This window comes from Tachypleus tridentatus, chromosome 13 (genome assembly GCF_004210375.1).
Source record: "Tachypleus tridentatus isolate NWPU-2018 chromosome 13, ASM421037v1, whole genome shotgun sequence".
In the NCBI taxonomy this organism is placed as follows: Eukaryota; Metazoa; Arthropoda; class Merostomata; order Xiphosura; family Limulidae; genus Tachypleus; species Tachypleus tridentatus.
In genome coordinates this window covers 205629062-205878480 of record NC_134837.1, presented here as the reverse complement: position 1 = coordinate 205878480, position 249419 = coordinate 205629062, and the positions used below count along the sequence as shown (strand labels likewise).

Here is a 249419-nt window from a genome sequence, read left to right as displayed (position 1 = left end):
CCTTACCTATACAGCTTGTATAATTTCCAAGTGATTTGAAGAAGTTCAATGACATAACCGGTCCTAACGAGAAATCAGTGCAATTCCAGTCTCTCAATCTAGTTTCATTCCGCATGACCACATGCACAAACACGTAGTTTTTTTTTTTTTTCTACTTAAAGTAGCTCGTATCTTATACCAGAGGTAAATATATTCAAACTCTTGAAAACTCCTCTCTCACCATAAAAGTTTATTTTACATGTGCCCTTCTCTATATTTAGTTCATTAAAATTTGAAACATTACACTATGTAACAATTTTTACTTTTCTTGTTCCTGGGCAGAAAGTTATTTCCTAATTGTTTATGCGTAAAGTAAATGGAAAAGACTTTTTTCTCTTCAAACTTTGCTTTTGTGACCTGGGAGTGTACAACGAAAACATGATGGGAGGCTGATACGCGAGAGATTTACATAACAGTCGCAAATCTCGAAAAACTACTCACTTCTGAACATTTTTGTATAAGTTTAGCATAAATACATGTAAATCTTTATTCTTGTTTTATTCGGACCTTATTGTAAATGAAAATGTGCAAATTTGTCCGTTTTTACTTAGAAAATAGGTTAATTTCTAAATTTCATTATCCAGGTTATAAAAGAAAGTTTGATAGGAATAACGGCCATTTTCTGTATTTTTACAACATAAGCAGTTAAGAAATAACACATACTATCCAGGAACAAAATGTGTGTACCAGTGTTATAAGTATTTACAATTACTCTTCTTTATTTACACCATAATGGAAAGTTTGAAAACACTGATTTAGTATTTTTGGAGAATATGGATTTCCAAACAATTTGACGCTCAAATATACTATTGTGGACATACGTTTCCTATAATAAATTACTTTTTCATTAAAATAAATTGGTATGTCATTCTATACAAAAACTTAACTCCTAATCTTGTGTGAAAACCAAGTGGAATGATTTGCCAGTGCAGGTACAAGATGCTTTTTTTTTACCGTTAGAAAATTTTGATTAGCTGAGAAATGCAACTTCGAGACATTAAGCTCTCAACAACTAATTACATAATGTCATTTGCACTTTAGTGGGTAATGTAAACATTTCAGATGAGATGACACTTTTGATAAAGATGTCCAACACTTTTGTCACCAGGTTATTAGTGAGGGTATCTATTAAGAGCTTTTATAAAAGTAAAAAATTAAAATTATAATCTTAAAAGATTACACTGACAACAGAAGACAAACATTTTGTACACATTAATTTAGATTTGTAGAGAACCATTTATTCTCAGGTTCCTATGGTGTTTTAAAGATTTCATGAAATATTCTTTATACAGTTGATAGGGTTCATTACAAATGTAATTGTTCAGATAAAAAAGTTGCATTTTAAATCAAGTTAGTCAAAACATGAAAGTTGATCTCACAAATTCCTTCTCTGCAGCTCCTCAATTGTACAACGTAGTTTCTGGTTTTACAGATGGCCCACCAAATTCTTGTCATGTCTTCCCTTTTTCTTCTCAACAGTTCTCTTCAAATGGCATAATTTCTCCACATACAAGTCTCTTCACATCTGACGTAAACCTAACTAAACCTTAACACCCAGGTGCTTTCCCTTCTTACTCTGACAACAGAATCCTGGTTGGCTATCACTGCTGGATGTACAAGATATTACAACTTTCTCTGCTGGTATTTATTTTTGGTTTCAGCTGAAAACCCCATTTTTCCTCCTTTGGTTTGCTCTGAATATAGTGTGAATTTGTCAGACAGTTGGTCTCCAATTTGTTTCCTTTACTTTCTTGATCAATTTAACCTTTTCATTCTTTGTTCTTGGGAATTTTGCTTTCCTTCTTATATTTAACTTCCTGGTTTCCAGTTTTATGTCAAAAGAATCTAAGGAATCTCATTTTCCTTGTTGGAGCTTTAGTTTATTTTGTCAATGAATTTTCTTCATTCTGATATTAGAACAAACCTTTCCAGAAGATTTATTCTTACCTTTACACTTTTGGTCTTTGAACTCATGATGGTAGTGGTTCCAGTGTTTGTTTTGGCATCCATGGTGGTTATAACTACCAAAGACAACTACCAGAATGTAGTCATCACATCCTTTTAAATGTTTTCTACTGCAGATCATCAAACTTGTGATAGTTAAATGTTCTTGTATAACCTTTCATTGTAGTAATTAAGTATCTCAGCATATTGTAATTATTCTTGTAACAAAAAAACTGCAAGACATTTTAACTAGCACAGAATAGATTAACAATTTCCTTAATGTTTAACCTTCCTCTTCCCAAAGAGGAAAAATTTCATCATTTTTGCAAGTTTTGCTTTTATTCCACCTGAATTATTCCTAAACGTACTCCAATACTTTTCATAGGCAACTAATTTAATTATTCAGTTCTTACAAAACTAAAAATTCACAACAAATGCTAAGTTAGATGTTACATATAATAATGTCATGCTGGATAGAAAAAAGCAGTTGTCAACCCCCTTCAATTTTGAACTTGGCAGCTTAATACAACTAAAGCTACAACCCATATTCAGCAAGTTTAATTTTAATGCCAAGTTATTTTCAGAAATGTTTGTAAGGAATGCCACGTATGAATAGCTCTGATTGGAGTTTTTCATTTTCAACCAAAAGAATAAAAATCCACTATTCAAGATACAATTTACACAAAAAGTAATGTTTTATTTATTCTGTTTACAACTTAAACATGGGTGGAGAGAATAAGTAATTTACAGAAAATGCTTGGCAGTTAGAAAAGTGTATACTCAAGTCTTAAGAGTAGAGGTCTCTGCAGTCACAAACTGAACAACAAAATCAAATAAATTACAGCAATATGTAGTAATTTAGTTAAACATCAATATGCTTGAGAAATGAATAAAAAACAAGAAACAATGGCAAGTTCTGACCTTCATCCTAGAATTCCAAAGGTAAATTAATAGTACAAGACAAGAAATCAGTTGAACCAAAATAGGCCAGATAAATTACAATCACATCAATATACATATTTTTTCCCACTAAATTATATAATAATTAAAGCACAAATTGAAAACTCACGACTTAACAGAAATGAAATATATGAATGGATCAATTTTATCTAATTATCAAAATAAGAAAAAGAGCTAAGTATTTTCTTTGCTATTATTAATATTGTAAAAAATTCTCAGAAACAAGAGTATATATATACAAAAGAAAAGTGCTACTTGGATTGAAATGATCCAACTGAGAAGTTTCAATCCAAAGAGACCTCTGCATCTGAGCCTCTTGTTCAATGCCATCTTTCTTTACAATTGTTTATGGACTACAAACACTAAATATACAAAACCTAAATACGCTTTATGTTGTTGGAAAAAAAACAAAACATTTACAGCTAAAACGAAACATTTTACAAATATCTAATTGTTACACACATAAAGCTAACTGTACGTTGAGTGAATAACTTCTCTGGAAGGACCAACTGGCAGCATTTGAACTCGCAGGTTTGTTTTTGGAAACCCAAGTACTTCACCAATACTCAAAACAAAAAACATCTTATCAAGAATAACAAAATTTTATCTTACACACTATGAATGAAGTCAAACTGAAATTCTTTTGACTTGATGTTTTCCAAGTGCACAAATGAAAAAAACAATTTTGAAAGGCAATGGTGGGCACTCCTACTAACTGATTCAGGTACCCAGCTCAAAGACTTGAGGAGTCAAGGCAATTACCTTTGCCTAAACAGAACATAAGCTCTCTTCATAGTCAACAATAACAACAGGGAAAAAAGTGATGTTATTGCAGCAACTCAGCTTAATAGAAACAAACAAAACTCCTCTTGATTGGTCTGGACTACTGTCGTCTACAAGTGTGGCTTGGGAAAAATCAAACTGCATTCACCATCTCCTTCGTGGGTGTGCTGCTCAATTGAGATCTGAAGCCTCCTAGTGGGAAAATACATCTTCAAACTGTACAATTACAACAGTGATTGTTTATTCCAATACAACCATGAACATTAATTACCCATCAAGTCATTCAACACAGCTTAATAACAGATGTTGAAATAATTATCAAAATATCAATTTGAAAATAGTGCTCTGGAACAAGTATCCTTGGAAGCATTTGCAATTAACCCTTTCAGCACTGAATAACAACTTTTAATGTTTGGCATGGCAATGAATATATGTGTTTGATACTTCAACTAATTACAGTATCAGTACTAAAAGCATGATATCTCACCAATAACTCAACAAAAGTCCCTGAAATATTCAGTGATTATATCCAACACTATATATGTTAAATTCAATGCATAAGAATAACAGGAATAAAGGAAGATCGCCTGCTGTGCTGAGCCTTCAAGTTGATTGTGGTCACCAACCATGCTAAAAGGGTTAATGAAGCTGTTAAGTAATACTTAAAGATGGAAGTTAAAAAGGTTTTGCACTACAATGCAGTCACCATTTCAAAATATTTAAAACACTTTATACTATCACTGTAGTACAACACAGTCAATTAAAAAAATAAAAACTTGTTACAAATTTTATATATACTTGTGGATTATAAACAAAAAACATGTTACTATTTCAAAAGTATTTTCTGTAAAAATCAGAATGAGTAACCAAGTTAATCCATGAATTAATCCTTTTGTGGTAAGTCATGAGTCAAAGATAATGTCATTGATTTTGACTTGTATTTAAAAGTTTTGTATTCTTTTAAGAATTTGTCAATAAGTTGAGAATCAAATTGTAGATAATTCAAATAATTCTATACTAGTTAATTTCTTTATTAAAAGAACACACCTTAATATACATTTTATTGAGCCACATGGTATGTTTAAAACAGCACTGTTTAAAATTAGATGTTCGTCATGACAAAACAAGTCCATAGTTTCGTACATACTAGGAACAGAAATTAGTAATATTAACAATCTAGTAGATCTTTAGTAAAAATGTTTCATTAAAACTTCTGTATATTACACAGAGTCCATGGTTAAAGTTTTGCAGTTTTCAGAAGCAGCATTTAAGAGTTTCACTCACTGAAGGAAACAAGTCAATTTTTGTATTTGACTTCTCAAAGATAGTTAAGTCACTGATATTAAACACATTTTGTTATCTAAAACTTACATCACAACATACCTCCTCTGCCTCCACCTCTACCACCTCTCATAGCACCTCCTCTACCTCTAAATCCTCTAAAACCACCACGCCAGGGATTTCGACGAGACATGTTTGCCGAGGAACCGAATGTTTCCACATTCAGTTTCCTTTCACGTCGCCAATCTATGCGTTGCAGATTTCTGGAAATCAAACATTTTTAAAGCAATCAGCAAGCTTAAACTGATGACTTTTTCTTATCACTATCAAAATAAGCAAGACAATTGTTAGCTTGAACTTCTTATTCATAGTTATTTTTGTATTTCACTGGCTTTTCTTTTACAACTATTAATCCTCTAATCATACAGAGTACAGAAAATAAAGATTTACTGAACAAAAACAGAAATGTTTGAAGTATACAAGAAAAGTGAGATTAAACAAAGGAAATTAAGATTTGAGCTGAGGAAAAGTATTTTAATCTTAACATGAAAGTTACTTTACAGATGGACTATTCAAAACATATTCAATGATAAACCTTTATTTTAGTTTATTAAAAATGCTTCACTTAAAATAATTTTCTGTATGTGAAAGATTTATAATGCACACACACACTACACTGAAAGTTAAAAATATTAAATCTATAGACATTACATAAGTGCAAAGATCACATGGTTGGTCAAATTGACCAAGCCCATGTTCAGAAAATTAACTGGTTGCACCACAAGATAGAACTGTAAAATAAGGAGACTAATTTTGTTAATTAATGAAAATAGAAGAAACACATTACACTATCTTAATTATAACAGATAATGGTGGTCAGCAAGTTGAGCAAAAACCACAATAATATTAAAGACTTTTTCTCACCCCTTGCTTCTTTCCAAAGCTTCACAGCTGATGTTATCAAAAAATGACTTGCTTCTATCATAATAAACAACATCATCATCATCTTGTACATCACCAGCCTGGGTTTCATTCCCAGAATCATCCTTCTTGTCATCTGTTAGCACACACAACATACACAGAAGAAAAAAGGCATTTACTTTAGTTGGATAAACAAGACATTATAAAAGTAATTAGTTGGTATAACCCCACCACATGAGACATTTCATGAAGTAACTACCTAACCCTCTAAAAACCCTCCGTTTTGGAATTATTTCAGAGCAATCTTATTTTAAGTGTCCATTTTACCCTCAAATTAGACTTCTTACACTCGTTACCAACAGATTTCACTCAGATGTAAAGATCTGACAACATCAGGTAAAGTAACTCAAGTTTCCTTACAGAATAAAGAACCTCTGTATTGACTAGTGAACCTGACTGATGGTACCTGTATTCACATTTATACAACTTGTACATTAATGATCCTACAACCAACAAAATTATGTAATTTATGCACAAATAGTTAAAAATTTTAATGGCATGCAATTTTCAAACCAAAGAGCATAACATTTTAAAATGTTTACTTAAAAGGTAAAATCTTAATAAAATGCAAATTTAAAGAATATTACTAAAAACATTATGATCAATCTCAAGTTCAAAATGAGAATTTTCTGCACCAAGTTTAGTTTTTGCCAATTTGTTTTCAAGCTCTTGAAACTCTGCATTTGCTTGCTCAAAATCATATTCTCCCTCAAAACGTAACACCTCCTTCTTGTCGTTCAGATTCTGCCGTGTGCGGGGACCCCTGGGTCTGCGTTGAAACCCTGAAAAACAAATTTTAGTGAACAAGTGATACCATAACAATATGATTAGCATAAAATAACAGTTCCAACTTCACCTGAACATTAGAAATATTTTTAACATGAAGTAATTTTGTACTGAGTCAACACCTTACAAATCATTTTTATCTCCATGTCAGTTTCCACATTCATTACACTCAACATTAACTTCCACAAGTAGTTAACTTCATATTGATTAAAGTACAACTTTTCAATTAAAAGTGTTTTCCCTTTAATATAAACAAAGTCATAAATACATTAATAAATAAATACATTATAATTTTAAAGTTACAGGGTACTTAAGTCCTTGGAATTCCATTACAACAAGTACAAGAACTAATGTTATACTAACACTGACGAGTTCAACACAAGATTTTTAAGAATCCACCACAAACTGAATCATTTAAAATCTGTACAACAATAATAAAACAAAATGACCACAATTGTAGAGAAGTAAACATTTCACAATTTATTCTTAGTGTTACAGGAAATTTACTTTAATAAGCACATACACCTATTACACATAAAACAGGGACAACAAGGAAATGTGGTCCTTCCAGTATAAACATCTCTAAGAACAATGAAATGTGTTGTTTTAACATAATTTAGATGGTTCTTGTATGTACCACTAATAAACTTGAGTAATTAAAATACAAAGAATTCTCTTCAGATTATCTGTTCTCCACCACCCACCCTGGAAAAATAAATAAATAAATAAAAATTACTTCCTCTGTACTGCCCAGACTGGTTTTGTACCAACTGTTTTCTTTGCTGTTGCTGTGTAACCTGTGGTAACTGATTTATTTGGGTATTTGTTGGTCTTGCTGACTGACGATTGGTCAACCTTTGAGGCAAACCCTGGCGTTGCTTCTTTGCATCTTCATCATCAGCCAGAGCTGACACGGTACTGCCAGATGTCTGAACACCTGCATCCATGGTAGGACTCTTTCTTTGCTGAGGAGTGGGTGTGGGAGTTCCTGATCTAGATCCTGTTACAAAGAAGTTCACATGCATCAATATCATTACTAAACCACGTCATTTTTACAGATCTTATTTTCCTTTTCGTTGCTCCTTGCTAATCAGTTTAACATCTTGAAATTCAAGTTAACCTTACATGCACAGTTACTTTTCCCCTCTAATCTCTCCTTACACTTAAATCTGACTATTTACATAAAGGAAAATAAAATGTGGCATCTTAAAAGTATGCCTTAAATAATAATAAAGCTGGTAGAAAATAGTTTCAGGAACTGAACAGATTTTATAAACACATCACCATCAAAGAAGCCAACAGTTGAATGCAACTCTTTTTGCAACAAAAGGCAAGACAAACAGTTGGTGAGAAATCAAGGATAGAACACAACTTAGATTTCTAAAAAATTAAGTGCTATTAACTTACAATATGTTAACACTTGTAAAAGATAGTCAATTGTTTCATGGGTGTATACTAACAGTTTCCCAGTTACTAACTCATTAATCAAATCATGTTACCACTTTTTCTTATAATTATGCAACTTTTCCCATAGACCATCAGACAGGAGCCTGTAGATGACAGCTGAGCCACAATCTTTTATAACATTAACCCTTTATCACATCCACACATTTACACTCATTATGGCAATAGAAAAACTTCCTAGAACAATAAAGGACTACAAAGGTTAGTAATTTACCTACAACTTAAAAGAATGAGTACTTTTCCTCTTATTTAGTAATAGCTAGTTTATGAAAAACAAAATTCACTGAATATCCAGTGAAATCTACAAATAAGGTGAAGCAAATAACTAGAAATCAGTAAGGAACTAAAAAACAAAATATGTCCAGTCCTGACTGACCACACAGGTTTTGTAAAAACAGACTTCTATAACATTTAATCATTCAACACCTGAGTCGAGAGAAACATCAAGGAAAACAAAGTACCAGCATACCACAGTACCACCTTAGTCAAGATAAGATTTGTTCACTTTAGTCCTCACCCATTTTAAAAATATGATGGTAAATTGTGTAGCAGCACATTTACTTTATATTAAGATTGAAAATGCAGATTAACAAAAATTTATATGGAAGTTCACATCTTCAAATGGACTTCATCCATTAGCAACTTAAGTGTACAATATCAAACTAATGTAGGAAAAACACAGAAGTCTGTGCATGGTTCGTTTTGACTGACCTCAAAACAACAAAACTATACGACATCTCGGAGCATTAAGCAGGTATTCACAAAATTTGGAACGTTTGTACCAAACATTCTTCACACACACAATGATTCTAATAAATATTTTAAAAATCTCAATATGAATTAACTGAAACAGTAAAACTATACTAAACAAAAACATTTCACCTTAAAGTTCAACATCTACTCTCCCCCATTATAAAAAAAATCTTACTTGCTACCCTGACTGCATAAAACCAATGTACACAGAAAGTTCATAAAAACACCAAATAATTAAAAAATACTCCCTTAAAACTAGAGCTAAAGTAGATGGTATCAGAAAACAGAAAAAGCATAAAATCAATGTTGAAACCAAGTCTGCAATGTTAAGAGAGAAAGCAGAGTAAAAGTTGAAAAGGACTTTCTCTAGCAAAATGGTAATGATCATAACCCACCAGGAAGACTAACAGGTAAGTACAAGAACCACCATCAGTCACCTGAAGTTGGCCTTTCCAGTCTTGGTTCTGGATTATGTTGTCATAACAGCAATTATCAAAAGGTAAAATAAGAAAAATGTTAAAAGACATAGCAAAATCATAATAAAAATTTGCCAAATGTCCTGTAAAAAGGTAAAAGTAAAGTAAATGTAGTAAAATTCGCAAAAGGAAACAAAGGTAAAAAAAAAAAAACAATATTGACATCCAGTCAAAGTTGTAAAGGACTTCCTGTAGCAAAATGGTAATGATCATAACCTGCCAGGAAGATTAACAGGTAAGTACAAGAACCACAATCAGTCACCTGAAGTTGGTCTTTCCAGTCCTGGTTCCAGGTTGTGTGTCATTATGGCCAGTACTGAAGGGTTAAGTAATAAAAGAGTTAAATGACATGCAGCAAAAGAGTAATAACAACTCGCCAAGACAACTAACAGGTAGTTCAAACAGCAGGGTTAGACACCTCAACATAGAGCCCATTTGCAACAGTGAGAGGGTTGCAACAGTTATTCAGTGAAGGCATTTATCTTTATACTGAAAAGTGTGACACTCAAAAGAGCCCTGAGGAACCAAGTTCCTGTACAAAAGAACGGGAAAGTGTCGAATCCACACAAACTTGAAATCTCCTGTCCATTAAAAAATTAATAAACATAGGAAAATGGCCATGTAACCCATATATATGGAGGTCTCGCAAAATGCCATACCTCCATGTTGTGTCATAAGCCTTCTCAATGTCAAAGAATATTGAAAGAAGATGTTGGCATTTGAGAAAGGCTTCTCTGATGTTAAGTCGAAGTAGATGGTCTGTGGTGGAACGCTGTTGTCTGGACCCACACTGGGTGGGCGAGAAGAGGTGGTTTGATTCGAGGAACCATCCTCTCTAAGGTCTTACAGAGACAGCTCGTCAAAACAAATGGACGGTAGTGTGAAGGAATCTTGGGATCTTTCCCAGGTTTAGAGAAGGGTGAGATAATAGCCTGGCACCAGGCATTAGGTTGACTGATTGATTGATTTAGTGTTTTATGGCACAAAGCAGCTAGGCTATCTGCACCAAACATCCAGTAAAAAGGTAAAAATAAATTAAATGTAGTAAAATACAGAAAAGGAAATGAAGGTAAAACAAAGCATCATTGAAAAACAGAAAAAGCATAAAACCAATGTTGACACCTGGTTTACAATGGTAAGAGAGAAAGCAGAGTAAAAGAAGTTGTAAAATACTTACTCTAGCAAAATGGTAATGATCATAACCTGCCAAGAAGACTAACAGGTAAGTTCAAGAACCACTGTCAGTCACCTGAAGTTTGTCTTTCCAGTCCTGGTTCTGGGTTATGTGTTATAGCAGCTATTACCAAAATGTAAAATAATAGAAGTTTTAAAATACATAGCAAAATTGTAATAATGAGTAGCCAAATGTCCAGTAAAAAGGTAAAAGTGAAGCAAATGCAGTAAAATCCAGGCATTAGGAAAAACATTCTCCTGCCAGATCTGGTTAAAAACAAGTAGAAGAATATCAAGAGAAGCAGGAGAGAGATTGTGCAGCATGTCATCGTGTACATCATGAGGTCCAACAGATGTACTGCCAGACCGATGAAGGACCATTTTCAGTTCCACCAGTGTAAAGGAACAATTATAGTAAAAAAGACAGTTCGAAAGGAAAGAGGTGAACGATCTGCCCGAGTCTTGATGGCCAAGAAGGTGGAGGAACAAGCAGAAGTGCAAGATACCCAGCAAAAGCTTTCACCTAGATAATTGGCAATGGTCTGGACATCAGCTACTTCTTGGCCATCAGAGAGCAAGATGGAGAGGGGGACAGAATTGTTGTGCCCACTGACCTTTCGAATCCTGTCCCATATGACCTTGGAACTGGTGGTAGAAGATATGCTAGTTGTGAACTTAATCCAAGATTGCTTCTGGCTTTGATGTCTAACCCACCGAGCATGTGCACAGGCCCGTTGGAAAGCGATGCAGTTCGAAAGTGTGGGATATCTGCGGAAAGTATCCTGGGCCCGTTTTTGAGCCTTCCATGCCAAGTGGCAAGCAGAATTCCACCACGAACGAGGATATCGTGGAAAACATGTTGAGGATTTAGGAATACATTGAGCAGCTGCTTGTATAATGTAGTCAGTTACTGCTGCCACACAGTCATCTATTGATGGCAGGATCAAGTTCTGTGAGAGCAGTGAAAGTGGACCAGTCTGCCTGGTCCAGCTTCCACCGGGGCACGCGGGTAGGGTGGCATCGACCATGGCCAGTCTCTCTCAAAAGTATAGGAAAATGATCACTGACTAGTGGATTATTGTCAACCCTCTATGAAAAATGGGAAAATAATGAAGGGGAGCAAACTGAGAGATCAATAGCAGTAAAGGACTGACTAGGTGCATGAAAATAAGTGGAAGAACCAATATTGAAAAGAGAAAGGTTGTGATCAGAGAGCATACGCTTTACAGAGCGACCCCTCCTATCAAAAACAGCACTTCCCCAGAGGGGATGATGTCCATTAAAGTCCCCCAGGATAAGAAAGGGAGACGGCAACTGTTCAACGACAGCATCAAAGTCTGATTGATCATATGTCTCTCCAGGGGACAGGTAGAGAGAACAAACAGTGATGGCATGACCCAAGGAAACATGCATGGCTATGGCCTCCAAGGGTGTATTGAGTGACAAAGACGGGGTGGGCACATGCTGATCAACCAATAGTGCCACCCCTCCATGTACTCGTCCATCACACAGCCTGTCATTTCTGTACAGAGAAAACTGCCGAATGGTGATGGTAGGTTTTAGAAATGTTCCTTGTAAGGAAAGACACAGGATGGTAGGAAGCAATCAGTGTTTTGATATCATTCAGATTAGAACGAAAACCTCAACAGTTCTATTGTATCAAAGTGGCCATTTTTAATGACGGGTAAGCAAAGTGGCTGGAGAACCCTTCTGTTTCAATCCCATGGCTTTTTTCCTTACTGTTCTTATTCGGAGGAGATCTATAGACCTCCATAGATCCTGCCCTGGGTCGATTGGGCAGGTCTTTGTTGTTGGAAGGGGATTCCAGTGACTGAGGACGGGAACGAATGATTGTTTTGCATCGTGGGGTTGGAGAAAAGGATGCATCAGAAGAAATGCCTGTATTTGAAACCAAAGGATCTTGAGATTTGTTGGACTGTATGAGAAAAACAATTGGGTGTAGAAGTCAATTCATCAACCTTTTCAACCATGGAGGTCAAAAGACTTTTTTTTTTTTTTAAAACGATTTTCTTGGAGGCACAGAGAGATCTGTCTGCACTCCCACTGTAGTTGTGGAACGAAGTGCAGCAGCATAGGTCCGAGATGGAGTGGTAGACAGCAATTTCAGAGCTTCAGGAAAATTGAAGTTATGGGTCGTTTTCAAACGCTGCACCTCTTTTTCCTCCAGCCATTTTGGGCAAGAACGAAAGTAGGAAGGGTGGGAACCATTGCAGTTGACACAATGTGGGTCGGTGTGACACTCACAGTCATCGTGGTCCTTGCCACTACAATGAGCATTTGTTAGGGAACCACGACAGGACGTCTGAGTGGCCGAACCTCTGACACTGGAAACAGAGGGTTTGGAATGTACAGCCATACCCTGCAAATTAGATAACCTACCTTGATGGTGGCAGGTGCATGTGGTGATGTAAATGTCAAAATGAGGATATTTGTCAGCAGTGTAATTCCATCTTTGTGAGTGGAGATGCACCTCACTGCAGAAACTCCTTGAGTGGAGAAACAAGTGAGAATCTCTGACTCAGGGACATTCTTCAAGTCCCTCTCAACAATAACTCCTCATGATGAATTCAAGAGGAGTTCACTGTGTTGGGATGTGGATATTTCAACCAATACGTCTCCAGATCGAAGCTTCTTTACTGACTTTGGAGAGCCAGCAAGTCCCTCTAGACCAGGGGTGCCCGCACCCCTAGGGGGTGCGAGGATGCCCATGAATAATTAAAGCAAATCTATATTTTTACATAAGAGTATGCTTTATATTTCTCCTAAGAAGAAACATTTTTGCTTCAGCAGTGTTCCGAGATAAAGTTAAACCTAAACCTGATTTCCTATACACAGGGTTATACACAGTAGTTAACTGTCACATCTATCTCTAATGCTTCAAGTATGTAGTCAGAAAGAACCTGCAAGCCATGATGTTACTAGGTAAAGAACTTTATATTATTTGTTTTTTGAATTTCATGCAAAGCTATAAGAGGGCTATCTGCACTAGCCATCCCTAATTTAGTGCAATACTAGAGAGAAGGCAGCTAGTTATTACTAACAACTGCCAAATCTTGGGCTACTCTTACCAACAAATAACAAGACTGACCATCACAAAATCTTCAATGGAAACCATAGTTCCACTATTACGTGGCTAAACAAAAGTACTAGTACTATAACATTTCATTACTGTCCAATCCTCTAAAATTTAGGATTTTTTTTTTAATTCCACTACCTGATTGTGAAGATGACACCATGAATGGCTGTGGAAGCACTCCTGACTGGCCATATGATTGGTAAGGTGGGATGGCTCCAACAGGTCCATAAGTTGCCGACTGGGTAAAGGTAGAATTGGTCGGAAATGGCATACCAGCCACTGGAGCAGAGTGCTGAAAAATGAAAACAAAATGTTAAATGGCCACTAACATCTCACAATGTTTCCCTTCAGACATTTCAAAAGCTTATGAATTAAAAGTAAATGTTAAGATATGAATCACACATCAGCCATGCACCAAGCTGGCTTGGACAATACAAGTGTTACCTTGTTTATAGTCAGGGTCATTCTGGCTTACTGAGTTTAATGTTATTTATATTGTATGAATGCACATTTAATTCATGTACAAATTTAATTTTATTAATACCAGTAATAAAATTGGTTTCATAATGGAGATGTATAACATTATGGGTTTCTAAGATATTTACCATCAACCTACCCCATATTGTTAGAGTGGACAGAACAGGAACCACAGATTATTTTCCCTAACTGCAAACAAATCTGAATTAATACTTAACACTAATAAATGACAATTACTTGTACCAGTTAATATCCCAGCTCGGATAATCACCATATTACTTTGTCAATTTTCAAGATTTCTAAACCAATTCAAACTCAAGTGTTATGAAATATGGATATGCGAGAATTTTTGGGGCATTTACAATGATGAATTGTTTCTAAATACTTTAATTTAAAAAACTCTGAAAGTCCATATCCAGTGTGGTTTCCAATTCAAAAAATAACTGCACTATGTATCTGCAAAACTGAAAGTGACAATTCATATACCTTTGATGTGTATTCTTTACAATGCCAGCACTCATATAGGATTAAAAACTTTAAACTAGAAAAATCTGACTTGTAGATAGTAATACAATATCTATTGTTGCACATTAACATTTTCTACTTCCATTGCATGTTTGAATAATGCATTAGAAATTATCGGACTAAATAAAAACATTCAATATCCAGTCACTAAGGAAATTGTGAACTTCAATACATTCAAATAACCAACTGTATTTGCATCTGTACTGCTAGCTTCCATTATGACACTTCCCTACAAAATGTTAAAATCTAAATTAATTAATATTTTTATTCAGTACACAAGTAAGAATGATCTCTTAACAAAAAACACACCATATAATACTGAGAGATTAGGGGTGGTAAGTGGCAAGCCAGCCCCAGGAACTGGTTACCTGAACTATTGCTGGATCATTAGGCAAGCCCCCAGTCAGTGTGGGCTGAGGTTTTGGAGGCTCACATACATGCAAGTCTTTGATGTCACTAGCCCTGAAGATGATGTATTCATAAACCTCATCACGAGGCGCAACAGGACGATCAGTCGGCCGGTCTTCGGTTCCAAATGATCGAACTGCAGGATAATTAGAAAGGCTGGAGATTATACTTTTACAAATGTTAAGTAATGCATGTCAATTTTTTCCCATCATTTGCTTATACTGTTTAATTCCAGTAGTAATTTTTTATGAAACAAGATGGAAGTAGTACCTAAGCCACTACTGTCTATTGTATCAAACCATACCCAAGGAGTACTGGTGTTATAATACAGGATTCATCAGCAACAGTTGTGGAAGATCCAGTGCAGGTTGTGTATTATCTTTCCACCATTGCAAACAACCACTACATGGAATACTTCCACGTTTCTCGTCAGTTGTCAAACAAGAAGTTTACTGAACCACAGAATAAAGCTGCTTTAATTTTTGTTGGGGGTGGGTTATAGCAAATAGTCATCTTTTCATTCTCTAAAACTGTTTAAAAATTTTGTTACCACCAGGGTTCACATTCTGAATAAAATTCCATCTAAGTGGTGAGATTCTTCCCATAGTGGCTGAAAAAAGTTCCTAAGATTTACCTTTAAGTTTATGTTCATTCCTCACATAAAGCTGTTAGATGAAAATAAAATATGAATCTTTAAATTAAAATTAGACACAGAAAAACTGACTAAAATTAAGGATAGAAAAAACCTTGTATAATGAAATTTATTTCATTTGAATAGTGAATTATTGCTCTAAAACTTCTCAAATCCTTAGTTTAATTGAAACTTAAAACAAAAATAACATCAGCAAACAGCAATACACTCAACACACAACTAACTACACAACAAAGTCTGAAAAAAAGTGAAAAACAACTTCCCACCACGTCTTACAATAGCTAATTAAGAATTTCTGCAGCCAATACAAACTAGATGATAACAGCATAAAATCTGCTTATCAAAGCCTTTTCTATCTCTCAGACCTTAAATTTACAATCTTGAAAAGCAAAATGGGCTGAAATGAAGTAGCATTAACTGAGACTCTTAACAAAGAGCCTAAAACAGTTTAAAACCTTCATACAAGCTAAAATATCTAAATGACTTTTCTTAAATTTCTCAGTACCAACTACTTATACCTGTGTTGAGAAAGTTAATGTTACCTTCTGGTTAAATTCATTACACAAGCTGATAAAAAAGTAGAAGCCTCAACATGTTCCATGACTACATTAAAAACAAATTCCACAAAGCTACCTTTCCTTAACAACACAAAAGGTATAAAAAAATCATTCTATAATCATAAGTTTATTTCTACAAAATTAGAGATTTTCAATGCATCTATTCATGCTATGTATTTAAAATACTAGTTGCTATGAAAGAGAGCTCTTTACAAGATCAAAAAACCATAAAAGACCTTTTGTTCCATCTAATTCATCCTTTACACTAACACACTAAATAAATCTCAAACTCAGCCCTTTTCATTCAAATATTTATCACGTTTTCCCTTATATTAACTTTCTACACTTAAATGTTCTTGAAAAACCATGGTTAGTGGTTTGATATTATAATCAAAAATTAATAAAGGACATGTTTATGAAATAATGAAACCAAAAAATAACACCATTTAACAACATTCTGTCATGGAACAAAAACTTGTTTTAAATTTACATAGTTAAAAGAAACATTTTGTTGTTTTGTTTTAGAAGCTTAAAAATAAAACGTGTTATTAATGTTTCCAATGAAACTTCATTTAGTTACTAATAGTTACATGACCTTCTGTCATTTGCTGATTTAGATCTCTAATATCAGAAGTGTTTTGAATAAATAGGTTATTTTTTCCGTGATAACGAGAAAACCCACTTGTAGAGAAAAATATATACGTAAAACGACTGGTATGGATTAAGAAAACTATATAGAGGATGAAAAGAAAGAGGTAACTGACCGATAGCTGACCACATGTTTGAAGGCAGTTGTGCAATTTAGGGTAGGAATGTAGGTTACTCTTTAAACAACTTATTTGCAAAGTAGCACAACGTATTAACAAGTTCAACTGTTTATACATGGGTATTATTTAATTTACCTATTAATTTATAAATTACAGCCTAAAAACAAGTTTATGTGGACACTTTAAATAAAATCTGTTTGAAATGAAACTTTCACAGCCTAGAAACTAGTACTACATACAACTAATAAAATGCACAAGCCATTCTCCGACGCACTTCGTCATTCTATTATTTAAATTCTACAAGAATTAACAATTAAACACGGAATATAGTTTTACTTTATCTAGTCGCACACAATTTACAGCAATAACCTTACCAGTTCATATCATTCCACTACCACAATATATAGCTATTGTTGTTAAATTCGTATTGCGTAATCGAACTTAATTCCACTTTACATTAAACCTAACATATCGGATACGTTTCGTGCAACTCTTCAGCAACTTATTAAATGTATATGTACATTAATACAATACATATTTGCATTATTATAACTGCTTGGTTGTAATAACTGCAAATAAACCCAAACAAAGACGAACCTTTCGCCAAAGCAACTGTAGATTCTTTGGTATCAATTGTGTATAATATTCCCTCATATCGAATTTCAGACTTAGATATCAAGCTTATTTTACTCCCTAAATACGGTATTCCTCCACTCATGTTTAAGTAACTTTACTTACGAATCACAAAAACAGATTAGTTTAGATAACTGTTACTTAATTTATAACTTTCATCTATAATCGCGTACGAAATGGCGGATGATTTCTATTGCTGAGTTGTTACATTTACCGTTAGGTAGCGCTATAAATAATTTCTCAGCGTTTATGCAAATTAGGATATCATGTAAAGAAGTGCAACTTGTAGCAGTGGTGTAATTACTATTTTATACTTATCAGTATTTTTGACATATAAAAATTTCAATATAAAGCACCAAATACCTATATCATATGTATTTTAAATTCAAACATTTTCAAACCGAACATTAAGAATCCTTTGAAAAATTCTCAAATCTAAAATTCAGGAAACATATGCTTTACAAAGTATTAAGATCAACTGTTAAGTATTTAACAAATAGATAATGTTTTCTTCTTCGTAGCTCAGATAGCCCTCGTTTAGCTTTGCACGAAATTTAAAAACAAAAAACATAGTTCTTCTTCGTACATATATTTAAAAACTTTGAATTCTCAAACTGACAGTGTGGTACAGTGGTAAATAACAGTTAGGTATAATAGTTATCCTTGGAGTAATCGTACAGGTCCTGTAGGCTAGCATGAGACTATGGAAAGTTAAACTGCTCTCTGACTGTTCACTGAGTTTTGGAAAGAAAAACGCAAAATACGATTGAGTACAGCGTATGTGATAACACAAAACAATCTTTATTAATTTGCACAAGCAATCAAAATGAATATATTCACTTAATTAAGACTGCGCCGTTACTATTGGTTTGATAGTGAAGAAGTAAGAATGTCAGGATTAGCACAACTAAAAAATCCTCCGCCCCTTGCATAAAGTAATGAACCCACTACATTTATTTCCCTAAAATTGTAGTTACAACTCTAAGCGATTGATATCATTAATTTAACCGAAAATTTAAAATTAAGCCAAGGTTAAACTTGGAAGAAGAGTTTATTTGCGTATTAAACATGTGTCAAACATCATTCTAGTTTGCATGAGTTTACGTATTGGTGAAGGCGAAGTTCGTAGTAGTGCACATAGCAGATAGTAAGAATATAGACTCATTCTGCTATATCTTTTGTCAGTCTTCATTCAGAATTCCTTCCTCTAAGAGCCCTTTGCACTATGAGAAAAATGTTGTCTATTGTCTTCTTGCATTCGTTTTCATTTGTGCTGGAACTAGATGAAGATTACTTTTCACTTTGATTCACACTATGTTAAGTTTTCTTTCTTAAACTCATTTTTTTAAACTCTGAAGTACTTATTCTGTCCAAAGTTTTGAGTTGCTACTCTTACTTGTGAAGTATATTTGAATGAATGAACCTAAGAATAACACAATATCAAAAGCAATATTATGAAGCCACCAATGGAACTTCCTTAATCCCTGAATTAATATTGAATATATCTAGAACACAACATTTCAACACATTCTTTAATTGCTTGTGAGTCTATAACTTAGTCTCAGAAATTTAAACACAATTATACAAGGGTTATCTTGTTGATGGTCCTTAATTTTGAGCTAATGGGCTAGAAGAAACTCAATTAGTTAGGCACACCTACCACTAACTATTTAGCTACCAAAATTTAATAGTGGGATTTTATTATCTCTCTTATAACACACTCAAGTGTGTCAATCGTGTAATGCATTTTTGCGGCAATGGGATATGAACCGTAGACTCTCAAGTTCAGTCCAGAAAATACTTTTGTAACATATTATTTTATTCGGCAGGTTATTTTAAATTATTTGGTAAAAATAATTAATATCCTGTCCATATAATTATAATAACTTAGTTCATTTCTTACTGTTGTTAGAATCTATTACCTTTAAACAGTTGTGCTAGACATAAGATACAAATACGTTTACTTTTACAATTTAACAACTAATTTATCGAGTAATTAAATGTACACGAAAATTATCACTAAGCTGAATACTTCATCGACTATTCTATTTACTAAAATAATTGAAAACCAGTCTATATTTGTATCTTTGTTTTTAATATTTTTCACAAAGTCTCCTGATCTCCAACATTAATGGACATTCTAAGAATTCTAAGACTACTTTTATAATTTTTTTAAAATCTAGATCATCGTCAGGTTAGTATTTAATTTTACTACATTCTCATCACTAAATTTAAATTTATTCCCAAACGTCCTGGTATGAAGATTTTTTACTTCTTTATGATAAGATGTCTGCCATTCCAGTCGCATCTTTAAGTTTAGTTTTTTGTCTTGTAATAAATAGGAATTTCACGATCATAGTTTGTGAAGCTATTTGAAACTAGCCTAATTTTGCTTCCTTAATAGATTTCAAAGTTATATAGAATTCTTCAGGTGTAGGGAAAAAATAGCATTTTATTAATGTTTTATTTCATAAAAGGATGTCAAAATTATATTTATCTGTATAACATTATCAATAACAAACCACATCAGTATTTAGATAGCATTGTTTCAACTAGTTACTCTGTCGAGACTTATGTTTCCTTCTTATTAAATATTGTTATACAACAATGCAATAATTTTTTTTCATGGTTCTTCACTTATTAAATACCTGCTCTAAGATTTAATAAATTATGAAAAAATAAAAACCTATAATTCAGGACATACAGGATTAACAGCTATTGATTCAATTCTAATGGCCTTTTTTTTCTCTAAAATTTATATCAGTTTTTTTTTTTAACATCCTTTGAAAATATTTTATTCCACACGCATTTTTGTTTACAGTTCTTGGTAAAGTATTTTTTCGAATTACATTTGTCATCTTGAGACTTACTTCTTCCATCATGTGTAACTAAAGTCTAATTACTATTTTTAGTTATTCTAGATAATTGTTAATGGGAGTTAATGTTTGAATACTACTTGATCCAATGATTCCGTAACTTCCAGATGTCGTCCTCACTATATTATGTGTGATATTAATTAAATAAAGTTCTGTAACCAACTGAAGAGTTTCCTTTAAAGCTATACACCTATTTTGCTTCAGCCTAATTTTCCTCATCTGTTATAGCATCTATAAACTCTTACCTTCCAATGAATTTATCATTTCATATAGAGCATCCGAATAAGATTACTGGGCTTCTTCTTTTCCCGCTACCCTGGATTAGAACTTTATTTTGGATACTACTTTTTGATGTATCCATTGAGTAAAGCAGTTTCCAATGCTTAATAATTGTTACGACTTTCAGCTTGAAGGTTTCACAATGTCCTTAAAGCTACCCATTTTAAATGAGTTGCAACATGAATAACTTTATGTTAACTATTCTATCTATTCTCTCTGGAAATTATGAACTGAACTCTGTGATGTTTTTGGACTAGCTAGCTTAACTTTGGAACTATATTTCGTAGTGTCATTGCTGGCTCTTACAAGAACATTCAGTAACTGACAGTGAAAGTTCTTGTAATTACAGATGGGGGAAAAATAGTGGTAACAGGTATCAATCGGACAAGTTTTCCTATTCCATATTTCATAGTAATTTTTTAAAGGTAAAATTACTAAGAGACACAGAAAGACTTGAGGCAGGTTGGATTTTTGCACTTACAAAAGTCCTGTTTCTAAATTTTTATCCTTTCATTGAGTTTTTGTTCTTATTTGATTTTGTCATTACTATCTTTCTATTCTTCAATTCTGTTTTTAAAATCTCTGTTAACATCTACAACAGTTTCAATGATCTTTCCTTCTATCAGGTTTATTTTTGTTTTTAATTCTTCTGAAATTCCAATCTTTTGTTTTAATATTTTAATTTAGGAATTTAATATTTTCTTCTGGAGGAAATATTGGAATGTTTTGCCGAGAATATTCATAAGTGTTTAGATTTGACGTAACTTCGAAATTTCTAGAGATTTTATGAGAAAATATTTCCTTAAAACATTAAATAAAGTTTAATGAGACAGTGCATTAATTAGTCTCAAGCATTTTAACGTAATACATTTTTGTTGAGTATATAGTATAACTAACAGCGGAAATTTAACAAAAAATGGCTGTTTCATTTTATTTGTAAGGCTTATCGCATTTTTCTTGTTAGTTCGTGAAACCGTATTAAGTTGTAAAACTTTCAATTGAATAAATAAAATGCTTTCGTTTTCGTTAAAAACAACGTGACTTTGGATTATTTTTACCAAATAATAAAAAAGAAATAACGAGCAACATGAGACTTTACAGTTCTATAGTTTTATAGCGGTCTAAGTGAATTTCACTGGATTGAAAGAAAACGATAACTGATTTATTTAGTAATAAGAGATAAGGATGGTTCAGTTTAATTTTTTTAACACCTTTGTAATGGTAATGCATTTTAGAAAGTGTGATGTTTCAATGCATATGAATTAAACATGAATCTGCAACCGCTGAAAGAATGAAAACTTTAAGAACACCATGCTTTCAAGTTGATGACAGCCTTTCTTTTCAATGTTTTGGTTATGCTTCTTGTCGGATTCGTGGAATACATTTATTATTCGTCATTGCTATTTTGTTCAAACTGTTAAGTGAAAACCGTATTTTTTTAGTTGTTTTCTTAGATTGAAGTTTCGGCCCGGCATGGCCAGATGGGTTAAGGCGTGAGACTCTTAATCTGAGAGTCGCGGGTTCGCATCCCCGTCGCATCAAACATCCTCGTCTTTTCAGCCGTGGGGAGCGTTATAATGTTCGGCCAATTCCCCTATTCGTTGGTAAAAATTCGTTGCCTTCCCTCTAGTCTTACACTACTAAATTAGGGGCGGCTAGCACAGATCGCCCTTGAGTAGCTTTGCGCAAAATTAAAAAAAAACAAACATTGAAATTTATAATTGTTGTTAACCCTACACAGCTTCAATGACTCATTCTTTTGTCCTGAACCTTTGCAATCTTATCTGTATATAAAACCAATTTATATCGTCATTTGATCACGATATTACTTTTATTTACAATTATCTTCTGTCCCTCTACTGAAATGCGCTACAATGAAATACTTCTCTGTTTGTATAACCACACGGTAACGGATAGTTAAAAACATTTATCTCAAAGTTTCTACAGAAGTTGTTATTTTTCCTATTTCTTTGATTAAGTATATAAGTGGGCTGACAAAATATGGTGTATGTTTACTGGATTTTCGCATATTTTTTTATTTTAGTAATTACTTCACTAAAAATCTCAAGAAACCATTTTATTTATGACCGACATTTCGCTGGGACGATCAACAAAAAATATTTATTATAATTTTTGGTATTTCAATAGTACTCTTATTATGGGTCCTACACTTAAAGTTACCCTAGAAATCAGAGGATCGTAAAGTAAATATTATTTATAACACATACAGTTGTGTGTTAAGTGTTTACAAGTTTGTTTGAAGTCTAAACGATAATTTTGAGCAAAATCTTTATACAGGTAGAAGAACCTTAGAAACGATGAAAAGTTCATAAAAGGTATTCAGTTAACCGCAGGAATCGAACACCATTGCGTAACGTTGTTAATCTGTCAACTTACCGCTGAGCCTCTAAGGGACAATAATAAAACAAGATAGACAGTTGAAGCTAAAACGGTAATAAATAATCTGACTTAGGTGTTGTCTAAAACTAAAGTTTTTATATTGTTCCTGAACTCATACACTCAATTACGATTTTCTCAGAAAATTACATTAATTCTCTCGCAAAGGTATATACGGAAAACCGCAACGCTGTTGACTTATTACTTAAGTTAAAACTAATCGATAATTTTAACATTTTCATCATAAAGCAATAGTGTAATATATAGCATTTTTGATCTGTTTAACTTTATCTTAACATTTATACAATGCTAAATTCATATGAATTTTGAATTTTAAAATTTAGAATGGTCTTAACATATTTGAATAAATTTTTTTTTCTTTTTTTACAAAAATAAGAAAATATAGGGCACACGACTTCGTCGTGGTTTTGTCTGCCATGTCGGGATCCTGTTACGTGTCTTTCTCTCCATCCTACTGTGACTGGCGAGTAGAGTTATGTCGGAAGAAATCGAATCTGGCTGTCGAGTATCACCACCGTCAGTTCAACGTTATTTCACGGACACACTGAAAAATAAAACTATCCCAAATATATAAATATTTGGAGAAGAATATCTATAGAACAGTTTTGTACAATTCTTGAACAGCAATCTGTCGTTACTCAAAACACACGTCAACGTAAACGCTATTAAGGTCAACGTTAAAATGGAGTCGAAGTGGGTCGTACCCACAGCAAACGACATGATCCATTGTATCACGCGTGCGCAATCCCGCATTTGTGTTTCTACCACGAAAATGGAGTCAGCAAAGACGTTGGATGATATGCTGCTCGAGGTCGATGAATCGGCCGTGACTGCTCTCGTAGGTTCGCTGGAATCTCAGTTGTCATCTTCGAGTGTTCAGAATCCTAGTCGAGATACATATACAAGCTCGATAACAAACAACGATATTAGTAGTACACATATTAATTCGAGCGCAAGGGTCCAACAACGACTACAGAATGGAGAAAAAGCTAGTAGGCCTATCGTAGCGTCGTCAAGCTCCGACATAGCTTCAGGCCTGACGTTAGCAAGTTATCAACAGACTCACAATCAACATGGTCATGAGAATGAGAGGTCAGGAAGTGATTCAAGAACTATTAGCACATCTGGTGAAGTTAACGACACAAATATAGGTCTTCATTCTTCAATTGCAACTAGAGCGATTCATTCTCTTGGTGCATCTGCTAACTCTGTAATGGTAACCCTAACTGGCGCATTAGGCCTACCAGCAAGTGGATATATCAGTCAGTTGCAGATTCCTAGGCCTAACGCGAATGTCAGACCTAGTATTAGTGTTACATCTCAAGACTCAACAGGTCTTGCTGGCGGAAGAGTTAGTGTGAATGTTAGACCTGCGAGTTCAGGATCTGCAATTGCGTTAAGACCTGTGTCTTCAGTGCCAGGGGCGATACGTCCCATTACAATATCAAACAACAACATGAAAACAGTTTATTCATTACAACAAGTTGGAACAGAGTTGAATTCAGCCATTAATAATAGTACAAATGGTGTAGGTACTAGCAGTGTCAGACCTACAGTTCGACCACAAGCCAAATCTGCCTCTGGTGTTCCAAATGGAAATATTGGTATTTCGGGAACAAATGTTGGTCTAGGCTTAAATGGAAATGTTATTGTCAGTCATTCAGGACAAACAGTGATGCCTGTAGTTACTGGAACCACTGTTTTAGACAATTCATCAACAAATAGTAATGTCACAGCCAGTTCTAGTAGTCCTGGAGCAGTTTTTAATTTGGCAAATCTTCAAGGAAATTTAGTTTCACAACAGCCACACGTAATTCGTAGTTTAGCACATGGAACTCCATCTATTTCTCAGCAGAACACTTCAGAAGCCAAACAAAATTTGACTGGTGTGAGACCTATTGTAAATGAACAAAAAGACCCAAAACAGTTGAAAGATGGTTCTGTACTAAAACAGCTCAGTGGAAACTCACACACACAGAACCTGACAAGCAATGTTATTCAAATGAACAACTCCATTGTACCTGTGCAAGCTGTTTCAAAGGCAATAACATTACAATCACAGCAACCTGTTACCATTTTTAATCAAGTAGTGACCAATCCTACAGTTCTTCCTGGGGTTCATTTAGCCAGTGTGAGTGCTGCCCGCCCAAATACGGGAACCACGAGCCAAAAAACCTTGGCACCTAGGGTAGTGTTAAATAATCCTGTTCGTCTTGCACCATCACCCCAGGTGATTACTGCACGACCTGGTGGACCTGGAATACAAATGGCTGGTCAGGTAATTTTACAGCTATGGTAGATATAGAGAGAACGTTTAAACTTTAATAGAGTTGTGTTCAAAGGTTTGTTCTCATTCAGGAATTTGAAAATAGTTCTAAACATAACTAGGTTATCAAGGGAATAATCAGTGAGCTCATTAATCAGGTACATTCATCTAATTAATTACTTTCACAAGACAAGTTTATTTTTACATTGATTAAAATGATTTTTTGTCTCATGAGTTGAGTAACTAATAAAATCAAAACAGTGATACAAACCAGGTTCCAATACATGTGGTGGGTAGAGTACAATCAGCCAATTGTGTGATGAGCTTAACAACAAACAAATTTTAATAATCAAATATAGTTATAATCAGAAACCCAAATTTTGATTAATTATTTGCCTGTGTGAGTCATGACACTAATGGATTAAGCTGAATAAATCTCACTTAATTTGAAGTAATAATGACAAACTTACAATATCAGTTCTTTAAATTGACCAACCACAATGTAGTGTCCAAATAGCAACTGAGACAAAGGGGCAAACAGATAGTTTGATGAAAGGGAAATTCTGTTCATTTTTTACACTTGACTACTGTCTGGACTCCTAATTGTGAAGACTGTGATCTTTTATTTTAAAACTGCAATTATGGCAAAGAGCTGTTTGTGTTGGATTGTACTAATAACAAGTTGAATATCTTCCAACCAAATTCCCATTGAACATGTAATATAAGTACTGAAAAAGTGTTATATAATCTTGCGAGATCCTCCACCCATTTAGGGTGCAATATATTTCACATGAACTCAGTGGTAAAATTTGGCAAGCATTGATATAAGAGTGTTTGGTTGTAGAATTCTTGAGTCAGTTGTTGGTTTAATATTGTGACTGGGGCTGAAGCGATATCAACCTGTTTTTTTTTTTTTTTCATTTCATATTAATTTTTCGTTTTAGTTGCTGTGCTATATGGTGAGGCATTGTACTTTTGTGTAATCTGACTGTGTACATGTATTTAGTTCATTGACATTAAGTTAACCCTCTTATAATGTAGCACCACCTGAACTTGTTAAAACAAATTTTTATTAATATTTTGAACTTTATGCCATACTTGGCTTGTCAATGTTGTCGTTGCTTTATCAATAAAATCTTATTATTGTACAGAATTGTACATTTCTATATTTATTTGTATATTTATATTTATTTTAATATAAAAATGGGATTACTATTCTATGTAATGTATTTCTAAACTATGTGTAAATTTTGTATTCTATTTAAATAAATTATCTGTAAAATGAAAGCATTTCCAGCAAAATATAAATGGATAATTATCATTACATCATTAGTAAATGATTCATAGTAGTACTGTTAAACATTTGAAGGATCATTTTGCTATGTGTTATGAAATTTTGAAGGTCAAAGTCAACATTTTGTTACTGCCCAGGAATACCATTAGATAGTTTTGATAAGTGTTGCATTACATGTATAGTTTTAATTTATCACATGAGATGTGTGTGTGAAATTTAAAGTTAATTGTGGAATAATTATTGCAGAGAAAATAACTAACAAATAAGTATTTCAATAGAGAGAGTGACCAATATGATAAAAATTAGTGTTAATTATTTTACAAGTTAACTGAACATTATTATTAACTGGTGCAGATACAGATATTTATACAATAAGTGATGTAAATTTTAAAATGTGTAATGATAAGTAATTTTTGTAAAATCTGCATAATTTGACAAAAAGAAGTGGAACAAAAACAGCCTTTGTTGATCAAAATCATTGTTATGGTGCTAGTCTGTACAGGTGAATGACTGACATTTAGTAGAAAAATAGTGGTATAATCAGGTGTATCATTCCTTTCAACACTACTGATATTAATATAATCAACTCTTACGTGAACATCTATATACATACATACATACCACAAGTAACATAATCAACTCTTTTACATGAACATGTAGATACATGTAAATCACTGGTAATATCATCATTTCTCTTACATGAACATGTATATACATACATACCACAAGTAACATAATCAACTCTTTTACATGAACATGTAGATACATGTAAATCACTGGTAATATCATCATTTCTCTTACATGAACATGTATATACATACATACCATAACATAATCAACTCTTTTACATGAACATGTAGATACATGTAAATCACTGGTAATATCATCATTTCTCTTACATGAACATGTATATACATACATACCACAAGTAACATAATCAACTCTTTTACATGAACATGTAGATACATGTAAATCACTGGTAATATCATCATCTCTCTTACATGAACATGTTTATACATACATATAAACCACTAGTTTTCTTGTGGTTTGGATTTGAAAATGTTTTATGATGTTTTTTACTATAATTTGGCTTATTTATACATCTGTGTACATTTTATGTTTTATTAAAATACCTATTATTTTTAATGAATTTTTCACGAATTCAAGAATTCTACCCAAACTTGAAAAAAGATTTTTTTTTTTAATGCAGAGTTCAGTTTGTTATAAATATCCTTGGCTTGTTACTTCTGTATCCAGTTTTATGCACAGTTATTAGCTTTCATAATGTAATATAATGTAAGAATATAATATCCTCTTTTTTGTGTTATACATGTGGGTTAGTTCCAAAATCAAGAAATAAAAGAAAAGGATTAATAAATGGTTCAAAGGTTCATGATATACAGAGTTATGACATTTGAATTGATAATGAAAAAGCATAACTTTGAAGCACCATTGTCCTTATAGAATAGTACAGTCATCTGTATATTAAATATTGAAACAGAGTTGAAAGTAGAGATACAAGTAACCATCAGATCTTTGAAGCTTGGTAAATACACACCATATGTTGTAGATTACATTTTTTATTTTAGTGTGCACATAAGAAGGAAGAAGGTTTTTTTTCTGTTCTATGTTTTTATTAACAGAAATATGTAAGGTATATAAATTTTATATATATGCTGATTTTTGAGTTTGAACTTGTTGAGAGATGTTGTTCACTAAAGTGGATAAAATATAAAAAACCTGCAAATCAAAACATATACATTATACTGCTTAAAGTTAAATATTTCCAGTAAAAACTACTGCTTTAACCTGACTTTCCAACTAGTAAACAATTTTAATTTTAATGTAATTGTATTTTTCTGTACCATTGAAGGTAAGATATAGTGACTATATTCTTGGCTACATCTGTACAGATTATTTCTTGTTGTATTAATGAATAGATTGTAGCACATCTGTGGAACAGTGAGAAAAATATGTATGAACATGGGTTTAACTGCAGCTCGAAAAGAGGAAATCGCACATCTTCATTTCTATATGATGTTTTTGTGTCTACTTTTGAAGGAGGATCTTGCATAATATTTAATGCTTTTATATCTTGTACCTATAAAAATAGTCTTAATGAACCAGATGAATAGTGATTAATCACATACATAGCCATTATTAATCTTGCAGGAATCTTAGTGGCTATCTTAGTTTAAACTGAAAGCACATAATTGAGTTAATGTAGGTAGAAACTAATGTGATACCTGTAACATGATGCAGTGTGATGATTTAATGTATTATAATTCTAGCCCAAAGCTAGGCAAATTGCATGCATCTGTTGTGTGTAATGAGTTAATATCTGATTTCTTTTGACAGACTTGTACAAGTTAGGTTTTACAACAGGCCAAGTTACATTTAGTAGAACATTTAATACAATGTTGAAAATTGATAAAATGTATACATTTACTGAATTTCGTTCTGTCATAGAAATGTTTTCATCTATATAAAATAGTAGCTGTTAGTAAACAAAAACACGTTTAATTGTGGAAGAATATAGATAATTTTTTTATTTTTAAAGTGCTTTGTTTTTTTGTAAAATTTTGGAGTCCCTCTACCTGAAGAAGTATTGATACAGAGTATTATAACACAGAGTGAACTTGATGTCTTGGTGTAATAAGATATTCATTAATTATATAAGGTTATTTACAATACCAGGTTAACATAATTTGTTACAGAAGTTCCCTTCACATGAATGTTTTTCAGACTATAATTCCTCATCAGCTATAAAACAACAGACTGTGTGCACATCAACATAGTCTACAGTCTTTACACACATAGACAAAAAGTAAATATATTTAGTGATGGAATGAGAAAATATAAACTGTTGTTCAGTTTTTTTTAGAAATGTCACCTTATTAAGTGTTTGTTACAAACCATGCTTTGTGGAAGTAGCAGTTAACCCAAGTAGCTGATTGAGTGCTTATGCACTTAAATTCAAAACCAAAAGTTTATATTAATAAAAAAAAATGGAAACATGACCTATTTCAGGGTTTTATTTACATATCTCTTGATAAAAGAATTAAAACAAATAGCCCTAGGACACTGTTGAACAGTTTCTTGTTACTCTGTTAAATATTATGGAAGCTAATTAACATAGTCAAAGTGTTTCTTATTTCAGGGATTTTTTTTTATCCTCTTATTCAGTAAAAAGTTGAAAAATAGCTCATGTGATTAGAAAGTTTGTAGTTACCACTGTTGTTTTCATAGATTTATAAAGAAATATGCAAGAGAAACACTAGCAGAACATTGTTTTATAAATAAATGGATAGTGGAAACTAGTGTAACATTATTCTAGTAGTTTTTATAAATAAATAAATATTATGCAATATCAATTGAGAAACATAAAGTGCTCATACAACTGGTGAACAATGATAAGTTATTTGTACAAGAAACTTAGCATTATTTATCTTGCATGTCATCATATTTATAGAAATTACTTGCTCAAAGAGCCATATTATGTACTTGTCTCTAGTTGTTTGGATTTGGAGCATATCTATACAGATTATTGGTTAAGTTTTCCATTATTTAGATTCTCTACATGAAAAGCCATCCAGACTGTAAATGATCTTAATTTTTAATGTCCAGTTTTTATGAGGAATCACTGTAATTATGCTTCACTTCAAGCTCACACCATGACAGTTATTCATGAAATTGATAGTGTAAATACACCCTTGTGCAAATTAATTGAAACAAATGGTCATTTTACAACATTTTCAGCATGGCGGCCAGTGTAGGCTTGCTGGACCTGCTGATTTCCTTTAATAGTCATTTTTTCACACAGATGGCGTCATTAGCTGTGTTTTGCAGTACCGTCGATCTATTTTTGGGATATATGACGAAATTTTGAGGAATATTATGTCAATTGAAATTGTGTTAGAAGGGCAAGGAGACCAGTCAAAAAACAACTTCTTACCAACTCAATGAAGAAAAAACGGTATCAATGGGGTCTGAAATACAAGAACTGGATGCAAGAACGATGGAGCAAGGTGTTATTCAGTGACAAAACTCATTTCTTTGTACAGGGTCAAAGCAGTCTGCATGTTTGCAGATCTCCAGGTGAGAAACATGGAGAATCTCACATCAGTCAGTTCATAAAATATCCCTGGAAGAAGATGTTTTGGGGCTTTTTCAGCTACTATGGCGTTGGAGGCTTACATATTGTAGAAGGTATGATGCAAGGACCACAGTATATAGAAGTTTTGCAGAAAAGAGTCGTTCCAGAATTGATAAAGCGATTTCCAGATGGATCTGGCATTTTTCAGCAGGGTCTGGCTCCATGCCACACATCGAAACTTGTGAAGAATTTTATGACTACAACATGAATAAAGGTGCTGGACTGGCCTGGAAGCTACGGATTTAAATCCTATTGAAAATGTTTGGACATTTTGTAAAGAAGACTTCAGTGAAAAGACTGTACTACGAAAGATAGGCAAATTGAGGCCATAATTAAGGTATGGTACTGCAATCCAAAAATTAGTAAAGATTGCAGTCAATTCGTGTACTTGATGCCAAAGCAGATTAATGATCTTCTGAAAAATAAAGGCGGTCATATCATGTATTAATTTGTGAGTAATTTCTGGATTCTCAGAAATAAAACGCAAAAAATTGAAAAAATCGTAATTTTCCGTTTTGTTTCAATTAATTTGCACAAGGGTGTAGTGTATTTTAGCTGGCCTAATTATTTCTGATTTCAGGTGAAAGGCCTTGTTGGCACTGGATCTTTCATATACAGTGTTGTTGCCAGTATATATTCTTACATGCTTTTACTCAGAAGTGTTTTGAGTATGTAGTAAGAACACTAGCATAAACATCAGTATTTTAACACTTATAAAAGTAGTGGAATCACTAAGAAAATGTAGCTTTTTATTTTGAAGTGAGAATGCCTACAAAACTGATTCTCCTTTGTGAAATCCTATATTTGAGTGGTAGAAGGTCACATGCATATCTGTGAACTTTTAATTGATCTGTGTAGTTTATTGAATTTGATATGACCAAGCACTTATGGTATTCACTGGACAGAAACTACAGAGCCATACTGAATGCCTCAACACAGTATGCAGGAAGCTCAACACAAAGATTAGTGTTGATGAAAACAAAAGAGTTTTATCAATTTGATGAATATAAGGAAACCTAAATGTCCAAATAAAAACTATCACTGAAGTAAGTGAATCTCAGCTGATGGAACCTTAGTAGTAGAATTGATGTCAGATGCATGAAAGTAAGCAGGGCAATTAATATTTTTTTTCAGACAGATGTTCATGGAAACTACAACAACAGGTAGACATTGGCAAATACATGAAAATTATCACAATTATCATACTCAAGAAGATTGAGGATATTAAAAAAATATTTCCTGATAAAATGAGTAATATAATGTTAAAATGTGATTTGTTATTTGTATCTTGATACAAAGTTTATTTGTATGTATTGTAATAAATTAACTATAATGCCATCTTTAGGGTGTTATTTATGTTAGTAATTACTAATTGTAGTATTCATACCTCATTGATTTTGAAGAACTCCATGTGTTTAGTACTATATTCACAAATTACATCAATAAAGATATAATCATACCCTCACGTATAGTCGCAGTGAAAACCATATTCTTGTTGCGAGGATAACACTTTTATTTAACATTGTGTTTTGTTGTACTTGGTGTGGATATTTTCCAGTTCTTTGAATCTTAAATACCCAAAGTGGGAAGATTTTATGTTCATGGTGCTGTTTAGTAGATTGCACCAAATTTGTATTTATTTGAGCCATGTACATCAGAATGTATGTATATGCTACATCAATTATAGTATGATTTTGAATGTAACTTTCTAAAAGAATGTGATGTGCATTTTGACCTACCTATAGTGAGAGAGTTAATCTTATGGGAACTTATTGCACCTGTGAATACCAAACAGATTCCAGTTGTAAGTAATATTTTATTACATGCTTTATTTTGTATCATAAGATTTTATGAATATTTGTATACACTTGAAATGCTTTTAAGAAAACTAGAGGGATTTTTACTTAAATAGAACACCATAACACTTCAACCAGGATCCTTCATGAGAGGAACACTTCTTGTGAAGACAGAAAATGGTCAGTTTCAAGTGGTTAATCTAGCTCCAGGCCCTGTCCCAAGCTCTTGTGCTACATCTGTAAGCAAAGCACCATCATATCGTCTTCAGAACGTGCAGGTGTGTTGTTTTATTGACTGCTTATTTTGTTTTTAAACTGATCATAATGTTACATGAGAAACTTCTCATTGTTTATACAGTTATATTTTGTTATTAAATAAGGAGATGAAATTGTTTAAAACATGACTAGAACTTTCTCAAAGGTATGTAGCTTCAGAAGAAGAAAACAAAATTAATTTATACATTATTCATTTTGAAGTTTTGGGAAGGTTATGAAATGTTTTTAAAATAAGAAATAATTTGAACACTTAAATTTGTTCCATATTTGTACACTTCTTTCACATCATAGTACATCATCATTCTAATTATCTCCAATAAGGTTTTATTGCTCTATAAAGTATAAATTGTAAGTTATTTTAATTCACACACTTTACTTATTTTTACAATTGTTACATAAAAACAAAAATAATATTTCTAACTGAAGAAAGTCTGCATTTTTTTATTCATTTGTCATTAGGGTTTTGTGTGCATGTATTTAACAAATTTTAAACTTCATGAGGTGGTTTATCTCTACTTCAGATCTGTGTTTGATTGTGTCGTGAGTATGCCTATTGAGCTGATAAATCAATCACAATCAGTGTGAATAAATGGTAACAATACGCAGAGCATATTTCACTAAACTGTATACACTTCTGTTATATTTTTCACTTGGCCTTCTATGTCTAATATTCAAAAATTGTTTGTTTTTTTGTCCACAGAGGTGTTTATTTTGAATTAATACAACAAAATAGTATTTAAAATAAATGTTTAAACAACACATCCCATTTTTGATGCTACAAGTAAATAAATACATTGTTGGTGAAGTTTTCAAAGACATCTATTTGAAACAAACCAGCTTCTTTCTTCAATTTTTCTCTTGAGTGATAGAGTAAATTACTCATTAGACATATGGTTTCAAAGTAGAGGAAAAAGTCTCCATTTGTATGTTTAGTTTATCATTCTGTGACTTGCCAAACATGAGATATAAGTGTGTAAGATCATGACAAATGAGGTGTACTGTATAATGATTGATTAACACTTTTAAACCTATTCTTGTATGTATCCAGGATCACTGATTTATAGACCAAACTGTTTCAGTAGTTTTTTTTTGTTTTCTTTTTACTAGTTTATTAATGTTTTTTGCAGGTTAAGCATTATAACTACATTACAGAATGAAAGGGGCATACTTTTTTATAAGATCAACTAGAACTCTTTGGTGAGATCTTTTGTTGTATTTATTAAAGTCCTTGTTGGTTATAAACTGTAAACTTTTATTTCATATGTTTTTATTGCTAATAGATGGGGGTAACACTATAATTTCCACTCAAAATAGATGTTTATTTTACATTAATTAAAACAAAGAATTTACTTTAATTAATGCCTCTTCAAACAGCCCGGAACACAAATTATAAGAACTTTGACACCCCAAGAAATTACAGCAGCTCTTACTGTGGCTTCACCTACTGTTACGGTGAAACAGGTAAAGTTTTTATTATTTCAGTGTGTGTTCTCTCTCATATACAATAAAATGTGTAATAGTCCATTCTTCTAGATAAATATAGTAGACTATATTTGATGGTTAGCTGTTATGCTATCCATTTTTAATCCCATATTATGCTATTATCAACATAATATTTAAATTATAATTTGTTATCAGGTGTGGTATAATATGATCAGGTGCATTTGTTATGAGGTGAAATTCAACAGTGATACCAATGAGGTCTTACCTGTCAAAAATTTGTGCATTTGCAAATGTTTTCAGTGTCTTTGTAAAACTGAATAAACTATTGGGGAATCATATTGGTAGTTAGCTCAATCAGAAATTGTGATACCCGTATAAATTTTTTGGAAAAGGTCTTAAAGTGAATTAATTTAGACAAGAATGTGTATAACACCACCTTCATAACAACAACAGAATAATTACAAATAGAAAAGTAAGCTTGTTACTAAATAATATTCATAAACTAAAGGAGAAAATAAATAATATTACAATTAAAATAGTATAGAAAATACAAGATGTTATTAAAACTTAGTAGATTGGACTTTTGAACACTGCTAATTTTATTTATCTGAAAACGAAAATATTTACTGGGTGCAACATAGTAAAGGAAATTAAAAAAAAATCATGAGTGTAATAATTTTCTTTGACATGTTATTCTCAGTAGATTTTCCAAAAAGCAAAATAAAGATGAAAAATAAGAAAATATTAACAATAGCAATTAGAACATAAGAAGAAATAACATTCTGATACAGTAGTAACATCAAAATACACTGAAGATTAGATACATGAAAGAAAGTGGTGCTAAATGATACTCATATAGTAAACTGACAGTGAATATTAACAGTGGTTACAAATTATATTCCTGTACAGACCTATATCCAAGCATGGTGTTGCAGAAAGTTAATTTTGACTGGTGGTTGTGTGAAATCATATAAAATGTGTGAAGTTGTAAACATCGTATGCTTTTCTCTGACAATTTTTACACTACCCATTGAAGAAAACAGCTACAGATATTAAATTGTTCCTGTTTTGTATCATTTAGGGTTAGCATATTTGATAATGTTAAAGACAAGTTTTGTAAGTAAACCTGTTTTGTATTGTGAAAGTACACATGATCATTATGTTTCAGTGCAGTGACGAAGGTCTCATAAATTCAACTTAAAATTGACTCTAGATGATTCGCTGAATGTCGCATGTTTAAATTCATCGATTTCACGTGCTTGAATTTTTTAAAATGGTCTAGACTACAGCAGTTCCAGCCACAAGAACTGTGCTGCAGAATTCTACACCAGGACCAACACTCAGTAGTGTAAACACACCCCAGCCTGGCACAACAGTAAGTAGCTATTGTGTTTGTTTAAAGTGAATTTAACATACTCTCTGGCGTTTTTGTTACACAATATTTTTTGCTGGCTTTAATTTAACAACTTCTTACGTACACTTTTTTGGAAACAATTTTCTTCTTTTTATTGCTACCATCTTTTCCAGTCTAATGTTTGCAAGTTGTAATTTGTAACTAAAATAATAAAACATTATACGATATATTGGAATGCAGTGTTTTATGTTTTAACAGCACACTTATATGTAGAGGATATCAAAAAGGTTGTGTAGTTGTTAAGATAATTAAACATTGTAACTTTCATTGAATTAATGTTTTAATGTCTTGAGATGAAATGCCCACTGTCAGAAAATGTTTTGTTTCTTGATTATCAGTTTTTAGTTAAAAACATTGAATGATATAACAGTTGTGGAGCATCATTAGTTACTAAAGTGAATGTTATTCATTACTGTTACTATTAGCTCTGATTATTAAAATGCATTTCATAAACTAGATGAACTCTTTACATAATTTTTTTTTAACAAGATGGTGGTCAGTACCTCATCTTCAGCTCTCACGCAGCCGCTTACTGTTCAGACGTCCAACATAACTTCACAAGCTGCTTCAACAACCTCTCAGGTAATTACATATTAATGTATGAAATTCTTTAAAGCAGTTGTTTGTAAATCATAACCACATAAAGTGTCAGTACCCCTAGTGTTATATGTGCCTAGATATATTCACGTCATTATTATTCTCTCGGTGTGGATTCCTGTACATGGTGAGGGGACCTCCCAGGGAAGGTTCTGTTCTTTTATTTTACCTCCTCTGGGATCCAAACATCGAACCATGTGTTTGCCATGCATGGCAACCTGTGAAGGGAAGGAGAGGATCCTGGTGGCTGAGAGGTCCAACCCTAACACACCACTTTGGCCTTGAATTCCTGTAGACGAGTGGCCTTGGGGTGGCCCCCATTGGGTCAGTTGGCTGGTCCACTTGGGCTAGGGTCAACCAAAGTACCAGTGTTGGATGTTCTCAGCAGGTGTTGTGGACATTGTTTCTGATGCTGGTGTTTGGGTAGAGTGCTCACGAAACCCTGGCATTGCTACAGTGTCCTTGTTTGACATTGTATGCATCCTGTTGTAGGGCTGCATAGCAGGTGGGGTCAGTGGGCACCAAAATTTTTCTTTCTTTATTATTGTTACTCCAATTAAAAATCTTAATAAACTAGTGCAAAAACAGTCTACAGGTAAACGACCACGTCTTTAAGATCCTGAGCAGCAAACCCCACCATCTGTACCACCTGTTGTACGTCATTTTCTTATATTGCATTCACTTTCAGAAAAACCTGTAGAACAAATGTCTCCATTTTTCATTTAGAAGGGACTAGAAGGACTTGCTGGCTCTCCAGAGTCAGTAAAGAAGCTTTGATCTGGTGACATATTGGTGGAAACATCCACATTTCAACATATTGGACTCCTCTTGCATTCAAAGGACATTGGGGATATACCTATTAAGGTTTATCCTCATGCTACTTTGAATTCATCAGGAGAAGTTATTGTTGAGAGTGATTTGAAGTACATCCCAGAGTCTGAGATTCTTGCTGGTTTCTCCACCCAAGGAGTTTCTGCAGTGAGGCATATCTTCACTCGCAAAGATGGAATTATGGTGCTGACCAATATCTTCATTCTTACATTTACATCACCACGTCCGCCTGCCACCATCAAGGAAGGTTATCTTAATTGCAGAGTACAGCCATACATTCCAAACCTTCTCCGATGTTTCCAGTGTCAGCGGTTTGGTCACTTGAAGACGTCGTGTCGTGGTTCCTTGATGTGTGCTCGTTGTAGCGGCAAGGACCATTATGCCTATGAGTGTGAAACGGACCCTCATTGCATCAGTTGCAATGGCTCTCACCTGTCCTACTTTCGTTCTTGCCCTAAATGGTTGGAAGAAAAAGAGGTGCAGCATTTAAAAATGATTCATCACATTACTTATCCTGAGGCTCGAAAATTGCTGTCCACCATCTCATCTCAGATGTATGCTGCTGCACTTCATTCTACAACTACAGTGGGAGTGCAGACAGATCTCTCTGTGCCTACACAAAAATTGTTCTCAAAACAAATGAAAAGTCTCTTGACCTCCATGGTTAAAAAAGTTGATGAATCAACTTCAACACCTATTTCTGTCCCTTACATACATTCCAACAAATCCTGATATCCACATCCTTTGGTTCCAGGTATAGGCATTTCCTTGGATACATCTTCTTCTCCCACTCAAAGATGCAAAACAATTATTCCTTCACGTCTTCAGTCACTGGAATCCTATTCCAACAGCAAAGACCTGCCCAATCGACTCAGGACAGAATCCATTGAGGTTGATGGACCTCCCTCGAATAAGGACAGTAAGGAAAAAAGATGTCGTAAACAGAAGGGTTCTCTGCCCAATTTGCCTACACGTAAATAATAATGGCCACCTCAGTACAGTGGAACTCTTGAGGTTTACGTTCTAATCTGGATGACATCAAAACACTGATTGCTTCCTACCATCCTGTTTGTCTCTCCTTACAGGACACATTTCTGAAACCTGCCGATACAGTCACCTTTCGGCAGTTTTATTTATACAGAAATGACAGGCTGTGTGATGGACGAGTGGATAGAGGGGTGGCAATGTTGGTTGATCAGGATGTGCCCACCCTGTCTTTGCCACTCGACATACCCTTGGAGGCCGTAGCCATCTGTGTTTCCTTGGGTCATACAATCACTGTGTTCTCTTTATCTGTAATGTGGAGAGACATATGATCAATCAGACCTTGATGCTCTCATTGAACAGTTGCCTTCTCCCTTTTTCATCCTGGGGGACTTTAATAGACATCGTCCTTTCTGGGGAAGAGCTAATATTGATAGGAGGGGACACTCTATAGAGCATATGCTCTCTGTTCACAACCTTTCTCTTTTCAGCACTGGTTCTTCTGTTTATTTCCATGCATCTAGTCAGTCCTTTACTGCTATTGATCTCTCAGTTTGCTCCCATTTTTCATGGAGGGTTGACAATAATCCACTAGGCAGTGATCATTTTCCTATAATCTTGAGAGAGACTGGCCGTGGTTGATGCCACCCGAATCGTATGCCCCAGTGGAAGCTGGGTCAGGCAAACTGGGTCAGGCAAACTGGCCCTTTTTCGCTGCTCTCGCAGAACTTGATTCTGTTATTGTCTGTAAGCCATCAATAGATGACTGTGTGGCAGCTGTAACTGACTGTATTATACAAGCAGCTTCTCAGTGTATTTTTAAAATTTCAACATGTTTTCCACGTGCATGTGCACGATGGGTAAGATGTCAAAGCCAGAAGGAATCTTGGATTAAGTGAACATCTGACATATATTCTGTCACCAGTTTCAAAGTCCTATGGGACAAGATTCAAAAGGTCAGTGGGCAATATAATTTTGTTCTTCTCTCGATCTTGCTCTCTGATACCCGCAGCATTGCTGATACTCTAGGTGAAAGCTTTTGCTGGGTATCTAACACTTCTGCGTCTTTTTCCACCATTTTAGCCATCAAAACTCGAGTAGAGCAGTCACCTCTTTCTTTCTAGCTGATTGTGTCTATGACTATAATTGTCCCTCTACACTGGTAGAAATCAAACTGGCCCTTCATCGGTCTGGTAGTACATTGGTTGGACTTGATGATATACAATATGACATCCTGTGCCATCTATCTCCTGCTTCTGTTGCTATTCTTTTGATTGTTTTTAACCAGATCTGGCAAGAGAATGGTTTTCCTGATATCTTGTGCCAGGCTATTGTTCTACTTTTCTCTAAGCCTGGGGAGGATGCAAGATTCCTTCCAGCTACTGTCCATTCGCTTTGACAAACTGCCTCTGTAAGACCTTAGCGAGGAGTGTTAATGCTTGTCATATTTGGTTCCTTGAATAAAACAACCTCCTTTCACCCACCCGGTGTGGGTTCTGACAACAGAGCTCTGCCATGGATCTCCTGTTTGAGGGTTCTGATGACAGAGCTCCACTATGGACTACCTGATTCGACTTGAGACATTAATCAGAGAAGCCTTTCTTAAATGACAACATCTTGTATCAATATTCTTTGACATTGAGAAGGCTTATGATAGAACATGGAGGTATGGCATTTTGCAAGACCTCCATTTTTGTGGGTTATGTGGCCATTTGCCCATTTTTATTAAACATTTTTTAATGGTCAGGAGATTCCAAGTTTGTGTGGGTTTGACACTTTCCCGTTCTTTTCTACAGGAACTTGGAGTCCTTCAGGACTGTGTTCTGTGTGTCACACTTTTCAGTATAAAGATTAATGCCATCACTGTTAGTGTTCCTGGCGAGTTATGATAATTACAGTTATACTACAGAAATTCCTTTACAACTTTTATTACTGTAGTTTTTCTCTTAATGTTGTAGACTAGATGTAAACATTGGTTTTATGCTAGTTATGTTTTTTTTTAACTTTCTTTTGTTTTACCTTAATTTCCTTTTGTGAATTTTACTAAATTTACTTTTACCTTTTTACCAGATGTTTGGCACAGATAACCTAGCTGTTTTGTGCCATAAAACACTAAATCAACCAACCAACTTTATTTTTTCTTGTTTTATATCTGCATTTCTGTTTCTCTTGTTGGTTATATTGTCTAATTCTATTTATTCTTTTTACATTTTGTCATTGTATTGTTGATGTTTTCTTGCTAGTTTTATCACATTGCTCCCATTTTATTTTTCTCAATTTTCCTGATTTTTCATGACAAGGTGTTCTTACTCAGTGTTGCCTGGGTATTATCTGAACAGAGAGATGATTTTTTAAACAGAAAGGATAGAAATTTCACTTTTCATGTAACATGTCAAATGAATAAAGGTACTAATACTGAAAAAAAAAGACGTACTGTTTTCAAGCATTTTATGAATATGAAATTAGTACAAACATACATTTAAATATAATCATTTCTACTGATAGTATGAATCCCATTTTTATGATTTTATTTTGCTAGCTGTTTGTGTTTTTCCCAGTTTTGTGTTGTTCATTATGTATTATTCCTGATGTTTTTTGCTCTGTCCATATTTGTTTTTGCAATTTTCTGGCATTATTCATTGTAGATTTTTTATACTAGTTGTATGGCTTTATCATAGTTTTTTCTTCTAGTTTTTAAAACTCAGATTTCTTTGCACTCTGCATGTATTCTTTAGGAATGATCTTTTATTGTAGATTTATATTAAAAATTTCAGTATAAAACTGTAGTTCTTATATGTTGGCAACTCTAGTTGAGAAAACATTGAAAACCAACTTCAAGTGTACGTTCCTGTCATTCTTGTGTACCGTTGTTTAATTTAGGCATCCCTAAAACTAAAAATATGTGTATAAATAAATTAAGGTTTTACATACATTAAGTCAGTGATTTATGTATACAGAATAAGATAAAAGGTAACAAAAAGAAACACATTTTAGGCCTTTTACATTTTCAGGAGACTGTATAAAAAGTTGTGAAATTGTTTGTGCTTATTTGTGATAAATATGATTTTAACCAAGTCGTCATTAGTTTGTAGTTAAAATGTGAGCTTCAACTAATTTGTGTAGGAGCAATGAATATAACTGAAAACAAGTTTGGATGACACTTTTCTGGTTACTAATGGAAATATTTTACAATTTTGATTTTTAGATGTCCCCCAATACAGCCAAGAAAAAATGTAAAAATTTTCTCTCTACGTTGATTCAGTTAGCTAAGGACCAACCCGAACAAGTGGCTACTAATGTCAAGAACTTAATTCAGGGCTTAATTGTAAGTTAATTGTTTCATTGAATTTACATCCCCAGCAAAATGCATTCTCATGAACATCTTTCTTTTGGTAGTATGTGTGTATATAGACACATACATACAACATTCACACAACTTACTTGTTTGTGTCCAGTATTTAACATGCTTTATATTAATTAATTTTTCAAAAAAACTAACTTACCTGGTTCAAGTATAATATATTTCTGATTTTAATCTCATTTCATGCTCATGAACTTGCTTGAGGTCCATATGGACCCCAACCAAGTAATGATGCCACTCAAGTTATTAATTCTGCCAGTTATTTTTTTACCATGATGAATTTACTTTGAAAGGACTTAAGAATTTAATATTTTAATACCTTCTTGTTCCCTTATTGCAATGGTCTGTACTATTGTAGGGTCCAATGTATCCAATCTAAAGTGTTAAAAATATTGTACATTTCACAGATATTTCATTGATGTCTTTATGGGATAAATTATGGTAGAAATGTTGGTCAAATGTACAGTTGTGTCATGTGATATTATAACTTATGGTGTTTCGTTAAGTAACAATAGGTTCAAGTGTTGATTGTATGGTAAGATATTGTTGAGTTTGTTACTGCTCTCTATACATTGTTCTGTATTTTTTCTCTTCACTTACATCTTTTATGATTTATGTTCATTTTATAAACTGCAGTTATATTGCCTTTTGAGACAATCTTCTGCTGTGTTGCTTGTATCGACTTATTCACTCTTTATGGAAGATAGTGTACAAATAATGTGATATCCAATTTGAGGTGTGTCTAATAATCTTTTTGAGCAGATATATAATCTGGTAAAAAAATTAAAGGAACAAGTACATTATCTTATATAATTTACCTCAGTGTTCAAAATGTGATAATATTTTTATTTTTTTACGTAATTTGCCTCATTTCAGTTCCATCTGAATCATTTTTTTAATGTGTGATGAACAGTAAAACATGGAGAAGTAAAATTTTTAAAAATGACCAATATCACAAAAATTGATATCTCATATGAAACAATACTTTAAACAGTTTACATGCATTTATTCAAGAAACGTTTGAAACATTCAATGTCTAGTGCAACCTCCACGGGCTGTGACACACTTTGAATCAGTCTATTGATGCTATCTTCGGGTGTGGTAGCCCACTCGTTTACCAGGGCTTGTCGGAGTTCCTGTACGTTTTGAGGAGGGTGCTGGTGTTCACTAACTTGCTTCGTCATCATATCCCAATAATGTTCAATTGGATTTAAATCTGAAGATCTGGTAAACCACTTAAGAGTCTCTATTCCTTCCTTGTCAAGTGTATGGAAATACACAATCTGGCAACGTGGGCTCGTGCATTAACCTGCATGAAAATGAACCCATCACTGATAGCACTGGCAAAAGGCCTCACAATGGATTCCAGAATTTCGTCTCTATAACATTGTGTGTTCAGAGCACCCCTTATTCTAGTATGAATAAGTCCGTGCGGCCACGCAAGCACATGCCTGTTCAGACCATTAGAGAACCTCCTCCATAAATGTCAACTTGTACAATGTAACAGGCAGAAAATCGCTCTCCTCGGTGTCTCCACACTTTCGCACGTCCATCATCACAAGACACAGTGAACCTGCTTTTATCTGTCCACAGCAAGGTGGCCCATTGACGAAGTTCCCAGTCTATGTGCTGACAAGTAAACTTCAACCTGACTGCATGGTGTTGAGTTGTCAGAATAACTCCTCTTGCAGGCCGTCTGGCCCTAAGGTGTCCTTTTTACAGACAATTGCAAACTGTTTGGGTCAACACACAAGTTCCAGTCGATTGCTGAAGGTCATTTCGCAGTGACCGAGCTGTAGCTAACCTGTCCTGCAGAGCGATAGTTATGATGTAGCGGTCCTATCTGACCATTGTGCAGTGATGACGGCCTTGATCTGGTCTCCTGGTAGCATCACTAAAGTTGATTTATGACACTTGGTGACACACCAATGCACTGCACCACCTTCCTTTGGGTCTGGCCATCCTCCAGCATCTGGACTGCCCTGACCACCTCATTCTCTGTCAGATGGCACCTGACTGTTTGGATACAGAAGATGAAGGTACACATTGTCAAAATGAGCTCCAAAAGATCCATGTTGGAGTTTGTTTCGAGAATTAATGAGGAATGCACAGTTTCATGTAACATATAGGGTACTTTGAGTTGTATTATCCTTAGGTGAGGTGAGTTTCGTTTGGGTCATTTCAAACTTTATGTGCAAGCTTAAAAAATACATTTGTAGATGAACGGATATATTTTTCAAACATAAATTTAGTTATGACAAAAATATACTGAAATATGTACTTGTTCCTTTATTTTTTTTAGCAGTTTATATACACACGTGATGCTATTCTTGGAGAATTTAAATGTCTTATCAACTTTTAAAATTATTATTTGAAATATTATAACACACACACTCTAGTCTCTAGTAAATTACTTTTATTGTAGCAGTATCTATAGCCTTTTTTGTAGTACCTGGAACGGTCCTTTTGTTGTAGTGATGTGGAATTTTTACTTTGGTGGCTTTGAAAAGGTAATATTGTTATAGTGGTATAATGGTCTGATTTTAATTGGTTGAGGAAAGTACTTTTCAGTACAATAGCAGCAGTGTTTTGTGAGGTGTTGCTTCTGGAATGTTATGATTCGTGGCTCTTGAAAAATTTTCTTTGTTATAATAGTCATTGTAAAATTGTAGATCAATGTAGGAAGTGTAATTTTATGGATGGACATACAGAATTCTTTGTTTAGTTTCAAACAAGTTAACTGTTTTATTTCACCTGTGAACATGGGGGACATTTATTGGAGATGATGAAATTTGTTATGAATTACAAAATGTAATGAATTATTTCAATGGAGATTTAGAGTTGTATTGCAGTAAATTATTTTGCTTTTGTTGTTTTAAAAAATATTTAATAAAAAATAAAGTGTGTAGTAGATATATACATGTCAATAAAAACATCATGAAATTTTCTTTAACAGAATGGACAAGTACAAGCTGAGGACTTCACACACCAACTGCAGAAAGAGCTTAATTCATCACCACAGCCTTGTCTTGTACCATTTCTTAAGGTACAGAATTAGTAGTCAAGAAACACCACCAATTGAAAATGTAGATTTACTACTTTTACTTAGTCATATTGTAAAATTAGTTACAAAAAATATTATCATGAAGAAGAGATATTCTTCTGTTATGGTCATTGGGCAGCTTTCTGGGGTCAAATATTATTATTTAAGTAAAAATAGTAATTTAACTATTTCTCAGCTAGCTGTTGTAATAAAAATATAAAAGTTGATATTTTGTAAATTTGAAACATTTGGTGTAATTTTCAAAGAAAATCTTTTTTTTTTTTTTTTAATATATGTTTGAACTCTGATCTCTGTGCAGTTTCAGTGTGTATTCCTGAAAGCAAAACTCTTATAAATTTTTGGTTGGGAAATTGAAAAAGAAATGAAAGTACTTACTTTTCCTTATAATTTAAATGTCAGTAGTCACCATTTCCAGTTTTGAATCATAAAAACATAACTGATTTGTGACCTAGGACTTGACCTGTCCAAATGACTTCACTGTTACATTTTTCAGATTAGGTACAATATTCTCAGATGAAATCAATTTATTTCTAATATAGTTTCTTTTCATTTAAACTCTAGTGGTTCAGCAGTAAGTTTGAAAAGTTATGACACTAAAAACCAAGTTTCAGTACCTATGATGGGCAATGCATAGATACCTCATTGTGCAGCTTTATGCATAGTAAAAAACAAATATTTTTTTAGTAAAGATATATTCTGTTATCTGTGTGATAGTTCAAATATAGTAAAGCTGTCCAAATAATATTCAATAAAGATTGTAATCACAGAAATATATATTTTGCTATGAACTGTTATAGTTTCTAAACCTAACTAAACTTGTGTGATAATTTCTCAGAGGAAATTTGATTTCATACAGATATATGAACATGAATACATTTTCAAGAATTGAAAGAACATCAGAAAAAAACAACAAAAAAACAACCCTAATCTGTGTTTATCTCCCTAAGTCTTTTCAATTTCTGATCAGTTTTCTTTGTTCAACCCTACAGCCCTGTAGAGCCTCTGGGTAGTTACATTTCCAAAAACCTTAAATTGTCTTTGATTTACTCTTATGTTAATGTAAATAGTTAGATCCTGTTCTATCCAATCACATTTAAATGTTTGCTGTAATTGTTCTCAAAGCTGTTTTCATTATTAGTTGTTTCAGATTACATGGTGTGACATCATAAAAGGGTTTGAACAATAGGCTTTACTAATAGAACTTTTAAAAAGTAGAATAACTTGAGAAACAAGACGTGAATATTTACAATGTCAGAGGATGATATTTTCTTATTAAATATAAATCTGTATTTTGGAACATTCTGAAACAATGGATCCAGTGCATTTGTGGGAACATTGTAAACCGATTTATTAGTGCATTGTTTACATGTAAGACTATTCAGAGTGGTGCACAAGTGAAAGTCAAGAAATTATTTTTGTTCAATTTGTCTTATAGGAGTGAGTTCAAAAATAGTTGAAGTAGAGTAAGAATTATTAATTATAGTTTGAAGTTTGTCATGAGCAGGAACTCTAGATCTGAAAGGTGACCCACTTGTTAGAGAGCTGCAGTATTGACTTGTCTTGTTTAGTAGTTATTACTTATAGAATTACATTGGTCCCTGTTCTGTACATGGAATAGTGTAGCAGGTTATGTTTTATTGGTGGTGATAGTTGGTGAACAATTGTAAACACTTTCTTTTATATTTTTTTTCCGGTATCAGTTCACTAAAATGTTGATTATTAGAAACATAATTAAGGATAGATAAAAGAAATTGGAAACAGTTAATGTAAAAAACAGTTTTGTAATGAATGTGAAGGGATTTACTGGTGGTAATGTATTTCTAATGTTCTAGGTAATGTTTACCTAATGCATTTCTGACTCAGGTGATGCAAAGAGAGAAAGAAATGTCTGTGCTAATACATTGCTTTAGATAAGCTTTGATTAAACTCTGTCTCTAATTTAATATGGGAAACTACTATGATAATATTTTTTGTATTATAGGAATGGACTAAAACTAAGGGTTAGGCTTAAATGTATTTTTTTTCACTGTATAGTTTTTGATAAAAATTTTAAACAGCAGCATGAATATTCAGATGAAACTTTTACATAGTTTAAAATTGCTCTTGTAGAGTTTTTTTACTTATTGATCAATTATTAAACCTCAACCATGCTCCCCCCAGTATCAAAAAATTACTTAAGAAGCAGGAGTTTATGTTACAACTGGACTTTGTGTGGGGAGTGGCAGTGGTAATAAATTCTTAGTGATGATCAAAGTGAAAAACGTTTTATATTCTCTGTCATTTTATTAATTGTTGATGCATCTGCTGTCAAACAGTGTTCTATATTTATAATTGTCTACAGAAAAGCCTTCCTCACCTCCGTCATTCCCTGGTGACAGGAGAGTCAGTTATTGATGGAATACGTCCCCCTCCTGCCACAGCTTTTATTCTGCCAACATCATCAGCGACAGTTGCATGTAATCAGGTTAGAAAGCTTATTACTCTCATGGGGTTTTCTACAGATAAATTTTGGGTGAAACCTGTTAGATTTTTTATAAGTAGAGATTTTGGTACCTTATATTTGTTAGAAAAAAAAGGTTAGTTCCCAAAGTTTAAAAGCTTTAACATAGATATCTAGTATATATATGCTTGAATATTGTGGTAATATTTGACTTTTTGTTGATGGAATATTTATAGATCACCAGCAAGGCTCTTGTTAACCAGCCGTCAGCACAAATCAGGGTTGTGACCCAGGGATCACTTAGTGCCCAACTGGCTCAACCTGCTGGAATTATACAGCAGAGATTGTCAGCTGTAAGGATTTTCTTTTTTTGAGGTAGAAATGTAACTGTAATATCATCCTCTGATAATGTGGTAATGTAAGAGCGTGTGGCTCTACAAATTTGTTGACAGAATAATAATTCTTCGCTGTGCAACTTTATGCAAAAGATGTCCATGTTTAGCTGTGAATAATAGGTTCATTTCTTTTGTAAAGCATGTATGTTCTGAAAAAACTACACAAGTTAGTATGGTTTAAATGGTTATGGTTGATGTTTTTGAAATGGGAAATACTGAATCACTTGCCATAATTTAATAGAGCTACTTTAAAGTTACGTAGAGTAGAATGTTGAGGGACACTTACTTGTAACTAGGCATCGATATTTTCACAGAAATCACAGTGATAGTGTTTTCTTCATAACAGGATGCTGGGGCCAGATTTAAAAGTCTTCTTGTTTCAACCAACATAACCAAACCTTCGGGTAGTCCTGTTGTTTTCTCTACTGCCACAATGGGAACTCTTCAGTCAAAAGCTAGTTCTCAAACAAGAAACCTGGCTAAGGACAAGAAGGCATCAGCAGCTGTGAGGTACAGTCATTTATGGTTTTTCAGAGGTGTATTTAAATAATGCTGTTTTCCAGAAACGTAGTTTTCTAAATAATGTGATGACAGTGGACAGAGTTTTAGCCAGTTAGTACACTACATGCTATTAGTTACTAGGTCAGTTAAGTGTTCCATATTGACTTATAAAAAAAATAATACACAATTATAAGATGATTAATGGCCAGTTTATATTGCTGTCAAAGCATACTGAACAGACATACCTTAATATTCACATGCAGATTGTTCTGTTTATTAATTTGGGGACATTTTGTGGACACAATCAGGTGCATGTTAGGATGATAAACAAGAAATAGAAGTAAATGTTCAAATGTTTCATATATAATATGAAACAAGTAGCTGATTGGTTCAGAAGAAAGTTGTGCCTTAAATATGTATCAAGTACTCAATGGCAAATTTCAAGGATTACTGTCACACCAATGAATGTACTCTCATTTTGATAATACAGTTGACAGTCTCGTGTATCATAGATATTTGAACTGATTATTGATTGTAGTATGCGACTTGTCCTTTACCCTCCCCAACAATTTAATACTACAGAATGACTGGTCTTTTTTCTCAAAATGACTTGCCCGAGTTACTGATGATGGATGTAATTCTTTAAAATTAAACTTCTTGATTGACAGCTGTCAAATTCCGAAAGAGACTTAGTGTAACATCTGACAAAACTATTATAGTTTTTTGTGTTGAGAAAAAGGAATTACCTGTATATTGAGTAGTTATAAGAATAAAGTAATATGTGCTATACAAAAACTATAAATAAAAAACACATTAAGCTCTAGAGTGCTGAATGACAGTGTGGAAGAAGTCTTCAGCCTTGTTTGAATTAAAGTTTCAGATTAAAGCCTTATCAGATTGTTTAAACAGTTTCCTTTCTTCCTAGCAGAGAAGATGATGATTTTAATGATGTTGCTGCCATGGGTGGTGTAAACTTAGTTGAAGAAAGTCAGAAGATTCTTGCATCAAACTCTGAGATGGTGGGGACGGAGATTAGGTCATGCAAGGATGAAAACTTTTTGATTAGTGGACCATTAGAGAGGAGAATAAACAAAATAGGTAAGGTTCTCTTTGGTGTCAGGTGAAAGTTTAGGGAAGTCCTGGAAGACATTAATTTTATAGATTGGGGTTTTACCCTTTAAAAAAAACGTCATGGAATTAAGACAAAAAATTACTTTCTAGTTTTCTTCTGATTGATTTTAATGTTTTTTTTTCCTATATAAATCAGTTTTACATTTTCATAAACAGTATTTGGTTTAGTTTTCTGCTTCAATGTCCTTAAAAATGAGCATGCTTTACTCTGGGCATGGCTCTCGCAAACTTTTAACTGAAAAGGACCAGGTGAATGTTGAAGAGGCTTAAATTGCTGGGAACTTAATAAGCTTGTCTAGGCCTCTTGTTGGTCCATGGCTTCTCCCTCATAGGACGGATTATTAGCAGTAGTGAAGGCTTAAGAAAGCCTTGCATCCTTTATTCTCTTTTGAAATATCTGTTATTAGAAGAAAAAACAATAAGGGTGATAATTTAGTCTAAATTTTTAGAATAAAAAAAATGTGAATTATATCTGAATTTCTCAAATTGGTCTGTCTGACTGAAGAAATTTGAACAGAAGGATTTTTGTGCTATATAACCATCATAAATTACTGACTGCTTTCCTAAAAGTCTCATGATGGGACAGTGGTAAGTATCTGGACTTAGTGCTAAAATCTGGGGATTAATTCCTGTGGTGGACACATCAGATAGCCAAGATGGCTTTTCTCTAAAACTAAGACATATCAGATGGCCAGAGGTGACCTTGCTCTAAAATAAAAACACGTCATATGGCCAAAGGTGACTTTTCTCTAAAAATAGACACATCAGATGGCCAAAAGTAAAGACACACTGGATGGCCAAAGGTGGCTTTGCTCTAAAACAGGCACATCAAATGGCCAAAGGTGGCTGTTCTCTAAAACAAAGACACATTAGATGGCCAAAGGTGGCTTTTTATTAAAATGAGTAAAGCCTCCTTTAAAAAAAAATTCACTAACATTAACTTTTAACTGTCAGAAGCTCAAAACAGCTACATATGCTTCAATCATGAATTCAACTCTAAAAGCATCTTGTATAAATAAACAGTAACAGCTGAAAAATGTTTCAACATCTGTCTGAGATTGTCATTTAGTACACAATTTGTTTGTGTTATGACTACTGAATATAAATCGATGAGATGGGTCGTAAAGTTAAAGATTTTGTGAACATAGAAGGTAAATTACTAATGGTAATGTATATGAGCCAGTTTCTTGAATTTTGTTTTATTACAGACTCAGTCTTTCAAATTTTAAACTAATTGTCTTAATGTGTTCCATGTCAGTGTTCCTGATGTAAATATGAGGAACTGTGTAATATATGTATATCATCAGAGTATTTCTTTATTAGAATATGTATTTTTTCATTCTCTCTTATTTTATTAATTAATTAAAAAGGATAATTATATGTAGTTTTCATTAATTCTTTTCACACTGCCGACTATGATGAGAAAGTAAGAGCTTGAATAACCATGAATGTTGTGTACATTCACAGTTTGTGTGAGAAGTACTAATTTTGGAACATTTTATGGAACTTATTATCATATTTTACAAATAATGAGTAATACCAAGGATCATAAACGCAGCTGGATTTTAATAATTTAATGACATAAAAATTACAATTGAAATAGTTGAGTTACAACATACTTGTTTACATAAATAGTGTCATAATGAAATAAAATGAGTGAAATTGGGATTGGTGGAACTGATCTGTGTTGTGATTGGTAGAACTGTACATTGCTGTATCTGATTAGTTATACCTTGGAAGTTTGTTGTCTATTTTAAACACTATTGTTGAGAAGACAGTAGCAGATGCTTATATGCTGCAACTTGATTATGGTTTGTTTCATGTAGATTTGACATTAAAGTAGTGAATGGTTGGGTATAATAATAAAATTGTACAATCTGTAAAATTGATTTTACCACCAGAATAGAAATATTAATGCAAATGTTAAATGGCATGTTTTTAATCTTAACAGAACTTTTAGTTTTTAGCTTTTGTAACAGATCTTAATGACCAAACAGATCATGGCTATGATGAACTGCTAACTAGAGCAGCTATTTCCATAATATGGTTTATGAATTACCGGGATGGATCACAGAAACATTCTTCTGTACTGAGATAGTAATATCGGTATATGTTTGATTAATGGAACCTTCATTGTTGGTGTACTTTATTGAAGTTTTAAATTGGAATTTTTTAAATTAAAATATTAGAGATGCATGTAATGCAACAGTTTACTCATAAATTTTGGATATTTTTTATTCCTTCTAGCTTCTCAGCATGGTCTGTTTGAAGTGTCATCTGATGTTGTAGCAATTATATCTCATGGAACAGAAGAAAGAATTAAAAATCTTATTGAAAGACTTGGTATTATAGCTGAACATCGTTTAGAGAACTTGAAAGTATGTTGTCTTTGTTGGCTCTAGTATTAAACTTGTACTTTCTTTGTTTTTTTAAATTTCTTAAGTTACTGTTAAGTTATGAAATGATTATTTTTTCATGTTAGAAAACATAAAAGTTGTGTTGTCAAAATAGATAATAAAAATGTTTTAAAAGGGGCAGTTATTAGTTTTAAACTGCAGTTTAATTGCACTTTGTAATGACAATGCTGCACTTGGAACTATTGCTGTTAAGTGGATTGTGCTTGTTTAGATGGTGATGATTATGCATTTCTTAACTTTCTTCAAACAATTCATTTCACATGGACATCAGTGTTCTAGTCTGATGTGCTTGACAAGTTTGCTGTGATCATCGTGCTCATGAAAGCAAGCTGTAGCTTAGGAGAGTGGCTGGAAGATTCCAGACTTTTGACTTGTGAGCTTTCAAAACCGTCTTTAATTACTATATTGTTAATAGTACCACATGATATACTCAGCTTTATTACAATGTTTTTGTTTTTCTTATCTGAGGTTTGTTTTTTGCAATCATAGCCTTTGCTTTGTAGAAAATGTGTTACTCCTGATTGGTCTGAGATGAAGTTTCATTGCTTGTTGCTACCTAAAAAAAAAATGTTTTGAAGGTCTGTCTGCTTTCTGGGACTTTTTTTGCAAGTATTTTAAAATAAGGCCATGATATATTTTTTTAGCCTTACTCATAGCAGCCATTTATTAGTTGTCAAAAATTTACATTAAACCAAGTATGTACAATTGTAAAATGCTGCTTGAGCCCCCACAACTATGTACCACTGGTGTTACATCCAGTGAGATAAATAGCAGAGTGGCACACACGTGTTGTACTTTTACTTTATATGCATGCTTTTGAATAACATGTTGATATTAATTTCATCATCAGTAGAGGTGTAAACATATGTTTTAGTTGAAAATATGCAAAAGTATAATACATGATAAAGGCTTATAATTTGAGTGCCAAAATCATTTACACACCAGTGGTTTGTTGCCAACATTTTTTCTCTCCTACACTATATCCGTCAACTATGTCAGTATAATACAACTTCCATATGGCCATCTTTAATAAAACCAAATATTTTATTTTCTGTCCCCTGACCTAAAATGCCTTGACTGTATTTTGTTTTGCTCTTAGGAATAAAAAAAAACACGTTTTAAAGTTACCGGGAGTCAAGGAAAAAAAAACGACGCCAACCTTCAAATATTCTGAATAAAGGATCAACAAACAAACACTTTTTAGGATGGTCTTGGTTTTACCAAAATATATTATACTGAACCTGTGACAGATCTATTCATACAGAGTTTAGAGTAAAATTATTTTTGTCCATCATTTTGATGTAGATCTAGCTAAAAATGGTCTGAGAAAACATCTGTTTTGGTAAAGACTAAAATGGTAATAGCTATAAAAGATAATTCACATACGATCTTACCAACATAAAACAGCAACAAAAATTTTTAAATAATTATAAATGTGTTTTTCTTCTGAGAAAGGATTGAATACAATGGTTTGATTTGGCACATCTTAGCCCTCTCGTTTACTAGCTGCTTTAACTTCCATTTAACACTCAACACTTATGATTTTTGTGAAACTAAGAAACAATACAATACCAGGACAGTGGTAAGTATTTGGATTTGCAATGCTAAAATCAAGGTTTGAATACCCTCAGTGGACACAGTAGATAGCCTGATGTGGCTTTGCTATAAGAAAATCACAATCACGTAATACAGTGATGTCAAAGTGATTTCTTACAATTAGAATTAGCACGTGCTTTGATCTCTTGCACTCAACATACTCGGTTGAAGGTTGGGCAACCAAACTCTTTGGGGTATTTTGCTTTTGATGCAGTTGAGATATATAGTTACACATTCACAACATGTGACTACTTTCAATGTACTTTTGTAATCATAAGATGACCTGAGGTGGTCAAAACATTGTTACTTCTTTCCTGCATTAAATAAACATTTTCTATTCCTGTATCAGCCATTTATTCCATGTATAAACAACTTGTGCCTAACAGATTAGAAAGGCAGCAGGGCAGAAGAAAAATGTGTCTTGCCCTGCTATCACACTAGGAGTAACTATACCACTACAATAGCATGTGAAAGTTATTTTTATAAAGTGTGACTAAGCTAGTTTATTGTATGTAGAAAATCTAGGAGTTTGAATACGGTAACATCTTTTGTGTTTGAAAAGGACTTATGGTTGACTTTAATTTGGTTTTGTTGTTTATACAGAATGATTCAAGGTACGAACTCCAGCAAGACGTTAGGGGTCAATTAAAGTTTTTAGAAGAATTAGATAGATTAGAGAAAAAACGACATGAAGAACAGGAGAGAGAAATTTTAATGAAGGCTGCCAAGGTTATTACTTTGTTGTTCTAAAATATGTCATTTCTTACTTGAAAACCTGTCTAGCATTACATTTGTGAAACCAATTTAGAATATTTAAAAACTAACACTTGATCTGTTATATTAAGGTCGTCTCTCTTGTTTTGATTACCTTATAAGGACACTTGTTTTTGTAGCACTTGTAATTAATGTGAGCAAAATGCATTATGAAAGATGTTACAATTATAATCTTGTAGTTTCACATGTTGTTTGAGTAATTAGAAAGTAAAATGTATGCAGTCTAATAATTTTCATACTAATTTCTATAAACCTAATTTTTATCACAGAGTCGTTCTAAAGTAGAAGATCCAGATAAGATGAAATTGAAACAGAAAGCCAAGGAGGTTAGTTTGGTTTCATTTTTTGTTCCTGAAACTTTTATTAAGTTGATGATATTATGTAAAAAGTAAGAAATGCTTGGAAAATGTCTGTTTTAGGTAAAACTATTGTCAAATGGAACTTAGGTTTACATCTTCAAATAATAAAAAATGCTTTATAACATTGCTAACATTCATGTGCTTTTCCAGTTTTCGGCTACATCAGTCATGATATATAACTTGAATAGTTAATTGTATCAATGACAAAATTAGAAATGTCTTAAAACTCGTTGGACAACACTTCCAAGTTTTTAACGATGAACTTGGACAACAACTACCATGATTATATTAGTAATTCCTTCAGAATACAACTCGTTGGACAACACTTCCAAGTTTTTAACGATGAACTTGGACAACAACTACCATGATTATATTAGTAATTCCTTCAGAATACAACTCGTTGGACAATACTTCCAAGTTCTTAACGATGAACTTGGACAACAACTACCATGATTATATTAGTAATTCCTTCAGAATACAACTCGTTGGACAATACTTCCAAGTTCTTAACGATGAACTTGGACAACAACTACCATGATTATATTATTAATTCCTTCAGAATACAACTCGTTGGACAATACTTCCAAGTTCTTAATGATGAACTTGGACAACAACTACCATGATTATATTAGTAATTCCTTCAGAATATAACTCGTTGGACAATACTTCCAAGTTTTTAACGATGAACTTGGACAACAACTGCCATGATTATATTAGTAATTCCTTCAGAATACAACTCGTTGGACAACACTTCCAAGTTTTTAACGATGAACTTGGACAACAACTACCATGATTATATTAGTAATTCCTTCAGAATACAACTCGTTGGACAATACTTCCAAGTTCTTAACGATGAACTTGGACAACAACTACCATGATTATATTAGTAATTCCTTCAGAATACAACTCGTTGGACAATACTTCCAAGTTCTTAACGATGAACTTGGACAACAACTACCATGATTATATTATTAATTCCTTCAGAATACAACTCGTTGGACAATACTTCCAAGTTCTTAATGATGAACTTGGACAACAACTACCATGATTATATTAGTAATTCCTTCAGAATATAACTCGTTGGACAATACTTCCAAGTTTTAACGATGAACTTGGACAACAACTGCCATGATTATATTAGTAATTCCTTCAGAATACCGAACTGTCTATTACAAGTTTATTTATGATTGTAAAATATATTTGTTAATATTCCAAGGAAAATAAGGTTTGTATATTGATATATCAAGTAAATTAAAAAAAAAAAACACGTATACTTTAGACCAAAGAGAGGTCCCGATAAATCTTAGAGAAGATTCCAGCTACCAGTAATATTTCACACCATGCTTTATACAAAAAATGAGACTCACAAAAATGGCTTTGAAGTGGAAGTTTGGTGTCTTTGTATTGAAATGTAAAACTTTGTGAAGAAGGGTACTTGAAAAATTTCTCCATACTGGTTTTACTCACCTGATTCATACAAAAAATAATTACTACGTTTTTACTGATGTAATTAAAGTTTTCTTCTTAATCAGGGAATTTGGTGAAAATTTACAAAATTATTTTATTTTAAGATGCAACGTGCAGAATTAGAAGAGATGAGACAAAGAGAAGCAAACATGACAGCTCTTCTAGCTATTGGTCCTCGAAAGAAACAGAAATTAGATATGTCTAAAACAGGACAAAGTTCAGTAAGTAGCAGCCTTTAACTGGAAGGTTGTGTCAGAGTTTGAATTAAGTACTTGAACAAGGGAACTAAGCTTTTAAGAAACTCCCCAGACTTAGGCTATAAGGGTAAAAAATTTCAAAAAGTTGTCAAAATTTAAATAAAAAAGTATTTTTCCTGAAAATATTTTTAAATACCTGAGAAATTGTTTTGGTCTTTCTTGAATGGTGTGTGAATTGTAACTATATGAAACAGGAATTAAACTGTTAAAGTGACATTATTAATGAAAAAAATTCTGTTTATTTAAACTTGAAAGATCAGTTGAAGTTTAGAGAAGAAAAAAGTTGATGGAATTATTAATTAACTCTGTTGTTACAGGTAGGTTAAAGTGTGCATGTCGCAACCTTTTACAGAGTTATATGAAAAACATGATTAAATTACTTTATTATTGGTATATGTGAATAAACTTGATATTAAGGCATAGTTAATAAATCATTTAAAATATTATATAAGCTTTTAATTTCTTAATTTTATAAGAAATATTTGAATAAATTTTCAACTTTCTCCTGTTATGAGAATTGTAACATCTGTTCTCTGGGTCTTTCACCTTTTGTAATTTATTTGCCCCCATCTTTGAAGTACATCATCTAATATAGATACTATTATAGCAAAGTCTAATTGTTTTAGCTTTCATTTTTCAAAAATCTCTTGGCACACCCATCACATCCTCTGTTTAACAAATTGCCAGTTATTGTTATCCTCTCTGACATATCATAATATTTATAACCAGGCAGATTGTTAATTTAATTAATGACATATAATGCTGTGTTATGTTCAGTGCAGATCATTGTCTGTTTTATCTACAGCTTGATAGTTTATCTTGCCGTGTTCGGGTTGAGTAACTAATGGAATTATTTTGTAAACTTCTCTAAGTTAGTTAGAAAGCCAGTTAAATTACTGTAGCCATAGGATATTGTTTGTTTTGTGTGATTTTGGATGCATTATTTCATTTAATAAAGATAATTTAAAGTTCTGTTGTTAAACAAAGAGGTTTGACTTTCATTTGAAACTGACAGCAAAAACCTGTTTAATGTAGTACTTTGTTTTTCCCTTTATGTTTTTTATTTATTGTTATAAAAATAAATAATAAAATGTAGAAATTGAAAAACTCTTATTAGTTCAGGTAGCAGTATGTGTGTTCGCAAGTAACTCGTGGTGCATCATTCAATATGGTAACTTGAGGTACACTTTTGCTAAGTGATTTACTACTTGTGGGGTGAGATTATTAGGTAGACATGGTTCAGATGGTAATAAAACAATACAGTTGAATTGAAACAAATGTAGGATGTAAGGATCCCTAAGCAATTTAGGATAAATCATTGTTACAATCTGTGGTCATTCCAGGAGAGAGAGAGAAAAATGAGATTTTTTAAAATTTTTATTATGGTGGTTACAATGTCAGTCAAATTGACTGAATTTATGTGTATTATTAGGTTAGAGAAAATAACAAAATTTAAAATTTAAGTTTTAAAAACATTTGATTTTTATTTAGGAGGTTTTAGAGATTACATAAATGAAATTTGGCAATTTTCAGATAAAGAAAAGTATTATTAAAATGAAAATCACTGTGCACTTGGAACAGTCAACACTTTTGACTCCATATATTCATGGACAAAATTTTAGTATAAATTCTTTATTTACAAAAAATAATTTTTTGTGTATGAAAGTCTTGTAATATTTATTGAAAACTTGCCAAATTTCACGAATATGTTCATGCCATATTAAAAGATATAATACATACATTCTTATGATTAATTGTAAATTACAAGGTCAGTAGAATCTACTGACTCCATACAGAAAGTTAAATGTGTACATCTTTTAATTGTACATATGGTTAAGAAGGCTGTGAGTAGTTTATTAAATGGTAGAATATTTCAGTTGGTATTATTATTAAGCAAAACTTTTATTTAATGTTTGGTGGAAATTTTTAGAATGATTGTAAAATTACCTGATATACTGCTTTTAGCCTTTGCTTGAACAGAGTTACAAAGAAATAATGGGATTTTTATAACTTCTATATTTTTCAGATATCACTGTTTCTGTTGTTGTGAATTAAATGTATACACAGGGTAGTTCAGAATTATCTTTCATATTTTAAAATTTATTAATTAACTAAAAAAAAAATAGAACCAAGTAATTTTCAACATCTTATAACCAAATTTAAACAGTTTTTATTGCCATATCAGTAGATTTCACGGTGTACAACATTTGTGGCTCTTAGCACATCTAATCAGTATTGGGTTAGAGTTTGAGTTTACTGCACCGTGTTCACAGTGGCTATAGCATTCGTTATTCCGGTCTACAGGTTTGTAATGTTTATTATAAGTATGCAATACCAAATTTCCCTAACATACCCACAAAGAAAGAAATCTAATGAAATGATATTCACTGACTGCAGAAGTCATGAAATTATCCCACTGTACAAGTCAAATGACAGAATGAGTCTTTTGTTGCACAGGGTGCCATTTAACTTGGTAACGTTACTCATAGAAGTGAAAGAAAATGTCAGTAAAAACTGTTAGAGTTGGGTTACAAGATGTTGAAAACTACATGGTTGTATTTCTTTAGTTATGTTTGTTTTAATAATTATTTTGTTTAAGTAATGTAATGGTCTGAGTTAATGGTTTCGTTTCAGCAAATGGCAACAGGTGGATCTTCTTTACTTTCTGCTACCAGTAAACCACAGGTAAGCAGATGATTTATTTTCAAGTTACAACTTGTTTGTTTTTTAGTACATAGTTTGTAGACCAAAATGACACCAGGTAGATATTCTTTTCCTGGAGGATAGAAGCTATACAAAAACAACAGTGTGATAGTCCCAGAACATTTTGGCTTTATTGTCCAACAGTGTACTGGAACTGGAATGCCAACTTGAAGGATAGTTTTATTTTCACCATTGATTTAGTTATTTAATTTTTGTTCCTGGCAACAGTGAGTGAAAAATTTGAGATACTGTCTGCTTAAGCCACTCACATCTGTTCCTTTCTCTTCTGTCTCTCTCTTTGTATTTTAAACATATCAAATTGGAAATGTTGAGGTTAAGCCAGATAGAAGGGTACTTTTAATGCAGTTTCATTCTTGCTTCAGAAGAAGTTTTGTGGTTGCATTGTGTTTTCCAGAAAATTAAACTTAACTATGTTTCATCAGTGTTCACATACTTTTTTTTTTTTATTAAGGTATGTCCCTTACAAAGGTTTTGTTGTTTTTTTAAATATACATGTATATATTGGGTGTTTGAGACTGGCTTGTGTCATGCCATTGTGTACTTGAGAAAGACAACACTTTACCCAATTGTTTTAGTCTGTCTAGCCTAGCTATATGACAGGTAAGTTGTATGTTGATGTTCAATAGACTGTCATTGTGTACAGGGGAAGTGTGTAGCCATTCTCATTCGCTCATGCCAATTAAGCCAAAGTTTGGCACTACTGTAGGAGAGATTTGACTGTTACACCTGTCTTGGCAGTATACTATGTCATGAAATAGGAGTGACAGTAGTTATTAAAGGACCTATCATCATATGCCAGTGTCACCAAGTTGGCCAGTGCTTGTAAAGTCATCGTCAGAGTTTGGACTGTTTTATAACCCAAGTAAAAATACTAGCATAATTAAATTGTAATCTAAGTTTAAACATTCCTAGCTTTTGCAGCTAATCTACATGTTGTTTTTTTATATTGTAGCTACGACCTCGTGTAAAAAGAGTCAACCTCAGAGACCTGCAGTTTTTGATGGAGAATGAGAAGGATATGGCAAAAGGAACACTGTTGTACAAAACTCATCTAAAGTAGGAGATTATTGAAACAAATGGTTGAATTACATTTGAAACATTGATAACTAACCAAGATGTATGTGGAAAAAATGGACAAAATTCACTACTCAGATGTAACGATTGAACATCTTTGGTTAGGATGGAATGTTTTGATCATGAATTATTGGTCAGATTATAGCCAAGTGACAGCTACAATTAACTAAAACATTGGTCAGGATCTAGCTAAAATTCCAACTATAGTTAGCTATAAAAGACTGGCCAGGATCCAACTAAAGTACCAATTATGGTTAGCTGTAAAAGACTGGTCAGGATCTAGCCAAGTACCAACTGTGGTTAGCTGTAAAAGACTGGCCAGGATCTAACTAAAGTACCAAATATGGTTAGCTGTAAAAGACTGGTCAGGATCTAACCAAGTACCAACTATGGTTAGCTATAAAAGACTGCTCAGGATCTAGCCAAGTACCAACTATGGTTAGCTATAAAAGACTGGTCAGGATGTAGCTAAAGTACTAATTATAGTTAGCTGTAAAAGACTGGTTTGGACCTAGTAGAAGTACCAACTATAGTTAGTTATAAAAGACTTGTCAGGACCTAGCTAAAGTACCAACCGTGGTTGGCTGTAAAAGACTGGTCAGGATCTAGGTAAAGTACCAAGAATATAGTTAGCTATAAAAGACTGGTCAGGACCTAGGTAAAGTACCAAGAATACAGTTAGCTATAAAAGACTGGTCAGGACCTAGGTAAAGTACCAACTGTGGTTAGCTCTAAAAGTCTGGTCAGGATCTAACTAAAGTACCAACTATAGTTAGCTATAAAAGACTGGTCAGGCTCCAGCTAAAGTACCAACTATAGTTAGCTGTAAAAGGACTGGTCAGGATCTAACTAAAGTACCAACTGTGGTTAGCTATAAAAGACTGATCAGGATCCAGCTAAAGTACCAACTATAGTTAGATGTAAAAGGACTGGTCAGGATCTAGCTGAAGTACCAACTGTGGTTAGCTGTAAAGGACTGGTCAGGATCTAGCTAAAGTAGCAACTATAGTTATCCATAAGACTGGTCAGGATTAAGGTAAAATAACTAGTTTACTGAAAACCCCTGCACATGGTAAAGTGTATCTTGAATATTTTGATCAGTATATGTGATGATTACCATAAAAAAAAAGGGGGGGGGGAAGTAGGAAGTGAAGTTTGTGCACTGGTCTCGAGTCCCTAGAATGGTGACTATACTCACCTATAGACACTGATTGTTGGTTAATGTTATAGTTGTAATAAATAGTGTCATATTGAAAGATTCTGGTGGTAGAGAAGCACAACTTGTGCATATGTACCAAACTATACATTAGCGATTGTTGCCGTTTTAATGATTACATTCTGTTTATTCAGCATAGAACCGTTTGTTATATGATGTAACACGACAAATTTAAATCTAATCATGAAGTTCTCATATAATTTAATAGTTAACAGTTAAGATACTGCTTTAAATAAATTGTAGAAATTTAGTTATCTGGCTTTGAACACGGTGAATAGGTATAATTATAAAAATGACATGTCTATAATATTAATATGGTGTTTCTGTTGTGAAAATAAATTGTATTATTTAGAGATAGTTTATAAAATTTCCCGGTGGACAGAAAAGACCAAACTGTTTATATATTGAGAGAGGAAGGAGTTATGTTATATTACTGAAGAGTTGGAAATATAGGTTGGTACTTTTTATGTAGAACTGTATCTTGTGATAATGTAGAAATCAAAGACTGACATTTCGTTGGGCTAGCCTTTAACGGGAAAAACTTCCCGGCCTTGATCGGAGTTATAGCCGGCAGGTTTAATGGTTTCGTGACACCTGTAAAGCACTCCGAGCCATGGACATATTTCCTAGACTACTATTACTTTGTAAATAAGAAGTAGAGAACTGTTTTTAAGTTCTCGGGACACTTAAATTGTTGTCTCTGTAGCAAATAGTATGTTATTAACATAGAAATTTTTGTTATACAGATAATAAAAGAAGAAAAAAATATCACATTTATCCAACATAAGCCATTATATTTATTTGAAGAAAGGGTGTCATTTAGTTTCCTTTAGAAAACTGATAACCTATACATCACTAGTGTTGAATAGTTTATAATCCTATGCACCAAGGAAAGTAACACGTTACTGGCATGTGTACATATGTCATAATTCACTCATCCACTACCAGGTTTGCACCAAGGATCAGTGGAGAACAGGTGACCAGTTCCCTATGATATATATGTATATATTTATGTAAGCAAGACTATTTTAGATGTCAGTAAATCAGGCTTCATTTTTAAGCCTTTTTTTTTAATTCTTGTGTACGTAGCAATATTTAGTTCAAAAATCATTGTAAACTTTTTTTAATACTTGCAACCTGGCCTAACTATTCAACAGTATTCTTTATGCTGGTTTGTTCTGGTTTACTAGTTCTTGTTGATGAGGAAGTGAGAATTATGGAAGGGTATTTTTAAAATTTATTGGACAGATTGACAATTAAAATAATGTTTGATAAAGTAAGTGTGTGCTCGTGTAATATTAGAAGCTGTGTAGTTCCTGCACCATACATCTTGAATGCTGTCACTAAGTTTTGCTGATATTTCATAACTTACTCAGCACACCGAGCCAGAAATCACCCAGTTCATCTTGTCAGGTTAATGTTGTATACTCCAAGTATGAAGATTTGGTTTAAGGTAACAGATTACTAAACTCTCAGTTCACTGCTAAAAGCTTGAAACGTAGATCTGTACTTGACATAGTCTCAAGTTCTAATAAACAAAATGGAATCTCAGTTAGCAAATAGTACCAGTAACTCACATGCAGTTTAACATTCTGTCCATTATAAGTTCTACTATATTGGAAGAAATGGGAAGTTAACTATTCTACTATAGTTCAAGAATACATTGTCTATAAAAACATTTGGGACACAAGTGTTAAAGTGGACACTTTCATAGCTGTTTGTAATATGCTTCACACTAAAAGTCCAAAATAACAACTAATCCCTTCTTATTGTAAGGGTTTGTATTTCTACTGAAGGGTCCTTTATAAACATGTACCAACTTGTATGCTGTTGGTGTTTAAACAAACATTTACACATTTCTTGCTTTAGGCAGCAACATATGAAGCATCTTCTTTTTATAGTTCCAGAATTAAATATTTAATTCTTCTGATTAAATTGTTACACCATAAATATAGTCATTAGTGACAATGCCATACCATGTATATAGTGTTAGTGACACTGTTACACTCATGGTTCTAAAAATCATAGTTGGGTTTCTCATAGTCACAAGCATATTTATTTAGAAATACACATTTGAACTCTGCATACAAACATTATATTTCTTTTCTGGTACATACCTGACCTTTCCAATGACTGCTTAGTGTTGTAGTAATCTTTAATCCCTCAGGATGTTCATTAACGTAACTATCACTTGAACTGACAGTTGCACGTTAACACCTATTTGTGTATAATTTTGAATGGTGCAAACACGTGTTAAGAAAACATTGACAACTACATGTCTGAAGTGATAATAGTTTTATATTTTCATGAAGTAGAGGTTACTTGCATGTAGTTTTTGTTTGAAATACATTTGTTTTCACAGACTGTAACAACAATACCTACAGATGATAATTAAAACTGGTAAACAACTACTTGTTATAATTACACCTTAGCAAAATAAACAGTACAGAAAATACATTGATAACTACAGTAATAATTGAACTGCATTACTGGAATGAAGGTGGTAGGGTATACTTTAATAGTAACGTTACATTGTAGGTGGCAAAACTTATGATACTTGACTTTGAAACGTCTTTTCTAAACTTAAACTTAACACCAGAGATAAAAGAAAGTGATCTGACAGATGGGAAAACTAGTTATTGTTATATTAAACCAAGTTGAGCCCTGAAGAATATTAGGTCACTATTTGCTAGTTCCCCTTTGCCTGTAGTATAACAAACTTTTAAGTGATTTTTAAAATAAGAAAATGGTTTGTTGAAAAATACATCCAGATAAGACAGGTAATACTAGTACATTTTGAAACTGTCACATTTCTCAAAGGAATGTGTTTATAACCAGACTGTTAAAGTAATACTTAAACAGTGTGGTGGTAGGAACAGTGGGTTGGTAAATATTTCTGTATCATACAACACAAGTGATTTTTAACTGCTAGTAACTATAAACATAATATGAAAGTGATGTTCACAAAGGCAGTAGAAGGGACCGTTATGTAATGTGTAAGTAGGGAAAATTAGTTTTTGTGGAGAAAAAAAAGAGCATCGGTGAAAAGGTATATTTCTCTACAATTGGAACAGTAACAAAATTGGTAAAATAAACTTGTGTTTTTTGAAAATGAAATTTTATGTTGAAAGCAATTGATCTCAGAGGAATTTGATGTAAAAATGCACTGTATATTTGAAGACATGTTTGACACTGAATCTGTGACGTTCGGTTTTCCAAATTAAGTAAAGAAAAAACATTTTTAACACAGAAATCTGGAACAAAAAACATTTATATGCAGTTTGTTTTATAAGGTAATTGTCCAAACAGTACAACTAATTATATGATAATAGAGCAACAGAGAGAGAGAGAGAGAGAAACAGATACAACTCTGGTATGCAACAAAGCATTAACCGCTGGAATCTTAATAAGGACAAACCGTTTATATTTAATGTTCTTAACAGTTTGATGTGCTGAATGGCTAAAAAACCTAAATGTATTGTAGGTTCTTTTGGCACACAAAAAACTATATTTTAGGCATAAAGATCACAGCAACATCTACTTAAAACCTGATAGCAGAAAGACACTAACTAATCTGTGATTAGAAATTATCAAATCTTACAATAAAAATGCATCTTTCTGTCTGAGCACCAAAAGAAAGGACCACTCAAAAACTATTATTCCTTGATTTTGAATTGTTAGAAGTTTACTGTATATAATTTCTTGTATACTTTAATGTACATTTTCTGTAATATTTCATCTGAAAAGGGTTGTTAAACATCACAATATATTGCCAAAGTTACTAAGATGCTTGGTGTAAGAAATTATTTAAAGATTTTCTAAAGACAGACTATTGCACACTAAAGTCAATTAAGGCAGAGAACAGCTATGCAGAGTTACATTCGTTTTTTTTTGTTGTTTTTTTTGTAGATAAATGCAATTTTATTAAATTGTGACAAATTAGACAACCTTTTGTTTTACACCCAGACATAGAGAGACAGACTTGTTTTAGTTACAATAAAATATAAACCAGTAAGATAAAACAATTTTTAATGTTTAAATTTAATTTCCATTCACTATATGAAACAGTAATAAAAGCAGTTAAATTCATATGTTAAATGCTTTAACTGTTTTCTTAAGATTTATTGCATTACATAATCACAGGTTCTCAATTCAGGGTAGAACACAGTCTTGAATATGTTCTTGGGAACATGACAGTTTTTATACAAGATTTAAAATGTATAGCCTAGTGTCATGTTTACCAAACCTAAGATTTGTCAGAAACAGAGTTGCATACCAATTCATGAAAACCTTGTTTATATTAATAACCACAAAGATACCTATTTTATCCCCTCATTTGTAATCCAATAAAACTTGGTTAAAAGGTTGTTTTTTTGCCCTCAATTCTTTAAATTACCCTCACTTGTGTTTCTGATGAGAGAGGCTGTATTTACTGAAATTATTACTTTAATTTTTTTTCTTCAGAGATGTAAACTTAATACACATCCTTCTATTGGCAGAAATTGTACCTTACACAGTTAGCCCGAAGAAAGTTATTTTCCTTATTTAACATACAAATAACCTTTTTAGCATGTAGTTTTGTATGTTTTAATAAAATGTTTTCTCATTGGTTTTATTTGGTTGCTGTGGAAATTTGTAAAACATAAAATTACATCTGTAACAAGAATTTCACTTAGGTTACACGTCGTATAACAGCAACACATACTCCATCAGATAACTTAAAACAACTTACAGTTCTGATATAAAGCCTAACAGAAAATAATCCATCTACAGTTAGGTTTGTTATGCCTGTAACCACAGATATTTAAAATTATGATAAGAACTTTGAGATAATACTGGACCCTAAAATGTCTCTAATACTGTAATTGTTTTTACCTTTCAAATAAAATTATGAGCTTGAAATATCATTAAAACAACACCTAATTTGTCCCACTCCTTTTCACAAAGTCAGAACTTTCTCTGTGCAGAATTAACAAATATGCATTTCTTTACACTAAGTATCACTTCAGATAAAGGTAAATTAACCAAGCTGTGAGGAATGAATGAATTACCATATGCACAGCCTGAAATTTCTTTGATAAAAAGAACAGAATATAAAAATTCTTCTGGCTTGTGACTTAGCAGTACATTTCTGATACAATTACTGATAAAAACTACAGAAAGACTAATGAGTGAAGTATAACTATTTCTACTGGTAATAACCTACCATAACTGGTTTGAATTAAAACTGCAGATGTTTTGACACAGTAAATACAACCTGTCTCTTTAAAGTAGTTGAGGTCAAAATTTAACAACTTAATTTTGTAAAATAAACTGATTTGATATCTTTAAAAAATATGAACAAAAAAGTGTTCTTACATGAACATAATAATTAATAATGTACTGTTTAAAATACATTTTAAAGACCACTATATAAGATACTGTGGTTCATAAAAAACAAATAATGAATATACACTACCTTAAAACATTACACAATAAAACATATACTGTACAAATATACTAATATATTTTTGTTTTTACAAGTAATTTCATGATTAGCTAAAAATCTTTCCTGATAAATGACTGATACACAATCTTGACCAAAACCTCAAACTCGCAGTAGTCCCACACAACCTTTAACATGTTAAGGTCATTCAGACATCCAGAAAGAAATTGCACATTTATACAGATCACAACAAAATGAAGTTATTTGATTGTGATTAAAAATCACCCCCCCCCATTAAAATATTAAACCAATTTCTCCCCAGTGTTTGTGAGGATGAAACAGAAAGGCTGACCTAACTACAAAATAAGTGGTGAAGTTCACATTTCAGACATTCCGACATCTCCCTTGTACAGTGTCTGACTCAAACAGGATATTTGTATAATCTACTCCTCCAGCAGCTGCTCTAGAACCTAGTATTACCCTGAACTAAACATCATTATAAACAAAATATATCTACCAAAATTGCTCAACATTTGTTAAGTTTCAAGAAACAATATTGTTCACTGATTCAGTTAAGGTTGCAGAACCACTACCATCTAACCAAAACAGCAATGTTTTTAACTAACAGTACTGTTCAGTAACACCTGTTCTGGTACAAACTAGTTACCAGGACCTATATGGAATCCTGATCCAATTAAGGTAACTGTATATCAATATTCTAACTGCAACCAGCCACAAGAAATAGCACTCTGCTCTCACTAAACACCACAATATGGTAAACGGACAAATAACACTATTCTGATAATCACGACAAGCGTAATTTATGAAGTCCACTTTTGAAAAGTAACTCTTCAACATTTGTAAAATAAATGTTGATCCCAATATCAAAAGGATGATGGTTAAAATACATAACTTATTATTTATGTTTTAAGTCCAATCATGTTTACCTTAATGTTAAGAGCTCAAAATTTTTACACTGACATGTTACAAATTTTTTGGCTTTGAAACTGATTCTAAATATGCAAAAACTTAATTTTTTACATGTCCAAGATTTTTAAAAGTTGTGGCACACCCAAAGTTTAAAAAACAAACAACATATTAACTGTTCAGATTTTTTCTTACAATATTCAGAATAACCATAACTTAATTTCACATTAAAAAATGTGACAAGTACTTCCAAGTTGAAAACTCAACTAATTCTTTAACATTGAACAAATTTATGAAGACTTCTGTATCAAAAAAGATTTTGCATGAATTACCATATGGGTATATTCACAATATGTTAAAACTCTTTGGTGAACCCTTCAAATGTTACGGTTACAAATGTCGACTACTGAGGTCCTGCCAAACTGTGTCTCAGTTCCATTTGGTGGAGCACCAGATTTGGTTGCCCAACACTTTGGTGTGGTTTTTCCACAGATGGCCCTGGTGCCTGGTGCTGTTGTTTAGATGGTGCTAACATTTGTTCTCGTTCCTTGTCTTTTCCAGGTTTGTATGCTTCCAGTAAAGAATCTACTTTGTCTTGTGTCGGACCCCAACGAACAAAACCGGCATCATTCTGCAGAAACACTACCACGGTACCGTGGGAGGAAATCCAGCTACCTTCGCCCCTGTTATATACAAATCATGAGTTACTTCAGTTCTTTTAAAGACCTACAATAGACAGTAACATATGAAAGAACCAGAAGAGAGACCAAAAGAAAATTATAGGATGATATATTTTATAAAAATGAATCACAGGAGAATCAGTGTTTTTAAGAAGCAATAATAGTTTTTCTAATATAACTTTTGCGTCAATATTCTGCATATATCCACATGTAATAACATACTTGTAATTAACTTTCCTGGAAAGCTACATTTCTGTTAATCAGTAAAGAACAATCAGATTTTTACGTGTCACACAATGATTATTCAAAGCACAGTATACAATAACAAATTTCCTCTGACACAACTGTTTCTCAACTGCTTGACTTTGGATCTTTGTTAGTCCATTACATTCAACTTACAGGTCTGTGGGATTTCACAAACAAACAAAATATTCATATGTAAATTGTAATGTTTTTTTCTTTCTACCTGAGCTTTAGGGAACCACCAAGTTGATCCCTAATATATTAAATCTACAGTTGTTGTTATGCTTACAATAACAACACTTGATTTCCTGTGTAAACTATTTAAAAGCTTATGCTTCTGATAAACCATACTTTTAGATCAAGGCTACACTGATGGTTAACTGTAGATTCGCTGTATAGGATATGGCCCACTTCTGGCAGTTGAATGAGTGTGCTGTACACTACACATAACTCATAAAAACTTGTGTTTGAAGCAGCCACAGTCGAGGGATTAGTGAACCATTTCTATCTCGTAAGTTACTCCACAGGACATTTTAAAAACCTACTTGTCAGAAAGTTAATCTCAACTTTTTATAAAAAGGCATCTTGAATTTTTCTATCACAATTATTTCAAGGACAAAACAGCGACATCTCTTTATGACATTTATTATGAAAAATAGAAAAAAAAAATTATTTGCAAGAAATATGTTTAAACTTTAGTCACCAAGTTTTACAAACAATTCTTTATAACCATTTAGAGTTTTAAAGAGCTAACACTGGTAGCAGTGACCTTGTAGTTGCAACTAGAAAATATGCAAAACAACAGTTAACTCACCACAGATTAATAACTTACCTCACACTGAGGTGCTGGAACCCATGACGATATTCATGCTCAAAAGCAGGGATTAGAAGCTGCTTTCTTTTGAATCTAGAATGTAAAAAAACAGTGGGAAGAAATTGAAAAACAAATTTTCATAGTGTAAATAATAAAAAAATTAAAACATCTTTTTATATGGATGGACTGAAAAGACCTAAAACTTGTGGGAAGAATTAAGTCCAACCTGTTATACACAGTTATAGAACTTGTACAACTAAGGTTAACTCATTATACACAGTTATAGAACTTGTACAACTAAGGTTAACTCATTATACACAGTGATAGAACTTGTACAACTAAAACTAACTCATTCTAAACAGTGATAGAACTTGTACAACTAAGGCTAACTCATTCTAAACAGTGATAGAACTTATAAAACTCAGGCTAACTCATTCTAAACAGTTATAGAACTTGTAAAACTCAGGCTAACTCATTCTAAACAGTTATAGAACTTGTAAAACTCAGGCTAACTCATTATAAACAGTTATAGAAGTTGCACAACTAAGACCAACTCATTCTCATCAGTTATAGAATAGGTTACAATAAGATTAACTCACTTTAAACAGTTGTGGAATGTGTACAACTCAGGCTAACTCAATCTAAACTGTTGCAAAACATGTACAATAAAGGCTAATTTTTATTTCCCTATTTTGTTCTGTGATCACTAAAGAGCTAAATTCTTCCAATGAAATGAATTTTAGCAATTTCTAATCAAACTTGAAAATATAAAAATGTGAAAGAGCAATAAAAAATTACATTTTTCACAAAACACAAAAACTTTACTGTTTATCTCTTACGCAGAAGCAAACTTAAAACGTTTTTAATCTTTATCTCTTAGACTACCATGGAATAATTCCCCTATTTATAACCATATGTGTACCTGCTAGATTCCAGCCTGGCCAAAGATGTAGGGACTGGATCACGCCATTCTGGTAAGAAGACAATAAATGAAAGAGGTTCTTGTGACTCTGAGAGTAGCCTCTACAGAAAAGACAAAACATTTTTCTTTAACTGATGTTGGGCAACCTACCTGGGTTTGTGGGGGATAAAAGACTCTAATATTATGCTATAGAGTATTTATCTACAGTTGAAGACAGATAGCAAATCAAACTAGGATTTTCAAAACTCATTCTGCATCAAGTGTCTGTTTGACATGGTAGATAATATCAGTTACCAATTAATTAAATAATTTTATTTCTATGATGAACAACCATACTTTCTTACTAACAAGACAACAGAAAAAAAGATCAGTTGTACCTCAAAGTGATCAATAACTGCTTCCATGAGCTCTTCGCAGAATGGAGGGTTAGCTTCGAAGGACCCACTAACTGGATAAAATCTGAGGATGTGGCTGTTAAAATCAAGGTTACTCTCATTACAAAACAGTTACATCAAAAAATAAGTCTATCACTGTTAAATAAAACCACATTCCTACTCATGCACAAACTTTAAACAGAGTAGAATTGCTGAAAATATGATTATTCCTCTATGTTTTTGATGTACAGTACATTTAAAACACAAGCCACATCCACACACTAATTCTCTGTATCCTTCTCTCTAAGGGCATTCAAGAGCATCCTTGAATCAGTTACCCGTTATTTAAAAGGTCTCAAACTTACCCGCGGGAACCAAAGAAGCTATCTGTATCGGGAAAAGCTGAGCAATATTGGCGAAAGTAACAGTTGAGCGGCGAAGCAAAGCATTCAAAGGTCACCCCAAACTGTTTGTGTAAACAGTCGAATACAGTCACCGGCAGAGCCACCTGCGTACCATGACCTTCATTTGGATTGGAGCCAATAAATGTCTAGAATTAGAAACATCCAGGAAATATAGAACACTGTGAGAGTAACTCACATAACTACCACTATCCAGAGTATATTACATAGTAAGATTACTTTAACATGTCTTAATATAAAAATAACTAAATAACTTAGGAGGTTTACTGGAAAGTTGATTTAAGAACGATGTTATAGACATGTTATAGAGTTGTTGGTCTTCTTACAAAGTGTCTAGATAGTTCAGTCGTTTTATGAAATACATTTGTAACAAATGTGACACACATGTAGTACTACTAAATAATCTCATACAAAAAAAATGAATTTAATCTTTACATTGAAGGGGAATTATCAGTAAAGTTTTTCGTTTTTTAAAAAGGGATTACAAATAAGGTTGTTACGTTAGTGTTCAATTTTATTTTTACCACAGCTGTTTGTATCAATCTATCTGCAAGAAAAGCCATGTGACTGAAACAATGTGAACATTCTAATTTGCTGCACTTAAAAATATCACATATAGTGTCTTCCATTAATTATTTGTGGAGCAACACTATTTTCTTTCAAAAACCAAATAAAAGGTGATATATACTCATTAAAGGTATAATAAATACTGTGTGGAACTAAATTTTTTGACAACATTATAAAACATTACTTCAGTACTTAGGTCACAAGGTGGTGTACAAAATTACAATTTCTATTACACAAAATTAAATTTAGATCACAACTAACAGAAAAAAACCCTTATTAGTACTGTCCTGAGAGATGGCCACATCTCTGTCCATAACAAACTTATGAGAGAAGGCTGAACTGTATAATGTGAGGTGAAAAGCATGATAACTTTAAAAATAAACAATGTAGTTAATGACACATAGTATTCTGTATATAGTGAAAAAGCTACATGCACATACACCATAATGTCCTGTACATAATGAATGAAGCTACATGTACACACACCATAATGCCATGAATATAATGAAGGAAGCTACATGATCATACACCATAATGACTATAATGTCATGTACATAATGAAGGAAGCTTCATGTACACACACCACAATGTCCTGTATGTAATGAAGCTGTGTACATACACCAAAATGTCCTGTAATATAATGAAGGAAGCTACAGGTACACTCACCATAATGTCATGTATATAATGAAGCTACATGAACATGTACCATGATGTGATGTATACATTGAAGGAAGCTACATGTACATACAATGTAATGACCATAATGTCATGTATATAATAAATGAAGATACATGTGCATACACCATAATGTGATGTATATAACAAAGCTACATGTACACACACACCATAATGTCACACATATAATGAAGAAAGCTACATATACACACACCATAATGTCATGCATATAATGAAGGAAGCTACATTTACATACACCAAAATGTCCTGAATATAATGAAGGAAGCTACATCTACACTGACCATAATATCTTATACAGAAAGAAACTACATGTACACTCACCATAATGTCATGTATATAATGAAGCTACATGTACATACACCATAATGTCATGCATATAATGAAGGAAGCTGCATGTACATACACCATAATGTCATGTACATTACGAAAGAAGCTACATGTATATATACCATAATGTTCTGTATACAATGAAGCTACATGAACATGCACCATAACATCATGTATATAATGAAGTTACATGTACATACACGATAATGTATATAATGAAGATACATGTTCATACACTATAATGCATATAATGAAAGAAGCTACATGTAAACACACCATAATGAAATGTATATAATGAAGGAAGTTATATGTACATACACTATAATGTTATGCATAAAATGAAGGAAGCTACATTTACATACATCATCATAACCACAATGTTATGTATAAAATGAAGTTACATGTACATACACCATTATGTATATAATGAAAGAAGCTACATGTACATACATCATAATGTCCCGTATATAATGAAGCTACATGTACATTCATCAATGTCCCGTATATATTGAAGCTACATATACCTACACCATAATGTATATAATGAAAAAAGCTACATGTGGATACACCATAATGCTGTGTATACAATGAAGGAAGCTACATGTAATACACCATGTCATATATAGAATGAAGCTACATGTGCACATATTTTTATATCATGTATATAATAGAGGAAGCTACATGTACATACATGGAGTAGAGAGACAGATCAACAGCAGTAAAAGACTTGTCTAGGTGCATGAAAATAAGTATGAACACTAGTACTGAAAAGAGAAAGGTAATGATCTGAGAGCATAGGCTCTACAGAGCAATACCTCCTATCAATATTAGCACCTCCCCAGTGGGGATTATGTCCATTAAAGTCCCCCAGGATTAAAAAGGGAGATGTAAACTGTTGAATGAGAGCATCAAGGTCTGACTTATCACAGGCATCTCCAGGAGCCAGGTAGAGAGAACAAACAGTGATGGTATGACCCAAGGAAACATGGATGGCTACAGCCTCCAAGGGTGTGTAGAGTGGTAAAGATAGAGCAGGCACATGCTGGTTATCCAGCAGTGCCACACCTCCATGTGCTCGTCCATCACACAATATGTCATTGTGGTATAAAGAAAACTGCCATAATGTGAGTATATCAGTAGGCTTGAAGAAGTTTCCTGTAAGGAAAGATGCACAGAATTATAAGAATCAACCAGTGCCTTCATGTCATTTAAATTATAACAGAAACTACAAGAGTTCTACTGTATCAATGTGGCCATTTTTATTTAATGGGAAGAGGATATGACAAAGAGCCCTTCTGTTTTCAACAGTTTCTTTCCTTCATTTGAAGGTGATCTACTGACCTCCATGGATCCTGCTGTGGTTCGAGTAGGCAGGTCTCTGTCGTTGAAAGAAAACTCTAACAGCTGAGGGCAGGAACAAATAATCACTTCATATATTGAAACTGGAGAAAAAGATGGACCCGAGGAAATTCTCAACCCAGAACCAAAGGAAGTGGAGCCAGTGCGGCACTGCAACGAATGGTGGTTACAGAGGTGGGTATTGGCATTGATTCATTAACTTTCTTAACCACAGAGAGATCTGTCTGCATTCTCGCTGTAGCAGTGGAATGGAGTGCAGCAGCATACATCCGAGATGGAGTGGGGAACAGTAATTTCCGAGCCCCTGGGTAAGAATTATTGTTCACAGTATTTATATGTTACACCTCTTCCTCCTTCACCAACTTGGGGCAGCATTGAATGTATGAAGGTGTGAATCACTGCAGTTAAACAGTGGTTCTAGTTTGCATGTATAAGCATCATGGTCTCTGCCACCCCAATGAGTACATGTTAAAGAACCATGATATGATGTCTTCGAGTGACCTAATCACTGACACTGGAATCATTGGAAAGAGTTTGGAATATATGGCCTTACTTTACAATTTAAGTATCCTGCCTTGATACTGGTAGGCAGATGTGGCAATATAAACATCAAAATAGTTACGTTTGTAGGTAGCATTATCCTATCTTTTTAAGTGGAGATTCAGTTCACTGCAGAGACACCTTGGCTGGACAAACCAGCGAGGATCTCCAACTTGAGAATGTTCTTTAAATTCCTCTCAGCTATAACTCTTCTGGCATAATTCAAAGATGCAAGGGGAGTAATCTCGATGGGAATATTATTAATGGTCTTTAATTTCAAGAGGAGATTGGTATGCTGTGGTGAAGATGCTTCCACCATAATGTTTCCAGAGCATAACATCTTTACTGACTTAGGAAAGCCAGCAAGTCCCTCTAATATTCTTTTTATTTAAAAGAAAGACATCTGTCCTAAGGATTTCTTAGATAAGGAATGTAAAATTAAAAATCGAGATACAGAATCTGACTGTAAAGCAGAGTCCATGTGTGGTCGTTTTACAATAATGTGCTTTTTCTGAATTTTGTATTTTTTCAAAGAATGGGGTATTCATAATAAAAGGAACACATTTCAGTGCCCACTGACCCCACTCACTTTGGAGCCCTACAAGCACAATACAGCATTGCCAGGGTTTCTTAGGGTCAACCAAGCCAAAGTGGACCAGCCGACTAACCCTGGGGGGGGCATCCTCAACCATCAGGATCCTCTCCTCCCCTTCATGAGTTGCCACACACAACAAACGTGGGAACAATGAAAGTACAGAACCTTCTTTGGGAGGTCCCCTAACCATGTACAGAAATCCACACCAAGGGGTATAATCCACAGTTTGTGAGTTGAGTGCCCTAACATCTGGCCAGGCTTTTGAATAACTGAAAATGATTACTTATATATATATATATATATATATGTGTGTGTGTGTGTGTGTGTGTGTGTGTGTGTGTGTAATATTCCGACCAATTATCTGCCAAAATTTATAGGGATGACAGCTACGTTTTGTGGGGAGAGAGAAAGTTCACTTGTCTGTCGTTAGTATTTTAAGCACCACGTTTGTATGTAAACATATGACTAAACAAATGTCTGCTGAGAGTAGTTTAACCAATGACATTAAAAATAAACTTTGTATTTGTTGTCTCATTTTCAACCCTGGGTATGAACCAACTTCTTCAGGCTTATTATAATGTGCAAGGAAACACGATACAGAACTTGGAGCAACTGTTAACAGCTAATTTAATTATTATAACTTGCTCTTCACCAGAACTGTTTCATTCACAGAGATGCCGACTATTTCAAATGACTGAGCGTAATGATTGTAGACAAAGCCCTTTATCATTTATGGCAACTAAGCCTGACCAATGTCTCTAAGCTGTTTATTATTATATTATTATTTATTACTGCTATAGATTGCTCATTTATGACTGTGTTTAGTGTATTTAATAAATAAATTTCAAAAAATCCTTTTGAAATTCTATTTCATATTCTGAATTCTTACTCATAAATGTCATTATCTGTATCGTTTTTGTCTTTGTTGGTGAGATGCCGATTTTGTATGTATGGAACAATCGTTTATCCCGCCATGCGCCACAGAAATATTGATGTGAGAAACTGTACAAAACGCATGACTGTCACTGACTTTTGACGCAATGACCAGAAATTTTGCACTGTAATCTTTCCTAAGTTTTTGATTCACAGTTTTAGTCCTTTTAGATTTGCCAGAAACAAGACAATCTGGTGAATGAGGTCTCTTTTTTTCCATCTTGTGAACGATTGCATTGGTGTTTCTATGCAGCTTAGAAAACGAGAAATACCCATCTATGCGAGTGCTGATTGGCTGACAAGCACTGATGATGTAACTATAGATTCCCCCACGTACCCAGTATGGAGAAGCACCACACTCAAACTACTGGTAGACCTTGGAGATACAAATATTTTATATTATTTCAAGCACAAACATGATTATCGCAAGTAGCCATTTGGACTATGTCTTTTATTTATTATCAAAATTTATTTGTATCTCACTAAAAATTTTCTTTTTACCCGTTTCAAGCCCTGGGGGAACAATTTATCACTTTATTGTGTAAGTCTATATAATATATAATAATCTGGGAGTTACAACAAGTCGTAATATTTGTCTGTATGAGCGTTTTGTTGCAATGTATGCACCAAAATCATAATGGTTGGCATCTCTGCATTTAGAGTAGAATTTTCCAAATTTCTGTTATCAAATCCAGTAACAGGTGGGGAATCAAATGAGAGCCTAGGTTTCACACGTATTTATTGCTCAAATTTACATTTTTGATGATGAGATGAAAAAATGTACATATATACAATACAAACATGTTTTTTTAATGTTAGTTTCAATCTGGCATCATGTTCCTGTTAACATTTGTGCCATGAATCAACACATTTCATTTTACATGGACAATAACACTTACCTGATATCTCTTTAACATACACCAAACCCTGGCTAAAAAAAATTCAAACTTGCGGTCATCAGTACAGTTCCACCTGTATAGTTGTTCCTATGAAAGAAGATTACATGAGTTTATATATATCTACATACATGTATGCTCACTGAGACAGAGACCTTATATATGCAAAAACGGCTCGTTTGGGTCGAGAAAATATTTTACACAGAAGAGCGAACAACGTTTGGAGATGCCGTATATAAAATAAATAAAATTATATATTCAAACATCTAACACTGCCCTCTACGTTCCGACACTCAATTGCACAACCCCTTTCAAACATGTGGTTAGCTTCCGGTCAGTTACCTCTTTCTTTGTGAACCTCACAATGACCGAAGAAGGTCGAAACGTTGTTCGCTCTTCTATGTAAAATATTTTCTCAACCCAAACGAGCCGTTTTTGCATATATATTTCTCTACAAGTGGGTTTTCTCGACATCACTGATTATTATTTCATCACGGCGATTGCACGAGAAGTGTAAGTCTTTGTGTTTTTCTCAGTGTATTTGTACTTACCTGTTACCATTATGTCTGAACTAGCATACTGTACACCACTATTAACAGTGCACGCTCACACAATCGTTAAGAAACTAAGAAATTTAAACCAATGAATTATCAATAGAAGAAATGACATTTTATTCAACAATGTAGAAAGGAACAACTAACACCTAATTTTGTAAATGTAAAACTTTCAAAAATTTTAATAAATACACAAACATTATTCAAAATTTACAAAAAAAACTACTTAAAGCCATGTTGAACATGAAATACAAAGAACTACATGACTTACAAAAATAAAAAATGAACCAAGACCATCAACTGGCATGCTGCATTAATCCAGAGATTTACGGACTTATACAACGAAACATAAACCAAATCAATACTAAGAACGACAGAGACAAAAAGATCTGCCACAACAAAAAACTAGAAAAACTAAGATGCAAGCAACAGAAAAGACATCAACATGACAAACCGTTGACTAACTTCATAATTAACAGATCCGACCGTCAATTAAACACAGACGAGATACATCTACTTAACAAAGGACTCAACTTCCCAATAGCACCTAGGTACATTCCAACCATAGAAATCAAAACATGTTTAGAAGATCTAGCCAGGAGACTTGTGATACTTTCTACAGAAAACAAAAACAAAGAAACAACCAAAAACAACCAACAGAAAGAAGACAACTTAGATAATTTTATTGACATCCAACAACCAAGCTTCCCAGGTAAAATTACAAATTTATATTTTCCAGAAACACCTAAAAACAACATCTTAAATGATTTTTTCAAAGAATTTTCTCACAAAACCATCAACATAATTTCACAAAACAGAAAAGTAAAAAACAACCTTACAAAAGAGACATTAATTCCATTAAAAACCTAAAACAAGACAAAAACATAAAAATTCTAAAAGCAGATAAAGGTAACGCTATAGTCATAATAAACACGAATGAATACATCCAAAAATGAAGAACATCCTATCAGACACGAACAAATTTAAACCAATACACACAAATCCAACAAAGACACACGAAACACAACTGAACAAATTACTACTACAGATGAAAAAAGCCAACACAATTTCACAAACACTTTATTCCTACCTACGTAAAACCGACTCACGCACACCACAAATATACGGCATCCCCAAACCTCATAAACCAGATTGTCCATTACGACCAATAATGTCCACATATGAATCGTTTAATTACAATCTTGGAAAATACATAGCATGGGCATTCTCCAAATATGTAACATCAGCCAGCTCATTCATCAGACTCTTTTAATTTCAAGTCTAATCTAAATCAACTTAATCATAAAGCCTTAATGGCCAGTTTTGATGTTATATCCCTCTTTACAGAAGTTCCAACCACTGAAGCCTGCAAGATAGCCTTAGAACTCTATATCCGAGACCCTAACACAACTACAGACATTCCCAGTAACCAATTAACAACCCTCATAGAATTCACCATGATAAAGACAAACTTCATGTTCAACAACCAAAACTATATACAAACAAATGGCCTAAGCATGGGCAACCCAGTATCACCAGTTCTAGCCAATATTTTTATGACACAAGTTGAAACACAAGCAATTAACACAGCATTACATCCACCACCATACTGGTACAGATATGCAGACAACACGGTTGCGGGATTCAAATCTACAGAACACACACTTAATTTTTTCAATCACATTAACTCTATACATCCCAACATTAATTTCACATGTGAACAGTAAGAAAGCAATCAAGTATCATTTCTTAATCTCAAAATTACAAGAACCAATATACAATTTAAAACATGAATCCACTGAAAAATCACCCATACTGTACTATACATACCTTGGGACTCAGCACATGAAACAAAACAAAAACTCAACATACTAAGAAACCAAATAAACACAGCCTTAAAACTTTGCTCACCATATAAAATTAAGGATGAATTAGACAAAATAAAACAATACTTCATCAACGTTAATAAGTTTCCTCCACAAACCGTAGAAAACATTATACGCACACACCTAGACAGAAAGCAAAATCAACCAACAAAAGTAAATATATCTCACGAATCAAAAAATCACGAAACCATATACTGCTGTATACCATATATTCCTGACATCAGCAGGCAAATAACCAATATTTGGCAAAAATTAGTAACAAAATATGACATTCCAGTTAATACCAAATTTATTCAAAAACCAGGCACAAAACTGAGGTCTATACTATGTAAAAACTACACTGACAAACACCACACCAACATTATTTATAAAATACAATGTGATAACTGCCACGACTTCTATATTGGAGAAACAAGTAGAAAAATGGAAACCAGATTCAAAGAACATAAAAAGTCACCTTCACACGTTTTCGAACAATGCAAGTCAAATAAACACAACATAACCATAGAAAACACTCAAATACTAAATAAAGAAACAAACATAAACAAATGCAAAATTAAAGAAGCCTTACTTATACAACAACTTAAACCCAAAATAAACCAATATAAAGGAACGCCTTTATACCTATATTAACATAATAGATAAAATTATATATTCAAACATCTAACACTGCCCTCTACGTTCTGACACTCAGTTGCACAACCCCTTTCAAACATGTGGTCAGCTTCCTGTCAGTTACCTCTTTCTTTGTGAACCTGACGATGACCGAAGAAGGTCGAAACGTTGTTTTATATTTCTCTACAAGTGGGTTTTCTCGACATCACAGACAGAGACCTCGTAGTTATATCTACTACACAGGGTTCAAAAGCGTTAAATTGAAAATGAACCCCAACATCTAATAAATTACAAATGTATTACAGCCATCACTCAATGTTTGTATATTGTTTAGTCACTCTTAAATTATAAAATGTTATTAAGATTTACCAATCATTTAAGTTTTTTAAAAAAACTGTATACTCAGAGGTCTGATTAGGAGAGAACATAAAAACTTTGCAAACCACTGGTTCACTGTAAAATCTGTGTCCAGATTTAAGCTATGATAACCCTAGGCCTATCTCGATACCTCTGGTATCTCTCAGTATCAGCTATGGTAAGCATGAACTTATCTTGAGGTCTTGAATTCGTATTTCAGCTGTACAAACAAATATAATATTTTTTTCTTATTTCTTGTTTTAAAAACTGTTCATCTACATTTTTTGTAAAAATTAACAAAAAGTGTTAAAACCAGTTATTCAACAGTTTCTTAACTTGAAACAAAAAACCTGTCAACATATTTCATTTTACACTTCAAGAACTTATTTCTATGATCAACTGTCTGGAAGAAAGACTGTAAAAAGAGAGAGAGAGAAAAGTAGTAAAATAAAACTTATTAATAAACAGAAAATTGTCATAATTACCAGTTTCTGAAAATACAATGTATTTATTCGAACAACGTCTCCAGAGAAACGAAGTAACGTGACATCGTGGTCAGTAAGTAGATCCACTGTAGGTAATCGAGGAGTTGAAATGGCAAATTGGACTGGATAACAAAATACCTTTTTTGGATTGGTGACCTGTAGTGGACTAGTGATTTCTGTAAGTTATTACAATAAACAGAGATATAACCAAGAGACCAGTGACAGCTTAGACAAAAAAAATATTTACTCTCATGTAAATGGCTTTTCTCTACACTAATTTTTCACATTTATGCCTCATAAAAAACAAAAGTTGCTGAAAAAAATTTAACAACGAATACCTTTCAGTGTAAATTCACTTTGATCTTTACTGTTTATCATCACACAGGGGACAAAATATGTGGGTTTGTGTTGCAGTTTGTGAATCAAAACAACCCCAGTTACAAATCTCTATCCTCTTTACTAAGCCAAGTATGACTCGTTCTTTTCTCTTGCATGTTTTCTCCCAGACCTCCAACAACACGATAGAAGTGCCGTAACATTTCAGTTTGACATACCAAAGCTGATATTCAGTTTTCAGAAATTCTCACCAAAGACACATATGGTATTTTTGCATTTGTCTTTTGGAATGAGCCACTGCACCAAATCAACATCAGTAGCCTAGCCAATTAGACTACAACTATTTATATAGAGTATGTGCACCATACGTTTAGCAGCAAGCTGGTTACAAACTCTTTTAATAAGAGCTCCATCTCAGGGTTCAATCACATGATTGTTTTCACACTGGTATGGTTTTAATGCTACAACTTGTATGACACTATGTACATCTTCACAAAATTCAGCAGAAGTTTAATAAATACCGCTAGTCATTTGTGCAGAATTAGTTTTTAATAGAATACTTTCACTAAAAGTTTTTACACAGTCTTTTTTTCTTGCCCAGTCTGAGCACAAAATAATTTTTCCATTAAAATTAAAAATACTTTTCTCCATTTTCAAAAGTTTTTTACATGATATTTAGAATCTTCTGAATACATTTATATTTTATCTGTTTCTCTAAATTAAACTCTGTACAAGATTGGTTAATTTGACCAACCCCTTAAGTCTAAATTACCTTTCTAGAATAAACTAAAGTTTATTAATTGTAAATAACTTTTAAATTATTAATAGTATGTATCTGTTTATTCTTAAATTTTATTCTTTTATTGACCTTTGAACCCAGTGTAACAACTAGTACTATTCCTGACATTGTAAATTGTAAATCACTTGGGGTACAAATGCAACTCACATTACATTATTGAATTACAGTACCTACAAGCTACTGCTTGTGCACATGCTTCATGAAACATTTTTACTATATAACTACTACTACCATATATCGTAATCTAACCAAAAGAAATTCCTATTTTCACATTTTAATTACGTTTATTTCCTGGTTTGTTTGTTTTTTTTCTACTGGCTTGATGACACTTAACCTATATTTTTTTAAAATAATAATAGTATAGTGCACTAAATTTTTATTTAATTAAATAATGAACCAAATAATACAGGATAACAATATGCAAAAAGCAGACACTATACCAAAACTATCACAAGAGCTGTTACCAATTCATCCAAGCATTTGAAGCATTTTAAAAGATTAGTTAACATTTTTCTATACACAAGACAAAAAAAATATGCCATTTGTTGATGACATCCTTGGCTTTCTGTTGGTTATAAATAATACAATATTAAAAAGAGAGAACTATTCACAAATCCTGAAAAACAGGATGTGACAAATGTGGTCTGATTTTCTATTTGAAAGCTGTGTAACTAAAGAAATTCAAGGCTATGAAAATTATACTTCATCTGAGCAATGACCATATTATAAAAGTAATTTAACTTTTGTACTTCCTGAATGGGTGGTAAATATAATAGAAAAGATGGGATGCTAAGATAAAACAAAGTAACGTTATTCACGTACAAAGAAATTCACAATTTTTTTTGGGGCATTGCCTTCAAACATTAAGAACTTAAAACCTACATACTATTAAAATAAGAATTCTTAACTACAATTTTATGCTATATTAATTAGTATCACATGAATAAACAAAATGTATTTCAATTAAATTTTGAATGTAACTCACTAAAAATTCTGATATATGCAGTAAATGATGCTGAAAAGTCATGAGACACTTTTTTCAAAAAGCCAAGAAGACTATGTCTTGCAAAAAACGTAGTAAAGTTAATTAATCTGAAAAATGTTTTATGACAACCTTATTCAGTTGCAATATCTTTAAGTAACTTCCTTCTCTGATTAATTAATTGTTGCATTATTTTGTGACAGCTGAGGTGTTTGGTATTTCTTTCAGTTGTACTTTACATGCTAGTAACTATTTTGTTCATGAAATGTCCTGTTTGATACAATTCAATGTTAAGGTTTGAATCTGAATAAAAGTGTTATTACAATAAAATATAACATTTACCTTTTTTTTATTTATCAGTGTATATCTTTACAAAGAGTTAAGACTTTACATGCTGGGTTTAATTGCCATGATATGTTAAAAAATGATGAATGGTAAAAGAATGCTAATCAAATCCACCAGACTGTATCAGATTTAAAAACACCATGACTGTGCTAAGATGGTGTTATAGTATTTTTATAAATATTAATTTTAGTCTCTTGTATGCCCATAAAAAGGTATAAAAATTTCATATTCCATTTTGTGAGAACACAAATCTCCTTAAAACATATTTAACATCTCTAAGGAAAAAAAAAAAAAAAGTTTACTGAAAATGGCCACATGAGAGTGGCTATTAATTTTGGATGGAAACCTATGAATTATGGTCTATGTCAAACTTGTTTATTACCTCACTAACAAGACCAGGAGATGGGAGATATGCCCAGCTTCATTACAAAGGATTTTTGGGGGATTTTAACTAAAGCCCTCAGCTTGCAAATGGAGAAACTGATCCACATCGACTTTGAATGATACTCTGCAAGAGTCTTAAAATTCATGATGTGCAAGAATTTCTGCATCCATGGTGATCAATGAAGACTTCCTTTTTTCTTCCACTCAATACAGATAAGTTGATTGATTGATTTAGTGTTTTATGGCACAAAGCCGCTAGGCTATCTGCATCAAACGTCCGGTAAAAATAAATTCAATGTAGTAAAATACATAAAAGGAAATGAAGGTAAAACAAAACAGCACTGAAAAACAGAAAAAGCATAAAACTTGTTTACAATGTTAAGAGAGAAAGCAGAGTAAGAGAAGTTGTAAAGAACTTTCTCTAGCATAATAGTAATGATCATAACCTGCCAGGAAGACTAACAGGTAAGTACAAGAACCATCGTCAGTCACCTGAAGTTGGTCTTTCCAGTCCTGGTTCCGGATTACGTGTCATAACAGTCATTATCAAAAGGTAAAATAATAAAAGTTTTATAAGACATGCAGCAAAATTGTAATAATAATTTGCCAAATGTCCAGTAAAAAGGTAAAAGTAAAGTAAATGTAGTAAAATTTATAAAAGGAAACAAAGGTAAAAACAAAACAGCAATTAAAAACATAAATGGCATAAAACCAATGATGGCATCCAGTCTACAAAGTTGTAAAGGACTTTCTGTAGCATAATAGTAATGATCATAACCTGCCAGGAAGACTAACAGGTAAGTACAAGAACCACAATCAGTCACTTGAAGTTGGCCTTTCCAGTCCTTCTTCCATGTTATGTGTCATTATAGCCAGTATAAAAAAGTAAAGTAATAAAAGTGTTAAAAGACATGCAGCAACTCTGTAAAAACAACTCGCCAGGATGACTAACGGGTAGTTCAAACAACAGCATTAGTCACCTGAAGTTGGCTTTTCCAGTCCTGGTGTTGAGTTATTTAATGTTATAGCCATTTTCAAATGGAACTAGAGAGATTGAGACTCTTAAAAGGGAACCACAATTAAAAAGGTGTAATGAATAAATATCAAACACTTAAATGACATTAAAAAGATTGATGGCCATTAAAAAACTTTATCAAGGTGGACAGTGTCATCGTAACCAATAACACTGTCTAATGTTACGGACAAACCTTGGGACAGAACATGTTTAAAATAGTGCCGTCGTTGAGAGTCGTAATGATGGCAAGAAAGTAAAATATGGCTTATTGTGACCCAAGTGTTACACAAACTACACACTGGTGCAACAGTTCCAGATAAAACCAATGCGTAGTCTAGATAGAACAACTTCCTCTTTCTGAACCTTACGGAAGCTGGACGACCAAAGTTCAATATAGGGTTTTATTTGGAAAAGCTTGTTGTTGCGTTGCTCACTCGAAGTTGAGTGCCAGCTGGAACGGAGCTGAGCCTTCAATACAAGACCATAGTCCATGTATGGAATAGGCAATAAGCACAGTGGTGATAGTGCCAGAGCAGATAAATTTTAGCAGCTGTGTCTGCAAGCTCGTTCCCACAAATACCAACGTGGCCTGGTATCCAGAAAAACTGGATAGAAGTAAATGTTAATGAGAAATGGGCCAGTCAGTTTTGAATATCTACGAGAATAGGGTGTGAGCCAACGTGAAGCGATTCCAGGGCCAGTAGAGAACTAAGTGAATCAGTATAAATAGTGCAGTTGGAGTACTGATGAGCTTCAATATGATTCAGGGCAAGAGATATGGCATACAGTTCAGCAGTGAACACAAAAGCTGTAGAGGAGATTCTGTGTGCAACCACCAAACCACAACAAACCATGGCAGAGCCCACAGAGTTACCTGATTTGGAACAATCCGTATAAATTGAAATGAAAAGATTGTTCGAAGGATGTTCAGTAAATAAAAGACGGTACTTCCAATCAGGAGTATCTGCCTTTCTCAGTTGACTTAAAGAAAGGTCACATTTGGGGACTGTAATAAGCCATGGTGGGATGGGCTGACCAGTGGATCTGCAATGTTATCCAAGGACAGACCCAATTCATCCAATTATGTTTAGATGTGAAGGCCAAAAGGAGTGATGGCAGATGGCTGGTTTAGAAAAACACATCCCCAGGAGGGATGCTTTGGTAAGGAACGAAGAATATAGTAAAAACAGTTGCAAACGGCAAAGGTGCAGAAAGGAGCTATGGCACATTGTCTGTTCGGAAAAAATATGGCCCACTGAAGAAGGAAAACACATCCCCAGGTGGGATGCTTTGGTAAGGAATGAAGTTTCGAAGAATATAGTAAAGATTCTATGTATAAGCTTTGAACTGGGGAAGTGCTGAAAGCCCCAGTGAAGACTCAAAGCCCTTGATGATGAATGGGGTCCAGCATCTTTAAGGCTGAGGGTCTGGCAGAGCCACAGACCATTGATCCATATTCGAGTTTTGATCGAATAAAAGCACGATACATCTTTAACACAGAACATCAATCTGCTTCCCAACTGGTGGTAGAGAAACCACCCAGGATGTTCAGTGCTCTTGTGCATAAGTGTGGTATAAAGGTCAGCTTACAGTCAAAGATAAGCCCCAAGAACTTATGGACCACTGGCAGGAAAACTTCACCGATACAAAGTTCAGGATCAGGGTGAATACCCTGTTGGCGGCAAAGGTGCATGCAAACGGTTTTAGAGAGAGAGAAATTAAAGCCGTTCGCCATGGTCCAATTCAGTACATGACTGAGGGCAGTTTGTAGTTGCCGCTCAATATATCTCATGTTCGACAACTGACACGAGATAGGAAAGTTGTCGACATAGAGCCTGTTTGCAAAAGTGAGAGGGGTTGTTCAGTGATGGCATTAATCTTTACACTGAAAAGTGTGACACTCAAAACACAGCCCTGAGGGACCCCAAGTTCCTGTAGAAAAGAAGGGGAAAGTGTCGAATCCACACGAACTTGGAATCTCTTGTCCATTAAAAAATTAATAAACATAGGTAAATGGCCACATAACCCATATATATGGAGGTCTTGCAAAATGCCATACCTCCATGTTGTGTCATAAGCCTTCTCAATGTCGAAGAATATTGATACAAGATGTTGTTGTTTGAGAAAGGCTTCTCTGATCAATGTTTCAAGTTAACTTTGGTGGTCTGTGGTGGAGTGCCGTTGTCGGAACCCACACTGGGTGGACGAGAGGAGGTTGTTTCATTCGAGGAACCAAACAAGACGAGCATTAACCATCCTCTCTGAGGTCTTACAGAGACAGCTCGTCAAAGCAATTGGACGGTAGTTTGAAGGAATCTTGGGATCTTTCCCAGGCTTAGAGAAAGGTAAGATAATAACCTGGTGCCAGTCATTAGGAAAAACATTCTCCTGCCAGATCCGGTTAAAAACAATTAGAAGAACATCAAGAGAAGAAGGAGAGAGATAGTGCAGCATGTCATAGTGTACATCATCAGGTCCAACAGATGTACTGCTAGACCAATGAAGGGCCATTATCAGTTCCACCAGTGTAAATGGATGATTATATTCAAAGAGACAGTCAGTTCGAAAGGAAAGAGATGAACACTCTGCCCGAGTCTTGATGGCCAAGAAGGTGGAGGAGCAAGCAGAAGTGCTAGATACCCGGCAAAAGCTTTCACCTAGAGTATGGTCAATGCTCTAGGCATCAGCTATCTCTTGGCCATCAGAGAGTAAGATCGAGAGGGGGACAGAATTGTTGTGCCCACTGACCTTTCGAAACTTGTCCCAAATGACCTTGGAACTGGAGGTTGAAGATATGCTAGTTGTGAACTTAATCCAAGAATCCTTCTGGCTTTGACGTCTTACCCACCTAGCATATGCACGGGCCCATTGGAAAGCGATGCGGTTTGAAAGTGTGGGATATCTATGGAATGTATCCCAGGCCTGTTTTTGAGCCTTCCGTGCTATGTGGCAGGCAGGATTCCACCACAAAGGAGTATATCGTAGAAAACATGTCAAGGTTTTAGGAACACACTGAGCAGCTGCTTGTATAATACAGTCAGTTACTGCTGCCACACAGTCGTCTACTGATGGTTGACTAACGAATGGTAGGATCAAGTTCTGCTACAGCAGTGAAAGTGGACCAGTCAGCCTGATCCAGCTTCCACTGGGTCATGCGGGTAGGGTCGCATCGACCACAGCCAGTCTCTCTCAAAAGTACAGGAAAATGATCACTGCCTCGTGAATTATTGTCAACCATCCATGAAAAATGGGAAAATAATGAAGGGGAGCAAACCGAGAGATCAGTAGCAGTAAAGGACTGACTAGGTGCATGAAAATAAGTGGAAGAACCAGTATTGAAAAGAGAAAGGTTGTGATCAGAGAGCATATGCTCTACAGAGCAACCCTTCTTATAAATAACAGCACTTCTCCAGAGGGGTAGACGTCCATTAAAGGCCCCAGGATTAGAAAGGGGGACGGCAACTGTGTTGAGTGACATGCTGATCAACCAACAGTGCCACCCCTCCATGTACTCATCCATCACATAACCTGTCATTTCAGTACAGAGAAAACTGATGAAAGGTGACTGTATTGGCAGGTTTCAGAAATGTTTCTTATAAGGAAAGACATACAGGATGGTAGGAAGCAATCAGTGTTTTGATGTCATCCAGATTAGAATGTAAACCTCGACAGTTCCATTGTATCAAGGTGGCTATTTTTAATGACGGGTAGGCGAAGTGGCTGGAGAACCCTTCTGTTTACGACCAAATCTTTTTTCCTTACTGTCCTTATTCGGAGGAGGTCTATCGACTTCCATGGATCCTGCCCTGGGTCAATTGGGCAGAACTTTGTTGTTGGAAGGGGATTCCAGTGACTGAGGATGTGAACGAATGATTGTTTTGCATCTTGTGGTGGGAGAAAAAGATGTATCTAAAGAAATGATTGTATTTAAAACCAAAGGATGTGGATCTTGGGGTTTGTTGGAATGTATGGGAGGAACAGAGATGGGTGTAGAAGTCAATTCATCAACCTTTTTAACCATGGAGGTCAAAAGGCTTTTCATTTGTTTTGAAAACAATTCTCTTGGAGGCACAGAGAGAACTGTCTGCACTCCCACTGTAGTTGTGGAACGAAGTGCAGCAGCACATGTCCGAGATGAAGTGGCGGACAGAAATTTCCGAGCCTCAGGATAACTAATATTACGAGTTGTTTTCAAACACTGCACCTCTTTTTCTTCCAACCATTTTGGGCAAGAACGAAAGTAAAAAGAATGAAAACCATTGCAGTTGACACAATGTGGGTCTGTGTGACACTCATAGGCATCGTGGTCCTTGCCACCACAACGAGCACATGTCAGGGAACCACGACATGACATCTTTGAGTGGCCAAACCTCTGACATTGGAAACATTGGAGAGAGTTTGGAATGTACGGCTATACCCTGCAATTTAGATAACCTGCCTTGATGGTGGCAGGTGCACGTGGTGATGTAAATGTCAAAACGAGGATATCTGTCGGCATTGTAACTCCATCTTTGCAAGTGGAGATGTGCATCACTGCAGAAACTCCTTGAGTGGAGAAACCAGCGAGAATCTCTGACTCGGGGACATTCTTCAACTCCCTCTCAACAATAACTCCTCGTGATGAATTCAAGGTGGCATGAAAGATAACCTCAATAGATACATCCCAATTGCCTTTGAATTCAAGAGGAGTTCACTGTGTTAGGATGTGGATGTTTCCACCAATATGTCACCAGATCAAAGCTTCTTTATTGACTTTGGAGGGCCAGCAAGTCCCTCTAGTACCTTCCTGATAAAAACGGGAGACATTTGCCCTAAAGGTTTTTCAGAAAGAGAATGTAATATAAGAAAATGAGGTACGTGTTCTACATTTTCGGCAGGACACGTCCTGCTGGACATTTAAAATTTTAGCAGGACACCTCAAAATTGTCACTGGACATTACCTAAAACAAGAAATCAAGTAGAGACAATTATTATATAAAACAGAATAATTTTATTTATGGAACTGAAACATTATTTCGAAGCAAGTGGCAACAAGCCACCTTGTATCCATTAAAAATGACACATCAATCAAACTGGTAGATTTAGTCATCTAGCACTAAGACATCAGCTGATGTAGACTCATCGTAAAATATTTTCTCAACCCAAACGAGCCGTTTTTACACATATATTTCTCTACAAGTGGATTTTCTCGACACCACTCAGTATCTTTATTGTCTCTATGTGTCTGAGTTCCATGTGGACTGACAAATTGTCTGGTTTTTTTTCACTGTCCTTCCACCAGGATTCTACAGACTTACACAGTACTTCTGTGCTTGCAAGATCACAGGTCTTATTCTTGGCTAATTTTATTGTCATCAAGTCATTAAGAAAATCTTTTATTAGTTTAGACTGCCAGTTATCCTTAATAACTGCCATCTGGAAAAATCCACATTCTGGTTCAGCAGATGACACGGAAATCACCTGCATGAGGTATACCAAGGCCAACAGTGTTGATCCAGGGAAAAGTTTACCATTCTCAACAGTAATTTGACTTAACATGTGGGCCCACAATCAACTTGCACTACTAGCCACGGACTCATCTGATTTGGCAAATCTTGTGGCTTTGAGCAGTGTCTCGTGTAAGTCAGCTTGGCAAATATCAAATGCAATGTTGAAACCCTTAGCTTCTAGCAGAGTACCAAAGTGGTCCAATAGTGTCTGGAGCTCATTATGGCCAGTTGTTTGGTTCAAATATTTGAAAGGTACCAATAAAATCCTTATCAAATTCTTCAAATCTCTCATTCAGATATGTGACAATTTTACCTATGAAGATGGCAGTTTCTTCAGCCACAGATTGAGCAACTGTCTCTTTTGTGGCACGTTTTGAGCCTCTGGCCCTTGTCTGACCACTAATAGCAATCACCTGTCCTCTATGTAACCACTTGCCAGTTTGTTCACATGTTGTGAGCTCTAACAATTTTCTGGGATCTCTCAACATGATTCAGATTGCCCAGCTTCTCTTTGCAAACAGCGAGTTTGTCAGAAACAATGTTCACAGTAGCAAAATTGTCTTCCATTTTGAGACTAAGAGATGTCAAAACAGGCAGAACTGCCAAGAGTATGTCCATGTAAAGGATGAATTTAAGGCTTGTCAAAGTACTGCATAATCCTGCAGCTTTCTGTCCATGTTTCCTTTGTCATGCAGCTTTACTTGATACAAATGCACCATTAAAGCTGGTCAGTTATGATAAACTGACTCCAGAGCGCACTCTTTGTAGCACAACCACCGGGATCCTGTCCCTTTTGTTGGCTTTCTAACAACAATGTTGTTCGCTTTACCAGCTTCTTTGAGGCCAGCCCAGTTCTTTGGCGAATTGTCATAAAACTTCAATAGGTTTTCTAAAAAGGTTTGGATACTATCAAGGTAAGGGATGTCCTTTATGGCCTTCTTAATTGCAAGTTCCAACCTGTGACTAACACAGTGGATCCCCATCAAATAAGGTTTTTTGGACCTTCAATCTGTTGTTAAATATGAGTCCTCTATTTGTGCCAAAATTGACAGCTGCCCCATCAGCTGTCAGGCATACAACTGAATCAAGCCAGTCGGGAAACTTGCCATATTTGGACAATGCTGCAAGTACAAAAAATTAGTACCCAATATTAGTTACTTTATGTAAAAAAAAACAAAATGTAAATTTGTACTTTGGAAAATTCAATTGCTCCATTATCTGTTACACCAGTTGTGCTAGGTTAAGCTCCAATTCTGTCAGTGGTAAATACATGGTTCTTCTTGGTTTAAATCAATTGAAAAGTGCTTGAGTTTTCACTAATGTATATTAATAATGGAATGACTATGTAAACCTGAATTAAACACAAATGTACATGAAATATTGTCCATTTCAATTTTTCTTAATTAGGAATTCAGGATAAATCCAGAAAATTCTCATCCCAGGTAATTAAGAAACCTTTACCTGAACTAAGTGCCTGTAGCAAGTGTTCAGAATAAGCCTTCTCAACTGACTGCAGACACAAGAAGTGGGTTACTGGGTAACAGTCACTGTCCAAGTATCTTACACAGACTATCTCCTGCTCAATGTTGGCAGTGTCTGTTGAGCCGTTAGTCATAATGCCAAAGAACAACGAGGTGTGCAGACGAGATCTGACATTAATTGTAATTGTTACTTCGTAAAGATAACTGCTTGTTTGTCATTGGCATAATGTTCTGTTAAGTTTATACCAAAGTTGTGCTCCTGCAGCAACAGAAGCTCTTGAAACTCACTGAATGGTTTGGCAATCAAAGCCATATAAAGGGCAGCCCTGAACAGCACAAGCAAACGATCTTTCTCAGTCTGATTAAGTTTGCTCAATTCTTTCATCATGGGAGTTAAATTAGTTGTTTCTTTTGCTGTCTTAGCTTGACAACTTAGACTGTGGGCACAACTGTTTTCATGCTCCTTAACAGCATTTGCTCTCAGGTTGGAAGATCCTGTTATGAAGGTGGTGTTCTGCCTTCCACTAATTTGGTCATATTCCTGACAAATTGAGCAAAACATCAGTACGGTAGCATTATTACACTCCAGACATAGTTTGCCTCTATTCCATTCATCCTGGAAATGACGAGTAGGCTTAGCACCAGTACTAGCAGTAACAGTTTTTGCTTTAACACTTGGGCTTGGGTCAACAAGCTTGGGTTTTTTCACTTGGGGTTCCATAGTATTGTCTTCTGATTCATTAGTCTTGCTCGTGAAGCCAAACTGGAATAGACTGTGAGACTTTCCCGTATTTTTACTATCAGACACCATGGTCAGATCGTCGTGAATGTTTGGCAGTCACGTGACTATCCAGGATGGCACGGATAAGGTGACCTAAAAAGTGCATTTTGTGAGCGTTCATGACCATTTTTTAAAATTTGCTTTATTTTTTGTCTTAAATTAAATCTTAAATTTTGCAAGTTATTTTCCACTCATTATAGAATATACTTTCAAGCAAAATCTTTGGGCTGTGCATACACAGCTTTTGTCTCACTTATTTTTGAGGGGACGATGTATTTGTGTCCGATATGTTAGGAATATGACCACTGGTCACGATGTCCGGTGATAGTTGGGAAAGTGCCGGTTAAACTTGATTTTTTAACAGAAATGTGTGGCTTTAAATAGAAAATTTCGAACCCTTCAGAGTCTTCAATACATGGTCATTTACCTACTGACTGTTTTTTCACTATTTTATTTAAATTTTTTGTAGGAGGATTCATAGGAGAAAAGAAAAATTTCAGTACCCACTGACCCCACCCACCATGGAGCCCTATGAGGGGACGCACTACAATGTCATGCAAGGACACTGCAGCTATGCCAGGATTTCGTGACAACTATACTCAAACACCAGCATCAGACACAATGTCCACAACACCCAATGAGAACTTCCAACACTGGTTCTCGGTTGACTCTAGCCCAAGTGGACCAGCCGACTGAGCCAAGGAGAGCCACCCAAAGGCTGCCCGTCTTCAGGAATTCAAGGCCAAAGTGGTGTGTTAGGGTTGGACCCCTCAACCACCAGGATCCTCTCCTCCCCTTCACGAGCCACCACGCACAGCAAACATGTGGGTGGATATTTATATCCCAGAGGAGTTAACCAGAAAGAAGGAACTTTCCTGGGAGGTCCCCTCACTACATACAAAAATCCACATTGAGGGGTCAATACAGATAAACTGTGATCAATCTTCTAGCAGTTAACCATTCAAATGCTTATTTATGGATTGGTAATTTGCATTTGGTTGTAAAACAATGAAAAATTAATATTTTAATATTAGAATAAACATCCTTACAAGTCTAAATTTGTTATTTTCATTTACTAGACATTCTTCTGGTATTAAAATGTCTTTATACTCCAATGTGAACTACAGATATTAAGAAATTAACATATAACTCAAAATGACTGAATTACATCTACTGCTTACTAAGACCTATTTTTAAATAAAATACTTGAGAACAAGAGAATCATTTCACAAAAACACTGAGGGTGATTTTAAAGGTTGACCTCCCCTTTAATCCAGCCAGAGAGCTCCACACTATGGTGCCCCTATCACTCCTGAATATACCATCCCTACCATACCTGAATGAACCAAAATAAGCTTGGGGAGTCTTTACCATTCCTGAATGAACCAAAATGAGCTTGGAGAGTCTCTACCATTCCTGAATGAACCAAAATGAGCTTGGAGAGTCCCTACCATTCCTGAATGAACCAAAATGAGCTTGGAGAGTCCCTACCATTCCTGAATGAACCAAATTGAGCTTGGTGAGTCTCTACCATTCCTGAATGATCCAAAATGAGTTTGGAGAGTCCCTACTATTCCTGAATAAATCATCTGAGCTTGGGGTGATCCAATCATCCATAAATGAACCATCTAAGTTTAGAGTGCTCCTATCATCCCTGAATGAATTGTCACTTTCTCCCCAGTTTGACCAGAATCATCTTCATAAATAAGCTTCAGTGTCTACATCACCCAACACCTCCTAAACTCACCAACTTCTAAGTGTGCTAATCTCAGCTCTGAGATTTGTACAAAGCTAAAATTTTTCACCTGACCCTTTAGGAAACTCAGTTCACAACACTTTTACAAGGGTTCTCTGAAAACGCACTCCAAATTCAGCTTTGACTTACATTACAGCTTGTAAATAAGTAGATCTAACAATTACCATTTGTAACTCAATTAAATAAATTAATTTTGGTTTATAACAACAGTAATCTTTAACCTGAAAATGTGCAATAAAGTAGTTTAAGGATTAAAGCTGTATTACAACGGTCTGGTAAATGTGGGAAGTAGACCCATAAGCTCACTAAGTGACACCAAGTGAATCCTCTTTGCATCCAAGATTTGCATAAAAATAAAACTTTTTATCTAACTCCTCAGTGGCCTAAGCATTCAATTTGCATTATAGAGGCCCTGTAAATGTGGCCCTGTGGTTCTCTGGTAATTTCAAGAGCTTTACACCTTCCAGATATAATTGATAAGGTGCTGACACTTCTAGTTATCCTTTATATTTTAAATACGTTGTGGTAATAGTTTAAACAGAATAGTAAAATATTACAATTAATTTAGCATATATTACAGTATGGACAGTTTAAACCACTTTACCTTAAATATTTAATGACACAAATACTAATCAGCTGGTATGGTACACTATACCTTCTATATCATGCTGGTTCAAAATGGACCAATGTTTGTCATGGATCTTCTTGACATAATCACATGACATGTGGTAGATTTTGGTACAAATTCCTTCTACCGATGATTTAGCAGCTTCCACTAAGTGAGGTTGACATTGTTGTCTCAAGTGTGCTAATCTTTCCTAAGGTAAAACTTGATGTTAGAATACCTATGACCATAAAGAGCTAGGTTTAACCATTGTAAAGTTACATCTTAATCTTATAAAAGGTTTGTAAACTAGGAACTGGTAACATTAGTGATAGGTAAAGATATAAAAAATATAGACAAGTTTTTGAAACACAATTTCCATACAATTTAGGTTTTTTTCATATAAAAGAGCTCCAATTTTTATACAAATAAAAAGAAACATATTACTGCTGTATTTTAATGTTATTATATTATAATAATCAGACAAACCCTAAACAGGGCTATGAATAACAATATGTAAAGTTTAACAAACACAAGCATTATGAACAAAATCTTCCATAGTTGATTAAGTTGTCCCCAGAAAAATATTCAATGATATATCGTATGATGTTCATCATTCTCACCAGGTAATCATCATATGATGCATTAAGAGTCCGCCTGATCCACTGGAAAGCATCTTCTGCATTCCATTTAACAATTTTCCTGCTCTCAGATGAGGCATTTCTATGTACACAAGTGTAAAGAAACTAAATAAGGTTTAAGGTAATTTAGCACAGTTTGTTAAAACGTTTTTGAATATTCTGAACAACTGGTTTATTTTGGGTTTTCCCACATTTAAATATATATATATATAAAACAATACACGTAACAAGTCAGGCAGTTAATACAGAAGCTTATACTGTCATAGAGCCAAAGAAGTCACCTCTTGAGATTACTAAAACAAAGAAATTACAAGTTGCATAAAAAAACACTGTAAGCCAGTAATTAAAGAAGAGAATAATGTTAGTGTTCTTTAAATGTTCAGTACTTAGATTTCATTTAAAGATTTATTAAAAAGAAATAAAAACATCAGCTCTTTTGACATTTTCTGTTGGCGACATTTCTCAAAAGCTGAAATGGTCAAATTAGTCAAATAAAAAGGGCCACTTGTTTCCATTAAATACATTAGACAAATGTTTATAGAGGCACGAAAACACTAAACATTTAAGAGAGAATTCCACAAGAGTTAAGCTAGTCAGTATAGTAACTGGAATCATACATATTAGGAACAATTTGAAAGAAAGACTTAGAAAAACAACTAATGCATGAAAAAGTATTAAAAAATCAACATATGAGTTAAAAATAAAAACTCTGAAATTATTTCCTATGTATATCAAAACACTATACTAAACCTTTGTTAGTATCATGAAGAAACTGTATAATGTACTTAAAAACTGTTTTAGAATCATCAAAAAATTGTACAGTGTACTTAAAGACTGTTTTAGGATCCCCAGAAAACTGTGTAATGTACTTGAAAACTTTGTTGGGAAAATTATGAAACTATGCAATGTATTTACAAATATTAAAAATACAAATAATATGATTAGGAAGTGAAAGTCTGAATTTTTTATTTGTAGTTTAGCACAAAGTTACAATGTGCCATCTGGTATCAAAACCCAGTTTTTATCATTATAAACATTCAAAAGCCCAATCCTAAGAGAATGTTGAAAACTTGTTCTAAAGTTCATGCTCATATTTCTCTTTTAACCCTTTGCATTTAGATAAGTCAAAGTGCATAAGACATGAACTTCTAATTAAGTTCTCAGTTTTTCACTTCTCTCTGTCACATCATGGATTCACGTTCTGAATTCTCTCTCAAAGAATTTTTCTTCTCTATTAAGGGTTTCAGTGTCTGACTAATTAGACACAAATTGGATACTGACAAGTCAGAATATAACACATGCATGTCCTACCTTCTTGATTTTATTGAAATATCAATGAATTTGTCAAACCTATCAGTGAAGTATCTCCTACCTTATAACAGCATTTAAAGCACTTACCTAAAGAACATGGTCTTACATGATGGACACATTTACAAGCAAGAAACATAATAATTTTCCTCCATAAAATTTCTGCTATAGTTATTTCATTCTGAAAAGCATAGCATATAACTGACCTTGTATTTCATTGTCTGTAATTGTTTCTGTTCAGTTGTGAGCAGTCAACATAACTTGTTAGCCTATTTATACCTTGGTTAGAAAGACAGTTAAATTCCAGTAGTTTTGAAATGTTCTATTCTTGTGCCTCACAAATTTTTGGTGTTCTAAAATGTATAATTTTGATCTACATTTTATCTAAACAACTAAATGAGTGAGTAAAAGTAGAGCTGACACATGCCTTTAACATGACTGTTTATTTACACCTAATTTTACAAGAAACATCTTGTGATTTACTGCCTTTTAGATAGAGGATCAAAATGATCAGTAACAAAGTAATAAAATTTAAAAAAACACGCATACATGAAAAGGTTAGAAACTGGAGCCAACAGGACAAATAAACATAATTATCTGTTTCAATCTGCAGTCATTCCACATAATGAAAAAAATATATATCTTTAGACATTTTATGCTAAATTCGTGATTTTGATACTGTTAGTGTAAAAGAAGACAGCAAATAAAATATGAAATTTTATATTCTAACAAAGAAAGAAACAAACTTGATTGTTATTTAGCATGTTCTGAGAGTCACACAAGAAAAAAAAAAGTATTTTCATTCTTAGCACAGAAACTACCTTTCACTCTGACTGACCTAGTCAAGGCTCCAGAAATTCAGAGACAAATCTTTGGTAGAAATACTTCATTAAAAATTCAGATATTTTGTGTACAACAGACTTGAAATACTTAGTAAACAATTATGTATAGATTCACAAATATGGGATCAGTAAATAATTGGACCAGACTGAACTCCTAGGGCTAACAAAGATAATACTTGTATCTCTAGAAAGTCCTATCTGATTGACTTTAAAACAAGGATTCTTTGTTCACTAATTCAGATTGTGGTTAAAGAAAATCTTAAAGATAGGAAGAATGAAAGAAGCTACAAACCGTGACTCAATCATTTTCTTAGCTGCTTCTGCATATTTGGATAACTGTTTACGGGCATCACCAGAGAATTTTGGGCGGACCAGCTTTATGGGAATATCATTCATGATCTCCCGATACATAGTGTAGGAAACTTCGGGTTGACAGTTGCTTGGAAGTAATGGATCATTACCCTTGTCAATTACCTTCCTTTCCATCAACCACCGGTTGAAGGATTCCTTTGGTGCATCAATACCTGGATATTTATACCATATTTATTAACCATATTCAGATTATTAGTAAAAGGAATGGTTTTTATAAATGTTGATATTAATAACAACAAACTTGAGAAATGTTGCAACATACTGCACAGGTGGGAAAGATACTACCTGCATTCCTTTTCAGAATATGTAGTAAAGACCTTTTCTTGGATATAACAAATATCTATCACTCTCACTTAAAGAACCCTGGTGAGAAAACAACCATGAACCAGTGTCAAGGAATACTCTTTTCAATACTTGAAAGCTAAGTTATAAAACCAACAATAATGCTGCATAGCAATAAAGAAAAACTATTTTTACACCTCACTGTTTCTTTAGAAGTTATGGCAAATATTATTTGTTCTTATTCCAAAATACATTTGTTGTAATTCCATGAAATAAAATTATACCCTAATATCACACTTTTCACATAAAATATTTGACATCAATACATAGGGAAATGATGCTGTAATGTTATTTTTAATTAAAAAACACATTTCTTTTCTTCAGAATACATAATACAAAGTATGCATGGATACCACACACAGAAAACACAAAGATTAACTGTTATGGTATTGAAGTCAAATTACAAACAAAAGAGAAAAGATTACTACTGATGTGTTTAATATATGCATCTTCATTCCCAAATGTAAAGTACATAAGCAACATTTTATAGAATGAATTGGAACACCGTTTTTAATATAAATACCTGTCATGTTTCGGCAGACCCTGGTTGTCTTTGGGCATTTAACAAGGCAAACTAGGACTGACAAAATGTGTCAGATCCTTTGTATTAAAAATACTGATTTAATTCATGTTAATTCATATAAAAAATATGATGAAATTAACAATGAATGCAGGTACTTGCCAGAAAATAAGCTACTATTTCGTGATTACAAACTCACAAATCTTGCCTTTACAACTGTTGGTGTATGGAAAGATATATATGTAGAAGTTGTTAACTCTTACCTTCTCGAGAATGACACATCTCTTGATACTGCTGACGGAGTTTTGCAACCAAAGATGATCTGAACTGCTCGACTTCTGGATGAGGGGGTGGAAGGAGAGAGGGTGTCCTTTCCCATGAGATTACATTAGTGGAAACTTCTAGATCCCATGGGCCACTTCAAAAAAGTGTTTAAAGCGACACATTATTTGAATAATGAATGGTTTTTATGATGGGCACATTACACAACAGAAATAACATAACACAAGGCTAGTTAAACATCGATCTCAACCCTACTCAGCTAAAATAAAACTAACTGTTCTTTCTTAACATTCATAAAGTGACTCAATAAATCACCACCACAAACTAATTAACAAAGTTAACAGTTGTAGATTATTACTTCATTTACATATGGTTTCATGGCAATACAGTGGTTGCAAACTTGGTCAAAATGACCAAGTCCTATAGAAAGGGTTAATCACGTAGACATTTAAATTTGGTTTAGTGATACTCACATTAAAATAAACCTTTTGCTTGGGACAGTTACATCATCCACTACTGATGCACGACGCTTTTCTCCTACTTTCTGAAGAACTGGGAGAGCTTGGTTTGGTGGGAATACTGGAGTTTGGGGTGTTGTTGGGGTCTGAATTTGAATCCCCAGTGGATCAGTAACTGGATCAAACTGAATAAAAATTAAACACAAGTAACTCATTTGATGTAGAAAAATTACCATTTCTGTTTGAACCAGTTGTTAAACAACATAACAGAATTCATAATTTCATGCATTCATATTCAGTGTGTAAAGTGGACTTCTCATGATATTTGGAGCATTACTTTTGAAAACTTTGTATTAAATAACAATTTTAGTACCTACACCAAAGAGACTGCCATCAAAACATAGTTTATAATTTAAAATTATACATTTCAATTTCCCAATTTTGTGTCGTCTTATTGCTCAGTTTCTATTTTATTACACCTACCATACAACATGTACAAGTATCTAATGAATTAGAAACTCAAAGTTGAAATATATACAAGCTAAATATAAAATAAGAACCTCTCACCCCTATGATTTGCTGAGATATCAATATATTTAGCAAATTACTATAGTGGCCCCACCCTCCATACCAATCATTGGAAAGGGATTAACTAGTACCACCTACAATTAAGTAGCTCAAGTTTATAACCAATAAAAAGAGGATTTTCCCTTCTACATAATTCTGATAGTTGTTTATAAGTGACTTGAAAACAAAAAGAATTTTGCTGAAACTGTAGATGTGCGATCAATAAGTCGTTTCTCTGAATAGGAATGGAATGTTTTTCAACCCACTTATACTTTATTTAGTGACCCTAGTAAATTAGAGATTTTAAGGATACTAATACAGTAATTTGACAATTTCTTTTATTTTTCAAAAGTCAATACTTGAGGCCCACAAAAATGTTTATCTCTTCACACCCCACCTACAAGTTGAGGCAAGGCTTGTTGTACAGTACATATTCCCCAGTGCAGAATTTCATAACACAAGTACAAACACAAAAATCAATGTTTTTCTATGCATTTCTGATTTACTTTCTATGTTTTAAGAAATAACTAATATTTAAAGATTTACGAGTGAAGAATAATATCTATATTTATGCACATATGTAACGTACAGTAGCCGAGAGAGTACACTTTTGTAGGCCAATAAGTAGCTAGGCCTATAACATTTGTGTTATTCTAATTGCCTAAACTAAGGTAATAAAATTAAAACCACATTTGAAACTTGATAACTTTAAAACAAGAGAGTAGTAAATATTATAAGTGTGTATCCAAATAACACCTTCACACACATACGCTGCAAAATTTAACAGATATCAAACAGATGAACATTAGAACTGAAACACCTGCAACGTAAATATATCAATAAGGCTCAAAATCTACAATATTTATTGGACTAGTGCAACTTTGAACCATATAATAAATGTTTTCACACATTATAGTTGCAAATGTATTACCTTTGGAAGTTTATTTTGTAAAAGTTGTAGGAAATATAAGCCACTTACTCCAATATTGAATTCTTGGAGAAAGGACATGTATGAATGACACTCTTTTGTTTTGCATGTGTTATTGCTCTTGAAGATGTTGTGTTACAGTTACCACGTGCAATGATGGGCTAAAACGTGTTGAGACAGTTCATGATGTCAGCTTTACTTACAGTGGTTTTAACTTTAGGTGTTGAAAGTAAAACAAACACAGAAAATTTATGGAATATGTTTAACAGTTGAAACTCCCAGGGTACATACTTCGAAACCTTGTGATTAAGAAGTTCTTGAGGTTATACAAGTGAAATATAAGATTCTTGAGACAAAGAAAGTTATTTTTAATATCGGAATGAAAATCACCTTGTTTCGCACAAGTTAGAAATAATTGACAATTTCATGAACAAATGTTAATAAAAAATCTTCATAAAAAAATTTTATGTTTCGTGTGTAAAATCCTTGTAGTGTTTACTTAAAGTCTACCAAACATTGTGAAGATACATTTAATGTATTAGAATTTACTAGAATGTAAACAGTAAAGAGTACAAATGGTTAAGTGTTGGTCCGATGAACCTAGACAGTGTTGGTAAAGTTAATGTCTTATATAGTGTTGGTCCGATGAACCTAGACAGTGTTGGTAAAGTTAATGTCTTATATAGTGTTGGTCCGATGAACCTAGACAGTGTTGGTAAAGTTAATGTCTTATATAGTGTTGGTCCGATGAACCTAGACAGTGTTGGTAAAGTTAATGTCTTATATAGTGTTGGTCCGATGAACCTAGACAGTGTTGGTAAAGTTAATGTCTTATATAGTGTTGGTCCGATGAACCTAGACAGTGTTGGTAAAGTTAATGTCTTATATAGTGTTGGTCCGATGGACCTAGACAGTGTTGGTAAAGTTAATGTCTTATATACCTCTAGAATTCAAAAAAAAAAAAGTCCAGAGAAAAGGTTTACTCACCCTATTCATAGATGATAAACAAATAACAAATCATAAAATTAATCATGCAACCTTAATGCTGTTAGTGAACTTTTGTGCATGCTATTTAAATGCAGCATGGTTTTATTAACAGGTGGTAGCAACACCACTCCATAAAACAGGATAATGTAGTGAAAGGTTAGACAAGCTGAGCTATCACAGAATGAGATGAGAATACTGCTGCAATGTAAAGAAACACAACAAACATACGATAAAGTAATAAATATAACTGGCACATTTCTGTTTATAACGTCATTGCAATATTTTTAATTTTCTGATTGGTAATGCAGTGCACAACTTAGCTGCACACCACTGATTATTTGTGAAGTTTCCAATTTGGATATAAAATACAGTTTGTTTACTCTTTACTGAACTTCAGTTTATTTCCACCTTTCATAGCTGAAAGGACCTTACATACGTTTATATGAGAGCTTATGTTTTTATCACATTAAGACAAAGAATGCTTGACTCTACAAATGTTTACAGTGCTCATACTAAAATATCTTACTCACTTGAGTTGAATTTCCAAGTCTTGGCATTTCCCACAGTGATTCATTTGTTAATTTATTGAAGAAGTATGGACGTCCTTCTCTTCTACTCCAGAAACGTCTCCATCCAGCATCCAGGAGCTCCTGGGGCAAGTCGTGTACAGGATCAGGTGAACCAATTTGCGGTGGAGACATGAATGGTGTCGTTACTTGAGGCAATGGTTGAGATAAATTAGCCTCAGTATGAAACTCGTTAGTTGGTGGTAAATCATGGCTTGTTGGTTGTTTTACACCTGCAGTATCAGTGTGTAAGAGAGAGAGAAATTTTTTTTTATAAAAACTGCTTTGTTACAAAACATAAGGATCTATGAACATCTGAGCATAATGTTGATCAGTATTCACCTTTAGAAACAGTTTGATGTTTAAAAAAAAGTTTGGTAAGTTTATCTCATTAAAGTATGCAAATCTTAAATGATGTTTAACTCGCTGAGTTAAGCAAGTTGTAGCCAATACAAAATCCCTGGTGATTGCTTTATTTATTTTTTGTTTATTATTTAATTATAATAATAATTGCATTCTCAATCAACTCTGTACTCAATATAAATGACTTATGACACCAGGTGGCTACAGTATACTGAAGACAATTTATTAAACTGTTCACTGGCTGTAACTTACATAATGTTTCCACAAATATTATTTAATATTAGAAACAAATAATTTTTATTATTTGTATCAAAGGTTTGGCTTTCTTTCTGTTAATAAAAATAAACATTTTTTCCTTCATATAAAACAGACAAGTACAAGAACTTCCAAAGTTTTGATCTGATAACTAAAACTTCGTGAAGGTGACTTTTAACGTTTTTTGAATCTGGTTTCCATTTTTCTACTTGTTTCTCCAGTATAGAAGTCGTAGTAGTTATCACATTGTATTTTATAAATAATGTTGGTGTGGTGTTTGTCAGTGTAGTTTTTACATAGTATAGACCTCAGTTTTGTGTCTGGTTTTTGAATAAATTTGGTATTAACTGGAATGTCATATTTTGATACTAGTTTTTGCCAAATGTTGGTTATTTTTCTGCTGATGTCAGGAATATATGGCATGCAGCAGTATATAGTTTCCTGATTTTTTAAATTGTGGGATATATTTACTTTTGTTGGTTGATTTTGCTTTATGTCTAGGTGTGTGCGTATAATGTTTTCTACGGTTTGTGGAGGAAACTTATTAACGTTGATGAAGTATTGTTTTATTTTGTCTAATTCATCGTTAATTTTATCTGGTGAGCAAAGTTTTAAGGCTGTGTTTATTTGGTTTCTTAGCATGTTGAGTTTTTGGTTTGTTTCATGTGCTGAGTCCCAAGGTATGTATAGTACAGTATGGGTGATTTTTCAGTGGATTCATGTTTTAAGTTGTATATTGGTTCTTGTAATTTTGAGATTAAGAAATGATACTTGATTGCTTTCTTCCTGTTCACATGTGAAATTAATGTTGGGATGTATAGCGTTAATGTGATTGAAAAAATTATGTGTGTGTTCTGTAGATCTGAATGCCGCAGCTGTGTCATCTACATATTTGTACCAGTATAGTGGTGGATGTAATGCTGTGTTAATTGCTTGTATTTCAACTTGTGTCATACAAATAGTGGCTAGAACTGGTGATACTGGGTTGCCCATGCTTAGGCCATTTGTTTGTATATAGTTGTGGTTGTTGAACATGAAGTTTGTCTTTATTGTGGTGAATTCTATGAGGGTTGCTAACTGGTTACTGGGAATTTTTATAGTTGGGTTAGGGTCTCGGATATAGAGTTCTAAGGCTATCTTGCAGACTTCAGCAGTTGGAACTTCTGTAAAGAGGAATATAACATTGAAACTGACCATTAAGGCTTTATGATTAAGTTGATTAAGATTAGACTTGAAATTAAAAGAGTCTTTGATGAATGAGCTGGCTGATGTTACATATTTGGAAAATGCCCATGCTATGTATTTACCAAGATTGTAGTTAAACGATTCACAAGTGAACATTATTGGTCATAATGGTTCATTTTTAGTAGTATTTTGTTTAGTTGCATTTCATGTGTCTTTGTTAGATTTGTGTGTATTGGTTTAAATCTGTTTTGACTGAATATATCTAGTAACAAATCTAAAGAACATTTGGGGTTACTTGTAACTTGCATCATGTGGTCATGTTACAATGAGTTTTGATGACAGTGTCACGACCTCAAGCAACAAATCTAATGATATTTACCATTATTCTCCTCTATCATGATACACAACAAGTAATCTATGGAAACTATCAAACACAAGTGAATATTACTACAGTAATTTTTAAGTTGGGTTACTGATTTTTGAAAAAGTCTAACCTTCAAAATTTTAATAAACTTAATTTACTATTATTGTTTGCAAAATATTTAACTTTCCAACAACAGAATGAAGTAATCATACCTAACAAAATCTGTCTTTTTTTTTTTTCTGTTTCTCACACACACTTCCACTGTTCTGACTCATTACTAGAACAGTTCAATAAATTCAAAGCTGTTTAATATTACATATTCTAAAACAAGACAGCATTAATTTCATACTTGCAACAAGCGAATGTTCCGAAGATTTACCATTCCAGCTTGATATTTCTTGACTATGTTCTTTCTCCATCACTTGATTGGAAGGCTTGTGAGAGATATCTTCCTCCAAGGAAACATACTGTGCTAAAGGTGTTTCTGCCATTGTCAGAACTTGGTATCTATTTCATTCCTGGAGCCCTTTGAAATAAACAAAAAAAAAAACTCCCAAATTTAAAAACTACCTTGAAATTCAATGCAATTTTCTGTTTGAAACAAATAAATAATTTAAATTTGAATAAATACAGCATTTGGTATTAAATGCCAGAGTTCTACTTGTAAAAACATTTGTACAGTGCATATATCTACTTTAAATTCTTTAAAATCTCATAACTAGACTTTGTCAGTTTTCAAGTTTTTACATTATTTGTCATTATATTACTAAAAATATATACATTATTCATAAAGTTATAAAATTCAGATATTTTTAAAAACTTTGGTAACAAATAATTAACTCCTAATCATAGCTTCGTATATAAATTAGAACTTAAAATATATACCTACTTAAAACCATAAACAAATCAGTATGATACTCAAGCTGTATTATTTGCTTTGAAATACACTGTTTAATCAGGTGAGTGCCCTCACTATAACAATGTTTGAATGCAAAAAAACATACTTAAGATTATTATGGTTATATTTAGGTATTTTGTTCATTAACCCATGTTACAAAATACTTAAAAATGGAATCTAGTGAAAACTTTGATGCATTGTGAGTTATTATTACCATGAAAACAAATCCTTGATTAAATATGTTTGAACAGAAATACCATTATATAATATCAAATTAAAGTTTCTGTACTTTTATTGGTAAATATCTGAATAACTAAATATTTATATATGAAAATTTCTAGGATGTTTTATTCATAACATGAGTACAGTATTTTTTTTACAAATGTTTTGATTGATTAAGGTTTTAAAAACTTGTAAATGGACCCGAAATAAAACTGATGTGTGTGATCTTTCCAGAGGAACAAGGTAAGGCATTCAAAGAAGTTTAAAGTATATTTTTATAAACCCTTTATCAAATAAGTAGTTTAATTAGAAACTTACTTGTGATAAACAAGCAAACACAATCACAAATACACATACATTTTCACAACACACAATTATTTTCTGTATCTTTGAAAGTACCAGCTCATTTTAACTTACAAATTACATTCTTTACTCCAAAATTTAAATCTTCACATTTTACAATTTTTGATTGTATATATATTATTATTTCTGGTGTAACTCAATAAACCTTTGGTGTGTTAAAGCGTACACTTATTTTGGACTAATTTAAAACACTCATCTTGTATCAATACAGCATAGGTTTTATAAGTAATGGAATACAGGACCCAACTGTACAGTATTACTATCAGTCAATAATGTAGTGAGTGTTCAGTTGAAGTTTATTGTGAAATGCTACCGTTCATTTGAAATGAGACAAGACAAACACTTAATTTTCATTGTTACATATAAAATTTAATTACCATTTAACTGAAGTCAGTTTTACCGATATGGTTAGATTAGTTGCTGAGTAATATTCTAAACTAACTTCAGCTTCTCCTCAGACGAAAACAAACTTGAACTGAAAACACGTGCAGGATGTCAAAATTCTTTCTACTTTTTCCATACACTCAAGTTACAAACAAAGGTAAAATTTTACATGCTACAACATAAACATTTTAGAAATTGAATCACACGCAATTTCAGTTCTGAGAGCAAACTATAAAGGGAATCACATCATGATTTTAAACACAAAAATTGTAACACCTAACCCAAAACGACGCCATTTGCCTCTTTGGACAAAAGCGTTAGTCACGTGATATACTTTGAATCACACATCGCCACTCCCTGTATTTTAAAATATGTATATTTACGTATTTTACTTTTAACAGTCAGTGTGACAAAACTCGACTAATTTATGTTGCAATGTATTTTCAAAATTCCTGAAACCCAATTAAATTACTTTTGGAGATATATGTCTTAAAATTTTACCTTTTTTTTTCCATTGTATTATATATCGGGATTCGAATAAGCCATATTTTTATTGGTTTAAAATATATGATATTTATTTTTCCGAATAAATATATAGAATTATAGTAGAATAATAAAGTCGTAAAAATAGATGTACCTATATTTATTATTGATCTGTATAGATGAAACTCACAGTTGCTATCTAAAAGATGATATTACTTTTCCAAGTATTTAACGATGTTGACACTAATTTTAAGTGTGAAGAAATAGTCAGCTGTGAAGAATATTTGGTTTTGTTTCGTAATTTTTCAAGTTAAAGTTTAGTTTGCTTATGTTTACGTACCGCACTCCGTTTTGTGAAAATTAATGCAGTATTTTTTCAGTGTTTTGGCACTCTCTTCTGCTTAATTATATAGCTTTATGGGATTAAACATAGCAAAAATGTCAAGAATGGGTGAGAATGAAGCCCGTGATCGAGATTCTGATAGTAGGTCTGACCACGAAATTGCAACTGTACTTCAGTGCCTTATACGAAGGTACTTGGATCGTAGAAGAAGGTAGCTGATAGCAGAACGTGGTTGTTTTGAGCTTAGAATTTATAAAACATTAACTTTTGAACATAGCCAGTTATTTACTGTTTGATAAATGATCTAGCTTTTAAAGTACTTGATGTATCAATCCCTGTAGAGATATTACTGTAATTTAACCAAAGACATACTGAAGTAGCAATTTGAAGGTGAATGTACTGTTTGTAGTAAAGAAATGCAATTGACGAAGCAAGTAAACTAGCCATCACATTATTATTATTATTATTAGTAGTAGTAGTAGTAAATGTGATAAAATTCAACATAATATACAGAATATGATCTAATTACCATAAAGTTACCCATAATGTTTCAGAAAAGTGAAAACCATTTTAAGTACTTGTAAATTGATAGCTCTAGTACTGTTAATATTGACACCAACTTTCAAGAAGAAATAAAACTGGCCTATCTGGAGCCTAAATACTTTACTTCCAAACCTTAAATTTGTTCGTTCATACTTTCATGCTTAGAACGAGATAAAAGGAAATCGGAGATTGTAATGTAATTGTTCTTCAATATGATCTGTAAATTTCAATAATATCATTTGTCATCCCAATCTTAAGATTGAAGTCAAGAGATCTTAACCTGTGTTAATAACATAATTCTTTTATTTCTGGATTCATCCTAATTGCCCCTTTCTGAACCATTTCAAAAAAGAATGTATTCTTTCTTGGGTTGTGAGATCAAAACTATACAGTGAGGACTAACTACTGATTTGCATTGTATATAGAGAATTATCTCCTAATAACAAAGGTTCAGTATGACTGGACTATGTTTTGAACAACTGTGTACTTCCTCTCATTGAACAATCCTGCAATCCAATTTATTAATCTTTCTACATCCTTTTCCAGTGCAACTTTTTTAGCTAAAATACATCTAATTTGTGATTTTTGTTATTGCACTTTTAGTTTTTTCTTTGCAGATTTTTAAGTAAGATGTGTGAGAGAGAAAAAAGCAATTTGTATAGATTTTTGGGTGTCATCCATCCAGCCAATGAATTTTCAAAGATTTATTATAAAACTAGTTGATCACTGTAACAGTTAACCTGGAGGTGGTACTTTTAACATTTGGAATGTATATTTACTTTGCAGTAAGAAACTGGGAAAAAACATGGTAGTGCTCTCTGACAATACATTAACTTTATTATATAAGAAGCACTGAAATCAAACACATGGTTAAGCTTAAAAGTTGTTGTACAGAGAAAAACATTTTATAACTGAGCAAAATATCTATAAAGCATGAAGTGAACATTCTCTCATTGAGGGTGTAATAGATATTTAAATATATAGCATATTTTTATATGCACAACTTGCCAGCGATATGTGAAGGCCTGTTTAACATTCTCATGCAAAGTATGCATTCAGATAGCCTAGTTACTTGTGCCCCAAAACAACACAGTCAGCAAAAGGTGATAAACCCAAGGGTTTCTTAGATTATAATATTATTAAAGTTATTCACACACCTACATTAACTTAGGTTACTATATGGTGAGTTTAAAAAGGAAGAAACAATCATAAATATTACCTACACATCTCCATTATAAGATGCATAACTATATTTAGTAAGTTGATCATTACAGTTAGGGTCAGCTGAATAGGTGAAACTACAATTAGCAATAGATAATACAACAAATCAACAATGCATTAGGTCTCTACTTCAATAGATCATAATTTGAATTTTACCTTTGTTGAAAAATATATCATATTCCTTAGTCTGGCTGTTTCAAGGGATTTATTACAAGTTAACATTGAAGGTGAGGTCTCGTTTTTTAAAGGATTTATATTACAAGTTAGTGAGATCTGGTTCTTTTAATCCTATGTCAAAGTCACTATTTTTAAACCCTTTCTGTATATGTTTACTGAGTTACATCCAAAATTTGGTTAAACCTTTTTAATATAAATATATTGTAATAAAATTACTATTTGGAAGTAAGATATAATTTCAAGTTTTATATTATTTAAATTGTATTCTTTTATTTTAAAAGGAAATATTTAAAACAGTAATTTTAAACTGTGGGCTTTCTGTCATGTGATCCACTTGCACTTAGAAATCTAAACCTTATGAGCTATTATATATGATACTGTTAGAAGAGAGTAAAGACACTCAGATTGAAGCACCACCTGTCTCATTCAAAATTTTCAAGACTCCATGTGGATTTTATATTCTAAGCCTAAGGCTACCACTCTCAATTGCAAAGTCAAAACTCTGTTGCTAGGTCACAGTTTGAAGTTGAATAACATGCTTAATAACAATTAAAAGAGGAGATTTCACACTATTCAGTTATATCCTGAAGAAATCTCTTCCAATATATAAAATTGTGATGTGAAATAGAAAAGAAACATTATCCATTGCTCTCTTAAAGTGTACCTAGTGTTTGGTAATTATTTCTCACCTTATGTGTATTTGTTTGCTAAACTGTTGCATATTGGTTTTAAGTTTTAATTATTTATGTATTATTTGTGATTATAAATGCATATTTGTACATATTATGATTGTATACATGTAATTTGACATAGTTTGACTTGTGGAAATGTCTAAGCAAGATGGCATCATTTGTGTGTGCAGTTGTTAGTGAAAAAGTTTGTGGATGACTCTGCAGGGCTCAAAATTTTCTATTTAAAGCCGGACGTGTCTGTTAAAAGATCAAGTTTGACCGGCACTTTCCCATCTATCACTGGACATCTTGACCTTAAAAATAAGTGAGACAAAAGCTGTGTATGCACAGCCCAAAGATTTTGCTTAAAAGTATATTCTATAATGAGTGGAAAATAACATGCAAAATTTAAGATTTAATTTAAGAAAAAAAAATAAAGCAAATTTTAAAAAATGGTCATGAACGCTCAAAAAATGCGCTTTTTAGGTCTTCTTATCCGTGTTGTCCTGGATAGTCACGTGACTGCCAGACATTCACGACGATCTGACCATGGTGTCTGATAGTAAAAATACGGGAAAGACTCACAATCTATTCCAGTTTAGCTTCACGAGCAAGACTAATGAATCAGAAGACAATACTATGGAACCCCGAGTGAAAAAACCCAAGCGTGTTGACCCAAGCCCAAGTGTTAAAGCAAAAACTGTTACTGCTAGTACTGGTGCTAAGCCTACTCGTCGTTTCCAGGATGAATGGAATAGAGGCCAACATGGCTGGAGTATAATAATGCTACCGTACTGATGTTTTGCTCAGTTTGTCAGGAATATGACCAAAGTGGTGGAAGGCAGAAGAACACCTTCATAACAGGATCTTCCAACCTGAGAGCAAATGCTGTTAAGGAGCATGAAAACAGTTGTGCCCACAGTCTAAGTTGTCAAGCTAAGACAGCAAAAGAAACAACTGATTTAACTGCCATGATAAAAGAATTGAGCAAACTTAACTAGACTGAGAAAGATCGCTTGCTTGTGCTGTTCAGGCCTGCCCTTTATATGGCTTTGAATGCCAAACCATTCAGTGAGTTTCAAGAGCTTCTGTTGCTGCAGGAGCACAACTTTGGTATAAACTTAACAGAACATTATGCCAATGACAAACAAGCAGTTATCTTTACATAGTAACAATTACAATTAATGTCAGATCTCGTCTGCACACCTCGTTGTTCTTTGGCATTATGACTAACGGCTCAACAGACACTGCCGACATTGAGCAGGAGATAGTCTGTGTAAGATACTTGGACAGTGACTGTTACCCAGTAACCCACTTCCTGTGTCTGCAGTCAGTTGAGAAGGCTTATTCTGAACACTTGCTACAGGCACTTAGTTCAGGTAAAGGTTTCTTAATTACCTGGGATGAGAATTTTCTGGATTTATCCTGAATTCCTATTTCATGTACATTTGTGTTTAATTTCCATTATTAATGTAAGAAAACTCAAGCACTTTTCAATTGATTTAAACCATGTATTTACCACTGACAGAATTGAAATGTAACTAATATTGGGTGCTAATTTTTGTACTTGCAGCATTGTCCAAATATGGCAAGTTTCCGACAAAACCTTATTTGATAGGGATCCACTGTGTTATTCACAGATTGGAACTTGCAATTAAGAAGGCCATCGAGGACATCCCTTACCTTGATAGTATCAAACCTTTTTAGAAAAGCTATTGAAGTTTTATAACAATTCACCACAGAACTGGGCTAGCCTGTCGTTAGAAAGCCAACAAAGGGACAGGAACCGGTGGTTGTGCTATTTCATGTACATTTGTGACCATAATGAGTTCCAGACACTATTGGACCACTTTGGTACTTAATTCAGGTTTACATAGTCATTCCATTATTAATGTACATTAGTGAAAACTCAAGCACTTTTCAATTGATTTAAACCAAGAAGAACCATGTATTTACCACTGACAGAATTGGAGCTTAACCTAGCACAACTGGTGTAATTTCTTTAAGTCATCTGAGAAAGGCAGATACTCCTGATTGGAAGTACCGTCTTTTATTTACTGAACATCCTTCGAACAATCTTTCCATTCCAATTTATACGGATTGTTCCAAATCAGGTAACTCTGTGGGCTCTGCCATGGTTTGTTGCAGTTTGGTGGTTGTGCACAGAATCTTCTCTACATCTTCTGTGTTTACTGCTGAATTGTACACCATATCTCTTGACCTGAATCATATTGAAGCTCATCAGTACTCCAACTGCACTATTTATACTGACTCCCTTAGTTCTCTGCTGGCCCTGAAATCACTTCACGTTGGCTCACACCGTGTTCTCGCTGATATTCAAAACTGACTGGCCCATTTCTCATTAACATTCTATCCAATTTTTCTGGATACCAGGCCACGTTGGTATTTGTAGAAACGAGCTTGCAGACACAGCAGCTAAAATTTATCTGCTCTGGCACTATCACCACTGTGCCTATTCCGTACGTGGATTATGGTCCTGTATTGAAGGCTTAGCTCCATGCCAGCTGGCAGTCAACTTCGAGTGAGCAACGCAACAACAAGCTTTTCCAAATAAAACCCTATATTGAACTTTGGTCGTCCAGCTTCCGTGAGGTTCGGAAAGAGGAAGTTGTTCTATCTAGACTACGCATTGGTTTTATCTGGAACTGTTGCACCAGTGTGTAGTTTGTGTAACACTTGGGTCATAATAAGCCATATTTTACTTTCTTGCCATCATTACGACTCTCAATGACGGCACTATTTTAAACATGTTCTGTCCCAAGGTTTGTCCGTAACATTAGACAGTGTTATTGGTTACGGTGACACTGTCCACCTTGATAAAGTTTTTTAATGGCCATCAATCTTTTTAATGTCATTTAAGTGTTTGATATTTATTCATTACACCTTTTTAATTGTGGTTCCCTTTTAAGAGTCTCAATCTCTCTAGTTCCATTTGATATTGGAAAATGGCTATAACATTAAATAACTCAACACCAGGACTGGAAAGGCCAACTTCAGGTGACTAATGCTGTTGTTTGAACTACCCGTTAGTCATCCTGGCGAGTTGTTTTTACAGATTTGCTGCATGTCTTTTAACACTTTTATTACTTTACTTTTTGATACTGGCCATAATGACACATAACCTGGAACAAGGACTGGAAAGGCCAACTTCAAGTGACTGATTGTGGTTCTTGTACTTACCTGACAGGTGTAGTGGACATTATGTCTGATACTGGTGTTTGGGTGCAGTGCTTACAAAACCTTGGTGTCGCTGCAGTGACCTTATATGGCACTGTGGTGTGTTCTCTCATAGGGCCCCATGGTGGGCGGGGTCAGTGGGCACTGAAATATTTTTTTTTTATTGATACCCCTTCAAATAAACAAGTATGAGAGCATCGGGAAAAATCCAACTACAGGCAAATGACAGCGCATTGATGACTGTACAGTCAAACTCACAACTTGAATCTGTTCTATGATTTCTAATTATACATTCTTTATCTGAAAAACCCTTAGGGCAGATGTCTTCATTTTTTATTCAGAATATTAGAAGGGCTTGCTGGCTCACTTAAATTAGTAAAAAAAATTATGGTCTGTGGAAATTTTAGTGGAAACGGCTTCATCACAACATTTCAAACTCCTCTTGAAGTTGAAGATCATTCTAATATTAACATTTACAACATAGCATCCTCCTACTACAATCAAGGCTGGATATCTGAATTCTAAGGTACGTTCTTATATTCCTAACCCTCTTAGATGTTTTCATTGTTAATGATTTGGTCACTCAAAACCATCTTGCTGTGGTTCCTTAACATGTGCCCATTGTGCTGGTAAAGACCATGATGCTTTTGAATGTCAACTATAACTACATTGTGTTAACTGTAATGGTCCACATCCTTCCTGTTTCACTTCTTGCCATAAATGGGTTGAAGAGAAAGAGAAGTATGTCTCAAGACAGTTCATAATAATTCTTATCCAGAGGCTTGGAAATTACTATTCCCAATTCCATCTCAGACTTGTGCTGCTGTAATCTATTCCATACTACAGTAGGAGTCCAAGACAGATTTTTTTCTGCCTCCTACAGAATCCCTAACAGTGCATCTTCATCTAGTACCCTCCAAAATTAACACAGTTAACAAATCAGTATCTACTTCTATCTCTGTCCTTACGACATCTTCCAGCCATTGCCCAACTTCACCTGATTCTAGTATTGATGTGAGGGGTCGTGCTATGGAGCATATGCTCCTGAATCATAACCTGTCTCTCTTCAATACTGGCTCTTACAGTTATTTTCATGCACCCAGTCAGTCAGTTACTGCTATAGATCTGCTCCCCTTTGCTTTTCTCGGGAGGTTGACATCAATCCACAGGGTTGTGATAATTTTTCTATCATATTAAGAGAGATTGGCTGTGGTCAGTGCCACCTGACCCGTGTGCCTCAGTGGAAGTTGGACCAGGCCAACTGGCTCTCTTTCACTGCTCTCTCAGAAGTTTGTCCTGCCATTATTAATTGACAGTTGTGTAACAGCAGTAACTAACTGTATTGTCCAAGCAGCTATTCAGTGCATCCCAAAAACCTCGACATTTTTCCCACTACATCCACACCCTTGGTGGAATTCTGCTTATTCTATAACATGAAAAGCTCAGAAACATGCTTGGGATAAATTTTGTAGATATCCCATGCTTACAACCAATTTGAATTAGAATTTGACAGACATAATGGTTGAGACATAAACTAAAACTTTACAAGAATAATTATAGTTTATAATAAACATTAATATTTATAAGTAACAGGTGAACTAGTAAAGGTTTCTTTGAATACAGATGTTTGTTTAGGTTCAAACTAAGATTTTTTTTTGACTTTCTGTTTCATTAAACTTCATTTAAGATTACAAAAGAGATACTTGTTTATAGAAGGTCAGTTTAAGTAAAACTTAATGTTGGGCATAATAAATGTAGCATTTGTAATCACAGATATAGATAACACTGTGGTTGAAGTGTTAGAGAAGTATTGGATTATTTGGTATTTATTGAAAGTGTTTAAGGTATTGTAAGAACTGTAAGCTGGAGAAGTAGTTTGTGTTGATTTTGAATGTATGTGGGTTTAGCATTTTATGGTGCAAAGCAACTAGACGATCTGCAACATTTTGAATGTGTTACAAACTTCATGGGATTGTTATTACAGCAAAGAATTAATAGGTACAACTGATTACCTGTAATTATTGAACTAATTAAATGTTATAATTAAACTGATTTATATCTTAAAAATAATCATATAATGTTTCCAGTTATTACTGTTCATGGTAAGTTTAACTGTACAGTAATTCAGATTATGATTACATCATTTAATAATAATAAAGCTTTGGATTTGGTTAGAAAAATGTATAAAATCCAAAAGGGTTTATTATGAGTAGTTGATTGATGTTAAACCTTACGGTATGATTTTTTTAAAGTTATGTTAAATGCAAGTAGAATTTTAAAATTGGAAATGGGACATTAAAGGATGTAAATGGCAAGGTTTTATTGAAGATGGTTCAGCATTAAAATGTTTCTTGTTTTACAGTAATTATGACCCTGAGTATTCTACAAAACATTTTGGGTTTAACTGAATACAGTTGTAGGTATCACAGCAGTAGTATTAACAGGGTTACACTAGGTGGGTTTATGTATTATTTATGGCATATTTAATGATTCTTGAGTCTAAAATTACTGGACAGATGCAGAGAATGAATGACTTGTTACTGTTTTAGTCCTTAGAATTGCCAATTCAGTTTTGAGATATATATTTTTTCAAATGTTGATATTTCATCTCCTTGTTAACTTTTTATACAATTTTCATGTTATTATCCTTGTGTTTTTCAGATGTTCATTTTCACTTGTTGTTCTAATCATTCTCCACTTATGGCTATTTCAACTTCCTACCTTATCTTAGATTAAGTTACATTTGTTCATAATTATTCTCCAAAATCTTATGTACCTGTTTTTTTTTCATTAATATTATTTTAACAATATTTCTTTTTCTCCTTCTGTTTGATAATTTTTTTTTATTTTCAGTATCTTTTTTTCTTGGGGTTTTTTCCTCTATTTTCAGTCTGTGGTGCATATGATGTCATCGTTTAGTTCATCCTGTATTTTTTTTTAGCAAGTTATCCTCCTTTTGGCACCAGTTTCTCTTATTGGGTAGGTTGTTTTGAATGCATCATCTACCCAGTTCAGTTAATAATAAAAATAAAATATTCTTTTACTACAGGTTCTGTGGTTTACTCATTGTAAAGTATGACTGACTTCACACAGTAAATAAGGTTTTAACAGAAATTTCACTTTAACGCAAATTTTGTATCTTTCATACTTTTATAAATGGCTAAAAATTTACAGGAAGTAACTAACTTGTTAATGGCAACAGACAAACTAAGTCGTACAACTCAATATTTTGGATTCACTACTAATAGCCCTTGTACTTGTCTTTAAATATTTTAAAACCTAGGAAAAAATTACTGATATTAAGGCACATGATCATTCACGATGTTAAGTGTTCCCTGGTTAAACAGCGTATTGATGTCTAAATGAGAACTCTACATAACTCTATGTGGTCTTTGTAAGTACAAGATTACAATGGCATTTAATGTGCTTCTGAATTTAAAAATTCTACAAACAGATCTGTGAATATTTTATGTTCAAATACTTAACTGAAGATTTCATCTTTCATTAATAATCATAGTTAAATCCTCTACTTCCTTTATAAAACCAACGTTTGTCTCACAAAAGAAGAAATTTCTAACTTTTCATGCCCCAAAGGAATCACTTTATTCTTGAGAGTATAGAAACTCTTTCCATATTATTTTCTGTCTCTCCAGGTCCTGAATGAAATTAAGTTACTTTTGACTAAAACATTTCTACATTGATTTTGTTTTATCCCACAGTGAATGCAATTTCTTGTAGTTGTTTTTTTATATATTTCTATCACATTAATTGGTTTTGTATGTTCATAGCCAATGATGAACATTGTACAGTATTCTCTTTTAAAACAAACGTATTTCACTTTTACCTAATTTCAACTTGGTGAACAGAACATCTTTTTATCATTTTTAGGATATATATAACAACACTATGAAAGAGGTCATTCAATGTACAAGCTTACAAAGATATAATGCATATTTGATACAATAGATCTCTTCTGTGTGACCTTTCACTGATGTGGCATTACATGCTCATAGCTTGTTGACCTTTTTTGAAGACAAGCTGATTATTATTAAATTCTCCAGTGAAAATTTAATAAATAAAAATATTTTAAATTATATAATAGGTATTATCTATAATACTGTAATTGTTTTATAGTGGCCCAGTTCGAATTTTTGGTTCAAGAAGTGGACAATCAGAAGGTGACACAGGTGATACTTGTGCTGCAAACACTTCTCACCATGGTAAGTGTGTTCCAGGCACACTTCAAGGTCTCTTCACTATCCTACCACCTCCATAAAAATCATAACCAAGTAATTTAACAAAGGGACCTTCTCTGACACAGCCTCATCGACTAGCTTATTCAAGTCTCTCAGCCTTGATTCTGAGTTCTCTATAGAAACAACTGTCACATTACTTAAAATCTTTTTTACCCTTGGATGTTTACTTAAAAATATTTTAAAGTTGTATCTTATCATTATGTAATATTTATTTCATGTAATTTGCAAAGTAAATTAATAAAAAAATCAACTTTCATTTCATTGTGGTTTCAAGTAGACTCACTTGTTGCAAATGTATTTGTCTAACTGTTTTTGTTTTGGTTTCAGTATTTATGCTTATTCCAAAGAATAGTTCTGTATTTGCTAAGAAGCTAGTATCCTTCATAAATATATTGCTTCTTATCTTGTTATCTCTAATTAATCACTGGTTATATTACTTCAGTCTGCTGTTACAGTAGCTTTACACAGAGAAGATGAGGGCATCAGCCCATTTCCACTCACCCATTTGACCCACTTTCCTCTTGCATGGCCTTATTGAACTTGTGGAAGTTGTGTTTGTTCTTTTCAAACCTCTATCTGTGGAGATTAAACATTTTGTTGATGGTATAGTTTCTAAGAAGTTATGTTTTATATGATACATGTATTTCTGTGTAAAGATTTCTGGTTTATAAACATGGTTCTGTACATTGTGACTTACTGATTAAATGTACAGCTGTTAGACCATTTTAAGGTGTAATGTACAGTTGTTGCCAAATGTTTTGCATCATTCTAGAGTTTTAGGAATGGATTGTAATTAAAAACTACATTTGGATGTAATTGAGGTGTTATATTTAACATTTAATCAAAGTAACTACCAGGTAATATTGCATATATCAAATGCAATCCATAATAGTAGCATATAGTATTTCCAGTGCATTTCATACTTTTTTTCAACAACTTCATTAACCAATCAGGTTTGCTCATTGCTGTTTGGTGACCACATAATATGGTTTGGATTTCTCACTAGAAGTGCAGATTGAGCAAAACAAAAAAACAACCAACCAACCTGCACAGGTAACAGTTTCAGCTGCAGATAATCATCCAACATGTTGCTATTAAAACATTGATAATATTTACAGTTGAAAACTCTTTTATATTTATGATGATATATAGACCTAAAATGGTGTCAATTGTTTCAAGATTTGTTTTCATGCTTAACCGAACTTGTGCAAGCTAACAGCAACTTTGGCTCTAAACCCACATTACCTGATCATGATTTTGAGTGACAAACGTATGTGTCTAAAGGGTTAATCATGGGCTCATTGAGCTGTCACAAGTTTCAATTATGTTTAGGATTCCTCTTTACTGATATTCAACCTAACTTCATCCAGCAAGGTATAATCAACTTTATGAAGCAACCTTAAATAATTATAGGCTGATGCAAAGTGTTTGGTTATGGCTGTAGTTTGTATTAAGTTATTTCATGTGAATCTCTGTGTAAGAAAAAAGATCTACACATGTGTTTCTTATAGTAAATTAACAGTTTTTATCTGTGTAGAGTTGGTTTATAGAAAATATGAACATAGTGTGTGTTTATTTATACTTTGTAAAATAACCATTGCTTTTTCCCTTCTCCTTTGTTGTGCTTTACAGCAATGATAGATAAAAATGCAGAAATTCTTCCAAACTTTTGAATCTCAAAAAACAATGAAGTAGTTTTAAAGCTTGACAGTTTCATTAATGTATATTTATTATTCTTTCTACAGCAGAACCAAACCCAGACACATCATGTATCGGAGTGAGTTCATGTGTTTTATAATATAATTAGAAATTACCAGAAGCAATTACATATGATATTAAGTCTACTGTTATTGTTAAGTCATTATCTTATAAACAGGCAAGAAATGTTTAATAAATGGTCATGAAACAAATATTTGGGGCACATATTGCATTATATTATTATTAACAATCTTTCAAAAGCATTGTTTATCCACAGTTCAATTGTGTTTATCCTGTACACCAGCAGGGGTGCCACATATTGCATTATGTTGTTATTAACAATCTTTCAAAAGCATGGTTTATTCACTGGCCAGTTGTTTTTATGTTGTACACCACCAGGAGATCTACGTATTTCATTGTGTTGTTGTGATTAACGTTTTTGAAAAGCATTAATTGTCTACCATCAGAGAGTTATTTTTATGCTGTTCTCACCAGGGGAGTCCACTTATTGCATGTTATTGTTGTACTTAACAATCTTGCAGAAGCATTTATTATCCATGGTCCCTGTCAGGAGTTTATTCCTCATACCATTTTCCACCAGGGGTGTTCACATACTGCATTATTCTGAGTAATTAGCTTCTTCTTGCTTGTGAAAATTCAACACTTAGTGAAAAGAAATTGTATTAATAAAAAGGGATCAAGTATATAGGAGAACTCCAGCAGTAATATGTAGAACTAATCCTAATATTGATAGTATGTTTTTTGTATGTGGCTCGAATATGATTAGCAATCCTGAAAACAATAAAGTCATAGATTCATAAGTAATTTGATGTCTAAAAAGTTTAGAAAAACGTGTTTAAGAAGTTGGTGAGGCAGATGTGGGTACCACCGGAAATTCTAAGGTTAATTTACTGTAAGAACATCACAACAAGATGCCCAGAACTGTTATTTAAACATTCTTATAGAATTAAACCAAGTCTGTCATTATAGTATTTTAAAAGGTCAATTAATTTTGTTAAAACAATGTTACCTAATTTGGTCAAGTGTAATATTTAAACAAGATAATAGATATTATAATTTTACACAATTATTGTACATATGGTTTTTATGGTACCACCAAAACTGGATCCTAGACAGACCAAGTTACATGTCACTGTGTTAACAACTTTACTTAAAGTCTTTGGAGGCTTTTAATATAGCTTGGAGGTGCTAAGCAGTAATGTGTGCTTCTTGTTTTGTAGATGCATGGTTGTGTGTTAATGTAGTTTTTTTTTTTTTTTGCAACAAAGCAAGAACATTTTTTACCACTATGTTTACTTTCATTCACTGAGACAGTGTAAGTTAAGAGATGTATATAACATTTTTTGTACAAAGTAGTAACCTTTGTTATGTCATTCCTAGGACAGTGATATTAAACAGTCCATTCTTCTCCAGAGTGGTGACTTTGGTAATCTTGCATCTGGTCAATCAAATAAAGTGCCTTCATTTCCATCACTGGTTCGAAGAGTATGTTGAAATCTTCTGTCATTAATAGTAGTAGTAGTCATAATAAAAAAAACAACATGAAAATTACATTGTAAATTTACAGCATCAAACTAAAGGAAATAATAGTATAACTTTTTAAAGTTTTTTGTAGACTAATTATTGTTCACACTTTTCATTGAAATGCTCAGTGATTTCAAAAATGGGTTAACAGTAATCAAGTCTGGAAATAATTGTTTCAGTGGAGAGCACATCATTGTAATAAAGTTTAGAAGGTGAAAAGTTTGAATATTGTCAGTGATTAGCATTATATATATACATGTATGTATGTATGTATTTGGAACAAAAATATTCAGAGGGTGAAAAATAATAGAAATTAGTTATTTAATTAGACTACTTAATATCTAGAAAAGTTTCAGTTGTTTTGGTTTTTGTCGGTGATGTTTACCAACCTTAGCTTTCTCTCTATCATGTATTGTCAGCAGTAAGTCAACAAAAAATGTAATAATTTGCCAAAATGAAGTAAAGAATCAACTACTGGCTAAACTTCCCATTTTTATAATTTATTTTTTTAAATTATAACTTTTTAAAGTCTTCCTGTGATTATTTGAAGTTATTTTATACATTCAAACAATCTGATAGAAGTAAATGTCTTAAGTAAAGGTTTTAATCTGGGCTTGGATGCTTTTTCTAAGGTTTCTTGAGTCTCTTTTCATCTAATCCTAAAGTCTAGACAATTGATGGTATATTTTTAATTTTCTATATCTTTGTCAATAGAATAGCACAAAATGGAAAATATTTTAAGCTTTAAGTGATGTCAGGTTTGATAGTAAAGTACTTCTTTTTACTGCCAGTAATAGTTAAATGTTTCCAATGAGTGCTGAATCCTAAATTCTTCTCCACCCTGAATCCTCATGGGGGTGAAAAGACCAAAAAAGAAAAGATGTTGATGCCATATTTTCCCTGCTGAAATTATTCACTATCTGATGGTGCAAAAAAAAGCCTTTTAAAAATAATTGCTATGCAGTTTTTTAAGATACATGCACATCCAGTTGTAGAATCCTTTAGAGTATGGGTTGTGTTTTTATGGAGTTTTATTCTCGCTTTATTTTTTGATAATCATAAGGAGTTTATATTATCACGCAGAATAAATAACTCATTGTTGATTTTTGTATCAAGATAGAAAAAGTCCAGGGGAATCTCTGATGAACATAACTGGCAAATCAGTTTCATTCCAGTGAAAATAATTTACAAACCAGCTACACTGCATAAACTTAACTGCAAAGAAGATTCTCTTTGATTTATTCTTGAGATTTTATTTTACACAGTATGTGTTGAGTCAGATGGCAGGTTCAGTGTAATCAATCAATAATTAGTAGAGTTGTGAATGTTAAATCCTGGGCCAATCACTAGTCTTAACTTGCAGTTTTAAATTTCAGAGAGAAATTGGAGTAAAACACCATGAACATTTCAGTATAGGAGATTGTTGTCAGTTTAGTTTAAGGTGAGTGAAGCATGGATGTTGCCTGTTTAGTGTGTGGCAAGTGGTTAACAGTTATTTTTATTAAACATGGTTGAACATCATGAATGTTGTGGTTTGTTATCATTCACTGTAGTATTTTTGTTTTGTATGTATGATTCTATAACTGAATTTTGTGACATGTATGTATTTTAATGTTTTTAACAATTTAATGAAAATATTCAACATTTTTGTCAACCAGTCTTTCTGAATATATTTAAACAAAATGTGATGTAAAATTATATTGTAATTGCACCTAATTTGTATAATATAACTTGTGCAATAGTAATAACTAAAGTAATTCAAAGTAACATAAACAAATATTACCAGGAAATAGAAGCCTTTAATTATTAAAATTTATCGACTTGTTGTGTGTATGATGTGAACAGTGTTTTTACCTAATGTATTGACTTGTTGTTGTCTGTCACTGCTGCAAACAGTTCTACAAATCAGTGATGTGTCAAATGTTGCAGGCTACTACCAAATCGAATGAAAATTGTCGAGAGATTCCACAGTAAAGGGTTCATTGGAACGTTTACCAGGAATGGTGACTTTTTCATTTCAGCAGCACAAGGTATATATTGTGTACAATCTTTCATATATGAAGATATCTAAAAAGTCTTAGCATTATTTTGATTGTTAAACATAAATGTAATTGTGTACAACAAAACTGTGTGTATGTGTGTATTTCTGTGCTATACATATTTTACATTGAGATAGATTTATTAATGGAATTCATTACCCCTGTCAGCAGGAGCATAGATCCTGGGGGGATGAAGGATATATATCCCCCCTTCATTTTAGGTGGGGGGTATGGTGCATACAATCATCCCCCCCCCCTACAGTTTGGTCTGTTGAATTGTTTTATTGCATCACAGGCCTACAAATTGTGTGTTTGTTCTTCTGATTCTCGTGTTCTTACCAATTGAATTACATAATTAGGCCTAGATGTAGGTTTTTTCAGTAGCTGAAATGTACATCTTTAATATAGGCATGCTTCTAAGCTTTTTGATCTCAGCGATAGTTCGTCAGTATCAGCCACTAGACCTAAGTATACATGCAAGTATTGTGGCAACAAGATTACTCTGTGACTGCATGTTTACAGCTTTCAGGTTCACGTAATCAGAGATTACCATTTTGCAAATTGAACAGTCCACATAAGTTGTTGCAAAAATCATCCCCCCATCGGGTGTAAAAAATCTACGCCCTGCCTGTCAGTGAAGGTGGATAAAGGTTATGTTTTTAACCCCTGTGTACACATATGCGTGTGCTTTTCAGAAAATTTTGCAAACACCTGAAGGGATTTGTGTAAAAGTTAGTATGCAGTTGGACTTTTACACAACTTGGAGGTGGTTTGTCTTTGGAGGGTCAAGATCACAGCAAAATTATGAAAATCCAAAAAAATTAACAAATGTCTATTTGTTGACATGGAGACTTATTTTTCACACTGTGTTTCTCTACAACTGAGTCGAGAGTGATTGCATTTTGATAAAACTTGGTGTGAATGTTGGATACACATTCTTATTTTCCTACCAAAAAATGGTCCTTGTCTGTTGATAACAATGGATGTACAGATACATTTCTATATTTTTTTTATAGTCAGATATGATCAACTCTGCACGGTGGAGTTGCATAACTGAATGCCCTTCTAGTTGTAGATAATTTTGTACATGTTTTTAAAAGTATGACACAGATTTAACAGGTAGGCTTTTTTGTGTGTGTGTGCATCTGTTATACCCTGTTTGTTGATTTGTATGTTGTGTGAGAATGCCTCACATACTTGTGCTAAGTTATTTTTCTTTTTTAAGAAAAGTAATTGGTCACTCTGAAACATACTTACCTTCCCTCATTTATAGCTATTAGACCTACCAGAGTTTTTATATTTAATCTGATTTTATCTCGCTTGCTTCAGGCATTTATGCTCCATGTAACTGCCCTTGCTTTGTGACACAAAACATCTATATCAATGTGCTCTGGTTCACATAGCATTGTGATTGTTTTTTTTTACTCAACAAAGCATTCACAAAAGGTTTGTCTGTACTAGCACTACAATTATTGTAAATACTCTGAGTGTTCCTAATAGCATCTAGTTGAATTTTGTTTTAAAAAAATAATGGTAAGCCAATATATGGTGTGCATTTGTGGATTATTATTTGTGGACAGAGGCAAATCATATTTCTCTTGTCTCACCTCTGATATTTGACATTTGGCTGAGACTATCAGTAATTTTAGTAGTAGTGAGACAGAGACATATACTTAATTCAGTGGTATTCTTCCTTGGGACTCTCAGGCTGAAATTGTGAGTGAACCTGGACATTCTGGAATAAAGTTTTATGAGCTTTTTCCTGAAACTTCATTTATTCTGTTAGTTGTTCAATCTCATGTGGGACAGCAGTAAGCTTACAGACAAACAATGCTGAAATTTGGTGTTTGATTTCCTATATGTAACAAAGCAGCTGGCCCAGATATAAAAAACCATTTAGGTTAGGTATTATTATTATAATTTATTTGTTTTGTGTTTGTAATTCATTGATGTAAAGGCTATGAAGATTTCTGAAAGGCCTAAGTGATAGATGTGACTATACAAGTGGAAACAGAATAAAAGTACAGTCATGTGAAAGGAAATTTTGTCAGAAAAAAACCCTAAAAACATAAAGTTAACCATTGCAGGAATTAATGGCATAACAGCTGATACATTAGAGTGAGATTAACAATTTAAAAGAGATAAAGAGAATAATTTGTCTTGTCAAAAGGCTTTCTAAACTAACCAAACCTGCTTGTGTGGACTTTAACAAAAGGCAGATGGATATTGGAAGTATGAAGAGCAGAAAATTGGAATTATGAAAAGCAGATAATTATTAGAAGTTCAAGCTACAATCGTGGTAACTCTGACCATACGTTTTTGACTTGAAAAATAAAACTTCAATTCAGGTGTGTTACTGTGTGCAAATATGTCCATACAATTTTGAAAAAAATTATGAGTCCCATTGAAATATTCTAATCAGCCTTTACCATATATTCTTACATCTCTGAATATGATCATAAAAAAAATCAAGGTTGTGAAAAATAATAAATTAACAGGCAGCCTAAATAAAATAATTGATTTATTTGAATTACATATTTGTAAAAAAAAAAATTGTTGTTTAGGATTGTTGAGATCTTATTTCTGCAGTCAGTATTACACAGTTAATGTGTTACACAAAAATTCACTTCTGGTAAAAACTTTCATTTCAACTGAATATATAAATGCAATAAAGCTCAATGGGGAAAAGTACCAATAGTATTTGTCTATTCCTCAGCAAGCTGATATTAGTTTAACTTCAGATAAACAATACATCTGCAATATTAATTTAATTAATTATCATATACTGTACGACCAGTGACTTTTTGTCTTACATCACCCTGAAACATCAGAAATCTATCCAAACACATTTGGTGACATTGCACAAGAATGTCTAGATTCTTTTAATAATTGAAGAAATTTTGATGATGACATAATCCTAATTTATTGCACAATAATGGATCAATATAAAAGCTAGTGACGTATTCTCGGGGATCATCAGACCATTATGACCACTGAGATGGAGGGTATGTGTGATTTACCTGAGTGCAGTATAGGAACTCGTTCAGCTGATCCATGTCACTTAAAGAAGTATTGCCATAAAACTGGACCAAAATAGACTGGATTCATTTTTCACTGAAGAAACTCGGCCATATCTGCATAACTGTAATTTATACACAATATATTTGCATTGCCATGTGATCTAACTAGTTATGTCAATAAACTTGTTCAGAAATGAATTAATTCTTTCTTGTTTCTTACAACTTCATTATTTAACATTGTGAAAGGCTGGTTAGAATATTTCTGTGGTATTCATAAAGTTCTGACATTTATTTTTCAAAATTGTATGGATATATTTGCACACAGTAACATACCGGAACTGAATTTTTTTACATAACAAACGTATGGTCAGAGGATACTTTAAAAAATTGTAACTCAAAAAGTAGGTTGAACAACATCTTGATTTTTTTTGTTGATGATATTCAGAGATGTAAGAATACATGTTAAAAAGTTGAAAAGGCTGAATAACTGGTGACATGGTCCAACTGTGGCCTGAAGTAGGGCTATTTTTAGCTAACTCATAAAAAGTTGCATGCACCTACATTTTCTTTCAAGAGATCTAATAGACTTTTAATTACAACGATTACTGATTTATCAACTGATATATTATAGGATAATTGAAAACAAAATTCAGCTTTGTATTATATTAGGTCTTAGAGCTATGGCTTATTAAATAAACAATGTTTTTTACGATTGAGTTTTCAGGTGATTTTACAGCCTCACTATGCTAATCCTAAGAGAGATAAACTTGGTTTGAGACCATTTTTGAATTTTGTGAAATTAATTCAGTCAGTGTAGCAAAGTTCAGCCTTCTACCACCATTACTCTTGCAGCTTTAAGCAGCCAAAGTTGCCTGAAAATGAATTTGCCAAATTTAAAACAAAATTAATTAAATTTTACAGGGCTGTAAATCAGACAGTATTAGAGATATTGATCTAATCTTTGACAATTTTTCATTACATGGGTAGATGAGCACATGTGAATTTTTTCAAGGCATTCTGAGGGGTCACCTGGAAACTTTTCCAAAATCTGGATGATTTGACATGGAATGACCCATAATCTCGCACAGTGAGGGCATAATGAGCCCGGAGCTCCATCTTGTTGAAACCAAACCTCCTCTCTGATTCCAAGTTCATTGAGTTTTGGTATAAACCATTGTTGTAACATGTTTAGATATGAGGTGTGGTTTACTGGCCCATCAAAGAAGTATGGTCCAATAACATCATGTGCATTCAGTGCTGCCCACATCATCACATGCAGTGTTGTGTTCAATTTCTTAATAATGAAGATTCTCCTTTGCCCAGAAGTAAACATTTCGTGCTCAACTCAAGCGGTAAATTGTATGCTTGTCCGTAAACATCACCTTTCCTTGAGAAGGGATCGTATTGAAGATTCGCAGTAACTTATCACACATCAGTTTCCTATTTTCTCTATCAGCATCACTTAGTTCATTCACAAATGTGGGTCGCCATGCTTTAACTCCCATATCCTTTTTTCATAAAGGCCTGCATGGTTGCTCAGGGGATACCAAGTTCAGCTGATCTTTTCCTTGCCAACTTTAATGGTGAGTTAATTACTGACTCTACTTTTAACTGGTCTTCCTGAATGAGGTACATCCTTAATATTGCCAGTTTTAAACAATTTGCTCTCCCACTTTGACATCGTTTATTGTGTTGGTGGATCCTTATTGAATCTTTCTCTAAATTTGACAATTATTGTATTCAGGGTGTCACCAGTATTCTTGTGCTCATGTACCCATGTACTTGTCACAATATGCTCTCCAAGTGTAAATGGGCTTACATTGGCCATATTTCTCTGAAAGAAAAAGAAAAATTTATAATGCATGTGTAATTGAATATAACATAATAACATATGGATGGGTCTAAGTGTCCCTTTGACAGGAAGAAAACTGTATAGTGTTTGAGATACAACTATGATCTCCATAGTACAAAGAATTTTTGTGCATACTTTTAACTTGTTTCAAATATGTATATTTTAAAAGCAAGTGGAGTGCATGCTCATTTATTGCCAAATTTATCACCAAGTTACAGGCATTTGTTGAAGAATCCTCAGCCAAACACACCCATATATTTACATTATTAAATATACTACTTAAACTTATGTTTTGATACATGACAACAGTAATTGTAACAGTTTTAAAAGACATCAAAGAGGAGGCTACTTTGGATCAGTTACTTCCGAGTTGTTTTCTTCAGTTGTTACATTGATTATGATGTTTTGGGTCTTTTCCCCAATGTGTTTTGAGTCTGCACTTACCCAATGACTAAGATCTGGTTGCAAATATTTAGTTTGCTATCCATTTATAGATATTGTGTTTCATGCAAAGAGGTTTACTGTTCAACTATGATACATAACAGCTATACTGATACTTTGTGATTTAGCCTACTGCTGTGGAGTGGACATTGAAGTGATTTGATGGAAGTAAACAGATCAATTTTATATCTGATTTTCTGTTATGAATACTTATAATCTTGTGATACTGTAGTTCATATGTTGTATCTGTTTAACAGATTGTATGATTAGAATATATGATACAAGTAGAGAATGTTTCAAGTTGGTGAAGGTGGTAGCAGCTCGTGATGTAGGATGGAGTGTGTTGGATATAGCCGTCAGGTAAGAATATGTTGCTGCATTCTTACAGTGTTATTGTTGTAGTTGTTTACATGTTGTATTAATGTTTTACACTATAGTGCTAGCAGTAATTATATAACATGATAATAAGAGGCCTGTTCCATTCATTTAAAGAAACAATTTCAAATTCATCCCTGGTTATTTAAACATTAAATGAGCTTTTGCTTAAATTTAGTGCATCAATTACATCTGAAGGCCAGTCACAAAACAAAACTATTTAATATGAACAATAAATAAAATTAGTATTCCTAGAATTGTTTAATCTCAAAATATAAGAAAGTGATTCTTGTTTTGCCAAAGTATATTTGTCCTTTTATCCTACCACTCTGATCAGTAAGTACAAGAGATAATAGTGTATTGATAGGTTAACCCCATTAATAATCTTGACCACCACAGTCAGGTTCCCACTGACTTTTTATTTTTCAAGGAAAAAAACAATAAAAAATTATATTTTAACTTGTTCTCATAAAACAATATTTTCTTGATGAAAAGAAACCAACTTGAAGTAAAAATATATCTTGGAATGGCTGGTATGGGTATTAACATTTTTACTTATAAAGCAGAGAACAATGCTTCGACCTTGCTAGATGATCTTTAGGTCGAAACATTGTTGTCTGCTTTATTATTGTAAGTGTTAATACCCGTACCAGCCATTCTAAGAAACAATATTTTCATTCCAGGTATCATCATAGTGTACCCCCTTCCATTTAATATTTTCCAATAACCAATTGTTTTTAAGATAAGGAACCCAAGACTCAAAATGTGACCTAACCAGTAATTTAGATACTGAAGTGATAACCTTGTAAGGCTTGTTATCAGTATTTTTCTAAGTGCTGCTGTTAGTTGTTGTACCACATTGATTTGATAGCTTAAGGAAATAAACATCAAAACACCTAGGTCCTTTTGTTACAAAATACTGTCAAGATTATTTCCTTCAAAACAATTTTTGTATTTTAAATTATTATACCCTGCATTCATCATTTTTCATTCATTATAATTAGAAAAAAAAACTGTCAGTTCTTCAGTCAACTTGCCAAGTGTTGTAACTCCTTTTGTAAACCAATAACAATTAACATTTCAATTATGTCAGTAAATTGTAAGTAATTTATTAAACATTTCTTCATTTATGTAAATCTAGAAGAACAAAGGTTCTGACACTTATCTCTGAAGTGCCTCACTTGTGACAAGAGCTTGATAATTTGTGAAATTTAATAATTGATTGATCATTTGATTCATTCATTGGTTACATTCGACTAATCAGTGATTCTCATGTGAGACATGTTTTATTTGAATAATTAGAAATAGTAATGATTGGATACACTAATCTTAATTATTTCATTATTTTTGTGAGTTTTGACATTGATTAAAGTGAACAGCTTTGAGGTAACCAAAAATAACAATTGGAAATCGTGACAGCAACATTTTGATTATGTGGATAGCTGGAACAACTGAAACCAATAATGGTAGTAAATACTAATTTTAATTAATTCTTTTTGTGACATTAAATGATTTAATCTTAATTTGTTTTTGTGAGTTATTTTTTGTGACAGTAATTGAGGTCAAAAGACTATTTTTGTGGTGTCCCTTCAAAATAGGCTTTCTTGAGATTTCTGACCAACATCTTATTTTATTCCTGATCTATGTATGTAGTGACATGTCAAATATATTTGCGTAGTGACCACTTGCACCCAGATTGTTCCTCAGTCTTCACCTTCACGACCATTTCTGTCTTAGAAGTTAACAATAAATCTGAAACAGCATCACTCCTGGTAGAGTTCTTAATTACATGGTGAAGATAACCATCCTGAACAGTTTCTGAAAACCTGTCTTAGTTGTACATAAAACTTTCCAATCTGCATGCCTGAAATTAGTATTTCCCATAATTATAACATCATTAAAAACTTTAATCTTAAACTTACTGTACGAGGTCTGTTCAAAAAATATGCGGACTGTTTGAATTGTGCGGCTCCAGTTGGTTCCAGGGGAATCCGCTTGGTGTCGCTAGGTTTGCACAGATCAGCTGATTATGACGCCATTTCCCGATTGCAGGTATCTTCATTTGTGTATTAGCTACGCGGTTTTAAGTGAAGTGTGATTTTTTTCATTTGGCAGATTTCAGAATGAATGACCTGAAGGAGCAATGACTTGCTGTGAAATTTTGTGTTAAACTTGGAAAATCTGCGACTGAAACTTGTTATGCTTAACACGGCTTACGGTGATGTTGCTATGAAGCGTACGGCATGTTTCAAGTGGCATGAACGTTTTAAGGATGGTCGACAGTCCATTGAAGATGATGAGCTTCCTGGACGTTCTTCCACATCAACTGACGACCCACACGTCGACAAAATCAACACCCTTGTGTGGGCAAATCGACGTCTGACTGTCAGGGAGCTTTCTGAAGAGTGTGGGATATCAGTTGGATCTTGTTACGAGATTTTGACAGAAAAATTGAAGATGCACTGTGTTGCTGCGAAATTTGTGCCTCAGAACTCGTGAGTTTTTGGCCAAACACTCGATCACTGTTCTTCTCCACCCCCTCTACTCACATGACCTTGCTCCTTGTGATTTTTTCTTGTTCCCCAAATTCAAAAGACCCTTGAAAGGAAGAAGATTTGAGACGATTCCCGAGATTAAGGCAAATGTGACGAAGGAGCTGGAGGACATTACAAAAGAAGCGTACCAGGACTATTTCAACAAGTGGAAACACTGTTGGGATAAGTGTGTGCATTGGAGAGGAGAGTATTTGAAGGGGTCCCAGACCTGTAACTTCTGAATAAAGTACATTTTGTTTTATGACGTCAGTCCGCGTATTTTTTTAACAGCCCTCGATAGTGTCTTATTAATTTCATTTGTTCTTTTGGTGGTTGGTTACAAATTATAACTGACAGCCTGATACCTCTGTATCTACTGACAGATAACATTTCCTTACTGTTATCTTTGATGTCTTTACACATATAAAGTTGATCCTTTCTGTTTGTGGATTTGTAACGCTAAAATCCTGGCACAATGCAGATAGCTCATTGTGTAGTTTTATGTGTATCAACAAACAAACAAATACTCTTTAACCATTTTGTAGTGGGTCAAAGGCCATGTCATGGCATTTTTTGACTTATATTTAAAATATCATTGAACTATTATTTTATGAATTTATGTCAATAAGTTTGGAATCAAATTGTAGATTATAATTCAAACTTTAATGTTATATATGAGTTCTGAATTTAAAAGTGAATATTTAAAAGAACGCACAAATATAGATGTTTGTGATGTCAAAGTACCAGATCTATAGTTTCATACAAATTAGGAACTCAAGTTACTGGCATTACCAAGCTAGAATATGAAACAAGAACCTCGTATCTTTTTATTGTGCTAAAATGTGTTTTATGTACTGAAATAGACTCTTTAGTGAAAATGTTTCACAAAAAAATTGTTGTTTTTTTTGTATACAGAATGCAAAAGTCTACCATATTTTGTGAGATACACATGCTGTATCAAAAGTTATAGTTCAAATACTTAACATGTGCAAATGTGTAGATGAACTTGTGTATGTTATACTGAGCCTGTAGCAAAAAGGGTTAACAGTCTGTTCCTCCTAAGTAATCTGTTACTCTGTGTGTAAGAGAAACTTCTGTCATCAAAATCATCTCTGTCTGACCATGTTTCAGTTATTCCCATTACATCAAAATTCTCCATTCCTGTAAGTACTTTAAAGTTATCTATTTTTGTACATTAATACTTCATGATAGTAACAATATAGCCAGTCCTTAGAACTACTTCTGTACCTTGATTTTATGCTGTGTTTTCCACACTGTTATTTTATGTTTGTACTGAGTCATAGTTCTAGCAAACACTCTAACCCTACTTAAATGTAAACATTCCACAAAAAGCCTTTGTTTCTCATGAAACATATTCCACATGTCCAATCAGGCACTGTGGTTGTCCATGCATAAGGCTATCATTCAGCTCTTGTGATCTACAAACAATCTCTTTCCTACAGTTATATATGTTTCTGTTTTTAAATACCTTATTTTAAACTTAGAAGTTAGATCTGCCTTCCACTTACTATATTAAATATTGAACACTGTATACAAACTATAGGTTAGAAACTTGACATAGCATGTTTAAGTTTACTGTTAGAGCTACTTTTATTTTTCTGTAGCAACCTAATTCATTCTAAGCCTGATTTTACCTGCAATTAAATCTAATATTTATCACCAGAAATTACTCAATTTATATTAACTCTCTTCCCCCAGATATCCTTTACTGTGCATGACGGAAAGATTTAGTGCCTTACATTCAAACTTTTATTTAAGTTATGCCAATTACTAGAGAATAAAATCATGGCTAATAATCCATATCTTAATAGTATATAAGTTTTAAATTCTTAATTGTACAATAAAATATTTTTTTTAAATCCCAAATTTCCTGTAATATGATACACATGACATATTGTCTCTATACATCTTGTCTACTCATTTTCCCACCACTGCTTGAAGGAATAAGAATTTAAATATCTATTATTAATAATAATTACTCAAACAAATCATAATTTTAATAGTTTTTAATTTTAGTTTGTTAGAGCTATCAGTGTATAAAATCACTCTTCCTGTCACAACCTCTCTTTTGGGATATGTTCAAAGACTATTTTTAACTTTAATAAATATATTCTTAATCAACTAAATCATAAAGCCTTAAGGGCCAGTTTTGATGTAATTTTCCTCTTCAAAGAAGTCCCAACCACTGAAGCCTGCAAGATAGCTTTAGAACTTTATATCTAAGACCCCAATCCATTGATACGCATCCCCAGCAACCAATTAGTAACCTTTATAGAATTCACTACCACCAAAACTCAAGATCAGAATGCAATGATTCATCAGTTACATAATCTCAGTATTAACATTTTTGGCCATAATCTCAATATCTCCTGAGTTTCAACCAGCTTAGAAGATTAAGTTAGTTCTACATATATATATATATATCTAAAAATATAATAAATAATAAAATTAGATATATTAAACATTCTAATTAATACTGTTAATGGAAGTAACAAAGAAATAATAGCATACACCTTAACTATTTAACAAAAAGCATTTTCAATCAGCCATCTCTTTATCTAAGTTAATCCAAGTGTATATCACATTTTCTAAAAATAAATTGTATTTTACAGTTTAGTTGTAATTGATAGCATGATATAGTTAACCTTGGGGTTATGATATAAATGCCTTTTTCTCACCAGTATTAAACCTGTTGTTTTTCTTAACACTACATTCTTTATTTATTCCCTTGTGGGTATTTTCAAGAGGATGAAGAATAAATAATATCATTTCAGTCACGTTGTACCAATGACATTTTTTATATTGTTTACAGCACAGTATTTATGTTTTAAAACTGAGTACTGTGATGTTTAATAACTTATATGATTGTGTACTAGGGGTAATTTTTATCCTTACTTAGTTTTCCAATTCAGACTAATGTATTTATTACTTTTCCTTGAAGCCCAAATGGTCAACACTTCATCTACTCAAGCTGGTCTGAATACAGTAAGTTCAATTATTGTTCATATACTGAAAGATAGGTTTAACTTGATATTTATATTTTTATTTCGAAGTTTAAAATAAAATATTTATTAAATTGTAAATCTGGTTTTAATGTATGCTTTTTTTCCTCCAGTCAGAAGAAGGTAAAAAAATAATGTCAGTGTTGCATGTTGTTTTCATCATTGTTTTTAAATTACCAGAAAGTGAAATGCATATCTTTCAAGACAATATTAAAGTCCAACTCAACCATTATTAACATGTTGTACCATTGTTCACTGTATTCAGTGTAAAATGTGTCTACAAGTTTGATATTAACTTGTAGATTCTCATTCAAGTTTTAATATTATACATTAATTAATCTCTTAATTTAAAAGTAAATATTAAATCTTAAATATTGATTTGTGTGTGTGTGTGTCACATGTTCAATGCAGCTCTGGTTGAAGTTAGATGTTTATGAGGTTTAAATATATAGTCTGTAGTTTATCACAAATTAAACACTCAGATTACTGGTATTGACAACTAGAATATAAAGAACCTTGCATCTTTTCTAGTTGTCTAATGTACTGAATCAAATGCAATGGCCCTTGTATACATTTACTTCTGTAAGTGATATGTAAATAACCAATTGAATGCTACAAATTACTCTTAGCAGCTTTCTCAGCCATTTTCAAGTATTACAAAGTCGACTTCTTTTGATACAAGAATTCAAAATTCCATATCTTTTAAGCGCAAATACAACTTAGTTACTAAGCTTGATAAATTATAATGGAATTATATGGTATTGATACAGTAATTTATGATTTTTTGGTTTTTCAAATTTGTGTGTAATATATAAAAACTAAAAACATTATATAGTTTCACATCCTCCATGTGCAAAATTTTATAAGGCTTAGCAACCTGCAGCAAGCAGCAATTGTAAGTACAAAGGTTGTAGCTAGAAGAGATAATTATTTGGTTTACTTATTGTACTATATTTTAAGAAAAGTTTGATAATTAATTTATTTTTAAGTATTAATAATCTATACACACATATAATGTATAATAATTGAAATGTAACTGAATATTGCAAAATAATAGTCCACTAAAACACAGTGAAGACAGGGTCACTGTAAAGACCCTGTGAGAACAGAACAGTTTTATATTATTGGATATAGTAACATGAATGCTCATCATTGTAACTTCTGTGATGTTATCTCAGTACATTTTAATGCCTTTGTTCTCACTTGGCCACAAATTAACCCTAGGTAATTAAATTACCTCTACCATATAGCTTGTATTTTTAATGATATTTTATCATTAAAGCACCAGTTAACTGTTAAGATAACCATTGAAATAAATGTCAAGAGTGGTATTTAAAATGTGCAGGAACGTGATGTGTACAGTATATAACCTAATGAATAATAACTACCCAGATGTGTGGGAGAATGGTGTATACCTCATACAACCCTTTGAATAACCACTCAGATATGCAGGAGAATGGTGTATACCTCATACAACCCTTTGAATAACCACTCAGATATGCAGGAGAATGGTGTATACCTCATACAACCCTTTGAATAACCACTCAGATATGCAGGAGAATGGTGTATACCTCATACAACCCTTTGAATAACCACTCAGATGTGCTGGAGAATGGTGTATACCTCATACAACCCTTTGAATAACCACTCAGATGTGCTGGAGAATGGTGTATACCTCATACAACCCATTTAATAACCACTCAGATATGGAATGGTGTATACCTCATACAACCCATTTAATAACCACTCAGATATGGAATGGTGTATACCTCATACAACCCATTTAATAACCACTCAGATATGCAGGAGAATGGTGTATACCTCATACAACCCATTTAATAACCACTCAGATGTGCGAGAGAATGATGTATGCCTCATACAACAGTTTGAATAACCACTCAGATGTGTGGGGAAAATGGTGTATACCTCATACAACCCTTTGAATAACCACTTATGTGCATCATTTCACACATCAAATAATGGTTAAAAGCATAGAGAAATGTGAGATAGAATAATGTAGCATATGAAATAATAATTTAATTTTAATGTAAACTGAACAGTTTGTAAATACATTGAAGTATTGAAAAGATTGTATGTGCTGTTACAGATTGCTCACTTTAATACCAAGGAGGAGGAAAAAGAATCTTAATATCAGATTTTTTCATAAAGTTTTATGCTTTTCATAAAAAGTAGGAATATTTACTTAGTGCATAAAAGACTTTGAGAACCAAGGTGTTATGTTACGACAGTTATACAAACAAGTAGAAACAATCACATTTAAAACATCACAAGTAGGTATATGTTTTTTTGATGTAGAAACCTACAGTTTTATTCATTTGTTGAAGTACTGTGTGTGTGTGTGTGTTACGTAGAGCACACATTGCTGTTCACGGATCAGCTTCTTTTTTGGATGCTTGCATACTGTTAATAAGTTGTTGGAGAAATATACTGGTTCATGCACTGTGTAGCAGTGTTTAAAAGGTCGTGAGAAACATACAGTACAAGATGTTTTTCTTCCAGTTCACATATGTGACCTAGACAGAAGACAAGATAACCACACAGCTTTGTTTCTTTGGCCAGAAGATCAGCACTTTTGTGTTTTTTCTTTACGTTTTTCTCACGATGGAAAAGAAATTCTTGGAGGGTAAGTTAAAGTTTCAAATACTTTTTCACACGAAAGAAGACTTTTTTTTATATAAAAGTATTAAATAAAAATAATTTTCAACACTTAGTATGAAATGAAGAAAGATTTCAATATTTCATTACAAAAGTGCTTTTGAATAATTTGGATATAAAGTTTTGTCACCATAACCTAAACTTATAACTGTATTAATTAATCTTTATTCTTTGCAGCTAGTTGTTAAATTAATTTCAAAAGCTTTCTATATAAAGGGGGGGATTTATTTTAAACATTAATTAATTATCTTGCTTTGAAGGTGAAATTTCCCAAAATATTCATTTTATCTTTTCAGTGCCAATGATGAGTGTATATATATTTATGATCGAGAATTGAATAAGAGATCATTAAAGGTAAGCCACCTGTTTTTAATAATGGTATTAATTTAATTAATTTTATAATGCTAAGATGTTGTGTAGGATTCAAAATTAAGCATAGTTTTATTGTTTATATAAAAAAAACTTCTGTGAGTGGTGGTTTTAGGAACTAATTTTTAAAGTAAAAATCTCAACCTGTTGGTTCTCATGAAACCTTTCAGGAGTTCATCCTGAACTATTAAAAGTTTTATAGCTGAATAAAAACAGTTTAACAATTTCTTGTTGTATAAATACCTTTCTTTCATTTTTGTTTGGAGGGGGACACTCTAAACTTTTTGGGGATACTTCTATTAATAAATCTTACATTCAGACTTGGGCCTGGCCTGGTCAGGTGGTTAGGGCACTCAATTCGCAATCTGAAGGTTATGATTTAGAATCCCAATCACACCAAACATGCTTATCCTTTCAGCTGTGGGATCATTATAATGTGGTGGTCAATCTTATTATTCATTGGTAAATGAATAGCCCAAAAGTTGGAGCTGGGTGATAATAGCTAGTTGCCTTTCCTCTATCTAGTCATACACTGCTAAGTTGAGGGTGGCTAGCACAGATAGCCCTGGTGTAGCTTTACACAAAATAAATAAAAAAACAAATAAAACTTCAAGCCTCCCTACCCCACCATCTGTGGTTTAGGAATAAGCCTATAGTGTCACAATCCTCAAATTCAGGTTTCAGTAGTCGAAACCAATAGTTCAAACCAGGACTGTTCCAATTGCAAAATGTTCTTGTTTTTACATTAAACTATTTAGTACAAGTTCTTCAATGGTTAGTAGTGAAAGTTGCACTAAATAGTTTAATGTAAAAACAAGAAAATTTTGCAATTGGAACAGTCCTGGTTTGAACTATTGGATGTTAAAGCTAAGATATATGTTCTAACTATGTTCATCTTATGAATAAGTAAATAATGGTAATTGATTTGAAAAAGTAGTTTCTTCTAATGTTAAAATGTATTTCTCAACAGTTTTTATTTTGTAAAGAGAAAATCACCTTTTGTGGCAGCAAGCATCACCGAATGAAGATTATTTTTGTACTAAAGAGGTTGTTTGATACAGGCTTAAGGATTTTGTTCTTTTTTAGGTTAGATCCCATGAAGATGATGTGAACACTGTTGATTTTGCAGATTCAACTTCGCAGATTATTTTCAGTGGTGGGGATGATGGCTTATGTAAGGTATAAATATCAACACATTATTTTATAGACAGTACATTTATTAATGGAACTTTGAAAGCAATTGAAACTTTAACGCATCATGGTTTATTCATGATTCTAAATTAACTTCATTACTTTTTATAGAAATTAAATAAAATTATGTTTTGTAAATACCCTTTGCAAGCTGACAGAGATTATATATTATTACACTTGTCATAGAATATTACTGTTTTAAGAGTTAGAAGAATGTTTAATAATGTTCAAAGGTATAATTCACAAGATACTAATATCTTATGATAAATGTGATTAGACTTATGTTTAAAGATTTCTGTACTATTGTCATTTTCAATAAAATTTCTAAACTTACATAAGAGAACCAGACTTGGAACTTTTATAGGTAATGCCCTTTTAATAGGCTTAGTTAACAAAAAATGGCAGGTTATAGTGTGATGAGGCTATAGGTGCTAAATTTTTACCTAATTCAAAAGTAGTTTTAGTCGTATACTGAGCATCATGAAAGATACTGCTCAAAGTTAGGGTTTAGACATGACCAAACTAACATCATATGAAGCTTTTAAATTTGAATTACAGAGGTGAAAGTCTCCAAATGATGACAGTTTGGACTGATCTGTAACTAGCTGATCCTTTTTATTATTTTTTTAATCACTTATCAGTGTCTTTTGAAAGGTAAAATGGTGTGTGAATTCTTGTGACTGTATTTCTTGGAAAATAAAAACTTTTTTAACATTTCAATACCTTTTTAGAAATATTTTTTTTCTCCAGTGATTAGTGCTCTTTCATACGTTTTGAGTTTTTCTGTATTGTATTTAGTAAGACTAATGTAATATACGTCAAAGCTTACAATTGGTTATTGACTTTAAAGTTTTGTAATTTCACAAGCTAATGCTAGCTTGTATTATGCTTACTTTAATAGGTGTGGGATAGACGAGCTCTGAATGAGGAATTTCCTAAGCCAGTTGGAGTTTTAGCTGGGCATTTAGATGGCATAACTTACATAGATCCCAAGGTTAGATTTTTTTTTTTTTCTATTCCACTATCATCTATTGTTTGTACAAAAGAAATCAGTGTTTGCTAGATTGTTTGTTAATTTCATTAACATTAACATTTATTGTACGTACAAAATGTCTTCATTGAATCTCAAAAAATATAAACTTCATCACAAATGTTGTAAAAACTGAAATTATAGTAAATATTAATACATAGTTTACACGAGCAGGACTTTTTTACAGATGTTATAGGGAAGTTTAGTGGTGTCAAAACTACAATACAAAATATAGAATTGTTGGATTGTTAATTATATTATGAAATAGTTTGATAATAATTGGTCATACAGTGGCAGTATTAACAGAAGAGCTAACTGGAACTATAAGAAAAGCAACAGTACCTGACAATTTTACATTTTGAAATCTCAAAAAATTAAAGATTTCCATTTATATGCAAAAACGGCTCGTTTGAGTTGAGAAAATATTTTACATAGAAGAGCGAACAACGTTTCGACCTTTTTTGGTCATCGTCAGGTTCACAAAGAAAGAGGTAACTGACCGAAGCTGACCACATGTTTGAAAGGGGTTGTGTAACTGTTTGTCGAAATGTAGAGGGCGGTATTAGATGTTTGAATATATAATTTTATTTATTTTATTATATTAATATAGGTATAAAGGCGTTCCTTTATATTGGTTTATTTTGGGTTTAAGTTGTTGTGTAAGTAAGGCTTCTTTAATTTTGCGTTTGTTTCTTTATTTAGTATTTGAGTGTTTTCTATGGTTATGTTGTGTTTATTTGACTTGCAGTGTTCGAAAACGTGTGAAGGTGACTTTTTATGTTCTTTGAATCTGGTTTCCATTTTCTACTTGTTTCTCAATATAGAAGTCGTGGCAGTTATCACATTGTATTTTATAAATAATGTTGGTGTGGTGTTTGTCAGTGTAGTTTTACATAGTATAGACCTCAGTTTTGTGCCTGGTTTTGAATAAATTTGGTATTAACTGGAATGTCATATTTTGTTACTAATTTTTGCCAAATGTTGGTTATTTGTTTGCTGATGTCAGGAATATATGGTATACAGCAGTATATGGTTTCGTGGTTTTTTGATTCGTGAGCTGTATTTGGTGGTTGATTTTGCTTTTTGTCTAGGTGTGTGCGTATAATGTTTTCTACGGTTTGTGGAGGAAACTTGTTGATGTTGATGAAGTATTGTTTTATTTTGTCTAATTCATCATTAATTTTATCTGGTGAGCATAGTTTTATGGCTGTGTTTATTTGGTTTCTTAGTATGTTGAGTTTTTGTTTTGTTTCATGTGCTGAGTCCCAAGGAATGTATAGTCCAGTATGGGTGATTTTTTGGTGGATTTCTGTTTTGAATTGTGTGTCGGTTCTTGTAATTTTGAGGTTAAGAAATGATATTTGATTGCTTTCTTCCTGTTCACATGTGAAGTTAATGTTGGGATGTATAGAGTTAATGTGATTGAAAAAATTAAGTATGTGTTCTGTAGATTTGAATCCCGCAACCGTGTCATCTACATATCTGTACCAATATAGTGGTGGATGTAATGCTGTGTTAATTGCTTGTGTTTCAACTTGTGTCATAAAAATATTGGCTAGAACTGGTGATACTGGGTTGCCCATGCTTAGGCCATTTGTTTGTATATAGTTTTGGTTGTTGAACATGAAGTTTGTCTTTATCGTGGTGAATTCTATGAGGGTTGCTAACTGGTTACTGGGAATTTCTATAGTTGGGTTAGGGTCTCGGATATAGAGTTCTAAGGCTATCTTGCAGGCTTCAGTGGTTGGAACTTCTGTAAAGAGGGATATAACATTGAAACTGGCCATTAAGGCTTTATGATTAAGTTGATTTAGATTAGACTTGAAATTAAAAGAGTCTTTGATGAATGAGCTGGCTGATGTTACATATTTAGAGAATGCCCATGCTATGTATTTACCAAGATTGTAATTAAACGATTCATATGTGGACATTATTGGTCGTAATGGACAATCTGGTTTATGAGGTTTGGGGATGCCGTATATTTGCGGTGTGCGTGAGTCGGTTTTACGTAGGTAGGAATAAAGTGTTTGTGAAATTGTGTTGGCTTTTTTCATTTGTAGTAGTAATATGTTCAGTTGCGTCTCGTGTGTCTTTGTTGGATTTGTGTGTATTGGTTTAAATTTGTTCGTGTCTGATAAGATGTTATTCATTTTTTGGATGTATTCATACATTCATACATTCTATAAGAATTTCTCAACAAGTGGGTTTCTCGACATCACTGATTAAAGATTTCCATTGTTGGACACAACATGATGTTATTTATCAACTAATTAGAAATACATAATAAGTTGAAAATGAATTTATTGAGAATACATGAACTAACAAGTTCTCACATCATAACCAATTGACAAAAACAAATAATGTCCAGTAAATTATTACAAATGTCTCTTTGAATTGTATATATCTCCATTATTGAGGCACACGGTATTGCTTAAAGCAATATTCTACTCAGAGGCCTGGTTTTTCACACATGTAGAGAGTTTCTCATCTCCCAGCATTTGTGCAGACACAACATGGTTTAATTAGCTTTTCTATGGAAGACAAACACATGAGGTTGTGAAATGATGTATATTTTGGGATTGGAGTTGCATGTCAACCATGAACTTGAAGATCCATGGTGATATTTCCCAGCAGATGAATTGTTACCAGTTTGTCAAACTTCAAGACTTTCATTTGCTGTTCCCTATTTTCATCATGCAGGATGTGAGCATTTAAAATAGATATTTTGATGTGAAGAGCAATCTTCTTATACCATTGTATGGTTTTTATAATTGCTGAGTAATACAAGAACATTTGGTCACATCTGTGTTGTAGTCATAGATGGTATTTGGTTTCTTCTAAATTTTATTATTTTGATTTACATCAAATATCTCCATTCTGTGCAAGATGCTAATTGGGAGAATGTTCCAATTGTCCTTTCATTTATAAGCTACCACTGATTCTGACTGCTTTCATTCATGTTCGTCCTTCTTCAACTTTTTCCTGACCACATCCATTAGATTTTCTTTCTGATCAGACCAGAGTTTTCTACCATCCAAAAGTTGAGTGCTCACTCTTTTTTTTTCATCAGACTCATAGAATTGTAATGGTAATTTGTGTGTAAAACATGACCTTTGTTCAGGTTATCAACCATCGGGTCAAGTACGACAGCTGCAACTTTTCCCAAACTGATATCTTCATCAGGAGAAGCTCCAGGACATACATTAACCTTTAGCACCATACTGCATGATTCACATTGTTCATAGAGTTTGGTTCCATATTTGTGGTGTGGCATTTATTTCTCATGTGTTGTTGAAACAAGAGCCTCCAACACCAAAGTATCATGGACTCATCAATGCACAGATCTTTTCTTGGATAGTAAATGTGGACTATTTCATTTCTGAAGTGATTCAGGAGAGATATCGTATACTGACAATAATCTTGGGGTTTGAAATTGTCTGTGAAATGATAAAAACATAAGAGAATTGAATGTGGTTGTATCTCTTACATCACTATAAAGTAATGCCTTGTACAAGTGTTACAAGATAGGTAGGCTGTTTTAACTCATGTGAATCAACAATGCTGGAAACATTTTCATTTCACTTGCATCAGGTGTCCTTCCATTATTTTAGTTATAATCTTCTATGCAGTGGTTCCTGTTTGGTTATTTTGGCTCCAGCATGAGGTTTGTTTCTGTGACTATAATATCCAGTATATAGCAGTATATATTTTGACCATAGCAGGTCAAAATAATCACCAATTGGACCATCTTGTAACTGAACTTGAATACTGGAATTTTCATTGAAAGTGAAATTAGGTTGGTTTTATGCAAAATTTGACCAACTATACAACGAGACAGTATGATTAACGTTTTCATCTGTTCTGCCTGGTGCTGGGATTAGTAGCTGCTCTTCTGTCACAAACTCAGAGTAACCAACTATTTCAAATGACTGAGCATAATGATTGTAGACAAAACCCTTTCACAGTTTTAGTCCTTTTAGATTTGTCAAAAGAAAAAAAAAATCTGGTGAACGAGGCCTCTTTTTTCCCATCTTGTAAATGATCGCATTGGTGTTTCTATGCCGCTTAGAAAACGAGAAATACCCATCTATGCAAGCGCTGATTGGCTGACAAGCACTGATGACATAACTGTGGATTCCCCCACATAACCAGTATGGAGGAGCACCACACACGAACTATTTGTAGACGTCGGATATACAAATATTTTTTTATTATTTCAAGCACAAACATGATTATCACAAGTAGCCATTTGGACTATGTGTTTTATTTATTATCAAAATTTATTTGTATCTCACGAGAAATTTTCTTTTCACCCGTTTCAAGCCCTGGGGGAACAATTTATCACTTTATTGTATAGGCTTGTGTAATATATAATAATTTGGGAGTTGCAACAAGTCATGATATTTGTCTGTATGAGCGTATAGTTGTAATGTATACACCAAAATCGTAATGATTACACTCGAATCGTAATGGTTGACATCTCTGCAAACTGGTCTAAGAGACCCATGTCCACCACCTGTTGTTTTTACTCCATGATTGCATGGACAAACTTTAGTTCTATTTTTGTCTTGTATTAATACGAGTCTTCTGAAATCCTTGGTTCACCATTATCACTGGACTGGTTATCACTGCTATCTTCATTTGCCAATTTAACCAGAAATTCACTGTCATTTGAGGTCATTTCTGCCATCCAATCATCAGACTTCACTTCTTAAATCATAACTATGACCATTGTTAGGTTCTTTTAGAAGTCTAACAACTTGATCTCTATTCACACATAATGACATTAGCAGCAAAAAAACTCACGTGATCGCCAGTTGAAGAAGCCTAGTACCAAACTCATTTCAATGGTAAAAACAGTGGTACAAGATAACTTGTGCATAGCGTACAGAATTGAAAATATTGTCACAGTGCCAGCCACGAATTTTTTATAACATGTAATTCCACACCAAAGTATTTGAAATAAACTTATAATTACTTATAAAAGGATTTGAAAATAAAGCATGTGTATATGTGTACATGGGTTGGCAAATAAGATGGTTTGCCATTAGCAGTCAACGTATCGGAACTCTAGACACCTGCATATCCATCCGATTCAGCATTTGTTATAAAAGTGTTACATATGTGTTACAACTTATAGCAGTTGCTCTCTTTTTCCCATAGGGTGATGGTCGACACTTAATCACAAACTCCAAGGATCAAACTATAAAGTTGTGGGATATGAGAGCATTCTCGTCTTCAGAAGCTGTTAAGGTAAAGAAATACACAAAAATAATGCATTAGCACTAACTTTAGATACTTGTTGGTTTGGATTAATGCTATACAACTAATATATATTATGGTTGAGAAAAACTATATGACCATAAATATATAACAGTCTATCGGGAAACAAATCAGGTTACATTACCAAATGAACATTAAATGTATGACACCATTTGAAGCTGAATTCTAGTATGTGTGTGTTTTGTAAGTGAATTGCACTCTGTTCTCTAACTGTATTAGTTTGAAGGTTTAAGATGTGTTGTTATATTATTTTGTTATTATTATACTTTTTATCATAGAGACTGTTTGCAAATGTTATATTATTATTTATATTTAGGATGAATCTAAAAACTTCTAAGCTGACTGAACCTAGAGAGATATTGAATTTATGGTTCAAAATATCATTAACAGCTAAATACCCAACTTAACTAATAAAAACAACAAATCATTCTAAGCTCAATAAGTAAAAACAATATATTTAAGTATCTCATTACTCAGTTGATTTTTAATTTTGATCTAACTAGGTACCTCACTCTGCTTAGAAGTTGGTGCTACTATGTGTACCAGTAAAGTGACACAGAACTATATATCATTAAGTGCAAGTCAGGTGACCATAAACTAGGTACCATTATGTACCAGTAACGTGACACAGAACTACGTATCATTAAGTGCAAGTCAGGTGACCATAAACTAGGTACCATTATGTACCAGTAAAGTGACACAGAACTACGTATCATTAAGTACAAGTCAGGTGACCATCAAAGGTGTATTACATCAAATATAATTCAAATGGTACACCAATGAGTGAAGATCAATATAAGCACGTCTCTAAGATAAGTATTTTAATTTTTACAGGCAGCTAGATCATTTGTATCATCACATCACTGGGATTACAGGTGGCAGAATTTCCCTAGAAAATGTAGGTAATATGGTTCATGCTTTGTGGTGTATTTTAATGCTTGTTATGATGAATTTTCAGTCAACTGACAAAAAATAGCCAGTACGTCGCCTTACAAAGTGTAACGTGGTCTGTACGTTGCCTAACAAGTAACAATTCTGTCATTTTCCTAAGTGTTTCTTCAAATGTAAAACTACACAATTAGCTATCTGCAATGTGCTCACCATATATATATCAAACCCCAATTTTGAACAATGTAAACTTTAAGCCTGTCAGATGACCTGTCACCCAAAGCATGGCAGTTTGTCTCTGTTAATCTCTCACTTAGAGGTTTCTGTAATCTAATAAAAGTCAGTATTACATACTTTAAGGATGCTTGACCATCTAATAAAGCGTAAGTTGGGTAATATTTGTCAGAAAGGTTTGCTACTTTAAGAGTATTGTTGATCTGTTGAATGAAGTATATTTCTATAAAGTGACTCAATTTATATTATAAACCCAGCAAGATTTCACTGAAATAATGAGTTTCTTACAAAAATCATATATTTTAATGATATATTTTTATGAAAGATTTTTCTGTAAATTTTTGAAGTGTTTACTTTGTCTGTTATTCAAGTGAAAAATGATTTCATGTGTAACTTCCTTCAGGGCATGGACAAAGATAGCAATTTTTAAATGTACTCATGGGCACACCACGTGACGCAAAAGTAATGTTGCAAAATTTCTTGTTGCAGGTCAGGTGTGGCTTGCAGGCCACATGTTGTACACTCATGCTCTGGAACTGCCTAAATGAATGTCAAAAGCTCTTTTTCAGTAAATCCTCTATATATTTCTTGTTTGTTATAATACTAATGTAACAAAAAATGTATCAGTCATTGGCATAGAATGTCAATAAATTACAAAAATTTATCCAGCTTTCTAAGTAAAGGTATATATGGTTTAAAATCATTTTCTTAGCTGATTGTAGTATGTGTTGACATCTCTATAAGTAAAGAGGCTGAGATTTTAGATCCTTACCTATGAATACATAATTGTTTGTTCATAATTGCTTGGAAATTGCTACAATCTGTATTTGACATTTTAAAATTCTAATTGGATAAAGGCTTGTCAGATGTATCCCATGATACAGAGATATGAAGATTAGTGATGTTTTTAAGTAGTTTAATTAAATATTATGATTTGCACTTTACCCTGTTTACATGAAAAAACTTTCAAGGGCCATATGTGATTGTACAAACAACCCTATCTTAAGCCTCTTTAAACATTGTGGTATTTGTGATACGTTCTTCCAGCCTAAGAAGTCAGAGGTAGAAATAGTAAAATAAAATTAGATTCATTCGAGAGAAAGATGTTAGTAAGTTTACTTTCAATCATGAACTGTAATTTGTTTAAGCTGTGCACCACATGTTTACTTTCATAGGTTATAACTAAAGGAATACAGATGGACCACGAGTCCTGATTGGGAAATCCAACTGAAAAGATGAAATTTTTCAAACAAAGTTATATTCCTTGTAAATAAAATATTTCGATCCCTGAAAATGTATGCTGTTAGCTGTTTCTTAAAATACAGAAATTATTTAAAAAATTATTAAACAGTAAATTTTGTTCACAACAATGACTAATCCTGTGGTTCCTACAGTGGCTGCTCATCGGAAAAAACTAAGGGGCGACACTTCTTTGATGACCTATCGGGAACATTGCGTCTTCAAAACTCTCATCCGTTGCCATTTCTCTCCAGAGTTTACCACTGGTCAACGATTTATCTACACAGGTTGTGAATCAGGAAATGTAATTAGTAAGTTCTCTACAACCTACTGTCATAAAACTGACCTGTATATCATTGTGTTAGATAGAATGTAGATTGTATAATTCTGTCTGACAGATAGTTATAGTGAACTGATATACTATCCAGTATTACTGCACTGACAAACTGGCTACTCTTGTGTCATTATCTAATTTACTGTCCAGTACTCTCAGTGATAAACTGATAAGTTGGATTGTACTGTTTTAGCAACAAATTGGTTATTATTATCTTACTAGCTGATATACTAGTTAGTACTATAGAAATGTGGAAACACTGTACAATAAACTTTATTTACAAATGTAGGTAGAATAACATTTACCCAATAAAATTACTACATGTTTCAGAAAATTTCACTACCATCAACATCAGTAAGTATCTACATAGACAGTGGGTTTTTATATAAGGAAGATCAGACTTGCTGTTATTCACCAGGGTGACATAAATACTGCACTTATGAGTCAGTATTTTGTTTCCCAAACCTTCATCTCCACTTAACATACAATTATTTCGATTACATTTACAACAACACAAAATTTCAAAAGATTCTATGATATTCAATTCATTTACTGTATTGGGTTCATTTCAAAGTATAGTTTAATGCCACTGTATTGAGTGACTTGTTGATACAATGTGTTTGGTCAGTGTAGACATTAACATCTTGTAAAAAGAAATAATAATGGATATATATTCTACAACTGTTTACCAAAAACCTTACTCAGGTTCTAAGATCGTATTGCGCGTGTTCTCAGAAGTTAGCAGCTTTTCATACTTCTATAAACAGAGCATTTCAAATTTATTCTGATCATGTTAATTTAAAAAATGAATTATTCAAAAGTTATTGCTAATGCTAGAGGTTGTACTGTTCATGTAACTGAACATTTAATACAAAGAAAATGTAATTTAAATAAGTGATGCACCAGATTAAACTGTTTGTTAAAAGAAATAGTACAGTGATATTAACATATGTAAATAATATAACTAGTGAATTTGTGACATACTTAGAAAGCTTAATTATTTCTGTTTTTAAGCTGTTTAATAAAATTAAAACAATACTTCCTAGTACTGAAGATAAAAAGAGAGATTCTACAGAAACAAAATGGTGTATATCACATTAAATTTGAATGTAACAAATATAATGGCCAAACTAAATATTATTTGAAAAACCGCATTACAGAACATAAAGGTTATGCTTGTAATAATAATGTATTGATGTCTCTGCTGGCTAAACACATAGTAGAAACAGGCCACTCTATACTGACCAAACACATAGAAGAAACAGGTCACTCTATATAGTGGCATAAAACACTAATTTTAAACAGTAAATGTGTTTAATATCAGATAATTTACTGAAATTCTGTGGTGTAAATGTAAATTAAATAATCATTTGTTAAATAGAGATAAAGACTTGGGTGGTGTAAATGATGAATTTAGGGTAGAAATACCGACTTCTTACATGTAATATTTGTCTCACTTGGGTAAATTACCATCAGTCCTACCATTTCTGTATAAAAACCCACTGTTTATTTATATAGATTTTTTTGTTCCTGTTGATGTTAACAAAAGCTACTGAAAAAGTCATTTTTATTCTTTTATTGTTTTGTCTATATTTCTAAATGAAAATGCTTTAGTACTGTTTCAACAACAAACTGGCCACTGTTGTCTCATTAGCTGATACTCTGGTTAGTGCTGTCTCGTCAACAAACTTCAACAAACTGGCCATTATTGTCTCATTACCTGATACACTGGTTAGTATGGATGTGGGTAATGTGTATATGTATACAGGTTAATATTAATATAACTTTGTTCCATGAGTTAAAACGGCATAGTTGCTTTTACTTTTGTGTTGTAATTACACACACGCACGTGTAGAATGTTGTTTGTGAATAATATGTCTTTGGTGTTAAATGCAGTTCTCTGTTTGTGATGAATTGATTTGTAACTAATTAGAGTATTGTGGTGTTTTTACAGTGTTATATTACATTTGATATTATCAGTTTATAAAATGTTAGAAAATATAAGATTTCTTAGATTGTTTGATTTTTCTTTTTCAGTATATGATGTTCTGACTGGTAAGATTGTTAAAATCCTGTCTGCACATCGTGGATGTGTACGGGATGTGTCCTGGCACCCTTATCGACAGGAACTTGTCAGCATCTCTGTAAGTTAAATGCTATCATCTAAGTATATCTAAAGACTATGATAATTAACTTAGACAAGTAAAATTATTTTCGCTTAGTAACTATAGTTTTTAGAGTCTTCTATTGTGGGAGTTTTTGTCTTTAGTATTGTATTCAAACCTGGTAGTACTTTGTATTCTGTGTTCTGTGTGCTTTCTTTGTACTTCAAAATAAGCCAAGATTGGCAGAAGGATCAACTTGTGCTTTGAGAGCACGATAGTCAGTCATATCTGAAATTAAGAAAACCTGGAAAACATCTCTGGCTCCAGGTTTTCTGGGTACGTGTACACATTTTGTTGTGTCAGACTATTAACAGTGTAGCTCACATTTCTAATACTATTATGAATTATAAGTTTCACTTTGGCAGTGATGATATTTATCATGTAGGCTTAGCTCTTTCTGGTGGGAAACAAAATGTTTTAAAAGTAAGTAACATGTTGATTTATATCAATAGTTTATTTATAGTTATTAAAAAGACGTTGAGTGTTTTTATGTTAAAATGATTTTAAATATGTCAACCAAGCCTCTTGACAGCTACAACTGATATATAAAGTCATGGTGGAAAGGAATGTATCAGAACTACATTTTGTCATTGTTTGGCAATTCAAAGATAGTGTGATGCCATTGAAAACTTGTTGCTTTTCAGAAGAGTATGTAACAACCTTTTTTTAATGTAGAATATTCTTACACTTATTTCCCCTCAGTGTGGATTCCTGTACGTGGTGAGGGGACCTTGCAGGGAAAATTCTGTTCTTTCAATTTACCTTCTCTTGGATCTAAACATCCACCCATGTGTTTGCCATACATGGTGACCCGTGAAGGGGAAGAGATGATTCTGGTGGTTGAGGGGTCCAACCCTAACACACCATTTTGGCCTTGAATTCCTCTAGACAGGCAGCCTTGTGGTGGTCTCCTTTGGGTCAGTCAGCTGGTCCACTTGGTCAACCAAGTACCAGTGTTGGATGTTCTCAACAGGTGTTGTGGACATTATATCTGATGCTGGTGTTTGGGTATAGTGCTCACGAAACCCTGGCGTTGCTGCAGTGTCCTTGTTTGACATTGTAGTGCATCTCCCTCGTAGAGATCCATGGTGGGTGGGGTCAGTGGGCACTAAAATTTCCCTTTCTTTATTATGGATACTCCAATTAAAAATCTTAATAAAATAATGAAAAAACAGTCTGTAGGTAAACGACAACGTCTTGAAGATTCTGAGCAGCACTCCTTATCATCCGTACCACCTGTTGTACCTCATTTTCTTATATTGCATTCCCTGTCAGACAAACCTTTAGGGCAAATGTCTTCCTTTTTCATTCAGAAGTGAGTAGAGGGACTTGCTGGCTATCCAAAGTCAGTAAAGAAGCTTCAATTTGGTGACATATTGTTGGAAACATACCAATCTCAACACAGTGAACTCCTCTTGCATTCAAAGGCTATTGGGGATATAGCTATTGAGGTTACAACTAATGCTACTTTGAATTCATTATGAGGAGTAATTGTTGAAAGGGATTTGAAGAACATCCTCAAGTTGGAGATTCTTGCTGGTTTCTCCACCCAAGGAGTTTTTGCACTGATTACTTCCTTCCATCCTGTATGTCTTTCCTTACAGGAAACATTTCTGAAATCTGCCAATACAGTCACTTTTTGTTGGTTTTCTTTGTACAGAAATGACAGGCTGTTTGATAGATGAGTACATGGAGGGGTGGCACTGTTGGTTGATCAACATGTATCCACCCTGTCTTTGCCACTCGACACTCCCTTGGAGGATGTAGCCATCTGTGTTTCCTTGGGTCATACCATCACTGTTTGTTCTCTTTACCTGTCACATGTAGAGACCTATGATCAGTTGCACCTTGATGCTCTCATTTAACAGTTTCCATCTCCCTTTTTAATCCTGGGGGACTTTAATAGACATCATCCTCTCTGAGGGAGTGCTGATATTGATAGGAAGGGTTGCTCTGTAGAGCGTATGCTCTCTGATCACAACCTTTCTCTTTTCAATATGGTTCTCTGACTTATTTTCATGCACCTAGTCAGTTCTTTACTGCTATTGATCTCTCATTTTACTCCCATTCACTATTCTTCCATTTTTCTTGGAGGGTTGACAATAATCCATGAGGTAGTGATCATTTTCCTCTTATTTTGAGAGAGACTGGCCGTGGTCAATACCACCCAACCCACGTGCCCTGGAGGAAGGTGGATCATGCACACGGGCCCTCTTTTACTGCTCTCGCAGAATTTGATCCTGCCATTGTCTGTAAGCCATCAATAGACGACTGTGTGGTAGCAGTAGCTGACTGTATTATACAAGCAGCTGCTTAATGTATACCTAAAACCCCAAAGTGTTTTCCATGATATCCTTAGCCGTGGTGGAATCCTGCCTGCCACATGGCATGGAAGGCTCAAAAACAGACCTGGGATATTTTTCGTAGATATCCCACACTCTTGCACCTAATCGCTTTCCAGAAGGCCCATGCATGTGCTCGGTGGGTAAGACGTCAAAGCCAGAAGAAATTGTGGATTGAGTTCACAACCAGCATATATTCCACCACCAGTTCTAAAGTTACATGGGACAAGATTCAAAAGATCAGTGGACAATATAATTCTGTTCCCCTCTTGATCTTGCTCTCTGATGGCCAGGAAGTAGCTGATATCAGGAGCATCACCGATATTCTAGGGGAAAGCTTTTGCTGTGTATCTAACACTTCTGCTTCTTCCTCCACCATCTTAGCCATTAAGACTCAGGCAGGGGGATCACCTCTATCCTTTTGAGCTGACTGTTTCTATGACTATAATCATCGTCCCTTTACACTGGTGGAACTCAAACTGGCCCTTCATCGGTTGGACCTGATGATGTACACTAAGAAATGCTGTGCCATCTATCTGCTGCTGCTTTTGCTTTTCTTCTGATTGTTTTTAACTGTATTTGGCAGGATAATGTTCTTTGTGATGCTTGGCACCAAGCTATTGTCCCACTTTTCTCTAAGCCCGGGAAGGATCCCAAGATTCCTTCAAACTACCATCCAGTTACCTTGACGAGCTGTCTCTGTAACACCTTAGAGAGGATGGTTAATGCTTTTCTTGTTTGGTTTCTCAAATCAAACAACCTCCTCTCGCTCACCCAGTGTGGGTTCTGATGACAGCGCTCCACCATGGACCATCTGATTTTACTTCAAACATCAATCAGAGAAGCCTTTTTCAAATGACAACATCTTGTATCATTATTTTTTGACATTAAAAAGGCTTATGATACAACATGGAGGTATGGCATTTTGTGAGACCTCCAAATATATGGGTTATGTGGCCATTTGCCCATTTTTATTAATTTTTTAATGGAAAATGGATTCCAAATTTGTGTGAGTTCAACACTTTCTTGTTCTTTTCTACAGAAACTTGGAGTCCTTCAGGGTTGTGTTCTGAGTGTCACACTTTTCAATATAAAGATTAATGCCATCACTGAATAACTTCCTCTCACTGTTGCAAACAGGCTCTATGTCGAAGACTTTCACATCTCATATAAGTCGTCGAACATGAGATATATTGAAAGGGAACTACAGACTGCCCTCAATTGTTTACTGAAGTGGACCACAGCAAACGGCTTTAACATCTCTCTCTAAAATTGTTGGCATGCACTTTTGTTGCCAATGGGGTATTCACCCAGATCCTGAACTCTGTGTCTGTGAAGTTGTGCTGTGGTCCCTGAGACAAAGTTCTTATGGCTTATCTTTGGCTGTAAGGTGACCTTTGTACCACACATCAAGCAGCTATGGGTCAAGTGTACAAGAGCACTGAACATCCTCTGTGTCCTCTATTCCACCACTTGGGGAGTGGATTGATGTTCTTTTCTAAAGATATGTTGTGCTCTTATTCGATTAAAACTCAACTATGGATTACTGGTCTATGGTTCTGCCAGGTCTGCAGTCTCAAAGATGCTGGATCCCATTCATCATCAAAGACTTTGGCTCTGCACTGGGGCTTTCCACACTTTCACAGTTCAGAGCTTATATCCAGTCTCATGAACCATTTGCAACTACCTTTACTATATGCTTTGAAACTTTGTTCCTTACTAAAGTATCCCATGCAGAACAGATGATCTGTCATTGCTCCTTTTGGCCTTCGTATCCAGTTGTAGTTGGTTAATTTGTGTCTGTCCTTGGATAACATTGCTGTATCCACTGGTTAGCCCATCCCACCCTGGCTTTTTACAGTCCCCAAATGTGGCTATCTTTAAGTCATCTGAGGAAAGTAGATACTCCCAATTGGAAATACTGTCTGTTATTTGTTGAACATCGTTCAAACTGTCCTTCCTTTCCTATTTATACATATGGTTTGAAATCAGGTGACTGTGTGGGCTCTGCCGTGGTTAGTTGTGGATCGGTGGTTGTGTGCGAAATCCCCTCTACGGCTTCTGTGTCCACTGCTGAACTGTATGCCATTTCTCTTGCCCTGGATCACATAGAAGCTAAGCAGTACTCAAATTGCACTATTTATCCTGACTCGCTTAATTCTCTACTGGCCCTGGAATTGCTTCACGTTAGTCCACACCCTGTTCTCGACGATATTCAAAACTAACTGGCCCATTTCTCTTTAACATCTGCTTCTATCCAGTTTTTTATGGATACTGGGCCATGTCAGTCTTCACGGGAATGAGCTCGCTAACACTGCAGCTCAATCTCTCTGCTCTGGCATTATCACTGCTGTGCTTATTCCATACATGGTTCTGTATGCAAGGCTCGGCTGAGTGCCAGGCCAGCTGGGAGTCTATTTGGAATGAGTAACATGAAAACAAGCTTTTCCAAATAAAAGCCCAATATTGGACTTTGACTATCTTGCTTCTGTAAGGATCAGAAAGAGGAAGTTGCTCTAACTAGACTATGCATTGGTTACAGTTTTTTAACTTATTGTTTTCTTGTATCTGGGACTGATGCACCAGTTTGTTGTCTGTGTAACACTCAGGTCACAATAAGCCACATTTTACACTCTTGCTTTTGTTATGACTTTCAACAACGGCACCATTTAAAACGTGTTCTGTCCCAAGGTTTATCCATAACTTTAGACAGTGTTGGTGATGGTGACACTGTCTACCTTAGAAATATTTTTAATTTTTTGAAAGGCTATTAATCTCTTTAATGCTATTGAAGTTTTTAATTTATACATTAGACTTTTTGTAATGTGATTCCCTTTTAAGAATCAAATTCCATCTGGTTCGATTTGAAATTGGAAAATGGCTGTAATGTCAAATAACTCAAAACCATGACTGGAAAGGCCGACTTCAGGTGACTAACAATGGTCTTGAACTTACCTGTTAGTCTTTCTGGTGAGTTATGATAATTATGCTACAGAAAGTCCTTTATAACATGTATTGCTGTAGATTTTCTCTTACTGCTGCAGACTAAATGTAAAAATTGGTTTTAATGCTATTTGTTGTTTTTTTTACCTTAATTTCCTTTTATGAATTTTACTAATTTTACTTTATTTCTAACTTTTTACTGGATGTTTGGTGCAGATAGCCTAGATGCTTTGTGCCATAAAACACCTAACCAACAACTTACACTCATTACATTATAACTTGTTAAATTCTGGGAATCAGATTATCTAGGATAGGAATATTCCTTGTGCTTAATAACATTGGAAAACAATGGAGTATGGATGATCTTGGATAACCAGGAACATCCAAAAAGAGACCTGTGAGAAGTCATACCCTCAACCATAATAAGAAAAACAGAGCCTTGTGTAAAAGGTGAGAATCTATGAACACAAAGGTCAGTGGCAAAAAGCCTTCATTATGCCACAAGCAACAATATGCAACCTTATGAAACATCTTCATTTTGAAAAGCCTCAAAGTTAATGTGCACACAAATTCCTTCCATGATGTATCTATTCAACTATCAAGTTCCTCAATCAGTTAGGTAATGAAATAAGTGTTCATGATGATGTCTCAGTGAAACTATAAGCAGAATAGACACAAGTTTGAGAACTGTTAATAGACTGCAAATGCAGCAGATGATCTTCTTTCAATAGACAGGTGTAGTTCATTAGTTTTCAAACCTAGATGTTCATGCTATTCCATACAAGGGCATAATGCCTATAGATTTATTTGTATTTGTACTGTTTAGAAACCATCTCCCTCATACACATAATAATGGTCTATAGACAGCATTCAGGTGGAGTGCTGTGCTTTAGACATAACAGCCTTATGACAAAGCCACGTTTTAATAGAAGCTGCTGCAGGGCTAGTGTCAAGATGCATATTCATTGGTTATATTGTGTTAAAATAATGTTTTTAGCCTCACCATGCCATTAAAGTATGTCTTCATGTCCAGTTATGATTTAACTGTATAATTTATATAAAAATATGATTTTGTACAATGTTCATCAGACATATGATAAATAATTACATAACCCAGAATTTGCTGTTAGGTACATTTAACAGATGTAAGAGATGAAATCTCAGACATGATATACTCAGCAAAATATTCTTAATTGATTATATTATTCTATTTAAGTTGAGCAAGGCATTACCTAGTGGTTAGCATGCCCAAACAGTGAATGTGAGACCTCGTACTGAAAAAACCCAAAAAAAACTTGGATCCCACTACAAAAGTAATCAGAGATGGTGGCAAATACTGTTCTATAGATATCTTTTCTCTAGTCTTTCGGTTCATAGTTAAAAATAGTTTTAAACAGCTAGCCCTTAAGTTGTTTTACCCACGTGCAGAAATTATGAACACTTTTAATTACTGATATTACATGTACTACACACATAAGACATTCCAATATTTACAAATGAATAGCCACACAGAAGATAATAAAACAACTAAAAGCTTGTTTTCTATTTGTAAATTATGATGTATTCTCTGCATTTTATATTTAACAGAAATCAGAATTTTTGGCCCTGGAGTCTGTAGGAGGAGATATTATTTTTATTTTCACTTATTTGTGGCCATAGCATTATTAACTGGGAGGAGAGGCAGTGTTTCTAGTTACATTGTTGTTTCTGTCATGTCACTGTAGCTTGTAAATCAATGTTTTTTAATAGTGGGATGGAACTCTAAGATGTTGGACATACAGTGGGAAGCATGCACTAGATTCTGGTGATGGACAGTTTGAGAGGACAGGACGTCTTGGATTGAGGAAGTCACAAAGAATTGCCCAGTCAAGGATGAAGCCCCAAATAAGCTAGTGTATTGCTTGCATTGACTCTTATCTAAGATGATCCTTGGGCTTTGATATGCTATCTTGGAGGGTTCTTGTAGAAAATCTCATCAGCTAGCTGAGTTGGTGCTATGAAAATATGATTCAAATTATGTGATTCTAACTGACAAGCAGCTTTAGATGAACAATTAGAGAAATATTTTGAAGTATTGTTAAATTTACAAAAACAGTTACCAATCATTCTATAAACTTAAATAATATCATGCATTTTATATATGTTTTGAAATGTATGTAAGATAACTAGTTTTTCTAGAATTTATTTTCAACAAAGACTAGTATGATGATGAAACAATGTTTTTTATATTAGAAATTACTCATTATATTTGAAATATTTTAATGTTTTTTCCTTGATGAATATTCCTTTTCAACAAAGATTTTTATTCAGTCCTGTAATTTCTTTCTTTCAAGTGTTGTACAGAGAAACAAAGCTTTCATGTTTGTGATTTTATGAATGAATTGTTTTCTCTTTTTGTGTGGTTATTTTAAATTAGTCCCAGTTTTGCTGTGGTACATAGTTTTAATATGGGTGGAGAACTGTGAGACATTAGATAGGCAGATTGTAACTGTGACATATGGAGACTGAAGCCTTTAGCTTATACTGATAAACCAATAGAAAATGCCCACAATTTTTTACTGTCATCCTACAGTAATGTGGTGGTTTGTTCAAAGCTTTACTTCAAATGGAAAGCTATTTCTCTGCTCATACAATAAGTACAAAAATAAAGAAAGAATTTGTCCTTCAGACTCAAATCAGAAGGTGGTTTCTGTCAGTTTGTAATGATTTATGTTAAAATTAAGTTAACAAGAAAAAAGTATGATAACCTTGCTAGATTGTAAATTTCTAATGCTAAAAGTAAACTGTCGAGTAAACTTTGTCTGCATTAAAAAGTAAGATTTTTAATATGAGGTGCGTTAAAGGTACCCGATTCTTCTCTCTTGATGTTGAGGGTAAACAGTAAAAAAGTAATAATAATGGACATTCAGAAGAGCACTTCTAGATTCTGTCTTGAGACATACACAGTAGATGAATCAAATAATCATGTGCAGTGTATTTTGTACATTGAGGAACGTAGAGGTTAGTCTTAGTAAAACGTAACTGTAAACAGATAGGATGTGAAAATATTTGTTTACAGAGCAGTTTTCACATACTACTTTTCTTATTGTCTAACCTCAGTTACCTATAGAATGTATTTAACTATTTTAGTATAAAACAAAGGCTTAAAGAGAAGAAGCATTGTTGCCTAGATAGAAGTTGTAGCTGTCATTAATACCCCATGTATTTGTTACAGTGTAAAACAGACTTGTCAGTCAGGTTGTAGTTGTCAATATCCTGTGTATTTGTTACGGTATAAAACAGACTTGTCAGGTTGTAGTTGTCGTTAATATCCTGTGTATTTGTTACTATTCTTTGTTCAGTAATTAGGTTTATATATTTGATTAATTAACTGCCATGTACATTAATATGTCTAGTGTTAAGATTCCCTAATTTCAGATTATACAGCTCAACTTTGGGAGAAAAAAAATTTTTTTCATAATAATTTGACGTACATGATATATAAATACAGTTTTTCAGGGCTGTATGCCTTTAGTATTGAAAGACAACATTGTGACCTTGTATATACGCACACATAATTTAACACTGGCTTGTTTATGATGTATTTCAGATGAATAGCTTTTGGAAGATTTGATAAAAGTATTTTATTGACAATTTGACACTTTACTATGGCTTAGTAATGAAAGATAAAATGGTTTTTACTATGAAAAGAAAGTAAGAAAGCTTACTTCAGTGAATTAATATTAAAGCATGCCATGTATAGCTGGTATGTTATCATATTAACAACAACAACAAAGGTTGTGATGAGATTGTTTTCACATAACAGGTTTATTTACTGTGTATCTAATAAACTGTAGATGGTGGTTAACTGAGGATGTTATTACAAGTTACTGATCCTGTATTTCTTGTAGAGAAATTGTTTGAAATAAATTTTTCTTTTTGTACATGTTTATCTTTTGGGGTTGGTACTAACAGAAATATTTTCCTCTAAGTTGTACTTGTGTTGACATAAACTGAAAAATTACAACAGATTTTGGTAAGACACTTAGCAGTACATAATAAAATTACCACTGTAAATACCTTGTTCTTGAGAATGTGGATAGTATGAAGGAGACCACTACAGCTCAAGATGTTTACTATAGTGTGTAACCATGGTGTATGGCACATATGAAAGGCTTAAGATGTTTATAAACTCAATAGTGTGTAACCATGGTGTATGGCACATATGAAAGGCTTAAGATCTTTATAAACTCAATAGTGTGTAACCATGGTGTATAGCAGATATTGTTGTGGCTCATGTTACTAAGCAACTCAATATTGGGCAGTCATGGTAAAGATGAATAGTTTCATTTATCTTTTATAAAGAGTAGGTTTTGTGGTACTGTTGGAAACAGGACAACTGTATAATTATAGCTATCTACCACTAGATTTACTATAATAATGTGTATTTATATAACTAGCATGTAAAACCATTCCACACTTCACAAATACATAGCCATGGATTTTAATCAAAATAGCTTTATTTATATACAACATAATCACTACATACCAAATGGATGATGAATATTAAAGTCCTTAGAAAGCAGTATGGTTATGATAACAAGCAATAAAAACTTGAACATTAAATCTCCATAGCATTAAAATGATTCAACATCCATAACTGGTGGAAGTAATGTCACATTAACATCTTTTGTTTTTCCTGAGCGACAAAACAAAATGTCTTAATGACAAAGCACTGAAACTTTTGTCAAAGTTGTATTGTAACGAACCTCTGACAAGAAAAAAAAATATAAATGAAAATTGACTAAAAAGCACATGTAAAAAATAAATGATGCTCTAATCTTTTGTTGTTCTGTAGATGATTTCTGTATTACTTAAGTCTAGTCTTTCAAGTCACAACAAATATGCAAGTACACCTGAGATTTAGCAGACTTGAGACTAGACTTTCATTCAAACCTAACAATAACTTTTTACTGAGAAAGATATTATTAACTCTCCATAGTGCTTACTGAGAACTTAACAGTAAAATGACATCTAATCTTTGGACAGCAAATAGAAAAGCAACTCAGTTATAATCTGTATGATAGGTTGAGATTTTAAACATAACAGTTACAGTAGTATGTCCAGCAGTAAAAAAATTATATATATTGTTTTTTCGTCTCTAAGCAACAAAGGATGTTTGACAGATTGTTTAGGCAGTTGCCATCCAAAGTTTCATCAACAAAGGATATGTTTGAACTGCTTCTGTTAATGGACTGTTTTTTAACAAGTTTATTATGATATAGTGTATTGTCACTACAAAACATTTAACAACACTCTTGTCTCAAAAACTTCTGATTTCCTTATTAGACTAACAATACAGAAGTAATAACAGTGTATGTAATTAGCTATATTTATTACCACGTTGAAGTTTAGCAGGTAGCTTGCTGTAATATGAATTTAATATTAATTGTCTGATAGTAATGTGCTTGGTATGTTACAATGAATTCCAGCAACAAAAGGACTGGGAATTATATTTAAAGAAAAGATTTAACAACATGTTTAACAATGTTATATTAATAGTATCCATCTGAAGAAAGGTGTACCCTGAAATACTAAAACAGTTGTGTTTGGGTACGTGTTATGGTTTCAATCTCTTATATTAAATTTATTTCTACGGTTCTTTTAACCTTCTGATAGCTACTGGTGGATTGTGTATACAGTATCAGCAGTCGACCAGGTGAATGTTAGGACAGTCTTGCGTCAATCAAGTAAAACAATGGGTCTTTAACTGCGTCAGTAATTTAATATTCGATTGGAGAAAGATGCTTAGATTATAACTAAAAATCAACCCGATAACTTACTTGGAGAGATTAGAATTAACTGTTTCATCAGTTGGGTACCCAGACTGTTAGCAATATATTTAATATTTACTGGATGCTGGGTTATAGCTGTTTTACCCAAAAACCTACTAAGTTAAAAATCTTTTTCTAACTGTTTAAGTCATAGCTTCACAGAGTAGCTTATGCTAAGGACCTTTTTATTACACAAACATTGTAAGTGGGTTTTTCTTACTGACCTAAAATATACACCTGCTTCAGTAAAAAGCTGTGTCCACACTGCCAGCAGTACACCTAACTTTCGAGATCACAGCTTCGAATGCCAGATGAGGCATCTGACTGTATCTTCTGAAGAATATTACTGTAAGTGCTTGTGACAGTCAGATTCTGGTACATGATTATAATATCCACGTGTTCTTACACATTATAGGTTAGTCTGCTTTAGAACATTTGCCAGAAGAAAAATGCTAGATGTAGCACTACATTAAAACTTTCTCGTAGTTTCCACGTTTGAAAACAACATAAAAATAAGTATCCAGTAAATTACATCATAGCTCAACACCAAATCAACGATAATTTCAACAGCTACGGTAAGTCCCTATCTATGAGGACTGTCTTCTGATGTGTAATGATCACTGGATAACATGTCATCGATAAATGATACAGATTTAGCTTAATGTTGTCCACATTTCGTCCACTCTGTGATGAGGCTAGTAGTGTTGGTCAGAGTCGAGCATTTCTCTCTTCAAGGGCTGGCTGCTAAGCGACTGTACTTTATACGTGTCTGGTGGCGACGGGATAGGAGTGTCGGGGTGACCATTGGAGAGGTGGTCAGTGTGGCCATTGTTCAAATGTGCAATGGGATTCTGCAGTACTGAGTGGTGGAGAGAAGTTGATTGTAAGACAGGTCCTGATGGAGGTGGGCCCATGGGAGGGCCTTGTTCACCTATATAATAAGGAGCATATCATGTACTTGGGAACTTGGATATGTGAATTTAAATTTAAGAAATACTCATAAAATTAACCTGGCGGGATTGTAAGTTATTTTAATAATAATAACCACGTACGTTCAATACATTAGCGTTCAGCTAACATTAAAAAGGAAAACTATTGAATACAAGCATACCATCTAGTGACTTTTTAAAGATACAAATAGTTAAGTTTCTAGGATCCTTACAAAACATTGTACTGGGTGTAACAAAAGTACCACACCTAAAAGTGATGCCATTCCGTACCAGTACTATCTATACTTTATTAAACGATAACAGCTAGAACTCTTGTGGGTCTGAGAATCCCAGTACGTGTAGACCTGTTATCACACTTGGGGCATATCTTGTTACACATGGCACGAAACAACACTTGGTTTTTAATCATTCCACGCTATGATTAAATGTTTAAAATATCTAGCGCATTTTACTTGAAAAACTAAACATGCATTTTGTTAACTTTTTTCACAAATCCTAGTGCAGAATTGAGATTTTTATATTTCTAAGGCAAAAAATAGAAGAAAAGTCTTTTTGTAAAATGCAAGTTCTTACCACTAGATGACACACTTGCAGTAAACTCTGGAAGTCTATTTAATGCCCTAACTGTATAAGGATAAGGGGCAAATGTTGACATCATAGGGTTTTCTGGGGAGAAGGAGTCTGTAAAAGAAAAAAAATTGAAAATATCAAATATTTTCTTTACAACCTTTTCTGATAAAAATATCATAAATACTGGTTTTCAGATCTTTGGGCTGTGTAGGAAATAATTCTAGTTCTTTGAAGCCCAAGATTTGATCCTAAACAGCAGGACTAATTCGCTAATTTGATGGATGTTTAACATTGTTACAAACAAAGACTTGTATAAAACAACAGATAAGACATACAAGTTAACAAAAAATACACAGTAATTCTGTTTCTTAACAGGTTTAAAAGTTAGCACTGGTAGCAAAGGGGAGGTTGACATTTTGAAGGCCCTCCTGTATTGCTGAACAGCCTTCCAATAGCAGTTGGAGAAAAAACAAAAAACACGTTACCTGTATCATTAATTATTCTTCAAACTTACTAAATTAAGAACATACATGCACAGGTTTGGCTTTTCCTAAATTAGAACTTAGTTAAAATAAACTTGAACCTATTGCACCTATTTTCAAATAATCATGTTCTCGATGATGAAATTAGAATGGGAGAAGATGTTAACACCTATTTAAGTGTTATTAGTCTAATGTTTAAAAAAATACGGAAGTTAAATATATTAAAAGTAATTTCTTTTGATTCTGTAAATAAAACCAATCACAAAATAATTTTTATTATTATTGACTAAACACAGTTATTTTGAATAATATACTCTTCAAAAAAAGAAACGCAAAAGGCAAAATTTGAGACATATTGTTAACAAGTTTATTCCGGGTAGTTCTGTATGACATGTGTGAAACTTTGCACATTCACTGCTGAACATCCAAAGTCTGCAAAAGCGAAGTCCACGCTCACTAGTTGAAGTTTAACGTCAATAACTAGTATGCCCCCCGTGAGCATCAATAACTGCTTGGCATCTCCTGCCCATGGAGGCGATGAGATGACGAATCACATCCTGTGGAATGGCTGTCCACTCAGCCTGCAAAGCTGCTGCAAGCTGAGGTAGAGTCTGCGGTTCAGGTTGTCGCCGTCGCAGACGTCGGTCCAACTCGTCCCAAAGATGTTTGATGGGGTTTAAATCTGGTGATCTGGAGGGCCAGGGAAGAACGTTGATGTTGTGGTGTCTCAAGAAGACAGTGGTGAGTCGGGCTGTGTGAGGACGGGCGTTGTCATGTTGAAAAACGTCGTTGACGTTCACCTTGATGGGTTCTACATGGGGCCTAAGAATCTCGTCGACGGTTGCGTACGGTCTAATCGGAAATCCTACGCAGCCCTGTTATGGTTGAGGTAGTAGACGTCGCAGTGGTGGTCCTATCCCGAAGGTGACGTAACCGGATGTAGCGATCTTGTGCGGGCGTGGTCACACGAGGTCTGCCAGATCGTGGACGGTCACAAGTTGATCCATGTTGTTGGTGACGATTCCATAGCCTTGTGATGGTGCTTGGGTGGACATTCACAGCTCTGGCAACATCTGATCGAGATTCGCCTGCTTCCAAGCGACCAATGGCGTTGTTGCGTTGTGCTTCAGTCAGTCTTGGCGTAACTGTATTGCGTGTCGGTGGCTTAACACTGAGCTATGGAAACCGAGAACCCGTCACTTTTATAGGGATTTTGCACATGTTGCACTTGCAGAACATGCAGATCTCTCAAACAAATTTATTGGACACGAACGTGTTTTGGCGAAAAATCCGATGTTTTCCTCCGTTTTCAAAGTGCACAACTTTTATTGTCATTTTGGTCTGACAATCAGTGCCTTAACACGTGTAACATCACATACTCTGAGCTTGTAACGTTATTACATATATTTATCTTTAAAATAACAAAAATATCCCTTTTGTTTTTTTTTTGAAGAGTATATTTCGTTAACAATAGAAGAAAGCCTTTGATTAGTTTATATCCTGACGTTTACCATAATTTTTCAAACAATATTTATGAAGTCTTGTTTGTTTAATTTTACATAAATAGTACACCTTGCAAGTTTTACTTTTTACCAAATGATAACACGAGTAATGTAACTTCAGTCAACTTCAATTTAAAAGAATCACACAGCGCTCTTTTTAAAACATATGCCCATTCTATTTTCTAATAAGGGTATCTGAAAACCTTTTTGTTACTGTAACTATTAACCAGTACACAAACAAACAAAATTTGATTCTATGCTTATAAAACAACTACAGCAAAATTTGTGTTACCCGTACCAGAAGAATAAATCATCTGGGGTGTCATACCTCCTAACAACATTTCCTGTAGAAGATTATCGATTTTAGCCATTCCTAAAATCTTTGCAATTTGAATTTGTTCAATCATCTGCCACGTAATACTTTGGAGTGGAGGGAGTGTCAACAGGATCTCTCCAAAGCGCCCTCTAGAGTCATATTGTCTGTCATTGATATAGTTTTCTAAGTTGATTTGAACTTGGTAGCGAAGTATTTTGATTCTCTGAACATCACTCAGACCTTTAGCATCTGTTGGATGGGAATTGCGCAAGAAGTTAAAAAATTACGGAGAATTTATCATGCTTGCTAACAAATTCAGATTTGGAAATTCAGGAATGTTAAAAAAGTTTAAAACCAACCGTTCATGAAATGAATTTTTTAACACTTCATATTACATAGATTTATATATCATAAACATTTGTGCAGAGAGTGAAGGGAAAATTATACTAATAAAAGAAAGGGTGACTGGCCAAAATATTAACCAATTTTTAAATTCTTACAGAAGTTATGTGAGTTTAGTGAAATGTTTAAATTGTTGCCAGTGGAACTACAAGTAATTGAAAATTTATTTTTTTATAACAGTGAAAGTGTACTTTAAGAAGTGCTTGCAAGTGAACATTTATTAAACAACGCTTTACCAGGTTTACTTGGTATCATCGGGTGTCGTACAAGAACTGAAGCTAACCTGATAAAACATTGTGAATAAAGTTTTTACAACGTACAACTCATAAAGAGTTGTGCGAAGTGATACTTAATAGCCTTAAAAATTACAATAATCTTTGAAAGCCATCATAAATTTCAGCTGATGAAAGCACTGTATATATCTCTACAGTAATACACAAAGTAGCAAGATATATTAAAATAGATAATCTATATCACCCTGACGTTTTTAGCATTCATCAAGCCTATTGTCCAGCAATTAGGTTGTCAAGACATAAATGTCTTTTTTTAAACTGCGAAGTTTGGAAAAGTATAAACCAGTGTTGTAAAACATCCAATAACCAAAGTAAGCACCATTTGCTTCAACACACTTTTGCCAAATTATCTATTCATTCCTGGCTATTTCTTCATTATTATAACTTTTAAGATAAAATCAGATTCCTTCTTACCCATTTCTCTTCAAGTGTGTGTATTTGTGTTTTTCTTCTAACGAAGCCACATCAGGCCATCTGCTGAGCCCACCGAGGGGAAGCGAACCCCTGATTTTAGCGTTGTAAATCCGTAGACTTACTGCTGTACTCGAGGGCTTCTCTTCAAGAGAAAATAATTTTAAAGACCTTATCTTGTCTTCATATAACAGTTCCTCCATTTCAGAAAACATTCTACTGGTCCTCCTTTGAACCCTTACCAATGACTCAATGTCGTTCTAAATGTAAGGATCCCAAGAACGAACAAGTACTCCAAATGAGGTCTAACCAGGGACTTCTAAAAAAGAAATTATAGTCGACACTAACTTTTCTCAACATTCCTGTTTGTTTTCCTATTGACGACAGAAAGTTGACTGTGACTAAAACACCAAAATCCTTTTTTTAAGTAATGCTATTTCCATCAAACTGATAACTGTTGTTTAAATTAAGGTAGCCTATATTCACTACATTGCACTAAGCATAATTAAATGCCATTCTACCATTTATTTATTTGATTTGTCAAACAGTCTAAAATCTCCTATAGAACAGTGGCATCCTCCTCACAGTCGACTACATCCACTACTTTAACATCGTCAGCAACCCACACCTCTCCACTGACTAAATCTTTACCAACATAATTAATGTATATAACAGAGAACAGGCTCCAACACAAAACACAAGGGTATCTCATGTGTGGTTTCAACCCAATTAGATTGAACCACACTTTGCCTGAACCTCTCCTCTAACCAATCCACAAACCACCATTGAATTACCATTTGTTGTTGTTTTTTTGTTTTTCTGGTGAAAACCATTTGAAAATATAGGTGTACCAAATCTACACCTTTACATCCATCAGTAAAAAATTAACTTGTGAAAACTTGAGTGAAACTATGATGGCTTTCCAACAAAAGTTTAACCAGGAAAAGATGAAAGACAATTGGTCTATAACTAACCGGCCAGTGCTTGCCACTGCTCTTGAAAATAGACAATTTGTAATTGTTGTTGTTGTTGTTGTCTACTCTATAGGTATCATTCAGCCAATAACATTCCCGCAAATCTATTCTTCTAGTTTTTCATCGTAGTTGTTAATTTAAAACTTTTTAAATTTGTAATGTTTAGCTTTCATCCTAATATTTCCACTTAGGTACCTACTTTCCCTCTGTGGAAGACTTGTCTTCAATACTTATTTTTCAAGTCCTTCCATATGACAAACAGCTTCATCTGGTATCCTAATCAATATTATTAGTATTTATTAATTCCAATTTCAAACTTACGGGGATCAAAAAACACTATGGCTTTAAGGCATGCAAACTCTGTATCATCGACGTCTACTTCTCGCAATGTTGCTACAAGTTCATCCATAATTCTACATCCTATTCTGCTAATTTCAGTTTCTGCTGAATGGCGAGGTATGACAAAGTCATTGCCAAGCAGTAAGACATCCTTCAAACACAGTGATCTTCTAGCTAGGCCAAGTAGCAAGTTCTCTCCCGCATGAGCTCTCAAGAGCGCTACCTAAGTGATTTAATAATCAAGTTTAGATTCCACACCAAAAACGAAATATTGATTGTATACTGAAATAGTATTACGTTTTTTATTACCCTCATCCTGCTAATTACGATATTACACTGGTTTTAATATATGAGTCACGGCAATATTTCTTTTATTAATCTCAGACCACTAAACTTTAGGTGAATCATTTCGTGCTATGTAATAGACAAATAAAAATATCTTCAAAGTGAATTATTGTACGTTTAATTTTAAAATATAGGTACTCTTACTTTCAAACATTTACCAAGTTTGGTACAAAAAAATACATAAAACGTGGTAATTCACTGTTTAACGTTTTTATTTATTTTTTAAATATTAAGGTTAAAATTTTAAAATATATTAATTATAATGTTCCAAGTAACCATGACTGTAATGGACTAATTCCAGAACCTTTTTTTAATAATCTGATAGGTTTATAATTATTTGTACTCACCTGGTCATCCAGTGGTAGATCAGAAAAGGATGGGATGTATTTAGCCCACTCCACAAGTATCAACAATTGTTGTTTCATAGATTCACACACATCTGCTATGGTGGCCACTTTCTTATTTGTGTGACTAATTTCATTCTGGTGAGGTCCCAACTGCTAAACAACAAAGATACCCGCATTTTAGCATACTTTATCATTCATATTAGATATTCATGTTCAACTAGTAGATATATACTTATTTTCTGAAATTGAAATTACTGGCGAAATTCATCTCTGTCGTCATGGAAAATATAGAACTGTATTTTGTTTTCATTGAAAATATAATTTAATTGATAAAATAATTAATTATGATTTGTTTTTACCTTGTTATATCTACCATAGAAATAAGATTTTATGATAAATATCTAAAGAAAGTATTGAGAATATAAAAAACAGCTTAAATTGTTTTATGTAATATAGAGGGTGTTTCATTATTTTTATAAGTAAACAAGAATTCAATGCAAGAGATGTCGGCACTATACAAGGTACTTACAATTTGTGAATTTTGTTGTTTTATTTCTAAAAATTTTAAGAAAAATGCTTAATATAAGTCGCTTATTGAAATAACGAAAAACGAAACCAGATATACCATAATGTATCTTAAATAAACGAATATGATGCTATTTTAAAAAAAGGATTCAGGCACTTGTTGCTAATTTGTCACTCCCAAATACCACGTATGGTCAACTACAAGGTCTCAAGAATTATCTGAAAAAGAAAAAAAGTATTTGAACTAGCTCTTTCTTGGCCCTACAAGACCTAACTACTTCTCTTTTATGGATATCATGGTCATCACCTTTTCACCTGAAAGTGTATATGACTCTAGATATATTATCACATAAAACAAAAATAATCTGAATGTTTCAAAGTCTATCTATTGCTTATCGTGATTAACTCATTATTTTCATATTTAGTAGGAAAAATGTTATAGATTTAAGCTATAAACGATTAAACTATTTTACTTTTCATAGATAAAAACCTTTATCCAATACTCACTTGTCTAGCATACATTTCTGCGTTAACCAATGCACTAAGGGATAATCCAGTTGATTGTAACGTTTCATCATAACTCGGCCGTCTGCAGCTTATTCGGTCTCTTTCGTTCTGAACCGCTGGGTGTGTAAAAATACTTTAGTTATACACAAACTTGAAACATCACAAGTGAACATTTTTCATTATTTTGAACTAATACACTACAGTAAATGCAACAAATCAACAAAACCCCACAACCTATCTTTGAGTTATTCTCATCTTACTGAATAGTGTACCTTAACTGTCACTCTTAAAAGGCACAGGCTCAAAGAGCAGAGGGCGATTTTGCAGCAACAGGCTTCGAACCAAAACCCCTCGGATTCATAGTCCGTGAATACTACCAAACTAGGGAACACCTGTCCCAAACATAAGAGTAACAAAAATCTGTTACTTTTGCTTAATATCTACTAAATATTTTATATCAGTATTCGGAAACACAGTGTCCTAAGAATCTTCACTATGGTACTTCCATTGCTGTAACAATTTATTACGGCTTGGATACACTGAAAAAAAAAGTGTAGCTAAACTGCAAAATAATGATGGACGTGCGTGGCCAAATGGTTAATCTACCAAGCTGAGAATTCCAGGATCCGTGTTTTGCATCCTGTTGTTGCAAAATCGTGATTGTTCTTTAAGGCCTTGAGTGTGTTATAGTAGTGACAATGAAATCTCACCATTTGAGAAGTCCAGTTGCCTAGCTGCTTCCCGTCTTGTCGAATCAAAATTATGGACGGATTGTGTTGATTATAAGGGACATATGAAACAAACAAGGTTATAATAACTGCACTTTTTGACAAGTAGTGCTAGTGATTCAAAAGGTTTAATAACATCTGGTTTATTAAAATAGTTATATGGAGGTATTAGTGTCTTGGGCATACAGCTGTAAAAGTGCAGGTTATTGAATATATAAACTTAAGAGTTACAAGTGTAAATTAAATGTTTGTGATTTTCTCGTTGTTTGTATTATGCGTGTGTGTGTGTTAAGTAGAAATAAAAGAGAAGTTATATTTGAGAGGGTGTTCAAGGTAAATGTCTGTACAGCACAAAACAATCGTGTATATTTGTTTGTTTATTTTGAATTTCGCGCAAAGCTACACAAGATATATCTGCGCTCGCCGTCCGTAATATAACAGTGTAAGACTAGAGGGAAGGCAGCTAGTCATCACCACCCATCACCAACTCTAGGGACTACTCGTTTACCAACGAATAACGGAATTGACCATCACATTATAACGCTCCCACAGCTGAAAGGGCGAACATGATTGGTGTGACGGGGATTCAAACCCGCCATCCTCGGATTACGAGTCGAGTGCCTTAACCACCTGGCCAATCGTGTATAAATTATTTTTATGATTTCAACTTCGGAGTTGACCTAAGTATATCACAACTCAAAGTTGATGAACTGCAACTTTTATAAAGTTATTTACGTCATTTCACATCACAATAAAGTTTAATGGTTCTATTAACATCATTGTATTTTTTAATATTACAATTTCCATTTCAACCAGTTTTTAATCGCCTCTTATTCAGTATTCATCAAGTGACGTATCGTGTGGTTCACATATTATTACAGTTTTCTTTACTTTCACTAAACGTTCTTATAATTATTTAAATTAATTAATTTAATTATTATGATTGTATATCTAACTTGTATAAAAGCCAATATGTGTCACGGAACGTCAGACTTTATTTCTCGAAATGGGAAGAGTCATCCGAGTCATAAAAGCCCAAATTCATTTATCCAGATAGAAATGAATTGGTTCTATTACTGTCTGCCCATTAGATTTTAGTGACGTGTTCCGTGAAACCCTATGTGTGTTGTAGGTGTTGGTATAATAAGCCTACAGTAATAACGTAGTACAAGATTACCTAGCCTAGAACCAAGTGCACACAAGTTATCATGAAAGTAAAAATTCAATTTTAAACTTAAATCGCTTCTGAAATAAGTTATTTTTGTGTTATATCACAAACGTTTTTAATAAAAAAATAAACCTCTTTAATATACGGAGACTCTACATTTAAAATCAACTAATTTTTTTTCCAGTTTTGTTATCTACATGTTTCAATTTATACTATTTTAGAACGTAGACTAACAACAATATTAGATAGTACTTTTGTTTCTAAGCAACATGACATAAAAGCCATTGTTGGATCGTAGTATTACCATAACGCACTGGCTTTTCTATCCTTTAGAAGTTAATTATGTAACAGATTTTTACCGATAATTATTCTGTGAATATGCTACCAATATATTTCATAAATGATCTTAATTTTGATTAGTTCACAAAGGAATTTAGCAACATTTAACTTCCTCGACTACCTATTTGTTAGTTAAGCTTGATTTCGTAAAATTTATTTATTTCAGTTATCTATGAAATCCGAGATTAGGGTATACTATGGGGTGGGGGTGGTAGTACTTGCCAGGTCATTTTTGACGGGCTGCATTCATAGTATACATATAATTAATAGTTTGTTCTAAATCAGTCAATGTGTACTAGTGTTTGCTGAATCTACATAACTATAAATACTTGTCGACTTCAAGTAGACCACCTAACATAAATTTTAACAATGAATATTCTTATTTTAGTATCGAAATGTTTTGCATAATTGGTTTCGTCCCGATCAAAAGTCTGAGTGAAAGTTGAAAACCCGTGCTATAATAATGTGGTAGTCAGTCCCACTATTCTTTGGTAAAATAGTAGTCCAAGAGTTGGCGATGGGTGGTGATGACTAGCTGTCTTCCCTCTAGTCTTACACTACTAAATTAGGAACGGCTAGCACAGATAGTCCTCGTGTAGCTTTGCGCGAAATTCAAAATAAACAAATAATCGCGAGAAATAAAAATAATGTGTCATTGTACTTGCTACTTGACTGACATCACAATAACATCAAAATAACTGAAACTCGAAAACTGAAAAAAAACAAAAAACTTTCAATGTAAGAGACTGGCAAAATATTTAACATGTAAGATACATATTCTAATATCTCCCTCGACTCTCAGTATGGTTGTGGCGCACTTCCGATAAGAGTTTTCTAGGCCAAAGCTTATCTGTGTTTACTATAAAACTTAATATCTGACACAAACTCTACCCTGAAACCAACCCAGCGAGTAAATTTGTCTCTGCTCGTTTTTACAAATGACTGGAGTGTTAGCATGGACATCAAAGAATGGCAAACAATAGCTAGAAAATGATTGTCGCTTAGCAACAAGATAACAAGCGTGAATAAAGTTCCAAGGTTCACTTGAACGCAAATAGTCCTAGTAGATATTGAGGATATGATTAGAAAACTGATAGATGAACTTTTACTGCATGAATGTTATTGGAGCTTTAGATAGGTGTTTGATTACATATGTGTATACAATTCTCTCTCCATTTAATATATACATCCACTTTCCAGCAAAAAATAATTATATGATCTACAATGGTGGCCTGACTATATTTTCTATAAACCACCTAGGGAAGGCGATAAAAATAAGTTATAAACCACGTTATATATGTAATGAAACTAATAATATATTATTATATATTATATAAACCACATTATATTGTTATTAATTTCATTATATATATATAATGTGGTTTATATATTCCAACTTATTTTTATCGCCCCTTACCTATATATAAGTAATACAACGATTTGTCAAAAACGTCGTTTGTTCTAAAACAATAAAAGTGAACCACAAAGATTTGACAAAGAAGAAACGTGATATACTTATTTATGAGAGGAGGTTAAAAAATGCAGTTAAAATGAAAACGGTTAGTCCTTGAACAAAATACAATAAAGTGATGGTAATAAAACATAATTCTGGTATGTTATTACAGGCCTGGCATGGCCGAGCGCGTAAGGCGGGTTCGCGCCCGCGTCGCGCTAAACATGCTCGCCCTCCCAGCCGTGGAGGTGTATAATGTGACGGTCAATCCCACTATTCGTTGGTAAAAGAGTAGCCCAAGAGTTGGCGGTGGGTGGTGATCACTAGCTGCCTTCCCTCTAGTCTTACACTGCTAAATTAGGGACGGCTAGCACAGATAGCCCTCGAGTAGCTTTGTGCGAAATTCCAAAAAAACAAAACAAAACAAAAGTATGTTATAACTCAAATAAAATTATAAAATGGCAGTTCACCAAGTTAACCTTATTCGCACAAAGACTGTAGCTGTTCAAGCAGTTGCTGATATAAATAGCATTTCGGTTACTAATGTGTCGTATCACACCCGCTAACATAAAAAAACATTAGTGTTGCGCGAAAAGCCTTGTCGTTAGCGGATATAGCAGGTACGGTGTGATTAACATATTACTGTATTATTCTATACTTTCATTAACGAGAGGCCCGGCATGGCCAGGTGGGTTAAGGCGTTCGACTCGTAATCTGAGGGCCGTGGGTTCGAATCCTGGTCGCGCCACACATGTTCGCCCTTTCAGCCGTGGGGTGTTATAATGTTACGGTCAATCCCAGTATTCATTGGTAAAAGAGTATCCCAAGAGTTGGCAGTGTGTGGTAATGACTAGCTGCGTCCCCTTTAGTCTTACACTGCTAAATTAGGGACGGCTAGCGCAGATAGCCCTCGAGTAGCTTTGCACGAAATTCAAAACAAACAAATACTAACGAGATCTTGTAAGTGTACAATCTGTCACAGTTCATACACTATTCTTTTATAACGACTTTTAGTTATTTCTAGAGGGCGCAACTGAAGGTATGAAACTGTTGGTTTCATTAAATCTGGGGCCCGGCGTGGCCAAACGTGTTAGGGCGTGCGACTCGTAATCTGAGGATTGCGGGTTCGCATCCCCTTCGCGCCAAACATGCTCGCCCTTTCAGCCGTGGGGGCGTTATAATGTTACGGTCAATCCCACTATTCGTTGGTAAAAGAGTAGCCCAAGAGTTGGCGGTGGGTGGTGATGACTAGCTGCCTTTACTCTAGTCTTACACTGCTAAATTAGGGACGGCTAGCACAGATAGCCCTCGAGTAGCTTTGTGTGAAATTCAAAAACAAACAAACAATCATTAAATGTGGAGAACATTGTGAACCACATTATAAAAGAGTTGTTACGTATTGATTCTAGGAAAACTTTTCAATTTTCCAAGGGATCATGTCTTTTTCCTCACCCAGGTGTGGAGTTTCAACCATGGCAAACCGCGGTTCGAGGGTCACGAATTACAGCAAGCTGGCGAACAATATCACACCTCAATATTCGAGTTTGTGTTTGTCATTTTGTTATTCTAGCGGATAATCAAACTAAAGCAAACAAAGAATAGGTTAACACTTTTTCAACTGGTTATGCACTTGGAGGGTATATTATTTGGGGTGGGTGAAGTACAGGACTGGAACACAGGTGTGATGTGTCTGCATCTGTATTGACGAATTAATTTTTCAGCAAGTAGAAACGCTTGATGTTGGTAATCCAAGTTTAAAAGATAAGTGTTTTCATCCACTTGGTTTACGAAACACGTTCAGGCACCTGGGATTTTTACCATGAGAGGTCACTACTTTAGAAGAATAGTTTCAAACTGTTTCGCGCATGTAAAGTGAGAAGGGGTGGAAGAGGAAAGAGGCTCACAGAAGAATGTCATTCGCTGACAAAGTTTCGTGTTTCTATAATACATGAATTTTTATTATTTTCGAAGAAGAAATCTAAAATAGCGATGTTTGCCTGTGTAGTTTTGTTAGGCTCGAACATACTGGCATGTTTTATGTGTTTTCTTATTTGAACCTACAGACAAAACCTATTCACGTATTCCAGTTTCGTACTATTTTCTTCTTCTTTTTTTTTTAAGAGAAAAAGTGTATTTATTTTTTACCACTGTGTGGCGCATTTTTGCAAACATATCCAAAATTTGACCAACTTACGCTTGAATAATTGATTATTATATATATATATATACAGGCACATAAAAATATACATATATTCACAGTTTTACTACTGGCCCTCTGGGATAATTATACATATAGTTACAATACATAAAGTGAAGAAAGTAAATAGTTCTTTAAAAAAATCTGTTGATTTCAGTTTTACCTTCTTTCCTCATGCCTGCTCTGAAGCATTTCTTCAGACGGCAATATCGACATTGGTTCCTCTTGTCCTTGTCCACTACGCAATTCCTATCAAACCTGCATGCGTACTGGTGGTTCTTGCGAACACTTCGTCTGAAAAACCCTTTACAGCCATCACAACTAGCCGCACCGTAATGTTTTCCTGTTGCTCTGTCTCCACAGATGGCGCATTGTTGAACTATTTGGTGCACAACGCCTTCCTGGTCTGTTGAGAGCAACAGAAGAGATTCGTTAGTTACTTCCGAGTGAATAACACCTAATAAATGAAAAAAATGCTGTAAAAATAATTCGTTGAGATTGGTGTTTTGTGAAATGAAACCACTTGAGAATCATACACAAGGGATAACGACGCACATAGTTTTGTTACTTTAACAACCGTTCTTCTCAAAAATGGTTTGATAGGAGAGGTTTGTCGTAATGAAAAAAAAAAAGTATTTGTGTCAATTCATATTGTTGGATATACGTTTTACTGTATTTCGTAAAATAAACTTATGATTCATATAAAATGTAATAAATAAATTAAGACCTAACGAATGTATGTTATTCAGTTTGTATCGATAAAATAGATATTCGGGATGGAAACCTTAAGGTGTTTTCTTCCTAGAATGTCCTACCTCCTTAATATTCAGCTTTAGCTTATTTCAGGTATTTATTTAGTTTTGGTATTTCCTTTTCAGATTAGCATTGTCATTGTCAAACGCCATCTGTAGAGTAATCGAAATAAAATTTAATTGAAGGACACAAGCATGTATTCTGTAGCTTGTAGGCCTACGATTTGAAATACAATAAAGGTTATGGTAAAATGATAGTAACTCTTTATTTAATAATTACGTCTTTTTTGTAATTAAATCCAACAGTTATCTAATATTTTATCTCTCATTTCTTGTTGTTTTCTCAATGTAATGACCAGTAAACGGTAGTAACTATACGTGTCAATTTTCTAAAATAAAAGTTTGGCTAAAAATGACAATATAAATTATAAAATAACATATCCGGTAATCCAGTTCATCAAACCATGGAAAAGTATGTTCGTTTTAGAAATAGAATAGCCTATCAATAATATGTAAATAGTTCACGTATATATAAAAACTGGCATTATACAATGTTAAAAGTACTTAAATGTAATAACAATATTATCATACGACCTATTATGATTTTTGTTGTTGTTTTGTGAATTGCATCTGCCCTGAGTGTAGGAATGGGTATTTTTATATTGATTTATTTTTGCTGAGAACTTTATCGAATCCTAATAAAAGTTACAGTACAGAGACAAATATAGCATTTCAGGGTTCTGGAACGTTTATAGATTTGTATTAATGGAAGCTTTCAATTTTAGCGTAGTATAAGTAAGCGTAATTTAGTTTGTTCCATACCGTATGTTGTGTGTTCGGTGTGTATCGTTATGTTATCGAAATATTGTCTTCACAATAAAAGCCGCATAACGTTACCTACTTGAGGTACAATAAGTTATTATTGGTAAGACAATGTGTACCTATATATGTGATCAGTTATCTTAAAAAGTGAAAGTTTCGATGTACTATAACACAAAATTAATCAATTTGTTCCTCGAGTAGAATTTGGTACTAGCCTATCCTTCAGTCGTCTTGAAAAAAAGTTACGTACGTCAAGTCTTTATGACCTTTCACGAAACTTAAATGAATGTGACTAGTTACAACTGGAATTTCACAAATGTCATGAGTGAGTGACGTACCAACTGCTATCATTCAGTTGCCTAGCAAAGTACAAGAAGTGTTTCTGTCACTTTCAAATAGTTATGGTAAATTAACATAATTGTAACCAGTTTATTTCAATATTCCGTTTATTTTCTTCAAACGAAATAAATAAACTAATGTACTATACTTCAAAAATAAGTAACCAACACTGGTTTGTTCAATTGGTATAACAGTTTATTTGTTGTTGTTTTCATATCCAAGAGTTCATGGCGTTGAAACCAAAGGGTCAATTCGGTGTTGGAGGCTACGACAAAGAAGGTTATAATTAAAGCATTTGCCACTAAATCTAGATTTGTATGTATCATACTAGCAGTTACGTGTTGAAATAATTATTTTTCTGTTGGAATATTCAGTAAATGAATTGAGAGTCAGTCGAGTACGTCCTACAGATATATACCAATTAGGGCAGTTTAAAACACTTTCTATTCACGCGTACTTGTAATTACAGTGAAAATAAACTACGTCTCTTTGTATTGATAGTCAAGCAGAAGTTTATTTTCGTGGTTATTCACAGCGTCATTCCATTAATAGTACACTTATTTAGCAGTAGACTAAAGTAAACTTAACCAAACGGCACCTAACGGTGTAACGAAGTTGTTTAGGCTTCATATATATGTGTGTGTGTGTGAATATGTAAGTAACATTCAAATGACCTCAAAGACATCAGTGAGTTCCTGTTTAAATAATTAAGTGAAATATTGCAGCAGACGATACACATAAACTGTGCATAAAGGATAACGTTTCTTATCCACTATAACGATAAGTTTAACAGGCCCGGCATTTCCAGGTGGTTAAGAGTCGAGGGTTCGATTCCCCGTCAACCAAACATGATCGCCCTTTCAGCTGTGGAGGCGTTATAATGTGACCATCAATCCCACTATTCGTTGGTAAAAGAGGAGCTCAAGAGTTGGCGGTTGGTGGTGATGACTAGCTGCCTTCCCTCTAGTCTTACACTGCTAAATTAGGGACGGCTAGCGCAGATAGCCCTCGTGTAGCTTTACGCGAAATTCAAAATAAATACATAATAAACAAACATTTAACAAATTAAATGTGTTACAATAAAGAGAATAACATTTCTGTATCAGTAATGTAATTTTAGGACTAATATTCGTGATGAACAAACGCCAGATTTGTTCTTGTACTATCAGCCTTGATGAAATCGCAACGGCGAAACTTTTGCTGATATTATCGTTATCTGGAATAAAAAGATCGTTTTTGTTGGGTTTTTTTCAACTTTACTCCTAAAATGTCTAAATCCCTCATTACAAATTCTGAAAAACATCACGCTAGGCTACAGAATGAGAGTGCCATTATTGTAGGAATAGTTTATTTGTTAGCATTGAAAAAAAAAACTTACATTAGCAAAGCAACTTTGTTACACGAACATTTAATATGGAAATTTAAATTACCCGCAGACTGTTTCATTTCTCACCCTTTTTATCTTCTACTTTATAGATACTTCAGTTTGTCTGTTTTACAATTTTCGCGTAAAACTACACAAAGGGCTATCTGCACGTAGCTCTCCCTAACTTTAAAACAATAGACTAGAAAAAATATAATCATGTTCCCTAAAGGGAAAGGAAAATGAAGTATCAACAGGAGAGTATGTGGGTTTTTCTGGATCTGGAGAAAGCATATGGCGAGGTGATTAGTTTGTTTGTTTGAAATAAAGTACAAAGCTACAGAATGGTCAATCTGTTCTGGAAGGTTAGACTCACCAATACTGGTAAGTTATGGAGCGTTCGGACAAATAGTTATGTCATTGCTATCCTTTGTTACACTAGCACTAGTAAGCAGTCAACTCTGGAAACAAGAGAGAATGTGTAAAAATATAGTATTAGGTGCAGACTCAGAGGAGGGGCTATAGGAAATGGTGTGCAGATGGAACGAGACGCTGAGCAGAAATGGAATGAAAATGAGCAGGGTAAGAAGAAAAGTAGTGTTAGTGACTTCAGTAGTGAACCCAACTGAGCTGGATATAGAGTTTAAAGAGAATCCACTGGATTTTCAACTACCTGGGAACTGAACAGAGGGAAAGGACGAACCGAACACATGGATATCAGACTTTGGAAATGGAGGAATGTCGTCTGAAGAAGTTTGAAGTGGCAGAGATGCATTATGGGTATGATTTTGACAGATCACAAATCAATCAGAAGGATTAGGCTGGAGCTTGTGGTTTGTAACATCAGAGAGAATGTGGAGGAATTAAGATGGGTGGTATGGGTGTATCCAAAGAAATGGGTGAGGACAGTTTGGTGAAATAGGAAGCCGAGAGGAAAGTGAAAAGCAGGCGTCGGAGACGAAGACTAGGGTAGCGAAGGAAGGACTGTATTAAAGAGACAGTGGTCAAGTATATCTCAATGTGATGAACGTTAGATATGGATCACGAGACGTCCCGATCTCATATAAATGGATTAAGGGAAGAAGATAAAAAACTAGAGGGAGCACCTAGTCAGTAACATTCGACACCAAAACTTAGAATTATTTGTATGACCCAATAGTAGGATCTGACTTTCACTCTCATAGCACACCCACTGCCCCACAGTGCTGAACGAGTTTTTCTGCAACTGGATGCGAACCAGCAATACTTATATCCACAGTCCTAAAGACGTTATAAACAAGCATATCCACAAGGAGTATGGGAAACCAAGGAGTTGTATTCATTGTTCATAAATGTCCTTCAATTACTGAATAATATGTACGCTAGACATCCCAGTTTACACTGGTGTGGTTATTTATTACATTTACACACACATCCATGATGTGGTTAGTTATTACATTTACAACACATATCCATGTTGTGGTTATTTATTACATTTACACACACATTCATGGTGTAGTTATTTCTTACATTTTCAACACACATATCCATGTTGTGGTTATTTATTACATTTACACACGCACATCCATGGTGTGGTGTGGTTATTTATTACATTTTCACTTTTATTATACACCCATGTTTTCACATAGATACACAACAGAGAAAATGCCAGAAACAAATGATTAGTTAAGTCGAAAAGAAATGCATGGTGATTGGTTTGTTGATGCAATGTATTGACCAATCACCATTTCTTGCTGTGGTGATTGTCGTTCCCAGCTTAGAGGTTGACCCTGGCCAGCTTACTTCTAGTAGTATGTTGTTTCATAAGCTTTGGTATGGAAACGTTTTGAAGATAAAATTAATCACCGAGTCTCTACCATGAGCATTGTTTTATAGGCTTAGTGATTAGGTGATAACATCAGTACTCAGTCAGAACCTATACTTGTCATGTGATCTCAGTGGAAAAGTCTGAAACTTTCGAATATATGATGTTTGTTGAGTATATGTTTTGTAAAGAATCGAAAAAAAAGAGGATAGCGTTAATAAATACGCTGGAGATAATTGTGTTCAATGTCGTGAGAAAGTATATCACCTTTACGATATTAATCTCAGACAATTACTTAGTATTTATAGTCGCTTATGTTTACAGCAGAAACGTCACGTGTAACCTAAAGTATATAAACATACTCCTGCAAGTTGACACGTTGCTTTCCCGGGAAGGTCAAGGCCCAATAGATGGCGCAAAGATAGCAATCTGATATACCTATCTGCTTGTAGTTTAGAAATGACGATTTCAAGTGGTAATATTCTGACTGTATGAATCTAATCGAGGAAACAAAGCAATAACATAGCAACTTAAACGTAGGGTCGTATTACAACATTATTGGCGTCAAGTCTGTCGTTGTAACAGTAAACAAAAGCATGAAAGTTCGTGTTTCTTATATTGCTCAATCACGCGCGTCTATCAGACATTTATGCTGCTTACGGAAGTGTATAATTAGTTAAAATGCAATAAAAGGTTTTCTTTAATTCGGTCGTATTTCACAAATATAATTTAATAGCTAGAGCATTCACCGGACGTTAATAGCTTTCGACACCTGGTGTTTAAAACTGATATAAAATATGAATTATAAAATAATTATTTTAAAAAATGGTATAACTTTTTTACTTCAAATGACGTTTCTCGTGCAACAGACAAAATTGTATTCAAAACGTAAAATATCAACGCCATCTATATATTGTTTACTATGACTGGAAATTCTAAAATTTAGGCATAGCCGTCTCTAATTTATAGTTACTAACTAGAAGAAGCGCAACTAGCAAGTCAGCCATCAGTAATAGTTTTCTCTACGTTTAGTACGTCGTGTTATTTAAAGCTATATTTACATTATGATGTATTTTCTTTTATTTTTCCTCTCGTTCTAATTTAAGAACTAGCTTCATCATTAACTTCTGATCAAAGCAAGATTAAATATTAAACCAGTAATTTAGAATAAAATTATTCTCAGTAGAAATCAAACCATGTTCTCAGCATCTCGTTGAATGTGGATCTCCCTCCATTGGTTTTCTGTGTATCATTTGACCAGACCAAAGACAGTTATGTATTCAGGAGAAATGAGACAATACCATGTCAAGAGCAACAGGAATTTGTAGATGTACATATTTATTAATTTTCCATATTCTGAACAGAGGAAGAAAGCCCATACTGAAGGAAAAATGTCAAAGGTTAATTATAGAATCTATGGAAGATGGATCTTACAAGAAACAGAACTCTCTTTCTCTACGTTACCTAAACATAATATATGTGTTTGTTTGATGTTTTCTATCTAATGAAAATAACCTGTTTTATTTATTAGGCCTAATACAAATACACCCAACAGAAAACCTCCTAGGAAGTATGGTATTTGGTACTTGCCTCCTACAACATCACTCTCTGGGTTAAATGGTTAGATCAGAGGCTCTTAGGTTCAAGGTTCAGTCAGTAAACTGGACCTGCTGATCAGTATGTGGGATGGAACTTTGCAGAATGGCGAAATTTCTGTCACTTTTATTATGACTACAACTGGAAGTGCTAAGTGGATTCAGCGTCATATCAAGAGATCGGACCTCGGACCTTCTGATCTGCTATTCCGTCCTCCATAGACACTGACTTGTAATAAGCAACACAGTTCTTAAGTGGAATTTTTACACGAATCTTATCTGATTTAGTGAAAGTAATACGTGAAAAAAAAAACACGTTAAATTAAACGTTATTATAGGTCTAAGTACGATTTTCATTACATTTACAGATCCAGTGTTTTCCACTATGACGTGCTATATCAGTTCATCTACATATAAAGTTTGTTACGTTAAGAATCCCTGGAGAAAGTCACTCATTCTGATCCCTATGTTTAATGTACTGACATGTAGTCTATACGCTGTATATTATACCAATCTCATATCTAGTTTAAATTCTTATTATAGTATTTAGTACTTCTATCAAGTGTATTGTACACTAAACTTTAGACCAACTTTAGGTTCTGTCAATGAAATGACAAACTACCATTATCAGTGGGGTCGTACATAGTGGAAAGTCCACCGAACTTGTTATATAGCAAGGGGTAAGTTACCTTTTACCGCCACATAGTTGTTCTGCAATGTTTCTATCGGAAAGTATATGACTCTGTAGGGTTGTAAAAGACATGTAAGAGCAGAATATGGATTATCTGTGTCTACACTGAGCAAAGACCAGAAGCACGTTGGTGAATAGATGTCCGTACGATGTCGAATATCAGTCAAAGTTAAGCCTAACAAAACTTCGTTACTCGAACCGCCAGTATTTGTGTGTGAAAGCCCTACCTGAACGTAAATGTGTTTATTTCAATCTTTGTTTACGTAGATTTTGTGATTCTGAACACGATAGTTAAAAATACCACTGCTAAGCCTATTGATCTTGTAATTATGAACGCTGTAGTTAATATCGTTGCTAAGCGTATAGATCTCGAGTCTGTGAATGCAATAGCTAAGAATACAATTGCTAAGCCTATAGATCTTGTTATTGTGAACAAATAGTTAAGAATATTGTTCCTGAGCCTAGAAAAGAATCTTGTGTGGTTGGTAGTCTACCTTACTTAAAAAGGAAAACAAAAAGAATGATAAATTAAAATTACATGACCTTTTAGGTTTCTTAGTTACTAACAGTAACATTTTTTGTGAATTATGTTCTCAATTCAGAACTATTTACTCGTCACCGGTAGCAACGTTCGACAGTGTAATTTATATAAGTATTTAGTTGTGGAATGGTCACAAATAATGAAGGAGGTGTGCTGTGAAAGTTGTCATTTCTTAAGAACTAACTTGAACGTGTTGCGATATATATAATTAAGCCTATATGTGTGTGTTTAACTGATATCGTAAAGAATTTCTTAAGAAAGTATCTCCCCAGCGTGATACACTGATGTACAATAAGGCTTTACAACCACACTCAAGTTATGCATCATGACTGGACAACAGATACGTAAGTTTACTTCTGCCTGTGGTAAGAAGGCTAGGCTTAATAAATCCCAACTTCTTTAGTTAGATGTTGTATAATTATTGTGAATAAACTTACTGAAATATACTATATTCTACGCTTTAGTGAAATTATTGCTCACTACTGTAGTATGGAGACTTTTAAAATCACTGAGATAACAACCACACTAGCTTTACATCTTTCACCCATAATGCTGATGACTAAGGGAAGTTGTCTTCTTTGAATCACTCATATAACGACTGAACTACTATAAATACAGCATCACTAACAATTCAAAATCCCGGTGGATTCAGAACTTTCACTGTTGCATGTTTAAGTCGTATCAGTTACATGGTAAGCGGGGGGGGGGATTCCCTCCATTTTTCAATTTGTCTTAGTAAAATGGCATCAGAACTAAAAAGAAATACTTCTAGGAAAAGCAAGAAAATTGTACGAATATAATTCCGAAGACAAAAACTTTTAGACCAGTCGTTAGGGGTGCTCGTATGACGTACGTTCATCTGTTTTGCTCAGTCTATCCCACAATTTTAATGTGTATCCGACACCTCCACACATTATGTAAAAATATCCATTAAAGACTTTAAATATAGTTATTGTTTAACTTACGTATATCAATGTAATGTTGGAGTCTTATGAGAAACTTGACCTAGAGTAAGAGGCAATAACTCATATACTTAGGAGCAAGTCTCTTGACCTAGACCAAGAAGTATTAAGTCAAATACTCAGAAGTAAATCTCTTGGCAGAGAAACTTGACCTAGAGCAGAAATGGTAAGTTAAACACGCGGGAATGTACGGTCTGTAAAGTAACTATTTTGGGCTACTGCGATTTTAACACTGTCCCGTAGATTAAACCCACAGCAACAAGTCTCTTACCCCTAGAAACATTTTAGTGATGATAAATGTGGCTCACTTATTTCACGAAGATCCTGCTTGTCCAAGAGCACGTGACAATCATAATAATAAAACTAAACTTTAACTGTTTTCGCCACTTATCACAACTGAATTAACTACACAAAGGCCTACTTCACGTACAACTAAATCGTAACAAAAAACAGTAGAAACATAAAAGGTGGGAGGAGGTTTAAGATGTATGTTTTTTTATTGATTTCAAGTTAAACCCACCAAAATGAGTAAAACAAAAGACAGTTTACATTGAATGTCACTCGAAACTATTCGATGGCTATCTGTACTTGCCGTCAGTAACTTAACTGTAAGAAACAAGAAAAAAGACAGCTAGTCAACACCATTGACCAACAAATCTTGGCCTGTAATTTTGCCAATTAATAATGGCATTGATCGTTACATTATAACGTTTCTACAACTGAAAGGGCGAACAGGATTTACAACGACATAGTTGATGATTCGTGAACTTGGGCAGAGATACACCCACAGTTATCCCGGACTGGAGGGGGGGGGGTTTAAGGGGTATGTATGGCTGTACGGACGGGTGCATTATAAGTCTTCCAATGGTTCTCTACCCAATGGTGTATGACTGTGTTCTATCTAAATGATTTATGGTTTTTAGAGTTAAATGTGTTGATAATTCATTATTATTATAACTGAGGCTTGAAAGGGAAGGATTTTTAAGGACGAGAGTATAAAAGGTCTTCCAGTGATGTATGTCCACATTCGATATGAACCCTGGTTAATAATATATTCCTCTTGTACAGATTTATCCATTTCCATACACGCACACAAGGCTCTAAGTAGAACTTTAATATTATTTTTTTTCAAACAAACGTGTGTGAACTATTTGTTGCATATTTCAAGGGCCTTCCATCTGTTGCCAAGGGAAATTATAAGTCGACGCCTAACTTAACAAATGTCACCGTTGTTTCTAAATGTACGATTCGATTAAGATATATATTTGTTTATTTATTAAATGTACGTGAAAACTTGTAGCCTTGCTTTATCTTGAATCTCATGTTTATTTACCTATTCTACTCGTCTGTTTCTGAAAAGTTTACAAGATTTTACAAAAGTAGGCTTCGCTTTATTAAATTACATGTATATTTTCTACAGGAACAGTTCTAATTGTAGGTCTTCATTGTAATTTGTAAACATACGAGGCGATATAACAAGGAAATGTTGGTTATAGATTTGTCAGGTACCCTAAACAACTCAACAGGTATACGCAGTTATATACAGACTTTTCTCAACGTTATAATACTTTTATTTACCAGTTTCCACCATGTATCACTAAACTTTATTGTTGCCTGATATTCAGGATCCGAAGACAAAAGTCCGTAATATAATTCGACATGGGAATTTACATACTTTATAAATACGGTCAACTTGACAATTTACAAATACTAGCGACATCTACAAACTGGATATTTTCTATTAAAATATCGCACACAGTTTAAATTATTATTCCAAAGTTTGTTGTGTCTGAGACAAGGTGCACTTTTTCACAGAGATGGGAAGCGAATCTTAAACCATTCAATTAACATACTGGTTAAAATTTTTACAACTTCACGCCCGACGCAAAGAATTAATAAAACCGGTCAAAATAAAAATGTAGCTAATGTTTCACCAGGTATAAATAGAATATGCAAATCACTTGTAGTGACTAGCGGTAAACCTGTAGCTGCGGTATTACCAGATATAAATAGAATATACAAATCACTTGTTATTACTAGATGTAAACTTGTAGCTGGTGTTTTATTAGGAATAAATAGAATATACAAATCACTTGTTATTACTAACGGTAAACCTGTTGTTAGTGTTTTACCAGGTATAAATTGAATATACAAATCACTTGTTATTACTAGCGGTAAACCTATAGCTGCGGTATTACCAGATATAATTAGAATATACAAATCGCTTCTTATTACTGACGGTAAACCTATTGCTAGTGTTTTACCAGGTATAAATAGAATATACAAATCACTTGTTATTACTAGCGGTAAACCTGTAGCTGCGGTATTACCAGATATAAATAAAATATACAAACCACTTGTTATTACTAGCGGTAAACTTGGAGTGTTTTACCAGGTATAAATTGAATATACAAATCACTTGTTATCACTAAAACCTAAAAGATATAATTATAATATACAAATATACAATAATGGTAATATAAATAGAATATACAAACCACTATTACTAGAGGTAAACTTGGAGCTGGTGTTTTATTAGGAATAAATAAAATATGCAAATCACTCGGTACTAGCGGTAAACCTGTAGCTGGTGTTTCACTAGGTATAAGAAAAATATACAAATCGCTTGTTATTACTAACGGTAAACCTGTAGCTAGTGTTTCACCAGGTATAAATAGAATATACAAATCACTTGTTATTACTAGCGGAAAACCTGTAGCTAGTGTTCCACCAGGTATAAATAGAACATACAAATCAATTGTTATTACTAACGGTAAACCTGTAGCTAGTGTTTCACCAGATATAAATAGAACATACAAATCAATTGTTATTACTAACGGTAAACCTATTGTTAGTGTTTTACCAGGTATAAATTGAATATACAAATCACTTGTTATTACTAGCGGTAAACCTGTAGCTGCGGTATTACCAGATATAATTATAATATACAAATCGCTTGTTATTACTGACGGTAAACCTATTGCTAGTGTTTTACCAGGTATAAATAGAATATACAAATCACTTGTTATTACTAACAGTAAAGCTGTAGCTAGTGTTTTACCAGGTATAAATAGAACATACAAATCAATTGTTATTACTAGCGGAAAACCGGTAGCTAGTGTTTAACCAGGTATAATTAGAATATACAAATCACTTGTTATTACTAACGATAAACCTATTGCTAGTGTTTTACCAGGTATAAATAGAATATACAAATCACTTGTTATTACTAACGGTAAACCTGTTGTTAGTGTTTTACCAGGTATAAATTGAATATACAAATCACTTGTTATTACTAGCGGTAAACCTGTAGCTGCGGTATTACCAGATATAAATAGAATATACAAACCACTTGTTATTACTAGAGGTAAACTTGGAGCTGGTGTTTTATTAGGAATAAATAAAATATGCAAATCACTCGTAGTGACTAGCGGTAAACCTGTAGCTGGTGTTTCACTAGGTATAAGAAAAATATACAAATCGCTTGTTATTACTAACGGTAAACCTGTAGCTAGTGTTTCACCAGGTATAAATAGAATATACAAATCACTTGTTATTACTAGCGGAAAACCTGTAGCTAGTGTTCCACCAGGTATAAATAGAACATACAAATCAATTGTTATTACTAGCGGTAAACCTGTAGCTTGTGTTTCACCAGGTATAAATAGAACATACAAATCAATTGTTATTACTAGCGGAAAACCGGTAGCTAGTGTTTCACCAGGTATAAGAAAAATATACAAATCGCTTGTTATTACTAACGGTAAACCTGTAGTTAGTGTTTCACCAGATATAAATAGAATATACAAATCGCTTGTTATTACTAGCGGTAAACCTGTAGCTGCGGTAATACCAGATATAATTAGAATATACAAATCGCTTGTTATTACTGACGGTAAACCTTTTGCTAGTGTTTTACCAGGTATAAATAGAACATAAAAATCAATTGTTATTACTAGCGGTAAACCTGTAGCTAGTGTTTCACCAGGTATAAATAGAACATACAAATCACTTGTTATTACTAGCGGAAAACCGGTAGCTAGTGTTTCACCAAATATAAATAGAATATACAAATCACTTGTTATTAATAGCGGTAAACCTGTAGCTAGTGTTTAACCAGGTATAATTAGAATATACAAATCGGTTGTTATTACTAACGGTAAACGTATTGCTAGTATTTTACCAGGTAAAAATTGAATATACAAATCACTTGTTATTACTAGCGGTAAACCTGTAGCTGCGGTAATACCAGATATAATTAGAATATACAAATCGCTTGTTATTACTGACGGTAATTCTATTGCTAGTGTTTTACCAGGTATAAATAGAACATAAAAATCAATTGTTATTACTAGCGGTAAACCTGTAGCTAGTGTTCCACAAGGTATAAATAGAACATAAAAATCAATTGTTATTACTAACGGTAAACCTGTAGCTAGTGTTTCACCAGATATAAATAGAATATACAAATCACTTGTTATTACTAACGGTAAACCTGTAGCTAGTGTTTCACCAGATATAAATAGAATATACAAATTACTTGTTATTACTAGCGGAAAACCTGTAGTTAGTGTTTCACAAGGTATAAGAAAAATATACAAATCGCTTGTTATTACTAGCGGTAAACCTGTAATTGGTGTTTCACCTGGTATAAATAGAACATACAAATCAATTGTTATTACTAGCGGTAAACCTGTAGCTTGTGTTTCCCCAGGTATAAATAGAACATACAAATCAATTGTTATTACTAGCGGTAAACCTGTAGCTTGTGTTTCACCAGGTATAAATAGAACATACAAATCAATTGTTATTACTAACGGTAAACCTATTGTTAGTGTTTTACCAGGTATAAATTGAATATACAAATCACTTGTTATTACTAGCGGTAAACCTGTAGCTGCGGTATTACCAGATATAATTATAATATACAAATCGCTTCTTATTACTGACGGTAAACCTATTGCTAGTGTTTTACCAGGTATAAATAGAATATACAAATCACTTGTTATTACTAACAGTAAAGCTGTAGCTAGTGTTTTACCAGGTATAAATAGAACATACAAATCAATTGTTATTACTAGCGGAAAACCGGTAGCTAGTGTTTAACCAGGTATAATTAGAATATACAAATCACTTGTTATTACTAACGATAAACCTATTGCTAGTGTTTTACCAGGTATAAATAGAATATACAAATCACTTGTTATTACTAACGGTAAACCTGTTGTTAGTGTTTTACCAGGTATAAATTGAATATACAAATCACTTGTTATTACTAGCGGTAAACCTGTAGCTGCGGTATTACCAGATATAAATAGAATATACAAACCACTTGTTATTACTAGAGGTAAACTTGGAGCTGGTGTTTTATTAGGAATAAATAAAATATGCAAATCACTCGTTGTGACTAGCGGTAAACCTGTAGCTGGTGTTTCACTAGGTATAAGAAAAAATATACAAATCGCTTGTTATTACTAACGGTAAACCTGTAGCTAGTGTTTCACCAGGTATAAATAGAATATACAAATCACTTGTTATTACTAGCGGAAAACCTGTAGCTAGTGTTCCACCAGGTATAAATAGAACATACAAATCAATTGTTATTACTAGCGGTAAACCTGTAGCTTGTGTTTCACCAGGTATAAATAGAACATACAAATCAATTGTTATTACTAGCGGAAAACCTGTAGCTAGTGTTTCACCAGGTATAATTAGAATATACAAATCACTTGTTATTACTAACGGTAAACCTGTAGTTAGTGTTTCACCAGGTATAAATAGAATATACAAATCACTTGTTATTACTAGCGGTAAACCTGTAGCTGCGGTAATACCAGATATATATAGAATATACAAATCGCTTGTTATTACTGACGGTAAACCTTTAGCTAGTGTTTTACCAGGTATAAATAGAACATAAAATCAATTGTTATTACTAGCGGTAAACCTGTAGCTAGTGTTTCACCAGGTATAAATAGAACATACAAATCACTTGTTATTACTAGCGGAAAACCGGTAGCTAGTGTTTCACCAAATATAAATAGAATATACAAATCACTTGTTATTAATAGCGGTAAACCTGTAGCTAGTGTTTAACCAGGTATAATTAGAATATACAAATCGGTTGTTATTACTAACGGTAAACCTGTATTGCTAGTGTTTAACCAGGTATAATTAGAATATACAAATCACTTGTTATTACTAGCGGTAAACCTGTAGCTGCGGTAATACCAGATATAATTAGAATATACAAATCGCTTGTTATTACTGACGGTAATTCTATTGCTAGTGCTTTACCAGGTATATATAGAACATACAAATTACTTGTTATTACTAGCGGTAAACCTGTAGCTAGTGTTCCACAAGGTATAAATAGAACATAAAAATCAATTGTTATTACTAACGGTAAACCTGTAGCTAGTGTTTCACCAGATATAAATAGAATATACAAATCACTTGTTATTACTAACGGTAAACCTGTAGCTAGTGTTTCACCAGATATAAATAGAATATACAAATTACTTGTTATTACTAGCGGAAAACCTGTAGTTAGTGTTTCACAAGGTATAAGAAAAATATACAAATCGCTTGTTATTACTAGCGGTAAACCTGTAATTGGTGTTTCACCTGGTATAAATAGAACATACAAATCAATTGTTATTACTAGCGGTAAACCTGTAGCTTGTGTTTCCCCAGGTATAAATGGAATATACAAATCACTTGTTATTACTAACGGTAAACTTGTAGCTAGTGTTTCACCAGATATGAATAGAATATACAAATTACTTGTTATTACTAGCGGAAAACCTGTAGCTAGTGTTCCACAAGGTATAAATAGAACATAAAAATCAATTGTTATTACTAGCGGTAAACCTGTAGCTAGTGTTTCACCAGGTATAAATAGAACATACAAATCACTTGTTATTACTAACAGTAAACCTGAATCTAGTGTTCCACCATGAATAAATAGAATATACGAATCACTTGTTATTACTAGCGGTAAACCTGTAACTGGTGTTTCACCAGGTATAAATAGAACATACAAATCAATTGTTATTACTAGCGGTAAACCTGTAACTATTGTTTCACCAGGTATAAATAGAATAGACAAATCACTTGTTATTACTTGCGGTAAACCTGTAGCTAATGTTTTACCAGGTATAAATAGAATATACAAATCACTTGTTATTACTAGCGGTAAACCTATAGTTAGTGTTTCACCAGGTATAAATGGAATATATAAATCACTTGTAGTAACTAGCGGTAAACCTGTAGCTAGTGTTTCACCAGATATAAATAGAATATACAAATCACTTGTACACTCTCGTGCAAATTAATTGAAACAAATGGTCATTTTATAATATTTTTAGCATGGCGGCCGGTGTAGGCTCGCTGGACCAGCTGATTTCCTTTAATTGACATTTTTTCACACAGACGGCGTTATTAGCTGTGTTTTGCAGTACGGAATGATAATAATAATAACTTTGGAATTTCGCACAAATCTACTCGAGGGCTATCTGTGCTAGCCGTCCCTAATTTAGCAGTGTAAGACTAGAGGGAAGGCAGCTAGTCATCACCACCCACCGCCAACTCTTGGGCTACTCTTTTACCAACGAATAGTGGGATTGACCGTAACATTATACATCCCGACGGCTGGGAGGGCGAGCATGTTTAGCGCGACGCGGGCGCGACCCCGCGACCCTCGGATTACGAGTCGCACGCCTGACGCGCTTGGCCATGCCAGGACTGCAGTGCGGTCGATCTATTTTTTGGATATATGACGACATTTTGAGGAATATTACGTCATTCGAAATTGCGTTAGAAGGGCAAGGAGACCAGTCAAAAAAAACCTTTTTACTAACTCAATGAAGAAAAAACAGTATCAATGGGGTCTGAAATACAAGAACTGGACGAAAGAACAATGGAGGAAAATGTTATTGAGTCACGAGACTTATTTCTTCGTACAAGGTCAAAGAAGTGTGCATGTTCGCAGATCCCAGGTGAGAAATTTCGAGAATCTCACATCAATCAGTTCGTAAAACATCCTTTGAAGAAGATGTTTTGGGGCTTTTTTCAGCTACTATGGCGTCGGAGGCTTACATATTGTAGAAGGTATGATGCGAGGACCAGAGTACATCACAGTTTTGCAGAGAAGAGTCGTTCCAGAATTGAAAAAGAGATTTCCAGATGGATCTGACATTTTTCAGCAAAATCTGGCTCCGTGCCACACATCGAAACTTGTGAAGAATTTTATGACTACAACGCGAATAAAGGTGCTGGACTGGCCTGGAAACTCTCCGGACTTAAATCCTATTGAAAATTTTTGGGCGATTTAAAGAAAAACTTCGGAGAAAAAACTGTACTACGAAAGATAAGCTAATTGAGGCCATAATTAAGGTGTGGTACCACGATCCAAAAATTAGTAAAGATTGCAGTCAACTCATTGACTCGATGCCAAAGCGAATTAATGATCTTCTGAAAAATAAAGACGGTCATATCATGTATTAATTTGTGAGTAATATTTGGATTCTGAGAAATAAAACGCAAAAAATTGAAAAAAATCGTAATTTTCCGTTTTGTTTCAATTAATTTGCACAAGGGTGTAGTAACTAGCGGTAAACCTGTAGCAAGTGTGTTACCAGGTATAAATAGAATATACAAATCAATTGTAGTGACTAGCGGTAAACCTGTAGCTAGTGTTTCACCAGGTATAAATGGAATTTACAAATCACTTGTTATTACTAAAGGTAAACCTGTAGCTAGTTTTTACCACGTAATTTACCCTTATCACGTCTTCGGTACAAGTGTATGGTATTTCTAAAAAACTGATAAGTATTTTCACTCTGACTCATTCAACTGTCAATAATGTTGAAATTTAAATTTACATTCGGTAATGGTAAGGAAGAATTACCTACATAGAACAGAAATATTGATGAAATGATCTATTGTCCTAACACTTTTGCACGGTACTGTATAGTCATCGGCTATCTGCTCTAACCGTCTCTATTTTAGAAAGCCTCAGATCGCTTCTAGTCAAAAATACCTACCGCCAACTCTTGGGCTATTCTCTAATTAATGAAATGTGGGATTGACCGTCATGCTATTAAAATAGTGAACATGTGCAATAATGGGATTCGAATTCCAAACCCTATATTGCGATCGAGCACGCTCTAAACACCTGTCCATACTAGGTGTGTAAGACGTTTGTTTCTTATCACAAAGCTATATAGTGGACTGTCTGTACACTGTTCAAACCAGCCACTGAAGCTCAATTTATAGCTTTTGTTTATATTAACAAAGAATTACTCTCACTTTCAAGTGATCGTACAAACTCGTCGATAATCGCTAACTTTACTAGATTATGTACGAGTGAAATCATAAATGTTTTACATAACTTCCAGTTCGAGGTTTAAACAGCTAAAGTATCGAACCTGTATTTGTTACAGAAGATGACATCAGAGATATGGACCGGCTGAATACATTGAAGTTCAAATACTATTGGTTGATTTAACAGTAAGTGTCAAGACTTAAAACACTAAAAACCGGGAGTTGATACCCGTGGTGGGCAAAGAACAAATAGTCCAGCGTATCGCGCTGTTGTTGGCTGTAGTGATTTTAGTCAGATATTCGGGAAATGCGCATGCGTAAACATATAACTTGAAGTAAACAGACTATGGATTTCCTATTTTTACCGAGATTTTCTCGTATGCCAAACATACCATAGAACTTGTGGTCAGTAGTGTTATCAATGAAAGTTCACTTGTGTTGATTTGTTATATTAGATACATTCGATAAACCGTAATTGTCATTCACACTTAGAACTCTCGAAGAACGAATTACAGTTGTTTTTAATGCATAACAATTATAACTAAATACAGCTGGCTTCAGCATGAAGAATATTTGACCGTATTGAAGATAGAAAGTAACTAAATGATTTGTTTGTTTGTTGTTAAGCACAAAGCTACACACAAAGGGCTATCTGTGCTCTGCGCACCCTGTGTATCGAAACCCGGTTTCGAGAGGTGTGAGTCTGCAGACATAACACTGTGCCACTGGGAGCTTAACTAAATGGAAACTACAAGTTCAAGAGTTACTTATTATTCAAATCCTAAAGATGGCGCAGCGGCAAGTCTGGGTCTTACAATGTTGAAAATCGGGTTTCGATGCTCTGACGGACAATGTACTGATAGCCCACTATGTAGATTAGTGTTTGACAAATAAAAATGTATTGTTTAATAATGAAAGTGCTTTTGTTTTGCTTGTTCTCAAAGTTTACCTTATGTTTGTTGTTAAGCACAAAGCTACACAAGGGGCTGTTAATACTCTGTCCATCGAAACCAGGGTTTTAAAGTTACAAAACACCAGATTTACCGCTGAGTCACTGGTAGACTTTATGCTCGCACGAAAAAGATCGAGTCTGCGCTGAACAGGTAATGGTGTTCATGTTAGTGACTTAAAGTACTGAATGTATATTTAGAACCAAACTGACCTAAAGTACTGAATGTATATTTAGAACCAAACTGACCTAAAGTACTGAATGTATATTTAGAACCAAACTGACTTAAAGTACTGAATATATATTTAGAACCAAACTGGTCTAAAGTACTGAATGTATATTTAGAACCAAACTGACTTAAAGTACTGAGTGTACATTTAGAACCAAACTGACCCACGCACGTGACACGGTAATTAGAAAGACGTAACCTAACTAATTAAAGATTTTTTTTTAATATGAACGACTTACCGAACGGCAAAGGAGCCGTCATTTTTCTTGTAACATTCCATGGTTCGACCACACCCGGAGAGAAACTGTAGCATCGGTCAGGTGGCAAAGCATCAAAAGGAAAATTGTTGAACCCTACTGAGGAATGGTCAGGTATGGGATGGGGGGTTTGTGGAACGGGGCATGGGGGGATATCTCCGAATCGACAACTGGCCAACATAGTTTACCAACTGTGATTGTACCTCTTGTGGAACTAGATATCTACCACGGGCGGACAAAACCGCAGCCACAGTGTTCCTGAACACAAATAGACAAGCGACGTGCTGCGTTGCATTATTCTAAAGCACGTGACAACGTGAAACAGACACCTCTTTTCACTGCCTTCCGAATGTTGGGCCAGGTCACTGGTCGTGTGATTAGCATATACTACCCTCTGTCCATTATAGGAGGAGGAGCTAGCAAGCTGGACGGTGGTCAACCAATAACAGCTATATGGGGGGGATTAATCAGAAAGATTTGACATGAGTCACCTAACCACTAACAATTCATCCAGGTGAGTTAGGACTATCAAGACCGAACTATCTTAAAGACGTATCATTCCAAACATTAGAGTAAAACAACGACAACAGTAAATTTATATATATATAACATTATTATAAAATAGGCCAATAGATGAGGTGTTTGGTTCAGTAATCTCGGGTCTATTAGTAAAACAACGACAACAGTAAATTTATATATATATAACATTATTATAAAATAGGCCAATAGATGAGGTGTTTGGTTCAGTAATCTCGGGTCCATTAGTAAAACAACGACAACAGTAAATTTATATATATATATAACATTATTATAAAATAGGCCAATAGATGAGGTGTTTGGTTCAGTAATCTCGGGTCTATTAGTAAAACAACGACAACAGTAAATTTATATATATATAACATTATTATAAAATAGGCCAATAGGTGAGGTGTTTGGTTCAGTAATCTCGGGTCTATTAGTAAAACAACGACAACAGTAGATTTATATATATATAACATTATTATAAAATAGGCCAATAGGTGAGGTGTTTGGTTCAGTAATCTCGGGTCTATTAGTAAAACAACGACAACAGTAAATTTATATATATATATAACATTATTATAAAATAGGCCAATAGATGAGGTGTTTGGTTCAGTAATCTCGGGTCTATTAGTAAAACAACGACAACAGTAAATTTATATATATATATAACATTATTATAAAATAGGCCAATAGATGAGGTGTTTGGTTCAGTAATCTCGGGTCTATTAGTAAAACAACGACAACAGTAAATTTATATATATATATAACATTATTATAAAATAGGCCAATAGATGAGGTGTTTGGTTCAGTAATCTCGGGTCTATTAGTAAAACAACGACAACAGTAAATTTATATATATATATAACATTATTATAAAATAGGCCAATAGATGAGGTGTTTGGTTCAGTAATCTCGGGTCTATTAGTAAAACAACGACAACAGTAAATTTATATATATATATAACATTATTATAAAATAGGCCAATAGATGAGGTGTTTGGTTCAGTAATCTCGGGTCTATTAGTAAAACAACGACAACAGTAAATTTATATATATATATAACATTATTATAAAATAGGCCAATAGATGAGGTGTTTGGTTCAGTAATCTCGGGTCTATTAGTAAAACAACGACAACAGTAAATTTATATATATATATAACATTATTATAAAATAGGCCAATAGATGAGGTGTTTGGTTCAGTAATCTCGGGTCTATTAGTAAAACAACGACAACAGTAAATTTATATATATATATAACATTATTATAAAATAGGCCAATAGATGAGGTGTTTGGTTCAGTAATCTCGGGTCTATTAGTAAAACAACGACAACAGTAAATTTATATATATATATAACATTATTATAAAATAGGCCAATAGATGAGGTGTTTGGTTCAGTAATCTCGGGTCTATTAGTAAAACAACGACAACAGTAAATTTATATATATATATACATTATTATAAAATAGGCCAATAGATGAGGTGTTTGGTTCAGTAATCTCGGGTCTATTAGTAAAACAACGACAACAGTAAATTTATATATATATATACATTATTATAAAATAGGCCAATAGATGAGGTGTTTGGTTCAGTAATCTCGGGTCTATTAGTAAAACAACGACAACAGTAAATTTATATATATATATAACATTATTATAAAATAGACCAATAGATGAGGTGTTTGGTTCAGTAATCTCGGGTCTATTAGTAAAACAACGACAACAGTAAATTTATATATATATATAACATTATTATAAAATAGACCAATAGATGAGGTGTTTGGTTCAGTAATCTCGGGTCTATTAGTAAAACAACGACAACAGTAAATTTATATATATATATAACATTATTATAAAATAGACCAATAGATGAGGTGTTTGGTTCAGTAATCTCGGGTCTATTAGTAAAACAACGACAACAGTAAATTTATATATATATATAACATTATTATAAAATAGACCAATAGATGAGGTGTTTGGTTCAGTAATCTCGGGTCTATTAGTAAAACAACGACAACAGTAAATTTATATATATATATAACATTATTATAAAATAGGCCAATAGATGAGGTGTTTGGTTCAGTAATCTCGGGTCTATTAGTAAAACAACGACAACAGTAAATTTATATATATATATAACATTATTATAAAATAGACCAATAGATGAGGTGTTTGGTTCAGTAATCTCGGGTCTATTAGTAAAACAACGACAACAGTAAATTTATATATATATATAACATTATTATAAAATAGGCCAATAGATGAGGTGTTTGGTTCAGTAATCTCGGGTCTATTAGTAAAACAACGACAACAGTAAATTTATATATATATAACATTATTATAAAATAGACCAATAGATGAGGTGTTTGGTTCAGTAATCTCGGGTCTATTAGTAAAACAACGACAACAGTAAATTTATATATATATATAACATTATTATAAAATAGACCAATAGATGAGGTGTTTGGTTCAGTAATCTCGGGTCTATTAGTAAAACAACGACAACAGTAAATTTATATATATATATAACATTATTATAAAATAGACCAATAGATGAGGTGTTTGGTTCAGTAATCTCGGGTCTATTAGTAAAACAACGACAACAGTAAATTTATATATATATATACATTATTATAAAATAGGCCAATAGATGAGGTGTTTGGTTCAGTAATCTCGGGTCTATTAGTAAAACAACGACAACAGTAAATTTATATATATATAACATTATTATAAAATAGGCCAATAGATGAGGTGTTTGGTTCAGTAATCTCGGGTCTATTAGTAAAACAACGACAACAGTAAATTTATATATATATATAACATTATTATAAAATAGACCAATAGATGAGGTGTTTGGTTCAGTAATCTCGGGTCTATTAGTAAAACAACGACAACAGTAAATTTATATATATATAACATTATTATAAAATAGGCCAATAGATGAGGTGTTTGGTTCAGTAATCTCGGGTCTATTAGTAAAACAACGACAACAGTAAATTTATATATATATAACATTATTATAAAATAGGCCAATAGATGAGGTGTTTGGTTCAGTAATCTCGGGTCTATTAGTAAAACAACGACAACAGTAAATTTATATATATATATAACATTATTATAAAATAGACCAATAGATGAGGTGTTTGGTTCAGTAATCTCGGGTCTATTAGTAAAACAACGACAACAGTAAATTTATATATATATATAACATTATTATAAAATAGGCCAATAGATGAGGTGTTTGGTTCAGTAATCTCGGGTCTATTAGTAAAACAACGACAACAGTAAATTTATATATATATATAACATTATTATAAAATAGGCCAATAGATGAGGTGTTTGGTTCAGTAATCTCGGGTCTATTAGTAAAACAACGACAACAGTAAATTTATATATATATAACATTATTATAAAATAGGCCAATAGATGAGGTGTTTGGTTCAGTAATCTCGGGTCTATTAGTAAAACAACGACAACAGTAAATTTATATATATATATACATTATTATAAAATAGGCCAATAGATGAGGTGTTTGGTTCAGTAATCTCGGGTCTATTAGTAAAACAACGACAACAGTAAATTTATATATATATATAACATTATTATAAAATAGGCCAATAGATGAGGTGTTTGGTTCAGTAATCTCGGGTCTATTAGTAAAACAACGACAACAGTAAATTTATATATATATAACATTATTATAAAATAGGCCAATAGATGAGGTGTTTGGTTCAGTAATCTCGGGTCTATTAGTAAAACAACGACAACAGTAAATTTATATATATATATAACATTATTATAAAATAGGCCAATAGATGAGGTGTTTGGTTCAGTAATCTCGGGTCTATTAGTAAAACAACGACAACAGTAAATTTATATATATATATAACATTATTATAAAATAGGCCAATAGATGAGGTGTTTGGTTCAGTAATCTCGGGTCTATTAGTAAAACAACGACAACAGTAAATTTATATATATATATAACATTATTATAAAATAGGCCAATAGATGAGGTGTTTGGTTCAGTAATCTCGGGTCTATTAGTAAAACAACGACAACAGTAAATTTATATATATATATAACATTATTATAAAATAGGCCAATAGATGAGGTGTTTGGTTCAGTAATCTCGGGTCTATTAGTAAAACAACGACAACAGTAAATTTATATATATATATATAAAATAGGCCAATAGATGAGGTGTTTGGTTCAGTAATCTCGGGCCCATTATGACCTTTTGCGATGCTTTATAGTCTGTGCAAGCGATAAGATTTTAACAAACTCGTTCGAAGGTTTGTCTTTTCGATACCAGGAACAGGAAAAGCTTCTAACATTATTTCGTGTTTCACATCCAACCTGTAATTGGTTGTTCAAGCTCTGACAATTCGAGCCCTGTATTGTAACTTAGCTGTTACATCTTTTCATTAAATATCCTGTTAACTTACCAGTAAAGTATTAGATTTAAGCTACATGTCCAACGGAACTTTTAATTCCGCTAACAAATCCTGTTAATATTGTTGAAATAAAATCACGGTTTACATTGTTACTACGAATATTAGAAAGCGTCATATTTATTCTTGAATAATTGTTTACGTTTATATTTAACAAAATAATTAACTACGAAACTTTTTTGACTTTTTATATTTTTATTTGACTTTAAATTTCTAATTTTTTAATTCCTTGTTCAGGTCTGGTGGTTAATGTGCTCGATCCGCACTCTGCAGGTCTGGGGTTCGAATCTCCGTCACCGAACACGTTAGTTTTTTAGTCGTTGGTTTAGTTTATTTTAAGTTAAGAACAGAGCTACACAATGGGCTATCTGTGCTCTGCCCAGACGTACCGCTGTTACACTGGGGCGCTTCGGCTATGGGAGCATTATAGCCTGATGGTCAATTGCGTTATTCGTTGGTTAAAAAAAAGTAGCCCAAGAATCGGCGGTGGGTATTGCTGTCTAGCTTCCTTTTTCTAGTCTATCACTGCTAAATTAATGACGGCTATCGCAGATAATTCTAGAGTTGCTTTGTGCAAAATTTAAAGTTCTTGTTCGAATTAAACTTTATTTAACAATTTATTTTTTCAGTAAAAAATCCATTATACTGTAAATTCAACCTCCAAGTGCATTTGAAATATAAATTGGTACGTTTAAGAGTAGATCTGATCACTATAGATTTCAGTATTACGCTCATTACAGTATATTCATGATTGTTTGTTCTAACTAATGTTGCGTTCTACCTGTCTGCTCTATTCTCCATTGATAGCTGTAACTCTATATTTTATCGCGAAAATTTATTATTTTTCCAGTAAAATTTATCATTATAATACGTGGCTGAATATTTGCATTTTATGTTTGTTTGTTTGTTTTAGAATATTAGCGCAAAACTATACACAACGATCATTATTTTGGACTGATTGTCTAGACCAGTGTCTGTCAGCCATATGTGCCAGTCCGGGCTTTCATTGTCGCAATACCATATTATTTTCTAAAAAAGATTAAAAAAAAGAAAACAGATAGTCATAATACATAACAAATGTTGAGTCATGCAGACAGGTCATGATTCCCTGAAAACCCACTCATAACACCCTTGGAGATTGAGATCCACTGTTTGAGACAAACTAGTCTCGACTCTAAAGAGAAGACAGTTGATCAGTTACTGCCAGTTCATGGGTTATTCTTATTTGATCGATTAGTCGAATCTGATGTTCCTATAGCGCGTCCCCTCTGGGACAGAGTTAAGTCTTCAGACTTACAACGTTAAAATCAGGGGTGCGATTCCCCTCGGTGGACTCAACAGATAGCCCGATGTGGCTTTGCTGTAAGAAAAAACACACTCCTATAGCGCATCTAGGGCCATAAAGTGTGGGGTGTGTTTTTGCGGCAACGGGATACGAACAATAAGTTATTGGATTCACATCATGGCATGCGCTAATTTATCTATCATGTCTAGGCCAGCATTTTCTGTTTGACGGCTTAAAGTTAAGGTTTACCAGATATTTTGAAAATATTTAACATCAACCTCCAGTCATGTAACAAATTGTTTAGTTTTACAATCGTTGCACTAGGGTATTTATGTCTGATTTTTAGTTTTATATACCATATCCTTTAATTATACACAGATATAAGTATTCTGTGAAGAAAATGTTGAAAACTTAGATATAGTATGTCACCATTTCCCAGAGTCTGGTATGAGCACGGTTATCGACTCGAAATTTATGAGTCGCTGGTTTTAATCCAGAACGCAAACATTTTCGATTTTCCAGCCAAGGGACATTGTAATGTAACAACCCAATACAAAATTTGATTAGAGTAGCTCAAATGATGTTGGGTAACTGACTGTTTTTCCTCTCATCTGTTCCTCGTAAATTAGGGACAGCTATTGCAACTAGCCCTAGGGTGGTTTTGCGCAAAATTGAACAAAAAAAAACACGTATGGTTTGGGAAAAAAATCCGATATTGGCAGACACTTTTAATTTAATATTAAAAAAAGGTTCTCTTACTTATAAGCACATCCCGAGCTTGAATTCTGTTTATTTATTGAGTGTCTTATAACTTTGTTTCTTGATGTTAATTTAACTGCGTTTGTCGCCTTTCACACTCCCTAACATAGACAAAAAATCAGTCAGAATATGGCGGCAGGCGTCGTTTGAATTTAATGGGTGTCGAAAACATAAAAACCAAATATTGCGCAATCGCCCACTACGTTACGTTTAAAAAAGTCGTCGACCTTCGAACTTTACAGGAACACACACAGCATTTAACAACAAATTTACAAAAATAAAAATGCTACATTTTTGTATAGTTTGTTTAAATGAGGTAATGAACTCTTAATATAATCTCAGACTGGTTAGTATAATGATCACAGTGATTACGTAATCTAATAATTTATTCCGCTTTACACCATAACAGTATTACGCGAAAGGCCAATTCGGTACAGGAATAGCAGATGTAGCGTGGTTGAACTCGCAGTTTCTTAGAATTTAATAAAGCGCGCTCTGTTAATTAGATTTTATAGAACGTTTTAGTTTGTTGGAGCTAAAAAAAAAAAAAGACACTGATTAGGGTTTATTTACTGTTTCCTGCTTTGTTTTTCACCGTTCTCATAAAAAATCCTGTTTATGCAACAGTTTAGTTTCTATGGCCAATAAGTGTTTATTGTTTGTTTGTTATGAATTTCGCGCAAAGCTACTCGAGGGCTATCTGAGCTAGCAGTCTCAAGTTTAGCAGTATAAGACTAGAGGGAAGGCAGTTAGTCATCACCACCCACCGCCCACTCTTGGGCTACTCTTTTACCAACAAATAGTGGAATTGATCGCATATTATAACGCCGCCACGGCTGAAAGGGCGAGAATGTTTGATGTGACAGGGATTCGAACCCGCGAACCTCGGATTACGAGTCGAATGCCTTAACCACCTGGCCATGCTGGGCCAAGTGTGTTTTGTTATAGCAAAGCCACATCGAGCTATCTGCTGAGTTCACCGAGGGGAATCGAACCGCTGATTTTAGTGTTGTAAATCCATAAACTTACCGCTGCACCAGCGGGGGACATAGGCCAATAAAGAACCATTGGTTTGACGTTAGGTGCTGTTCTTTGTTTTTGTTTTCCTTTAACTTCGCTAAACATCTCATTTATAAGTTTCGCGTATTAGTTTTCTTTCTACTGATCGGGGCCCTGCATGGCCAGGTGATTAAGGTACTCGACTCGTAATCGGAGGGTCGCGGGTTTGAATCCCCGTCACACCAAACATGCTCGCTCTTTCAGCTGTGAGGGCGTTATAATGTTACGGTCAATATCACTATTCGTTGATAAAAGAGTAGCCCAAGAGTTGGCTGTGATGACTAGCTGCCTTCCCTCTAGTCTTACACTGCTAAATTAGGGACAGCTAGCGCAGATAGCCCTCGTGTAGCTTTGCGCGAAATTAAAAACAAACAAACAATAAACACAGAGATTCGAACCCGCAAACCTCAGATTACGAGTCGAGTGCCTTAACCACCTGGCCATGCAGGGCCTAGTGTTTTTGAATCCAGGAAAAAAAGTCACAGGCATATTTTAAAAGGCGGAAAATTTCGTGAAAACATTATCATAGTTATTATCATTATTATTTTTGCACACCTAGAATTTATAAATTAGATCTACAATGACTACTAACTAATGATGTATTTAATAAAAACAGAACACAATATTGTTGAAGTTATGTTGATAAAATAAAATAACTTATGTATTAGTCAAACAAACCATAATTTATAATTAAAATACATTTTTTAAATATTTCACGTTTTTGCACACGCATAATTGTGTTGTCAATGTCTTGTATTGTCAGTTAATAACTGATTTAAAATATTTTTTGTTTTATTACTTTAATTATTTATGGTATTTAGGGCGCTTGACTCGTAATCTGAAAGTCGCGGATTCGAATTCCCTTCACACCAAACTTGCTCGCCCTTTCAGCCGTGGGGGCGTTTTTATGTTACAGTCAATCCCACTGTTCGTTGGTAAATGAGTAGCTCAAGAGTGTGGCGGTGAATGGTGATGACTAACTGCTCTGCCTCTAGTCTTACACTGCTAAATTAGGGGCGGCTAACGCAGATAGCCGTCGTGTAGCTTTGCGCGAAATTCAAAACAAACAAACTATAGATTTTAAAAACGGTTGTACTTGTAAAATGTACCCATCAAATTAATGTCTATAACTAATAAAAAACCACTAGTTAGGGTTAGGTTACAGTTTGTTTTTTGTTTTGTTTCTCTCTCTTTCGTTACTAAAAAGTGTTATATTTTGTATGTACGCATCAGATTAATTTCTATAACTAATAAAGAACCACTTGTTAGGGTTAGGTTACTGTTTGTTTTGTTACTCTCTCTATTGTTACTAAAAACTGTTAGATGTACAAATCATATCAACTTCAGTAAAATATCCATTAGTTACGAAACGTCCCCTACTGGTATAGCGGTAAATCTACGTATTTACAATGCTGAATTCATGGGTTCGATTCCCTTCGGTGGACTCAGCAGATAGTCCGATGTGGCTTTGCTATAAGAAAACACAAGCACACAGTAATGAAATTGTGGTTGTTAAGTTTTCAATATGACACTAAGATTGTTCTGTTTTTGAAGTTTAAATATTACGTAACTTTAGTTTTTATGATATATAAATAACTGTCTATTTCATGTACAGTATTTGTATAATACAATGGATTATTGGAGCCATGTCGATAACACATACATGTACTTATCACATTCTCACAAGTATATTGGTTAAGTCACGTGGTACCAAATCGTCTGAACCTTATCATGCGATCAACACTCCTGGCCTGGGACCAGCAATCTGAACGTAGATATGTTTACTTGAGTCAATCTTATATGTGGACGCGTTTGTTGACTCACCCATTTAATTGTTGTTGTGGGCTTACCAACCCTTGTCTGAGAATGTTTGTTAACTGTCGTGTAACGAACCACTCTTGTTTGTCCATGAACACGTGATTATTTATGTTCAACAATGGTTGTTATAAACACATGGGAGATGTGAATAGCATGTGTAGGAAATAAGAGAAAATAATGGACATTAAATTGAAATATAAAGTAAAAAAATATAGAAATTTACACAGCATTTCCTTTAGCAGTCATAATGTGAAATTGGGAAAAACGTGTGTTTGTGATTTGTTTCCTTAAAAAGTTTAAGTCACAAAGTAAAAGGAATTTTCAAATGAAGATATGATAAACAAAATCATACGTACCATAAAGATATGAGTTCATTTGTATATATAAAATAAATATAGAAAAGAACAGTAATTATGTTTTACGTATTGAATTATTGTAATATTTTATATGCTATTGTCAACTTTAGTTACTACCCTGTTTATAATTTACCCTTCTGGAGATTATTGTATCACATATTTTTTAAAACTTACACATAGATTTTATATACAGGATACAAGGCCGTGGTTACTACATCACTATAATTAGAGCTTTTAATTATTTCTGAGTAATAGTCAGCGATTATTGGGTAAACATGGCTGGGAGATAATGGCCACACGAGATCTTACGTAATAATATATGTCTTATTATGAACACAGGTGACCTCACGTAATGACCGCTTTAGACATTCAAACAAGACACAAGACGTAACGTAATAAATAATATAATACTAACTGTGAGTGTGTTACGTAAAAGTGATAGATACTTCGTGAAACGAGTAGGCGTGTGTGTTTTCTTATAGCAAAGCCACATCGGGCTGTCTGCTGGGCCCACCAAGGGGAATCGAACCCGTTGTAAATCCGAAGACATTCCGCTGTACTAGCCGGGGGCTACGAGTAGGCATCAAGCATGTATATATAATAATATCAACGTAAAACTGTTTATGTGAAATTTTAGATGAAAAGAATTCTATCTGAGTGTGTTGGAATGTTCCTTACTTTTTTACAAGCTCAACCACACTGGATACGACAAATATACTGTTTATATTACTGTCCTGGTAACCTGTTTTTGCTTTTGGAAACCAAGCAAGCATTTACATCTGACAACACAAATATATTCGGACAAATATACACCAGCCGTACAATTTCCGCTATAAATAAAAAAAGTGATTTGTGCTACACAGAAGCTTCTTAAGGGGAAGTATCAGTTTAAAACTATACTTTTTCCAACAGCCGACACAACGGATCACGTGCGTGCATAATTAATACACCCATATTATATATTTTAATATTACATCATGTAGAAATATTTGCTGTTATTGTTTGTTTTGTTTTTTTTAAGGGGTGCCTGGTTCATCGAAGAGCTAAAAGTTGTTTTTCTTAAAGCAAAAATAAATGTCAATTCTTTAAGGGATTATTTACGTCCAAAATAATATTATATTAACTTCAGATTAAAATTATAATGTTTCTAAACCCCCTAAATTGTGTATCAAGACGAACTATAATATGACCTATCAGGTCAGTGCACGTAATAAATCTGTTATAATTTCTGATGATGGGAAATGTAATACAACCTCTTTAGTAGTTACAAGTATTTTCAAGACATTTTTTACAATTATATAAATCAGAGAACATAAAATAAATCACAGATGTTTCAGTGTTTCGTTCCAGCATTCACAAACACCATTTTAAAGTTTTTTTTTTTTTTTCAGCCAAGTCGTGTACTGGTTATGTTTTTAACGTTATATTTGTTAGCCAGGGGCGCTTGATTTGAAGATCAAGCAACTTTGCGAAATTAATCTTAAAATATTCTTGATTGTTAGTAATAGAGAGAATTTGCGAAATATCTAGATAACGGATGTATTATAAATATGAGAATCAGTGAAACATTTAGGAAGTTTCAATTTATTCACTTTGTTTTTTAAATTTCGCGCATAGCTACACAAGAACTATCTGCGCTAGCCGTCCCTAATTTAGCAGTGTGAGACTAGAGGGAAGGCAGCTAGTCATCACCACCCACCGCCAACTCTTGGGCTACTCTTATACCAATGAATAGTGGGATTGACCGTAACATTGTAACGCACCCGTAGCTGAAAGGGTGAGCATATTTGGTGTGACGGGTATTCGAACCCGCGACTCTCGGATTACCAATTTGTTCGGTGATTGAGAGGGTAGTGAAACATTTGGACCAGTGTCAGTTATTGCGTATATTCAACAAAATCGGACAAGTAAGTTTATGTGTATTATTCGTAGACATAGTACCATTAGCAAGTAAAATAAAACTATGTTGAGACTGTAAACGTTGCTGGTGAACTTAGGCCTACAAATGTGCACGAATAACAGTACCCTGTAGTAAAAGTTAACGAAAAAATAAACTAATTTGTTATCGTCACGTGGACTAGACTTCGCACTGTGTTCACCAAATGATTTCAAAGAACCCATACAACGAAAAACAAAATTAAAAAGTAGATATATTAAAAACTGAATCTCCTAGGTGTATAATAAACAAATTATTCGAAGGCTACCAGAGACTTGCAAAACATTTGGGGTCAAATTGATATCTTTATTGCAAGAGTACTTATTTAAATACAGGACCTGTAGAGTTATATAAAATAATTATAATCGCAGATATCGAAATCTATTATATGTTCACTTGTTTTAGGCCTAAAATAAACTAAGCCTTTATTAAAGATATAAATTATCAATGTAACATTTGTTCATTTTTTGCTTTAGTTTAGTTTGAGCTGAACTTTACCTTACATAATGCTATCAGCAAATAAGTGTATAATTTTATTGTATGACCTACCATTAAACTTAAAAAAAAAAAAAACTTTGATTTTCTTTGGAATTTCGCACAAAGCTACTCGAGGGCTATCTGTGCTAGCCGTCCCTAATTTAGCAGTGTAAGACTAGAGGGAAGGCAGCTAGTCATCACCACCCACCGCGAACTCTTGGGCTACTCTTTTACCAACGAATAGTGGGATTGACCGTCAAATTATAACGCCCCCACGGCTGGGAGGGCGAGCATGTTTGGCGCGACTCGGGCGCGAACCCGTGACCCTCAGATTACGAAGCGCACAACTTTGATAAGCTTTGACTATGTTGCTGTTCTATTAACATATATTTACATCGTCTTTTATTTACATCAGTTGTAATGAAGTGCGCGCGCATTTGCAATTAAGATACTAATGTGCGCACGTTTTTCAGAACAAACAAACTAAACATGTCTCTCTCTGGTCTGTAAATCCAAAAATCCAACAATGATAGAGCTACAATAAATGTACTCTCAAGTATACGTGTACGTACTGATTGCAATGGAATATTTAGTTTTTACCTTCACACAAAAACTTTTATATCTACAGTTCAAAAGTATGTGTGTATGTCATCAACAACGGAAGAGGTCGTGAAGTCCCAAGAAATAATTCCTGGCCTTCAATGAATCCAAATGTTATCAGTGATGAAAGAAGCCATTGCGTTCAAACGGAAACAAGACAAAACAAACAAACAAAAACAACCTCTGCAGGTAAATTTGCTTCATTTATTTATATAATTTTACGAGTTTCACGAAGGCACCTTATGGATCACACACAACTATGAATCTCGAGCCGTTACTGCTTGATCAGTTCTGTGTTTTGAACACCTCAGACCACAAAAGCGAGGCTTTGTTAATCTGTAAACAATCAGGGTGACAATAAATCCCGTTGACTCGAGCACGTGCGCTTCCTCACTCTCAGCCTGTAATTGTTAGCTCTGTCATAAAGTGACGGTAACTTTGCAAGTACGTAATAACGTTTGCACACAAACGTTTCTTCGAGTGTGGTCTTACGTTACTTTTGAACCATTTTTAAACATAATATTTGCTTCATGTTTCATTTAACACCAAAGTGACATACTCGTAGGATAACATACAAATCCTGTAGCAGTAAAAGAGCGAGAATCGAACCTGGAATGACACTGCTATCTTGTTTTGAAACTTCAGTTGTAAACTTAACCTTAAGGTATTGCTAGTTATCAATCTCCATTATAATATATATTATCCCTGCCCCAACAGAACGAATGCCTTAATCCATAAAATACTTTAGAAACACTGAGAGTTATTAACCTGGAATGTGTCAACTTGTGTATCAGATATACTAGTTACTTTTCAATGCAGTGCCCTTGGCGTAAACAGTATGTCGCGGCAACAGAATAAAACGTAACACTAAGAATATAAAAAATAACCATAATAATAATAATAAAAGTATACGTATATATTTAAAGTTTAATATCTAACTGCCCTATCAAATTTCCTAGTGGCACAGGCCTGCTGACAACTCAGCAATATCCCACGTGCTCACCACGTGATAATTGCCCGTGGTTTTTGGATAAACATGATGCGTCGTTGGACAAGTAGGCCAACAGATGTCGTTCTTCCGAATCATTGTTATTTCTTTGGGAAGGTTTGTATTTACACTTAGATAGTCCAACAAATGACTCCCCACCATTAAAAAAATAAAATAAAATCCAAAAACAAATAGATGTAATTACAGTTATACTTATATCCAACTTGTTAATTTAGGCGATAAACAATATACAGAATCTATAAGATGACTTAGTGTTGTATGACAAGAGACACCGATCATCAGATTGTTGCCTAGGAAATTTAATTACCTATCTCATGTATTTAGCCACCTTATTTTACTTGAGGCGAGAGTTAGCTCTAAGATAGAGTTCTGGATATTGGAGCTAACTAACGAGTTTCATATCCATGTAATACCACAAAATATTCCCCGCTGTGGATGCGTTATAAGAGTTGCAGTCATTTCTTTAGCGTCGGTGGGATAGAGCACTGTTCATTGGCTGTTCTTCCTCTGGTCAGTACTTCAGAATTTTCAGGGATGGGAGTAAATAGTGTTATTGGGTTCACTGATGGTTACTGCTTGTCGTTTGGTAAAGATACAATACATAGATAGAAACATACAATGTGGTGCAAAAAGGTCACACTACTTACACAAGAACAAACACATTTTATCATATTTTATGTATGACAGTAAAATTTTAAAAAATGCATATATATCTCAAGGTAACATTCTATATCAGGGGTTAATTTATGATGTGTGGTTTATAAAAATCGTGAGTAACTCGTAGGATCAGATATATACCCTGCGTGGTTAGTTTATAAAATACTGACAAAGAACTGATACTTTTGTAGCATCTTGGACAACACACTGGTTAAGGGACGCGTGTCAGTAATATATACTGAAAGTTTGAATTTTCAAATAAAGCGTATAAGAATAATAGTCTTTTTTTTAAAGTACAGAATCCAAGAGAAATAGAAATTACAGACATTAAAATTAGAGAAACGGTAGAAGAAGTAGAAGCGATTATAGACGCCAGAAACTGGGTAGTAAATTATAGAATAAGTATTGTAACAAAGGTCGGAACAGAAATAAAGGGAAGATAACAGATTTTGAAACCAAAACAGTTATACAAACAACAGATATATTATTAAATAAACAGAAACAGAGAGAAAATAAATAACAGATATCGTACCACAGAAACAGAGAAAAGGTAAACAACAGATATCTTACTAAATAAATAGAAACAAAGAAAAGATAAACAATAGATATCTTACCAAAGAAACAGAGAAAAGTAAACAACAGATATCTTACTGAAGAAATAGAAACAAAGAAAAGATAAACAATATATATATCTTACAAAAGAAACAGAGAAAAGGTAAACAACAGATATCTTACTAAAGAAATAGAAACAAAGAAAATATAAACAACAGATATCTTACTAAAGAAATAGAAACAAAGAAAAGGTAAACAACAGATATCTTACTAAAGAAATAGAAACAAAGAAAAGATAAACAATAGATATCTTACCAAAGAAACAGAGAAAAAGTAAACAACAGATATCTTACTAAAGAAATAGAAACAAAGAAAAGATAAACAATATATATATCTTACCAAAGAAACAGAGAAAAGATAAACAACAGATATCTTACTAAAGAAATAGAAACAGAGAAAAGATAAACAACAGCTTTCTTACCAAAGAAACACATAGAAGATAAACAACATATACCAAAGAAACAGAAACAGAGAAAAGATAAGCAACAGATATGTTACCAAAGAAATAAAAACAGAGAAAATATAAACAACAGATATCTTGAAGTACATGCACCGTTGTGGCCATCAGAACGTCGAGTGTAAATAAACTCCGTCCCAGAAGGTTCAGGTTCGTAATGAAGTCCCCTTTCAAACATTTGTTTGTGCTATGTTTAGAAACGGGATACGACTTTCCCAGGTGTGAACGCTTGGAACAAAGTGCAATGTCAGAATTCCTGCGGTTTTGTTCCTGTACCTAAAAGGATATCGACTACTTTGTTCGTGTATGAGTTCTCTTCTCGACCTTCCACTTAACCATTACGTTCAGTTTTGCAGCTGAACAAGACAACCAAGAAGAAAAAGAAATGTTTATTTGGTTCTTGCAAGTGAAATTTATTATCTTAATGTTTGTAACGGTCCATTAAAAGTGTATAAGATACATGATCATATTAAACTTCTACTGCCTTCTAAAACGGCCTCCTAAGCACGTTCGTGTCATCTGTGACTCTACCATCAGTATGACCCCGCCACCTGGCGGCGTTTGTCGGTTGTGTTCCTCGAATTAATTACGTCTTCTGTAATGAGGCGCATTTAATGATTTATTCGGTTACTTAAATTCGAGTGGTTCAAACTTACTCAATCTTATGCAGCATATGTAGAATTAGTTTATTTATACGTATAAGCGTGAAAGAAATGTAAGTTTTTAGTTGTCAATGGGTAATACGCTTTTTAAGTGAATATCGATATTATACAAGCAAAGAATAAAACTAAGGACAAATATTTAGTTATCAGCTATAACGCGCTGTGGAATATTAATTATTATTACTTTACTGAACTAAGTGATTTGGGGGTGAGTATATAGCAAGATATTGTAGTTGTAACTGAGAAAAAAAAACACGAAGTCTCACTAGATGGGTGTACTTAGATATAACTTAATAAAAATGTCTGATTCTATAACCATAATTCAAATTTTAATAGCTCCCAACTTTTAGGAATGATAGGTTTGACCATCACACATAAGTACCCTGTGTAATTGTGAAGATAATTGTTACTGGTAAAAAAGTTCGTGAATGTATCCAGTTTGCTTTGTTTTTCCTTTTCTTTACCATGCAACAAAGTTATATTACTAAAATTAGTAAATGGGAAATAAACAAGAAAGATCGCTTTGTTCAGGATGTCAAAAACATATTATTATGATTTTCTCTCGTATAAAAGGAAGTGGTCACTGGTCATTTATAAAATAGGGACCAATAACCAATCTTGTAGAGTCACATGAACAATAAACAGTGAATTATAATGGATAAACACAAACGTTCTTCTATTATGGACCAGTAATTATGATTTGTTAAATATATTGTGCAATTAATTTACTTATTTCATAAATGCGCCGCCTTATACTATTCGTCAGAGTTTCTAGCACAACCGTTGTTATTAAAATGAATAGGCGATGCTCTAACATCCACAAAGATATTTGTATAAACATGAAATATTTGTCAAATTTATAATACATGTAGTTAGTAAAAGACCAAGTATGGACTTCATACACAGATTGTAATATGACATGATTAAAGTTTGATTGATTAGAATTAAACACAAACCTACATACTGGGCTATCTGTGATCTGCCTACCGCGAGTATCAAAACCCTTTTTCTAGCGGCGTGAGTTTGTAGACATATCTTTGTACCACTAGGAGGCCGTGATTAAAGTTATAGTATTTGACAAAAGTTCTTCAGCCAAACTTGAAAAAAAAAAAAATCCATTTCTTAACTCTCAAATACTTATTGGTTAAGGTCATAAAGCGTCCAGTTATAACGGAATCCTTAAAAACAAAAGTTTGCGTTTTTGTAAGAATATCACCCTAAATCTCTGAATCAACAATAAAAATATTTTGCTAATTAATGCACAAATTCTCAGCGTGTATTGCTGAATCATCGAGGTACAAAGTCTATTGATTCATGGACGATTATCAGCCTGTACTGCTGTGCTATTGACATAAAAGGTTTGAAAGTTTATCATTACTATGTACTATTTGATGAGATAACAATAAATAATATTTAGATTGACTACGTTAGGCCTGAAATAAGATAATAAAGTTACACTGTTAGGACCGAGACGAGATCACACTGAATGATATTTAGATTGACTGTATTAGGCCTAAGACAAAACCATATTAACTTGTACATCGTTAGGACCGAGACGCGATCACATCGAATGGTATTTACATAAACTACGTAAACCCAAGTGTAAAAAATTAAAATAAAAACTGAAAGGTAATTTATTTATACTACAGTAAAGAAATAAAATAAAAAATATGGAACCAAGAATGACGATTTGACATTATCAGTCGTTGATTATAGTATGATAAGTGTGAGAATTCTCTTATTTTGAATGTTTTAAATGTGACTGTTTGAAATTGCATAGTATTGTAAAGATACTACATATATACTACGAATACAAGTTTTTAATACTTCCATCCATGGCGTAAAAACCAGATTGCGACAGCGTACGACATATGTTTATATATCCATATTTCATCGATACGGGTAGTAAATGTTTATATTATTACAAATGGTAAGGGAAATTGGGTGCTTTATAATATTAAAAGCTCAAGTTGCAGTGTTAGGATTTTCTTTGTCAAATCATTGTCACATTACAGACAGTAAATTATAGCAAAAATATATGTGTAGATACACCTGTAATAAACTTGTTCCTGAAGATGGTTCTGAAAAGATAAACTCTCGACAATTTTTAATTACAAATTATACTTCAGGATTTAATAAAGAATACCGTCGTCAAACTTTATCACAAATCTAGTGAATTAAAAACCAAATCGGGCAATACGTTAGCAAGTACATGTTTGTCAGCTGGCACACTACGCTTAAGTTTGAGATTGAGAAAAGGTTAACATCTGTATATATATATATATATATTTTTTTTTATAATTTAATTATGGCAAACAGAACTGTCATGAACTATACCCGATGAAAAAGTTTCCTGTAGAATTACAATACATTACATTTATTCAAAACATTCTATCCAGATTACAGATTGGTTAAGCCTAATTTTACAAATATTACTAAAACTGTTCGTGGAAATTGATATAAATGGTAATAATATGGATTGTTATGGCTCTGTTTTTGGATTCTATCGACGTGAGTGTGTCTCTTTTGTCGCATTTAAAGCTTTAATTCAATATTTAGGTACGTATTAAACAATGATTTATTTTGAAAAGAACACAAACAAAACAGTGATGAACAGAATGGCTATAAAATTCTGATTTTTCTCTAACGTGCTTTTGCCATAAAACTCTAAATAAAAACATTGGATTTGTATGTACGCAAAGTTACTGAAGCTGTTTGTTGCCGTCTAGAATTTTGATCTACTGACAAAAAGGATTTGTTTGTTTGTGGTTAAGCGTAAAGACACACAGTGGGCTATTTATGTTCTGCCCACCACGGATATCGAAACCGGTTTCTGGCAGAAGGAAGGCAACCAGTTATCAGCACTACAACAAACCATTTACATTATTTAAGGTATTTGACTGTCACTCGTATAATGCATTCAGAGCTTAAAATGAGAGGAATATTTTGTGGTAACGCACAGAATCGATCCGAGTGCGACTCCAAAGCTCAACCACAGGACCAACCTGCACTTATTAAATTTATCGATAATTTATGTTCCTAAACATTTTTCTTTATTGAGAAAAATTACAGTACAGAAATATTTTAGCATGCCTAATATTGTCTTCCTCAGATCTGTAAATTCTAGTAACTCTAAAATTCGAGTTTCGATACCTTCAGTGGGCATATCAGAGATAACCGTGGTACAGCTTTGTGTTTAACAATGACACTATGAATTGCGAAGAGGATGAGATATATTGCACGGGTAGTTGGATATTATTAGTTTATGAAGCGCGTCTTGTGGCAAAGCTTGTGCATCATTCCCGTTATACGGTCAACTATAAACTTTGTTTTGAATATCATTAAAATTCCTGACTAGCAATTTTCAAAACCATTATTAGATCAAAGGTTCAAGTATCTAACCCAAGAGTATTATAATACAAAGACTCATATTTGTTAAAAGAAATTAAAAATAAGACCATGTTTACAAAAATCTGTAAATAATTCCCATGTTTGCATTGTTATGAATTAAGATTCTAAACTTACAATCTGAATTTATACAGAAGGAATCAAACAAACAATGTAAATTAATTGATTTTATAACTATATATCGTTTTAAGTTACTTGGAGAAATCCAGAATTTTAAAATACATAACTTACACAATTATTTCACAATATAATTTAAAATGTTTTATTACAATTTTGATTTATTTGATTTAATATGTGTGTTAAATTTTAATTATTTAAAAACTGGAAAAAAATATTAATGATTGTTTTAGTGTGGCAGAGTCCACTAGTTCTCGAGAAAGAGGATAAAACACATTCTGTCTATCCGCTGACAATGAGATTATTAATTTATTTATAATATTTCTACTCATTATAACGTCTATCAGATTAGTAACTTGGTACTGATTAGTATTATATGATTGTTCATATTGAAAGTACATTTATTTGTTTTGTAACTAAAAATGTTCTATGGTTACTTTCAACGCAGAAGGTAGCAATGGACACGTATTTGCTGGTCGATTAATTCCTTCAGATTGGCTCGGTAATTTATGATTTAAAAATAAATTTGGAATTTGTTGTGTTTTCTTAATTTCTTGCAAAGCTACACGAAGGCTATCTGCGCTGGCCATTTCTAATTTAGCAGTGTAAGACTAAAGGGAAAGTAAATAGTCATTACCCCCCACCGCCAACTCTCAGGCTACTCTTTTACCAAACGAATAGTGGGATTGAACGAACATAATAAAGCCTCCATGGCTGAAAGGGCGAATATGTTTGGTGTGACAGGGAATTCGAACCCGCAATCCTCAGACTTCAAGTCGACTACCATGCTGGGTCCAAATCTGGAACTGAAACTTTTGTTGATTTTATAAATTATTTGTGGTATGAAATGAATGACAGTAGAGAATGTTGGTTGCTTTGTGTTGTTTGATATAACTATTTTTCAGTCTTCGTTATTGTAGTTCTAGTAACTTTGCTACGTTTATGAGGCGCGAACTGTCTAGGATACATTTTCTTTTGTATATATATATGTTGGCTTTCTCCAAATAGATAAGTCAATAATGTGGATGTTTGTTTTGTCTGTATGAGCTCCTAGTAAATTTAGTTGAATCAAGAAATGGTAGGTGGCTTTCGTGATTAAACTGTGAAGTGAGTTGCACTTTTAAAGAACGTTGAGCTGTAAGCGTAAACTATAGCATTAAATGACCGAAAACAAATTTATCGGTGTAACAATAATCACAAAACCCTTCTTCCTAAAAATAAGTGTTGTTTGTTTTTATGCAGAGGTTGTGTACTTTATATTTAGAAAGTTTAGAAGTATCACCACGTAGTTACAGTCCATGTCACCACGTTCTGTCTGCTCCACATGTCGGCCGTGTATCTTTACAACAGCCTATAACGTTGTTGCCATTGCAAAGGGTCCATTGTTAGGCTGACGTGCCCAAATTACGTTACTCCTCCTTGCAAACTTTTTATATTATATCTACTATATGAGGGCGATGGTCTCTCAACAGTTCAGTCACACCAGAAATCCAAAGATGTGTTCAAGTGAAATATTAATCTCATTCTCTACCTACACAATTGTGTTATACACCTCTACTTAGGGAACGAGGACTACTTTTGTTAACAGATTCTTACCTGTCACGTGACGCCACTACCATAGCTGTGGTACGACTTGTTACAAATCTCTTCCTGGGTGGTCCTGGTAACCCAAGTTGACCAATATTCGTTTGTTATCCAAGGCATATCTCCGCCATAGAAATTTTAAATATACGATCTGAAAACATTTTTATGATCTAACTGTATGAAATCTTACGATGGAAAGGGAAGGGTTTTAAGTGCACTTTTTCCAAAAGCGTGTGTGTTTTTCTTATAGCAAAGCCACATAGGGCTATCTGCTCAGCCCACCGAGAGGAATCGAACCCCTGTTTCCAAAAGCGATAACCTGTCCATATTATTACATTACGTGCAAACGTTAAGGCCTAGAAAAAACTTTGTTTTCGGTTGCTCGATCCTAAAGTTCTTTTACTGATATCCTCCCCAACCCCCACAAAAAAATCAGGTTAACCCGAAAGAAAAATGATCATCGATTAATTGTTTTAATTTGCATTAAATTCTTGTACTAGTCTGCCACCATATTGTGCAAGGTGAAGGTCGTAAAAAAACACGTCTCTGATTCGTTAGTTAGTGTGGTGCGTCAACGCTCTCAGCCAATTATTTATCTGATCGTTTAAACCAGTTCAGATTATGGTTTTGGACTTGCTTTTCCTGCCTTTCTCTCCCTAGGTGGCTCAGCGCTAAGATGGAGGACACGTTATACTGAAATTTTGGGTTCGATCCTTGCTGTAGGCGCAGTAAAAATAGGTCACTGTGTAGCTTTGTGCTGAGCAATAAATAAACAAACTTTCCTGACCCTTCCTTCCTTCCGTGGCTCGGCGATAAACTTCAGAGCTTTTAATACTACAATGCTGAGGTCGGTCCCTGACGTGATCACCGTAGAAATAAGCCAATGTGCATCTTTGTGCTTAACACAAACATTTCGTTTCGTTTAAAGTCATTCTAATTTCCTTTAATTCTGCTGACGTTTATGTTATTACGTAAATTGTTTTTGTTTGTTTTTTCTACTTGAAATTTTATTTAAAATATATCTGGGTTTGGGAGTGAAAGGAAGCGAGTCTAACCACCCGTAGTTGCATGTTGTGTAGGCAACAATTTACTCTATCGCTTAAATAATTTTGTTAGAACTACAAAAAAGAAAGAAAAACATTGTCTCTGGTACCCGGTAAAAGTCGGAATGTCTCGAATAAAAGAGAAATACGACAAACGCTTCTTTTATAACTATCTTCAACATTTAGTAAAATAATATGTTTATTTATAGTTAAGCGCAAAGCCACACAATGGGGTAGATGTGCTCTGCCCACTGCATGGAAACCTGGTTTCTAACAGTATCATTCCGCTGACATGCTGTTCTGTCACTGGTAGATTAATAAAAAAAAGATGACAACAAAATGAAAACACTGAACGCTGTAGGGTAATTAGTGTTACTCAAAACTCAGTTGATGTCTTACCGAAACCACTTGAAAAAATCAAGTCAAATCACTTATATGATATTTTGACTTGTCTGTACAGTGGCCCTCAAAGCTCCTTCTGGATTGCCACGTGCATATTAGCAATAGATCGCCTCACTATGCCCTAAAAAGAGGGTTCTAGTTCTCGCGTTTTATTTATATGAGACACTGAGATTAATCGTGACCTTTATCTAATACATTTAACATCGTAATTTGGAAGTGGATGACATCTATTGACTATAATATAGAGTTTGTAATTGTCACTAATTCCGATTTGTTATTTAACTTGTGTTGTGTATCAGCGCAGTGAATATTTTAATTTTAGTATATAATAACAACTCTTAAGCAGACTATGATGACAAGAGGCGAAGATGAACTGTCATCACAAAATGTAAACTCTACAAAATCTGTGTGGCAGGTGGTCGAGAATATTCGGTGTATAGCAAGTGGTGGAGAATATTCGCCTTCCCTGACAAAAAGTTAAACTTAACCTGATTATTAAATTATATATAAAAAATCCATTTATTTTTTAGCATTTAAACTTCTCGTGACATCACATTGACGTCATCAGTGTCTCAGAGGTAAAAACAGACCATTGTGACAAGTTTAACTTGCACTGTATTAAGATTGTATTCTAAAGACAACTGGTATGGGTATTAAAACTTTAACCACAATAAAGTACAGAACAACGTTTCGACTTCTTAGATCATCTTCAGGTTAACAAAGTACTGTCTTTTATTGTAATTAAAGTTTTAATACCCATACCAGGCGTATTGAGAATACATTTTTATTTCAAGTGTGTTTCTTGTCATTATGCATTACGATTGGTTTGGTCTGTAACGTATCTGATTTGTACTCTATTAAGATTGGTCTAGTCTGTGACGTGTGTAACTTGCACCGTATTAAGATTGGTTTAGTCTGTTTCAGATATTCACTGAAACTACACAATAGTTATCTTGGGTAGATGTTCTTACATTTGAACTGATAGATTAGAGTAACGTGACCTAGTCAACAGCATCCACCGCGAAACCTTGAGCGAATCGAATTATGGGGTTTGACAGCAACTCTTTATGATACACGTACGACTCTAAACCTTGAGCGAATCGAATTATGGGGTTTCACTGCAACTCTTTACAATACACGTACCACTCCAAATCTTGCGCGAATCGAATTATGGGGTTTGATTGCAACTCTTCACAATACACCTACGACTTCAAACTAGGAAGTATGATTTTATTGTACGCTTTCCACAACGAATACAGAATCGGGCACGCTAACCCTTGATCTCCTTATTAAAAGGTAAATATTGTTGTATATGTGAGTTGAATAATATTAAAAATATACTAGAACAAGGGAGGGGCGAAGGTGCTGGGGGTTCTATTCTAACACATTTCAGAAAGGTGTAATAGTGCTCTTACATTTGATATATTATTTTTGTTTGTTTGAAAAAAACAGTGTAATTATTTTATAAATAATTTCAAAATGAAAGCCATGCTTCTGCTTTAACTTTTATTGTTCTGAGATCCACTCCCGAGACCTACTTTTGTGGCTGACTTGGAAACTGAGGCGCTGGAAAAGGACCATCATGACAACAGTGAAGAAAGAAGATGTTAGAGGAACTATCAGACAACAGAGATGACAGAAGATGTTAGCAGGATATTAGAGGATCACTCAGACTACAGTGAAGACAGAAGATGTCAGAGCATAATTCAGACAACAGAGATGGCAGAAGATGTCAGCAGGATGTTAGAAAAACTTTCAAACAATAGAGAAGACAAAAGATGTTAGCAGGATGTTAGAGCATCACTAAGACAACAATGAAGACAGAAGATGATAATATTGAAGTTCGACAAAAACGGAAAAACTATTTCTAAAGTAAATTATTTATAGTAATTATTAGTAAACTATAATAATGTTTATGGTAACCATTAGTAAACTATAAATTGTGTTCATGACCATAAGCGTATGTGGGGTTTCAGGGGGTGATGTCCTATTTTTGCTATAAATACGAAATATAATGTTCATGGAACAAATATCCAATACAGGGCTAATCACAAAGAAATCGTCACATTTGACCACCAGTACCAGTTTATCCCGAATAAAGTTAAAAATTGACCGTTCACCTAATTTTCTCGGAATGAAAACTGAAAATTTGCTCGAACACCCGTATGTATTGCAAGCTATAGGGGCTGAACCACGTCTCCTACGCCTAAATTTATAACTCTTTGTATACTATGACAGTGCTTTATTGTAACCATTTGTAAACTGAAATTCCCTACGTAACCACGTGTAACCTACAATAATTACGTGTAAATTAGTAAGTTTTATAGTAACAGTATCTATTTAGAAAACAGTGAAATAATTTTAAGCTATATATAATACAGTTACGATACTATTAAATAGTGAGATAAGAAAAATGTTGTCACTTGTGATTATAGTCAGAGATGTATATTAGGTCATTAAAGTCTGTGCCCACTGTATGTAGTGTGTGGTAGAAGCTCCATATCCAATATGGCTTGATTAGAAATATATACGTTCAACTTGCTTATTTATAATGACCTTTTATCATCACCCCAGCATCGACCCGAGTGTCAGGTTACCCAAGGATTTCCGTAGCAGTTTTACAACTCGTGCTGTATCTGTAGTCTTTTTTTTTTTTTATGTCCTACTTCTGTAAGTTTTTATTGCTTAGTTACTGTGGATCTAAGATATTTCTCGTATTATACAGTTTTTATTTGGTGTTATTTTATGTTGAGGTGGCAGTGTTAAAATACTGGCCTTAACCCTCTTCACCACGTGCTGTACTGACAAAAGATACTCACGAGATACGGGAGAGTGCAATGTTTTCTCCGTGTGTTTCGAGTGCTTGGGTTAGTGTGTCCAACCCACAACATTAGCACACAGGTTGTTTATGCGCGGCGTAACATCTCCGGTTACGTCTTTGCTTCCAACACATTAAACTTAGGCCTCGTGGCAAAATTTCTGGTTTATATTATTTAAAAAAAACAAAAAAAAACATAACAAAACAACAACTGTATTTAATAGAAATATAGTGGCTTAATTACAGTGAATTAGAAGACCTGACGCCTGCAAATAGGGCTTACTAACGTCACGTTGAAGTAACGTTCGGGTTTGATAGATCAAATCTCCAATAACAGTGAATGTTACTGCACTGAAAACAGTGGACAAATAGTGGACATGTAATTAAATTATAGCATCTAACAAGTGTATAGGCTTTACTTACACTGCCGCGAGCTGCTGACGCAGTGTAGAAGCCACTAGGCGCATTTTGTACCTGTTTGTTTGTTTGTTTGTTTTGGAATTTCGCGAGGGCTATCTGCTGCAGTGTAAGACTAGCAGTGTCATCACCACCCACCGCCAACTCTTGGGCTACTCTTTACCAACGAATAGGCGCATTTTACATAAATGAACCTACTGATAGGCCTTTGATAGGCCTTTCGCGAATAAGTACGCTAAAATTATCATTGCAGAGACCCATTTATTAATTAAAAAACAAACCTTTTAATCAACCCCCGTGTTCAACACGTGATGAACAAACTTAAAACATCATCAACAAGCCTTTTTATTCTCACTGGCAGATTCGCCATCCAACGGATTTTTTAAGTGGGAAAGTTTGGTTTGGTTTGAATTTCGCGCAAAGTTACTCGAGGACTATCTGCTCTAGCCGTCCTTAATTTATCAGTGTAAGACTAAAGGGAAGGCAGCTAGTCATCACCACCCGCCGCCAACTCTTGGGCTACTCTTTTACCAACGAATAGTGGGATTAACAGTAACTATATAACGTCCCCACGGTTAAAAGGACGAACATCTTTGGTGCGACGGGAAATCGAACCCGCGACCTTCAGATTACGAGTCGAAACTGGGAAAGTACTTCATGGTAAAAGTGTTCCAATGATGTCCTTTATTCATACGTAATTCATGGACTAAATATACAGAACTCAGAATTTTCATAACTTTTATTGATATAAATTACAATGTTTTTATGTATTAATAGCAGTATTGTTTATTGAAAAAATAATTTCTTTAAGAATTCAGTTTCTCAATACTGGATTTAAAAAGTGTCAAATTTTGTATGGAATTTTATTTTTGTGCAATTCAATAGGTGGAGCTACATCATATTTGTTATTTCGGTCACATACACACACACATATATATACAAACTGAGTCCATTATAGTAAGATTACATTTAGAGGAAGACATATATTAGTGCACTGATTTCTAATGTTTAAAATTTGCGCATTTAATGTTCACATTTCCTTTTTAAAACAGACGTTTGTTAGAACAGTTATTAATCTCTCTATATATATAATTTAGACAAGAGACGCCAGAGTGACTAAATATTAACTTTTTAGTTTGGAACACCGACGTCAGATGTCCCTACATATGCTGTTGGTTATAAACATAAACATTGGTTTAATGTCAGGTTTCAGATATGGGCAGGATTCTTTACAATAGGTGTCTGTGATTTGTTAGCGATAAATATCGACAATAAACAATCAGCGCACAGACCACTTGTTTTAAAATAACATATTAAAACAAGTCAAATGTATATACAAATTTTTGTTACATTGTTGGTTATCACAATTGTACGTAGAGCTTTAAATCATTGTCTCTTTTTCGTCAAAGTCCACACAGACTGGTTCAGTTACTTCAGAATTCTACTGCCAAGACCATAAACACAAGGTGGATCTATCTATGCATTTGATTTGGACCACAGACGGCGGATATCCCTACTTATATTGTAAATGTAGACTACAAACGCCAGATGGACCTAAATACATATTTAGTTTCGACTATGGATTCCAAATGTCCTTACATATACTGGTAATTTATTACCACAAACATCAAGTGGACCAAATTAACCATTTGATTTATACCACAGATGGCGGATGTTCCTATATACTGTTAGTTTTAACCACAAAAGCCAGATGTATCTACATGTACTTATAGTTTAACTACAAATGCCAGGTGGGCTTAAGAATGTAGTAGACTCCTACAGTTGATTGTTTATCACATCCTTATCAAAGCGCGACTTAGCCGTTGAGGTTTTGCTGCAGCCTACATTTAAAAACTAGATAATTTATTTCAAAAGAATTTTATTCAAATGATAAAACAATTTAACAAATGACACTTGGATCCTCCAGCGTTAATCCCAGTTTTGGTTTGGCACTCTGACATCCGGGTATACAACCCGTTCTTTAATTTTGCACGAAGAAAGAGAAAAAACAACAGCTGTGACTTGGAAAGTTTTAAAAGGCGAAATGGCTCGAACAACATGTGCAAATTATCATCTTTATTCACAGAACTTAATGTTGGTTTACTAGCTACATCACGTACATAACCGTTGTTAACTGTAACACCTGTATGGGTTCGTAATGATTTACAAGTTACATCACGTACATAACAGTCGTTAATTGCAACACCTGTATGGGTTTATGATTTACTAGCTACATCACGTACATAACCGTTGTTAACTGTAACACCTGTATGGGATCGTAATGATTTACAAGTTACATCACGTACATAACAGTCGTTAATTGCAACATCTGTATGGGTTTATGATTTACTAGCTACATCACGTACATAACCGTTGTTAACTGTAACACCTGTATGGGTTCGTAATGATTTACAAGTTACATCACGTACATAGCCGTTGTTAACTGTAACACCTGCATGGGTTTGTAATGATTTACAAGCTTCATCACGTACATAACCGTTGTTATCTGTAACACCTGTATAAGTTGCTACCTTAGCGATCTGCAAATCTTCATATCAAGCCTATGCATATCGTTCATCTAGATATGATGTTCAAATTCAAAGACCACCCCAACGACATCTGAACTCTGATTTTATTTATAATTCGTCAGCTACTGGGGTATTCTGGTATTTTCGTATACACGTGTTTAGTTTGTATTTTGTACGTAATATACACAGAGGAAAGGAGAAGTGGGGTAACAGACATCAAAACGCTACTGTACCCGCCATCACAATCACAGCGAAGCCTCGGAAACTCCGCCCTTCTACCCTCCACCCCTCACTAGGTTTTTGATAATATCTACCAATAGTACCAGTGGAGTTTACAGGGAACAAATTCAACACGTATTACGTTTGAATTAAAACATTCTAGTTCTCATTTGGTGTTTCGGAGAAAGAAAGATCCATCCTTAACTATGGTTGTGTCGTACAATTACATACGAGTTCTCGTTTTGGTAAAATCAGTAACCACCCCTAATAACCATATACGCCACAACGTCTCCAACGCCTAACTAGACATACAACATCCACCATAATTAAGAATTATTTAAATACAACCTTAGAAGATGAAACTTTGAACAAAACTCCAACAGAAAAACTGATTTAAACATTGCGCTCGATCCTACACAGTACAAACGTCGTATCTGTGAGCGTACTTACCCAAAACAGGGACACCCGGGGACGTTGCATGGACTATGACTCCACCGGTGAGCGGGGAATGTCCCACTAGAACCCCGGCCGTGGGGTGATGCTCTTCGTCCATAGTTTCAATCGCGACCAGCTGGCTATATTAAACAGACTTGGTTCAAATTTCACCTTGATTACGTACACTTGTCTTTGCTGGACTTCTACCTTCGGGGCTAAGTACAGCTTCCGTCTTCTCGCAAACAGTCAAGCCCAAGGTGTACTCTACAGAGGCACGTGACATAGGGGGCGCTGCAGTCGCTAATAATTTAAGATAAGGAAAAGTAAGTTTCAGTTTTGGTGTGTAGCTATCAATAACCCAGCAGAGACATCTCAGCTCTAGTGAAAGAGTTAGTAAAAATTTAAAGTATTTTACTACAGTGAAGAAAGCGGACAAATGGAACATCTGTATATAACAATGAAAGATGTTAGTGAAGACACAAACTTCAACAAACATATAACTACCGCTGTTTATTGTTGTACCTGTTCTGTATATAACAATGAAAGACGTTAGTGAAGACACAAACTTCAACAAACATATAACTACCGCTGTTTATTGTTGTATCTGTTCTGTATATAACAATGAAAGACGTTAGTGAAGAGACAAACTTCAACAAACATATAACTACCGCTGTTTATTGTTGTACCTGTTCTGTATATAACAATGAAAGACGTTAGTGACGACACAAACTTCAATAAACGTATAACTACCACTGTTTATTGTTGTATCTGTTCTGTATATAACAATGAAAGACGTTAGTGAAGAGACAAACTTCAACAAACATATAACTACCGCTGTTTATTGTTGTATCTGTTCTGTATATAACAATGAAAGACGTTAGTGAAGAGACAAACTTCAATAAACGTATAACTACCGCTGTTTATTGTTGTATCTGTTCTGTATATAACAATGAAAGACGTTAGTGAAGAGACAAACTTCAACAAACATATAACAACCACTGTTTATTGTTGTATCTGTTCTGTATATAACAATGAAAGATGTAAGTGAAGACACTAAAATAAACAAAACATATTGTAACTACGACTGTTTGATGTTTTACCTGTACTGCATATAACAATGAACGACGTTAATAAAGAGACTAAATTCAACAAAACATATCAATGGCACTGTTTCATCTTGTACCTTTTCCATGTACAACAATGAGATATCTTAGTGAACACTCTAAATTTAACAAAACGTATTACTACCACTGTTAAATCTTCTACCTGTTCTGTATATCACAAAGAAAGACGTTAGTAAACACAATAAATTAAAGAAAACATATATAACTACAACTGTTTAATCTTTTACCTGTTTTCTATATAACAATGAAAGACGTTAGTGAAGACACTAAATTCAACAAAACATATAATAACTACCACTGTTTAGTGAAGACACAAACTTCAATAAATGATTTCATAACTACCACTGTTTAATCTTGTACCTTTTCTGCATGTAACAATGAAAGATGTTAGTGAAGACACTAAATTCAACAATACATATTATATTTACCACTGATTAATCTTGTACCTATTTTGTCTATAACAACGAAACACGTTAGAGAACACACTAGATTCAACAAAACATGTAGTAACGACCATTGTTCAGGGGCGTAGCCAAGGGAGGGTTGGGGTTAACTCCCCCATGGACCCAAACTTTTTAGACAAGTTCAGTTGCCACCTGTGAAGTTTCATAAAGATCCGTGATTGCATGACAGATAATTTCACACACAACAAATCGTCAAATGCAAATTTCTGATTGAACACTTTTAATACAGCAAGTTTTGTCAGAACTAGAGAAGCACAATCGAATATCTATGAAAGGCTCAAACGCCTGTAGTTCTTGCCAGGACATCTACAACACAGTTTGGTTCAACTTTAATATCACGGTGAATGTATAATGAGGCCAGGCCATTCAATCGATCTTCAGTGGTGGTATTTCTCAAATACGTTTTGAGTCTTTTGACTCCACTGAGCTCGTTGACACAGGCAGCGTGGCAAATACTTTCAACAGTCTAGAAATGACTGGGAACATTTCTGCATTGCACATTGCATATGCATCTGTGACATTTTTTGGTCTGTTGTTCGCAAGTGATTTGTACCAAACCCTAAGTTCACCGACTGCAGCTAGTGAAGTGCTGTCAATGTCAGCCTTGTATATATTGACCAACTCTTTAATTTGGTCACATTGTTGTGCTGTAGGTTCTGACTGTTTTGTGGTGGATCCTGATGGTAGTAAACACATGAAGTTTGTAAGGAGAGTTTTGTGACTGGACAGACGGTCACATATTTGTGAACGAAAGTGATCAACAAATGGTACAAATACAACAATACGAAAGTACTCCTCAGGGTTAGGGGTTTGTGGGTTAGCACGGTACATCTGTCTTTTAGCCTGCCTTGGCATTATGATGTCAATTTGAAGCTCACTATACAGAGTTTGAGCCTCACAGAAAATGTTGTTAAATTCATCCACAGTATTATTTCTGAGTGAACGGATTAAATCTTCCACTATTTCTGCGTGATGCATCGTAGCACCTAAATCAATGTTCTGTTGCTGCAGTAAGTTGCACAGATGTAAACTAAAGGAAAACAATTTAGCCATGGTAAGTAGAGTGATGATGAATTCTGGCTGTGTTGTAGAACACAACAATTGATTGGCTTGCGTGGCAGAATCTTTGTCTTGCCAACCTAATATGGTCTCAAAGGCAACTGCATGGATTAATTCTAGAAAGACAGTGACTGAGTCATGTCTCTCAACCCACTGGGTGGGACAGAGATCTTTCAAACTTTTTTTTTCGATTCAGGTGCTTTATTCTCCACCGAAAGAGCCAAAACGTGCTTTTGTTTGGGTGTATTGAGAAAGTTTTCAATGCTAGAAATTACTCCCATGCAATTTCACACAGGAACTTCTTTACAAGCATCAGAAATTGCCAAGTTTAAGGAATGGGCACTGCAGTGTACATAGGGTGCAAGTGGGAATTTATCAGTTATGTGTCTCTGGACACTATTTAATTTCCCACTCATAGAGGCAGCACCGTCGTACCCTTGTCCTCGCAGGTAAGCCATGTCAATACCATATTTTGTCAGATTGGTTATGATAACATCAGCCAAGTCTCTACCTGTCACATCATAAACGGGAGTAAATTGCAAAGAAAAATCTTCTCTCATTGCAACAGAGTTGTCATTGGCATGCAAATATCTAACACACAGCGAAAACTGTTCAATGCCTTGAATATATGTTGTTTCATCAGCTAATATTAAGAAACACTTTGCAGCATTAACCCTGTTGACCAAAGCATCAAGAACATGAGTATTGTAGGCATTGATGATTTCATTTTGAATTTGAGGACTGGATACGTAGCATTCCTCTTTGTACTCTTAAGGCTTGACATCACCCTTTGCCCTGTAGCGCAAAATTGCTCGAAAATTCTCATCAATATTGATGGGCTCCTTATTAGTTTCACCAACAAACATTGGACCAGAATCACATTTTCCCCTCAAAGCTAAACCCTGTCTCCCACACAGCAATACAGTATCAATAATGGGCATCAAATATTGCCGGTTCTGTTCAATTTCTTGCTTGTAAGTTGCATCAAGCTGCAAGTGCACAGATGAACTTGTGTTTACGACCTGTAGAAAATTGTTAGCTTTTTCTTTGCCGTCTTGGTGGTACTATTTCAATTCATGTGCCTTGAAGTCTTCACCAGCCTTCTTCCAGTTTGTGTATGGAAATTTCACTAGTTGTTCCAATTTCTGGCTTCCAACACCAGCACCATCAGGAGCAAAAAGACAGCAATACTTGCAGAAAGCACCCTTTGGATGTTGACTGTAGAGTAGCCATCTCCACTGTGAAAGCCAATGATGCTGAAAACGCAGCTTTCTTGGACCACACTGGGGGAAAACATAATCACTCCCTGGCTTCCAGGCATTCTCAAGGAGGCATTTTTTGGTTTCAGCATTTATCTAAAAGAGACATAAAGACATAGTTCTAATTAAGTTATTTTGCACATAGGAAAGTTTGTTATGAGAGTACAATAACCTCGAAGAGAAAGGCTTGGAGCTGTACTTCACAGAGCAGGCCTAATATCCTGTGGCTGTAGGCCTACAATCACTAGCAGCAATGAATATCCAGTTTAAAACTCATCAGACTGTTTGCATGATTTTTAATACAAAATTAATATAATGAGGAGTCGACTTACCTGTTTACCAATGCTGACATAATCAGAAATGTAATTTCCAATGTCCCAGACTGGACCTAAGGTGGTAGTAGCAGCACTGGTAGAAGGCCACGGTGATGACTCTGACAGTTCAGTTGACAATTCTGATTCAACCTGATTGGCTGCAGCAGATTGATCAGGTTCAGCCTCATGAATGGGTTTAAAGAACCCATGCAGTGTCTTTGCTTTTTCTAGGCTTGACATAGTGAATGATTGTTTATCGCAACTTCTGTTTGTCAACGTCACATTCACAGTACCATTGGCGCCATCTATAGTGAATGATTCATTATAGATGGCGCCAATGGTACTAGGTTGGTGCCATGGTGCTGCCAGCCTGCCACGATACCACCCACTGTTTATTTGTGAAGTTAATTCTTGAAATCCAGGGAATCTGAACATACATTATCCATGATATTTGAATACTGATTATCGACACTATACATGTATTTTGCACTCTCCTGAGTGACACTATATTTTATTTGTTGATGACAGGACTGTAGGCCTACTTTGCTGGGCCTGATAACTTTAAGTTATATGTTATATATATAGGCCTATATATTTATTTATGATTGAAAAAATAATACAAACACTACAGTGGGTTATTCTGAAATTTGCCAAAAAGGTGGTCTCAGAATGCATAATTCAGGCATTTCTTTTATGTTTTTATTAAAAATTTCCCGGGGGCATGCCCCCCGGACCCCATAGCATGGCTTCGTGCCTACGGCGCTTACATCAAGCATTCAAATTACCCCTCCCCCAATGGCCATTTCTGGCTACGCCCCCTGTTATTATTTAATCAAATACCTGATCGGTATATTACCATGAAAGATGTTACTGAAGACCCTACGTTCAACAAAACATATTATAACTATCACTATTTAAACTTGTAACTTTTCTATATATAACAATGAAAGACGTTAGTGAACACACTATATTACCACTGCTTAATTTTGTACCTGTTCTGTATATATCGTCAATGAAAGACGATAATGAACACACTATAACTACCACTGTTTGATTTTGTACCTGTTCTGTATATATCGTCAATGAAAGACGATAATGAACACACTATAACTACCACTGTTTAATTTTGTACCTATTCTGTATATATCGTCAATGAAAGACGATAATGAACACACTATAACTACCACTGTTTAATTTTGTACCTATTCTGTATATTTCGTCAATGAAAGACGATAATGAACACACTATAACTACAACTGTTTGATTTTGTACCTGTTCTGTATATATCGTCAATGAAAGACGATAATGAACACACTATAACTACCACTGTTTAATTTTGTACCTATTCTGTATATATCGTCAATGAAAGACGATAATGAACACACTATAACTACCACTGTTTGATTTTGTACCTGTTCTGTATATATCGTCAATGAAAGACGATAGTGAACACACTATAACTACCACTGTTTAATTTTGTACCTATTCTGTATATATCGTCAATGAAAGACGATAATGAACACACTACAACTACCACTGTTTGATTTTGTACCTATTCTGTATATATCGTCAATGAAAGACGATAATGAACACACTACAACTACCACTGTTTGATTTTGTACCTGTTCTGTATATATCGTCAATGAAAGACGATAATGAACACACTATAACTACCACTATTTAATTTTGTACCTATTCTGTACATATCGTCAATGAAAGACGATAATGAACACACTATAACTACCACTGTTTGATTTTGTACCTGTTCTGTATATATCGTCAATGAAAGACGATAATGAACACACTATAACTACCACTGTTTAATTTTGTACCTGTTCTGTATATATCGTCAATGAAAGACGATAATGAACACACTATAACTACCACTGTTTAATTTTGTACCTATTCTGTATATATCGTCAATGAAAGACGATAGTGAACACACTATAACTACCACTGTTTAATTTTGTACCTGTTCTGTATATAACAATGAGAGACGATAGTGAACACACTATAACTACCACTGTTTAATTTTGTACCTATTCTGTATATAACAATGAAAGACGATAGTGAACACACTATAACTACCACTGTTTAATTTTGTACCTGTTCTGTATATTACAATGAAAGACGATAATGAACACACTATAACTACCACTGTTTAATTTTGTACCTGTTCTGTATATTTCAATGAAAGACGATAATGAACACACTATAACTACCACTGTTTAATTTTGTACCTGTTCTGTATATATCGTCAATGAAAGACGATAATGAACGCACTATAACTACCACTGTTTAATTTTGTACCTATTCTGTATATATCGTCAATGAAGTTCTGACGATAACGACGATGAACACACTATAACTACCACTGTTTAATTTTGTACCTATTCTGTATATATCGTCAATGAAAGACGATAATGAACGCACTATAACTACCACTGTTTAATTTTGTACCTATTCTGTATATATCGTCAATGAAAGACGATAGTGAACACACTATAACTACCACTGTTTAATTTTGTACCTATTCTGTATATATCGTCAATGAAAGACGATAATGAACACACTATAACTACCACTGTTTAATTTTGTACCTGTTCTGTATATATCGTCAATGAAAGACGATAATGAACACACTATAACTACCACTGTTTAATTTTGTACATGTTCTGTATATAACAATGAAAGACGTTAGGAGAAGTAATTATAATATTGTATTCTGCAAATTCTAGAATTCGCACTTTTCGCCCTATTTTTATTCGAATTTTTTTTTGTGTTAAAAACTTTTAACCATGCAGTTGAAAAGAACTTTACTGAAACAGGATTCACGTACAATGATAATATGGTTTACTCAGCAGCTTTCTGATGTCACGTGATCTAACAGCTCGCTATTATCGGTGCAACGGAAGAGTTTTAAGACTCACCGCAACGTCACAGGTCTATAATTAATTTGCAAATGATACGCGTAGTCACGTCCAGTAGTTAAAACAGGAAACGATTATTCGTTTCTATTTTTTTTTATTTTTGAAGCTCAGCCATTTCTGGGAATTTACGGTATTTACGTACTTTGCGATTTATAAAACGCGCCCAAATTCTGGTTTGTTTTGACAGAACAGGTAAAATTTTCGGCTCCTGTCCTGTGAAAGTGGGTTTTCTCGGGGCACTCCCGCTTCCCCCACATCCAAATCTCAGGCATTGGATCTTTAGATCCCAGTCAAGGCAACACTCTTGTCCAGCCCTGATTCGGGTCTTTTTATGTTGATATCTGCTTTTCGGGCTCCGGCCTGGCTCACTTCTCCTGTACCACCTTTGTCTCGCTCCTCGCTTTCTCACCCGTCAATTTTATAATACCTTAAAGCACTTCATCACCTTAAACAAGTAAAAGTAAAATACAGGCAAATTTCCAAGCAAAATTAAATATTCTTTCATGTGAGAGGACGAAGAGGAACCACAACGCTCCTGATCACCCCTGTTGGGGAAGAATACTTCAGATCTCTCTCTCTCTCTGAGCTAAACCCCTGCCAAGTTCGTTTGCGTTTTGCGTTTGGTTTGTTTTAAATTTCGCGCAAAGGTACACGAGGACTATCTACGCTAGCCGTCCTTAGTTTGGCAGTGAAAAAACTACAGGGAAGGCAGCTAGTCATCGTCGCCATCTCTTGGGCCACTCTTTAACCAACGAATAGTGGGATTGATCGTTACATTATAACGCCCCTACGAGTAAAAGAGGCAAGCATGTTTGGTGTGACGAGGATTCGAATCCCCCAAATTTTAAAAGGTAATACAGTGGTACCTCGGTTTTCGAACGACTCCCTTCTCAAACAATTCGGTTTTCGAACATATTGTTTGAGAGAAAAATGTCTCGGTTGTCGAACATAAACTCGGTTCCCGAACCAAGCTGTCTTGGCCCGAACCCCCGAAATAACCCGACTGATGACCCGAACGACCCTTCGACCATTTTCGGCTCACGCCAAGCTTGCCCAAAACATTTTACCCGCACCTGTTGCTCAGTCTACACCCCCGCTAAAATCTGCTGTGAACGTTTTCGTTTTTTTTCTAAATATTCTGATTAAATAAGCCACCATGGGGTCAAAGAAGGATAATGAAAGCAGCAAACCCAAAAGAAAGTTTGTTAGAGCCACAATACAGGTGAAATAAGATCTCATAGCGAAGTATGAGAGTGGCGTTCCCATGTCTGACTTTGCTACTCAGTTTGGTATGGAGAAGTTTACAGTCTGCACCATTCTGAAAAATAAAGAGGTCATCAAAGGAGCTGATGTTGCAAAAGGAGTGACAGTGCTTATGAAACAAAGATCACAAACAATGGAAGAAGTAGAAAAACTGTTGTTGATTTGGGTAAACGAAAAACAGTTAGCTGGTGATAGCATTTTTTGAGACCATCATTTGTGAGAAAGCAAAACAGTTTTATGCTGACCTCCTGAAAAACACTCCTGGAACGAGTGCTAATACAAGTGATGCCTTTAAGGCTAGTAGGGGGCGGTTTGAAAAATTTAGGAAGAGAAGTGGCATATATAGTGTGGTGAGACATGGGGAGGGTGCCAGTTCTAACAAAGACGCTGCTGATAAATTTGTTAGGGAATTTTAGGACTATGTAGAAGCTAAGGGTTTTATTCCCCAACAAGTGTTCAACTGTGATGAGCCAGGCCTCTTTTGGAAGAAAATGCCAAAGAGGACCTGCATCATCATAGAGGAGAAGTCACTGCTAGGACACAAGCCAATGAAGGACAGGTTAACTCTATTGTTATGTAGTAATGCAAATGGGGACTTAAAACTTAAGTCTTTGCTTGTGTACCATTCTGAGAACCCGAAGGTTTTTAAGAAAAATAATGTTCTGAAAAGTAAACTAAATGTCATATGGAGGGCTAATAGTAAAGCATGGGTAACCAGGCATTTTTTTATGGAGTGGGTCCATGGAGTGTTTGCCCCAAGTGTAAAGAATTACCTCACGGAAAAACAGTTGCCACTCAAGGTTCTTCTTGTGATGCACAATGCACCTGCTCACCCACCAGGCTTGGAGGACAGGTTGGTGGAGGAGTACAGTTTTATTACGGTGAAGCTCTTGCCCCCTAACACGACTCCTCTCATTCAGCCCATGGACCAACAGGTCATATCGAACTTTAAGAAACTCTACACCAAAGCACTGTTTCAAAGGTGCTTTGAAGTGACCTCTGACACAGAGTTAACCCTCAGAGAGTTCTGAAAAAATCACTTTAATATCCTCCATTTCTTGAGGATTATAGACAAAACCTGGAGGAAAGTGTCTTTGAGGACCATGAACTCAGGCTGGAAGAAATTGTGGCCAGACTCAGTTGCAGATAGAGACTTTGAATGCTTTGAGGCTGAGCCTGTTGTCGAGGATATTGTCTCACTAGGCAAGTGTATGGGCTTGAATGTGAGTGGTGATGATGTGTAGGAGTTGGTGGAAGAATACAACACTGAGCTCACCACGGAAGAACTTCAAGACCTTCAGAAGGAGCAGCAACAGAAGGTAACTGAGGAAGTGTCTTCAGATGATGAGGAGGGAAGGGAGGATGTTCCTAGTTCACTAATCAAGGACATGTGTGGAAAATGGGGAGAGTTACAAAGTTTTGTGAAAAAATTTCACCCTGAAAAAGCTGTAGCAAACCGCAGCATAAACCTTTTCAATAACACTGCCATGTTTTACTTCAGAACTATTTTAAAATGCAGGCAGAAACAAACCTCATAAGACAAGTTTTTAGTGAAAAATAGGTCCAGTGAGTCTCAAGCAGGTTGTAGCAGTGCAAAGAGACAAAAAAGAGAAAGAACCCCAGAAGGAAAGTTACCTGACATTTTTATGGAAAGTGACTCCCCTTCTAAACAATAATAACCCTCCTACTCTCCATGTACCTCACCACCTTTCACTTACGCCATCAGCTCTCCTCAGCACAGGTAAAGTGCAGTTAAATTTTTATTTATTGTGTTTATACTTTTTGTGGTTCACTTTATGCATATAAGTATTATTATACAGGTATAAAAAAGCAATATTTTTACTAAAAATGCTTCATAATGCGTAATTTTTGGAGGTCTGTAACGGATTAATTTAATTTACAGTATTTCTTATGGGAAAAATTGATTCGGTTTTCGAACAGCCTTCTGGAACGGATTAAGTTCGAGAACCGAGGTACCACTGTATTTCGAAAAAAGTTTGAGGTAGAATACCAACTAATGTTTACACCAATAAAACCTAACGTTATCTGTTTTATTAAAATCCACACCTATAATTAAGAACATTTTATTGCCCAAACGATAATATTTAGTGATACAAATACGTAGATAACACCAACACTGAAATAAGTGTTAAGGTACAACAACAATTTTATAAATAATGGGAAAAGAAATTTAATTATTCACTTATCTCCAAACCCATAAAAGTGACCACTTCCACCATCTTTTCGATAATCACCAACAGAGTCATCAATACCATTAAAATCAACAATGTTGTCGCTCCACTCCAATAGGCTATCTGCTGTACCATCCACTGCATCACTGATACCACTTAAAGGGCATAATGATTGTCTCTCTCTTAACTGCTTCCCAAGCAGTTTTAACCGTGCGACCTCCTGTTCAATAGATGGTACTTTTGTATACAGCCAGTGGGTGTAAATACATGTGACCCCTTCGTCCACTGGCTCCATCCTTCCCATATAAAACCGAGATGACAAAGAGAAAAAATACAGCAACTCTAAACACAAATTGCTGTCATTCCAGGAGCTTTGATATCCCAACTACAACCATTGGATATATTGGTTAAGAAGACCTTCAGGAAGTTTTGTCCTTTGTCAGAGTTTTTCTTTTGATAATTAGAAATGTTGAGAGTTTTATTCCGTCAGCACAACATGTCATAACTCCTGTATAGTGCCTTTTTTATTCCAAAATGTCTTATTATTCACGATTTTTGTGCCAATTTGACATCAATGGTCAGGGAGACATCGTCCACATTTCTCATTTGGCTTAGTTTATCATTTGTTTACTTCCTGGAATTGATAACAAAGTTACGAAATTCTAGGACCTTACTTTGATATTCATCTTGACGACTTTTGTGCGGGTTTACATGGCCAATCCATCTCATTTCATGAATCTGTAACACCAGCTTGGAGCTGCTGAACAATTTTCAATCCCTTTTTGTGCGGCCTTGGCCTCATTCATCATAGTTTTTGTCGACACAGAGTTACCAAATTTCCTTTCATTTATTACCCAGCCTTAACTTCATCTAGTTCTGGCCACCTTGACGGTTTCTTACGCAGATTAGGTTTGCTCTTCTGAGTGGTCCTTAATTTGTTCTCTGGCTTACGTCAGGCTCTAATAATGTTCTCGGTAGGCAGCGGCCCAAATTACCTCTCTGCAGCTCTGTTACCATGTGTTTTGGCGAAATCAACTACGCGTAATTTATAACTGAATAGTTTAAGCATAACTCTTATTAAAATTAATCGTGTTAAAACTGTTATTACGATCTAAAATTCAAAATTTTACCGCAGTTAGGTAGAAATAAACCTATACTGTTGTCTACCAGTTAACAGAGAATAATAAAAACAAAACGATCTCAGTATCATGCCGATCGAAATAAGTTTAGGTTAGGCCTAGATTAGGTGTAAACTGAACACCAACCTTCCATGTATAGTACGTATGGTGATTTTTTTTTCAAGTGCGTCTTATAAGAAGTAAAATACGGTAAATCAGAATTAGAGCTATATATATATTCCTTTGCTAAATTATGTGTATGAAGTTTCGCTATTTGTTGCATTTCACGGTATTAAAATTTTGTGCTTATAACATTATAATTCTTATTTTGATCTCTGTGATGGATGCAGCAGAGATTATGTAGTCTAGGGCTCAATAACAAACAAATACATTTCAAAAATTTATGTAAAACAACAGACTAAAATGTGGGAAACTTTAGCAGTAAGGTTAAATAATAAACTTTAAATATCTGTTACATTTACAATAAAAAAGTTATATAACAATTTAGAAAGGACAGAAACAACTTCAAGACAAGTACGTTGGTGAAGTTAAGGATCGTACATACATCAGTAGATACAACATTAATTATAAAACTCTCATTATATTGATAAAATATTAGAAAAGTTAAATAACTAAAGGTAAATATAAAGGAAGGCGAAGATTTTATAAAATAAACCAGTTTACAAACCAACAATCAACCTTATAACAACAGTGAATATAAAATGAAATTATTACAAAATTCTCAACTTTTGTTAACTGTTTTCAATAAAACAAAAAAAATCCTACCAACCCTGTAGAACAACCATTATATCCCCTAAGATTTCAAGACTTATTTTTCTAAACTATTTATGTAATCAAACTGCTTGTGGGTCCATATCTTTGCTGTTTACAGGGTCTTTAATAATTCTATAAACATATGTGTAAACCCCAGGAGGCATTTCAACGAATCAAACACACATACGAAATTTAAACAAAAGTAACATAAATACTGCAATTAAACCTCCTAATTACTATTATCATTTTCTGTGTGTGTTTCTTATAGCAAAGCCATATCGCGCTATCTGCTGTGTCCACCCAATGGAATCGAACTCCCTGATTTTAGCGTTGTAAATCCAAAGAGGGCCCGGCATGGCCAGGTGGGTTAAGGCGTTCGACTCGTAATCTGAGGGTGGCGGTTTCGTATCCCCGTTGCACCAAACATGCTCGCCTTTTCAGCCGTGGGGGCGTTATAATGTGACGGTCAATCCCACTATTCGTTGGTAAAAGAGTAGCCCAAGAGTTGGCGGTGAGTGGTGATGACTAGCTGCCTTCCCTCTAGTCTTACACTGCTAAATTAGGGACGGCTAGCGCAGATAGCCCTCGAGTAGCTTTGCGCGAAATTCAAAACCAAACAAACAAAACAAATCCATAGACTTACCGATGCCCCACAAGGGGACTAACATTTTCCATGCAATTCACATAAAAAAGTCCGAATGAGTGATTTAATCCTATTCTATTGGCTAGTTATTTACTCTGAGTTTTTTTAGCATATAAAAATATAAAATTATTCAATACGTGAACACTAACTACCACGCAACTAACTGTATGCAAACAAGCCTATACGAAACTTTGAGCCAGCAAGGACCGAGGAAATATGTGTGTGTGTTCTTATAGCAAAGCTGCATCAGGCTATCTGCTGAGTCAACCGAGAAGATATAACGCTTGTCTATTTAATTCTTCATCATAACACTTTTATATTATCATAAAGTACTCTTTTGCAAGATCTCGAAGGTAAACACAGAAATAGCTAAAATTAAGCCTAATCGATAAAAGAAAAGAATGTTTGTTTTCTAAACTAAACCTGTGAATATAGACGTATGTTTGAAAGTGTGACTTCAAAGGTGTCGTTTTGCTTACTAACTGTTCATTGATGTTGTTAACTTCAAAACTACACAATATGCTGTCTGTGCTCTGCTTTCTATGGGTATCGAAACCGTGTTTCTAGCATTGTAAATCCACAGACACACCGCTCTGCCACTTTAGGGTGTGACGAAAGAAAACGTCATTCCTAAATATCGTTTGGTTCTTGAACAACAGACTGAATGTCGGATAGATTACAGAACTATTCCCTCTTTATTTCACAAAACTTTCGTTATTTCATTGTATATCTATTATATATTTTGCAAGGTGTTTTGTGTATTAAATGTGAATTCAATGATGTCATCGCTTCAGGACAGGCTTTGATCGTGCTTTACTTTGTTATCTAGTCTTAGCACTTATAATTACACTCTGAAAATAAAAAGAAATTTGCACTACGTACTGTCAAGGAAAATGACACATTTGATAAAACTGCGTGCTTTACCCCGAAAAAATATACACCGAAAATAATAGACCCCGAATCAATGTTTAGTTAGTGCTAAATATGAATTTACGACAGTATATCAAATAAACGACGTTCCTTCTGGTGTTTATTTACGTAGGTAGCCACTTAGTCATTGTAAACGTGACTACCAGCTCGTTTTAGATTCAGTTGGTTAGCTTGAATCTAAAAATAATAATAATAATATAAAACAGTTAATTGAAATGTTTTATACGTCTACGAAATGTTCAGTAATGAAAATTATAAAAATGAGAAATATAGCTCCGCAATTAATTTACAAAAATTGTACACTAGATTGCAGCACATTCTAAGTGAAAACAAAAAGAGGATGAACCGAAGTTGTCGAGTGGGAGATAGTGAAATGTCAGTTACTCAAATAGCTCATTACTATTGGTTAGTTTTGCCTCAGGTATTAACTAGCTCTTGACATGAATTCTAGCGACCAATGACTTCATGAGCATAAATTGCTGCCCTGTAAGATTGTCCGCCCAATTTCAGATAACAACCAATAAAGTACCTACTAACATATACAAAGTATGTTTTAATATGTAAATACTGATTGTTACTATTTTAAATTCGTTTATGAAAATATTTTGTCTAGTAGGCCGAAACGCGAATGAAATAAGTAGAACTTTGGTGTGTAAGAAGCTTTAAAGTCTATGTTTTACCAATATTAAAGTAATTAGATTTTAAACCCCTTAAAAAGGCTTATTTAAATTCGGAGTTAAGAATGACGTTCATATTACATAAAAGAATTGAGAGCTGTTGAGGGGATTTTTGTGAAAAGATCCAAATGACATAACGCTCTGATAGTAAACAAAGTACGCACTTTAAACATAAAAATATTACTAATTCATACTTCTATACATTATTGTCTATACTGTACAATAAGAAAGTGTGATAAAATATATTGTATAAAGTAACTGATAAAGTGACAGTTGCTATGGTGTGTAAGACTTTTAGAATCCAGCGAAGAATAATGAAAATTACGCTTATCACAAGACAGTGTGTGGACTGCTGTATTTTTAAACACTACATTATTTACCTAGTCCCTTAAGAATATTCAATAATTACAAGAATGTATAATGACAGTGTTCCATACACACTATACTTGTCATATCACTACCTCCCTATACATACACAAAACACTTGTAAAAGGCGTACACTCCATAATGTTGTTATTGTAACAAATAGTTTCATAAATAAGTGTTCCGAGCACAATTTGTGTTTGTTGTATCCCAGCTGACCTAAAGAGCACTTGATTAAAGGAAACGCGTCATCATCAGTGAATATGACAATTATAGTGTGGTTGGAATACTGTTGTTATACACTTTTATAATCCTTGAAAATCCACAAAGGACTAGATTAAGAACGTATTTTTTTTTTAAATGTAATAGACCTAATACTAATTGATAATAATTATAAACATTTTGGTTTGTTTTGAATTTCACGCAAAGCTACACGAGGGCTATCTGCGCTAGCCGTCCCTAATTTAGCAGTATAAGACTAGAAGGAAGGCAGTTAATCATCACCATTCACCGCCAACTCTTTTACTAACGAATAGTGGGATTGACCGTACCATTATAACGTCCCCACAGCTGAAATGGCGAGCATGTTTGGTGTGACGGGGATTCGAATCCACGACCCGCAGGTTACGAGTCGAGTGCCTTAAAAACCTAGCCAATTATAAACAGAGCTTCAGGACAACATACACATTTTCTAACTACTTCACATCTAAGTTAGCTTTTAAACTTTTCACTATTAAATATTTATTTTCATTATTTTGATTTTTAAAAGTCCAATAACATACTGAAAATGTTTAGGTCCATGATAAGTTGAATTTATTTGAACAATCATCTTGGGCATGGTAATCGGTATATCAGATTAAAATCAAAAAACGATAAATACTTAAAACTACATGTAGTTTAATAAATACAGATTTAAGATATCATTTGCTAACGGTCAGAACTTTAAATATTTCTGAAGGCGATTTATGGGTAACATACAGAACAACTGCTTGTTGTTAAGCGCATAGTTATTCAATGAATTCTGTGCTCTGTCCACTACAGGTATCAAAACTCAATTTTTAGGGTGATAAGCCTGTAGATTTACCGTTGAGCCACTGCAAGATACTATAAAGATAATTTTTAGTATTCTTTTAATTATTTCTTTCTAAATTTTACCAAAGGCTCAATTTCAGTCGAATATAATCAGACAATTCTGTTATACCATATTACAAAATCAGTTCGACAAGGGCACAAAATGTTAAGTTTAATTAGTTCAAATATTCTTCTTGGTTGTTTCAATATATATCCTAGAACTAACACAATCTACCTGCTTTTCCCACTCAACTTTATTATTTGTAAAAATCTCTAAATATTTTACTTTTATCACTGTACTTAAAGTTGGATAAGTGAAAGTTACTTCATTACAATCAATAGAATGCATATTTAATTTTGTGTTAACTGATGTTCTAGACAGGTTACACAAAAAGTCATATAGTTTGTTTATTTTTCAATATTTAAACTTAAAGATATTCCCCAGGATATGTCTAACATGGCTGAGTGGTTAGAGTACTTTACTATCAATTTGCGGGTTCGAAACGTATCACCATCATTCCCGCCTTCTCATTGGTAAAAGAATAGCTCAAAAATTAAAGGTGGATGATGTTGACTAACTGCCTTCCCTTTATTTTATCATTACAAAATTAGGCTTACCAAACATAGCATTGTGCAAAATCCAACAAACAATTCCTGAGATACTTTTTTCGGGTACAGTATTCCAAATATTTATTTAAAAATTAATTGTATCAACAGCAAACATACCATATCAGAATAGATTAAATTATTTAGATAACTTGCACTGTTTATGTAAATAAGTACAGTTTGTGAAATACCATGTTCTTTGGCTGATTAAGTCTTCCATTAATTAATTCCTATTCTTTGAATTTTGATTGTAAGATAATTTTGTTCATAAGTTGTTGGCTATAGGGACCTTCCAACTTAAACGTTGAAAACATAGTATGCAACAGTTTGTTTTAATGGTGCAGTATAATTACAACTTAAATTTGATGACAAACTCACAGTGCATAGTTAAGTTATTTTTCGCACAAAGCTACACACTTGCATGGTCAATCTGTGCTCGGTGAAATGAGAGACTCGAACCCCAGATTTTAAAGTGTTAATCTATAAACTTAACACTGACACTGGAAAACACATGATTTCTGGAGCAGTTTGTGTTTTCATTGAAAAAAAAAGTTCTTACAATACGTTTGACTTGTTTCTCTTCTACTAAGTGATATCAAATAATTAATAAACTAATTCGCATTTCGTAAGAAGTTTAAGGAATCGGGGTTCTGTTTAATTAATATACCAAGCTTTCTAGTATTGTCTGTCCATGTAACTACGTTGCAGAGCGTTGTAGATAGATCTTCGTTCGAATTTATATGGAGGTTTACTAGTTTCTTGTGTGGGTACGTAAACTTTTTTCAGGTTTGCGGTTTTTTACCAATACTTGTCCTATTGTTAATGGATCTCTACCGAATTTGTCATGACGGTTTGTTGGGGCCATACGGAGATACATCTAAATTTGTGGTTTCACATTCTGTGCTTTGCAGTTTATATGGGTGATTTTTACAATTACATACAAGGGAAACAACTTTTCATGTCCTGAGATAATCTTTCATTGGTCATGAATTTATCTAACGTCCGTCCAGTGTATGGACACTCTAGCTAGTTTATTCTTTAGCACTTTATAACTGTAGTTAATTGTACTTAATTCTAATGGTATTACATAGTGTTTAAAATCAACTGAATTATACTATTTGTTGTTGAGCTCACAGTTAGACTAACTGTGCTGTACCCATCACAATTTTAATAACCCGATTTTCAGCGTGAAAAGTTCATAGATTTACCTCTCAGTCATCAGGGTAGCAGATAATTTTAATAACTCACAACTGTAGGGTGTTGTGTTAATATATGGTTTAGTAATTACTAAGAGTGGATTTAAATTAATACAAATTTAAAAGTGCGAATAATAAAACAAAACTGGGAACTTTTAGTGATTCTAGTACATTCATTAATACAAGGGACCTATTAGTCCATCTAGGCTGTTTCATTCTCCAAGCTAAACTAAAATTATTAAATAAAAAAACACTCAAAGTCACCCCTTACCATTAACATAGTTATTAAACTTTCTTTTAAATTTATTGCCTATACAATATCTGAAGGTAACCCATTCCAAAGGCCAACCACCCTATCGGAATGTATGAATGTTTTTCTTATAGCAAAGCCACATCGAGTTATCTGCTCAGCCCACCGAGGGGAATCGAACCCCTGATTTTAGCGTTGTAATCCAGAAACATACCGCTGTACTAGCGGGGAGCCCACCCTATTAGAAAATTTAAACTGTCTTAGCTGAAAATAACTCCTACTTATTATATTGTGTTACCTAGTCCTACTATCCTCACTGTTAAATATAAAAAAATGCATCAAGACTATCAGTTACCTTCACAATTTCAAACACCTCAATCAGATCACATGTAACTCTCCTTTTTTGAAGAGAAAACAGTTTGAGAGATCTCAACTTCTCATATGACAACCCCTCCAACCCAGGCATCATTACAGTAATTCTTCTCTGAACCCTTTCCACCAATTAAATGTCTTTCTTAAGGTAAGGAGCCCAAGACTAAACACAATATTTCAAATGTGGCCTAACTAGTGACCTATACAATGAAATTATAACCTCTTTACACTTGTATTCAATATTTCTGGATACACAACCTACAATCCTATTTGCCCTACTACACTAGTAACTGCACACTACTACAGTTTGATGAAGTAAAAGTTACATTCAAAGAAGTAACCAAAGCATATATCTACCAGTGATACATAAAGAAAAGATGGGAATGGTTAATGTAACTGCTAATGGTGATAGTTTTGAAAAAATCACAACATTTCATAACTTATTAATCCCATAATCAGCAGGGAAAAATACTGATCATATCACAAAATGGATAAACCTGGTGTGAAGAGTACGAAATTATTCTAAAGTTAGAACATAACATTCAGAAGGAAAGTTTTATCATACATCCATGTTTTGTACACAGATGATTGTATCTGTGGTAATATTAAAAAATATATGAGGGTATTTAGACTAAGTTGTCTTACCAAGTTTTGTTAGCTAACCTGAAGTCAGTAGTTAAAGCACTTGACTTAGATTGGTTTGTTACAAAATACATGTACAAAACAGACACTGAGTAACTCCTACTGACATTTTCTATTTTCAAAAGTCCTACTTTATTTAATGGTTTTAATTTCAACCAGTAGCTGTTTTAGTTTTGGTTTGGTTAAATAATGTTTATAGTCTGAAGTGTAACTAAACAGATTTGCAAGTACCAATCAACAATTACACATACACATTGGCATGACTCTGCCAATCAGGAAAATGTCATATAATTGGATAACAGAAGTTTCAGGTCTTAAACAGAAAATATCTTTCACTTTCCAATATGAATCAATCGATGTCTTTTTAAATGACCACTTTGGTAGAATCTTCGACCACAAACGTCACAGCAGAATGGTTTTTCTCCTGTGTGAATCATGTGATGTCTTTTCAAGCTTCTACTGTGTGTAAAGTTTTTTCCACACACACCACAGTTAAATGGTTTTTCTCCTAAGTGGATTACCTCGTGTCTTCTCAGGTCTCCACTTTTCGTAAAACTTTGACCACAGACATTGCAACAATGGGGTTTCTCTCCTGTATGGACTAAAATGTGTGTTTTCAAGGTTCTTTGTTCAATAAATCTTCTGTTACAAATATCACAACTAAAAGGTTTCTCTCCTGTATGGATCAGTTGGTGCTTTCGTAAATTGCTACTCACAGCAAATTTTTTACCACAAACTTCACAACCAAATGGTCTCTCTCCAGTGTGGGTAAGATTATGTTTCTTTAAGCTACCACGTTCTGTAAACCGCCTACCACAAATATCACAGCTGAAAGGCTTTTCACCAGTGTGTGTCATGTAGTGTTTCTTTAAGCTGCCTCTTTCTACAAAATGTTTGCCACAGATATTACACACAAAAGATCTTTCTTTTGAATAAGTTAGTAAATGGTCAGAAAGTTCACTAGTGACATCTGTAGCACAGAATTTACAGGAATGTTCATGATGCTCTATTCTGTTTCTGTGTTGCAATAAAAGATGCTCCGAGGGAAAACATTGTCCACACTCACTACACACAACAGAATTGGCAGCTATAAATAAAACACATTAATCAACTATACCAGCATAAAAAAACACTGACAAATATTTTTAACAGTATTCACCATATAAAAAACACTTAATATAATTTTCTGAATATAATTCTCATGTATACATATAAAAAAACTGTTTTAGTCCTACTAATAATAAACAATAAAATGCTATCCCAGTAAAAATACATGACTGATATTACAGTTTCCCTTTTTTATTTTTTATCTATAAGTCAAAAGATGAAATATTACACGAATAAGAGAACATATAACAAATAACTAAAGATGGCAATTAGACAAATTCCAAATAAGTAAGAAGCATAATATTGATTTCCTCCTCTCCATATGCAAAATTCTATTCAGGTACATAAGTTTATTTATATGTAATAACATATGTATCTTCTAAAACCATGAATTTAAACTTATTTCAAATATATACCTATATGTAACATCAAATTTAAATTTGCAAATCTACAGTCTAACACACTTGTATAAAAATGCTTTATTATTATTATTTCTATAATTACACTTGTAAAAAGTGAATGCTCCTGATAGATTCTAAATTACAACTTAATGTTTCTAGTTTGTTGATTTAAAATTCTGGTGACCACTGTGATATTAAGGTTTAATAAATTTATTAATTATTGCTTAGAATGCCATCTCTATGTACAAAGAGTATGGATGTAAAACAGGTAACACTTGAACAACTACCTCTTAAAAACCAAAATATTTTTGAAACATTTACGATGATATTTAAGAACGTACACTCTCTTCCCGAGGAACACTCCTCACGTGCTTCTGGTGTCCATTCCTTACTTTCTTCCATCCAATATCTATCTTCTTCTTCATCACCAGGTTCTGCTTTACAGACACTCAAAATATCGGTTGATAAAGCCTCAGATACTTCACTGCTGTGAGCAGCAGTTACCTTGACAGTTAACAGGTGGAGAAATTTCATTTTATATTTTTTAAATATCTAATTATGAAATGTTAGAAATAAAAATAGCAGATATTTAAGTCCAAATACAACTTTTTGGGGATCTATCAAAGTTATATTTTTAATAACATTAACAAAGAAATGCTATGAATCATTAATTTGATTTCAAGAGTTTCTGTACAAAATAAGAAACAATATTATTTCTCATCCCCCACTTTGGTATTCTACATTTAATAAGTTATTTAGTGATCAGTCAATAATAACTACAGATTAGGGAATTTAATATAAACACATTATTTTGACACTATTTATACCTTCATATAGTTTAATAAGTACAATATTATAATGTTTTATATAATGTCAAGAATTTAACAAGCCAAATATTACACCACTGTTCTTATGTTCCCATCACCATAAAAAAAACTTCAGCTGTTTTTACTATTATGGATATAAATTCAAATTAAATAACTTGTAAATGTAGATGGTGCACAATACTGATTAAAGTTTACATCTCTGTGTATAAATAATTTAAGATATTAATTAAAAAAACATTGTAAAACTATTGAAAAAGTGATACAAATTTCCTAATGTTACTGTTAGCATACAGTAAATTAAAATCTGTGTAAAGAAATTAGAAAATCAAGTGAAAAAGTGAAGAACAAAAGATCTGAAATAATTAAATATTAATAATGCCTAATAAACAAAAGCAGACCCACTCCCAAAAAAATAATACTTGAAAAAGAAACAAGAACTTGGTATATTAAAAATTAACAAAGTTAAAAAAATATTTACAATGTATATGAATCAATAACTAAATATGTTTGGAGATTATAACCAGTAAAATATTAGTTACCTTAACTGATGTTACATCTCTACATGATGCAAAAGAACCAGGATGTTTGTGATCTGTCATTATTTTGTTTTATCCCTCATTAAGAACACTAGTATCTTAATTATATGACACTATCTGGTACTTTTGTGTAAATTTTCTTTACCTATTTGGAAAGAAAATTTTTTTTTACACTTCATCATGAAATAAAATTACGCTGTTATTAAATTAACAAGTTTAAAAAATATACAATCATTACAAAACACAGTATTTTGTTCCTCTGAATCTGATATACTTTAAATATTTCGAGTAACTCATCTTCAACACCCTTTTTTTTTGGGGGGGGTGACATTAAAACGTTAATCCAAGTTATCGTGACGTTATGGTTAATTTTCTTTTGATCAGTTTTTACTACGTCACAGTGAATGAAGATAACTGTTTCAATGAGTGGTTTCGACACACCAATTTATTATGAACATAAAATAAGACTTAAAATTAAAGGTTGAAGAGTTAAGTGAATAAAGACATTGCTCTTGTTTTGCTTAACTAGGGAGTTTACAGTTTCCTTAAATAACATAATAATAAAAACTTAATTACTGGCACTGAAATTGTTACCTTAGTACTAATATTACTAGTACTAGTATGGTCGCTAATATTAGTAATGTTTTGGTAATACTAATAGTAACATCTATTTTACAAAACAAATTGTACTTGCAATACCATTTGTATTTCTTTTACATTACTAAATGAGTTAGGATTCCGTTTTAACCACGTATAACTATTTAACCTCGATGGTTAAAGTAATTGCGCTTATCTCTTGACACTCACATTTCATGCTGTTACTATTATTACTTCATTGCCCACTTCAGGTTTCTACTGTTATTAATTAAACTGCACTGTTACGAACTTAAACCATACTTGGAGTAATATTTTTTTAAAATCAAGTACCTGAATCAAGTTTAGGCCGTATCTCCTTCTACTTATAAGCTTACTTGTAATAAATACTAAACGAAATTACTACTAAATAAGAATAGAACGGTAACAGAATAGGCCAAATATAAACAGAAGAATAACTAAGTTATGGTTAAATTGTTTAATCCAATAAATATTTTGTTTGTTAAAGTAATGATACAAGTATTTTAAGCTTGAAGATCTACAAATTAGACAGTTTTAAACCATTAATATTTCACAGTTTTTTTTTAGCAGTCACCTAATAAATCCAATGACTCTCACACGGAGAAGTGGAAATGAAGCATGCTGGGAAACTTCTATATGTTCCATTTCTGTAATAGAACCAAAATAGATAATTGGTCGAAACTTATGCTACAAAAATATTCATTTATAACGTTAAGTGAAAAATGATTTGGCGAAATTTTCTGTAAAATATGCGTATTTCTAAAAACTGTAGGAACCTCATTTAAAAGTGTAATAACAAATAATGCTCTAAATAAAGGCGTAATTGATTGTAACAAATGTATTATTCAATCTTATGAAATCAAAAGACATTTCTGTATATGGATTATCTTTTGGGTATTTATTGCACGGGCCGGTTGATAAATTAATTCTTACTGGATTACCGAATTGATTAGTCGATTCCTACCAAATTAGTGATCTAACTGATTAGTACATTTTTACTGGATCATTGGCACGGTTAATTGATTATTACTGAATTATTGATGGAGTTTTTGTTTATTGGATACTTGAGCTACGAAACATTAAAATTTGAATAATAAAACACAGTTGGGCATATCAAAGTACTGACAACTTATACACAAGTGGTCTACGATAATTTTAAAAGTACTTCTGCTATATTAATTTGATATTAATCATTTTATTTTATCCTGCATGTGAAGAAGTTGGGCTAATTAAGCCTTGTACAGCTATTAGCATGTAACATGTGGCCGTGCTATCCATGTTGAATGAAAAAATCACCAGATCATAATAAATAAAAAAAAAACTTATAAGAGATGCGGAATCGTTCACAATGGACAGGAACCACATTAATAAAGTAGTGATGTCTGTGAAGAATAAGAATGGGAAGCTATCTTGAAAAACCAAGCAAGGCTTGCGTTAATTCGTATTAAGTGGAAAACACTTTATTATGTAGTCGAGCCCTAAGTAGTAATCCCATGTATTGTGCTGACCTTTTTTACAGAGGCCTGCTGCCTCAAAGAAGGTAGAAAAATGTATTCATTGATATTACCGGCGATCTTCTGGCGAACTGGTTCCAGATATTTTGCTTTTCCTAACTATACTATATAGTACTTTCTTTCTTAACAGTCTTATTCATCCTGAATCCTGATGAAGACGTTCCACGATTGCTGTTTTCTCGGATGTTGACATACTTCCAGTAAACGTGTGCATGCCAGATTTGATAGAAGTGCTTCCCTTTTGCACCTTTTTTGTTTAGCTTTATCCCTGCAGGGCTTAGCACGTACATAAAGATTGTCTTGTCATGTAGGGACTTTGCTTTCCATCACCTTTTTTGTAAAATAACCACTGCTTTCAACAATCCACGCGAGAACTTGCTTTGGGAAGCTCGAATTCTTTACCAGCTTTATACAAAATGTTTCTTCACGAGATGTTGAATGCTATAACAACCGAGATAGTTGTGAAGTTCATCTTTCTATAACTTGGTAGAAATGAATAAAACCTGTTTTACTCGAGTGCTTTCGAAGGGTGGGCCTTTCTTCTTCAGGAGCAAGATGAAGAAGGAACGTCCATCTTCCGAAAGCGCTCGGGGTATAGGGTTTTTATTCATTTCTATGTTTTTCTAACATCACGAATGAACTTTTCTAGTACCTACTAAAGATTGTATCTTTCTGCTAATAACTTCACGTATTAATATTTTCTAAATTTCCTTGTATAGTTTCTACATGTAATTATACGATTCTCAATGCCTAGATGTCTTAATGTTGTAAATATGCGTTAATATGTTTACTCATGTAAAGGCTACATACCAAACACAGCCTTAAGATAGCACGTGATTCTGTGTGAATTTCTTGGAAGGTAGCCATTCAGACTTTCAAAAACAAAAAATGTACAACCTTCTGCGGAATGGCTTAAGACTGTGTAGAACATTGTGATCTGTGGACTCATGGAAGATCTTTCTTTTTCTCCTTTCGAGCATATAAGCAACTAATTCGCTACATCTGTTGTTTTAGAGTCACACTTCCCTCTTGGTATCAGATTAAACGGAAAAAATTCAGTCAGTTGTTAGTAAAAGAACAGTATTGGATAAAGTTCAAGGAAACTTTGTGTAAACATTTAATATACTTGACAATGAACATTGTATAACATACAATTTTTATTTAAATGTTTTTTGTTATTGTTGTTTGGAATTAAGCACTAAGCTACACAATGGCTTATCTATGCTCTGCCCACTATAGATATCAAATTCCTGTTTCTAGCAGCGCGAGTCTGCAAACATTCCGCTGTGCCACTGATAGGCTTTTAAACGTTTACCAACAGTGTGAGAAGGCACTTTACATAGTTCAACATCATGAACTCCTGAGGAACGACTTTGAGATATGTAGAGTGCCTTTTTACAGCTATTTTTCGGTTGTTAAATAAAAGTTTAATTGTATATTATACAACGTCGATCACTGAGTAACTTACAATCTTTTAAACATCGTGTTTAAATAATTTGGTATTTTAAACTGCTCTAGTCTTTTCTGTACTTTGTGT

The 249419-nt window shown here is 33.8% G+C and overlaps 6 protein-coding genes across 34 annotated transcripts; 2 read left to right on the top strand and 4 right to left on the bottom strand.

The window, feature by feature from the left end:
- Positions 1-2659: 2659 nt before the first annotated feature.
- LOC143238729 (protein LSM14 homolog B-like) lies at positions 2660-17986 on the bottom strand. 4 transcript variants are annotated; one of them, XM_076479233.1, is made up of 8 exons: positions 17721-17986; positions 15108-15283; positions 13876-14029; positions 7511-7774; positions 6576-6770; positions 5932-6064; positions 5098-5270; positions 2660-3918 (listed from the first exon to the last, which is right to left on the bottom strand). In XM_076479233.1, exons 1-7 carry the CDS (start codon positions 17839-17841, stop codon positions 5099-5101), a joined length of 1215 nt encoding a protein of 404 aa, XP_076335348.1. In that variant the 5' UTR covers positions 17842-17986; the 3' UTR covers positions 2660-3918; position 5098. The 4 variants fall into 4 exon arrangements, with proteins under 4 accessions (XP_076335348.1, XP_076335346.1, XP_076335349.1 ...); XM_076479231.1 differs by having other exon boundaries at positions 5110-5270; XM_076479234.1 differs by having other exon boundaries at positions 6624-6770.
- A 5783-nt stretch (positions 17987-23769) lies between these two features.
- LOC143239559 (transcription initiation factor TFIID subunit 4B-like) lies at positions 23770-62438 on the top strand. 3 transcript variants are annotated; one of them, XM_076480745.1, is made up of 17 exons: positions 23770-25607; positions 32958-33119; positions 34492-34578; positions 35843-35935; positions 36464-36556; positions 41592-41711; positions 44704-44793; positions 47153-47275; positions 47488-47604; positions 47993-48156; positions 49076-49245; positions 51526-51656; positions 53895-54020; positions 54335-54391; positions 55996-56112; positions 58783-58833; positions 59825-62438. In XM_076480745.1, the coding sequence occupies exons 1-17, from the start codon at positions 24012-24014 to the stop codon at positions 59930-59932; spliced, it is 3405 nt and encodes a 1134-aa protein (XP_076336860.1). In that variant the 5' UTR covers positions 23770-24011; the 3' UTR covers positions 59933-62438. The 3 variants fall into 3 exon arrangements, with proteins under 3 accessions (XP_076336860.1, XP_076336859.1, XP_076336861.1); XM_076480744.1 differs by having other exon boundaries at positions 49073-49245; XM_076480746.1 differs by lacking the exon at positions 41592-41711 and having other exon boundaries at positions 49073-49245.
- Positions 62439-64415: 1977 nt separating this feature from the next.
- On the bottom strand, positions 64416-106904 carry LOC143239561 (mRNA (2'-O-methyladenosine-N(6)-)-methyltransferase-like). Of its 2 annotated transcripts, none has more exons than XM_076480747.1 (15): positions 106592-106904; positions 105081-105257; positions 102529-102797; positions 99532-99701; positions 99040-99194; positions 97835-98066; positions 95375-95474; positions 94803-94965; positions 80780-80955; positions 76886-76972; positions 70913-71097; positions 70551-70644; positions 70174-70274; positions 69270-69344; positions 64416-68197 (listed from the first exon to the last, which is right to left on the bottom strand). In XM_076480747.1, the coding sequence occupies exons 2-15, from the start codon at positions 105220-105222 to the stop codon at positions 67918-67920; spliced, it is 2229 nt and encodes a 742-aa protein (XP_076336862.1). In that variant the 5' UTR covers positions 105223-105257; positions 106592-106904; the 3' UTR covers positions 64416-67917. The 2 variants fall into 2 exon arrangements, with proteins under 2 accessions (XP_076336862.1, XP_076336863.1); XM_076480748.1 differs by having other exon boundaries at positions 105111-105257.
- Positions 106905-107305: 401 nt separating this feature from the next.
- Positions 107306-158634, top strand: LOC143239625 (DDB1- and CUL4-associated factor 11-like). Of its 10 annotated transcripts, none has more exons than XR_013021263.1 (17): positions 107306-107635; positions 116176-116213; positions 117369-117454; positions 120590-120694; positions 122110-122174; positions 122663-122763; positions 128343-128445; positions 133957-134000; positions 136538-136661; positions 136990-137047; positions 138149-138241; positions 139155-139247; positions 144447-144536; positions 145401-145468; positions 147083-147238; positions 149299-149405; positions 156461-158634. XR_013021263.1 is itself a non-coding variant. In XM_076480927.1 (17 exons), exons 1-17 carry the CDS (start codon positions 107499-107501, stop codon positions 156602-156604), a joined length of 1566 nt encoding a protein of 521 aa, XP_076337042.1. In that variant the 5' UTR covers positions 107310-107498; the 3' UTR covers positions 156605-158634. The 10 variants fall into 10 exon arrangements, 8 of the variants coding, with proteins under 8 accessions (XP_076337042.1, XP_076337040.1, XP_076337041.1 ...); XR_013021264.1 differs by lacking the exon at positions 116176-116213 and adding an exon at positions 119236-119267 and having other exon boundaries at positions 107308-107635; XM_076480927.1 differs by lacking the exon at positions 116176-116213 and adding an exon at positions 119239-119267 and having other exon boundaries at positions 107310-107635; positions 120623-120694; positions 145401-145464.
- A 554-nt stretch (positions 158635-159188) lies between these two features.
- Positions 159189-223906, bottom strand: LOC143239624 (hepatocyte nuclear factor 4-gamma-like). Of its 8 annotated transcripts, none has more exons than XM_076480919.1 (8): positions 223651-223906; positions 174536-174829; positions 168488-168603; positions 167456-167608; positions 166746-166986; positions 164327-164593; positions 162048-162155; positions 159189-161455 (listed from the first exon to the last, which is right to left on the bottom strand). In XM_076480919.1, exons 1-8 carry the CDS (start codon positions 223751-223753, stop codon positions 161220-161222), a joined length of 1518 nt encoding a protein of 505 aa, XP_076337034.1. In that variant the 5' UTR covers positions 223754-223906; the 3' UTR covers positions 159189-161219. The 8 variants fall into 8 exon arrangements, with proteins under 8 accessions (XP_076337034.1, XP_076337036.1, XP_076337035.1 ...); XM_076480921.1 differs by having other exon boundaries at positions 167456-167605; positions 174536-174778; XM_076480920.1 differs by having other exon boundaries at positions 174536-174778; positions 223651-223905.
- A 19082-nt stretch (positions 223907-242988) lies between these two features.
- Positions 242989-247060, bottom strand: LOC143238604 (uncharacterized). Of its 7 annotated transcripts, none has more exons than XM_076478964.1 (4): positions 246966-247060; positions 245757-245898; positions 244678-244894; positions 242989-243969 (listed from the first exon to the last, which is right to left on the bottom strand). In XM_076478964.1, the coding sequence occupies exons 2-4, from the start codon at positions 245814-245816 to the stop codon at positions 243215-243217; spliced, it is 1032 nt and encodes a 343-aa protein (XP_076335079.1). In that variant the 5' UTR covers positions 245817-245898; positions 246966-247060; the 3' UTR covers positions 242989-243214. The 7 variants fall into 7 exon arrangements, with proteins under 7 accessions (XP_076335079.1, XP_076335078.1, XP_076335081.1 ...); XM_076478963.1 differs by having other exon boundaries at positions 246943-247059; XM_076478966.1 differs by having other exon boundaries at positions 244732-244894; positions 246943-247057.
- Positions 247061-249419: the final 2359 nt, after the last annotated feature.

Coding starts and splice junctions, on each gene's coding strand:
- LOC143239625 (XM_076480923.1), top strand. CDS start 107,499: ATGGGATTAAACATAGCAAAAATGTCAAGAATGGGTGAGAATGAAGCC. Junction 139,248..144,446: donor TAACTTACATAGATCCCAAG/GTTAGATTTTTT, acceptor TTTTTCCCATAG/GGTGATGGTCGACACTTAAT. Junction 147,239..149,298: donor TGAATCAGGAAATGTAATTA/GTAAGTTCTCTA, acceptor TTTCTTTTTCAG/TATATGATGTTCTGACTGGT.
- LOC143239561 (XM_076480747.1), bottom strand. CDS start 105,222: ATGGCAGAAACACCTTTAGCACAGTATGTTTCCTTGGAGGAAGATATC. Junction 69,345..70,173: donor GCCAGGCTGGAATCTAGCAG/GTACACATATGG, acceptor TTTACATTCTAG/ATTCAAAAGAAAGCAGCTTC. Junction 68,198..69,269: donor TTCCAGCACCTCAGTGTGAG/GTAAGTTATTAA, acceptor TGTATATAACAG/GGGCGAAGGTAGCTGGATTT.
- LOC143238729 (XM_076479231.1), bottom strand. CDS start 17,841: ATGAGTGGAGGAATACCGTATTTAGGGAGTAAAATAAGCTTGATATCT. Junction 7,775..13,875: donor GGTGTCATCTTCACAATCAG/GTAGTGGAATTA, acceptor TCTTTGTAACAG/GATCTAGATCAGGAACTCCC. Junction 6,771..7,510: donor GTCTGGGCAGTACAGAGGAA/GTAATTTTTATT, acceptor TTTGTTTTTCAG/GGTTTCAACGCAGACCCAGG.
- LOC143238604 (XM_076478964.1), bottom strand. CDS start 245,816: ATGACAGATCACAAACATCCTGGTTCTTTTGCATCATGTAGAGATGTA. Junction 244,895..245,756: donor GAGATGTAACATCAGTTAAG/GTAACTAATATT, acceptor TTAACTGTCAAG/GTAACTGCTGCTCACAGCAG. Junction 243,970..244,677: donor AATATTTTGGTTTTTAAGAG/GTAGTTGTTCAA, acceptor TTTTATTTATAG/CTGCCAATTCTGTTGTGTGT.
- LOC143239559 (XM_076480744.1), top strand. CDS start 24,012: ATGGAGTCGAAGTGGGTCGTACCCACAGCAAACGACATGATCCATTGT. Junction 36,557..41,591: donor CTGCTTCAACAACCTCTCAG/GTAATTACATAT, acceptor TTTGATTTTTAG/ATGTCCCCCAATACAGCCAA. Junction 47,276..47,487: donor CGACAGTTGCATGTAATCAG/GTTAGAAAGCTT, acceptor GAATATTTATAG/ATCACCAGCAAGGCTCTTGT.
- LOC143239624 (XM_076480913.1), bottom strand. CDS start 194,184: ATGTTGGCCAGTTGTCGATTCGGAGATATCCCCCCATGCCCCGTTCCA. Junction 168,604..174,535: donor AGCAGGCATGAGGAAAGAAG/GTAAAACTGAAA, acceptor TTACACACCCAG/CGGTTCAGAACGAAAGAGAC. Junction 166,987..167,455: donor ATCTACCACTGGATGACCAG/GTGAGTACAAAT, acceptor TAAATCACTTAG/GTAGCGCTCTTGAGAGCTCA.